The sequence below is a fragment of the Urocampus carinirostris genome, chromosome 7, assembly GCF_059441175.1.
Source record: "Urocampus carinirostris isolate Australia breed hairy pipefish chromosome 7, RoL_Ucar_1.0, whole genome shotgun sequence".
NCBI lineage: Eukaryota > Metazoa > Chordata > Actinopteri > Syngnathiformes > Syngnathidae > Urocampus > Urocampus carinirostris.
Window position 1 is genome coordinate 10,527,205 of NC_142355.1, and position 235,211 is coordinate 10,762,415.

The window sequence follows — 235,211 nt, forward strand, 5'->3', positions numbered from 1 at the left end:
GGCAGGGGACACCCTGAACTGGTTGCCAGCCAATTGCAGGGCACACAGGGACAGACAACTCGCTCGCTCATTCACACCTAGGGACAATTTGGACTGGCCAATCCACCTGAAATGCATGTATTTGGAATGTGGGAGGAAACCGGAGTGCCCGGAGGAAACCCAGGCAAGCACGGGGAGAAAATACAAACTCCGCACAGGAAGTCCGGTAGCTGGATTTGAACCCACACAGGAGGTTCCCAAGACCTTAGAACTGTGCCGCACACGCACTAACCACTGCGCCGCCGCGCTTCCATCTTTAAAACATGTTCTTCTTATATATCCTGGAGTGTCACATCTGATCTCATTGAAAACAATGTCCACTACGTTGTTATCAATTAAAACAAAGACTACAGTAGTCTACTCTACTCTAGACTACTCTATTTGTCCACATTCTCGCTGTACTTAAAAAGTCAAAAATTGGTCAGGTTGTATGGGCATATGTTATAGTTTCTTTGATTTTCAATGTGCATTCATCCACACGTGTTTTTTACATTTACTTATATAACTCTTTTACATTTTTGAGATCACCGGGAAACAAGGTAATGAAATGAAATGAAATGAAATGATCTGCATTTATATAGCGCTTTTCAAGTCAATGACTTCCCAAAGCGCTTTACAATGTGCTTCACATTTCCCAATAGCGGCCGTGATCTGTGCAGCCATGTAAGGCGCTAACCTGCTTATTGGGGGTATTGGGGGTTCAGTGTCTTACCCAAGGACACTTGGACATGTAACACGGACAAGCCGGGATTCGAACTGGGATCCCTTAATCCTAAACCGATCGCTCTACCTCCTGAGCTACTGCCGCCCTTCAAGACTACTTGTGATTAAGGGCTATACAAATAAACGTGACTTGACTTGACTCAACCACTGTTGAAAGGCAAGCTTAGCAACCACTGTTTTATTTTCATTAGTAAAATTCAGTGTTCCGCACGTTACTGAAAAACAGTAGTTACAGTTACTAGTTACTTCATTTAAAAGGTAATTCTATTGCCTACAGATTACTGACAGGCAAAAGTAGCACGTTGCTCTGACAGTAAAACTATTTAGTTACAAATTAATGTATATATTTGCAGTGAAGCCGACCCCCTAAAACTGCTTTAAAATAGCTAAATGATAGAATAAATAGAAGAAAATGGGTACATCAACCGGTGGAAGCAGTAAACCCTTCAGATTTCCTGCCTTGTGCACTCTTGAGAGCTTGCTAATGATCACTTTGCTGAGACACTCCATATCCATTTGAAACTCCATATCCATTTTGTCTCTGGGCCAAAAAACACTCGAAGACTTCCTGCTCTATTTCTGGGTACTGTCCAAGACCCTTTACTTTTCAAGCATGCTGGTTTGCATAACTAGTTTGACAAATAAAAACACCAAAATCAGCACACTTGCACTGTAAAATCTGTGTTGCCTATTAATTTCTTGTTTCTTGTTGTTCCTGTGTAAGCCACGAACCCCCTCCCCACGCGATATACAGTGGAACCTCGGTTCTCGACCATAATCCGTTCCAGAACCCTGTTGGAAAACCGATTGGTTCGATCACCGAAATAATTTTTCCCATTAAAAATAATGTAAATCGTTTTAATCCGTTCCAACACACTGAATGTTTACCTGGAATGTTTAACGTAAACGTGAAGCTAACCCAGGCTAATTGTACGTTCGCGTTATCGTAATCTTCCGTACCAAAGATTACGATAACATGAACATGTAAAAATAAAAAAATCAGGTCGTTTACAAGTCATTTAGCACCCGGGTCTCCACAACAAGTGGTGAGCGGTTCATTGGAAAGGGGGCTCCGTTCCAACACCTTGAATTTTGGGCTCAGTTCCAACACCCTGAATGTTTACCTCGAATCATAGAGCTAACCCAGGCTAATCGTACGTTCGCGTTATCGTAATCTTCCGTACGAAAGATTACGCTAACATGACGTGTAAAAATAAAAAAAATCAGGTCGTTTACACGTCATTTAGCACCCGGGTCTCCACAAAAAGTGGTGAGCGGTTAAAGGATAAAGAAAAGAATTATGAATAGGATTTCTTACCTTTGTGGTGGTCAGCAGAAGGCGCAGGTGGACGGTGGGGTATTCCCTAGCAAGACCAGACACTCGCACACCTCCTTCATATTTTGCTTTTATTTCTTTCTCAAATGCAATAGTTGTACCCACTACTTTTCTTTTTTCACCTGTAGCAACTTTGCTGCTTGCACTGACTTTCTTCTGAGGCAAAATTAGGAGCTAAAACACTTCGTACACCTATATCAAAAGCGAAAGCAAAACAAAGCACGTCCGCACGCGATAACAGTCGGTCACGAAAAGAGCGATCTACACCCGTACGCCGCTCAGCATCGCATCCTAGCGTACGCACTCACGCATTACCGGCGTTCGAACTCCGATTTTTTGACCGAACAGCGAAGCAAGAATTTCTCGAAATTTTTGGTCGGACTCCGATTTGTTCGAACTGAGAGGCGTTCGAAAACCGAGGTTCCACTGTAGTTGTTAATATGACTCATCGCACATACCCTATGATTGAGACAGCGCTACCCTAACTGTATTTAGTTGTACTTTGTAGGTAGATATAAACACTCTTTTTAGCTGATGGAATGAGGATTGTGTATTTCATCGTGAAAGAAGGAGGAACAGATAGTGATCAGAGGACATTGGAAATCATAATCTGCTTTTAACCCCCCAACACTGACACTGGTATTTGTACCTGAAATCCTAAAAAGATGCACCCAACATAAAACTAAAACTTTACTTGAACTTTTTGGAGTATTTGCATATTTTGGGTCTATTTTGAAGTTAGTAAATGGTGGACAAACACACCATGTTGTAACGACAGTTGAGTTTCCAAATGTTAATGATAACGAGCTACGTACTCGTTACTGAGAAAAGAATGTGCTTTGTCACAACATTGTTCCAATCCTTCATTTTGTTGGAACATTTTCCTTATTTCTTCTGATTTCTTAACACATAATGTTACAAGAGATTTACTTTCTAGTCAGGGTTGGGTAGGGTTACTTTAACTTGATTACTTCCAATTACTTTTGGATTACTCTAATACCAAATATGCTAATAAAAGACAAAAGAAACTAAATATGAATAAAATTATGACTCACAACACGTGGTAAGCTCTCTCTCCTGGCTTTGATCTCTTAGATCTCCAGGCAAAACTAACATAAAATGCGACAGAAACGAAATGAAAATAAATCCAAACAACTACTCCCCAAGCCTGCACAAAATTTAGTAATTTTATTCATATTTAGTTTCTTTTGTCTTTTATTAGTATATTTGCCCTGCGTGTAGTGCATTTTATCACTGGCAATTTAACACAGCACTTAACTTGAGTGGGGGAATGTCTGCTATATTTCAGCAAGTAAAGCTTTTGGATCATTTCCAGATCTTTAAATAGGGTGGCCTCCTCTTACCTCAATAGCTTTCTGATTTCATCACACTTCAACTGCAATTTCTCAATTAAATCAAGGACAGCGTTCTAATAAAACAAAAACTGGAAAACGTCAAAAGTGTGTTTGTAAACCACAAAACACGTCACCAATCTTTTTGGAGGTTGAACTGCTTGTTCCTTGAATGTGACATTTAAAAGGTCAACTCAGCTTTTGTTGAACTAATTAACATTTAAAATTGTAAACAAGAAAATGAAAAAGAAATCCCATAACAATTCCTCGTTGAAAAGCTGCTTTAAACCAGGACCATCAATGCCTGTAGATGGTGCTCATGATCTTTTCACTCTGCTCTCTGTGTTCAAACGACTGTCATGCCATCATGTTTTCACAATTTCCAAGTACTGTATTGTTCAGTTGAGTTAGAATAGCTCTTATTCTTGAAAATAAGGAAACAAATATTACAAACTTGAAAAAAATGTATCAAAGAAAATAATTGTGTCTTTTTTATGTTGACTTAATTATCTAAGTAAGTAATACATTTAAAATGGCTTTTGGGGGCGGCAGTAGCTCAGGAGGTAGAGCGATCGTTTTAGGATTAAGGGATCCCAGTTCGAATCCCGGCTTGTCCGTGTTACATGCCGAAGTGTCCTTGGGTAAGACACTGAACCCCCAATAAGCAGGTTAGCGCCTTACATGGCTGCACAGATCACGGCCGCTATTGGGAAATGTGAAGCACAATGTAAAGCGCTTTGGGAAGTCATTGACTTGAAAAGCGCTATATAAATGCAGATCATTTCATTTCATTTCATATAAATTCATTTATAGTGAGCCCAAGCCTTCATGGGGCCCTAAACAAAATTAGATTTGGGGGCCCCTATTACTTTTAATTTGCAAACCTACTAGGACTCATTCCATGTTATACTCCAGCGGTGGGCAACTACCGGTATTTGGAGTCGGGGGCTGCATGTCAAGTCAAGTCATTTTTATTTGTATAGCCCTTAATCACAAAGAGTCTCAAAGGGCTTCACAGGTTATTACACAGACTATTTTTTTCAGACTATTATTACACCATCCCCTGTACTGGAACCAACATGAGGGCAAGGAAAAACTAAAAAACCTTGAGAAGGGACCGCACATGTGAGAGCATGTGACATGTTATACTTCTTTTAAAATACTGTAGATTAGTTTCAACAAATTGGTTTTGAAACGACCACAATTAATAATAATAATAATAATAATTTCCTTGTATTGTCATTCTGTGTAACAATGTACACAGAACGAAATGTCGATTGCATCTGACCCGATGCAGCCGCAGCCAAGAGAGGGCGCCGCCGACCACTTTTTAAGTCTTAGGAATGACTCGGCCGGGGCGCGAACCCGAACCTCCCAGCAAAATAGTATATTAAGTCCCTGTTTTAAGCACTTCATTTGATTTTTAGTTTTCAAGTATTACTGAAGGTTTTTTTTTAGTCTTTTTTTATTGAATTTCTGTAGTTTTTTTGTAGTGTTACTGTAGGTTTATTTTTGTATCATTTTTGTATTCTTTCTGAAGTAATTTTATGTATTATTTTCATAGTAGTATTTTTTAGTGTTTTGTTGGTACTTTTGTTGTATTTCGAAAGTAGATTTTTTTGTTGTATATAGCATTTTTGTATTATTACAGTAGTTTTATGATTGTAGTATATATAAACATGCCTACCCATAAATTAAGGATTGTATGTGACTACGTGAGCAATGCAGAATAATTCAGCAATCAGAAAATAAGTAAGTAAAGCAGTAACGCACCATGTATTAACTACTGTATTGTTACAAAATGTTATTGGTAACAAGTTACAGTACTTGTTACCAAAGTTCCCTCTAATTTTCCTTACGGGTCTGAGCGTTCACACAAAGTCGGTGAGAGACGCTTGAAACAACAGTGAGCAACCATAATCCCAAGTGTGGCAAGGTAATTCATTATCAAACATGTCCAAAACTTGACATCAAGTTACATTTTGCCGAGTTTCCGGCAATGCAAAATTATTTTTCTCTTTTGAATGAATTGACTCATGTACTATTGCAAAGGTTGTACGGCCTACAAACGTCGTTTGTTCTCTCACAAGATATCCATTTCTTTTTATTTCCTGATATATTTTGTCGCATAATATTAACATTTTTGGGGGCTTATTTAGTCGGTTGTAAGATACAGAACTGTACTTAATCACATTTTTAGTGGAAGTACAATGTCGGCAACAAGATTCACTTGATATAATTGGAAATTATTTGAATGCAACACAAACTTTTTCTTCTTTTTTCCGTGTTTGTTTCTACTTTTTTAAAATTCCCTTTAAAAAAATCTCATTGTGCTTATTTTTTCCGAGCTGTTACTTTTTTCTTTTTGTTCTCTATTTACTTTTTTCCTACATTTCTTTCCTTTCTTTTTTTCTGGCTTTTTTTCTAAATGTTTCCTTCTTTTTTTCTCTTCCTTTTGTTTCTTTTTTTCTCAGCTTTTCTCTACTTTTTCATTTTTTTCTTTATTGTTCTATTCCCCATTTGTGCATAGTTTTACATAATATTTGGGATTAAAGAAGCAAAAACAACCTGAAGAGCCGTTTAGGACCCGAAAGAGCCGGTTCCTTTTAGTGAGCCGAGCCGAAGAAGCCGGTTCTCGACCAACTCTACTAACTTTACTCAACTTCGTTCTACTCCGACTCGACTTCAAAATACCTCATTTAGGACACAACGTCAGGGGAACCCTTGTATTTTTACCTTCATGCACTGTAACTTTGACTTAAGTCGCTTCTTAATTAGTGATTTTGAGCCCTCATTTATGTGCGCTGGCTAGATTTTCTTTTGCGCAGAGAATGTGCGAGCAGTGCGCATGTTTTTTTGTAACGCATTAGTCCCAACACTGAAAAAGACATTGTGAAAACTAAGATTATATTACATAATACTCACAGGAACACATGTTCTGAGGTCATGGGTTCAAATCCAGCTATTAGCCTTCCTGTGCGGAATTTGCATGTTCTCCCCGTGCTTGCATGGGTTTCCTCTCACTTTCTCAAAACATGCATGTCAGTTTGATTGGCAGGTCCAAAATGTCCCGTGGTGTGACCGACCAAGTGAGTTGTCTGTCTCTATGTGCCCTGCGACTAGCTAGCAACTAGTTCAGGGTATCCCCTGCCCACTGCCGGAAGATGGCTAGGTTGAGCTCCATCTTTCTCGCGACCCTAGTGAGGATAAGCAGTGCAGAAAATGGGTGGATAAATAAAGTACACACTAAGAAATAACATGATAAATAACAGTGAGTCACCAGACATGACTGATGACCGTAGGCCAGTTGTCTCACCTATCAAAGTGAATCATTTGAAATGCTGCTGTGTTTTTACTTCTTACATCAGCTTGTGCTGACCTCATTTAAAGTTCACTGAAAGACAGCATGAAGATCTGGATATTGTTCCTGATCACAACCCCGAGACGATTATTTGCCTTGACGCTCATTGCTATAAATCAGTTTCATGTGATGTGGATTTCAAGCTGTGTGACACTTCACTGTTTGATGGCGAATCTATCAAAACAATGCTGATCTCTCTTCGTGTCATGCCACTGGTTGTCAGAACTGAGAAAGTAAATAAAGCAATTTAAAATTATATTGATTTCCACCTGGTAATACAAATGAATGTATACCTTCAAACTTAATGACCAAAGAAGTAGACTATGGAGGGACATACAGATGCTCAAGTTTGCAATGGCCATATCATATCTCGTAAGCGCATGAGAATCCACCTTCTTAGGATTTACTACTTTAAACCAGCTTGGTAGCCTAGATGGTAGGGCCCCCCCTCCGAGACTGGGAGGTCGCTGGTTCAAGCCTCTGCCTCAGCTGAGTCATAAGACTTGCAACATTGGTACTCATTGCCTCCCTCCTTGGCGCTTGGCATTAAGGGTTGGAATTGGGGGGTTTGGTCACCTGATGACTCCCAACACAGCAGTTGAGTCTAAAATGGCTGCACCCTGTTTGGCTGCGGCTGCATCGGCTCGCTACAGTTTAACTGTACGTGTCAGGTGTATAGACATTTTGGTAAATTCTATTCTATTCTATTTTTTGTAACCTGTATGTGAACATGAGATAATCTAATCATTCATCAAGTAGATGTATCTATTTTAGTTTAGTTTGTAAAATTTCAATTTGAAATCTGTTCCACAATCAATTAATGGTTCACTCACAATTCACACTCATGTCCTAGTATATCCCCAAACCCCCCCAAAAACGGCCTGGAGAGATATTGGTGTCGCCAAGCTGTACTTGCCCAAGACACACCACAAAAAGTGGTGCACCGACAATCCAGACAGTAAAAAGATCTGTGAACCGTGAACCGCCTGGTATTGAGAAGAACTTAAAACGATCAAAAAGTACTGAAATTGTACAGAGAAATTGTGAAAATGATGGTTAAAAAGTACTTAAAAGTAGGAAAATGGTGAAAAGTAATTAATTGTGAAAATTACAGTAAAATATCGTGTGAAAATTATGTAAAAAGAAATTAACATTTTTAAACATTACCCAAAAAGTTACAGAGAATAGTAAAACAAATATATAAAAGTAGTTAAAATAGTGAACCGTGTTGAAAAAGGTAATATAGAGTATAAAAAAGAACTGAAAATATTGAAATGTTCTGAAAAAGAACAGAAAACTAGTGAAAATTATAGAAGAAGAACTGAAAAGTAGGAGAAAATAGTGAAAATAATGAAAGCAGTGAACCGTATAAGAAAAAAAGTAGTGAAAAGAATGAAAAAGGAAAAGAAACATAATAAAGGGTACTGGAAATGTACAATTCTGAAAATTGTGTAAAAAGGAGTAAATTGTAGTGAAAAACAGTAAACCATATTCAAAAAATTACAACATCTGAGTCAGCTCAGGAGGCTTCTCCTGCTAATGGTAACCATGGAAACTAGTAGTTTCATGAGGGGAGCAAACCCTTATCCAAAAATCTGCCTGGAGAGAGATGGGCATTGCCAGGCTGTACTTGCCCAAGACACAACAAAGGAAGTTGTGCCACGACAACCCAGGAAATGGACCTTCAGATAAATTATTCTCTGTTTGTCTGTAACCTATTTCAAAGACCATAGTTTGCTCTCGCTTGTACTAATTTAGTACTGACATTTTTAGCTTTCAGAATTATTTTGTTCAAAGAGTTTTCTGATTTATTGAGATCTACCACAACCATAAATTTTCCTCCTCACTGAGTCATGAGAGCCATGTCGTGGATTTGTGATGCTGTCTTAAGTGAGGCCAACAGCTCAAGGTTGAAAAGGAAAAGGGAAGCAATTTAATGTGTTGTAGTGACATGGAATTTGCTTTGGTACTAGGCTGCTGTTCCTTTTTGTTCTTTCTACATCCTCCAAATGAATTTCAGTGGCCGTGTCAGGGGAATCATTCGGATTCATTTCAAGCGTTATTTGCTGATGCACATGAAAGGGTCTGCTTTTAGATTAGTGTTGTAAATCTACTTTTTATTCCTCCGCGTGTTTGATTCTGGGTATTGAGAAGTTAGGTTATCAGGTTGCATGCTGAGCCAACTCCTCTTTACTCTGCTGAGCCTCCAACCTCTTTATTAAGTTTGTGGACAACACGACTGTGGTAGGTCTCATCAACAATGGCGATGGGACAACCTACAGGAGTGAAGTAAGCGGGCTGACTCAGTGGTGTGAAAACAACAATCTTCACCTAAATGTGGAGAAGACCAAGAAGATTGTTGTCGACTTCAGGAGGGCGCACACTGAGCCCCACTCATGATCAATGGTGCTGCGATGGGGAGGGTGAGCAGTACCAAGTTCCTTGTTGTGCATATCAGCATATCACATCTCTGGCCCGAAATGCCCATCAACGCCTGTATTTTCCCTGAAAACCTAGGAGAGCTAGTGCCTTGACCCTCATCATGCTCTCATTCTGCAGAGGCCCCATCGAGAGCATCCTAACCAGCTGCATCACCGTGTCCTCCCGAAAGAACCTTTAATGCATTGTGACGACAGCAGAAAAGGCCATTAGTGTCCCCATCTGATCTGCAAAACCACTAGGATTGTAGGTGACCCCACCCACCCATCTTGTAGCCTCTTCAACCTGCTCCATCAGAGAAAAAAACTGCAGTCTATTAGAGCAAGAACTAGCAGGCCTAAGTTTAGCTTCTTCCATCAGGCTGTCAGGACTCTGAACTCTCTCCCTGTCCTACTGTTTGCCGCGGTAGCCTTCATTCCGAGTCCTTTTTTCGTCACAAACGAAATGAGGGGTGTTTCCATTCTATATCCCATTTCATCTTTCAGATCCAAGTGAACAGAGCAAAAGCACAGTACAACACAGTTTTAAACTATTCTGGAATACAATAATTAAGTCGCGATGTCCAAACGTGGATTGAATCGGCATAAGTTAAATGAAAGAGGGAGACATCCCAAAGAGTGATAGCAAAAATCAGGACAATACGAGGGATTGATGCAAAATTTGGAGAAATATTTGTGTTGTGTTGCTTGTGAAAAAGACGTGGAAACAGCTGCTTTTAGTTTCTATGATTTAAATTGGGATTTTGATACAAAGAGCCGTGCAAAAACAAAGACGTCTCAAAAACCCATCGATCAATGGATGTTCATTTCGCTCCTACAAAGAACCAGAATATTTCTCAACAACTGAAGAGGTAATGTTATGCCATTTCATCAGAGCACAATGTAGCACTTAAAGACAACCATTTTTTAAATAAGTACTACACCAACCTCTGTTTTGCTGAAGATATTGCAGGATTGGCAGGGGACCAACTGGAACTCAGAGATCTGGTCAATCGCCTGAACAAAGCGTCAACCCAGTATCGGATGGCAATCAGCCCAGTAAAATCAAAAGTAATGACCAACAATCCCCAATATCACCACAAACATCACATTAACCACAAGAAGCTAGAACCTGCCACCAAATTTAAATATCCCTGAGCTGTGATATCAGAAGAGGGGTCAGAACCAGAAATTATGGCCAGGATAGCTCAGACCACAGCCGCACTTGCCAGACTTAAACTTATCTGGAGGGACAATAACATAGCATTGAAATCAAAGATCAAACTTTTGCAAGCGCTGGTTACTTTAATCTTCCTCTTCGCTTGCGAGACATGGACTCTCACAGAAAAACTGGAAAAGAAAATCCAGGCTATGAAGATGCGAAGCTACAGAAATCTTCTAGGCATCAACTACTTATCCCATGTGACAAACAGTGGTGTACAATACCATCAGAGGGCACATTGGACCATACAAAGAACTGAAACTTCAGTGGTATGGTCGCATCCAAAGATCATCAGGACTGGCCAAGATAATTCTCCAGGGAACAGTCCGAAAAGCAGGAGGAGAGGAAGAAAATAAAAACTGGGCAATATTAAGGAATGGACTAGTGCCAACTTTACCATAACCCAAGAACAGGACAGGTACTGTCAACAGTGGAGAAGGCTGTCCAGAGATGTGTCCTAATTGGGGCCTCGACGACCCACGCGGTTGAGGCATCCTTAAACCGTCTACCGAACTTTATGTGTGTAGATAAATATATTCAGGATGAGCAGTGTCGTTTTTGCCCGGGCCGTGGAAGAGTGGCCCAGCATTGCATCCCTGTCTATTGCACATATGGTGCTGTTGGTGTCCTCAAGCGAAGGGCTCGCCCTTGGAGATGTGGTGAGAAGCTTGGTCATCCAGGAGAGACTCAGTGTAGAGCTGCTGTTCCTTTGCATTGAGAGGGGTCGCTGTGGTGGCTCAGGCATCTGGTGGGGATGCCTCTTGGAACCTCCCTCGTGAAGTGTTCTGGGTTTTTTCCACCAGCAGAAGGCCCCAGGGTCAACAGAGGAGACGCTGGAGAGACTACATCTTAAGGCTGGCCTGAGAACACCTCGGGAACCCTTCGGATGAGCTGGACTAAGTGGCTGGGGATAGGGAGTTCTAGGCTTCCCTGCTGACCTGAACTCTGATAAGCAGAAGATAAAATGTATGTATTCAACAAACAACAAAACAACAAAAATGGAAAGTTTTTTCCCCCTTTCTATTACTAATATAAATGTCTCGGGGCTTTCTGAAAAAATGCAATCTGTTTTGGTCTGCAGGGGCTAAAGAGGCTAAGGAGGGTGATTGGCTGGCAAAAGCAAACAGAATGATAAGTACCAGTACAGATGATAAAAATGTCACCTCATAACTCCTCGCTTGGCTACACTTGGGTCTACAACAACTGCTTCTTGACAAGGTCTGCAGGATAAAAAATGATGTCAGCGTTGGGATGAGACACTCTCTGCAACACAACAACACAAAGCCAGTGGACATGAACTCAATTTGTTGTGACACATTCATTTTCATTCATTACACAACATGCGGTCATGCAAATGTAGGAGAGGTCCGTTTGGGGCTTTGGCTGCATGCATTTCAAGTACTTCCTGGAATATGTCACGTGACATTCCTGAAGGGTTTTATGTTCTCCCTGGTCCCACTTCACATCATATACGTTACATAGTTAACATTCCGTTTTTGGATGAGTAATGGGTAATCAACTTTAGTGTAAAAGCCACAGAAGCTTCATTGCCATCATGTAGAGCACAAACGGAATAGGTGACTGATTCCCAGTAAGTGTATTGCTCATCTTCTGTCTTGTAAAGGCCACATATTGAAAGAGATTACTTTTTTTTAAACATTTTTAAAATGTACTTTCTGTTGTTAAACAGAAACAAGGATTGCATTTTCCCCATATTATGCCACGGAGTACTTTTTAATTCTTCATGTAGCCTAACAGAGGTCCATACAATTAAGTATTGTCTCTGTCATATTATTTCATCACCCTCTTAAACTTATTCTTTAAAATAAAGTCAAGAAGGCATGCTGAGAATTATACTCATTTTTTTCTCTTCATTTCTTTGTCGTTCCATGTTTGACTGAGTTTGTTGTTACAGAATCAATACTCACCCTTTGTCATAAGTGAACAAAATCTACAGTCAATGTTTGAATTGACCAAACTGCTCATTTTATGTGTTTTTTTATTTGCATTTCCTTATACATTGAAAGGAAACAAAATGTATATTTTTTTGGAGTGATGTTACCAAGATCCATGTGTGGCTTGAAATCTGCCTTAAAGGGACACTGAGTAATATATGACCACTAAATGTCGTTCTATTGTTTCATGTGTAGAAGTTTTCTGGGCTCTCCAGTTGAACACATGAGATTATTTGAGAGAAAGACAAAGAAAGAGAGAGACATAGAGAGAGACATAGAGAGAGACAGAGAGAGAGAGAGAGGTAGAGAGAAAGTAAGTGAGAGTAAGAGAGAATAAGAAAGAGTAAGAGAGAGGGTGAGTGTGAGAGAGCATGTGAAAGCCAGACAGAGAGATAAAGAACATTTTCCAATTGACAAGATAATTCCTGGTTTGGCCCGTGGCATACGTGCACATCAGAGACTTTAATTTTTAACAAAAAAAACTGATTCGTTAAATCGACATCTTCATTTTTTGCAATGTAATGGAGAACTATTTGATTGAATTTGCAATGCAGAATAAGTGTCTGTAAAGGAAGGGACAGGGTAGGAGATCACCGTTACCCCTGTCTTAAATGGCAGTGGATGCACCTTCAATGAAACTTTCTGATGAATTTACTAGACACTCAAAATAAGGAGAGAAGACATCAATGAATATTGAACTTGCAAAGAGTACAGAAAAGGACTGTAAAACCCTCACAATCTGTTCTCAACGCCTACCCTCGAGCCCCTCCTAAAGTGGGTGGTGATCAAAGAACAGCAACTGTATTGGCCGATTTTGACAATGATGCATCCAGTGCATAACGGTCAGGTACAATAGTCAAAATAATGAACTGGCATCCAATGCAATCTCCTTTGCAGGGGTCTAATATTAAAAACCAAATAAACCTTTCACTTTTGATGAGCTTCTGCCTTCAAACCAAGTGTGTTCTACAATGTACTGTCGATCAATCATTGCTCAAATGCGGTAGTATACCATAAACCTTGCGTAGTAACACACACATCTAGAATTGCTGTATGCATTTCCAATCTGTGGTATACAACATTTTCAAATTTCTGGCCAATTTGGGGTTTCACCTTAAAGTCCGGAATATACAATCATGACAAAATAATGAGGATTACACCAAGGTATCCGATCCAGTGAAGTAGACATGATAACAAATCTGCTATCATGCTGCCCGAGTTGTATCCACTTGAACCGGTTTATAAAACAGAAATCAGGCACTCTAACAACTTCACCAGTTATAGTGAAATTATCTCACCATTTGACGTGGAATTCCAAAACAGAAGGGGCAACGTTTAAAGCCTCAGTGTGTAATATTTGACCAAAGAGAAGAAAAACAATAAAAATTGAAAAAAAGAAAAACATTGAAATATAAACAATAAGAAAAAGGAAAGTAAACAAGACAAGGTTTTTGTAGATAGCCGAAGCAGAAAGATGGCGCACAATGTCAGCTTCTTCTAGACGGGCCTGATCTTCTGTAAGATAAATGAAATTTTTTTGACCAACTATTTAAAAAAAAAATGCGCGTTTATATCGTAGTTTGTCTTTTTGCTTACTTCAATATGAATGTTTTTAGCACTAGAAGGCTAAAAAAATACACCTTGTTTGATTGTCCATGGTTATTAAACAAAATGTTGCTGTTTTTTCCTTCTTTCCAGTCATCATAGTCACACTGGTCTGACTTGCATGGCGGCTGCTGCTTTTAACCACAAAGGTACAGATGAAATTTAATGTAACTAAAAAATATTTTTCGAGAAACCATGTGCAGTTCAAAAAGTTAAAGGTTAAAGACTCTCGATTCACACATTTTTCCACGGACATAAGCCTTGTTTGCCGAACTGTTTGTTTGTTGACAAATGATTTATTTTCTTGCTTCATCCATATATTTCATTTTTAGAGACCTCTCATCTCATTAGCTGCACCGCTTATCCTCAGTAGGGCCGCGGGGGTGCTGGAGCCCATCCCAGCAATCATCGGGCAGTAGGCAGGGGACACCCTGAACTGGTTGCCAGCCAATCACAGGGCTTTTTAGAGACTTATTTTATGTAAAAAAAAAAATGGAACCGTGTAAGGTTTTATTAGCATGTTTCTTGTGGAAAACCTGGTGTTGTCCAACCTCACCTAGACCCTGGCAACGGCAGCCCCCATCTAAATTGAGTTTAAGACATTATTTATAGGGAATCGCTTGGATTTACTTCCACTTCAACAAGAAGCTTGAGGATCATCTTTAGTTTATCAGCACCTCAAACAAACACACAAAAAAACTTTCATACATTTCCGGGAAAAAAGTCATATACATCAAATCTGGCCACATATTAGATTCGACCAACAGCATAGTCAAAAGGACAAGAGGATGGATTTTCGAACAGCATAAGGTTAGCTAGCAAAAGTAGCATGCACGCTGCTTTAAAGAAATGTATGTGTTTCAGCTTTCTGCACATCCTGGTGGGTTCTACAGGAATAATAAGACAATGCATGCTGGGCTCTATGAACCAAGCAATTTAGGTTTTGTATCCTGGTTCTAGGAATGTTAAGACGAATATCCTGAAGCAAATGCAAATTCGCTGGCAAATAGCCAACCGCCTGGTGTCTCACGGAGTTGAGAATTCTCAAATCAATCTAAATAGACTATCCTTTAAATGGTTGGGAACATTACATTACATTACTAATGCGGCATTTAACTGCTCTAACATTATTAGCAACCCTTATACACTAAAACTTTAAACTATTTCTTCTCATAATTAAGTATTAGAACATGACAATATTACATTTGCTGTCAATCCATACGTACCTCACCTTAATGTGGTTGCTACTCACTTTTTATTATATATATATATATATATATATATATATATATATATATATATATATATATATATATATATATATATATATATATATATATATATATATATATATATATATATATATATATATATACCGGAACCATATCCCCCTAGTGGGAGGTGGTTAGAGTCAAGAACACATTCCTGACTCTTTCTGGGAGATTGATACAGAGGAGGGGATTCCCAGCCCCCTCGCTCAACCCAACTGATGTGTTGGGAGTCATTAGGTGACCAAACCCCCCACTTCCAACCCCTAATGCCGAGCGCCAAGCAGGGAAGCAATGAGTACCAATGTTGTAAGTCTGAGGTATGACTCGGCCGAGGCTTGAACCAGCGACCTCCCAGTCTCGGAGCGGGCGCCTTACCATAAGGAAAAAAAGCAATTACACGTGAGACAATCTATATTTTCATTTATCCGCAAAAAAAGGATGCTTATGCCAGATCTGGAAACACGTGATTTGCCTTTGATCTTGCTTAGCCACAAGCAATATTAAGAATAACTGAAACAGTAACTAGTTAGAGTTAATAGTTACTTCATTTAAAAAGTTCAGTTACCCCCAGATTGCTGACACCAAGAAATAATGCGTTAGTCTGAAAATAGCTAATGTAATGTGTACACCTACATGTAGAAGTAGTGAACCCTTCATATTTCTTAGCTTGTGGGTAATGGTTTACATTTATATAGTGCTTTTCAAGTCGCTGAAGACCTCCCAAGGTGCTTTACAGTATGCTTCACACCTACACATTCACACACACACTGACACTCACACACCAATAGCAGCATCGGGCATGCAAAGCTCTCAACTGCTTTAGGGGGCATTAGGGGTTCACTGGCTTGCACAACCAGTATTCATTTTACCTCTGAAAAGTGATGGGTCCCGGGGACTCGCATGCTGAAAATTCTATGGGTCCCAACAGAGATCTATGGGTCCCCAAAATTTAGTGTTATCGAGGTTGAAATTGTAAATCGGCGACAAATATATAATATTAATCTATATATTCATTCAGTTTTAATCATCACAATTTATTGGTAATACAAATCAGTTATCACTTTAGATTTTTCAGTTCACAATATTGTACATTATACATAATAATATTGCTGAAATATTAATCTATATTTTCATTCAGTTTTAATCATCACAGTTAATTGGTAATACAAAGCAAATTATCACTTCTGATTATTCAGTTCATATATTATTCGTGGTTTGCTGTCCCGCCACAGTTGTAATGCCTTCTCAAGGTCCAATCCATTATCATCCTCCTCATAGCGTAACCAGGAATATAATTTAGTCAATTTTGGCAGAAAAGTCCTTTTCTTGCTAGGACTATTCTTGTGTTTATTATCTTTCATCGAATCGTTCGCTTCAACACACGTGTTTTCCTAACCTCTGCGATCTTCCGAAGAATTTCTCCGCCGTTTTTTCGTGCCGGGATTATTGCCGTTGTTATCACTTTCTGAATTATGTTTCGACTTATTACTGACACTGAAGAAATTACCAATTTATTTTCACCTTCCCTCGACAACAACCACCACAACAATGACGTCGTCTCGAAGCAACGAGATTTCGTTGGCCGAGATCGGCGTGCAGACAAAAACTCGAACCACGAGACCAAAACAACAATGGCGGATCTGCCTAACGAAAAGTTTGGAGTGCGGTAAATCTTTGTTTAAAAGAAAAGTAATCGGTTAATAATGACAATTTTGTGTCGAAAAAGTTGCGTCCTGGGGACGCACGTTGATTTGACCCAATGCGTCCCCAGCAAAAATGACGCGTCTAGGACGCAGGGACGCGGGCAAACGAGAACACTGACAACACTTCGACATTTAACCCGAAAGAGCCAGGAATCAAATCTGCGACCTCTCGGCCCCGTGACGAGCGCTCCACCTCCTGAGCTACGGCCGCCTAATATTGTGCAATCTTTTGAGTTGGCAAATGAATACTTTGTCAAGGCACTTCATATCCATTTTGTCTCTGGCTTTCAAACCACTTGAAGATCTCCTTCTCCATTTCTGGGTACTGTCCAAGATGTTTTTTTTTCTCCAAAGCATGGTGGATTGGAAAAATATTTTTTCACATAAAGAGACCAAAATTCAGCAGTCTTTTTCTGTAAACTCCGAGTTATGCGGCTATTTCCTACTTCCGTGTTCAGAGCGACCTTCTTTTCGCGTCCAGCGATCACCAAATTTTGGGTGCAACCCTTTCCTTTCTTTTATTAAAACTGAGAGAAACGTAACGCAAGTAAGTCCTGTTTTCGTTCTGGTCCTGACAAATTCAAAAATACTACAAAAATAAAACTACAGTAATATTGGAAAAAAACTTCAGAACTTCAACAAAAATCTTACTCAAGAAATACTAAAAAAAGTACTAAAAAAAATAAAACAAGAGTAATACTTAAAAAGGCAATATCAAATGAAGTGCTTAAAACAGGGACCTATCACATTAATTTGCTTTAATTGTGGTCAAAACCAATTTGATGAGACTTATCGTTTTAGAATAAATATATCAAGTAAATGTCTGCATGTGTATTTATTCATTCATAGGAAAATAAGATCTGTGTTTCAAAATGGGCCCCTTGGCAACATTTCTGAACCCAATGTGGCCCCGACTCCAAATCGTTGCCCTGGAATGAGTTATACTAGTATGTATCATACCTGTCAACCTCCACGGCTCCATGCCAATGTTCCCTCTAATTTTCCTTACGGGTCTGAGCGTTCACACAAAGTCGGTGAGCAACGCTTGAAACAACAGTGAGCAACAGCAATCTCAAGTGTGGCAACTATGTCATTAGTAGTACGATACACAACTGTATTTAATCACATTTTAGAGTGGAAGTACAATGTTGGCAACAATATTGACTTAGCACAATTGGAAATTATTTGAATGCAACACAAGCTTTTTCTTCTTTTTCCCTGTTTTTTTCTACTTTTTTTTTAAATTCCTTTTAAAAAATCTCATTGTGTTTATTTTTTCCGAGCTGTTACTTTTTTATTTTTGTTCTCTATTTCCTTTTTTTCTTTGTTTCTTTCTTTGCTTTTTTTCTGTTTTTTTTTTCTGAATTTTTCTTCCTTTTTTCTCTTCCTTTTTTTCTTTTTTTCTCAGCTTTTCACTACTTTTTCATTTTGGTATTTTTTTCTTTTTGTTCCATTCCCCCTTCCTTTAAGTCATTTTGTGCATAATTTTACATAATATTTGGTCATGTTGGGATTAAAGAAGCAAAAACAACCTGAAGAGCCGTTTAGGACCCGAAAGAGCCGGTTCCTTTTAGTAAGCCGAGCCGAAGAAGCCGGTTCTCGAAAAACTCTATTGACTTTACTCAACTTCGTTGTACTTCGACCTTGACTTCCAAATACCGCATTTAGAACACAACGTCAGGGGAACCCTTGTATTTTTACCCTCATGCACTGTAACTTTGACTTATTTCGCTTCTTAATTAGCAATTTCGAGCCCTGAATTTTGTGAGCTGACTAGATTTTCTTGTGTGCAGAAAAGCTCTGGGTAGTGCGCAATTGCGCACACACGCAGCTTAGAGGGAACATTGCGCTGGATCGATTTTCTTGTGCGCTGAGAATGTGCAGGAAGTGCGCGATTGCGCACGCGCACAGCTTAGAGGGAACATTGCTCCATGCCCGTACAAACTGTCGTATTTTCCCATACAGAATACAAAATAGTTGTACACCATATTTATTTATTTTTATTTTTTTGGAATGATGCAGGACGGCAATCGCATGCGCACAATAGCATCAAACCGCTCGCTTCGTTTGCAACGAGAAAAAAACAATACCAGGATAGAGGCTTCCGCGGCGAACTCCTTTGACTTGATTGATTTGCTGTTTTGTGATAGTCGGTGTATACCGGATGGTACCCATCATTGACAAATTTGCGTTTTTCCGTACAGATTTCCTTGTACAACACACTCGTACTTCGTATAAAAAACGTACTTTGTACGGCAAACCTGTACAGGTTGACAGGTATGATGTATGCAAATGGTCAAGTAATAGGTGGGCCCAAAATCTATATTTGCTTAGGGCCCCATGAAGATTTGACTGCAATACCCGAGCGATTTCTGTATTGCTCAAAATTAGAAGGGACAGTACCGTAAATTCTGACTATAAGCCGCTACTTTTTCCCCAAACTTTCAACCCTGCGGCTCATTCAGTGATGCGGCCAATTTATGTAATTTTTCTAACGGCCGCCAGCGACGCTCGAGTACAAAAGGTAAGATTTAGACCGGTGGAATAGATGCGCCGAGGAAGACTGCAACTTCTTGGCTTGACTAGCGGCGAGAAATCTTTCACTAAAACTGGCAACTTTTTCGCAAGTCTGCCAGTGGATCGTGACAGCGTGGGGCAGCATAAAAAAATCCACCATCACCAACGGGTTCCGAAAAGCCGTGACGGAGAGTAGGGCCCACCAGCGAAAGTGACAGCGCGAGTGAGGCTGCGGGAGCGTGGGACAACGTCTATATGACACTGTTTCTTTCCGACACCGAGGAAGACGACTTTGATGGCTTCAGTTCTAAGGGGGAAGATGCGGACGGTTTACCGTGATTTTTACAATTACGGTATGTTTTTTAAACAGATCCGTTTACTGTGTTGCGAGCCTGTTGCTAGCATGTTGCTACCATTAACTGCCCGGATGAAATATATATTATTATTATTAAAGCTTTGAAAACTCTCTCGTTGTACCGTCTTTTTTTATAAATATGTGTAACCATGTATAATATATACATATTTTTGTAATGTGTTTATTTGTATTTATTTTGGACACTTATTCTGATATGTTTTGGACCGGCGAAATAAAAAGAAGGGGCGTAACAAACGCGGGCTGACGGGAAGTGGGGACTGGTAAAGGTGAGTGTTTGTGGACACGTCGGACAAGAGCTGATATATATTTTTCCCACCCTTACCTTTGGAAATATACACTTTTTTCTTTGGATTACTTTCAACGGGACCCAGACTCTGCCGGTCTGCATCAAACCTTAAGTACTGGTATCATTTTACGTTCATTTAGCCGGTTGTGATTTTTGGACTGCATACTTTAATGAAGGATATTCAGTTACAATCGCGAGACTTAAAGTCGGGTCTGGGTTAATCATGTGTTACATTTTGTTAATGTGGGCGCATGCGGCTTATATACAGGTGCGGCTTGTGTAAGTACAAAATCGGTTATGCTCTTGAAATGTGGTGGGTGCGGCTTATAATCAGGTGCGCTCTATTGTCCGGAATTTACGGTACTTCAAAGATGTAGAGTCAAATTATCTGATTTTTGCTGCCACTCGGCGAAATCAAATCGAAAAGCATCCACTTGAGCAGTGTTCCCACTAAGCTGCGCGTGTGCGCATTTGCGCACTGCTCGCACATTCTCAGCGCACAAGAAAATATAGCCAGCGCACAAAAATGAGGGCTCAAAATTACTTATTAAGAAGCGACTTAAGTCAAAGTTACAGTGCATGAAGGTAAAAATACACGGGTTCTCCTGACGTTGTGTCCTAAATGCGGTATTTTGAAGTCAAACGAAGTTGAGTAAAGTTAGTAGAGTATGTCGAGAACCGGCTTCTTCGGCTCGGCTCACTAAAAGGAACCGGCTCTTTCGGGTCCTAAACGGCTCTTCAGGTTGTTTTTGCTTCTTGGCCAACATGGCCAAATATTATGTAAACCTATGCACAAAATGACTTAAAAGAAGGGGGGAAGAGAACAAAAAAGAAAAAAAAATACCAAAATGAAAAAGTAGTGAAAAGCTGAGAAAAAAAGAAAAAAAGGAAGAGAAAAAAACAAGGAAAAAATTTAGAAAAAAGACAGAAAAAAAGAAAAGAAACAAATGTAGGAAAAAAGTAAATAGAGAACAAAAAGAAACAAGTAACAGCTAGGAAAAAATAAACACAATGAGATTTTTTAAAAGGAATTTTAAAAAAAGTAGAAAAAAAAACACTGAAAAAAGAGTAAAAAGTTTGTATTGCATTCAAATAATTTCCAATTATATCAAGTGAATCTTGTTGCCAACATCGTACTTCCACTAAAAAATGTGATTAAGTACAGTTCTGTATCTTACAACCGACTAAATAAGCCCCCAAAAATGTTAATATTATGCGACAAAATATATCAGGAAATAAAAAGAAATGGATATTTTATGAAAGAATTGTAAGAACAAACGACGTTTGTAGGCCGTACAACCTTTGCAATAGTACATGAGTCAATTCATTCAAAAGAGAAAAATAATTTTGCATTGCCGGAAAATGTAACTTGATGTCAAGTTTTGGACATGTTTGATGATTAATTATCTTGCCACACTTGGGACTATGGTGGCTCACTGTTGTTTCTAGGGTTGCTCACCGACTATGTGTGGACGCTCAGACCCGTAAGGAAAATTAGAGGGAACATTGCACTTGAGCATCCTCCAGTTGCCGATTCCTCCTCTTCCCTCTTCTACCTTGCGTTGGTGCTGCAGCTGTGCCCGCCCCCTCCCCTCCTATTGGAGCTGAGGATTAGTGAGGGATCATCACACAGCTCTGCAAAGGCTTGCACGACTTGCAGCCACCGATGAGCGCTCACTCGTGTGTGCTGTCCTGGAATTCCTTTAAAACCCAAGTTCTATGCAGAATTGAGACTTCTGACTCTTTATCTTTGCACCTTTCTTCCCTCACACGCGCTCAGACAACGGAGGGAGAGCAAATAAAGAAGTAGGGACATCCACCCCGGCAGGGATGTCGCGATGCTGTGCAGCAGGAGAACTAAAACTTTTGTGTCGACATGCGTGATCCTGAGCGGCATGACTAACATTGTGTGTCTCCTGTACGTGGGCTGGATAACTAACTACGTGTCGAACAGTGATCCGAAAGTTGCGGACGCGGAGAGAAAGTTGGAGGAGGAGAGCAAAGGAGAGACCTTGAGGATAATGGAGAGGCTGGACAAGCTGGAGAGCGTCGTCAACGAGCACATCAAAGGTCAGCCTTTTATAGCTATGGGGATGTTGTGCTCACAGTTTCAGTTCATTATCGAGAGGTTGCCCCTGTGGCTTGTAAACTTACAGGGGTTTACGGGAAGTGGGGACCGGTAAAGGTGAGTGTTTGTGGACGTTACTGAAAAAATAATAAATTGCTAATGTTAGATTATTAAAATAGATCAGTAAGTCACCATCACATTTTTCATCACAGTATTACTTCAATAGTAACATTACTCATTTTCAGGGTTGGGTAGGGTTACTTTAACTGGATTACTTTCAATTACTTTTGGATTACTCCAATACCAAATATGCTAATAAAAGACAAAAGAAACTAAATAGGAATAAAATGACTAAATTTTGTGCAGGCTTGGGTAGTAACGGAATACATGGAACGGCGAAAATGATGTTAGCAAGCTGTTTGGATTTATTTTCATTTTGTTTCTGTCGCATTTTATGTTAGTTTTGCCGGAGATCAAAGAGATCAAAGCCAGGAGAGAAAGCTTACCACGTGTTGTGAGTAATCATTTTATTCATATTTAGTTTCTTTTGTCTTTTATTAGCATATTTGGTATTGGAGTAGGGCAGCACGGCGGCGCAGTGGTTAGCGTGTGTGGGTTCAAATCCAGCTACCGGACTTACTGTGCAGAGTTTGTACGTTCTCCCCATGCTTGCGTGGGTTTCCTCCCGGCACTCCGGTTTTCTCCCACATTCCAAAGACATGCATTTCAGGTGGATTGGCCGGTTCAAATTGTCCCTAGGTGTGAATGAGCGAGCGAGTTGTCTGTCCCTGTGTGCCCTGCGATTGGCTGGCAACCAGTTCAGGGTGTCCCCTGCCCACTGCCGGATGATTGCTGGGATGGCCTCCAGCAACCCCGCGACCCTACTGAGGATAAGCAGTGCAGCTAATGAGATTAGATGACGTATTGGATTAATCTTAAAGTAATTGAAAGTAATCAAGTTAAAGTAACCCTACCCAACCCTGCTCGTTTTACACCGACACTCACACACCAATAGCAGCATCAGGCATGCAAAGCTCCTACCTGCTTTTGGGGTGCATAAAGGGTTCAGTGGCTTGCCCAACACTTCGACATTTAACCCAAAAGAGCCAGGAATCAAACCTGGGACCTCTCGGCCCCCGTGACGAGCGCTCTACCTCTTGATAAGTAATAAGTTGCTAATGTTGGATTACTAAAATAGACATTACTCGTTTTAGTGGTTATAAATGCACTTATGTTCATCCAAGTGTTTACTTGCCGCATTCTTTCGTATCAGTACTGTCCCAACGATGGTCTTCCACCCTTATCTTGTACAACCTTCAAAATCCAGTGGGTGCAGTTTCAACAAAAGTCTCATGTCCATTGAGATCCTTTCTTCTATCTTGTAATGTGACTTCCCAGGAGAGTTTCATTTTTAAGTTTTGCATAATCTCTTATAAGACAGGAGCCGAAACGAATTTTGATGCCTTTCTTGGTGTCATGATTGCCGATTCAAGGCACCTGTGACTGCTCAATTAGCACCAACAGCCCTGAGAGCTGATTGGCTAATTGACTCTTTTTAAACCCCCGGCTTTCAAGAGATCCCTGTCAGATTGTTGCGAACCGTTGCTCCCAGCTCGGCAAACTCTCACGTTCAGACACTTTTCCTGCTGTTTTTCTCTGCCTGATACCCGTTGCCGACCTGTTTCCGGACGTGACTCTGCCCTGTTCTGCCTTCCCGATATCCGACCTGTTTTGCCCCGCTACCTGCCTGATACCGGTTGCCGACCTTGTTTCCGAACTTGATACTGCTCTTGCTCTCCCGTCCCGGCTAACGACTAGTATTCCTGACAATTTACGATCATCCTCGCTCGACACGGAAGTGCCACTTCCGTGTTCCCGCTACCTGCTGCCCGTGTCTGTCGATCCTTGGATCGTGGAAGCAAGCCCTTCTCTCCCTCTTATCAATAAAACAGAGTAAACGAACGCTACTGGGTCCTGTCTCCGTTCCTGGCTTGTGACACTTGGTGGGAGATGCGCTTTCCATCGACTGCCCCAGAATCCAATCAGTTTTGTCTTCATTTTGAAACTTTGCAGTAAATGTCGGCAAATGCATTGCTTCTCTCCAGCTCTATTTTTTTTTCAAAATTTGAATACTCGGTCTGGTCCAGGAATCAAATATGTGGCGTGACATCATAATTGTCCTTTCCCCTTCACTAGTTACTTCATTTATAAAATAATTGTGTTACCCTGCACGTTAAAGTACCATGTTACTCTGAAAGTAACTAGAGTACCAGGGGTCAGTAACCTATGGCTCAGGAGCCATATACGGCTCTTTTCATGGGTACATATGGCTTGGAGATAAAAATAAATGAATAAAACCCAGGCAAAGATTCAATATTCTCGTATATTTCGAACGGATTGTTGCAGATGCATTGCTGAGTCAATTCTGACTGTGTATCAGGTTCAGTTCAGTATATATAGGACACAATTTCATACCTGTAAAGCTCCAGCGCTCCATGCCCTTACAAACTGTCATATTTTTCCTTATAAAATACAAAATAATCTTATACCATATATTTTTCAAACGTGTTTATGTAGTTTAACATGTTATATTGTACTTACGTTTCGTTATATCATACATATTGTTAATTAACATTTTTTTGTGATATACTGAGTTGCTCGACATGAATTAGGTTTATTATAAAAAAAAGTTCAAAAATTAAATAGCTTGGACGTTCACTGTAGAAGGAAAAAATAGATGCGAATATAATTAAGTAGAATTTTCTTATCCAAATTATTAATTCATTTTCTGCATTAAATTATTGTTGGCAATATACTGATTAAAGGGATAACCACAAACCCGTCTTTTTTCATTTTCTCCTTTTATACTTACTTTTTTTCTTAACTTCTTTATACAACATAATAATTCGTAATATAGTGCATCAAAGCAAGTGAGCCGCTTGAGAGCCGTACAGATCTCTCTTTAATGAGTTGAGCCGAAAAAGCCGATTCTCTAAAAAGAGACGGATTTCCTTTCACTATGGTACTACCACGGAATAATGCATGATGGGAAATCCCCAGGCGGCAGACGCATGCGCACAGTAGCATCAAACTGCTCGCTTTGTTTGCAACGAAAAAAAACGATACCGAGATAGAGGCTACCGCGGCAAACTCGTTTCACTTGATTGATTTGCCGTTTTGTGATAGTCGGTGTATAACGGATGGTACCCATCATTGAGAAATTTGCGTTTTTCCGTACAGATTTTCTTGTAAGTCGTACAGATCTTAAAATGCACAATAAACGTACTTTGTACAGCAAAAACTTTCAGGTTGACAGGTATGCAATTCTAACTGCGGTTTAAAGTCAAGGTGTCAAACCAACAGTTTTGGCTGTAAATGATCCTTTATATGGAAGCTCATTAAACCATCCAAGTTCATTGTTAAGACAATTTATGATGAAAAGCCACATAACATTTTTTTAAACAACCAGAAGCTCTTGCAAAAGCACCTACAGCAATTTAATCGGGTGGGCGATAGAAATGGGTGGGGCTAAACACAGGACAGGACTTGCGCACTCCTTCATGCTATCTGCACTGAAGGCAAAAACATTGGTATCCTCGTTTGCAGTATTCTGTTAGAATTTTTTAAAAGAACCTTGTTTTGAAACCGTCTGTCAGGACAAAATTGACAGTCCAAATGAGCCTCAACACTCTTAAGTAACTGCCAGAGGGGGATGAATTTAAAGTGATATATTTTATATGTATGGTACACAGGCTCTGGCATTTTTTTTTTCATTAATTGCTCTTTGGGTGGGCAGCCCGGCGGCGCAGTGGTTAGCGCGTGTGCGGCACAGTTCTGAGGTCATGAGATCGAACCTCCTGTGTGGTGTTTGCATGTTCTCCCCATGCTTGCGTGGGTTTCCTCCGGGCACTCCGGTTTCCTCCCACATTCCAAAACATGCATGTCAGGTTAATTGGCCGGTCCAAATGGTCCCTAGGTGTGAATGAGCGAGTGAGTTGTCTGTCTCTGTGTGCCCTGCGACTGGCTGGCAACCAGTTCAGGGTGTCCCCTGCCCACTGCCCGAAGATAGCTGGGATGGGCTCCAGCACCCCCGCGACCCTACTGAGGATAAGCGGTGCAGATAATGGATGGATGGATGTATGCTCTTTGGGTCAAAAGGGTTCCCGATCCTTGGTATATACTCACATTGAGTAAGGTTCATTTTGCATGATTGCATTTTTGTTGTGTTTTCAAGGTAGGACAATTAATCAAATTATGGGTGAAGTGCTTTGTAAATGCTAAAGATTGTTGCCATGTTTTCTTGACAGTCTGACTCGAAAAAACACGCATTAAATAGAGAAAAATAAAACAAGTCTACTTAAAAGGGACGCCGACACGCCTGTTTTTGTGGCTGCGCTTTGCCATTGAATTTTTGTCTTCCCTCGTGATTAACGGCAGCTCACTTTAGTTTGTATGGCGTTATCATCTAGAGCGTCATCACCCCTTATGCGCCATGCACTAGAAGACAGGTGCACCTTTAAAAATGGCATATGTCAATCACGAATATATTTGTGGACCTGAAAAACACAAATGAATATTGCTGAAATATTTGAGAACTTATAAAACACGTTAATAAATCGCGGAAATATTTGTGGATCTGCAAAATACATGGGTAAATTGTGAATATATTTGTGGATCTAAAAAAACACGTCTGTAAATGTTTTTAAGACAAATATCTCCCTATACTGCCTACACATACACATTGAGCACCACATGACCATACACAGGCAGCACTCAATGACCTCAAACAGCAGGGCTTTGGATTGCCTCACACTGGATTTCTTCTTTTATTAGGACTGGACATATTGGAAAATTGGCTTTGAAAGTGCTTAAAAAGTTCTTGAGTTTGGCCATAAAAAGGCGTACAAACCCTGATTGAAGCTGACCACCTAAACTCCTTGAAAATAGCCACATATTAAAATCCATGATGCAAATGTGTATAAAACCTACATACTTCTTGAGAGTTTGCTAACAAAGATCCGAGACACTCCATATCTATTTTAGATTTCGTCTTCAAACCAATTGAATATTTCCTCTTCGATTTCTGGGCAATGTCCAAGACGTTTTATTTTTTTGCTTCTCTAAGCATGCTTTTGTAAATAAAAATACATAAATTCAGCACTCTTTTACCGTAGAATTACTGCTCACGTTTACAACATTGATTTCGTGTTGGTTTGTTGTCATTGTATAAGCCTCGCCTCTTTCCCCACATGCTCCCTTACCATTTGCTTCTAGTGACACACAACAAAATATAGGCATACCGGTACATACTGACCCCCTGGTTTCATTATTTTATTTTATAGTTATAAATGCAGTTTGAATGTATGTATATAAGGTAGGAAAGGGAAAACTACATATTGGAAAGTGAGCAAAATACCATGCAAATACTAATTCAAACGATTGATTAGATTATTTAAAAGTCTGATATTTATTTTCATCCTTTTATTAAAATGTTTTCCTAAATATTATTAGGATTACTATTCACAGTATTAACATTTCAAATCTAATAATGACACCCAGGAAAACACTGAAAAGACCTCACAATCCTGCAAGGATAACAACGAGAAATATATCTAAAAGGTAGAAAAAATGTTATAATCAAAAATAACTCAACTGCAGGTATCTAATTACATGCAAATATCAAATAGGGAAAAATGAAAGTAAAAAAGGAAAATTCAATTAACTGTATGTCAAAATAAGACTTCAAATGATGAATTAAATAAGCAAGATAGTAAAATAAGAGTAAAGCAAATACTGGCTATGTTTCTGCGTTTTTGTACCTTAGGGGCAGTGTTGTGCAGTGTATATAGTAGATGGTGTACACATGAGAATAACAGTAGAATGTCTTAACAGTGTTTGTTCTTTAGCTGCTCATTGAAGTTCTAACATTTGATTGAAATCAGTGTAGAAGTAAATTTGTAATCCTGGAGGGTTTGCATGAAAGTGACATAAAAAAACTCCAGGCTATCTGAATAATTGGACTTTGATCTAGTCTGATTGGTCCATTTTGGCCTAATAGGTTGCGTGCTTACCGAACCAAGATGAAAACAAGCGGCTATGTCGAGCCAGTTGTAGAAATCTGGGATGAATGTTGAAATGAATGTAAAATGTGGCCCATTGTCTTTTATGGTCACTGAACAACAACCGCTTATGGGTTTTTTATAAAGATGTTAAAAATATATATACATATATATATAAATATAGGTTGCACAAACACGGGTTCAGAGAGTAAATGCTATTTGAAGTGCAAAACAAATTGATTGAGTTGTTCAGTGGAATTATTTTTGCCTGCCACTTAGGAGGCCCGGGTTTGATTAAAAAAAGATTTTTTCCTATTCATCCTAACATTTTGTTTCTCTGTTCTTTTTTAGGAATTTTATTTTGTGTTCATCATTTTCAACAAAGACAATTCTTATCACTGTGTTTCGTTTTACTTACTTGATACTTCAAACTTCTCTCTTTTTGAAGACGGAACAGATAAATGGGATTTGGACCTATATAATATATTACCCTAGTCAAAAACTTAATTAATACAAACTTTTTGAGTTCTTGCATAACATTTTAATATCTCAAAAACAGCAATAATATACATTAAAGCTCTGATGGCAAGAGATAGAACAATAAAACACAAAGCCTGACAACAGTTAATTTACTATACGAATGACTATATAAGTTGACTTGATTATTAATGTGACACAGTCAACAAAGTTCACTGAAATTACAATATAGCCATAATGTAAAATTTAAATTCAAGATTATTAAAATAATGAAATGGAAATGATATAAAAGCCATTAACTTTTCACACAATTGATAGTCGGATTGCCAGATGTATCTCCATGTCACGAAGCGGAGCGGGAAAAAGGAAAAGAGCACCCATTCGCGTAGACGTACTCACAATTTATTGGGAGAAGAGGAGGAGGGTGTGCACACTCGATCCAGGGATCTATGGTCACGGAGTGGATTAGAAATCCAAACAAAAGAAAAGTTGTCAAAAAACAAACGGATCAGTCCAAAAACAAAACCGGATCAAACGCAGACAAATTTACAAATTTAATTTTCTCAGAGTTAAACAGAACCTGCAGAAACCTCACAAAAGGTCTCACCAAAGTTTAACAAACGCTCAGGCAAAGCACAGTTAGAAGGAACGCGTTTAAGTACTCCAAAAAGCAATCAGTCAATGCGACTCAGCCGGTGTCCATGGGCGGGGCCAATTGGGCGGCGCGGCAACCGCGCCAGAATCTAGCGCCACCCTGCTGGGACGACTGGGCGCCATGGCAACCGCGCCCGACGTGACACTCCGGGGATAATGTTAGCCAGGTTGTTAGTCTACTCTGGAGCAGGCTAGCTACGAAGAATAAATCTCCATAGCAACTGAGCTGAGCTAAATTAAACCTGCTTTCCTACAACCGACTTGAGGCTAAATCTCTTATCTTGGTTGTGTGCAATTACCCCCAGATTTGCATTTTTACCACAAAAGGCTTTGGTTTTTACTGAAAAATGGAGAGTTAAAATGTTAGATAGACTGCACACAGTGTACAAAATGAGGAAACTCTCCCAGCTTTGCATTTTTAGCACATCAGCATTCAGTTGCTGTAAACAACCACAGCCAAGACATTGATGACTTCATTTTTCCAGGCTATTCTAAAAGGCCCCAAATTAATTGGGCTGAGTAACATAACTGTAATTCAATTTTATAGAGTGGCTGCATCAGATGCTGCTTGTTTGAGGGATATGTGTGTTTTATGCATACCTGTAGTTTATACCTATGGGGTATGGCTCCTGAAATGTTGATTTTGTCTGCATTGTTGTGATACAATGAAAATAATTAGGTATAGCAATAAAGATATTCTCCAGATCTATTCCTTTTCTTGCAGTCAACGAAACATTTTGTTCACAACATTTTAACACTGTGCCTTTCCCCATCCCGTTTTATCCAAAAATATATTATTGTCAGGATTTTTGTAGGTTTATTAGGCATTTGCTACAATGTTAAACACTCAACAGAAGAGAAATCCCATTTTGACTCAAATCAATTGTAGGATTACTTTAATGTATAATGTTCTTCTGCTCCAGTTGGCATCTTAATCCTTGGGGGAGGAATTTTGCTCAAGCCGCTCAACATTTGCCTTAGACAATAAATTGTATTTTGGAGTTTATTTGATGTGAACCTCTACCCTTAGCTAGCATTTAGGAATATGCATGTTTACACCTCTCATAAAGAAGTGTGCCTCCTTGAACTGTTAGATACCCCTCCCCTGAGTCTTTGTCTAAATTATTTTACAATAAAGAAAGGGGGATGCCGAAACGCCTGCCATAGGATATTCAAGACTTTAGCTGACCACAATTCTCTCATGAGCTGAAATGGATGTCTCGTGTCTCTTATTAAGTCTCATCTCATCTCATCAGCTGCACCTCTTATCCTCAGTAGGGTCGCGGGGGTGCTGGAGCCCATCCCAGCAATCATCGGGCAGTGGGCAGGGGACACCCTGGACTAGTTGCCAGCCAATCGCAGGGCACACGGGGACAGACAACTCACTCGGTCATTCACACCTAGGGACAATTTGGACCGGCCAATTCACATGAAATGCATGTTTTGGGAATGTGGGAGGAAACCGGAGTGCCCGGAGGAAACCCACACAAGCACGGGGAGAACATACAAACTCCGCACAGTAAGGCCGGGAGCTGGATTCGAACCCACTCAGGAGGTTCCCACGACCTCAGAACTGTGCCGCACACGCGCTAACCACTGCCCTGCCGTGCTACCCCTCTTATTAAGTGTTTTATTTAAATGAGTAAGATGATAATAACAGGATAACAGGAAGTGGAGCCCCAACGACCTGATGGTTAAGGGATCAGTGAACCATGAGACTGAAATAGTAGTCTGGAGTCAATATTATTGTTCTTGTTTAATGTAGATCTTAAAAAAACAACAGGTTTCGTACAGGTACCTGAAATCCTAGAAAATGCTTGAATTTTAATGTTCTGTTTTCAAAGATTTAAAAGTTCTTGAATTGTGGCATGTTTCTCAACAAGTCTGCTTAAAAATGACGCCGACACTGTTCTCTGGTGGCAATGGTCTTATGATTAACTGCAGCTGCTATTAGTTTGTATGTCATTGTCTCTTATGTGTTGCCTCCAAGAGGAAACGTTTATGTTATACCTAAACAGGGCACTATGAAATGTGTATTGGTAGATTATGTATTAATTACGGAGATTTAAAAAAATTAAGGTAGCATTTCCCATTCATAATACGTAATGAGAATACCTCCCTGCGATTTAAGTTATAAGCTACTTATTACATTTTTATACAACACATATACGGGAAGATATTTCTGTCAAAAACGTGTACACACGTATTGTTCAGATCCACAAATATATTTGGGATTTGCTCGACATCTTAAAATCATATGTCCTGATTGTCACTAAGCAGAGCGGGAAACAGGAAAGGACCCATTCGCGTAGACGTACTCACAATTTATTGGGGGAAGAGGAGGAGGGCGCACAATCGATCCGGGAATCGATGGTCGCAGGAGTGGATCATAAATCCACTCAAAAGAAAAGAATGTCCAAAAACAAACGGATCAGACCAAAAACAAAACAGGATCAAATACGGGCAGATTCACAGACTAGGCTTTTTTCAGAGTCAAACAGAAATCTCACAGAAGGTTCACAAAGTTTAACAAGCATAACAAACGCTCCCGCAAAGCAGAGTTCAAAGGAACGCGTTTAAGTACTCTAAGAAGCACTCAGTCAAATGCGTCTCAGCCGGTGTTCATGGGCAGGGCCAACTGGGCGCCGAGGCAACCGCGCCAGAATCCGGCGCCACCCGGCTGGGACCAACTGGGCGCCATGGCAACCGCGCCAGACATGACACTGATAATGCACACACAAGATTAAAAATGGCATAAGTAAATCACATTTATAATTGTGTCTCTGCAAAATCCATCATTCATACCGGATTTTTTCTTTTAATTGATCTGTAAAAAATTGAAAATATGGATTTAAAAGTCCTTAAAAAGTACCCGAATTTGGCCTAGAAAGAGGTGTACGAATCCTAAAAAAAGGGTGAAAAAGTGGTCGTGTAACGCATAAAACAGTAGTGTTGGTGAGTATAAGAGCTGTGAAAAGGATTATTTACCCAAGAAATATTGTGCATTCATATTTTAAACCTGATTTCAAACACACCATGCAGTCAGCGGTTCGTGGTTTTGACCTGACCTGCAGTGCATGTGCCCACCGGAATGCAAACAAGTCATGCATGCAGACACACATTTTCCAAATCCCAAACACATTAAAGTGCAAGCCATTAAATCGGCCCTTTGGTGTATACGCTTGTCTCTTCCCATAAGCAGGAAGGGTGTTATGGAGCTGTGTGCCGTTTTAAATCAGTTTGTTGGGGATGGTTTTTAGATTGTGTTTGCTTGGATGCATTCGTGTCTTCATTTGAAGGTGAAGGAGCCAGTTCACATTTCACATGAATAGCATCTGACATCAAATCGAATCTTTGCATTGTTTTCCATGGTCCATAGTGTAGATCACACACAGTGTTTAATTTGCCATGTGGTCCTGTTCAGGGGATTCTTGTCCCATCAATATGTTCTTTTGTCATCATACTTGACCTGTCTTATTATTGCCAAGTTTACATGCAGGGAGTAGTCTGGTTGGTTTAAGATCAGGTAATTGTGTAATTGTAATCCTGTGCAGTCCTTTGAGACGTTGTTGTGATTAAGGGCTATATAAATAAATGTGACTTGACTTGACTTGGTTAAGATCAGAATTTGGATTCTTGGACAGATGCGATTGTATTTTAACACCAAAATCTGCATCTACCGTAAATTCTGGACTATAGTGCGCAACCACCACATTTTAGGGGAAAACCGATTTTGTAATTACACAAGCCGCACCTGTATATAAGCCGCATGCGCCCACATTAAACAGGGAACACAATCACAAAATTAGCCCAAACACGGCTTTGAGTCTTGCGATTGTAACTAAATATAGAGTGCACAGTTCATAAACCACAGCCGGCAAAACGAACAGAAAATGATACCGGTACTCAAGGTTTGATGCAGACCTGCAGAGTCCGGGTACCCGTTGAAACTAATCCAAGGAAAAAAAAGTCTATATTTCCAAAGGTAAGGGTGGAAAAAATATATATCCACTATTGTCTGCCGCGACAACAGGTCTCACTCACCTTTACCCCACTTCCTGTCAGCCCGGTTTTGCTCCGCCCCTCTTTTTAAATTCGCAAAACATATCAGAATAAGTGTCTCAAATAAATACATTACAAAAATATACAGGTGCAAATACATATTATACATCGGTTACACATATTTACAAAGAAAGACGGTACACCGAGAGAGTTTTCAAAACTTTAATAATAGTATTATAACTTTCATCACAAACTGTGCCTGTGAAGGGTAGCAAAACGCTACTAGCAACACGCTCGCAACACAGTACACAGTTCTGTTAAAAAAAACGTACCGTCCTTATAGAAACCACGGTAAACCGTCCTTATCTTCCTCCTTATAACTGACGCCATCAAAGTCGTCTTCCCCAGTATGGGTAACAGAGTTTGTCATATAGACGTCGTCCCACGCGCCCTCATTTAAAAACACGCTAGCAACACGCTTGCAAAGTGAAGTTTACGTGCAGTAGCTCTGTTTCCTTCTTTATCGGACTGCTCGTTTGCTCTTAGCTTGAAAGCTACGTCATGTGCCTTTCTTTTTGCAATTTGCATGATGAGGATATGTCAACGCTAATTTAATTTGTGCACAAGCTAAGAAGTTGCAGTCTTCCTCGGCGCGTATATTCCACCGGTCTAAATCTTACCTTTTGTACTCGAGCGCCGCTGGCGGCTGTTAGAAAAATGACATAAATTGGCCGCATCACTGAATAAGCCGCAGTGTTGAAGGTTTGGGAAAAAAGTAGCGGCTTATAGTCCGGAATTTACGGTATGTCATCATTCCTTAAAACCGTCAGTCTAGATGGAAGCCTCCTGAGATGAATTCCCATATAAAATCAATCTTTTTAATCGTGTATGTTTTAATTCAGGTGAGTAAAATCATTTTCACATACAGCAAATGCATCTTTGAGAGTGACGTTCAGCTTTGGCGACATCTAGTGGACATATTTAAAACTTCAGGTCATTGTTTGACATGATTCGGCTCATTTGTCTATCGTGCTTCTCTTAGCTTTGTCCCAAAAGGCCAGATTGAATCCATTAGTTGGCCCGATCCGGCCTGCGGGCTGCAGTTTACTCACCCCTGATCTGAATTGTGTGACTATGCCACCCAGAGTTGATATCTGTTGGTCTCCAAATCAACCTCTCTCATAGAATTATCTCTTGTGCATTTTTGGATGGCAGATCACTTTAAAAACAAATCCCAAATCTTTTTATGTATTTCACATATCCTCCCAGTGAATCTAACTGGAGGAGCAAAGGATGGTTGTACCCTGCAGAGCAGATTGACTGCACGTTCAAATAAAATCATTGACATTACGCTTGAGTTTACATTTCAAAGTCTCTATGGAATAAATTCAGATCATCAGATTGTGAAAAACCTCTTTCAGTTCACCAGAGACAGTCTCCTCCTAGCCATGGTAAATGTATTTTTGAAACGAATGCTTTTAAAAGAATCGCTTACCTTGGGGTCGACTACCAAGTGGCACTTGGCACTATTCCAAAAATGTTTAAAAATTGAAAAGGATGGGGAGAGGGAAATATCCATCCATTACCTGCACTGCTTCTCATCAGTAGGGTCGCGGGGGTGTTGGAGCCCATCCCAATTATCTTCAGGCAGTGGGCATGAGACGCCCTGAACTGGTTGCCAGCCAGTCGCAGGGCACACAGGGACAGACAACTAACTTGCTTGTTTACACCTAGGGACAATTTTTGGAAGCTGGGAGGAAACCAGAGTGCCCGGAGGAAACCAACGCAATTACGGGGGAACATGCAAAATCCGCACAGGAAGACTGTTAGCTGAATTTGATCCCATGAACTGAGAACTGTGACGCGGATGCGCTAAACAGAGGGAAATATATTTTGTTATAATATAAGTCCTAAGGAGAGCAGCACGGCGGTGCAGTGGTTAGCGCGTGTGCAGGCACAGTTCTAAGGTCTTGAGAACCTCCAGTGTGGGTTCAAATCCAGCTACCGGACTTCCTGTGCGGAGTTTGTATTTTTCTCCTCGTGCTTGCGTGGGTTTCCTCCGGGCACTCCGGTTTCCTCCCACATTCCAAAGACATGCATTACAGGTGGATTGGCCGGTCCCAATTGTCCCTAGGTGTGAATGAGCGAGTTGTCTGTCCCTGTGTGGCAACCAGTTCAGGGTGTCCCCTGCCCACTGCCCGATGATTGCTGGGATGGGCTCCTGCACCCCCGCAACCCTACTGATGATATGTGATAATGTGATGAGATGAGAGACGAGAGGAAAGATAAGCTGGTGTGATTTCACTGGTGGAAAGTGCCTGCCGCTCTTTCACTGGTACCATGTTGTAAAAACACGAGATACAAGGTGTCGCCTTAAACGCAGCACAGTCATATATTGTGACGTGATGTCGTGGCTCTAACAATTGAACTTCTGCCTAGAGAACTTAGATGCAATGCAAAACTCTGCCGCATTTCTCCATTGCTTTTTTTTCCTCTCTCCTGTGTTGCCCGAGTTATAGCTGATGAAATGAAATGATCTGCATTTATATAGCGCTTTTCAAGTTGAGACTTCCCAAAGAGCTTTACATTGTGCTTCACATTACCCAATAGCGGCCGTGCAGCCATGTGAGGCGCTAACCTGCTTATTGGGGGCATTAGGGGTTCAGTGTCTTACCCAAGGACACTTCGACATGTAACACGGAGGAGCCGAACTGCGATCTCTTGATCCCAAGACGAGCGCTCTACCTCCTGAGCCACTGCCGCCCCATAATACTAGCTCCGCTCCTGTAGATAAAAAAAGAAGAATAACTGCACAAAAATCAAAATTAAACTTATCAACCTGATTTTATTTACCTTTTCAAAAGACAACTACTTAATATTTATAAATGCATGCTGTGTTTTATTGCACTCTTTCTGTTGCTCAGATAGACGCCGGTTATGCATGTTCCATTTTTTTTCTCATATCCTCAAAATAAAAAGGTCAATACAAATTATTTTTTTTATTGCATTACTTTAATTTAATACTGTATATCATTAATATTGTAATGAAGTCAAATATCCACGGGTTACATCCACAGCATGTGCTGCATCCAACATAGTTATTTGATAGTAGGCTAATATTACTAATACAGACACATACAACAGGGCTTATATAAAGTTTTTATATTTTGCTGCCCCAGACAATGTTTTTTAGGGTTTTTTTTTTCAACAATTTGGGTTGTCGACCCCTGCACTACCCTTTGCTAGTCCAACAATTTGGATTAAATAGGGGTAAAATCATCTACTCTTATTTCAAGAATTCAAGATTGTTTGAAGACAAACGTTTTGGAATATGTCTGTGCAAAATGTGAAGCAGATATTGTTGCCAGCAAAACTTTCTGAAAGGTTGATAGAAAAACAAGCGTAGGCGAGACTGTCATAAAGACGCCCGAGGCAAAGCATTTCAGTCTTTTTAAATTTGCTTCACAACAAGCAGATGTCATCATGTACAAAAACCCAGAGCAGAAGGAATAGATTTCATAACTCAGTAATGCGATGACAATGTTTCTATATTCTGTTCTTTAAAGGTACATCATATGTTATTAAGCGAAGGGGTCTCAAACTCACTTCACTTTGGATGGAGCTGGCGTCTGGTTGAGGTTTGGCCAAATCTGATCTTCCACAAGAAAAGCGCTCCATTATATATTTTTTAATTTGCAAAACAAAAGAAAATGTAAAAAAGAAAAAGCAGTTTGTCTTTGCAGAATTACAGTCTGATGTCTGTAAAACACGATTGCTACACTGAAGCAGCTTTTGTAGTGATTGGTGACAGAGTATTAGCTTAGCACAACCATGTCCAATGTCCTGCCCAGGGGCCACTTATGGCCCGTGATCAAGTTTTAATTGGCCCGTGGCATTTTTCATAAAAGTAAAAATATTGACCACAGTATAAAATGAATTTGTAACAAAAAAAGTACCATTTCACCAGATGATGACAGTATGTAGCCCTTTGGCCACCTTGCTCTTGCCTTTCTGTGAGAATTTTAGCCCACCCCATTCCGACAGGGTGACTGTAAACAAAAAAAAAGGAAAGTTGACTGTGAGGGCCGCCGTTTCTAGGACAAGTGAAAATTGATATTTTCACCAAAATCTGAAACAACTGTATATGCCTAGTTTGCCAAGAGACTGTGGCTATTTTAAAATAATATAATATCAATTGCCACTGCCAGACAAAACATGCAGACTACAAAAAGCTGTGAGAAAGTGAAGCAACTGGAAGCTGTTTTAACAGCACAACAGCGCTTTTAACGGGTCAAATGAAAATCCTGGAAAGGCGACCTATGAGGTCGCGACGCTGATCGCCAACCATTGCAAACCTTTCACAGACAATGAATTTATTAAAGACTGTTAGAAGAATGCCTGAATAGTCGTTAACCCATACCTGTCAACCTCCACAGCTCCATGCCCGTACAAACTGTCGTATTTTCCCTTACAAAATACAAAATAATCTTACACCATTTTTATTTATTTTTTTCGGAATGATGGGAAATCCCCAGGCGGCAGTAGCATCAAACCGCTCGCTTCGTTTGCAATGAAAAAAAACGATACCGAGATAGAGGCTACCGCGGCGAACTCGTTAGACTTGATTGATTTGCCGTTTCGTGACAGTCGGTGTTTATTATTATGGTACCCATAATTGACAAAGTTGCGTTTTTCCGTACAGATTTTCTTGTACGTCGTACTCGTCTTAAAATGCATAAAAACGTACCTTGTACGGCAAAAACGTACAGGTTGACAGGTATGTTAATCACAAACTTTAATCTTACCAAACCTGGCCCAGTTTTTGAAAGGTTTGGACACCTATATTTTGGGAATTCCACCATCTTATTTTGTGCCATTTTAGATGTGTCAGTATTGCTACTCTTCATCCTGCATTCAGTCATTATTCTTCTTACTAGAATGTATTTGTACCTAATGTATTTGCAGTCCAGTGTTTCCCATACATACATAGAAAGATTGTGGTGGGCCGCATGGTTTTAATTGGAGTCTCTTTGACTTTGACTTTTACGATACCAGAAGATACTACAGCATTGTGTTGTATAAAAAAATACAATAATATTTCCAAATAGATATAAATGTGAAGTAAATCATTCTAGAAATGATCATATATGCCATGTGTGTACTTGTCATACGAATCTTCATCAGCCAGAAGGGATCTCTAAAGTGCGCACTCTGATTTGTTGTTGCGGGGGATTTTCCTGCATTGTGATTAGAGAGTTGAGTACAATGTGACATTGACGGGTGTCACGTTTTACCCAAGTTGAACATTTTTCGACTCTTGGTGACCAGCAAAAAGGTTTAGCCCGGAGCATTCTGCACAGAAAACCTGTCCAGCATCTTGTCGCACTGCCCAGGTTTTTAACGTAGGGTAAAAACGCGCTGCTGCCATTGCAAAACAATTAGAAACAATTGCTCGCAGCAGGAAAACGCGTTGCTAAAAAGTGGACACGGGCTTAAGTGTAGCTCACAAGTTGCGCGTTCCGGTAAACCATTGAAGAAGAACATGCATCCTGTCATAGCAGCAATAACAAAAGCTGCAGTACTGATGTTTAATACAGTGGAACCTCGGTTCTCGACCGTAATCCGTTTCAGAACCCTGTTCAAGAAGCGATTTGTTCAAACATAGAAATAATTTTTCCCATTACAAATAATGTAAATCGTTTTAATCCGTTCCAACACCCTGAACGTTTACCTTTGTTTACCTTTAAGACACAAATAACATACCGTATTTTCCGCACTATAAGGTGCACCTAAAAGTCTTAATTTTTTTCAAAAGCTGACCATGCGCCTTATAATACAGTGCGCCTTATATATGGCTCAATATTAAATCGCAAGGTCTCGCAACTTACGTGGAGTACTCCGCGGTGTATGCTGGGATTTATATACTGGCGTTTCATTGGCTAACCAATGTGTCAATCATCATTTGAATCGATCACTATTGGCTGAAGTTATTCGGAGCCTTGGATAGGCTAGAGGGCCGAAACAAACCCTGCAATTGGCCGAAAAAGATGTGTCAATCATCAGTTAAATCAATCGCTATTGGCTGAAGTTATTCGGAGCCTCGGATAGGCTAGAGGGCCAAAACAAACCCTGCAATTGGACGAAAAAGATGACTGAATAGCAAGCTTGCTAAACTACGCCATAAAGAAACATGTTTCATTAGTCTGTATTTGTAAATATTTTACTCTCCTGGATTTACTACACTCACGGTTGTAAGAAGACCATGGTTGCGTATCATTATTGAACGTGAGAACTTAGGTGAGCTATGCGGCTTTATATTTTCCCGGTATCTTGTTTTAGAACGATCTTGATGTTGCTGTGATGAGTTGAGTGAATTAAACTCAATTCCAAGTGTTTATTGTCATATGCACAGTAAAGTTGCAAGCGAAAAAGAAAATAGAAACTAAGTAATGGTTGGCATTTCTTGAATCCCAAGACTTTAACCTTCCGAATGATATTTGGAACGATGCATTTGAGTGACATCGTACGGACAACCCGGTGCGCCCTATAGTGCGGAAAATACGATAAATGTAACCCAGGCTAATCGTACGTTCGCGTTAGCGTAATCTTCCGTACGAAAGATTACGCTAACATGAACGTGTAAAAAATAAAAAAAAGGATAAAGAAAAGAATTATGAATAGGATTTTTTACCTTTGTGGTGGTCAGCAGAAGGCGCAGATGGACGGTGAGAGGGATGGAGGAGGAAGGAAAATTATTGTTTGGAAGGAGAGTCCCCTTCCATAAAAACTTCGGGGAGCTCTTCTGTCTGAGGGGTGCTCACACGTTCAAATCTCTTTGCTACGGATGACTGGCTACAGGATGTTCTTTTCTCTTAAAATATCTATCCAAGGACATTTGCTTCTGCCTTCTTTTTAGCACTTTTCAGAAGTGGTTCATGACAGTGTCATTAAAGTCATGATGACTCTGGTGGCTGCAGATTTATCGGTGTGGTGAAATTCTGTAACTCGGCCCATTTGCTACACATTTGTTTAATCTCGGACATCCCCTAGTGTATTGGAGGTGCAATTGCACCTGACAAAATTAAAAGGAGTAAAAAAATGTGATGTGAAACATCCACCCCGGCGTTCGAACTCCGATTTTTGTTCGAACAGCGAAGCAAGAATTTCTCGAAATTTTTGGTCGGACTCTTATTTGTTCGAACTGAGAGGTGTTCGAAAACCGAGGTTCCACTGTACTGTAATCTTCCAAATCACCGACATGAGGATTACCGTATTTTCCGCACTATAAGGCGCACCGTGTAATAAGGCGCACCTTCGATGAATGATATATTTTTAAACATTTTCCATACATAAGGCGCACCCCATTATAAGGCGCTATAAGTGCATGCTGGTTTAAGATCAGGTAATTGTGCAATGTTGTAATTGTAATCCTGTGCAGTCCTTCGAGACATTTTTGTGATTAAGGGCGTCATAAATAAATGTGACTTAACTTGACTTGGCTACGGTAGAGGATGTAGTTACGTTATGCAACCATTAGATGGTGCCGCGCTAAAGGGAATGTCAACAAAACAGTTAGATAGGTCAGTCAAACTTTATTAATAGATAACAACCAAGCTTTCCACAACTCCATTCACTCCCAAAATGAATAAACAGCCGTTTTATTATTTTCTCTGAAGTAAAGCATTTTCGTGACACATCTTTAACATCTTTGAACAACAGCAAGGCATAACATTTTACTTTTCCTCCATTCAGTCAACACGCAAAAAAAGGTCTGATACTGTTATGGAAAATTAAACGTTAGTGCAATCACAATATAGTGACACTCGTAATGTGCAAAAACAACAAGTGCAAAATAATAACAATAAAGCAATAACATAAAAACTGTAAAATGTAAAACGTAAACACACACCAAGTAGGACCACCTCTGAATTCTTTAATGTTGCCTTCATTCGAATAGTTATTGTACTGACACTTCTACTTGCTGCTCTTTGTTCAACAACCCACTGTTCAAGTGTGTCCTCTAACTGTGGCCATCTCGCTTTATTGCCACGGAAACTTTGTTTAGTCTTCCTTACTCGGCCATCGATTCATTAATGTTGAACTCTCTCGCTGCTGCTCTATTCCCGTGTTCTACTGCGTGACCGATCGCCTTGAGTTTAAACTCTGCGTTGTAAGCGTGTCTCTTAATAGGAGCCATTTCAGGGTCTTTATACAAACGCACAAATAAAAGAGAATCGTTGTTTAATATTTCCCAGTATGCACAGCGCACTTCTTCTACGCAAAAAATGGAGTCGGTGGCTGCTTACCGTAAGTTGCGAGACCTTGTAATTCAATATTGATCCATGTATAAGGCGCACTGGATTATAAGGCGCATAGTCAGCTTTTTTTTAAAAAAATCAGATTTTATGTGCGCATTATAGTGCGGAAAATAGGATACCCTACGATACCCTAAAATAGTACAGCATTGGCATTGGAACGCCACTCGTTATTTTTAGTCTAAATCGATTCATTTGCCATGCTTGGTGAGTCTGAACTGTTCACTGTGTCATTGGCTTTCATAACTAAGGTAATTAAGTGAATAGTTTAAAAAGGCACATATTCATCATAGCTTCTTTATTTTGCGCTAAAAATGCACCAGATCTATGTGTTTGAACTTGAAATGTACAAAAATTTCTTCTGGGGGAGTGTGTTCCCGGACCCCCCCAAGACTATCCACCCACCAGGGTCTCGTACAATTTTATGGAAAACACCGCTGTCATACAGGCAGTGGTTACTTACTCAGAGGAGAGGATTCGTACAGTGGGGGAATGTTTGGACACTCAAGCGTGTAGATTGTATTTTGGTGTGGCGTGCTTAGGCCCATTTATTCTCCTGCAGTTGCTTCTGCGTCGCCCTTCGGTCACGTGATGAAGCCCGGAGGATTGCTGTCACAAAAGCGTATCCCTCCGAAAAAAAGATTTGGCTACGATAAACTGCTGCCGTAATATCGTTAGAGAGTGGGCTGTTTACACGCACACACTGTGATGACATTTATGTAATATGAGAATGAGTTCTTTACCAATCATCTAACTTGGTTCTGTTGGTCCTTGAAATACATGCATTTCCCAGTGATTCAAAAAGAATGAGCATATTTTATGAAGGAATAAAACACCAAGCAAAAAAATACTACCGTATTTTCCGCACTATAGGGCGCACCGGGTTATAGGGCACACCCCCAAAAAATAGTTTTTGGTCCTATATCTTCCATAGATAAGGCGCACCGGATTATAAGGCGCTACAATGGGAACGTCGACAAAACAGTCAGATGATTCAGTCCAACTGATTACCCCCTTAACATTCCCAAAGCTTGCAAGGAAGCAAATACGTGTCGTAGACACGTGCGGATGCGGTGTCCGTACGATGTCACTTAAATGCGTCATTTCAAATATCATTCGGAAGGTTGAAGTCTTGGGTTTCAAGAAATGCCAAACATTTCTATGTTTCTATTTTCTTTTTCGCTCGCAACTTTACTGTGCATATGACAATAAACACTTGGAATTGAGTTTAATTCACTCAACTCATCACAGCAACATCAAGATCGTTCTAAAACAAGATACGGGGAAAACATAAAGCCGCATAACTCACCTAAGTTCTCACGTTCAATAATGATACGCAATCATGGTCTTCTTACAACCGTTAGTGAAGTAAATCCAGGAGAGTAAATTATTTGCAAATACAGACTGATAAAACATGTTTCTCTATGGTGTACTTTAGCAAGCTTGCTAAGCTTGCTACGCCATTGCTAAACTCGGCCAATTGCAAGATTTGTTTTGGTAATCTAGCCTATTGGAGGCTCTGAATAATTTCAGCCAATAGCGATCGATTTAACTGATGATTGACACATCTTTTTCGGCCAATTGCGGGGTTTGGTTTGGCCATCTATCCAATCCGAGGCTCCGAATAACTTCAGCCAATAGTGATCGATTCAAATGATGATTGACACATTGGTTAGCCAATGAAACGCCGGTATATAAATCCCAGCATACACCGCGGACTTGCTACGCCATTGTTAAACTCAGCCGATTGGAGGGTTTGTTTTGGGCATCTAGCCAATCCGAGGCTCCGAATAACTTCAGCCAATAGTGATCGATTCAAATGATGATTGACACATTGGTTAGCCAATGAAACGCCGGTATATAAATCCCAGCATACACCGCGGACTTGCTACGCCATTGTTAAACTCGGCCGATTGGAGGGTTTGTTTTGGCTCCGAATAACTTCAGCCAATAGTGATCGATTCAAATGATGATTGACACATTGGTTAGCCAATGAAACGCCGGTATATAAATCCCAGCATACACCGCGGACTTGCTACGCCATTGTTAAACTCGGCCGATTGGAGGGTTTGTTTTGGGCATCTAGCCAATCCGAGGCTCCGAATAACTTCAGCCAATAGTGATCGATTCAAAAGATAATTGACACATTGGTTAGCCAATGAAACGCCGGTATATAAATCCCAGCATACACCGCGGACGACTTCGCGCTCGGGGGAGAATCTAGTCGGCGGCTGTTGAGTAAGTTGCGAGACCTTGCGAATTTAATATTGAGCCATATATAAGGCGCACTGTGTTATAAGGCGCATGGTCAGCTTTTGAAAAAAATTAAGACTTTTAGGTGCGCCTTATAGTGCGGAAAATACGGTACTTATAATCAATGTTCCCTGTAATTTTCCACGGGTGTGAGCGTTCACACAAAGTCGGTGAGCAACGCTTGAAACATCAGTGAGCAACAGCAGTCCCAAGTGTGGCAATTAATCTTTTATCAAACATGTCCAAAACTTGACATCAAGTTACATTTTGCTGAGTTTCCGGCAATGGAAAATTATTTTTCACTTTTGATTGAATTGACTCATGTACTATTGCAAAGGTTGTACGGCCTACAAACGTCATTTGTTTTTACAATTCTTTCACAAGATTTCAATTCCTTTTTTTTCCTGGTATCTTTTGTCGCATAATACTAACGTTTTTGGAGGCTTTTTTAGTCGGTTGCACGATACAGAACTGTGTTTAATTACATTTTTTTAGTGGAATGTTGGCAACAAGATTGACTTGATATAATTGGAAATTATTTAAATGCAACACAAACTTTTTCTTCTTTTTCCCTGTTTTTTCCTACTTTTTTTAAATTCCTTTTAAAAAAATTCTTATTGTGTTTTTTCCCAGCTGTTACTTTTTTCTTGCTTTTTGTTCTCTATTTCCTTTTTCCTTTTATTGGTTTCTTTTTCTTTTTTTCTGGCTTTTTTTCTGAATTTTTCTGCTCTTTTTTTCTCTTTTTCTCTCCTTTTGTTTCTTTTTTCCCAACTCTTCACTACTTTTTATTTTTTATTTTTTGTTCTATTGCTGCCCAATCCTCCCCCCCTCCTTTAAATCATTTTGTGCATAATTTTAGACAATATTTGGTAGTGTAGGGATTAAAGCAGCAAAAACAACCTGAAGAGCCGTTTGGGACCCGAAAGAGCCGGTTCTTTTTAGTGAGCCGAGCTAAAGAAGCCGGTTCTCGAAAAACTCTACTAGCTTTACTCAACTTTGTTCTACTTCGACCTTGACTTCCGAAAACTGCATTTAGAACACAACGTCAGGGGAACCCTTGTATTTTTACCTTTATGCACTGTAACTTTGACTTAATTCGCTTTTTAATTAGCAATTTTGAGCCCTAATTTTTGTGAGATTTTCTTGTGTGCGGAAAAGCTCTGGGCAGTGCGCAATTGCGCACACACGCAGCTTAGAGGGAACATTGCTTATAATATACGGTAAGTACTGTATTCTATTTCACATGGTACTCAATACGACCACCCCATGCCGCATGGACATTACATATAAATTCTTCCCAAAATACATTTAGTTAAAGCAATTCAGGTTCAATTAAATTGAGTGTTGTTCTTATTTCATGTTTTTAAAGTTTTTCAGCAGCCTCAGGTGACAATAAAAAAAAAACTGGGGAATCTTTCTGAAACCCACTCACCGAATTGGAGTCAAACATTAACTTGTGAAATATGTGATAAGGAAGAAGGGTCTTTCTTTTTTAATCACTGTGTACATTTCTTCATCCATATTACAAAGAGGTTGGATTTAATAGGTAGATTCTGCCTTACTTGTACTACTTTATTTTGGACAGTCCCAGTTTTTTTCATAGTTTGGCAGGGGGTGCGACTTATACTCCAGTGAGATTATATGTGAAATTATTTGAATTTTTATTGCCGATACTGTATATAATTTCACGTTATTTTTACACTAAACCGCAAAAGGGCACTCTAGGATAGAATAGAATAGAATAGAATTTACTTTTATTGTCATTCTTTGTAACCATGCACACCGAACGAAATGTCGATACACCTAACCCATACAGTTAAAGTGTAGCGAGCCGATGCAGCCGCAGCCAAACAGGGCGCCGCCATTTTAGACCCAACTGCTGTGTTGGGAGTCATTAGGTGACCAAAACCCCCAATTCCAACCCTTAATGCCGAGGGCCAAGCAGGGAGGCAATGAGTACCAATGTTGTAAGTCTTAGGTATGACTCGGCCGAGGCTTGAACCAGCGACCTCCCAGTCTCGGAGCGGGTGCCCGAGCTGGTAAAAACTTTAAGGTGGGACTGCACATGAGGTCACCCTCCTTCCAAGTTTCTCTTGTCTGGGAATTGAACCCAGGACCTCTCGCACCCGAAGCGAGAATCATACCTCTAGACCAACAAGCCATTAAAAAAATGAAATGATCTGCATTTATATAGCGCTTTTCAAGTCAAGACTTCCAAAAGCGCTTTACAGTGTGCTTCACATTTCCCAATAGAGGCCGTGCAGCCATGTAAGGCGCTAACCTGCTTATCGGGGGCATTAGGGGTTCAGTGTCTTACCCAAGGAAACTTCGACATGTAACACGGAGGATCCTGATCCCAAGACGAGCGCTCTACCTACCGAGCCACTGCCGCCCCAAAACTCTAGGTCTGTGTTGATTATTTCAAACTTGTCCTGCTGTGGGTGGACATTCGATCCGCAACCTCAGTGGAACTGTTTAAATCTGGGCTTAAAACACACTTCTAATCTATAGTTTATGAATGACCTATATTTCATGTTGATAACATCTGTGTATTATTTGTTATCACAACATCCATTGCAGACTGTTCATCCTGGAAGGTGGATTACCGAATGTGTGGTCCCTTCTCAAGGTTTCTTCAGTTTCCTCATGTTGAGATTTTTGAGTTTTTCCTGTACCCTCATGTAGGTTTTGAATCAGGGGATGGTGTCATAATAGTCTGTTGTTTGCAATAATCTGTGGTCTGTGCAGCCCTTTGAGACTCCTTATGATTAAGGGCTATGCAAATAAACATGACTTGACTTGACATTTATCGAAGCAGACAGATTGACAAGCTTATTGTCGACCTCCCAAGTTGGAAGAATATTTCATTGTATTTTGTGATTTGGACTGAAGCTGATCGTTGGTAAGAACATTTTTTATTCTATTCTAATCTATTTTATGCTATCTAAATAACTCTCAAAATGTTAAATCGTGACTGTTGTCTTCGAGCGTGTCTAAGATATTCATGTAGGTGTAACATTAGTATACCATATTCTCTATTTTATTGTAAATATCCTTTCAAGATAACATGTATTCAGATTCAGATTCAGATCTACTTTATTGTCATTCTAGTACACGTGTATACAGAACGAAATGTCGATACATCTGACCCGCACAGTTTCCTCGAATGTACAGATATAAGTAAAAGTTGTATTGTATTATGGCTACGTATAGTATTTTACCATAGTGCCGATAGTGCAAGAGGAGTAGCTAACCAGATGTGCAAAATGGGCAGTCAGGTTAACAAGTCAGGTGAACAGTAACATTAACACTGTAACAATAACGCTGTAAGTACAATAGTGCAGAGAGCAAATGTGCAAGGAGTGGCAAGCTATAAAGAACTGCCAGTAGTGCAAAAAGTCAGATTAGCAGCCGTTTAGATTTAGGTTAACAGTATGTTAGATTGACCATTTAACAGTCTAATGGCCAGGGGGACTAGACTACTGCGGAACCTGGTGGTCCTGCACCGCACACTGCATATGGTTATGGTGCTGGTTTTTATCTAATACATTTTCCCCAAAAGTGCGACTTATACTCCGGGTGTGACTGATATATGTTTTTTCCTTCTTCATTATGCATTTTTGGGCTAGTGAAAAGACTTATAGTTCAGAAGGTACGGTCCAAAGCTCATCGCCTCACAATCTGTTTTATCTTTCCAGGAATAAAATACATAAAGCAGGAATATCAAACTCAGTTTGGCTGTGTGGCTGGATCGAGACATTCGGTCCTGAGGTGGGCTGGATCAGTAAAAGAATGTCAACTCCAATTTCTTAGCTTTGTTTTTACCGTTGTGCTTTATCATTCAGTCAACATTAGTAACATATACTACATATAATCACAGATGACAAGTGTTTTTTTGAAACACAAAACATTTAATGAAAATGAAATGATCTGCATTTATATAGCGCTTTTCAAGTCAATGACTTCCCAAAGCGCTTTACAATGTGCTCCACATTTCCCAATAGCGGCCTTGTATTGCAGCCATGTAAGACAGTAACCTGCTTATTGGGGGTATTAGGGGTTCAGTGTCTTACCCAAAGACACTTCGACACGTAACACGGATGAACCGGGATTTGAACTGGGATCCCTTGATCCCAAGACGAGCGCTCTACCTCCTGAGCTACTGCCGCCCACAAACTATGGTGAAAAATATTTCATGTTTGGCATTTAATGCGTTAGGTGGTTTATTTTAGCAGTTGGGTGAATGCAGTATTACACCTGAACCATCTCACCACACTATACAAACTCAACACTGCCATCTAGCAGCCGGAGAGAGCATTTGCTTGTCATTTATTTAAAACATCATAACTTTCAAAGAAATGAGCTCGAGACTTGTTTTATTTACCTACTCAGAAATGTAAATAAGCCAATGGACTTGATTCGGCTGGCATGCCTTATATCAAGTAACCTGGCCGTCTGGGTGGACTTGTATACACAAATGGTGTTCAAACTCACTTTTTCACTATGTTGTGTATGACTGAAAACTAAACTAAGGAGCCCATCCCAGCTGTCTTTGGGTAGTGGGCAGGATATATTGCAGGGGTCGGGAACCTATGGCTCGCGAACCATATATGGCTCTTTCTATGAGTACCTGTGGCTCAGAAACAAATTTGATTGCATGCAAATTTTCTCCATCTCGTCCAAAACATAAGCTGCTAATCCTGTTCAGATACACGCAGAGCCAAACCAAAGCTAACAATGGAGCAGTACTTCGCAGTATATATAGGGCACATTTTTCACTACAATTTACAGTCAAGGTGTCACAAAAAAAAAAAAAAACTCGTTCTGGCTGTACAACGCTAAATAATCCGTTATATACAGGGATCAGAATTTTCCGCGGATCTGCGGATTTCCGCTGTTTTTGAACCCCAAAGGCATTCCGACTTTTTCACTTTTTCTCTTGCGTAGCAAACAAATTCAAAATCCGACTGTCTCACTTTTTCCTTTATTGCTCTGGCGCACCCTGGCGGCCGTTAGAAAAATTGGCCGCATTGTCGCACAAGCTGCAGGGACTGAACTGCATTTGAACTTATCTTGCAGTATTTACAAAAAAATCAGTTATGTGGGCAAATTATTTTAATCTTCTAAAAATGTTACTTAAACGATAAATATAAGCATGGTTTTGGACAAGTAAATTGCCTAAAACCCAGGTTTTTTTTTTTTTGGGGGGGGGGGGTGTGGACGCTGGCTATTTCAGCTGAAAATGAAAATCTCCATTCTGTTCCCTGTATATAAACCATCACTATATTATCTGTCTTCAGTGTTCAGATACCTTATGATGAATCCACAGAACAAACTGTAAATACGCCAAAACACCGGAAGAGAACTTAAAGTTTTTTGATTGGGTGAGTGGGAGGGATGGGTTGAGCTATGCAAAAAGTGCAAGCACTCCCTCCCATCTCTCGCCCTACGCCATCTGCGCCAAAAGTGAGCTCATCAGGCTCCCTATTTGCAGAATGTTGTGACGTTTTTACAAAATAACTGCTTACATCTGGTTTTGAAACCAATATGTATGAAAAAAGGGTCAAAATGAGTTTAACCGATCTTGAGTAATTGCAAGAAAGAGACAAGTTTAAAGTGGTATGTTTGTTGATTTTGGGACACGGGCTCTGGCATTATTCTCTTTTCATAATTTTTATGAAATCATCAAAAATAAATGTGCTGAAGACTAAGCTTTTGTCTGGGGCGCGGGTTTAGCAATTTAGTAAATTTGTCTCATAATATATGGTGTGGCTCTTTCCCAAAATAAAATTAATATTTTTTGCTTTTATGGCTCTTTGAGTCAAAAAGGTTCCTGACCCGTGATATATTGGCTCCGGAGGTAGAGTGCTCGTCTCGGGATCAAGAGGTCGCAGGTTCGATTCCCAGCTCCTCTGTGTAACATGTCGAAGTGTCCTTGGGCAAGACACTGAATGCCCCTGATAGCAGGTAGTGGCCTTGCTTGGCTGATGCTGCTATCAGTTAGTTAGAGTGAAGCATGTTGTAAAGCGCTTTGGGAGGTCATTGACTTGAAAAGTGCTATATAAATGCAGAACATTTACATTTTTTGGCCAAAAACCCATAAAAGAGAAAGAGAGAGACAATCGTATTAAGCTTGAATTTCCCTTTGATGTATTTTGCTGACTCTCAGATTCCAAGATATTCAGGTGTTTCAATTTGTCTTCCCGAAGGACCCCCACAGCAGATTAAAGAACACAAAGAAACCAAGTCAACAATGCACTTTTCTTCCTCACACCCACATGCAACAAACCGAGACAGGCAAATAAATAGCATATCGGGTTTAGTCCATTCGAATCAGCATCCATAAGGACAATGCTCAAGAGGCTTGTGCGTGCATGCGGGTCTATTGGTTGAACCGGTGAGATTGTTTTCATGCCTAAGGCACACATTGCAGTCGGCTAACGGATTTGTTCTTCAAATTCCTTCACACAAACACAACAACAATAGCCAGTCTTGCACATTTTCTGTGGGCACTTTAAGGATGAAAAGTGCAGGAGGGATACTTTACTCCGAAAATATGGAAGTTGAATTGTTTAGAGTTATTTACAATACTGTCTTCAGCAGGCAGCACGGTGGTTAGCGCCTGTGCGGCACAGTTCTAAGGTCTTGGGAACCTCCTGTGTGGGTTCAAATCCAGCTACCGGCCTTCCTTTGTGGAGTTTGTATGTTCTCCCTGTGCTTGCGTGGGTTTCCTCTGGGCACTCCGGTTTCCTCCCACATTCCAAAGACATGCATTTCAGGTGAATTGGCCGGTCCAAATTGTCCCTAGGTGTGACTGAGCGAGTGAGTTGTCTGTTCCTGTGTGCCTTGCAATTGGCTGGCAACCAGTTCAGGGTGTCCTGAACACACACCTGCCCCCTGCCCGATGATTGCTGGGATGGGCTCCAGCACCCCCGCGACCCTACTGAGGATAAGCGGTGCAGCTAATGAGATGAGATGAGACTGTCTTCAGCAATTTTCCCTGTAATTTTCCACGGGTCTGAGCGTTCACACAAAGTTTGTGAGCAACCCTTGAAACAACAGTGAGCAACGGCAATCCCAAGTGTGGCAACACTATCATTATCAAACATGTCCAAAACTTGACATCACGTTACATTTTGCGTTTGAGTTTCAGACAATGCAAAATTATTTTTCACTTTTGAATGAACTGACTCATGTACTATTGCAAAGGTTGTACGGCCTACAAACGTCATTTGCTTTTACAACAATTCTTTCACAAGATTTTCATTTCTTTTTATTTCCTGATATATTTTGTCGCATAATATTAACATTTTTGGGGGCTTATTTAGTCGGTTGCACGATACAGAACTGTATTTAATCACATTTTTTATTGGAAGTACAATGTTGGCAATGAGATTGACTTGGTAGAATTGGAAATTATTTGAATGCAACACAAACTTTTTCTTCTTTTTTCCTGTTTTTTAAATTCCTTAAAAAAAATCTCATTGTGTTTATTTTTTCCTAGCTGTTACTTTTGTCTTTTTGTTCTCGATTTACTTTTTTTACTTTGTTTCTTTCTTTTCTTTTTTTAGTGAGCCGAGCCGAAGAAGCCGGTTCTCGAAAAACTCTACCGACTTTACTTAACTTCGTTCGACTTTGAGATTGACTTCTAAATACCGCATTTAGAAAACAGCGTCAGGGGAACCCGTGTATTTTTACCTTCATGCACTGTAACTTTGACTTAATTCGCTTCTTAATTAGCAATTTCGAGCCCTGATTTTTGTGAGCTGGCTAGATTTTCCTGTGCGCTGAGAATGTGCGAGCAGTGCGCACGCGCGCAGTTTAGAGGGAACATTGGTCTTCAGTATTTTATTTAAATCAATAAAAGTTGGACGTACTATATGCTTTCTGTCATCCCCAAGACTTCTTCCATGCAGTGTTTTCTACCCACCAAGCAGAGATCAATATTTATTTTTTATTTATATAGTTATTTACAAATAAAATAACTTTACTTTAAAAACATTTAAAAGAAGAACTTACGGTACGGTCCAAATCTAATTATAAAAATAATTCTGCTGTGTTCTTGTACAAGTGGATGGATTTAGCACCGATCCACTTTACTTTACTATCAGGAGACCAGAACAGACCAGGAAACCCCAGAGCATTCGTTTCAGTTTTTTTATTTAAGGAAGCGTTCAGGGCTTGCGGGAGAAGTGATGGCCGTCAGACGTCAGCAGCGGCGCCGGAGAGATAGCTTCGGATCGAGTGGCCAATCGGAGTGCGGAAATCAGGAGATCGAAGCGTGGGGCAGAAACAGGTCGGATCGGAGGCAGGCAGAAACAGGAAAGCAGAGTTCTTAGACGAACGGGAAATCAGGAGAGTCACACAGAGTTACAAATGTACACTCTGACGAGGAAACCTGGGCGCAGCCCGCTTAAGAGCGAAGTGCCAGCCAATCAGAAGGCGCCCAAATGATTGCTCCAGGTGATCAGAGTTAGTAATCATGACACTATACATAATAATTTGCCACCATCATGTAGCTGATACCTTCTGGTTCTGTCCTATAGAAACAATAACTTTTTCCATTTCAAGCAGAGGTTTAGTTTAGCGGGTGCAGAGGTCAACTTTGTTGGCGATAGAAGGTATCTTCCTCTGTTAAACCGGTCAGAAAGCAGAACACAATGTATGATGAAAACCCGCAAAGCAGCGAAAGTAAGCGATAAGAAAACCACGGTAAAAAGCCAACACTTGGTTGGACAATCATCTTGCCGGAACTTTGGTTATTTACATAGGCCTGCGACCCACTGAAAATATGTCATGACCCACTATAGTTGAGAAACATTGTTCTAAAGACATCTCGTATCTGATATTTAACAAAGAACTCTTGTGAAGACGTATCACTGTTTATTAACGTAAATATCCTGACAAGAAGAAATATGATGACACCTCTGACCTGATTTTTGGACTGTGGACCTTAATGAAGGAAAGAGCTTGCTCTGTCCACTCCACGCATCGGCCCGGTATTGCAGTACCTCCGGGAACGGTGCATTCGCAATGATCGCAGCAAGGCTTTAGGGCTAGGACCTTAGCTTGGCCTATTGGCTGAGAGTAAGAGTCCCGGCTCCTTGGCTTTGTAGCGTATTATGAACTGACCGATAACGGATAATGGATAATGAATAACGAAGATAGAACAATAACCCTTAAAAACCCCACGCTCTGATTACAATTGAATATGCCTTTATTACACATTGTGTATAGTGTTTAACCAAACTGGCATGTGTTCAAACTATGCAAGCCACATCTCCAACTTTACCACAAAGATACTTGTATCATTTTTAGTGGAATCTCACAGGAAATTTAAGGAAAAGTCCTATTTTATGTTCTATGTAGTGAGTATATCATTTACTTCAGTCTCGATCAGGGTTGGGTAGGGTTACTTTAACTGGATTACTTTCAATTACTTTTGGATTACTCCAATACCAAATATGCTAATAAAAGACAAAAGAAACTAAATGTGAATAAAATTACTACATTTTGTGCAGGCTTCTTTTTTCTCTCTACATAATATTTGGTCGTGTAGGGATTAAAGAAGCAAAAACAACCTGAAGAGCCGTTTGGGACCCAAAAGAGCCGCTTCTCATTAGTGAGCCGAGCCGAAGAAGCCGGTTCTCGAAAAACTAGACCAACAGGCTTGGGGAGTAACAGAATACATGGAACGGCAAAAATGATGTTGGCAAGCTGTTTGAATTTATTTTCATTTTGTTTCTGTCGCATTTTATGTTAGTTTTGCCGGAGATCAAAGAGATCAAAGCCAGGAGAGAAAGCTTACCACGTGTTGTGAGTCATCATTTTATTCATATTTAGTTTCTTTTGTCTTTTATTAGCATATTTGGTATTGGAGTAATCCAAAAGTAATTGAAAGTAATCCAGTTAAAGTAACCCTACCCAACCCTGGTCTCGATGCATATAAAACTCCAAGACATTGCTTCTACAAAGCCCATGACTCACTAAAGGTTTTCTGAGATAAAGACAAGAATAGAAAATTATATTCTGTCATAAATCAATCAGCCACTGCGGTACAATAATACTATAGTAACTTCATAGAAAAAGATAATCACACAATTTGACAGCAGCAATCCATATTCCAGTGTATTTTCGTCGTCTGTGGGAAAATTATTAACGGGCTCTCAATTATAGATGTAGTATTGGCAATATCAAAGGGTTGATTTAGGCCAGTGAGTCTCAAACATGCAATATCTGCCAAGGGGGGCATTTCTGAAAACATAAAAAAAATGCATTAACTATTTATTAAAAATTGTTTTTTGATGAAAAAAAATGTTTTGAGAATGAAAAAGATATAAAGGGGGTGATACATACTGATAAATAATTAAAAGGGAAAATATAAGCCATACAAATCCCCCAAATAAGTCACTGCAGATAAAGTGGACCAAAGTTGAATTTCCTAAAATGAACTACATCAGAATAGCACTTTTAGGCACATTTTAACAGCCCATTCACAATGCCTAGGAAACAGTCACAGGGGGTTGCACATATGATCCATTATTTTGTAGGTTTTATGCTTCTTCCAGATGTTGCCTATGGAAAATGAAACTGAGTAAACTGTATGAGTGACAGTGACTAAAAATGATTTGTTAGTGTGAGAAATCAAATCCAATTTAAGTTTGTTGAATACACAATCATTACAATAAGTCAAGTCAAAATAGTCAAGTCAAATTTATTTATATAGCCCTTAATCACAAAAATGTCTCAAAGGACTGCACAGGATTACAACTCAAAACCTCAGCGTGAGGAAAAAGAGAAACCTTGAGAAAGGACCTCACAAGTGGTATCCCCATTCCAGGATGACCAGGGTGAATTACATTTAGCATTACAGTACACAAACATAGTAAACACTAGGTAACATGTTAAAAATGTGTCCGGAAAGTGCATGACAGCAGCGACGCCCCCGGCCAGTAAACTAGTCCAGAAGGTCTATGACGGCCACGACGCAGCTTCCCATCTCTGCCAGCTGGTCCATGCAGGCGTTCACATGCTTCAGGTCAAACGCTCGTCCGCTGACTCATCTTAAATCGTCCTTCTCCTTCGTATCACCACCAGGCAGGCAGTCGGAATAAGACAGGACAATACAGAATTATGAGGTGTGCATCAATCATAAGCTTTGAAATAGAAGTGTGTCTTAAGCCTTTATTTAAAAACTTCCATTGAGGTTGTAGCACTTATCTCCGGAGGCAGGGAATTCCACAGCACCTGGGCCCGGATGGAGAACGCTCTCAAGCCTGCAGACTTCTTGGCTCTCGGAGTCACAAGTAGACCGGCATTTTCCCAGCGCAGACTCCGTGCAGAAACATAGGGGGAAATCAAATCAGAGAGATAAGAGGGTGCAAGTCCATGTAAACATTTAATAATAAGGACACGAGTGCTTGCATGGTCAAAATTAAATCAGTTTGTGACTCTGGTAGGGCCTCGTGCAGCTCTCAGGACATTTTGATTTGTGGTCTAAAAAGCATTTATCCACTGTCTCTCACTTTATGGGACTTCATTTGTCTTTTTTGTGTGTTTAAGACCAATTCAAGAAGCAGCCTGTCAGAGAGTTCATAACCTCCATTATTCACTATGCCTTGGGAACTGATATGATGGACATCTAGAAGCATTTTTTCTCACCCAAATATGCTTCTGAGATTTATGTAACGAGACGTGGGGGACTCTCTTATTCAGCTGTGATTTAGTGCTGTTTTTGGTGTTTTTGTTATTTCTGTGCCTGAAGCGTCCAATAATAAAGCCATGTTCAGGAGTAAAGGTTGTTCTTTTATGCCCTTAGATTCTTGACACCCTTGTTGGCGTTTTGTTGATCAGCTAGTTGTTTTTCCAATATATTTGTGGCTGCATGTTCTGGACACTTTGATGAAGAAACGGCTGTAACTGTCAACTTGTCAACCCCTGGTATTATTTCCCCTCTAAAGGAGGCAGAGCGTTCTCCATCCGGGCCCCGGTGTTATGGAACGCCCTGCCTCCGGAGATAAGATCTGCAACCTCAATGGAAGTTTTTAAATCGAGGCTTAAGACACACTTCTATTCCAAAGCTTATGATTGATGCCCACCTCATATTCTGTATTGTCCTGTCTTTTTCCGACTGCCTACGAAGGATACGAAGGAGAAGGACGATTTGGAGATGAGTCAGCGGACCAGCGTTTGACCTGAAGCATGTGAACGCCTGCTTGGACCAGCTGGCAGAGATGGGAAACTGCGTCGTGGCCGTCATAGACTTTCTGGACTAGTTTACAGGCTGGGGGCGTCGCTGCTGTCATGTACTTTCTGGACAAATTTTCAACATGTTACCTAGTGTTTACTATGCTTGTGTATAGTAATGCTAATTGTGATTCACCCTGGTCATCCTGGAAGGGGGATTACCACTTGTGAGGTCCTTTCTCAAGGTTTCTCCTTTACTCACGCTGAGGTTTTGAGTTGTTCCTTGCCCGCATGTTGGTTTAAGATCAGGTAATTGTGTCATTGCAATCCTGTGCAGTCCTTTGAGACATTTTTGTGATTAAGGGCTATATAAGTAAATGTGACTTGACTAGAAGGTGCCTGTCGACCAGACAGACCTCAACATAATGTGATTGAAAACTATTAAGGTAAGGGTTGGTGTCACGGACCAGGAACGGAGACGGGACCCAATTGCGTTCGTTTTACTCAGTTTTTATTAAGAAAGAGAACAGCGCTTGCATCCACGATCCGATGATCGTCGGTCACGGGTAGCGGATAGCAGGAACGCAGAAGCGGCACTTCCGTGTCGAGCGAGGGTAGTCGTTGGCAGCGAGAAAAACAGGTCGATGGCCGGGGCAGAGGAGCAAAAACAGAAAGAGGTCGGCAACGGGTATCAGGCAGGAAACAGGGCGGGATCGTGTTGGAGAGTACAAAGCTTGCCTAGCTGAGAGCATAGGTTCGCAGACGATCCGATGAGTGTTGTCAGGAAGGCGGGGTTTAAAGTTAACCACTTTTTGGTAAACCTTTTCTTTAGAATCAAGCTTCATCAAGATTATTTCATGTGCATCTAGAGATTACATTTGAGCTTTCTAGGTCAAACGGATTACTGTAAATACATACCTCACAACATTGAATCATTTTTTTCAATCTTGTACGATTATCAGTCTATTATCTTCAATTATATCAGCAGTTCTTAGTCTTTCTCTGGTCATTTGTCACGATCATCCTTGTTGTCCTCAATTCTCCTCCCTCTCGCAGTCATTGGCATTCTGCCATGTTGGTGTCACTGGTAGGTCACGGCTGACAGATGGCTGGATGGTAAGGGTGCACAACATAGGCCTGAATTACACAAGATGGGACCACTATATTATTTAAACTCAAGATTGCAGTTCATTGTCTTATTTGTATTGCAGACCAGACCGACACATATTTCCTATTTTCTGCAGTTTACATTGTCATAGGATTTTCTCAATTGGGAGTGCGTGATGAGTTTTGCGATGATAATTCTACCCTGAATGATTAAACGAATTACAAAGTTCTGTGTAGAAAATGTTGATATTCCATTAGAAATGTTTAGATTCAAACAAGATAATGAAGATGAAGGATGCAAACGAATGAGGGGGGGATTGTACTGGGATACAAGTCAAATACAGAGCAGGCAAATCTGTGTATCTATGGTATTATTATTTTTTTTAACGAAACAAGAAATTAATTTCCTGGTTTCCCAATTAAAAAAGTGAAAATTTTGTACCATTTATCTACTGTCTATTTTTTTACCTGTAAAAACTGGAAAAAACAGGCAGACATGAACAAAAGAAGCTATTAATGTATGCCATCTTTAAATCATTTAATTTTGATTTTTTTCATAAAAGTCCTCAATTACTGTAGCAGAATTAAACAGCCAATCATTGTTTCAGATTGTCATTTGCGTTTTCGTCATCGTCAGTCAAGTGTTACATCCCTAGTCCTTGCCTTAATTCATTCCCTGGTTTCCTATATAAATTGTGCTGCAGCTTGTCCATTTTGTGGACAGCTTTGGCATAGAGACAAGGTGAGCGATGCTTGTGCGATTTGATCTCTATTTGGAAAACCTAAAGGGACAGTGTGTAATATTTAGTTCCTCTTAGTGGTACCAAAAAAGTTCCAGTAAAAAATATTTATTATAATACCAGGCAAAAATTCATCCATCATACCAGTGTTAATTTCTAAAAAAAAAACAATCATAGGTCGAGAAATTTGTATTACTTTTACACCGTGGAATCCCCACTAAGATCGGCGCCATGTTTGTCTGGGATCCTGCATTTCAGAACTGCCACATGCCACCAGTGACTCCTAAAACATAAAATACCCAAAGAAACTCTGGCTATTTTTCCATAAACGAATACCTTTTTGGGTGCCACGATGACTTTTCAATGTTGGATGAGAATATTGGACCTTGTTGCCACCATGAACATCTTGATGGAGAAAATGTAACCTAGAGGTCAAATAAGAAAACAAATGATAAAAAATAAACATATTAATTATACTAATTAACTATAAATATACAATATACTAATGATCTGGCAGGCTCCAGGGTTCAATTGGTGCCACCAGAGTCTCAAAATTTTGTATTGTACTAAAAAATATAATGTTTTTAAATATATATGGGGGCCAAGTAACTTAAATTAACTTTTGAATTTTGGATTATATAATTAATTGTAACGTATCTTTGTCAAAAGATGCAAGGAAGACTTTTGGTCAGTGGACAAAGTGTCACAGGCAGAAATCATCAAGGACAGAATTTTGGTTGCTGTGTTTGTCCCGCCAGACATGCACTGTGATTAGTCGGCTGGGTAAAATGTGAGGTTTTCCCCAAGTTGAACATGTTTTAACTCTTGGCGACCGAGCGCCTCGTCGCAATGCTAGCATTTAAACAGGGTGCAAAAACTCGCATTGCAAGCAGTGTTCCCTCTAAGCTGCGCGCGTGCGCAATTGCACACTACTCGCACATTCTCAGCGCACAAGAAAATCTAGCCAGCGCACAAAAATGAGGGCTCAAAATTACTTATTAAAAAGCGACTTAAGTCAAAGTTACAGTGCATGAAGGTAAAAATACAAGGGTTCCCCTGACGTTGAGTCCTAAATGCGGTATTTTGAAGTCGAGTCGAAGGAGAACGAAGTTGAGTAAAGTTAGTAGAGTTTGTCGAGAACTGGCTTCTCCGGCTTGGCTCACTAAAAGGAACCGGCTCTTTCGGGTCCTAAACGGCTCCTCAGGTTGTCTTTGCTTCTTTAATCCCAACATGACCAAATATTATGTAAAATTATGCACAACATGACTTAAAGGAAGGGGTGAATAGAACAAAAAAGAAAAAAAATACCAAAATGAAAAAGTAGTGAAACCGCTAAAGGTGAGGGACAGACAAGGAAAGAAGAGGGGGTAAAAAGTTGCTTAAAGAAAAAGGAGTTGCGTGAGTAAATGTGTTCATCTGATATATTTTTCCCACCCTTGGCGGCAGTAGCTCAGGAGGTAGAGTGTTCGTCTTGGGATCAAGGGATCCCAGTTCGAATCCCGGCCCGTCCGTGTTACATGTCGAAGTGTCCTTGGGTAAGACACTGAACCCCTAATAACCCCAATAAGCAGGTTAGCGCCTTACATGGCTGCAAGGCCGCTATTGGGAAATGTGGAGCACATTGTAAAGCGCTTTGGGAAGTCATTGACTTGAAAAGCGCTATATAAATGCAGATCATTTCATTTTTCATTTCATTTCATTTCATTTTACCTTTGGAAATATACACTTTTTTCCTTGGATTACTTTCAATGGGACCTGGACTCTGCAGGTCTGCATCAAACCTTAAGTACCGGTATCATTTTCCGTTCATTTTGCCGGCTGTGATTTTTGGACTGTGGACTTTAATGAAGGACATTTAGTTTCAATCGCGGGACTTGAAAGTCGGGTTTGGGTTAATTTTGTGTTTGTGTTACATATTTAAATGTGGGCGCTTGCGGCTTTTATAGAGGCACGGCTTGTGTATGTACAAAATCGGTTTTCCTTTTAAAATGTGGTGGGTGCGGCTTATAATCAGGTGCGCTCTATAGTCCAGAATTTACGGTACTGTATAACAATCCCTTACGAGATAGAGCAGTAATTTTGTCCCAACATCTAGAAGCGATATCACTCGAATCGCTTTAGACTTTTTTGGAGGTCACCAATGCATCAGCCTTCCTTGCAGGATCTGCCATAATGGATGTATGTGAGCATGTTGTCAAAGAGCAGTGTTTATTCACTGTCCAGTCACATCCTTTTCTCCGCCGATCATCCTGCTGAAGCTGAAGTCATCTCCGTCTGTCTACCCTCAGGTCAACACATTATCTGAATGATTTAATATCACTGCAACTGGCCCGACCCTCTGTCGTTGTGCAGCGAAGCTGAGAGATGAAGTACTCAGGAACAATTTTCCTTTTAATTTTCCACGGGTCTGAGCGTTCACACAAAGTCGGTGAGCAGCGCTTGAAACAACAGTGAGCAACTATAATCCCAAGTGTGGCAAGATAATTCATTATCTAACATGTCCAAAACTTGACATCAAGTTACATTTTGCTGAGTTTCCAGCAATGCTATATTATTTTTCTCTTTTGAATGAATTGACTCATGTACTATTGCAACGGTTGTTCGGCCTACAAACGTCGTTTGTTCTTACAGTTCTTTCACAAGATATCCATTTCTTTTTATTTCCTGATATATTTTGTCGCATAATATTAACATTTTTGGGGGCTTATTTAGTCGGTTGTAAGATACAGAACTGTACTTAATCACATTTTTTAGTGGAAGGACAATGTTGGCAACAAGATTCACTTGATATCATTGGAAATTATTTGAATGCAACACAAACTTTTTCTTCTTTTTTCTGTGTTTTTTTTAAAATTCCTTTTCAAAAAAATCTCTTTGTGTTTATTTTTTCCGAGCTGTTACTTTTTTCTTTTTGTTCTCTATTTACTTTTTTTCCTACATTTCTTTCTTTTCTTTTTTTCCGGCTTTTTTCCTAAATTTTTCTTTCTTTTTTCTCTTCCATCTGTTTCTTTTTTTCTCAGCTTTTCACTACTTTTTCATTTTGGTATTTTTTTTTCTTTTTTGTTCTATTCCCCCCTTCCTTTAAGTCATTTTGTGCATAATTTGACATAATATTTGGTCATGTTGGGATTAAAGAAGCAAAAACAACCCGAAGAGCCGTTTAGGACCCGAAAGAGCCGGTTCGCTTTAGTAAGCCGAGCCGAAGAAGCCGGTCACCCGACAAACTCTACTAACTTTACTCAACTTCGTTCTCCTTCGACTCGACTTCAAAATACCGCATTTAGGACACAACGTCAGGGGAACCCGTGTATTTTTACCTTCATGCACTGTAACTTTGACTTAAGTCGCTTCTTAATTAGTAATTTTGAGCCCTCATTTTTGTGCGCTGGCTAGATTTTCTTGTGCGCTGAAAATGTGCGAGCAGTGCGCAATTGCGCACGCGCGCAGCTTAGAGGGAACACTGCTCAGGAATGATCACTGAAGACTTAATTTAGTTTTTTATTGATGTGTAAACAAAGGCGTCATGGAATCAGTCTAATCGATCATTATTTGTTAAGCCTTTTATTGATTATTTGGAAAGTCCCTTTAATTTAACAGTCTTGCAGTTATGCGTGTCTCTTATCACTCTCCTGTCGCCCAATTAAAAATAATGAGTTTGTTTGTCTGCTTGTTAGCATTATTGTTTACAGTATCGCGGAGATTATTCCCAAATGATTTTCAAATGCCTTGCAAAAGATTTGATGAGGCAAATAAAGTAGTGGCATTTATATTAACGTTTAAAACTTTGTGAACAATGGCAGTTAACTCATCTTCAGTATATCAGCCAAGGACATTCGACTGCCTCGAGCAATGTTCTCTAGCCAGTCCACACACAAATCTCTTGCATGGTGTCACTAACAGAAACCGAACACACACGCATACACGCACCCAACCAAAGCGGATTACAGGACAGCTGACCCTTAGTTTACATATACTCTTTACTGTCACTCAAGCAGAGAAGGACAAGTAAGAGAGGACGAGGAAAAGTGACAGGATTTCTTGTTGTTCAGTCTTCACCGACCATTTGACTTTTCATGCCTCCGTATTTTTCGACATTTCCTTGCCCCCGAGTGTCATGTGATTGACGTCATATCAAGATCTAGTGATGCGGCGTTGTTATATCGCCTGTGATCCGTCCATTTTGTCAAATAGAGAGATAGATAGAGAGATAGATAGATAGATAGATAGATAGATAGATAGATAGATAGATAGATAGATACTTTATTCATCCCCGTAGGGAAATTCACACTTCCAGCACTCTACCCCGTTGTTTATTAACAGATTAACATGATGCCCTAGGGGTGTTTGTAGCGGAGTGGATGACGTCACGCCAGTCCAAAAGTTCGACATCCCTGCGGCAGATGGAAATCTTTTCTTTGTGAAAATCCAGGGATACACCACCTGGTGTTAGCAAGTCCGCCTCCTCTCCGATTCCCCCCGGCTTTCGTGTCTCTTTATAGTGGCGTTGAAGCCGGATAGCTCCGGGTAGCTTCGGGTGGCTACACGTTAGTGTCCGAAATGCTAAACGTGAGCCACGTTTCCGCAAAACACAGCAACTGCGCTCCCTGTGCGCTTCGATGTTTTCCACTAGCACTCGATGATCTTATTTGGTCGTGAGTTCGCATTTACCATGATTACGGATGGTACCGAAGACTTATAACGCCGCTAGCCGCTTAGCTAGCTCCGGCTCTTCTTCCACGATAGGCCCCTTCATCACGCCGGCACGAGCATTCTTCAGGGCAAGGAGTTGATTCCTTGAATACACGCATTTTTGTGCGCTAAAACCCATGTCCATAGGATAGAAGTAATCCATAGTGTCGTTGTCAAAACGGGAAGAAAAAACACCGAAGATAGGAGCAGACAATAAAACAATAGGGCAGCTGCTGGAAAAGGCAGACGCTCGTGGCAGCGCCGCTTTGATCTTAAATACCGCGATAATGTTGAACATTTATCCATCCATTATCCATTTTCTGCACTGCTTAACCTCAGTAGAGTGGCAGGGGTGCTGGAGCCCATCTCCAGGCAGTGGGCAGAGGACACCCTGAACTGGTTGCCAGCCAGTCGCAGGGCACACAAGGACAGACAATTCAATCGCTCTTTCACACCTTGGACAATTTGGACTGGCCAATTAACCCAGCATGCATGTTTTTGGAATGTGGGAGAAAACCCACGCAAGCACGGGGAGAACATGCAAACTCCACACATGACCTCATGACCTCAGAACTGTATCACAAAACCAGAACAGACCAGTGGACCCCAGAGCATTCGTTTTAGTTATTTTATTAAGGAAGCGTTCAGGGCTTGCTGGAGACGTGATGGCCGTCAGACGTCAGCAGCGGCACCGGGAAGATAGCTTCGGATTGAGTGGGCAATCGGAGTGCGGAAATCAGGCAGGTCGTGTTTACCGGGGCTGGAGAGGAGATCGAAGCGTGGGACGGAAACAGGTCGGATCGGAGGCAGGCAGAAACGGGTAAGCAGAGTTCTTAAATGAACGGTATATCAGGAGAAACACACAGAGTTACAAATGTACACTCTGACACTGAACTCTGGGCGCAGCACGCTTAAGAGAGAAGTGCCAGCCAATCAGAAGGCGCCAACATGATTGCTCCAGGTGATCAGAGTTAGTAATCATGACAAACTGCCCCACACGCGCTAACAACTGTGCCGTGCTGCCCCCGTTCAACATTTAATGTTAATAATTTGAGCTAAACGCATCAACTTTCTTGCACTCATCCTGAAATTCACGCTATGTATTTCATTAGCCATATTGTGAAAGGATAAGATTGTATTTCTTGAATTTCCCATCATCGCAAATTCACTTTTATTTCATGGCCTTACTGTAACACAGAGGCAAATGCTTTGATGATTCAGACCACGCTACTTGCCACAAAAGTTCTGTTCCTCCAAGTACATAGTTCCCATGGCTCATGTTAACGTCAATACTAGTGAGTGGGAAGAGAAGCAATCAAAGCATCTGGATGCATTATGCATGGTTCTGGTGGTTTTATCCATGTAAAATCAATTGAAACTGTCCCAGCTTCAGGACAGCGTGGAAAAAAGGGAACACAAAAGACTATGTCTACTATTTATGGTAATATGTGGTGCTTTATCGACATTTTCATCTATTCAACACGGACCAATTGGGAAATAGTCCAAGCAAATGTAGCTGTGCCTAGAGAAAGAGGTGCAACAATAGTTATTCTATTCGTGATACACACTGCCTCAATCAACCTCTAACTTAAAAACATTCTTTCGCAGATCCTGTTGCCAATACAAATGATTATTTGTCTTAGTCAATCTCTGGGTTACTGTGTCTGGCAAATGCCACGGACGACAGACTGTCAGGAGACACAAAGCAGTCGTCTGCATCCCCTTCTTCCTGGAATCTGTGTGGAGTCCCTTCCTTTTCACACGACAGTTGTATGAATGCTCTGCAAGATTGTCATATAGTGAAGGTTGCTGAAAACAAGGAAATAGGGTCAATCATGAAAATAATGACTTGGGTACATATGGGAGGTATAATATCTGATAGACTGGTGTAAATCATCAGGAAGAACAGCAGCATAATGGGTCTGCAGTACATTGGCCTGCACTTTTCCTGGGACTTCACCTGGAACACTAGGAACTCTAGGATTTGTGTACAGTGTACAGTTTTCATGCTTGCCCGTGTCCCTGCGTCGTAGACGCATCATTTTTGATGGGGACGCATAGTGTCAAATCAACGTGCGTCCCGGGACGCAACTTTTTTGACACAAAATTGTCATTATTACCAGATTACTTTTTTTTTTAAACAAAGATTTACCACTCTCCCAACTTTTCGTCAGGCAGATCCGCCATTATTGTTTTGGTCTCGCGGTTCGAGTTTTCGTCTGCACGCCGACCTCTGCAAACGAGATCTCGTTGCTTCGAGATTAGGTCATTGTTGTGGTGGGTGTCTTCGAGGGAAAGTGAAGGTTAATTATGCCTCCGAAAAAAACAGTTAGTATTAGGTGGAAATCAATAACAACGGCAATAATTCCGGCACGAAAAAACGGTGGAGAGATTCTTCGGAAGATCGCGCAGGCAATGAAAACACGTGTGTTGAAGCGAACAATTCGACGAAAAAAAATAAAGAAAAGAAAACTCCTAGCAAGAAAAGGACTTTTCTGCCAAAATGGACTAAATTATATTCCTGGTTACGCTATGAGGAGGATGATAATGGATTGGACCTTGAGAAGGCATTACAACTGTGGCCGGACAGCAAACCACGAAGAATATATGAACTGAAAAATCTGAAGTGATAACTGCTTTGTAATACCAATTAACTGTGATGATTAAAACTGCATGAATATATAGACTAATCTTTCAGCAATATTATTTTGTATAATGTACAATATTTTTGTGAACTGAAAAATCTGAAGTGATAACTGCTTTGTATTACCAATTAACTGTGATGATTAAAACTGAATGAAAATATAGATTTATATTGTATATTTGTCGACGATTTACAATTTCAACCTCGATAACACTAAATTTTGGGGACCCATAGATCTCTGTTGGGACCCATAGATTTTTGAGCATGCGAGTCCCCGGGACCCATCACTTTTCACAGGTAAAATGAACACTGAGTGTAGTGTCAATTGGCTTTCTACTCTATAGTCATGGTGTTAGGTAGAAGCTTCTCAGTTACAGTAATTAACAGTTTTAACTGAAGAATACAAAAGTATAAGGTACACATCAGTTTCGGGGTCCAAATGGAGAATTCTCTCGAGCCTGCAGATTTCTAGGGCTCTTAGACCCACTAATACAGCATTTTCTCCAATTCTTCTCCAATTCGAGTTTTAGAGTCCTTATCACATTTATTGTCTGCTGCATACCTATAATTCTTCTCTCTCTCTCTCTCTTCGCCGTACCGCTTATCCTCATTAGGGTCGCAGGGGGGCTGGAGCCCATCCCAGCCATCTCCGGGCAGTGGGCAGGGGACACCCTGAACTGGTTGCCAGCCAATCGCAGGGCACACAGGGACAGACATCTCATTCGCTCATTCACACCTAGGGACAATTTTGGACCGGCCAATTCACCTGAAATGCATGTTTTTGGAACGTGGGAGGAAACCGGAGTGCCCGGAGGAAACCCACGCAAGCACGGGGAGAACATACAAACTCCGCACAGGAAGTCTGGAGCTGGATTTGAACCCACGACAGGTTCCCATGACATGAACTGTGCCGCACAAGCGCTAACCACTGCGCCGCCGTGCTGCCCCATACCTATAATTGTCTTACGTATATACGAGGTGTTTTATGGAATATTCATGGGCATCTCGAGAGACCCCAGAATAATGACTTTCTATGTGATTGATAAAAATATGAATTCCATGAAAGAATTAGCATTTTAGAAACCCCACTCAACGGTTGCTCCCATCCTCTACAATCAGAAAAGCAAACATGATTGCACAAATGTTCACTCTTTCACTCCCACAGTCAAACACATTGTCTCTGCACGATAAAACACCTACTTACGCCAAGAGAATAGAAAAGCCTGGAGCAATCTTATTTGAACTGCCTGTGCTTGTTGGAATTGATCGTGATAAATAATTGAGGCACAATCATCTCATGTATCCGGATGGATTTAGAAGTATCTTAGAAGTAAGCCACAATACACATTTTTTGTTCAGGATACCTTTACGTGACATGCGAATTGACCTGCTAAGCAATCTCATCTCATTAGCTGCACCGCTTATCCTCAGTAGGGTCACGGGGGTGCTGGAGCCCATCCCGACAATCATCGGGCAGTGGGCAGGGGACACCCTGAACTGGTTGCCAGCCAATCGCAGGGCACCCAGACAACTCGCTCGCCCATTCACACCTAAGGACAATTTGGACCGGCCAATCCACCTGAAATGCATGTCTTTGGAATGTGGGAGGAAACCGGAGTGCCCGGAGGAAACCCACGCAAGCACGGGGAGAACATACAAACCCCGCACAGTAGATCCGGTAGCTGGATTTGAACCCACACAGGAGGTTTCCAAGACCTTAGAACTGTGCCGCACACGCGCTAACCACTGCGCCACCGTGCTGCCCTGCTAAGCAATATGAAGAGCTTTTCAAACAGCAAATGATTCGATCCCTCCCCTCCTAGTTTTGACGGGACCCCTTTTTAAGGATAGAAGAAATCGGGCATTTTGCATGCACTAAAGCCTACTGTTATTTTGCCTTTATTAAATAGTCAATAATTGAAAAAAATGACTATAATAACAGAACAGAAGACCATCATTGGAGGCTATTAAACATTTTTTTGATGGTTTAAAACACCAGGTAGCGCACGAAGAACACCCGAGTAACCACCAGACAGGTTCTAAAAACAGCTCACCAGTGATGGGTCATTGCGATTTTCTAGTAAACTTGATTTCTAACTGGCATGATGATTTGACTGTGTCTATTTTAAACAGAATTCTAATTGTAATCTGGTAATACTGTAGTAATAACATACAATAATATAGTAATAACATGATAAGTTGTTAAATGCATTTCAAACTAGGAGCCCTTTGTTCTCATAAATAACAAAAAAAGTAGTTCTCATCTTCAAAAAGGTTGGTGACATCTGGTCCAAGATATGGAGTACCAAAACTGCCCAAATAAATAAATAAATACATAAATGTATTCATTCAGAAAATAAATATACATAGATAGAAAAAAAATGTAATAGGTAAATAAACAGATGGATAAATGAAAAACTATTTAGACAAACAACATTTAAATGTTGAAAATAAATCTTAAAATCAATGTAGAAATGAATAAAAAATTACATATATAAATGCAATTGAAAATTAAGATAAAACGCTCTGCAATCGCATTTCTTTGTCATGAACCGGAACAGGTGGAGAACCCAGATGCGTGACGTTTCTCACAAAAGCTTTTATTTTACTGGAAATGGGGCAGTCATGCACGTTAACCCAAACACCAGTGATCCGGCAATCGCTGGGCGGAAGACGAAAGGCAGCAGTCTGGCGTGTAATGACAGGAAGCCAGAGGCCGACGAGATCGATACCAATTGCTTGAGCAGATATCGGACAGATGGGGTCAATACTGGACAGGACGGGACAGACAGGATTGATATCAGATCAAAACTAAACAGGACAAACTAGACGGGAACAATACCGACCAGGAAACACAAGCAAGAAACCGGACAGAGGAAAAACCCACGTCTTGAGGGTGCAGAGGTTCGTTGACGGACTGACAAAGGGTGACTGAGAGCACTGAGCTTGAATAGGAGGGAAGCCAATCAGTCAGCGATTCGCAGCTGGCGCCAATCGGGTGAGGCCAATTGGGCGCCATGGCCAACCGTGACATTCTTAAAATCCTGCAGGTAATTCGATGAAAGTTAGGAGGGTTGAACAATTAACTTTAATTGCAAGCTCCTACTTCTATGCACTGCCATAGTCAAACACTGCAAGACAATAAGGGTTCGTCAAACACAAAAGTGCTGTAATATCAAGGGATCTCCGATTGCGGGCAAATGTCTTAGTTAAATGTTTCACCAGATTTGTCATGAACCAGGACGGAATCTCGGACCCAATTGCGTCTGTTTCAAAGGAATCTTTATTAGAGAGAGTTGTCGAAACTGGTTTTTGTCGGTCATCAGCCGCTTCGGTCGAAATGGCAGTTCCGTAACAGGTAGGTGGAATCGGTACAGCTTAGCAGGCAGGTTGATGGCCAGGGCGGGAGAGCAGGTCGAAAACGTGGAACGGAAATAGGTCAAAAACAGAAGGCAGGCAGGAATCAAGCAAGAGTAGTCTTTGGTACTTGGTAATCTGGCGAAACACACAGGAATACAGAAGTACGGTCTGACATCCTTCTCTGGACGCTGACCGCTTAAGAGGAGAACGTCATCCAATCAGAGAGCGCGCCAAAGGATTGCCCCCAGGTGACTTCACTTTGGCATTCATGACAAGATTACAATCGCCTGGCCTACGTCATGTCAGATTTAGTTGTCGCAGATTGTTTTAGGCTAAACATAACCCAGAAACGCAAGTGTCTCCCTTTATTTAAACTGTGTTGATGACTCTCTACGTTTTTTCAGTCTGGTGCCATAACTTACCATGATAAATGGCTTTGTAGAAGGACACCAGCAGCCTCTGTTCCAGCCTTTGTTTTCTAAGCACTACAAAAGTAGAATATAGTCTTTTTCTGGCATTTTCCCTCAAAGCCAGTCAATTTATAGGGTTCAGATGTGTGGAGATGAGACGCAGGTGTGTGCAGTTCAGCCAATCCCCCAGGTTTGCGCTCTGTAGGGGGAGATACAGTGACAGATCTTGACAGTTACTTAGTCATGCCGGATTGTGAGGCTTGTTTTGGATCTGGTGCAACCTGGCAGCCACATAATCCACTATCAATTGGGTTTGACTGGTAACAAAGTCAATTTGTTGTGATCATAAAATTTAAAAAAAAAAAAGATAAAATAATGTCAAATGTCAAATAAAACAGCAACATGTAATCGAGCAATAATATGGCGTTGCTTTCTATTAAAAATGGCGGCGCCCTCTGTTGGCTGCGGCTGCATCGGCTCGCTACAACGGGTCAGGTGTATCGACATTTCGTTCTGTGTACATTGTTACACAGAATGACAATACAAAGGAAATTATTATTATTACCAGCTCAGTAGCCTAGATGGTAGTGTGCCCGCTTTGAGACTGGGAGGTCGCTGGTTCGCGCCTCGGCCGAGTCATACCTAAGACTTATAATATTGGTAAAATGGCGGCGCCCTCTGTTGGCTGCGGCTGCATCGGCTCGCTACAACGGGTCAGGTGTATCGACATTTCGTTCGGTGTACATTGTTACAAAGAATGACAATACAAAGGAAATTATTATTACCAGCTCAGTAGCCTAGATGGTAGTGTGCCCGCTTTGAGACTACCTAATTGGTAAAATGGCGGCGCCCTCTGTTGGCTGCGGCTGCATCGGCTCGCTACAACGGGTCAGGTGTATCGACATTTCGTTCTGTGTATATTGTTACAAAGAATGACAATACAAAGGAAATTATTATTATTATTATTATTTCTGTGAACATTTTGGTCTGATTCTAAGAATAAAAGCTCAAGGACAGTTGCCTTTATATAAGAAAACGTATTTTATGTGCTGCAAGTACATACAAGTGCAAAAATGTAAAAAACTATGAGTAAACGTTTCAACCTATAATTCAGGTTTAACTCAAGAGACAGTGTGTATTATTGAGCAACTCCTAGTGGTAAAAACTTAATTCATTAAAACAAAAATACTGAAAAATGAACTAGCAAATAAACATGCTTTTATAAAAATGCTCTGGTGGAGAAATGTGCATTTTTCTTACATTCCACAAGCCTCACCTAGAGGGAGCTGAGATATTTGTGTGACGTCTTGCTGCTATTGGCACAACCAAAACCCTTGTGAAAGGCAAAAAATGAGAAGAAAAAGGTTGCGCTATGGCAGGGTTGGTTAGGGTTACTTTAACTGGATTACTTTCAATTACTTTTGGATTACTCCAATACCAAATATGCTAATAAAAGACAAAAGAAACTAAATATGAATAAAATGATGACTCACAACACGTGGTAAGCTTTCTCTCCTGGCTTTGATCTCTTTGATCTCCGGCAAAACTAACATAAAATGCGACAGAAACAAAATGAAAATAAATCCAAACAGCTTGCCAACATCGTTTTTGCCGTTCCATGTATTCCGTTACTCCCCAAACCTGCACAAAATTTAGTCATTTTATTCATATTTAGTTTATTTTGTCTTTTATTAGCATATTTGGTATTGGAGTAATCCAAAAGTAATTGAAAGTAATCAGTTAAAGTAATCCTACCCAACCCTGCGTTATGGTCACTTTGACTCTCCTTAGTTTGTGCTACCGTATTCTTTTCAAGCACTCGTCTTCGGTACGTGACACAACACAGTGGCATCTAGTGGTCAAATATTACTCACTGTCCCTTTAAAAGCAACGCCTGCCAAAAATGTGTTTGAATTTGCATAGGAATAATTGTGCTGTATTGCTGTTGTACAATCACCGTGTCGATTTTTCATTTTGTTGCACATTGTGAATGGAGTGGTTTCTGCTCACACTGCTTTTTGTGTGCTTATACTGCTTTGCACAGGCTCAGTGGGCAAATCCTTTTAGAGCATTTCTGCACCTTTTAGATAGCGTCCTCAGGCTCCTGGTCTCCTGCTGTTCTTGATGATTTCTGCCTGTGACACTTTGTCCACTCAGTTTACGTAACATTGGCAAGCTCCTTCAAATCTGAACCTCAGCTGGTAGCAAATGGCAATTCCACAGGCAGCACTAAATCGTTGTCTGCTTTGTAATGCGAGATTTTTCTAAAAGAAAAAAAAAGGAAACTGATAGATTATTGCTGTAATTTATTGTGTAGCATATTTATCTCGTTTTTAAGATTATCCATTCATCCATCCATCCATTTTGTGCACCGTTTATCCCCAGTAGGGCCGCGGGGGTGCTGGAGCTCATCCCAGCTATCTAAAGAAATATTCCTCCTCCATGTTGGGCACAAGACGCGCGACTTCCTCCTTCCACCACCCTCACCTCAGACGTCATTTCTTCTTCTTGCCAATGTCTTACAAGCTTTACAAATGTTCTCTCTGCTTTTGGGCCTAATCTTTCACTATATAAAGCTTGTAATGTGTAGAATATGATTTTCTTTTCGGTGCCATTTTGTTCAGTTTCACTTTCACTTTCGTTCGCTTCTCTTTGCCAAAAGGCACACTTAAGCGCCAAATTATTAATCTTGGCGCTGCACTTGCAGTGCACATTTAAGTTGAAGGACGCAGCCCCAAGTAAACGCACAGTTTGTTGCTGCAGTACGCGCGGCCGAAGTAAAGTTTTGTGTTTGCTTTGGCGGCAAATTAAACCTTCGGCTTTATTTCGAGGTCATTTAGCAAATCAAGTTAATCCGTCGGGTTCGGGCGGGGTCGGGTTTATACGCCTGCGACTCGGGTCGGGTTAGGCTAAAGTTTTTACGCCCGATCTTACCTCTACACATGGCACTCTAAGGCAAACATGTAATAAAGACTTTATGAGAAAAAAAGACTAACAGGATAAATATTTACAACGTGCAAAGAGACTTGCCTAAGTTATCCATCCATCCATTATCTGCACCGCTTATCCTCAGTAGGGCCGCGGGGATGCTGGAGCACATCCCAGCTATCTTCGGGCAGTGGGCAGGGGACACCCTGAACTGGTGGCCATTCAATCGCAGGATTTTAAGAATGTGTTGGGGTAATCTAGGGGTCCAAATGTAATTTCCTCGAATTTCGAAAGGACCACCACATCTTTTCCTTTTTCAAAAGGGGGGCCCATTGTTTGAGGTCTCCTGAAGAAGTTGAGAGTAGAATATTTTCATTATTAAAACTTTGTCTATTTGGCTGTATTTTACTTTTAACAAAGCTGTTCAGGCCGCACAACACATTCAGTCGAGGGGAAGGGGGTTTAGAGAGTGACCTTAAAATAGAAATAATAATAATAGTAATAATATATTGTATTTCAAATTATCTTTCAGGACACCCAAAGTCAATGTACAGAGCATATGAAACAAGAATGAAACAAACTTGCTATTAATACCTAAAATACAAACAAAAGGACAACTAAGTGTCACGAAGCGGGTCGGGAAGCAGGAAGTTGGAACTCATTTTCGTAGACGATCTGTCACTTTAATTGAGAAAGAAAAGTTGTCCAACATACAAACAGACCAAAAACAAAACAAAGCAGGCTCAAATGCAGGCAAAACTACAGACTAGGCATTTAATGGGATTAAACAGAACTTGCAGGAATCTCTCAGAATGTTACACCAAAGTGCAACAAAGTCCAACAAGCACAACGAGAATAAACAGGTATCAAACAGGCATGAACAGGTTTTCAACAAGGGTAAACAACGATCTAGCTAAGGGCAGTTCCAAAAGGCACGTTTAAGTGCCCATAAGAGTAATCAGGAAATGCAGGTCAACCGGTGTCAAGGGGCGGGGCCAGCTGGGCACCATGACAACCGTGCAGGACGTGACACTAAGAAGGGCCAGGCAGCAGTGTCCTGGACCAAGTGAAGTTTATGGAGGGACTTTTGAGGTAGGGAGTAGAGGAGGGAATTGCAGTAATCAATGCGGTAGGTCACAAGGCAATGGACGAGGATAGCGCTGGTGTGGGGGATGAGAGTGGAACCAAGATGGTTGATGGGGTGCAGGTGAAAGTAAGCGGACTGGGTGATGTTATTTACATGAGAGTATGATGAGAGTGTACTGTTGAAGATGATACCCAGACTCTTAACCTGAGGGGAGGAAGGGACTAAGAAACTGTCAATGGAGAGAGATAAGGTGTTAACTTTAGAGGGAATGGTTTTGGTGCCAATGTTTATTGCTGGTTAATTTTGAGGAGTTGGTGGTGAACCATTATTTTCAGATAGGCAGGAGTTGAGGAAGGGGATGGGAGTGTGGAATTGTTTTTTTAGGAAAGGTAGAGTTGAATTCACGGAAGATATGGCCAAGGGGGAGGAGCTTGGTTATGAAGAGGTGGGGGCCCCAGGACAGAGCCCTGGGGCACACCTATGGTGACTGGAGAACGGTCAGAGGAGAAAAATTGAGTGCGCAATGGAACTGTTGGAGGGGACATGCCAATTGAAGAGAGTCTGCTGAAGACAATGGGGTGAGAAATGGTATCAAAGAAAGCACTTACACCGAGGAGGAATAAAATGGAAAGTATAGATATATATATATTGTCACGGACCGGGGCAGGAAACAGAATTTAGAACCCACCCGCGTAACGTACTCACAATTCATTAGGGAGAGGAGGAATGCGCGCACTCTCGATCCGGGGATAGATGGTCAAGGAAGTGGATTCAAATCCGAGAAAGATAAGTTGTCAAAAACAAACGGATCAGGCCAAAAATAAAACAGGATCAAACACAGGCAGATTCACAGAACTAGGCATTTAACACAGAGTTTAACAGAAGTCTTGCAGAAGTCTCACAGAAGTATCACAGACGCTCAAACAACTAACGGCTCAAAAAGCGCGTTTAAGTACTGCCAAGGAGCAATCAGTCAATGCGTCTCAGACGATGTCCATGGGCGGGGCCAATTGGGCGCCGTGGCAACCACGAAAGAATCTGGCGACACCCGGCTGGGACCAACTGGGCGCCATGGCAACCGTGACATGTTTATATTTAATTTATAATTAATATAATTTATAATTAAACGGGGCAGCACGGCGGCGCAGTGGTTAGCGCTTGTGCGGCACAGTTCATGTCATGGGAACCTGTCGTGGGTTCAAATCCAGCTCCAGACATCCTGTGCGGAGTTTGTATGTTCTCCCCGTGCTTGCGTGGGTTTCCTCCGGGCACTCCGGTTTCCTCCCACGTTCCAAAAACATGCATTTCAGGTGAATTGGCCGGTCCAAATTGTCCCTAGGTGTGAATGAGCGAATGAGTTGTCTGTCCCTGTGTGCCCTGCGATTGGTTGGCAACCAGTTCAGGGTGTCCCCTGCCCACTGCCTGGAAATGGCTGGGATGGGCTCCAGCACCCCCCCCCGCGACCCTAATGAGGATAAGCGGTACGGCTAATGAGATGAGATGAGATAATTAAACCTACTGGGAATTGTCCAGAAAGAAATATCTGGGTGACATACATTTAACATGGACAATTTCGAGTTTTAGTTTAACATAACATGCATATTTCATAAATGTGTTACACTCAGAGAATGACAGGGAACACATGCATGCCTCTCAAAAAGACGGGAGCTGAACCTCTCACCTCACAACTGTGAGGCAGGCATGTTAAGTGCAGACATTTGCATTCTCTCCGTTCTCTGAACTGAACATTATTGCTCAGAAATCCTCCACAGGTATGCTGCCAACCTATCCCACACCAAAAAATCAGTCTTGCCTTTCATTCCACATGAAAGGATAACCATGGAGTGATCTTGTGAAGAAGACACTTGGTAGATGTCTACCACCCTGAAAGTAAGAAGGGCCATTAATTTTCTGCGCGGACGAATCCACAGAAAACAGAAACATTCCCTGTATCAGTTTTCATTTCTATCAAAAGGGCTGACTTCAAAGTACACTTTTCTCTCACTTGCCTCAAGATGTGTGGGTGACTGGCAAAACAGTCAAATGTTAGCGGATAAGCTCACTGAAGGTGCCAATCACCGGCTGTGATGTAACACAGAACTGTTGTGCTCTTTGTAATAGATCATTTCAAAACGCTTATTAATTTTTTAGGTTCTCCTATATTTATCTCCAATAGCAAGGGTAGGCATACTTTTTGAGTCGCAGGCTGCATTGGCTTGAAAACTTTAAACATTCTACTCTATAGCATATGAATAACCTATACTTTTCGTGGACAACATCTCTGTATTATTTTTGATTGCAACATCCTTTGCTGTCTGGTAATCTTGAAAGGGGGATGCCACATGTGCGGTCCCTTCTCAAGGTTTCTTCATTTTCCTCATGTTGAGGTTTTTGAGTTTTTCCTTGCCCTCATGTTGGTTCCAGATCAGGGGATAGTGTAATAATAGTCTGAAAAAATAGTCTGTGTAGTAACCTGTGAAGCCCCTTGAGACTCTTTGTGATTAAGGGCTACACAAATAAAAATGACTTGACTTGACTTGACATGAGGCAGGGAAAAAGTATCATTGATATAAATCCGATACCTTTTCAAGAAAACGTAATACAACCTTGTTTGCATTTACCTGCACAAGTTATGTTTGATTGTCTATCCGTTTATATAAAGACCATTTTACAAATTGTTTTTTAAAAACTCAAAACATACAAATAAATATATTTATTTACAAATACAAATTTTAATTAAACGTAATAGCAAAATAAATATTGCACTTTTTAAGCACCAAGTGTCACGGTTGCCCATTGCCCTCACTTGGCCCCGTCCGTTTAGCGCCTGCTACGGCTCGTTGCCTGATTGACTTCCCTCCTATTTAAACTCAGTGCTCTCATTCAATCCTTGTCAGTCCGTCAACGAACCTCTGCACTTGCAAGACTTGTATTTTGACTCTGTCCTGTATTCAGTATCCTGTATCGATCCCGCCTGTCTCGTCCTGTCCGGTACCTTGCTTCAATCTCCAGTATCAGGTATCGTCCTGTCAAGTATCTTGCTCCAGTATCCGCTATCGATCACGTCCGTCTCGTGCTGTCCGGTATCTTGCACCAGTCTCCGGTATCGTCCCTGTCTGTCTCATCATGTCCGGTATCTTGCTCCAGCCAGCAGTATCCGGTATCGATCACACCTGTCTCATCCTGTCCGGTAACTTGCTCCAGTCTCCAGTATCCGATATCGATCCCGCCTGTCACATCTTGTCCGGTATCTTGCTTCCGTCTCCAGTATCCGGTATCGATCCCGTCTGTCTCCTCCTGCCCAGTATCTTGCTCCAGTCTCCAGTATCCGGTATCGACCCCGTCTGTCTCCTCATGTCCGGTATCTTAATCCAGTCTCCAGTATCCGATATTGATCACATCTGTCTCGTCTTGTCCGGTATCTTGCATCAGTCTCCGGTATTGTCCCCGTCTGTGTCATCCTTTCCGGTATCCTACTCCTGCCTCCAGTATCCGGTATCCATCCCATCTATCTCCTGTCCGGTATCTTGTTCCCGTCTGCAGTATCCGGTATCGATCCCGTCTGTCTCCTCCTGCCCAGTATCTTGCTCCAGTCTCCAGTATCCGGTATCGACCCCGTCTGTCTCCTCCTGCCCGGTATCTTGCTCCAGTCTCCATTATCCGATATCAATCCCGCCTGTCTCATCTTGTCCGGTATCTTGCTCCCGTCTCCAGTATCCGGTATCGATCCCGTCTTTCTCCCCCTGTCCAGTATCTTTCTCCAGTCTCCAGTATCCGATATCGATCACGTCTGTCTCCTCCTGCCCGGTATCTTGCTCCAGTATCCGATATCGATCCCGCCTGTCTCATCTTGTCCAGTATCTTGCTCCCGTCCCTAGTATCCGGTATCGATCCCGTCTGTCTCCTCCTGTCCGGTTCCTTGCTCCAGTCTCCAGTATCCGATATCGATCACATCTGTCTCGTCTTGTCCAGTATCTTGCATCAGACTCCAGTATCGTCCCCGTCTGTCTCATCCTTTCCGGTATCCTACTCCTGTCTCCAGTATCCGGTATCTTGCTCGAGTCGCCAGCACTTCCCCCAGTATTCGGTATCGATCCCCTCTGTCCCGTCCGGTATCTACCCATGTGTCCTGTATTGATCCCATCTGTTCTGTCCGGCCTCGATCTCGTCTGCCTCTGACTCCACTGTCTCATTTCTTCCGCCCAGCGATCGCCGCATCCCTGGCATTTGTGTTCAAGTGCATGACTGCCTCATTCTTGTAAAATCAAGCTTGTGTGAAAACGTTACACGTCTGGGTCCTCCGTCTGTGTGGGTTCTGACACCAAGTTTGATCATTTGCATTGAAACAATTAAAAGGGGCTACTTCACAGGGGTTTTATTGCATGAAATGTAATAGCTTGATAAGTAAAACTGATTAAAAAAAACAGTACAGAAAATTGTAGCCAGCTCTTTGAATGTTGGCCATGAGCGCAATGAATAATATAGTTTTATGGGGCCACATTAAGGGGCACATGATAAGAAAGACACCCCAATAACAATACATTTTTATTAGTAGTACGTGTACACTTTTTTAACCTATATGTTGGCCTTATATTAAGCGATTGCTTACATGATGAATTTGAGAACTTCGCTGTTAGATTTTATTATAAAAGGAGATAAAGCCTCTCTAAACTTCTGCAAAGACAAACAGGTGCAATTTTTAAAGTATCTAGTCTTCAATCTAGTTGAAGAAAATCGTATTGCCTTTCACAGCGCGTCCTATTTTAAGTAAAGTCAATTTTACCTCATGTGCGTCCCTTCTTAATGTTGCTTAATTTCCTCATGCTGAGATGTTGAGTATTTTATTGACCTCATGGAGGTTTTAGTTTAAGGGATGGTGTAATGAACAGCTCTTTGAGATTTCTTGTGTTCAAGGGCTATACAAATAAACATGACTTGACTTGAAATGAGATGGTTTGTTTCCTGAAATGTTCTCTGGTTGAAATATGGTAGTCGGCAAATACATATTTGTGAGTGGCGCTTATCTTTGGCGGCTTTAAGTTGACATATTCCAAGGTGCAGGTCATTGTTGGATGTAATGCTGCTCATTATTCTATTGTGATTGGCAGGCCTGAATGGCCCGTGGGCCTTCATTTGCACAGCCCTGGTGTAGAGGCTATTTTTTTGCAGCTCCTAGCTCGCATGAATGCACCAATCATATGAATGTTTTATGCATATGAATGACAAAATGTTATGTGGCTTGAACGAGTGTGGAATACAATATTGGACACAACACAAGTTAGGCTTTAACGGCAAAGTAATTGGACACGGCTGCAGCCCTTGACAGTGTACAAGGATAAGGACAGGTAGACAAGCGGCACCCCTGGCAAGGTAGATAACTCCTCGTATTGAGCCTCTGTAGAGGCTTGAAAACTGGTGAGCAATGTTCCCTCTAATTTTCCACGGGTCTGAGCGTTCACACAAAGTCGGTGAGCAACGCTTGAAACAACAGTGAGCAACCATTATCCCAAGTGTGGCGAGATAATTCATTATCAAACATGTCCAAAACTTGACATCAGGTTACATTTTGCTGAGTTTCCGGCAATGCAAAATTATTTTTCTCTTTTGAATGAATTGACTCATGTACTATTGCAAAGGTTGTACGGCCTACAAACGTCGTTTGTTCTTACAATTCTTTCACAAGATATCCATTTCTTTTTATTTCTTGATACATTTTGTCGCATAATATTAAGATTGTTGGGGGCTTATTTAGTCGGTTGTAAGATACACAACTGTACTTAATCACATTTTTTAGTGGAAGTACAATGTTGGCAACAAGATTCATTTGATATAATTGGAAACTATTTGAATGCAACACAAAATTGTTCTTCATTTCCTCCGTGTTTTTTTCTACTTTTTGTTACTTTTTTCTTTTTGTTCTCTATTTACTTTTTTCCTACATTTCTTTCTTTTCTTTTTTCTGGCTTTTTTTTCAAAATGTTTCCTTCTTTTTTTCTCTTTTGTTTCTTTTTTATTCTCAGCTTTTCACTACTTTTTCATTTTGGTATTTTTTTCTTTTTTGTTCTATTCCCCCCTTCCTTTAAGTCATGTTGTGCATAATTTTACATAATTTTTGGTCATGTTGGGATTAAAGAAGCAAAAACAACCTGAAGAGTCGTTTAGGACCCGAAAGGTGCCGGTTCCTTTTAGTGAGCCGAGCCGAGCTCTCTACTAACTTTACTCAACTTCGTTCTACTTCGACTCGACTTCAAAATACCGCATTTAGGACACAACGTCAGGGGAACCCGTGTATTTTTACCTTCATGCACTGTAACTTTGACTTAAGTCGCTTCTTAATTGGTAATTTTGAGCCCTGATTTTTGTGCGCTGGATAGATTTTCTTATGCGCTGAGAATGTGCGAGCAGTGCGCGATTGCGCACGCGCGCAGCTTAGAGGGAACACTGTTGGTAAGTCACATAAACCCCCTTTCACATGTTTAGAAAGCATAATGCACAGACATCACACCATGACTTTATATTTACTTCTAATTATTTTGAGTTAGCGGTTCACCGAAAGTTTAACCTAATTAGTTTGGTCACTGGTAATATAAACAGGGTCCGTACACCATTTTCATGGCCCAATACGAGCACTTTTAAAGGCCCCTCAAAGACATTTTTTTAATTTCTCCAGTACCATTAAAAGAAGAAATCCAGTGGGAATCATGTATTTTGCAAATCCAAAAATATATCTGCAATTTACATATTTTTATTCTTGTATGGGCATTTATAAAGACATATGATTTAAAATCTTGATTGAATCGCAAATGTTTTTGTCAATCTGAACAATATGTGTGTAAATATTTTTGAGACAAATCTCTTTCCAAATAGGTGTTGTCATGATTACTCATTGCACTCACCTGTGCCCACTCGTTGACGCCAGCTGCTGCTTGTTACTTGATCGGTTTCCCCCTCCTATTTAAGCTCAGTGCTCTCACTCGCCCTTTGTCAGTCCATCAGCAAACCTCTGTTTATACTAGGCAAGCATTTTGATTCTGACTCCCGTCGGTCTCGTTTTGTCACCCGTATCCCACTCGTCTCTTCCTAATTCCCCCGTTTTTTTCCGGCTATGACCCGTTTTTTGACCCTGACCACGTTCTGATCTCCCGTCCCGGCTAACGACCTGTGCTTTGACCCTTATCACATTCTGATCTCCTGTCCCGGCTAACGACCCGCTTTTCCCATTTGACCACGCTATGATCTCACGCTCCAGAAGATCCACTTTCGCATTCCGAACACGCTCCGATCCTGTGAGCGGCTTGTTTCCCTCGTCCAGCGAGCACCGGATCACTGGCGCTGGTTTTTCCTCAATATCTCAATAAACTTGTGAGTAACGTTACGCATCTGGGTCCTCCTCTTGTTCTGGTCTTGACAGATGTTGGGTAAAAATAACAGTAAAATGTAGTTTATAATTGGCTGTGATAAAAATTGAAAAAAAAATGAGATTGACCGAGTGCAACACCGAAAAGTTATTGACAGGTTTGCAACCCTCAAGGTCAGGCGACACAGCTTCATCTGTCAAGTGTAGGGAGGAATTATAAAGGGTTGAATGGAATGAATCATTGTCTAATACGTTCTATGCTTTTTCCTCTGAATATGTATTTATGTGTGTACTTTGTTAGAATTAAATGAGAAAAACTGGCCAAGGCGTAGTGATACTGTTGCTGCTAACCACAGTCTAATAATAAATAATAAATAAATAAATAAATAATAAAGTATCTATCTATCTATCCATCTATCTATCTATCTATCTAAAAAGGAACCAGAGACTATGGGTGCTCAGCACCCCCAAAGCTCTGAACCTAAAGTCGCCCCTCGTTTTCACCCTGGTTCTATCTCTTTGCATTTCATGGACATCTAGAGATAAATTCTTTTTTCATGAATGAAGGTCACAGTGAAAAACACAGCAAATAAACACAGTTATGCATTGTTATTATTATTTTGTTTTGTTGCTGCTGAAGGTGTCATGTCCTGCACGGTTGTCATGGCGCCCAGCTGGCCCCGCCCCTTGACACTGGCTGACCTGCATTTCCTGATTACTCCTATGGGTGCTTAAATTCTCCTTTTGGAACTGCCCTTTGGCAGATCATTGTTTACCCTTGTTGAAAACCTGTTCATGCCTGTTTGATACCTGTTTATTGTTGTGCTTGTTGGACTTCGTTGCACTTCGGTAACATTCTGAGCGATTCCTGTTCTGTTTAATCCCGGTAAATGCCTAGTCTGTAGTTTTGCCTGCATTTGAGTCTGCTTTGTTTTGTTTTTGGTCCGTTTGTGTGTTGGACAACTTTTCTTTCTCAATTAAAGTGACAGAGCGTCTACGCAAATGAGTTCCAACTTCTTGCTTCCCTACCCGTTTCGTGACAGAAGGTTATTGCTCAAAAAATACAGGATATACCTCATGACGTATTTGGTAATTTTTGTTTCTGCTAAATCTTATTGCCCTTCTTTTTATTGCGCTATTGTTACGATTCACTATTCTTTTTCATTGCATTATTATAGCTACAGTTTTCTATGCACTACGTTGTTATTATTTTTTTTTACCTATTTATCCTGACAGTCTTCTATCTTTTTTTATGTTTAACGTCTTTAAAACATGTCTTTATCAAATCTCATCTCATCTCATTAGCTGCACCGCTTATCCTCAGTAGGGTCGCGGGGGTGCTGGAGCCCATCCCAGCAATCATCGGGCAGTGGGCAGGGGACACCCTGAACTGGTTGCCAGCCAATCACAGGGCACACAGGGACAGACAACTGACTCGCTAATTCACACCTAGGGACAATTTGGACCGGCCAATTCACCTGAAATGCATGTTTTTTGGAATGTGGGAGGAAACCAGAGTGCCCGGAGGAAACCCCACGCAAGCACGGGGAGAACATACAAACTCCGCACAGGAAGTCTGGAGCTGGATTTGAACCCACGCAGGAGGTTCCCATGACTTCAACTGTGCCGCACATGCGCTAACCACTGCCCCGCCGTGCTGCCCGTCTTTATCAAATAATGTTTCAAAACATTGATATCAATGACAAAATGGACAATTCAAACCATTTAAAGCAAGCAGTTATTTATCTGTTTTAGTGAAGCCGTAATTTCACACGGACAGAATCAAAACAAGTCTATACCTTGCAAATAATGAACTCCCAACTCTACTGTCCATTCTACCTGTATTCAAACCTGTTTTTCAGAACACAAAAACATACACTTTCAAGAAATAGTAACTCACCTGTGTGGGCGAATATAACCCAATGACTCACAGAATTGATAAAAAAACAACCTTCTACAGATAGCAGCATGGCTGCCGTTGCCAAGAGTAACCAAAACCATTCAAACTCACACCTAGGTTTTGTTTTTCTGTTCAATTTCAACGCTAAAAAGACATTCACTCAACTCACAACAAACTGAAGAGTACTTGCACACATTGCTTATAGAGTACTGTGCCAAATTATTTTCAGTACTCGAAAGGGAGTTTTTTGTGTCTTAGAAACTACTTTAGGTGTAAGGTTTTGTGGGTGGACCTACATGCGGGGAAGGGGCAGGGGCAATGTTCCCTCTAAGCTGCGTGTGTGCGCAATTGCACACACGCAGAAGAAGAAAGAAAATCTAGCCAGCTCACAAAAATCAGGGCTCGAAATTGCTAATTAAGAAGCGAATTAAGTCAAAGATACAGTGCATGAAGGTAAAAATACAAGGGTTCCCCTGACGTTGTGTTCTAAATGCGGTATTAGGAAGTCAGGGTCGAAGTACAACGAAGTTGAGTAAAGTCAGTAGAGTTTTCCTAGACCCGGCTTCTTCAGCTCGGCTCACTAAAAGGAACCGGCTCTTTCGGGTCCTAAACGGCTCTTCAGGTTGTTTTTGCTTCTTTAATCCCTACACGACCAAGTATTATGTAAAATTGTCCACAAAATGACTTTAAGGAAGGGGCAATAGAACAAAAAAGATGTCAAGTTTTGGACATGTTTGATAATGACTCAGTTGCCACACTTGGGATTGCCGTTGCTCACTGTTGTTTCAAGCGTTGCTCACCAACTTTGTGTGAACGCTCAGACCTGTGGAAAATTAGAGGGAACATTGGTCACTGGTAATATAAACAGGGTCCGTACACCATTTTCATGGCCAAATACGATCACTTTTTAAGACCCAAAAATATATCTGCAATTTACATATTTTTATTCTTGCAGGCGCATTTATGAAGACATATGATTTAAAATCTTGATTGAATCGCAAATGTTTTTGTCAATCTGAACAATATGTGTGTAAATATTTTTGAGACAAATCTTTTTCCAAATAGGTGTTGTCATGATCACTCATTGCACTCACCTGTGCCCGCTTGTTGACGCCAGCTGCTGCTGATTACCTGATTGGTTTCCCCCTCCTGTTTAAGCTCAGTGCTCTCACTCGCTCTTTGTCAGTCAGTCAGCGAACCTCTGTTTATACTAGCAAGCATTTTGATTCTGATTCCCGTCGGTCGCGTTTTGTCACCCGTCAACTCGTCTGTTCCTGATTTCCCCGTTTGTTTCCGGCTATGACCCGTTTTTTGATCCTGAACACGTTCTTATCTCCCGTCCTGGCTAACGACCTGCTTTTCCCATCTGACCACGCTACGATCTCACGCTCCGGAAGATCCACTTTCGCATTCCAAACACGCTCCGATCCCGTGAGTGGCTTGTTTCCCTCGTCCAGCGAGCACCGGATCACTGGCGCTGGAAAAAAATACCAAAATGAAAAAGTAGTGAAAAGCTGAGAAAAAAAGAAACAAAAGGAAGAGAAAAAAGAAGGAAAATTTCAGAAAAAAAGCCAGAAAAAAAGAAAAGAAAGAAACAAAGGAAAACAATTACATAGAAAACAAAAAGAAAAAAGTAACAGCTGGGAAAAAATAAACACAATGAGATTTCTTTAAAGGAATTTAAAAAAATAGCAAAAAACAGGGAAAAAGAAGAAAAAGTTTGTGTTGCATTCACATAATTTCCAATTATACCAAATCAATCTTGTTGCCAACATTGTACTTCCACTAAAAAATGTGATTAAATACAGTTGTGTATCGTGCAACCGACTAAATAAGCCCCCCAAGATGTTAGTATTATGCGACAAAAGATACCAGGAAAAAAAAGAAATGGAAATCTTGTGAAAGAATTGTTGTAAAAACAAATGACGTTTGTAGGCCGTACAACCTTTGCAATAATACATTAGTCAATTCATTCAAAAGTGAACACATTTTTTGCATTGCCGGAAACGTGATGTCAAGTTTTGGACATGTTTAATAATGACTTAGTTGCCACACTTGGGATTGCTGTTGCTCACTGTTGTTTCAGGCGTTGCTCACCGACTTTGTGTGAACGCTCAGACCTGTGGAAAATTTGAGGGAAGATTGGGGAGGGGTGCTCAAAAGCATTTTATTTATTAACAAAATCACAAACAGACTAACAAATAAAGAGTCACAAAACACATGACAAAATGCCCCCCAAGAAAACCGGACAATATATAGCGATGGGCAAAACAAACAAACTAGTTTTTGGTACATTGAAAGCACAATTTAGCACTTTACGTGTAAGCGTACATGGAGAAAAATGTGGCACACAGTCTGAAAAATCCATTAATTGGCTTGAACATACTGTACGTTGCAGTGTTTTTTCAACATTACATGACATTTAATCAAGAAAGCTACTAGTTTAAAATGCTAACACCATAAGAACTTTCCAGGGTCTCCTAATACAAGGGCAAGTGATCATGCGTTGGTCTGTAGATGAGAAACCCTCACCCAGTCGGCAGATTGTACTAAAAAAGATGAAACTTGACGTGACTTTTAAAATTTCAAAAGTTTGAATTCAGGAAATAAGCTGAGTTAATTTTAAATTATTTTTGGACATCTTTAGTTAGGAAAGAAAGGATGTAGATAAATAATTTGTAATTTGTGAACAAAGACACACCCAGCGTTATAGAGAAAAAGTTTGCTAGGGGCTTACCTTACCTAAGTGAGAAGACAATTATCATAATAATATTTTTTCTACCTAAAAAATCGTGCTTAGTTTTTGCACAGGAGAATATCTGTTTTGCACGACAAAAATTCTAGTTCTGGCCATACAAGAAGACTGTAGTCATTTAGCACTTGCCCTCACCTGCGCGCACTCGTTCAGCCCCAGCTGCTAGTCGTTCCCTAATTGGTACTCCTCCTATTTAAGGACGTCATTCTTGTTCACTCCTTGTCAGTCCGTCACCGAACCTCAGCACTTGCAAGGCAAGCACTTTTTGACTCAGGCTCCCATCTGTCCCATCCTGTTCTGTATCCTGCTCATCTGTCCCTGGCTTCCCGATCGTCTTCGGTTACCTGACTTGCTTCCGATCTCCGACCACGCTTCGTTCTCCCGTCGCGGCTGCCTGACTTGCTTCCAATCTCTTACCACGCTCCGTTCTCCCGTCCCGGCTGCCCGACTTTCTTCCAATACCTGACCACGCTTTGTTCGCAAGGGCTTCTTGCTCCTTCTGCCTCGCCCTGACTTCCTCGATCCCTCAATAAAGCATTGTGTTAAACGTTACACATTTGAGTTCACTGCCTGTTCTGGTCGTGACAAAGAGAGCACTAGTTAATAGTGATGGAGAAAAAATTCCTTGTTGGATTGATGAGAACATCTCAATTTTTGGTGCAATGAAAGCATAATAAATAACTTGTGAACATATCCTTGGATCACCCAAATTCGGCAAAAAGTATGACATGCAGTCTGAAAAATACAGTAATTGGCTTGAAAACACAGTAACCTCCAAAACCGAGACCCTGGAGTTCAGCTGGAAGGGTGACATGCTCCACCCGGGTTAGGGTTGAGATCTTGCCCCAGATGGAGAAGTTTAAGTATTTGGGATCTTGTTTATCAGCAAGTAAGTTATGCCAAAGGTCCTGCTGAACAGACCGAAACCATGGGTTCAAAACATCCAACCTGATGAACGAGCAAGTCTCAACATCAGAGAAACCTCTATCATATTTTTGATGATTTCAAGAAGGCGTTTTGAGTATGTAACCGCTTTACAGGCCACCAAGCGGAAGAACAACATGGGCAGGAAACTAGTTCAGACCATTGAACAACTGTATGCCAATACCTATAGTGAGGTACTTATCAATGGTACCATTGGAGCATGGTTTCGAACCACAGTCGGCGTTAGACGATACAGCATTTTCTCTCCAACTTTATTTAATGTCTTCCTGGAGAGGATCATGTCCAAAGCTCTAGAGCAACATAAAGGTACAGTCAGTATTAGGGGACACAACATTCCTAACCTCCGTTTTGCTGATGATATCGCCGGATTGGCAGGAGGCGAACAGGAACTCAGACATCTGGTGAGTCAGGACAGAGCACCAACCCTGTATAGTATGGAAATCAGCACAGAAAAGACAAAGGTGATGACAAACAATCCCCAAGGTATCACCACAAACATCACCATCAACCACAGAGAGCTAGAACCTGTCACCAAATGTAAATTTCTTGGAGCTGTCATGTCAGAAAAATGGTGAGAATCAGAAATCATGGTCAGGATAGCTCCAACCACAGCCACACTTACCAGACTTAAATCCATCTAGAGGCACAAGAACATAGCAGTGAAATCAAAGATCAGACTCGTGCAAGCACTGGTTACCTCCATCTTTCTCTACACTTGCTCCCGGGCACAGTCCAAGGGGGCAGGAGGAGAGGAAGACCAAAAAAGTTAAGGAATGGACTGCTGCCAACTTTGCCACGGCCCAAGAGCAAGCAAGAGTTGCATCCTCATTGGTGCCCTGATGACCCATGCGGTTAAGGGATCAGTGAACCGTGAACATTTATTACAACTCTTTATGACGAATTGATAACAGTGCTTGTGTACCTTTTTTTTACATTTCTATCACATCATTCTAAGATGGATGTCGTTATTCCAGATGCGTACAACACCGCCCTGAATTCAAAAATTAATTCAAGCTAGTTTACCAAATGCACACATGTTTATCTGATTTCAAGATGAACTTTGTTGCACAATTTCCTTCAACGAACCATAAAATGAGTGAGCCCTTTTGAACAGAAATGCTTGCAAGCAACCTTTATATGACTCGAGTTTTTCTCTATCCAACAGATCAACCCCACAGAGAAAGGGAAGATGCTTCATCTTCACCAGCCTCAGCCGCCAGTTCCTTACTATTTGACCACTGGGGACACGACCTTGGCCCAGAGAGTCGAAAAGTTGCCATTCAAAAATTCCGCTATTACGGTTACAACAGCTTCCTTAGTGACCGGATCTCAATCACCAGACCGATCCCGGATTTCCGCCCCGACGGGTCAGTAGAACTTTGACTGGTTGTAAATCTGACTGATGTAAAATGTGGGGGTGTGGACTCGTTTGATTACTCTCTTTAATCTCCAGATGCAAAAGCATGTGGTACTCAGCGGATCTTCCTCAGTTGAGTATCATCTTCATTTTTGTCAACGAGGCCTTGTCAGTGTTGCTGCGCTCCGTGCACACAGCCATTCAGAGGACTCCGTTGCATTTACTGAAGGAGATCATCTTAGTGGATGACCACAGCACCAACGGTAAGTAACTTTCATCAGTAGTTTAATCTTCCGTCATGTGACAGCATGGTTTCACACAATTTTACAGACGCTCCCCGACCTACGACCATTCGACTTATGTAAAACAGAAGATACGAAAAACATTTTCGAGTTGTTGAAAAATATCTGGACATTCTATACTGCATTTTTAGCGCGCTAAGAACTTTGACATTTTTATTGTTTAGTATCACGTGCATCAATTCAATATGGTTGGCGTAAAGTGTAAAAAAGAAGCGAGACGTTTCTTTTAAAATTAAAGTGGAATAAGAAAGCCTGAGTGATGGGAAGTGGGGTGAAGCTGAGTTACCGGTAGATCTGTCTGTTGTCGCAGCGGACAATAGTGGATATATATTTTTCCCACCCTTTACTTTGGAAATATACATTTTGTTTCCTTGGATTACTTTCAACAGGACCCGGACTTTACAAGTCTGCATCATACGTTAATTACGGGTATCATTTTCCATTTATGATGCTGATTGTGGTTTTAAGATTGTGGGCTATTTATCTAGATACAATCGTGGAACTTACAGCCAGGTCTGGGTTAAAATTTTGATTGTGTCACAAGTTATAATGCGTGTGCACGGGGCTTGCACATAAGTGCGGCTCGTATAAGCACAAAAGTGAGATGCGTTATACCAGTCTAAACCAGTCTATACGTTAAGACTATTCGCATGATCCCAGTTCAATCTGATTTTATTTTGGATCTTTTTATTGTAAAAGTATTTTTAATACTAAATGAAAACGTTTTTTGTTTTGATTGGGTTTTTTTTTTTTTTTGCAAAATGATTTCGTGACTGATCCGCATACTGGTCGATAGACCGAGGTTTCTGGTTTGTTGCATGTCTATTGTTACTGTATTACAGCCATATTCATTCGTGAGATCAACATTTTATAAGCTGGAAATTTCATCATTTGATATGTACGTAATTAGACCATTGTACACTGGACTCCCAAGTTAAAAATAGGCTTCTGCTAGTGTAGCTAGTTGATTAATGAGTTGAGTAAAAAGTGGAGTGCCGAGCTGCTGGAAAAAGCAGGCAAAGGGAATGAATTGGATGAATTGTAGTTCTTTTTCCAGAAAAATATTGCTGTTCATTATTTTCACCATCCACTGTACTGTTTTTTAGTAGTTGTAACCTGTATGGTGCCTTTTTGAAATTATAATGATAACAATGCACCTGATTTGAATGAATTAAAGTTTTTATTGTTGCAACATTGCGAAGATTTGCATGATCATCCCGATCTAATGCTGTGATTATAATCATGCTACTCCTCGTCTCGTTTACTGAAATGTATTGCTCTCTAGTTTTCCGATGTCAATATTCTGCTGTGAGACTTGTGACAAGGACAAGAATGTTTTCCCGTATTACCGCAAATTTAGATGACCTGCACTGGCTTCCCATTGGTTTAGGATGTGATTTTATGGTTCTGTAGCTGAAATAGAAAAGTTTGCATGGACTCGCCCTCACGTGGACCCCAGTGCTCAGCTCTTTGGGATAGGATCTGCAACTTCAGTGGAATTTGAATCTAGACTCAAGACACGAGTGCAACTGTATTCTATAGCTTGTGAGTTTATTTTGACATCATACTTTTTTTATCTTGTCCTTGAGGGTGAATGACTATCTCAAATATTGCTTGGTGCATGTGTTCTGAGCCATCTATCAGTGTGGATAAGCCTCCCTCGGGTGCCTCTCCTCACATGGTTAGTCTGTGCCTTGCCAATTATTATATTTCTGCTATGATTTATTTTGTTTTCGGGTTGTTGGGTGGGGATTAAAGAAGGGATTTTATTGTCTTATTGTACACTGAATGTTTGTATACATTACTTTGGGTGGGAATTTGTTGCCTGAACAGTGCTTTACAAATAAATATGATTTGAACATACCGGTACCTGAACCAACTGAATACCATCATCCGGGCGTTGCTGTCAACCTGAAATTTTTTTTTAGCATTAGAACATGTTAAAAGTGTTTGTGTCATGTTTGTCCTCCTAAAAAAATCATATTAGAAGAAAAATATACTTCCTTCTCCTATCTTTTTCAATTTGTAAAAATATGTGGACAAGCGCCAGGAAGCCACTCGGCAGGGCTAAAGAGGCTCCTGAGCCGTGGGTTGTTGACCTGGGGGTCTGTACAAATAAATGATTGATTGATTTCAGTTAACTCATACTCTTTTGATCGTGGTTGGTTGGTTGGTTGGTTGGTTGGTTGGTTGGTTGGTTGGTTGGTTGGTTGGTTGGTTGGTTGGTTGGTTGGTTGGTTGGTTGGTTGGTTGGTTGGTTGGTTGGCTGGTTGGTTGGTTGGTTGGTTGGTTGGTTCTTTGGTTGGTTCTTTGGTTGGTTGGTTGGTTGGTTGGTTCTTTGGTTGGTTGGTTGGTTGGTTGGTTGGTTGGTTGGTTCTTTGGTTGGTTGGTTGGTTGGTTGGTTGGTTGGTTGGTTGGTTGGTTGGTTGGTTGGTTGGTTGGTTGGTTGGTTGGTTGGTTGGTTGGGTCCTTTAATCCAGGGGTGGCGAATAAGTTTGACACAAAGAGCCGAAATCTTTAACTGTAAGAGGCAAAGAGCCACACCACGCACTGACCTGCCATGACGGACAGACAGACACAAACACACACAATTAAAACATATTATTTCCCATAACACACTCCTCTCCTTATAATACAACAAGTATTGTTCTTGTGTTGATTTCAAGGAAAGTGTCCACCGTCAATACACACAAAAAAACTAAACATGATACAAGGCAAAGAGCCACAGTATATAGAAAATATGATGAGGCAAAGAGCCGCATTTTTTATTAGCCAAGAGCCGCATGCGGCTCTGGAGCCACGTGTTCGCCACCCCTGCCTTAATCACTAGGGTCGTAGGGCATCATTTCCTGTGGTGTGTTTTGGGCAAGTACAGCTTGGTGGCACCCATCCCTCTCCAGGCCAACGTATGTTTCCACCCGGTTTTGAACCAAGGACCATTAGTGTGTCAAGAAAATGTGCTTACCACTGCACAAACCCTGCTAAATATCAAAGAAAAAGTCAGCCCCAAGTTAATGAATTTCTATACATAATATTTTAGTCATCTTCGCTCATATGAAGATGATGTTTCGAGTTACACTCAATTTCTGGAATATGAATTTTAAGCGGTTAAATCTATCAGGTTTTGCAGAGGGCAGTATTGTTCTAGGCTGAAAACGACATTAAGGTTGTGTTGAATTTGTCACATTGTAACACTACTTAGCTACCAAGTTAGCTGGGAATTGTCGTCACTTAAACTTTGAGAAAAGAAAGACGTCAGAACATTTTTGACAATCAATAGTTCTAATAATCCCATAATGTCTCAAAGGACTGCACAGGTTACAATTACACCATCCCCTGATCTTTAACCAACATGCGGGCAAGGAAAATCTGAAAGCAATAACCTATGGACTAATACCAGGAGATTAAAATGTGGCGAATAAAGAATTGATAACATTCTGTGTTTGGTTTAATAACTTATTTCATGTTTGGATACATCTCATTTGAATTCCCTGAATCACCCACCACAAGGTACACTTCAAAGACTCCAATAATTTTTTGAAAGCCCATCTTCTTTCGGGTCAGCAACAAACTCTGGCTCATTAAGGAGGAACACTCAGGGGAATTTAGGTTGATAGTAATAAGAAATGGAGAAGAGTAGGCAGCAGCTGTAGCCGACAGACAGGATTAGAGCAAGGATAAATCCAATGAGAAATTTACAAATTGAGCTGGTTTGCTGCGGACAGTCTCTGGCGGAAGTGATTTGTGTCACTCTTTCTATCCGAATTATGATAATTACCACACCAATAACGTTATTCAATGAGAAAACACTGCCACACACACAGTGCTCTCAGAAATCGGCAAGTCAAGTCATATTTATTTGTATAGCCCTTAATCACAAGAATTCATAAATTGGCTGTGCAGACTACAGACTATAAATACACATCTAAAACCTACACGAGGGCAAGGAAAAACTCAAAACTTCAGCATGAGGAAATTAAAAAATCTTGAAAAGGTACTGTGTAAAAATGGCAGTTTTTGGCTATCTCTAAAGTTTTGTGTTTGTCCTAACCCACCCTCCTAGTATAAAAGTGATTCTCGGCCATTTGAATATGTGTGACATTCTACAACATGTTATATTAATGTTTTGGTTTTACCAAACCATTAATGAACCAAATGAACTTGTTTAAATAACACCATACAATAAAATAAAGAAACAAGCACCAGCATTTGTCGTGTGTGTAAAATAATATCATCAAATAATATCTCCATGTATTGTGAATGATTATAAGCAAATCTTTGATTAACCATGATGAAACACAGAAATAAAATGTATAAAGTTTAAAAAATATAACGTTTTTTTTTCCTTTATTCAATGAGACTCTTCCCCCTCTTTGAGATTGCAATCACAGTAAAGTCCTTATATATCTAAAGTGTAATATCGCTCACCCATATGAACAATTAAACAGTATTTTATTATTTCAAACTTGGTAATTACACAGAATACCAAGATGAGAAAGTGTGAAAAGTTGGATCAGTAAATGTGAATCACTAATTTGAATTCATTTAGGAAAACCCAAAATAAGTATTTAAATGAATGCACTTTGTTTCATAGGAATCGTGAGCAATCAATTCTGGCCGGAGACAAAACAAGCTTTTTAAAGCAAATCAATTAGAATTGTGAGAAAGTTGCCCCAAAGCACATATTTATAGATTTACACCATAATAAGTCTCAAAATTATTTTGAAAAACAAATTCATATATGCTATGGTACACAATTCCATACAAATGTAAACGTAAATAAAAAGAAGCGAGAGAAAAATAAACTTTATGTGGACCCTGAACATGGTAACCCTTTCATCGTAAAATATGTCGTACAATTTTAAATAAAATCTTTTAGATATGCTTCTATCATAATCTTGGCGCATGTACACTCCCTTAAACTGTTGAAGCATTCAATGTATACCATGATGGATGGATGAAGGTTACTGGTGAAAACGGTCATTCACCATTTGAAGAAGATAGATTGCTTATAAAATATTTATTATTTTTTTAATTCAAAAACATTGCACTATATAATACAATTATATTATAATTCAGGCCAGTTTCTAAGCACTACATTATAAATATTTTTTCTCTGCTTTTTTCAATATTTCTTTTCTCTTTATTTCTCTTTAAGTCTTTATTAAATGTTAACCCAGGAGTACCATGTCTTATCTCGTTGCATACAATGTTTCACAACGTTGATATCAAAGACAATAAAGATAATTCAATTCGAGTAAATTAATAACTCGTACTGATAATTGTATCATTTGTTTATAAATATTAACCTGCGAAGATTATTTTGGAGGGAACGTTGTTGGGCGTCGCTCCAAAATATACGCAGGGAGGAGATATGGCAAAAAGGGAAAGCTCTTTGCATTTGAGACGCGTTTAAACTTTCAGACGTTCAACATTGGTCTTTATAGTGTCCTCCAATCGAGTTGAGATATCTCGTGAAGGTCGCCCGCCCGGCTCCCTCAGCATATCAGCTTGTGACCTCCTGAAACAACGTCATCCCACGACCTTCGCCAGATGCCTACATACTTATCATTAGTTATTATCCACATTCCACAACAATCCTACCCTTGGGAGTTAACCTCCCACACAGATGCTTAAAAAGAAACGAAAAATAAAATTAAAAATAATACAGAATAAAGGTAAAGTAAACTAAATCATAGCTCTACTTCTAATACACGGACATAATTACCCGAATAAAATGTCAGTTGATTATTTGGACTATTATTGCACACTGTTTTTCACTGCTTTGACTATTCATTATCAAGTACATCATTGTCACTAGAGGTCAATCATTTTGCTGTTCTCAGATTTTCACACCCTTTAGGGCAGATCTGCTTCTGAAACCTAGAGAATTTATTAAAAAGAGACGCTGCAGGCTTTTATGGCAAGTTGGAATTTCTTATCGGAAGTTGCTCTCTCCACTGTTTTCCTTGCAAGTTCAAAATAAATTGATGACCTCTCTCATTATTTTAGTATGTATTAAATTTCAAACTTATTTTGCAAAAGTCGGAGGAATACTTTTTTGCAGTATGCTGTTATTTATTTTAAAAAGAAAATGTCTCTACAATATGGTCGATGTAAGCTTTGTAGATGAGGCAAACAAAGACGAAATTGATTGCTGTCTAAGATATTAAAAATTCAGTGATATTGTTTGTGCCTGGTACTGGAAAATAACTGAAGACAAATTGAATTAAACGTTTTAACGCATTGGATGTGTATATTGTTTAGTAGACACTCAAAATAAGGAGAGAAGATATCAATTGATTATAAATTTGCAAGGGAGAACAAGAGACAGCCCAAACCTCGGATTAAAAATTCCAACCTGTTCTAAAAGGTCTCCCCCGGGCCCTTTTTTTATAAATGAAATCTCCAGCTCCAGACTTCCTGTGCGGAGTTTGTATGTTCTCCCCGTGCTTGCGTGGGTTTCCTCCGGGCACTCCGGTTTCCTCCCACGTTCCAAAGACATGCATTTCAGGTGGATTGGCCGGTCCAAATTGTCCCTAGGTGTGAATGAGCGAATGAGTTGTCTGTCCCTGTGTGCCCTGCGATTGGCTGGCAACCAGTTCAGGGTGTCCCCTGCCCACTGCCCGGAGATGGCTGGGATGGGCTCCAGCCCCCCCGCGACCCTAATGAGGATAAGCGGTACGGCTAATGAGATGAGATGAGATGAATCTCCTAGGTTACAAACCAGATCCCCCCTAAAGGGTGTTGCATATCAAAAAGCAGCAACATGATTGGCCGATAGTGACAAATAGTGCAAAATAGCCAAAACAATGAACAACAGTTATGTATAATAGTCAAAATAACAAACTGGGATTCCTGCAATGTCTTTTTGCAGGTATCCAATATAAAATATTACCCATACGTTAACCTCACTGATTGGCCTTATAGTTAATTAAGCTTTGTGCAATAATTGTATACCAGTAAACTCTCTTAATCTACACAGTCAATGGAATTAATTTTCACTTACATTTATGGCCGATGACTGTTTAAATTTAAACGTAATAAATATATGTTTTAATGGATTATAAAACTGTTGTTGTTTTTTTACTCACTTTACTTAAGGTTACTTAAGGTAGGGTGCGTCGTTTGTGGTGCCCTTTAAAAGTTGAAAGTTGAGCGTTTTCTCCATAAAGTATGTGTTAACAATGCAGAATGAATACAAAAAGCCCTTATGCTTTATTTTCCACTGAGCCTATCTGTGTTTATCTTACTTTTATCAGAGAACTTTGGAGCGGAGCACATTAGGTTGAAGGAATGGAGCTTGCAGGGACTGCTGGAGAGTAACATTATGCTTCTCCCTGCAGGGTTTTTTTTATATATATTTGTCAGTGAAGCATGAAACTGATGAAATTAAGAAAAGGGCCTGCATCTAGTAGAGTTCAAACGCCAACCCAAACCCCAAGAAAGATAATTAAAAAAAGAAGAGAGGGTGTCTAAGAAATGCACATACTTGCACACACATCATGAACGAACTGACTAAGACTGCAATCATGACTTTAAGCATGTTTCATTTTTTCTTTTAGTGGAACTAAAAGAGCACCTTCAGAGTTTTGTTGATGAGATGAATGGTCAGCATGGAGCAGAGTTCATCAAAGTGGTCCAACATGACAAGCAGGAAGGACTGATCAGATCCAGAGTCAGTGGATGGAGGGTTGCCTCTGCACCTGTGGTCGCTCTATTTGATGCACATGTGGAATTCAACACTGGTTGGTAAGTCTGAATAAAGAGATTTTCATAAGGATGAAGTAAACATGAAAATCAGAGGTAGGATCAGGCCTAAAAAATCTGACCCAGGCCGGCAGCTTTCAAAGCCCAACTCAGGCCTAGCCCGACCAACTAACTTTATTTGGAAGTCCGTGCCCGAAGCTAACCCGTAATTTCATATTTCATTTGTGATGACTCAGGCGGAGGAGAGGTGATTTGTGATAACAAATCAAAGCCTGTCTATTGTAATAAAATTTAAGTTAAATAAGACTGTATAAAGGGTTACATTATCCAACAAATCTCCATCTTTGCAGATTTTTTTAAGAGTTGACAGGAAAATTTTAAGGCCATCTGTCATTTTGACAGGTTAAAAATGGGCCATAAACCACATCAGCAGTAGGTAGTTCAGAATCTAGCACAACAAAATAATGCTGAAACACAGAATAAGAGGCCAGGCATAGAGCGCAAAAGCGATGGGTTCGTTTTAGAAAGTATCTTTTTATGAACAAATACCGCATTTTCCGCACTATAAGGCGCACCTAAAAGCCTTTATTTTTTTCAAAAGCTGACCATGCGCCTTATAATACAGTGCGCCTTATATATGGATCAATATTAAGTCGCAAAGTCTTGCAACTAAGGCAAGCAGCCGCCAACTAGATTTTCCCTGGAATACGAAGTAGTCCGCGGTGTATGCTGGGATTTATATACCGGCGTTTCATTTCTTAACCAATGTGTCAATCATCATTTGAATCAGTCACTATTGGCTAAAGTTATTCGGAGGTAAAGGGGGCGGATGCTTTTTATAATTTACAGGCTCGCATAGGCTAAAGGGACGAAACAAAGCCTGCAATTGGCCGAAAAAGATGAATGTGAATCACACGTTGGGTTGCACTACGGCATAGAGAAAACATTTGTTACTATTCTGTATTTGTAAATATTTTACTCTCCTGGATTTACTACACTCACGGTTGTAAGAAGACCATGGTTACGTATCATTATTGAACGTGATGGCTGCAAGAGAACTTAGGTGAGCTTTGCGGCTTTATATTTTCCCGGTATCTTGTTTTAGAATGATCTTGATGTTTCTGTGATGAGCCTATTTTTAAACTAAATTCAATTCAAAGTGTTAATTGTGATATGCACAGTAAAGAACCCTGTTTCCCTGCACAATTAAATTCTTACTTTGCTGTCCACACAGTTGCCAGCAAAAAATAAAATGGAAACTAAGAAATGTTTGGCATTTCTTGAATCCCAAGACTTTAACCTTCCGAATAATATTTGGAATGATGCATTTGAGTGATTGGTGACATCGTACAGACACTGTTTCCGTACAAGTCTGAGACACGTATTTGCTTCTTTGCAAGCTTTTGGTATGTTAAGGGGGTAATAAGTTTGACTGAACTATCTGACTGTTTTGTCGATGTTCCCATTGTAGCGCCTTATAATTTGGTGCGCCTTATGTATGGAAAATATAGGACGAAAAACTAATTTTTGGGGGTGCGCCCTATAACCCAGTGCGCCTCATAGTGCAGAAAATACGGTACTTATTTATTTTGAAAAAGTCAGCGAGAGAGAAGCCTGTGTCAACCTGAACGTGATAATGGACATTTGAGGGTCGACCCTGGCCATACTTGGGTTGGAGTCAAGCTTGGGCTTAAGATCTTACTTCTGATCCAAATATATTGCTGTTTAGGAAAAACGCAGGCATCTCAACTTCACGTGAAGATGCAGGTATTGAGAAACCAGGAATCAAGCTGGCACACCAATAGAGAATAGCTGCATAAAAAATTATGTTCACTTAAATTCGCTTTTTTTTCCTAAATTGTCAGAGAAATTAGTGGGGAGGGTTGGGGGTTTGACAAGTGAATATCCAACTCCCTTGACAGCTTACTATCAGTTGGGAGGATTCCACTGTAATTGTATAGTAGCAATTTTCTCGTCTGTCAGGACGTACGGAAATGGCCTGATACTGAATCAAATGAATGAAAATAATCAAACTGTAGCACATTATACTAAAGGAAAATAACAATAATAAAAAAACACTAAAAAATTGTTATTTTGCATTTATTTGCTAAAAAAGGGAAAGATTAAAATAATAAATATTGGATTTACATACTACTGCATAGATGTCGATTTTAAGTAGATTAAGTAGTTAAGTAGAAAGTTAATTTGTTAAAACAAAAAAATATATTTATTTGACTAATAAGAAAACATACATAAACTTTCACATAAATGTTCATTTTTTTAAATACTCGTAGGTTAAGAAATGTGTATTTATTTTGAATAGCATTGGCCTCACCATATGTGGGTTTAAAGCGACAATCTGTATCATTTCACGCCTTCTAGTGGTAGAAAGAAATCTTTCATTTAAAAGAAAATATTAATTTAAAAAAATGACCAAATGTGCATGATACAAAAAGGCATTTTTTAAAAATTATGTACGTCAAGAAATATGTATTTATTTTACATAACATGAGCTTATGGTGCACGAACTTCCCCCCAAAATCCCCCAAAAGGCTGGGCATGAAAATGAGACGTAAATTGTGCATTTTGGTCACTTTGAGTCTTCATAGTTTTTAATCTATATTGTGCGTTTTAGCACTCATTTTGGGTTGTACTACACAATACTGCGACATCTATTGCTCAAATAATACACATCCCTTTAATGTAAGTGCAGCCCGCACACATTAGGGATTCCTTTATTGCTGATTGATTGGTTCGTTTTCACATTCATTGTTAATAATTTTTTGTATCTTTACGTATAATTTTGTTTGGAATTTTTTTTACCTGAGCTTTACTTTTTGGACCGTCTGGTGGCCCCCAAGTAAATTGATTTTGAGACCCCTGACCCAGAAAGCTGAAATCATTGTCCGTCTTCTTGCTGCTTTGGGCACCACCCAAAAACAAAAACCTTGAGAGAAAGGATGAGCATAACATGAAAAGAAAAATGGAGCAGTCTCATCCCTTTTAGTCTCCGGAGTTTATACTCTCAATTGTGCTTTGTAGCACTTGCTTTCCATTGCTTCACACAATACAGTAGCAACTGGTGGTCAAATATCACACAGTGTCCCTTTAAATGCTCATAAAAAAGACAGTTCTCAAAAGAAATCTTGTCCGATAACAAATTGATTTAAAAAGTAAGGAAATTCTTCATGTGAATATTCAGATCCAGACCAAAGAAACATGAAGACGTAGATAAAAACAAGGGTAGAAACTTGCTCCTGGCGCAAGCTGTAAAAAAATGAATATCTGCAAAAATATTAAAGTTGCTTTCTAAGCTTTTTGTTTGCTGACTATACGTACAGTTCTCTGCCAAGTAGAGGTACTATTGGGCCTACGATTGGGTCTACTGGATTTAAACCCCGACCCAACCAGAGCTCAACCAATTAACTTAATTTGAGAATCTCAGCCTGAAGCAAACCTGATTATATTTTGTTTGTGAGGACAAGGAAAGAGGAGAATTCAGGGCCTTCCGCTAGGAGGGGAACCGAATCCATTGCGAGAGTGTTCCATAATAATAAAGAACAATGATGGTTCGTTAATTAAAAAAGAAAAAGAAAACTCTACAAGATGGAAGCCAAATGAAATGATTGACATTACGACTTCCGGATCGGGCTCGACCGTAGGATCTTACCTCTCATGCCAAGTAACAAATCCTCTTTTTGACTCTTTTTTTGGTGTCCCACAGGGCAGAGCCTGTTCTTCAACGAATAAAAGAAGACCGAACTCGTGTGGTGTCTCCCTCTTTCGACAACATCAAATATGACACATTTGAAATGGAAGAGTACCCGCTGTCTGCTCAGGGCTTTGACTGGGAGCTTTGGTGTCGATACCTCAACCCACCAAAGTCCTGGTGGACATTGCGCAACCACACAGCTCCGATAAGGTAAAAAATACAACCATATATAACTCTAAGTGGGGTTATAGATTTTTCGTTTCAATCCCAACAATTATTGATAAGATAAGAATAACCGTAAATTCTGGACTACAGAACTCACCTGATTAAAAGTCGCGTACTCAAATTACATCAGGAATTTGTCGTTGTTTGTCTCCTTTGGTTATAGAACCCCCGCATACCTCAAGCTGTTTTCACATCTACTGCAAGATGTTTACAACACGTGTTTTTGGATTATGTGACCATTCAAAATGGAAACTACAATAGCGATTTAAAAAACAAGCTGTCAGGAAACGGGCCAGGAAGCAGGAAGAGTGAACTCAATAGCGTAGACGATCTGTCACTTTAATTTGGGAAAGAAAAGTTGTCCAACACAAACGGACCAAAGACAAAACAAAACAGGCTTAAAGGCAATCAAAAGTACAAACTAGGCATTTACTCAGAACAAACAGGCATGAACAGGTTTTTTTCTCAAGGTTAAGCAATGGTCTGGCAACGGGCAGTCCTAAAAGGAGAGTTTAAGTACTCCACAAGCAATCAATTCAATGCGTCTCAGCCGGTGTCAAGGGGCAAGACCAGCTGGGTGCCATGACGACCGTGCAGGACATGACACAAGCATATATTTACTTGTATGCAGAAAAAGAAACACGACTGACAGCTGTATCGTGTAAAACAGGGAACCCTGTGTTTTTAGACCCCAGTGCCAGGGCAACCATACTTGACTCTGTGTGAGTCGCTCTACCGCTATTCCTGTGAAATGATTGGCTGGTCCTCGTCACCTTCTTCCTGTGCTGAATGTTGGTCTGGAATTTGCGTTTACATTGCATTAACGCCCCCATTTTCTCCAGTGTTCAGGTGGTTTAATGATGGTTTAAATTATCAACCTTTGTTAAATGTTTTTGTTAATTTCTTTTGCAAAAGTTCTATTACGATAACTATTGTTATCGTTTTATCGCTCAGACCTACATGAGCCTCACCTAAAGGGAACTGACATAATAGTCAGCCATCCTGATGCTACGGTAAAAAATGTCATATAGACTGGACCAAAAAATGAGATGCAAAATGTTTTTTTCTCACTTTAAGTCTCTGTAGTTTGTATTATTCCTGCCACTTTTTAGCACTCGACGACATCAAGTCTCCCTTTAAAAGTAATAAAAGTGATCAGTTGGTCTGTTTTTGTCATAAAGTTTCCCTTTTAAGTCCATTTTGTATTCATCGTCTGTGTTTCTCTTTTTTCTCCTTTTAGGAGCCCTGCTCTTATAGGATGCTTTGTTGTTGACAGGAAGTACTTTGAGGAAATTGGCCTCTTAGATGAGGGGATGGAAATTTATGGAGGGGAGAATGTGGAGCTTGGCATCAGGGTGAGTTTGTGCACAGCAACTTGCTCCCGAGCACGACAGGCCATCCCATAACCATAATTTTCTCTTAGGAACGAATGCACCTTCTTCTATTGCTAAAAATAAACATGAGTTTCGGAGCTTCACAATGCAGGTTCCAGCATATATGATCAGGTATAGCCTACTATAAGGAAACATTTCAAAGATGCAGATAAAAGCATTTTTTTTTAAAAGAATGAGATCTTTACAATTTATAATCTACAGACGCTGCCCTACTTACGAACGAGATTGCGGACGATCGTTCCTAAGTTGAATGTGTTCGTTAGTTGCTTCAATGCTATGTTTTGTATGTTTAAGGTTTATATGTTTAAGGCTTGTATATGTAGCCTGTATTGTTTTGTACTAAAAAAATAAACAATTCATGAAAAAATATGCTCTAAAAAGATAAGTAAAGTTGAGTTTAACTTACTTTTGGAAGATGCGCTTCAAGAGGTACTCCTCCGTGGTAGAAGTGGCAGGAAAAAAAGCGTTTTGACCATTTTCTCAACCGAATCAACTTTTTTTTTCCACTTTCATTTAAAAAGAAACGTCTCGCCTATTCTTTACACTTTACACCAACCATATCAAATAGATGCACAAAATATTGAACAATAAAAATGTAGAAGTTCTGGAGATAGTATAGACATAGACAATATAGTACCAAACCCGAGAGATTAACTTAGATAGATAGATAGATAGATAGATAGATAGATAGATAGATAGATAGATAGATAGATAGATAGATAGATAGATAGATAGATAGATAGATAGATAGATAGATAGATAGATAGATAGATAGATAGATAGATAGATAGATAGATAGATAGATAGATAGATAGATAGATAGATAGATAGATAGATAGATAGATAGATAGATAGATAGATAGATAGATAGATGGATGGATGGATACTTTATCCATCCATGTATCGAAATTCACACTTCCAGCAGTATCCTTGTGTTGAAAATAAAACAATAATAAAGTAAAAGGAATATAATACATACATACCCAATGTAACTTGTTGATATAGAATATTTAGATAGTGCTACATAAAATACAGACTGTAATACAATTACGGTAATATGCAATGTGGGGGTGTGGTTCAATGTGGGCTTTTACTTCCCCGGGTGGAGTTAAAGAGCCTCATGGCATGAGAAATAAATGATTTCCTCAGTCTGTCCGTGGAACAAGACTGTGACAGCAACTTAATTTGATAAATGAGCTTGAAATAAACCAGTTTTAATTTGCCGCCAAAGTAAACGCGTAGCCAGGGCGTGCGTATATTAGCGCCGATCTGTGCATTTTGGCTTAACTACGCATCTTGGGACTAACTTGGGGCCGAGTCCCTCAAATCAAATATGCACTATGAGCACAGCGCCAAAATGAGTAAACAAAAGATCAACTGAACAACATGGCACCGAAAAGAAAATTAAATTATACAGATTACAAGCTGCAAATAGTGAAATTTTTGGCCAAAAAGCAGAAAGAAAGTTTGTAAAGCTTGTAAGCTATTGGCAAGAAGCAGAAAATGATGTCTGACGTGAGGGAGGTCGAAGGAGGAAACCGCGTGTCTTTTACCCCAACTGAGGAGGAAGATTTCTTTGGATTTAGCGATTATGATAGTTTGGTAAGCATTTCTTGTTCTAAATAATTACTTGAGTAAAAGTAAGTACATGCTGTATAGATCCTCTACGAAGGAAAAAAAAACAAAAAACGCGAGAGAAAAGCCCGACCGGCCCAACTTAAGATTGACATTGAAAGCCCGAAATTCGGGCTAGGTTCGAGTTGGGTTTGGACCCGGGCCAAAAATCTTACCCCTACTCTCTTTTATCTCTCTCAACCTTAATCGGTCACTCACTTACAAGATTCAATTTTCCTTCTCACAGATGCGGTCACCTGTCTTGATTTCCCTCCTATCACGGCTCTACCCCTTTACTATTTAAACACTCTCCTTGGCTCTATGGTAATTCGTTGTCTCACAAGCCATGTCCCAAGCACTCTTGGTTTCTTGTTAACATTTGCCTGCCTCTCCCTATCATGAGTACTGCCTGACAAACTCTTAGACTGTCACCCTTGCGTTTGGATTTACTGGAACACTGACATTTTGTCTGCATCTTGGACCACAATTCTTGCCTCACTACTTTACTTCTCGTGTAACAAACACTGCCCTAATAAAATACCAATGTTGTAATCCTAATGAGTGCCTCTGCACTTTTTTCTGCACAACCCTGTTTTTTGACACTTTGTAGGGTCACTCATGACAAACAAGTCATAGGTGATTGGCCAGACGAAATGCCCTCATGATGTTTAAGAATATTTCTCTGCAATTTCCCTGATTCAGATGTGCGTTACTGAGGTGACCGCCTCTGCAGCCATGCCAGAAGGTGGATCCTGATGGTTGAGCATATGCCTACTGTGTTTGGCTGGGCTCATTCTTAAGGGACTAAATTGGTCCCTCTTGACATGGGGCTCAAGTCCTTTCAAGAGAGGTTGGAATGTCTTCCACTCTAGAGTTTTTGAGTGGTGAAGTTCGGGCATAATACTTGTCCCCCTGGCTCAATGCATCTGCAGGTGTCTGTTGTTTGTGTTTACACTGCAAACAGAAGCTCTCGAGTACCCACCCTTCTTGGAGTCCACGAGGGTTTGCTTGAAAGTACTTCACCTGGGGACTTTCTCTTATTTCTGGGGAAATGACAGTCAGACCTCAAAGGGGCTATTTTGGGAGATCTAAACCAAAGTGGTGTTTTGTTATTGGATTTTTGTGCTCGTCATATTTTGTTCATAAGGAACACAATCTTCCCTATAAACAGTCCATGTTTGCAATCGTGTTGTAACCACTCATACTCAGCACATAGGGAAATCTAAACAGCGCAAAGCAAAAAAGAGAGGAACGAGGAAGGAAAAAGCATTTTAAGCTTTATATACGTCTGACCTGCAACATGATTGGCTGGCTAATTACCGGTACTGCAGCATATTTCACAGACTATGGTTTTCAAAAAATTACCTGATTCGATCAATAAAATGCTTCTTTTTTTCTTTACAAATGTAATCACTCACTAAATGTTCCGACTGTTACAAAAATGTAAACATAATACATGGTAGAAACCTTTTATAACATGTCCATTCACAAAAGAGGTGTACTTTAAACTGCATTGTTGCCTTCAGAGGAAATGAACAATACGGCATATGTTAGAAATATTCAATTATTTTGGGTCAGTTATAGCTTGGGCAGCACAGCGGCACAGTGAAGAGGTCATGAGATCGAACCTCCTGTGTGGAGTTTGCATGTTCTCCCTGTGCTTGCATGGGTTTCCTCCGGGCACTCCGGTTTCCTCACACATTCCAAAAACATGCATGTCAGGTTAATTGGCCAGTCCAAATTGAATGAGCGTTTGTGTTATCCGTCCCTATGTGCCCTGCGACTGGCTGGCAACCAGTTCAGGGTGTCCCCTGCCCACTGCCTGAAGATAGCTGGGATGTGCTCCAGCACCCCCGCGACCCTACTGAAGATAAGCGGTGCAGATAATGGATGGATGGAGAGTTATAGCTCCATACCTATCAGTGGTTGCCAAGTCAAGTCAAATGTATTCATATTGCCTGCCTTTGATTACAGATAGTTTCAAAGAGCTGCATCGGCCACAATTACAACATCCCTTGATTCTAAACTTGCATGGAGGCAAAAAAGCTGGAAAGGAAGAGGACAGGAAATTTTGAGGAAAATTAAGGAACCATGAGAAGGGTAGAAGAAGCTAGTGTCCATTAAATAATTTTGTTGGCAGTATCTGGTATTTAATTCCTCACTTGCCATTTACAATTTGACAGTTTTTTGTTAATCCTTGCACTTTAATATTTACACTATATCCAGAGTTCATTTTATTGTCATCCTAATTTGCATGCCCTGATGCTCAAAGAAACTGCAGCTACTCAAATACATTGTGAGTCTTTATACTCATTATTGCAAAATCCATACAGAGAATGCTAAGATTATATTGTCAGAGAAGAACATATTGTCCCCTCTCCCTGAGTAACTCCTCTGTGGGCACTTAGCCACAAGCTTGTGGGGTTCTGCACCTAAAAGACAGGAGCAAAAAGTCAGGCTGGCCGTCAGGAGTTTATTGCAAAGACAGAAAAGGAAGTAATTTCCGGCCAATTCAACATATCCGGCTTTTTAAACTTTGTTTTTTGAAAGAATAAGAGTTTATATGGATCCACAGAAGAATTTTACGTTTTATTGTTGCAGTTCCTATAAAGTTGAAACAATTTGCTTTTTGTTATTTTTTGTGAGTGTAATGCAAGAACCCATAAACTATTTTTCGGTTATGGGGCAAGTGACGCTAGAGAAATTGATGAAACTGGTGTTATTTGACCAACAATTACATTTGGAACTCATCTCATCTCATCTCATTAGCTGTACCGCTTATCCTCATTAGGGTCGCGGGGGGGCTGGAGCCCATCCCAGCCATCTCCGGGCAGTGGGCAGGGGACACCCTGAACTGGTTGCCAGCCAATCGCAGGGCACAGAGGGACAGACAACTCATTCGCTCATTCACACCTAGGGACAATTTTGACCGGCCAATTCACCTGAAATGCATGTTTTTGGAACGTGGGAGGAAACCGGAGTGCCCGGAGGAAACCCACACAAGCACGGGGAGAACATACAAACTCCGCACAGGAAGTCTGGAGCTGGATTTGAACCCACGACAGGTTCCCATGACATGAACTGTGCCGCACAAGCGCTAACCACTGCGCCGCCGTGCTGCCTTTGGAACTCATATTAATCATAAAACACGGGTCACCTGTTTTTTTAAATATTCAAATTGGGAAAATGATAGTTTAACATGATTGCAACAAAAACAGCAACAATAATAATAATTACTGTATTATAGACTTGTCATGATTACTCATTGCCCTCTAGTTTGGCCTGATTAATTCCCCTCCTATTTATACCCAGTACGCCAGTCTCTCCCTGTCAGTCCGTCAGCGAAACTCTGCATACGCAAAGCAAACACTTTGACTCTGGCTCCCATCGGTCCCGTCTTCATCCGTATACCACTTGTCTGTTCTTGATTCCCTATTTGTCTGCGGCATCGACCTGTTTTGTCCTTTTGACCACGCTCTGATCTCCCATTCCAGCTAACGACCCGTTTTTGACCACCAACCACACTCTGATCTCCCGCTCCGTCTATCGACACGTTTTGCCCGTTTGACCACGCTATGATCTCCCGCTCCGGTAGATCCACTTCCGCATTCCGATCACGCTCCAATCTCGTGAGCACCGGATCGCTGGCGTTTGTTTTCCTCCATATCTCAATAAACTTGTGAGTAAACGTTACTGTCACAGACCAGAAACGGACACAGGACTCAATAGCGCTCGTTTTCTCGGTTTTTGTTTGGAAAGAGAGGGAGAGTAAGGCTTGCTTGCTTGATCCGAGGACTGTCGGAGAACAGGAGCGAGCGAGGCGGGAGTGACACTTCCGTGTCGGACGAGGAGGATAAGGAGACAGGCGGGAATGGCAAGTTGTTGGCCGGGGCTGGAGATCAAAGGCGGTGTCGAGTTTGTAAGCGAGTTTGGTAGCAGGAGGCAAGCAGGTAACGGGGCAAAACAGGTCAGGTAAAAGGCAGGCAGAACGGGCAGAGTCAGGTCCGGAAACAGGTCGGTAACAAAGATCAGGCAGGACAAGGCTTAGCAAAAACGGGGTCGAACGAGAAGGCTAACTGAGCAGAAGGCAACAGTTCGCAACAATATGACAGCCACCAAGAGGAAGCCGGGGGTTTAAAAAGAGAGTGTCCACCAATCAGCTGTCCGGGCTGTTGGAGCTAATCAAGCTGCCGCAGGTGCTCCAAATTGGAAATCACGACCGTTACGCGTCTGGGTCCTCCTCCTGTTCTGGTTCTGACAAGACTTAAGGTTCTAGGTACAAAAAAGACAATATAATGGTATACAATGGTATACAACAAGAAATTAGAAAATAAGAATAATAAGCGCTAAAAATAATAAGCAATTATGAAATGTCTTTAAGCTTAGAAATTACTCTACCAATGTTTCTGCTTTATAAACGAATAACGTATCTCGCTCATCATTTTGCCAGAATTATTCAGACGGCATATGTATTCATTTCTCATCATTTCATTTTAGTTTCATAAGCTGCCACAGCATTTTGTTGGCGATACGCCATCAGTATGTTGGTGGAATTCTCAAGGGATTATTGTAGGCCACCTCGAATTTTTGCGATGTTCTTTGCGATAATTAACCGATAAGTAGGAAGTAGGAAGTGGAACACTTTAAAGCTTGGCCTAGATAGATACTTTTACATTATCTAAACAAGTACCAAACTCACATTTAACTCCTGCGATTTTATTGACATTTTTGTTCTTACATTTTTCCTCAAGTCATGACCTGTCAATATCGAATGTAGGAAATCTTTCGGCATTAATTCTTGTAATCAGTACCACACATTGAACTGCACGACTTCAGATGAACCCTTTGCTTTTCTCCCTAGTCTTTTTGGATTAACCATTTGAGGCATCTTACTTGTTTTGTTTTGTTCTGAATGGGAAGAGGAGCCAAATATGACATGTCAAACTCAATTTGAAACTTTGATGATTAGCAAGAGAATGTGGAAGTGTAATTTAGGCCAAAGGAGAATCTGAAAAATTGATTTATTATTGATCCTAATTCCTGTGTACATTTTTTAAAATCCAAACCTTTTTATTTAAAAAGGAATCTTTATTATCAGAAGCGTCCCAAGGTTTTCTCTTTTAATAATGTTTAGAGTTTTTCTCTATTTTTTTAGAAGGAAAAATATTTACGATTTCTGTGATTCCAAATACCTCAGATTACCAAATGAGGAGGCCACTCTACAAAAGAACGAAACAGTCTCATAGTTTCGAAGGAGCTAACATCCATCCATCCATTATCTGCACCGCTTATCCTCAGTAGGGTTGCAGGGGTGCTGGAGCCCATCCCAGGTATTTTCAGGCACCCTGGTCAACTAACCTGACATGCATGTTTTTGGAATATGGGAAGAAACTGGGGTGCACAGAGGAAACCCACGTATGCACGGGGGAGAACATGCAAACTTCGCACAGGAAGGCTGGTAGCTGGATTTGAACCCATGACCTCAGAAGCGTGCCGGGGAGGTACTAACCACTCTCTGCCGTGCCACCGGAGCTAACATCTAATTTTTTTTAATTTGCAGTTAATTGATCTCATCTCATCTCATCTCATTAGCCGTACCGCTTATCCTCATTAGGGTCGCGGCCAGCCATCTTCGGGCAGTGGGCAGGGGACACCCTGAACTGGTTGCCAGCCAGTCGCAGGGCACACGGGGACAGACAACTCATTCGCTCATTCACACCTAGGGACAATTTGGACCGGCCAATTCACCTGAAATGCATGTTTTTGGAATGTGGGAGGAAACCGGAGCGCCCGGAGGAAACCCACGCAAGCACGGGGAGAACATACAAACTCCACACAGGAAGTCTGGAGCTGGATTTGAACCCACGACAGGTTCCCATGACATGAACTGTGCCGCACAAGAGCTAACCACTGCGCCGCCGTGCTGCCCAGTTAATTGATTTGAGGATAAATTACTAGTTCAGTCAAAATCACACAGACTTTGATTGATAAAAACACAACTATATCTTTTCAAACTCAAGAGAATAATCAAACATTTAAACAAGTGGTAAATTGGAATGTGACAGAATTTCTGGAGTGGCGGGTGTATTGTGGGAAGTGAAAATAGCTAGTTTGAAGTGTTCGACCTCAGCAACCAATCAGCATTTATTTCTTCTTTGGTTGGTACATGTTTTCTGAGAGAGAGAAGTGTAAGGCAAGGCAAGGCAAGTTTATTTGAATAGCACAATTCATACACAAGGCAATTTAAAGTGCTTTACAGAAATGGCAAAGAGACAGGCTGAAAACACATAATTCCAGTTAAAACATAGAAGAAAAGACATTGAAAATGTAAAACGTGGTTTTTAAAATGCATTAAAACCACAGATAAAACACAATAAAAGTGTAGGGACCTCTCATTTTGGGGTATTAACGCATCCTAGAAGCAAAAGCATCCCCGTAACATTTTTTTTTGTTATGTACAAATGAAATCTGCTAAACAAATCCATCTTGCACTATTACTGCAGGTCTGGCAGTGTGGTGGAAGCGTTGAGGTCCTTCCATGCTCCAGGATTGCCCACATCGAGAGAGCCCACAAGCCTTACACGAAAAACCTGACTGCGGTCGTGCGTCGCAATGCTTTAAGAGTGGCAGAGGTCTGGATGGACAACTACAAAAGTCATGTTTACATGGCCTGGAACGTTCCGCTTCAGGTACGTTATTTGCACACATTGAAAAAAATAGTTTCATTAGAGAAAGTCTGTTTCTCTAATAGTGCAATACAATTGAATACAGACGCTGCCCTACTTACGAACGAAATGATTATTCGTAAGTTGAATTTGTTCTTCAGTTGCTTCAGTGCTACATTTGTATGTTTCAGGTTTATATAAGTATGTTTAAGGCTTGTATAAGTAGCATGTATTGTTTTGTACAAAAAAATAAACATTTCATCAAATAATATGCTCTATAAAGATACATCATGTTGAGTTTAACTTACTTTTGGAAGATGAGCTTCAGGAGGTCCTCCTCTGTGGTAAAGAGTGGACGAAAAAAAAGTGATCCAACATATTTAAAAACATACCTTATTTTTTATTTTCTTAAAGTAACTGTAGGATTTTGGTTAGGGGCCGGTCACACAGACATTTGCGGCTGAATCACGGCCAGAAATTTCTGCCTGTGAGGCGGACGCTATTGGACGCTTTGAGATCGCCATACAGACGAGATACAGCAGTGCTTAACACGCGGTCGGAAATTCGCGCGCGGGTGGCAGCGCGAGAAAGTTTTGCGCTGCTCAATTCTTCAGAGCGCGGGTACACAGCCTTTCACGAGCGTATCAAGGCTGACGCTGTTGGGCGCGGTTGGACGTTTTGAGACCGCCATATAGACGAGATACAGCAGTGCTTTACTCGCGGTCGGAAATTCACACGCGGTTGGCCGCGCGAAAAAGTTTTGAACTGCTCAAAAGTTTGAGCACGTGTTAAACCGCGTGCCGCACACGTGGTCAACACGAGGTAATGACGCGGAAATGACGCGGCCAGGGCTTGGTTACACATGGGAAATTTCAGCAGGTAATCGTGGGTGGAGCATGGTAATAGCATGTTCTGCGCCTGTATCGCGGTGTTTTACGTGAAATTAGCGTGTTACGCGTGTGACAGTAAACCGCCTTTCTCCGCGTATATACAGCGCCATTTGCCGAGCACACGTCAGTTGTGCTCGAGACGTCAAGGGGGTGAACATGGATCCCCGTCAGTGTAGTGACCTCGTCTTAATCCATTTTTATTTCTTGACATTTCTTTTCAAGATAATAAAATAAAAATGATGCCATAGCTTGAAATCTTGATCTTCACGGGACTGTGTCTTGAGCGGTTATGATTTCTACAGCCCGGTGTTATCCGAGAAATGCATCCCTGCCGAGATTTGCATCCCCTCGCTACTACAACCACTTTTACCTCGTTTTATCTCACTTTTAGGGAATGTAATGGCGAACATATAACCAAAACCACTTCGTCTTGCATTTGTTGGGAATGTAATACAACTTAAACCATTCCGTCTTTGTTTTTGTTGTGAACGTAATCGAACGGTAAATCCTCCCCCCCTCGCGTGAACGCGCATTCTGCTGCGCTTCCAACAAAAGCGATCGTATTCTATATAAAACGCTTATTAAAACAATAAAGCGAGCTAATTATAACAATTGGGAGATCCTAGTCTATATAACGCGTTTATTTAAACAATAAAGTGCGATCGTATTCTACAAAATGCGTTCACGCGAGGGGGTGGTGGGGGTGGGGGTCGTTGCGTAGGAGTCGGATTTGGGCACAACACCGGCTCAGGAGCTTTTATACCCGTGGTCCACACGAGAAAATGACGCAGAAATGACGCGATGAGGAAGCGGAACAGTCGCCGGCGTCTGTTTTGCGGGCATACCACCGATGAACAGCGGGTTGGCCAATTTTGCGCATTTTCCATCGCGGGCAACCACAGGCAAAAAAAAACGCAAAATTTTAGCCGTGATTCAGCCGCAAACGGCTGTGTGACCGGCCCCTAACATCATGAAAACAGCACATTTTTGCTTAATATCACAAGTGTAAAAACCTACATTATGGTGTGCAGTAAAAAACACTGCTTGGATTTTATAGGGTGTCATGTTTTTTTTGTGATTCTACAAATTTACATAGCTAAACTGTTGTCATTCATTTATGTTGATTGAGCAGATGTTTTTTTATCCTTTTGTGGGTTTCTTTGAGTTATGTTTTTTTTCTTTTTTGAGTTTTGTTTTGTTTATAAAATGTTTTTTGTCACACTCATGCGAGTGAGATTAAGAGCTGCAATCTTTCATTAAAAATATGGGCCTTAATCTGGAATAAATGTGAAACTTTTGGGCCAGGATGTGGGCCATTCAGTAATGTAGCTTTTGTCTAATGTCTACAAGTGTGGCATTTTGACAACATCAACCACCCAAAAAAATGGTCTGCACATCAGAGGCCGTAGTTTGTACACCACTCGTCTTAAGTGAAACTGCATACCTAACCCTGGAGAACGCAAGAACCCTTTTCTTCTTTGGACCAAAGGTTCTTCAGGGTTTAAAAATGTATTATTTACCTCCTCGTTATTGATTTAAGTCATATGCAAAAATACTTCAACTGCCATATAAACGTGCAATTATTTCAATGCTTGTAGATATAAATGGTTTCATTTATTTTACATCACGTGATGCTCACTTAGAGGGAGCTAATATAATTGTCTGGCATTTTTGTGCTAAGGGTAGCCCCTAAAATCAAAAACCTTATGAAAGGCTAGGAAACAAAAATGGAGAGGAAAAATTGTGTGGTTTGGTCACTTTGAGTCTCTGTGATAATAATTCTTCCTTGTGCTTTGTACCACTCGCTTTTGGATGCGCTACACAATACATCCACATGTAGTAGTCTCATCTCATCTCATTAGCCGTATCGCTTATCCTCATTAGGGTCGCGGGAGGCTGGAGCCCATCAGAATGACAATACAAGGAAATTATTATTATTATTATTATTATCCCAGCCATCTCCGGGCAGTGGGCAGGGGACACCCTGAACTGGTTGCCAGCCAATCACAGGGCACACAGGGACAGACAACTCATTCGCTCATTCACACCTAGGGACAATTTGGACCGGCCAATTCACCTGAAATGCATGTTTTTGGAATGTGGGAGGAAACACGGGGAGAACATACAAAACTCCGCACAGGAAGTCTGGAGCTGGATTTGAACCCACGACAGGTTCCCATGACATGAACTGTGCCGCACAAGCGCTAACCACTGCGCCGCCGTGCTGCCTCATGTAGTAGTCAAAATACTTAAATATTCCCCAAAATGAACCTCATGGAGTCAACAGTCATTTAAGTTGAAAAAATGCTTATCGCCCTTTCTTGCAAATGACCAATTGACAATGGACATAAAAAAATCCATAAAGGAGTCAAATTTTCTTGAAGGACACACAATCAAACCAAAAAGATGGTTTATGGCAAAGCATTGGAGTTAGCATTACATTAGTCTTATACAAGTGCAAATGTGGGACAGGTGTTAAAGAATGAAAACAGTGGAAAGAAATGGAAATGATAATGGTTTATGGGTGAAGAAGGTAAAAAAATGATGCCTGCTTACAAAAAGAAGCCATGCTATGTTGCATAAGATGAAACAGGCCTGATTTTGTGGAAAAATCATGTACAGGGTTTCCACTATTATTAAAAAGTACAGAGTAAAAGCTGCATTGCACAAAATACTCGGGCTTGGCTATCCTGCAATTCAATCAATTTCTGCTGATGCAATTCAAGGACTTTGATTTTATTGGGAATGAGAGGAGTAGTTTCAATTTGGTAGTAGCCAAGTGAAAAAGTTAATTACCATAACAACATAAACGCATTATAATGACTTTTTCCTATCCATCTACAAAAATATCAAAAGGAAAATAAAAGTCCAGTTTCTGCAACACCCATAAATTTAATGTGAGTGAAATACATAACACTTAAAAGAATGAAGCAAAGTCATGATTTGAGTTGGTTGTGTTAAGTCAAGTCAAGTCATTTTTATTTGTATAGCCCTTAATCACAAAGAGTCTCAAAGGGCTTCACAGGTTATTACACAGACTATTTCTTTCAGACTATTATTACACCATCCCCTGATCTGGAACCAACATGAGGGCAAGGAAAAACTCCGAAAACCTCAACATGAGGAAATCCAGGATTACCAGACAGCAAAGGATGTTGCAATCACAAATAATACAGAGATATTGTCCACGAAAAGTATAGGTTATTCATATGCTATAGCGTAGAAGTGAGTCTTAAGCTTAGATTTAAACAATCCACTGAGGTTTCAGATCGGATCTCAGGAGGAAGAGCATTCCACAGCACCGGTGCCCGGATGGAGAACCAGCGGAACACTTCTTGGCTCTTGGGATCACCAGAAGCCTGGCGCTCTCAGAACAAAGGCTTCGGACCGGAACATAGGGGGAAATCAGATCTTAAAGATATGAGGGAGCAAGTCCATGTATGATTTTGTATAATACTAAGAGAACCTTGAAATCACATCTTAGGCTAACAGGGAGCCAATGCAGGTTAGCCAAAATCGGCGTGATGTGATTGGACTTTTTTGTCCTGGTTAAAAGCCTCGCTGCGGCATTTTGTACCAGCTGAAGACTCTTGATTCTGGACTTAGTGCATTACAGTAATCAAGATGGGAGTTAACATACGCGTGAATTATAATCTCCGCATCCGACTGATACATTATAGGAGGAATTTTAGCAATGTTACGAAGATGGAAGAAAGCGGTTTTAGTAATTTTCTTCACATGTGTTTGAAAGGACAGATCAGGGTCATATATGACACCTAAATTTTTAACTGAGTCACTCTGTGTGATGTGACATTTGTCAATGTTCACAGCAGTTTTTGAGAATAAGTCGCGGCATTTAGATGGACCAATAACTAACATTTCGGTCTTATCAGAGTTAAGACGCAAGAAATTGAGTGACATCCACTGTTTTATCTCAGTGAGGCAGGCCTCCAAATTTCCACAATTTAGTGTGGCAGATTCCTCCAACCGAAGATATAGTTGAGTGTCATGCCCAAATGGAGCAAACACTCTCTCTCTTAATCAACCGAGCTGGATAAGTCTACCAAATTACTAGAAATGTCTAGTGAATTACCCCAAATATCACCCTAACACTGATCTGAGGCATGATAACTTTCAGCCTAGATAATACTTTCTGTATTTTAGAAAATAAAAACAACATTTTCTCTCACAAACATTTTCATCTAAAAACAAGCAGTCCAAAATTCTAATCATCTGTGATTAACAAATCTGTTTCATCATTTCCTAAGTAGCAATTCCTTGGGGAACGAAAAGCTAGGCTGCCTACTCTTATTTTGTCACAGCGAGTGTAGTGAGATAAAAAAAAGTGTCCCTTTGTGCCTTGGCTAGGCTGCAAGCATCTTGTCACGTGTCCAAACTGTTCCTTAGAATGAATTTTCTTCACCTGGATGTGCACAGTTTTAACAAAGCAATACAAACCTCAAAGAAAAAGCAAAGGGCATTGAAGTGGTCTGCCTTGAATTCACTTTTTCTAGAGGGGGGGTTGCAGACCTTTTTGAACCCTAGGGCTACTCGCTTGTCACTCAGGGCTACCAGTTTGGAATACATTTCTGAAACAGCAACTTATGTTATTACAATGTTGTTACAGTTTTATTATTATTTTATTACAAGGTTGTAATTATTAGAATTAGGGTTGAAATAAGTACAGTCAACCACTCAAACATTGTTTTTAAGGACACTGATTATGTCAAGTCAAGTCATGTTTACTTGTACAGCCCTAAATTACAAGAAGTCTCAAAGTGCTGCACAGACCACTGACTATTACAGACTACAGACTATTATTACACCATCCCCTGATCTAAAACTTACATTAGAGTAAGGAACTCAAGAACTTAGGAAATTAAAGAAACCTTAAGAAGGGTCCACATATGAGATGACCCCCCCTTCCAGGATGACCAGGCTGCAATGGATGCTTGTGGGGCGTCAACAAAGAATACACGGACATCATCAACATAAATATAGGTATTTCATAAGCCATAGAATAGAAATGCTTTTTAAGCCTTGGTTTAAAAAGTTCCACTGATGTTCCAGGTTGAATCCCAGAGGGCAGAGCATTTCAAAGGACTAGTGCCCAAATGGACATTGCCCTTGAACCTGCGGATTTCTTCTTGGCTCTTGGGATCACTAGCAGATCAGATTTTTAGAGTGATGGCTCTTAGTTGGAACAAAGGGGAAATTAAATCTGAAAGATATCAGAGGGCAAGTCCATGCATAATGTTGTCTCATACCAACAGAGCCTTAAAATCCCATTTTAAACTGACAGTGATCCAATGCAGGTTAGCTATCGGAGTAATGCGATCAAACTTTCTTGCCTTAGTTAAAATCCTCGCTGCAGTATTTTGTCCCAGCTGCAGGGTCTTGATGCTGGACTTTGGGAGACCAGAGAGTAGTACATTACAGAAATCCAGACAGGAGTCAACAAACGCATGAATTATAATCCCCGCATCAGACTGGACAGTATGGAGCGAATTTTAGCAATCTTGCGAAGACAGAAAATAGCTGTTCTAGTATTCACCTTATAGTGTAACTGGAAGTATAGGCTCAAATGTGACACCTAGATGTTAGACTGAGTGATATTATATTTGTCCTTGTTCCGACCAATGTCTGAGAACTAGCCACGACATTTAGATGGACCAATAATTAACATTTCAGTTTTTCAATGCAAATGAAGTTTAGTTACATCTATCTTTTTATCTTAGGGAGGGTTCAAGTCAAGTCAAGTCAAATTTATTTATATAGCCCTTAATCACAAAAATGTCTCAAAGGACTGCACAGGATTACAGTTACAAAATTACACAATTACCTGATCTTAAACCAGCAAACCAGCATGCGGGCAAGGAAAAACTCAAAAACCTCAGTGTGAGGAGAAAAGAGAAACCTTGAGAAAGGACCTCACATGTGGTAATCCCCCTTCCAGGATTGAACAGGGTGAATTACAATTAGCATTACTGTACACAGAATAGTAAACACTAGGTAAGATGTTGAAAATGTCCGGAAAGAGTATGACATCAACGACGACGCCAGCTGGTAAATGCAGGGGTTGACATGCTGCAGGTCAGACCCCGGTCCGTTGACCCATCCCAGATCATCCTTCTCCTTCGTATCAGCCAGGCAGGCCTCAGAAAAAGACAGGACAAAACAGAATACAAGGTGGGCATCAATCATATGCTTTGGAATAGAAGTGTGTCTTAAGCCTCAATTTAAAAACTTCCGTTGAGGTTGCAGATCTTATCTCCAGAGGCAGGGCGTTCCACAACACCGGGGCCCGGATGGAGAACGCTCTCGAGCCCGCAGACTTCTTGGCTCTCGGAGTCACAAGTAGACCGGCATTTTCCGAGCGCAGACTCCGTGCAGGAACATAGGGGGAAATCAAATCGGAGAGATAAGAGGGTGCAAGCCCATGCAAACATTTATATGTTAATAAGAGAACCTTAAAGTCACATCTTAAGTGGACTGGGAGCCAGTGCAAGTTGGCCAATACAGGTGTAATATGCTCAAACTTTTTAGTCTTAGTCAAAAGTCTAGCTGCCGCATTCTGAACCAGCTGCAAACTTTTAATGCTAGACATCGGGAGACCAGAAAGCAATACATTACAGTAATCAAGCCGAGAAGTAATAAACGCATGAATTAAAATCTCTGCATCTGATTGGGACAGCATTGAACGAATCTTCGCAATATTACGGAGGTGGTAGAAAGCTATTCTAGTAATATTTTTCACATGTAACTGAAACGACAGGTTAGGATCAAATATAACACCTAGATTTTTGACCGAGTCACTATGGGTGATATTACATTTGTCTAGGTTCAGGAAAATGTTTGAAAACAAATGACGACAGTGAGCTGGACCAATAATCAACATTTCAGTTTTTTCTGGGTTAAGGCGTAAAAAATTATTTGACATCCATCTTTGAATCTCAGTAAGGCAATCCTCCAGATTTCTAAAACTTAAATGTCCAGTTTTTTCCAGTGGCACATACAGTTGAGTGTCATCTGCATAGCAATGGAAACTAATATTATACTTGCGGATAATGTCACCAAGCGGGATCATATAAATACTAAAAAGAAGGGGGCCAAGTACAGAGCCTTGAGGAACACCACAAGGGACATTAGATTGTTTAGAGGTCATATTGCCATAGTTAACACATTGCATCCTGTCTGACAGGTAGGACCTAAACCACGAGAGTACAGTTCCTGAGATACCAATGCGTTCTAGACGAATCAATAATATGTTGTGGTCGACCGTATCAAAAGCAGCGCTGAGATCCAGCAGCAGTAACATTGATGAGGCACCAGAATCTATTGTTAAAAGGAGATCATTGGTTACTTTTGCAAGGGCTGTCTCAGTAGAATGATTTGCTCTAAATGCTGACTGGACAGTTTCAAAAAGGTTATTTTCTGACATGAAGTCATTTAGCTGCTGTGCAACGACCTTTTCAAGTAATTTCGCAAGAAATGGCAGATTTGACACTGGCCTATAATTACCTAGGCTTTCTGGGTCAAGGTTAGGTCGCTTAAGCGTGGGTTTAATGACGGCAGACTTGAAGGCTACAGGAACAATACCCGAGGATAGCGATATATTAATAATATTTAAAACTGATGGTCCTAAGATCTCAAACAGATCCTTCACCAGTGAAGCTGGAAACGGATCAAGCAGGCACGTTGTTTGTTTGGCCCTACTGACCATCTGTGTTAGATTATCAAGGGACAATTCATTGAAACTGGAGAATGTTTCTAAACAACCGCTGACACAGTCCATACCTAGCACCTCCACATCTTTGATATAGGAGGAGGAAACAGAGCGTTCTTTTAAAATTTCATTCCTGATTAGTTGAATCTTTTTATTAAAAAATTCCATAATGTCATTAGCAGAATGAGTGCAACCATTTGGGTTAGGTTGTTGTCTGGTAAGTTTCGCCACTGTGTCAAATAAAAATTTGGGATTATTCTTATGTTCAACAATAATCTTAGAAAAATACGAAGCTTTAGCTGAGGCAAGAGCTACTTTATATTTCAGCAAACTGTCACACCAGGCCAGTCGAAAAACCTCCAGCTTAGTAGTGCGCCATTTTCGTTCAATTTTTCTGCAACTTTGTTTGAGTAACCTAGTTTCTTCAGTAAACCAAGGTGTATTCTTCTTGGGTCGGAATTTATACTTTAGGGGCGCCACAGAATCTAGAACATTTACCAAAGCAGTATTGAAGTTGTTTGTAAGTGAGTCAACAGACCCAGTGTACGAAGGGAAGGCTGCAGTTACCGTAGGTAATAATTCTTTTAAGGCTAACAACGTTTTAGGGCGGATATTGCGACTGCTAAAGCCTATTATTTTCCTTATCACAGTAAACATTAAACAACACCTCACATTTAACAAAATAGTGATCAGAGATGGCATTAGGATACGGTAACACTGTAACATTTGAGGCTACTACGCCACGGGTCAGGACAAGATCTAGAGTGTTCCCATCTTTATGAGTTGGCACATCAACTATTTGATTGAAACCAAATGTATCCATCAGTGACTTAAATGCAATTGCAAGTGAATTTGATGGGGAGTTTATGTGAACATTAAAATCACCAATAATTACAACATTGTCCGCATACGTAACTAAGTCTGTTAACAAATCAGAAAATTCTTCCAAAAAATTTGAGTATGGTCCAGGTGGGCGATACACAACAACTACATAAATTGGTGTTGACATTAAGGACCTCATAACAAGTGCTTCAAACGTTTTAAAGCTAGTAGGGGTATTAGAAGTAAATTTCAACCTATTTTCCGATATAAGAGCAACACCTCCACCTTTTTTGCATGGTCGTGCCAAGTGCGCACTCACAAAGTTAGGGGGAGAAGCCTCATTTAACACTACAAACTCATTTGGTTTCAACCAGGTCTCACAAAGGCTAATAAGGTTAAGATTGTGTTCATTAATAAGGTCATTAACAAGTAAAGCTTTGGAGGCTAGTGATCTAATATTAAGAAGGCCAAGCTTCAGCACTGTGGACTGAGCTGAAACCTTTCGCGAGTTTTGCACCTTAGTGGTAACCACCACAGGATTCGACTGCCGGTCCCGGGTCTTGTGCCTTGCATGACGGCAGATGCGGCCCGAATTCCATACCACAGGAATATTGTTGACCGGTGGAGTAGCAGGATGACTATTGGTAGAGGTCATTCCACCATATCAATGATTTATCATGCCAGTTAGAAATCAAATTTCCCAGAAAATCACTACAACCCATCACTGATGAGCTACAGTATTTTCATAGCCATTCAGAGGGCTACTCTTTTTGGGGGATTCTGCTGGTAGGTTGGAGACCACTGTTTTAGATGACTTGTATGGATGAGGAGGACACTAAATTGTTATTGGTTTACTGTAATCTGAAATAATGTCCCACAATCAAATACAACAAGCCGAAGAATAACCCCGCAGACACAAGCAGATGGATTTGTTTGGGACACACAAACGGTTACCTGAAATAACTGATAGAAAAAAATGATACAATGAATAATGGGAAAGTATGAACAAAAGACAGGGAAAAAGAAAGAAATTCCCCCCCAAAAAAAAGTCATGTTTGTGGTATGAAAGCAGTGGTAGACATAAATGAAACAAAGGAGGTGTAAGGAGGAAGGGGTGTTTGGGTCAAAATTGAACATCAAAGTTTGTGTCTTTGTAAGAGAAATCAACTATTTCTATGAACAAAATAAAACAATTGAGACAACACTCAAGAACAAGGCTTTGACAAGGAACACAGGCAACAGGGAATACGGTGACAGGAAGAACGCCTGTGTGGAACATCTCCTCATGCCAGTGTGGGTTTTCTCTGGGCACTCCGGTTTCCTCCCACAACCTAAAAACATGCATGGTAGGCCAATTAGCAGTTCCAAAATTGTCCCTATAAGCGAATGAGTAAATGTCACTGTGGGCCCTATAATTGGCTGGCACACATCCAGGGTGTCCTCTACCCACAGTTTGAAGTCAGCTGGGATGGGCTCCAACACACCAGTAGACCTCATGAAGGTGGGCGGTCGGAAAACTATTAAAAGGCTAACGACAACAAGAGGAAGATTCCACAAGGCAACATGGCCTATGGAGCTGTAAATGGTTGACTACCAAGTAGTGCTCTTTGAACACAGGTTGTTGTTCCAAAAGTCTTAAGTAATTTTGACACTGGATAGCTCGGAAGCTCTATCAAAAAACATCTGGTACATTCCGAAATTTTGCAATCTCAATCTTTAAATGAAATGTTCAACAATGTTTAGTGTAGGCACCACTTGTCACATGACACGCATCGAGACCATAGTCAGAATTTTGCCAAACGTGTCCTAGTATTGCATTGTCAAGGGTTGCAACAGCTTCTGTCATTGGTGACTTCACCTTATCTACATCTCTTGGAATAGGGGTCACATAGACCAATCCTTGGTGTAAAATCTGGAGATCTGGGTGGCCAGGACATTCTGCGCAGACCGTCCAATCCATCTGTCTGGAAGTGTTGTGTTCAGAAACTGTCTAACCCTGGGGCTTGTTAGGTTAAAGGTCTATATCTGAATGAATGAATTAAAACTTTATTTTGTACATTAAAATAAAAACAGGACAAAAACAATGAGTCAACAACAAAATAATGTCACATAACATCGAAAAGGGGTAGTCAGAAGCAGATGCTTATTTTCCCTACCCCTTTAACTTCCCTATGAAATACATTTTACAAATCCTCTTCTCCTCTTGTGTCTAATATAACAAAATCTCATGGATATACTTATTACATAGGTCAGATATTAATAATTATAAAAATTACAATAATCACATATTTTATACACTAATCTTCGTAATACCCATCCATCAACGTCATAATGCGCCTAGTTACCAAATGTCACTGCGGCACCAATAATAATAACAACAATAAAAATAAACATAATATTTATGATAACAGTTATGATATAATAATGGCAACAATAACAACAAGTTAACCATAGTTTTGAATGCAGTATTTCCAATCTCACTCATATCCCATTTTCTTCATCCCTGTATTTCGCCAGTAATGTTTTTTGTATTTAAATTTGAACGCATGAATAGTTGGACATTGTTTGATTTCATCTTGTAGATTTTTCCAAAGTTTGACTCCACACACAGACACACACATACTTTTCCTAGTGGTTCTCACCTTTGGGATTATGAATTCACTACAGTCCCTTAAATTATAATTTCCCTCTTTCCGAGTGAATAATTTTTGGATGTTTTCTGGCACTATGTTTTTGTTGACCTTAAATAACAGTTGTGAAGTGAAAAATTTTATTAAATCATCCAATTTTAATAGTTCGGACTGCATGTATAAAATATTAGTATGATCCCGATATCCTACCCTGTGTATGGTTCTTATTGCATGTTTTTGAAGGATAAAAAGGGGCTGTAGTGAACTTTTGTAATTGTTGCCCCAGACGTCTGCACAATACGTTAAATATGGCAGAACTAGAGAACAATATAATAAATACAATGCATTATAATTTAAAAGGAATTTGGCTTTACTAATTATTGAAGTGCTTTTAGATACTTTAGTTTGTATGTGTCTGAATCCAAATTATTGAACATAAATTTAACATTCAAACCGATATCAACCATAACCACAATGTCACGGGACCGGACCAGATCGGAGGCAGGAGGCAGCAAGGGAGAACTCATTCGCGTTAACGATCAGAAACTTTTATTAAGGAAATAAAAGTCGTCCAACACTCAGGGACAAAACAAAACAAAAACAGGCTTACAGGCAAACAGGAACTTAGACTAGGAATACTCACAAAACAGGCTTTTACTCAGAACGAGCAAACACAGGATTCCTCAAAGTCAAACAGAACAGATTATTGCAGAACAGAAAACATAATGAACCAGCAACCCGCAATACCCACAACCCACCCTTAAGAAGCACACACGCAAATTAGACGATCTGCTCCAGCCGGTGCCCAGGGGGCGGGGCCAGCCGGTCGACACGGCGACCATGCTGGACACGACACACAATTATGCATGCCCGTTCTGTAAGAGAGAAGACCAGGAAATCAATCAGCCAAATCACCCGAGGTTTTATTCCTAACAGCAAAAAACTAATATAGGGGGCTCGGGTCCCTCTCAATACAAATCTGTGCTCCCCTGTGGCCATCAGGGAAACACACACCCGAGGAGCCCCAAAGAGATATATCTATAATATTCAAATCAAAACAGAAAAACACTACCCACTCCCATTTTATTGGTCACAGAACATCTGCACTCTGTTTCTTAAGATGCTTATTGGCTCTTTTCCTGGAGTCCCAGATGACGCCCTTTCTTGCGTACGTTACTGGCCGGGGTACGCTTCCGGGAAACACCACACCATCTGGATTCCAAGAAGCGGGGATTTTCCGTACAGCCTTGGGCCCCACATCGCCAGTTCTTGTTTCGTCTATCTGGACGCTAAGCCTTTAAAACAACTTTAAAACAGCACTATTCAACTTATTTGCAATACAACTTTGATTTATTAAAAAACAGTTAGCATAGCACTACGTGTCTGCACAAAATAATAAAATCCTTCAGGCTCCACATGCTGTTGGAAAAGGAAGTCACCAGACTCTTTCTCACTCAATTTGCCCATTATTCAGTTTTCCAGCAAGTTGAGGTACGTCTCACCATTGACTGTTGCTCTTTCAAAGAAGAATGGTCCCTAACTGCTTTTTTTGCCTTTTTTTTATCACATTTTTATTGTTTGTGTGATCGCGGGAATATTTGGTGAAACTAAAGTGTTGCATTGGACTGAGACTATTGAATTTGTTCTGTTTTGTTCTTTTCCGACAGAACTCAGGAATAAACATTGGCGACATTTCTGAGAGGAAGGCCCTGCGATCCAGACTCAAGTGTCAACCATTCAGCTGGTTCCTTTCCAATATCTACCCTGAGCTCCGATCTTACAGTAACACAGCTGCTTATGGCGTGGTGAGAATAAATTGTCCTTCAATTTAACGTCTTAAATAATGAAGTAATGGAATGACTTCTTTATGAATGTGGTACATAACCTAGCTAATAAGGTAGTGTCCTCCATGTTGGTCATGGAGACTTTTGTTCTTTTCCTTTTTATTTTTTTTCTTTCGTTCTTTTTTTAGTTCTTTGTTTTTCTTTCTTCGTCTCCCTCACTCTTTCTCTCTCTCTGTTTCTGTTACTCTACTTTATTCTCTCTACTTTTCTTTGTACCTCTCCCACTTTCTTTAGCTCCCTTTTTTCTCTCTTTTGATTTATCTCTCTTTCATTGTTCTTTCTTTCTCTCTTTTTATGTTTATTTATCTGTCTCCCTTTATATTTTTCTGTCTCTTTTTCTCTTACTCTCTTTCTCTCTAAATACCCTTTTTTCCTCTCATTTTGTTTTTCTCTCACCTTTCCTCTTTCTTTCTGTCTTTCTTTTTCTCTCTCCTTCTTTGCTGTTTGCTTTCTTTATCTCTCTCTTTTTCTATCATTTTCCTTGTCTCTATCTGCTTTCTTTCTCTCTGTTTTCCTCTTTTTCCCTTTTCTCTTTCTATCACTCTCCCTTTCTCTCAGTCTGTCTCTGCTTCTCTCTCTCCTATCTCCTTGTCTCTTTCTCTTGCTGACCCTCTCTCTCTCTCTCTCCCTATCTCTCTCTCTCTCTCTTTCTCTTGCTCTCTCTCTCTCGCTCTCTCTGTCTCTCTCTCTTTCCTTTACTCCTTCTCTGTCTCTCTCTCTTTCCTTTACTCCTTCTCTTTCTCTCTCTCTCTCTCTCTCTCTCTCTCTCTCTCTCTCTCTTTCCTTTACTCTTTCTCTTTCTCTCCCTCTCTCTCTTTCACTGTAATGTATTAGTCCGGCCCCAGCAAAAGTCCTTTCTCTACTGTGTGGCCCCAGAGCTCAAATGAGTTTGACAACTCCGGGTTATGCCTTTTTTTTATAAGTCTACGATGCTTTTGACAAAGTCTTCCTCAATGGATATGTAAATTAGGTATCACAGGTGTTGATTTTCGGGGATGGAATAGCAAGTCCAGGCTGATTCTCTTTCCCTAAGTCATCAGGTTCCAATTTATCAGTTTAGCATCAGATGATTTGTTGGTAGTCAGCTTTACGATACGTTTTTTGTTGGTTGTAAAAGATGATATTTATTATTGAAAGCCAGATTCTAATCCAGGAAGTTGCAGGCTACCATTTTGAGTTCTAAAATAACAAATAAAATAACCAAACCTATATTCAAAATAATAACACGAGTTTTGGGTAAAATTAATGCCTCAAATATTCTTTCTAAGCTTTTATTTGAGTTATAACACATTGATTAATGTTAATATTTTGTCAAGCCCGAACGTATGACTCATAGATGATAACTCCCATTAACGCTAGATACATTTCCTTTGACAAGCTCTCTTGTCTTGGAATTGGCTTTAAAGGGACACTGTGTAATATCTGAACACTAGATGTCGCTGTATTATGTAGTAAAGTAGCTGAGAGTTCCTTTTTGTTACGGATTTGCATAAAGGGCTACCAGTTTGATATACATTTCTAAATTGCCAACTTATCATGTTATTATAATGTTGTTACCAGGTTGAAATGATTAAAATTCAAGGCAACCACTAAAACATCGTGTCAGTTAGAAATCAAATTGCAATCGCTAGATGCATAGTTACGTTTTTTATACAACTAAACTTGAAATATGTTCCAGTTGGAGCCTTCACTCTAAAAATTCTGGTATACTAGTGATCCCAAGACCCAAGAAGAGATCTGCAGGTTCGAGAGCGTTCTCCATTCGGGCCCCGGTGCTGTGGAATGCTCTTCCCCCTGAGATTCAATCTGCTACCTCAGTGGAATTGTTTAAATCTAAGCTTAAAACACACTTCTATTCTATAGCATATGAATAACTTATTTCATGTTTACAATATCAGTGTAGTATTTGTTATTGCAACATACATTGCAGCCTGGTCATCCTGGAACATCCATTACAGAAGGGGGGACTACTTCATTGCAGTCCCTTCTCAAGGTTTCTTCATTTTCCTCATGTTGAGGTTTTTGAGTTTTTCCTTGCCCTAGGTTTTAGATCAGGGGATGGTGTCACAATAGTCTGTTGTTTGCAATAATCTGTGGTCTGTGGAGCCCTTTGAGACTCTTTGTGACTAAAGGCTATACAAATAAACATGACTTGACTTGACATAACTAATTTTAACTTGCAGAATCAGAAGGTAAAGTGAGAGCCAATCAGCTGTCCGGGCAAACCAAGCCGCCGCAGCTGCGCTTAATCGGCAATCATGACAGATAAAGTATAATACTGAAAATTTAGCTAAAGATTTGAAATGGACATTCTTTTACAGATCCAGCCCACCTAAGAACAGAACCAAGTTTATGTCTTCAGTTCGAGAACTGCAAAGGACATTTAAATCGTGCCGGCACTCTAGGTGTGCTTATTTGTCTTTGTTTTTAAGCTGAAAAGAAAACTTCTACAAAGTAATGTCAAAGATGATCTACTTCAAACACTGAACATAATTCATCTCAAGATTTTTCCCATTTATTTTTGTTTGCCAGGTTTCCTGTCTCTTCACATGAGTGAGCAAACATAATAACCTTTCTGATCTTTTGTTCAGCTTTGCTGCGTTTTTGTCTAATTGCCTAAACCTGTTGGCAACACGGTTGAATTGTTCTGTTTTTTTTCCATTGGGGCTCTCAGGGTAGAAACAATTACTACATTCATTGAGTTTGTTCAGAAATAGCAATGATAAACACCAATTCTACTTGCCCTATTTAGAGGAACCCAGAAGTCATCTGTTGCCTTGGTAATATTATAGAGTGTGTCATCAGGCACATAAAAATGTGTTATGGAAGGCTTAACACGCTCACCACATGTAACAAATTGCTCATACACAGTTTTAAAAATTCTTAGGTTTTCTGTTTTTATCTGGAAAAAGACATCAAGCTGCCCTGAAAACTAGTTAGAAATAACAAATGCTTTGTTAGGTGCTTCCCTACTACTCAAGTCAAGTCATGTTTATTTGTATAGTGTCACAGACCAGAACGGACACAGGACTCAATAGCGTACGTTTCTTAGTTTTTATTGAAAAGAGAGGGAGAGTAAGGCTTGCTTGCTTGATCCGAGGACTGACGGAAAACGGGAGCGAGCGAGGCGGGAGTGACACTTCCGTGTCGGACGAAGACAGGCGGGAATAATAAGTCGTTTGGCCGGGGCTGGAGATCAGAGGCGATGTCGAGTTCGTAATCGGGGTCGTAGGCAGGAGGCAGGGAGGTAACGAAGAAAAACGGGTCAGGTAACAGGGGCAGGCAGAACAGGCGTAGTCAGTTCCAGAAACGGGTCAAAAACGGAGATCAGGCAGGAGAAAGGTTTAGCAGGAACGGAGTTGGACGGGAATGCTCACTGAGTGGAATACAACAGCTCGCAACGATCTGACAAAGACTGAGAGGAAGTCGGGGGTTTAAAAAGGGAGTGTCCACCAATCAGCTGTCCGGGCTGTTGGCGCCAATCAAGCCGCCACAGGTGCACCCACCAGATTGGCAAACACGACATGTAGCCCTTAATCACAAGGAGTCTCAAAGAGCTGCACAGACCACAGATTATTGCAAACTACAGGCTATTATTACACGATTCCCTGATCTAAAACCCACATGAGGGCAAGGAAAAACTCAAAACCTGAGCAAGAGGAAATAAGAAACCTTGAGAATTGACCGCACATGAGTTAATTCCCCTTCCTGGATGACCAGGCCAAAATGGATGTTGCAGTAACAAATAATACATAGACATTGTCTATGTGAAATCTAGGTCAATCATAGGATAAAGAATAGAGCGTGTTTTAAGCCTATATTTAAACTGTTCCACTGAGGTTGCAGATCGAATCTCAGGGTGCAGAGCATTCCACAGCACCTGGGCCCGAATAGAGAGAGCTCTTGAACCGGCAGATCTCTTCTTGGCTCTTGGGATCACTAGCAGACCAGCTTTTCCCGAGCGAAGGACGAAAAAGTAATAATTCCGACTCAGCCCCAAATTTATAAGTTACCGGCGACTATAGGCATTATTGTCCAAGTATGTGTCCAGAAGGGAAAGCAAAATAGACATGAGAACAATAACAAATGGAAAATTAGCTGAAGAGGCTTGAGCCGCTGCATCCATGCGCGCCGCCATCTTAGCATATATTGATTATTTAAAGGTCATAGTTTGTGTTGGAGCTGAACAGGAATAATCCTTTAGAATTATCATGCTCCTCGATGCAACTTCTAATTACTTTAATAGTTGTGTGATAAAAGGTTTTGCAGTAACTACTCCACCCAATTATATGCAAACATTATTTTTGACATGTTTACTTATGCCAATCCGTGTACACATTTGTAGAATTATATAGATAGATAGATAGATAGATAGATAGATAGATAGATACTTTATTCATCCCCGAAGGGAAATTCACTTTTCCAGCAGCATCCCCAAGCTGAGAACAATCGAAAATAACTGAGAACAATCGAAAATAACACGGGAGCTGCTGGAGTGGCTGCCATTCGTGACGGCGCCGGAGAAACGATTCAATTTGAATCATGTACAAACAAACAAACAATTGAATCATGTACAAGAAACGATTCAATCTGAATCATGTACAAACAAACAAACGCGCCGGAGAAACGATTCAATTTGAATCATGTACAAACAAACAAACAATTGAATCATGTACAAGAAACGATTCAATCTGAATCATGTACAAACAAACAAACAATTGAATCATGTAGTGTTCCTCCCTACAATGACTAGGATCTCCCAATTGTTATAATTAGCTTGCTTTATTGTTTTAATAAGCGTTTTATATAGAATACGATCGCTTTTGTTGGAAGCGCAGCAGAATGCGCTTTTACGCGAGGGGGGGAGGATTTTATATACGGTGTGCATTACCGTTCTATTACGTTCACAACAAAAACAAAGACGGAATGGTTTAAGTTGTATTACATTCCCAACAAATGCAAGACGAAGTGGTTTTGGTTACATGTTCGCCATTACATTCCCTAAAAGTGATATAAAAGTGAGACAAAACGAGGTAAAAGTGGTTGTAGTAGCGAGGGGATGCAAATCTCGGCAGGGATGTATTTCTCGGCATAACACCGGGCTGTAGAAATCATAACCGCTCAAGACACAGCCCCGTGAAGATCAAGATTTCAAGCTATGGCACCGAAGAAGCCAATATGTTATTATTGTAATAGTTTTTCATTTTGATTTTATTATCTTGTCATGAAATGAAAATAAATGTCAAGAAATAAAAATGGATTAAGACGAGGTCACTGCGGTGACGGGAATCTATGTCCACCCCTTGACATCTCGAGCACAACTGACGTGTGCTCGGCAAATCGCGCTGTATATACGCGGAGAAAGGCGTTTGACCGTCACACGCGTAACACGCTAATTTCACGTAATAACACCGCGATACAGGCGCAGAACATGCTATTACCATGCTCCACCCACGATTACCCGCTGAAATTTCCCGTCCTGCCCATATGTAACCACGCCCTGGCCACGGCCAGAGCACGTCGTTTCGCGTCATTTCATAGCTTCTAACCCTAGCCCATTGCTCCCATTATTAATGATTACAAATCCCTAATACAAACACAATGCATCACCTGTTTACTCACATAAAGACAGACTATGTAAAATAAAAATAAAATCTCTTGTTTTTTTTAACCAAAATAAACAACAATTATTTTAGCATCTTTCTCAGTTATTTACCCACTTGCAGTGAGTAGTAAATGCTAGTGTACCGCGACAATATTAGCAATCTACAAAGACGTTATCGTATGCTACCAGTAACTGAGATGATCCGAATTAGAGCCAAAATGGGCAAGATGAGATCTGTCAGCCAAAAATATACTTTTTTCCGTATTAGTTTGTAACACATTCGTGACTCAGGTTACATATTTGAGATTTTTGTTATAAATACGCAATCTTGGTTACTAGTTGTGCTATTGATGATCACGGATCTATGATTTGTTTGGTGACGTCTAAGGTTTGGGAAAAATTATAAAGGGCAAGGGTATCCAAAGTGGTGCCCGCTGGCACCTGGGAACAGTTGATGTGCCTGTGGACCTATGGTGAAATTAGCGCTGGGTCATTGTTTTTTTTTTTCTAAGTAAAATGATTTTTTTATTAGTTGACTGAGTCTACTTAACCCTAATTTCCTTAACTACCCTCCTAAAAAAATAGTAACAACATAATAATAACAATCTAGAAATTCAAATATATAAACTGCAGTTCATAGGCTTTATTTACAACAACATATATTAAATTATTGATGTTTTTAAGCAATTATTAAGTCAATATAATAAAAACATATTCTCGTTTCAAAAAAAGTATGTATTCTTCATTTCATTGATATTTTATACAGAAAATACAACAAACTAAATTCCATTGTATGGGTTTTATAGAGCAAACGAGCAAAAAAATGTACAGTTTTTTTTTAGCTAGCTATCTGGCAACTTTTTTTGCTTTGTAGCTAGCTAGCTTCCTACATTTTTAGTTACCTAGCTAGCGTTTCACATCTTTGCATGCTATCTACCGAACATTTTCCTTTTTTTTGTCAGTTATCAAGCTAAAATTTGGCCTCCTTTCTGGTTGGCTATCTAACATTGTTGTTAGCTTTCTATCCAGCTATTTAGTTAGCTCTTTTACCCTTGAGATAGCTATCTAGTTCCCTTTTAATGTTTTACCTGTTTAACTTTCTAGCTAACTATCAAGCTAACCTTTAGCTAGATAGAAAGCCATCTTGCTAAGTGACTATTTTAGCAATAATAATAATAATAATAATAATATATTGTACTTCGAAGCGCTTTTCAGGACACCCAAGGTCGCTGTACTTATCGTAGAAAACAACAATTAAGCAAGAATAAAACAAGCAAGTAATAAATACCAAAATAAAACCACAAAATCCAACTGGATGCCCTTTGCACTAATTATGAACAGAAGGAAGCCTGATGTTTCAAAAAGGTTGTAGACCCCTGATCAAGGGCTTATGTACAACATACCTTATTTACATATCGCTTTCGTATATCGTGCATTTGTCATTAATTTTCATAACAAGGCAATTTTATTATGCCTTCTTTTTGGACATCATGCCTATTCCATACCTGTGAATTTGAGATTTCCAAGTACTTTATACATGATTTAATCCTTTCGAATTGTGGACACAGTGCAACAATCTTTCACAGGATTTTTTGTTTTGTAGAAATACATTTTTAAGATTTTTTTTGTTAAATCGATCAGGTACTGCCTATTTTCGTCTCCTATCCGGATCGTCTTGATCGCTGGTAGCAGATAACGTCATCGGAGATCGCTAAAATTGTCGCCATACACCAGTAAATGTTATCCTCGACCAAGCATTTATTTGGTACATAAACTTGTTCACACTAATCGTCTTTTTCTTAGTAGTATGTCTTGCGTATATAGGTTTTGTGTTAAGGTTTATTATTGCTTAGTAAGTGAAATGGCAATCATTAATTGTCACAGACCAGAAACGGACACAGGACTCAATAGCGTACGTTTCTCAGTTTTTATTTGGAAAGAGAGGGAGAGTAAGGCTTGCTTGCTTGATCCGAGGACTGACGGAAATCGGGAGCGAGCGAGGCGGGAGTGACACTTCCGTGTCGGACGGAGACAGGCGGGAATAGTAAGTCGTTGGCCGGGGCTGGAGATCAAAGGCGATGTCGTGTTTGTAAGCGGGGTCGTAGGCAGGAGGCAGGCAGGTAACGTGGCAAAACGGGACAGGTAACAGGAGGCAGGCAGACTGGGCGTAATCAGGTCCAGAAACAGGTCAATAACAAAGATCAGGCAGGAAAAAGGCTTAGCAGAAACAGAGTCGGACGAGAATGCTCACTGAGTGGAATGCAACAGTTCGCAACGATCTGACAATCACCAAGAGGGAGCTGGGGGTTTAAAAAGGGAGTGTCCACCAATCAGCTGTCCGGGCTGTTGGCGCCAATCAAGCTGCCGCATGTGCTCCAAATTGGCAATCACGACATTAATAGGGGGAGCACTTGGCTGAGGTTGACAGGTATAGTATTACGAATCCCATTGAAACTACAAATAATTAATATTCTGTTTCTCTTTTCAGTCATAGCTTTGCCTTTTTTTCTCTCTCTTTGAATTTTACAGTTGAAAAATAGTCTGAGAAATGACCTCTGTTTGGACCAAGGACCTGACACTGACAACATACCCATCATGTATCTCTGTCATGGTATGACAGCTCAGGTTAGTTTCACTGTCTTTCCCTTCATTACGTCTGGCCAAACGCACAGCAATGCAAAACAAAACAAACAGACCAGAACGTACACGGGACGTAATTGCATGCGTTTCTCAGATTTTATTGAAAGAGAGTGAGAGTAAGGCTTGCTTGATTGCTTGATCCGAAGACTGGTGGAGAGCGGGATCGATCAAGGCGGGGGTGACACTTCCGTGTCGGAAGAAGGCAGGCGGGAATGGCACGTCGTTTGACCAGGGCTGGAGATCAGAGGCGATGTCGAGTTCGTAAAAGTAGTCGTAAGCAGGCAAAACAGGCGTAGTCAGGTTCGGAAACGGGTCAAAAAACGGGAATCAGCCAGGAAACAGGTTTTAACAGGGACGAAGTCGGACGGGAACGCTCACTGAGTGAAACACAACAGCTCGCAACGATCTGACAAAGTTTGAACTGAAGTCGGGGCTTAAGAAGGGTGTGGCCACCGATCAGCTTGTCCGGGCTGTTGGCGCCAATCAATCTGCCACAGGTGTTCCAAATAGGGCAATTATGACAGTAGGATCAACTAAAGGCTCTTTTCTGTTCAGTGTTTTTGAACTGGGTAGACAGTAGATAGCTTTCCATTTCTTCACAGCTCTCACAGCTATTTAATTCATGCCAGGGTTGGTCTACCAACCAGATAATTAACATCCATAGCGAATTTTGAGAGCAGAGGTACAGTACCTGCTTTATTTCAACAAAGTGGCATAAGAAAATAATGAAGCACACAACAGTGACAAAATAAAATACCGGTGCTACTACTCATCAGCGAAAGGTGATGGATGGAGCCATAGAGAAACAGCAACCACGGCGTAGAAGGGGGGAAAAAATGGCTGATTTTACCTTCTCCCTTGGTACTGTGACGGATATATTCTTTCCAAGGGCTGTCTTTGCTTAAACATCTCACTTCACTCACTTCAAATTGGACCATTTAACATCCTATACCACATCTAAATGACCCCATCATTTTCAGAGAGTGCCTCAAAGGTGGATCAATTTAAATGATCAAATTCACCATCAATGATAACACTACCTCGTGATGTATCTACACCTGTCCACTATGGCATCACCGATGCCATTTTGCACAATTTTACAATACCGGTTTCACACGACATCGCATCACACCATTCGCTCTGGACGATGCCAAAAGGCTTTGCTTGAATATTTATGACTACAGGCAGTGTTAAAAAAAAAAAAGCCGGAGCTAGCGAAGCGGCTAGCGGCGTTATAAGTCTTCGGTACCATCCGTAATCATGGTAAATGCAAACTCACGACCTAATAAGATCATCGAGTGCTGGTGGAAAACATCGAAGCGCACAGGGAGCGCAGTTGCTGTGTTTTGCTGAAACGTGGCTCACGTTTAGCATTCCGGACGCTAACGTGTAGCCACCCGGAGCTACCCGGAGCAATCCGGCTTCAACGCCGCTAAACAGAGACACGAAAGCCGGGGGGAATCGGAGAGGAGGCGGACTTGCTAACACGAGGTGGTGTATCCCTGGATTTTCACAAAGAAAAGTTTTCCATCTGCCGCAGGGATGTTGAATTTTTGGACTGGCGTGACGTCATCCGCTCCGCTACAAGCACCCCTAGGGCATCATGTTCATCTGTTAATAAACAACAGGGTAGACTGCTGGAAGTGTGAATTTCCCTACGGGGATGAATAAAGTATCTATCTATCTATCTATCTATCTATCTATCTAGACTGTCTTGGGCACTTGAGCAGATAAAGCAATTTTTTATGGAAACCTGATTTTGGCAAACATCTTGATTCAGCCCAAAAAAGTGACGATATATTATTATTATATTTTTGCATGTTTTTTTGACAGCCCGTATTAAAAAAATAATTAAAGACTGATTCGACTAAAAACTATCTGCTTTACTTAAGGTGATATTTTGTCGCCACCATGTGGACGTTATGGAAAATTGCTTTCACCTTCCTTTAACGGGTCTACAAGTCCAACTTTGTTGGCGATAGAAAGCATGTTTTGTTGCTTTTTGGGACTAGTCACAGTCGGTCCAGAGGATTTTGTTGACACGATGGCTTTTTGAGACATTTTAAATTGAAAAAGTTGTGTGTGCACATTATGTAGATTCATCAGGCTGTTTTGCAAACGTTTGCAGCGTAGACCCCAACGTTGTTGATGCACAGGGAGACACAGGCAGAAAAAGGGTGTGGCGACTGTTTAGCCAATCGTAATGCAGCACACAATGCACGAGGAAAACTCCTGAGGTCGTGATACCTCAAAAAATTAAATCATAGAGCAGCAAAGGATTATTCTATTGCGTAACGCTTCACTGAGATTTTGCTGTTTGAAGCCATTACTACTGTAATGGAGTGTGTGGCCATCAGATGGAGGAATAGGCAGTGTGGTAATTCCTTTTGCTACTTTGATATTAAAGTACTTCTACCATTGGTATTACTAACCAATTCTGAAAAGTTGCCTACCCAGCCATAAAGTTGCATGCCCCATTTTTCTCAACTTGAAACACAATAAGACGACTAATCGCAAAAGAAAAACATTGTTGCAAAGTCTTAAGGATTGATAAGATATAATATATCACAGAAAAACACTTTAAAATTAAGTTTATTAGAAATCTACTAACATTCATTGCATGTATATGATATCGCTGTTTTCAAACTGCCATCACTACGTATCTGTATTTACTCATCTTCATTCATGCAATGTTTGCGTTGCGTTGTCTGCTTCAAGCCATGTGAACTCCTCTTTCCACGATGCTTTCAATGTACGTTTACCTTTTGTAGCGTCATAAATTTTGTTAGCTTCTTTTGAATATTTCTTCTGGGGCTGAGGTTTTGGCTTGATTCCTAACCAATTCAACATTTTTTTCTGTTCTCTGTGCATCTACCTTGGAAAATGATATATGACTTTATAATGCTCGGGAAAGTCCAGAAGCACGAAGTTATTTGATGCAGGCTTCTGATTGGCTGCCGAGTATAAATTGCCAAACGAACCGAAGTTTCCAAACCGAGCGAAAATTTCGAAATTGCAGTGGCGGGGCGGCAGTGGCTCAGGCGGTAGAGCGCTCGTCTCGGGATCAAGAGATCGCAGGTTCGATTCCCGGCTCCTCCGTGTTACATGTCGAAGTGTCCTTGGGTAAGACACTGAACCCCTAATACCCCCAATAAGCAGTTTAGCGCCTTACATGGCTGCACTGCCGCTATTGGGAAATATGAAGCAAACGGTAAAGCGCTTTGGGAAGTCTTGACTTGAAAAGCGCTATATAAATGCAGATCATTTCATTTCATTTCATAAAGCAAACGTTTCATTTTGGATTTTTTAATTTTAAGTTGTCGGACACGTTTTGTCAGAGACGTTTTGTAATTGATGCACGCACCGGGCGTCCGGGCAGACGTTATTTCAGACACTGTACTAACCCATATCCACTCGACAAACATAATAGACAAAAACTGTAAAGGATAGTTCCATTCGCAGTTCCATTCATCTGCAAATCTATATGGGATGGGGTTGTTTCACCAACGCGTAGCATCAGGGGGGAGTGGGGTAAAAAATGTACAGAATCTTGTTGCATCACAATAAAAAAACACTAAAGGCATGGTAATTATTTGAGTTTATTTAACTTCATGATGGATGACACCAGCTCGGTGGCCTTGGGGGTAGGGTGCCCGCCCCGAGACTGGGAGGTTGCTGGTTCAAGCCTCGACCGAGACTTACAACATTGGTACTCATTGCTTCCCTGCTTGGCACTCGGCATTAGGGGTTGGAATTGGGGGGTTCTGTCACCTAATGACTCCCAACACATCAGTTGGGTTGAGCGAGGGGGCTGGGAATCCCCTCCTCTGTATCAACCTCCCAGAAAGAGTCGGAAATATGAATGTGTTCTTGACTCTAGCCACCTCCCGCTAGGGGGATATGGCTCTGGTATATATATATATATATATATATATATATATATATATATATATATATATATATATATATATATATATATATATATATATATATATATATATATATATATATATATATATATATAATGGACGACATAAAGGTTCTACTGTATGTGCCAATGACAAAGTTCTACCAGGTTCTAAAAACAAAGCCTCCAATAAAAAGAAAAACAAATATTTTTGAGTTGCAGCAAAGTACAGTGAAACAAACTGACGCAGGTTCAGGGAAGCTGCTGTGAGCTGTTCAGAAAATATATCATGTTTTCTATTGTGTGACTATATAAATACCTGTCTATATGTTACACACACATTGGAAATACACTGACCTTGTTGAAAGTCTGTAATAAAATGGTTTCCTTTGCTTTCACCTACCAGGTATTGTTCAAAAGGCCCATTAGATTTCTCACATAACCTGAGTTCATGCAGCAAATGGTTCACAATGTCCTACATCACAGGAATTTTGATGAAAAAAACAAGGCATTTTGTATGAAGTGAGAGAGTGTGAAGTACTCAGTTAACCAAATAGAAATTTCCTAGCTCTGGTATTGTCATAGAATGTCTAACATTGCCTGCAACCCGTAGCTTTCTTCAGCACCACATTGTCAGCCACAAATAATCTCTTCATTAAGTAAAGTCAATTTATAGCTGTTGTGCATGTGCCGGTGGCAGATGGGTTGTAGGATGCGCCAATTATAAATTGTGCCGTTAGCATCGCCTTGTGACATAAACGGGGTTCCCGCGAATCCTTGAAAAGTTGTAAAAGGAAATTCAATATTCTAAAAATAAGGCTTTAATTGGCATTAAAATGTCTTAAATCAAATTTTCAAAAGGCTTACAAATGTGAGATTTAGTAACATTTATCAATTGTCTCTTTTAATAATTCAATGATTCACTTTCGCGGCAACATCGCGTGACCTCAATAATCAGAGTTGGGTAGGGTTACTTTAACTGGATTACTTTCAATTACTTTTGGATGACTCCAATACCAAATATGCTAATAAAAGACAAAAGAAACTAAATATGAATAAAATTACTAAATTTTGTGCAGGCTTGGGGAGTAACGGAATACATGGAACGGCAAAAATGATGTTGGCAAGCTGTTTGGATTTATTTTCATTATGTTTCTGTCGCATTTTATGTTAGTTTTGCCGCAGATCAAAGAGATCAAAGCCAGGAGAGAACGCTTACCATGTGTTGTGAGTCATTATTTTATTCATAATTACTTTCTTTTGTCTTTTATTAGCATATTTGGTATTGGAGTAATCCAAAAGTAATTGAAAGTAATCCAGTTAAAGTAACTTAACCCAACCCTGTCAATAATGGTGATGTGGTTTCAGTCGGGCCTTTCAGAGCAGAACTATGTCTTAAGTCTACCCACAATACACATAGAAATTTGGGACAAAGACCTTTACTTTGGACCATGAGAAAGTGTTAATTTAATGAGAAGTGGCAGCCCACCTAACATTTTTTGCCATGGCTAAAAGCTGTGCCAGGTAATGTGTAAGAGCCATGATATATTTATGTTTTTATACAGTCTTAAAAAGTCTTGAATTAAATTGCTTTAAGCTGTAGGAACCCTGATAAAAAGCTCACCGGGAGCCACAACATTATAATAATTTTTTTGAACAAGTGGATTTCAGATTGTGATTTTGAATTGAAAACTACAGTAAACCTCAAAATCTTTATTAGATTACATCCGCGTTTCTCAAATTGGGGTTTAAGTACTGTTGAAGGACAGTAGTCTCCCTCTGTTGTCCTTTGCGTGTTCTTTTTGTTTAAGACGATGAGAATGTTTTTAAAATCAGAGGCTGGAGATGAATTTTCTATTGAGAGGTTTAATTGCAGAATATTCTGGACATGTATAAATACATGTGTGTATATGTATGTATTTAATATGTTTTTATGTATACAGACACACACATTTATATATTTTATATATATACATATATATACATATATATATATATATATATATATATATATATATATATATATATATATATATATATATATATATATATATATACAGGGTTAGGTAGAGTTACTTTAACTTGATTACTTTCAATTACTTTTGGATTACCTCAATACCAAATATGCTAATAAAAGACAAAAGAAACTAAATATGAATCAAATTATGACCCAGAACACGTGGTAAGCTTTCTCTCCTGGCTTTGCAACAGAAACAAAATGAAAATAAATCCAAACAGCTTGCCAACATCATTTTTGCCGTTCCATGTATTCCGTTACTCCCCAAGCCTGCACAAAATTTAGTAATTTTATTCATATTTAGTTTCTTTTGTCTTTTATTAGCATATTTGGTATTGGAATAATCAAAAAGTAATTGAAAGTAATAAAAACAATGTAATGCAACAAGGATAGCATGGAAATCCACGACTAAAATTGCTTATTTGTATTTTCATCCCGATACTCGTCACCAAAACGGGCATCCGCCAAAGACGGACAGTCAGTGAGAGCCTTGGTATCCCATTTAACGAAGTGGTTTTGTCTAGACTTTAATACAGTCTTAAAAAGTCTTGAATTAAATTGCTTTAAGCTGTGGGAACCCTGATAAAAAGCTCACCGGGAGCCACAACATTATTATAATTTTTTAGGGGCGGCAGTGGTAAGGAGGTAGAGCGCTCGGCTTGGGATCAAGAGATCGCAGTTCGAATCCCGGCTCCTAGGTGTTACATGTCAAAGTGTCCTTGGGTAAGACACTGAACCCCTAATACCCCCAATATGCAGGTTAGCACCTTACATGGCTGCACGGCTGCTATTGGGAAATGCGAAGCATACTGTAAAGCGCTTTGGGAAGTCTTGACTTGAAAAGCGCTATATAAATGCAGATCATTTCATTTCATAGACTTCCCTGCTGAAGCTGCTGCTCCTGCTTTCGGAGTCCGGATAAATTTTATATGGATAACACTTCCATACTAATACCATTTGCCTTTTTGTAAAAACTTTTTCTCTCTTTATGTCAATGCAAGCGTGACAAGATTGCTATCAGTTTAACACAACCCTGAGCTAATCCTCCTTTTAGAGCGTTTAAGGCACCGTGACAGGAAAAGAGATTGTATTATAAAGCTCTGTGTGGTCACTTTGGCAAGGGCTAACTGAAGCATGAATATTAAATACAGCTCAATTCGTATCAATGGTATACTACAGGGGTAGGGAATTTATGGCTCGGGAGCCATATATGGCTCTTTTCATGAGTATGTATGGCTCCGAAATAAAATGTAACTATTGCACATCTCTCTGTGGCGTTCCAAAGTCAAGTGATTTCATCCCGATTTTGGTCCATATAAAGCCGAAGCAGAAGTTTGATAAGAAACCATTTAAACTGATCAATAAAAACGCTGGCAAACGACATTGATTGGGTGAGCAGTACAGGTGGGCGGATCCCTGCACACAGCGTAAGGCACTCCCTTCTCTCTCTCGCTCAGTGCAGTCTACACCGAAAGTGAATATGACGATATGCTTATCGTTTGCAGTCATTTGTGACATTTTTACAAAAGAACTTTGCATGCACATTGTTTTGAAACCGTTATTAAGGACAAATTTCATGGACTAAAATTGCCTCAACACTCTTAACTAAAGGTGGAAGACAAATTGTAAATGGCATATTTACATTGATTTGTGACACAGGATTTGGCATTATTTTCATTTCATACATTTGATGAAATCATCAAATGACACACAGTGAAATAAAATGTGCTGAAGAATTAGCTTTTGTCTAGAGAGCGTGTTTGGCAGTTTTTTCAATTTTGTCTGAAAATATATGATGTGGCTCTCTCAATTTCTTTTTAAAACATTTTTTGCTTTTATGGCTCTTTGGCCCAGCCCAATTTTAACATTAGTAATAATAACAATAACAATGATAACAACAATAATAAGCCCAAGTCCATTGTGTAAACACTTAACCGCTAGGGATCTCGGCTGTAACTGATAAAAGTTAAAACATATCTTGCGACTGATTTTGGGTTTTCTTTTTTTGTTGTTGCTAAATTTTATTCCCAGTAACTAAGAAAATATATTTTGACTTATTTCAGGGATGTTTGACTGCTAAATGTACCATTGTTACGGTATACTATTCTTTTTTATTTTACTATTATTATAACTTAGGCTAGGGCAGCACGGCGGAGCAGTGGTTAGTGTGTGTGCGGCACAGTTCTGAGGTTGTGAGATCAAACCCCCTGTGCGGAGTTTGCATGTTCTCCCCGTGCTTGCGTGGGTTTCCTCCGGGCACTCCGGTTTCCTCCCACATTCCAAAGACATGCTTTTCAGGTTAATTGGCCGGTCCAAATTGTCCCTGGGAGTGAATGTGCGAATGAGTGATCTGTCCCTGTGTGCCCTGCGATTGGCTGGCAAGCAGTTCAGGGTGTCCCCTGCCCACTGCCCAAAGATAGCTGGGATGGGCTCCAGCTCCCCCGCGACCCTACTAAGGATAAGTGGTGCAGATAATGGATGGATGGATAACTTAGGCTAGTCTCTTTGCACGTTGTAAATATTTAAATATCTTTTTTTCTCTTCAAGTCTTTATTACATGTTTGCCTTAGAGTGCCATGTCTAGATGTAAGATCGGGCGTAAAAATTTTAGCCTAACCCGACCCGAGTCGCAGGCGTATAAACCCGACTGCCCAAACCCGACGGATTAACTTCTCATCTCATCTCATTAGCTGTACCGCTTATTCTTATTAGGGTCGCGGGGGGGTTGGAGCCCATCCTAGCCATCTCCGGGCAGTGGGCAGGGGATTAACTTGATTTGCTAAATGACCTCGAAATAAAGCCGAAGGTTTAATTTGCCGCCAAAGCAAACACAAAACTTTACTTCGGCCGTGCGTACTGCAGCAACAAACTGTGCGTTTACTTGGGGCTGCGTCCTTCAACTTAAATGTGCACTGCAAGTGCAGCGCCAAAATGATCAATTCGGCGCTTAAGTGTGCATTTTGGCAAAGTGAGGCGAACAAAAGTGAAAGTGAAACTGAACAAAATGGCACCGAAAAGAAAATCATATTCTACACATTACAAGCTGCAAATAGTGAAAAAATCGGCCCAAATGCAGAGAGAACGTTTGTAAAGCTAGTAAGATATTGGCAAGAAGAAATGATGTCTGACGTGAGGGTGGTGGAAGGAGGAAGCCGCGCGTCTTGTGCCCAACATGGAGGAGGAACATTTCTTTAGATTTAGTGATTTGGAGTTGAACTTATGGTAAGCATTTTCTTTATCTGAATAATCACTTGAGTAAAATTAAATGCCTGTTGTGTAAATCCTCCACGAAGGGGAAAAATGGGGGTAGAGAAGCCCAACCGGCTTGACTTAATGATTGACATTTTAAGCTTCAATTATGGGTCAGGGATCGGGTCGGGTTCGGGTCCGGTTCTGGCCTGGGGCCAAGATCTTACCTCTAGCCATGTCTTGTTGCGTACAATGTTGATAGCGATGAGTATTCTGTTAAAAAAATTTTTTTGTATTTTCTCTAATAATAATAATGATAATGATAATAATGAGAAGAAGTAGAAGAATAACGATGATGATGATGTGCTGTGGACTGCTCTTCCCCCTGAGATTCGATCTGCAACCTCAGTGGATCCGTTTAAATCTAGGCTTAAAACATACTTATATTCATAATTTATAGCTTATGAGTGACCTATATTTCATGTTGACTTTATCTGTGTATAATTTGTTATTGCAACATCCATTGCAGCCTGGTCATCCTGGAAGGGGGATTACCTCATGTGCGGTCACTTCTCAAGGTTTCTTCATTTTCCTCATGTTAAGGTTTTTGAGTTTTTCCTTGCCCTCATGTAGGTTTTAGATCAGGGGATTGTGTAATAAGTCTGTGGTTTGCAATAATCGGTGGCTTGTTCAGCCCTTTGAGTCTCTTTGTGATTAAGAGCTATACAAATGAACTTGAATGACTTGACAGGACATGATGATTATGATGATGATGATGATGATTATTATTAGTGTTGTTATTGTTATTGTTAAGTCAAGTCATGTTTAATTGTATAGCTCTTAATCACAAAGAGCCTCAATGGGCTGCACAGATCAAAGACTATTGCAAACTACAGACTATTGTGACACCATCCCCTCATCTAAAACCTACATGAGGGCAAATAATACACATATTATCAACATAAAGCTTAGATTTAAACATTTCCACTGAGGTTGCAGACCGAATCTCAGGGGGAAGAGCATTCCACAGCACCGGGGCCCGAATGGAGAATGCTCTCAAACCTGCGGTTCTCTTCTTGGCTCTTGGGATCATTGATCATTGTTATTGTTATTATTCTTGTTATTATTAGTATAATTATTATTAGTAGTAGTATTATTATTAGTAGTATTATGTTGAGGGGCAGCACGGCGGCGCAGTGGTTAGCGCGTGTGCGGCACAGTTCTAAGGTCTTGGGAACCTCCTGTGTGGGTTCAAATCCAGCTACCGGACTTCCTGTGCGGAGTTTGTATGTTCTCCCCGTGCTTGCGTGGGTTTCCTCTGGGCACTCCGGTTTGCTCTCACATTCCAAAGACATGCATTTCAGGTGGATTGGCCGTTCCAAATTGTCCCTAGGTGTGAATGAGTGAGCGAGTTGTCTGTCCCTGTGTGCCCTGCGATTGGCAGGCAACCAGTTCAGGGTGTCCCCTGCCCACTGCCCGATGATTGCTGGGATGGGCTCCAGCACCCCCGCGACCCTACTGAGGATAAGCGGTGCAGCTAATGAGATGAGATGAGTATTATGTTGAATGTAAATCTGAGGTGTAATCATGTGCAACTTTATTAGCAGTGTCCTCGTAAGGTCACATCGGTACCATTCCTTGGCCCTGTGGTTGCGGACCACTGTTTTAGCCTTTAGTGTGGCTGATTTATGGCATGATAAAGACCTCTTCTGGGAATGTCGAGTTGGATTTCCTCCTCCACCCTGTCACAAAGATGCACACGCTCTTCTATGAAAATACGAAGAATGTCAATGCAGTCCAACTGGTGCTGTTTGAACTGTACAAGCCTGCTTGTCTGCTGCGTCTTGATCTCGGGTTTTGCGAGGGCTGAGTGTTATCTTTCATCCTCGTTATAGTCATGTCAGGTTCCGGAGGACTTTGCACTGTTCCGTCAGGCTTAGGAATATTGTACTGTATGTCTGGCTCTAGGATTTGAAGTACTTACCCTGTGTTTGATTTGCATCACTAGACCTTTAGATGGATTCAAAACTAGGCCAACCACTGAATCCATTAGTGTGTCCTTGTGTTTTTGCAGGTATGTAAATGTTTTCAGCCAGGAGTACATTTATATCCGTGACATCTGTTTTCTCCTCTTCACGTTCTGCCACTGGAAAAAATGTTCTTGTTTTCCGAGGGGTTTGATTTATCATTAGACTATGCGACAGTCACCAGTGATTTGCACAACATTAGAAGTTACAATACTAAATGCAAGATATTTTATAAGAAAAGCCTCTTAATTACATACATAGTCGTACCTTGCTAAGATTTGTCTGACGAAATAACTCAATTGGCTAAATAATATGAATATTTACAAAATCTCCAGGACAGGAGTGTCAAACTAATTATAGGTCGGTGGCCACATGGTAGGAAAAATCACTCATGCGGGCATGATGACTAAATTAACTGCATAAAACGTGTGCCTTAGCTGTAGGGCTGAGGATGTTTCAGATTCTTATGATTCAGGGTGTAAGACTTGATTATTAAAAAAAAAAAGCCTATGAATTAATTTCCACTACAGTTGTTGAATTCAGGGAAACTCATGCAAACTGGAAAACAACAAAATCAGCACAAACACTATTTTAAGTGGAAATAATTAGATTTAATGATTTCAAAGTATTTCTCTGCTTTATATTTATTCATTTTCAGATGAAAATGTTTACCTGAATTTGAGATCTTTGCTATTAGATGCAGTATTTATTATAGAATGGAGCTAAAGCTTCTTTAAACTTGGTAGGTAGGGGGGCTAGTTAGGTAAGTAGGTAGGTGGCTAGCTAGGTAAGTGGGTAGGTAGGTAGGTAGGTAGGTAGGTAGGTAGGTAGGTAGGTAGGTAGGTATGCGGCTAGCTAGGTAGGTAGGTAGGTGGTTAGCAGTAAAATTTTGTTTTAAAGAACGTATTTGGATAATAATGACAATTTTATGTCAAATCAACGTGCGACCCCGGGATTTGACTATATGCGTCCCCAGCAAAAATTATGCTTCTAGGACACAGGGACGTGGGCAAACGAGAACACTGCTATTGCATGATAAACCTCTAATGTAGTCATGTCTTCCTAATATCAAAAAAAAAAAAAAATGTAATGTTTTCTGTTTCCATGAAGAATGTGTATTACACCAGCTCCCTGCATCTTCATCTTGGAGTACTGAGTCCAACCATTGACGATGACGACAACAAGTGTCTGGTTGACGTGAACAGCAAACCAAGATTGCTGGAATGCACATATGCCGCCACCAAGCACATGAAGCTTACCTGGACTTTCACGCCGGTAATTAACCTTTCATGTTTTGTGCATTTAATGCAGGGGTGTCAAATTTATTTCAGATCAGGGGCCACATGGTAAAAAAAAAAAATAGTAAATTAATTGCATAAAAGTGTGCCTTGACTGGATGGCTGGGGATCTTTTAGAGGCTCACAATTATGATTCAGGGGTATTAGATTTGCTTATGAAACAATAATTGAGGGTTTTCTTTTAAATATATTTTTTCCTTTACCAAGATTGAATCTCTTGTAGGATTTATCAACCGAGCATTTTTAAGAAAAAAGCATTTCCACTACAGTTTATTAAACTCAGGGAAACTCGGGCAAACTGGAAAGTAAAAAATATAGCACACAAACCCGAAAATTTAAGTGCAAATGATATAAATGACGGATTTGATAATTAAATTTTTTTTTTTTTTTTTTTAATATTTACCTCAATTTGGGAACTTTGTTCTTTGTTTTAATATCTAATATAGAAAGGAGCTGAAGCTTCTTTAAACTTCTGCAAAGAAACTCAATTGCTATTTTTAATTGTGTATTTTTTAATCAAGGTGCTACTCGATCATTTCCAAAGAGCAAATGTTCCGTTTAAGAAAGGCATTCATGCACCACGAGTGATTGCAATTGTGTTGCCTCAAGCAGCACATCAGTGACTTTTATTTTAGGCATAATTATTTGTTTCCTCGAATGTTCTCTGGTTGATAAACGGTACTCACTGGTGGGTTTGCTTTGTGAGTGAAGTATGGCTTTTGGGACATCCAGTAGACACATTTAAAACTGCAGGTCATTGTTTGACATGGTGCGGCTCATTTTGCTCTTGTGCTTTTCTCAGCATTGTTTCATTTCATCTCATCTCATTAGCTGCACCGCTTATCCTCAGTAGGGTCGCGGGGGTGCTGGAGCCCATCCCAGCAATCATCGGGTAGTGGGCAGGGGACAACCTGAACTGGTTGCCAGCCAATCGCAGGGCACACAGGGACAGACAACTCGCTCGCTCATTCACACTTAGAGACAATTTGGACCGGCCAATCCACCTGAAATGCATGTTTTTGGAATGTGGGAGGAAACCGGAGTGCCCGGAGGAAACCCACTCAAGCACGGGGAGAACATACAAACTCCGCACAGTAGGTCAGATAGCTGGATTTGAACCCACACAGGAGGTTCCCAAGGTTTAATCTATCGGTGGACGTATGTTTGACACCCCTGATTTAAGAGAAGACTGTACGTAAAAAGTATATACTTGGATCCTTATAGCAGGAAAAACAACAAAATATACATTGTAAACTATGCAAGAGACCTTATTACTTAAGTGGTCATTCTTAAAAGCAGCATCCAAACGTTTTGTTTGTTTTAAATGGGAAAATTACACAATTGTGATTAGAGGTTTTGTTCTAACATCAGCAAAATGTTGATTTTTCTCTAACTCAAATATAACGAATCTTTTATAATGTAAGAAAATACAAATTGGTCAATATTTGTTTCTCCAAGCTAATATTTGTAAAATGAATAAATGTAAAGGCATGTGAGCGCTCAATCTACTGGTTGTTGATTAATCATGTTGTTGTTGTACCTCTAGTCAAAATTAATTTTTATAACAAAGTATTCATTGAGAAAGGAAAATGCAAGCGTTCAGTCAGTTCCTTCGCATATACATGGAAAAAGCTCTGGCAATTGAACATGATTTAATTCCGACAAAATTGGGCCGTGCATTTCACACCTAGACCTTCAGTAGTGCTATAGCTGAATCGATCCAACCCTCAATAATTATTTTATGGCTATAAAACATTTACTACAGCTACAGCTGAGACACATACAAAAAACTTTAATAATGACCTTTAAAGAATGCAATAAACCATTCTCCTTTATTTCCTCAAGAAGATTTCAATTACTCTGTTGTATGAATTATCTTTGCCTTTCAGTTCCATCCAGAAGTTCTTTTCTATCGCAATCGAAGCCAATGCTGAGAGTCAAGCCTGTTCTGTCATAGTTCTGGCATAAGTTACCGTATTTTCCGCACTATAAGGCGCACCTAAAAGCCTTTATTTTTTTCAAAAGCTGACCATGCACCTTATAATACAGTGCGCGTTATATATGGATCAATATTAAGTCGCAAAGTCTTGCAACTAAAGCAAGCAGCCGCCGACTAGATTTTCCCCCGAAGGCGAAGTCGTCCGCAGTGTATGCTGGGATTTATATACCGGCGTTTCATTTCCTAACCAATGTGTCTATCATCATTTGAATCAGTCACTATTGGCTAAAGTTATTCGGAGGTAAAGGAGGCGGATCCTTTTTATCATTTACAGGCTCGCATAGGCTAAAGGGGCGAAACAAAGCCTGCAATTGGCCGAAAAAGATGAATCACACATTGGTTGGGTTGCACTACGCCATAGAGAAAACATTTTTTAATATTCTGTATTTGTAAATATTTTACTCTCCTGGATTTACCACACTCACGGTTGTAAGAAGACCATGGTTACGTATCATTAATGAACGTGAAGGCTGCAAGAGAACTTAGGTGAGCTACTGTATGCGGCTTTATATTTTCCCGGTATCTTGTTTTAGAACGATCTTGATGTTTCTGTGATGAGTCTATTTTTAAACTAAATTCAATTCAAAATGTTTATTGTCATATGCACAGTAAAGAACCCCGTTTCCCTGCAAAATAAAATTCTTACTTTGCTGTCCACACAGTTGCCAGCAAAAAATAAAATGGAAACTAAGAAATGTTTGTTTGGTGACATCGTACGGACACCGCATCCGCACATGTCCACGACACGTATTTGCTTCTTTGCAAGCTTTCGGAATGTTAAGGGGGTAATAAGATTGACTGAACTATCTGACTGTTTTGTCGACGCTCCCATTGTAGTGCCTTATAATCCGGTGCGCCTTATGTATGGAAAATATAGGACCAAAAACTATTTTTTGGGGGGTGCGCCCTATAACCCTACAAGGCGCATATATAGTATTTTCCGCACTATAAGGCGCACCTTATAGTGCGGAAAATACGGTACATTTTTTATTTAAGGCTGAAAATGTCTGTTGAACAGAAGCAGTGGACACATGCATATTTTTCTTCATCTTTTTGTTGGGATACAATTGTTACAGCCCCCTGGCCAATCAAAGTTTGTGAAAACGCTGATGTTTCCCAAGAGCGGCTAACAAGCCCTGGCCTGCCAACCCAGAATCAGACAGGCTAAAATCGTCACTTATTTTTTGCTTCAGGGCCTGCAGAACTGTATGTGAAGGCCTCCGGGCATATTTCTGACCCTGGCAACAAGTAATGGCTAAAATGTGATTGGTTAAATTCTTAAATATCTCAGCAGGCATCTGAAAGCACAACCAGGGGAAAAGCAAATAAAAGAAGCTGACAATTTGGACAGTGGCGCCACCCCGCTTGCCAGTATATCGTTAGAGTGTGTTAGAGCATATGTCAGTTATTTTTCTCTGAGAACTAGGAGTAGACGCCCTATCTTTTCGAATAATTTTAAGTGACAATATAGGTTACATCCACCAGTCTCTAAAACCGGACGGGTAAAATTTTAGTTGCCACGGCAACCATCAGAAAACGTTCGACCCAATAATTGAGGTAGGTCAAGATAAAATTGAGGCTGTTGAATGTCAAATATGCAGCATAATAACATTTATATATTTCATACATTTAATCAGCATGGAAGAAAAGACAAAAACGCGTTTTAATTATTTCATGAAAAAAGCAATAGAATCAAAAGAAAAGTAAATACATAAAAACAAAAGCAAAGCAGCAGATAAAAAGTTTTTTTCTTTTTACTTTTTTTTTGTTTGTCATTTCCTGCTCATCTCATTAGCCGTACCACTTATCCTCATTAGGATGGCCATCACAGCCATCTACGGGCAGTGGGCAGGGGACACCCTGAACTGGTTGCCAGCCAATCACAGGGCACACAGGGACAGACAATTTGCCCGCTCAGTCACACCTAGGGACAATTTGGACCGGCCAATTCACCTGAAATGCATGTATTTGGAACGTGGGAGGAAACCGGGGAGAACATACAAACTCCGCACAGGAAGTCTGGAGCTGGATTTGAACCCACGACAGGTTCCCATGACATGAACTGTGCCGCACAAGCTCTAACCACTGCGCAATTATGTTGTCAACAAACAAGGAACAAAATACGGCGAAGGTAGCCTTCAAGAAAAAGCAAAAAATTCCCTAAAAATTAGAACACATACAGTGATTGCTGTCACGAACCAGGGCAGGAAACAGAATTTAGAACCCACTCGCGTAACGTACTCACAATTTATTGGGGAGAGGAGGAATGCGCGCACACTCGATCCGGGTATCGATGGTCGCAGAAGTGAATTTAAATCCAAACAAAAAAGTGGTAAAAATCAAACAAATCAGGCCAAAAAACAAAACAGGATCAAACGCAGGCAAATTCACAGACTAGGCATTTCACAGAGTTTAACAGGAGTCTTGCAGAAGTTCAGACGCTCAGACGACTAACGGCTCAAAGGACCGTGTTTAAGTACTTCCAAGGAGCAATCAGTCAATGAGTCTCAGCCGGTGTCCATGGGCGGGGCCAATTGGGCGCCCTGGCAACCGCAAGAGAACCCAGCGCCACCCGGCTGGGACCAAGTGGACGCCATGGCAACCGTGACAAATAGCAGCAGGATCTGTTCACGAATTCCACAGCTAAAACAATGCGGCAGTGGTATTTCTGGCCCACGCTTCCAACGACACTATCTACAGTTTGCTAAATGAGATTTTCCTCGTATAAATCCTTGTTCCGCCAGCCCACATCACTTTATTTCCTCTGACAAGTTATGGCATTCATCGCCTTGATTTTTTTTTGTTTTTTTAAATAACTTTTGCAAACCAATTATATCCCAAGTTGATTTTTGTGGTCCGATCTGTTTGTACAATATATGTCGATACTGCCGTCTATGTAGCCAATTTTTATTTTTGTTGTTGCCGGATATAACCATGATGGTAGCTTTCAGTTTATGACGTGCACGATAAAAATCCTCTATTCCTAGTGTTTGAATTTATTCCAAAAAGGATTTAAAAGTGTTCCGCAAAAACAAATTTGGAGTTTTGCCTCACAGCATGTCTGTTTTTAATCTCATCATGTTGTTTAAAAAAAGACTGACTCATGAAACGTGTTTGTATCTTCATTTACCAGCTCAGTAGCCTAGATGGTAAGGCGCCCGCTTTGAGACTGGGAGGTCGGTGGTTCGCGCCCCGGCCGAGTCATTCCTAAGACTTAAAAAGTGGTTGGCGGCGCCCTCTGTTGGCTGCGGCTGCATCGGCTCGCTACAACGGGTCAGGTGCAATCGACATTTCGTTCTGTGTACATTGTTACACAGAATGACAATACAAGGAAATTATTATTATTATTATTATTATTATTTATGTGAAAGTTTTTAGCTCTTTTCCGATTGAACAGACGCTCCCCTACTTACGACCATTGGACTTACGAAACAAGCTAGATACGATCATTTTTTACAGGATGTCGAAAATTATCTGGACTTTGCTGCTAGATATTGTATTGTGCACCTTTTTCCGAGTACAGGACATTAGTGTAGTGATTCTTTCCGCCACTACTGGCGTGTGGCGCTGTGAGAGCTCACCCAGCATCCACCCGAAGAAGAAATGAAATGAAATGAAATGATCTGCATTTATATAGCGCTTCTCAAGTCAATGACTTCCCAAAGCGCTTTACAATGTGCTCCACATTTCCCAATAGCGGCCTTGCAGCCATGTAAGGCGCTAACCTGCTTATTGGGAGTATTAAGGGTTCAGTGTCTTACCCAAGGACACTTCGACATGTAACACGGACAAGCCGGGATTCGAACTGGGATCCCTTGATCCCAAGACGGGCGCTCTACCTCCTGAGCTACTGCCGCCCCAAATCCACTTCCTCTTCCTAGTTCGTGTGTAAACATACTGTACTGAATCTCGAGCGCGCTAAGAACTTTTTTATTGTTTAATATCTAGTGTATCCATTCGATATGGTTGGTGTAAAGAGTAAAGAAAAGGCGAACCGTTTATTTTGAAATGAAAGTGGAATAAGAAAGCTTGATGCGGTTGAGAAAATGGTTACATTGCTTTTTTTCGGCCATTTTCGAACACGGAGGAGGAAGTCGCCTAACTGTTGAAGCTCATCTTCCAAAAGTAAGTTAAACTTAACTTTATTTATCTTTATAGAGCATATTATTTTATGAAATGTTTATAAAAAATGAAGTACAAAACAATACAGGTTACTCATACCAGCCTTAAACCTTAAAAATACATTCCATACAAAATATAGCACTGAAGCAACCTACTAACAAATTCAACTTACGAAGGAACTATCTTGTTCGAAAGTAGAACAGCGTCTGTACATCCACAAACGCTGTTTTTTTTACCTATCTGTTTGGAAATACTTGAGGGAGATCCGTCTTATGATTTCTATCAGGCAAAATCAAGTGTCACTTCACATTTGTATCAGAATAGTTGAAGCCCAGTGGGCAAACAGATTTGTTGGCAATAAAAATGAATAAAAAACGTTTCCACTTCTTCCTATGAACAGTAAAACAAACATTTTGACACTCTTAGAAGTTCAAACTGTATTTTTAAAAATTATACAATTTTAAATTATTGCCTAAATTCCCCCGACAAGAAGACAACAAAAATCATGTCCTTTCATGTCTTAAATAGACCAGTCTTCCTCTTGCAGAGTGCTGTTTTGTACCCCAGGGGATCGGTTAAAGTACTCCAAGTAGCATGTAAGCTTTAATATAACTTTAAAATGAAGCATTGGTGCTGAAACTATTCAAAAGCATTCAATAAATTGTCATTATTTTCAGTGTAAACATAAATACTGTACACAAAATGATTATTATATTCAAGGCTAATTATTTCTAAATGCACATATTTTATTTGTAGTCACATACTTTTCTTTTCAAGTAGTTTAAGAAGAAAACACTACAAAGCTCAGCAAAAGTATATAGAATACAATATCTGAAATTGCCATTATTGGCCAAATGATGCAGGGCTTGTATTTTCTGCCCTGTTATATTCGAATAGGAATTTGATCAAATCTAAGGGGCCGGTCACACAGACATTTGCGGCTGAATCACGGCCAGAAATTTCTGCCTTTGAGGCGGACGCCATTGGACGCATTAAGATCGCCATTCAGACGAGATACAGCGGTGTTTAACACGCAGTCGGAAATTCGCGCGCGCGGGTGGCAGTGCGAAATTATTTGGCGCTGCTCAAGTCTTCAGATCGCGGGCACACAGCCTTTCACGAACGTACTGAGACTGAACCACGGCCAGAAAGTTCTGGCCGTGAAGCAGATGCTGTAAAGCGCTGTTGGACGTTTTCAGACCGCCATATAGACGAGATAGAGCAGTGCTTTACTCGCAGTCGGAAATTTTCACGTAGTTGGCCGCGTTCAAAACTTTTGAGCTGCTCAAAAGTTTGAGCACGTGTTAAACCGCGTGCCGCACACGTGGTAAACACGAGGTAATGACGCAGAAATGACGCGGAACGACGTGCTCTGGCCGCGGCCAGGGCGTGCTTACACATGGGTAGGACGGGAAATTTCAGCGGGTAATCGTGGGTGGAGCATGGTAATAGCATGTTCTGCGCCTGTATCGCGGTGTTATTACGTGAAATTAGCGTGTTACGCGTGTGACAGTCAAACGCCTTTCTCCGCGTATAAACAGCGCGAATGCCGAGCACACGTCATTTGTGCTCGTGACGTCAAGGGGGTGAACATGGATCCCCGTCAGCGTAGTTTCTCTTCATTTCGAATAAATCTTTCGGTGCATTCGCAGCAAAACTTTAATTCTGGGATCTTAGCTTAGCCTTTTGGTTGAGAGTCCCGGCTCCTGAGCTTTGTAGAGTATTATGAACTGATCGATAATGGATAATGAATAAAGAAGATAGAACAATCTCCACTAAAATAAAACGCAAAATTTTAGCCGTGATTCAGCCGCAAACGGCTGTGTGACCGGCCCCTTAAGTAACTATTTTGCCAACAAAGCCATAACTCACCATATCTTTATGTAAGAATGATGTGGTTGAGAACCAAGATGGTGAAGGACAAAACCTTTTATGTAGAGTAGACAGGAAGAATTGGTGAATTATTAATAAGTAGATCACTTACAATATTGAACCGACCTCTTCATTAAAAAGTAAGCAGAACATTCTGATCAATAGCCGTTTGTGAAAAGGAGATGAGAAAGTCCTTTTTGCATGACCAAGAAATTGGTTTTCTTTCCAATGCAGTTTTTTTTTTTTTAAACCATTCATAAAAGAGTACGGTATTTTCCGCACAATAAGGCGCACCAGGTTATAGGGCGCACCCCCCAAAAATACTTTTTGGTCCTATATTTTCCATACATAAGGCGCACCGGATTATAAGGCGCTACAATGGGAACGTCGACAAAACAGTCAGATAGTTCAGTCAAACTTATTACCCCCTTAACATTCCGAAAGCTTGCAAAGAAGCAAATACGTGTCTCAGACATGTACAGAAAGAGTGTCTGTGTGATGTCACCAATCACTCAAATGCATCGTTCCAAATATCATTCGGAAGGTTAAAGTCTTGGGATTCAAGAAATGCCAAACATTTCTTAGTCTCCATTTTATTTTTTGCTGGCAACTGTGTGGACAGCAAAGTAAGAATTTTATTGTGCAGGGAAACGGGGTTCTTTACTGTGCATGTGACAATAAACACTTTGAATTGAATTTAGTTTAAAAATAGACTCATCACAGAAACATCAAGATCGTTCTAAAACAAGATACCGGGAAAATATAAAGCCGCATAGCTCACCTAAGTTCTCTTGCAGCCATCACGTTCAATAATGATACGTAACCATGGTCTTCTTACAACCGTGAGTGTAGTAAATCCAGGACAGTAAAATATTTACAAATACAGAATAGTAAAAAATGTTTTCTCTATGCCGTAGTGCAACCCAACGAGTGATTCACATTCATCTTTTTCAGCCAATTGCAGGCTTTGTTTCGCCCCTTTAGCCTATGCGAGCCTGTAAATGATAAAAAGGATCCGCCCCCTTTACCTCCAAATAACTTTAGCCAATAGTGACTGATTCAAATGATGATTGACACGTTGCTTAGGAAATGAAACGCCGGTATATAAATCCCAGCATACGCCGCCGACTACTTCGCCTTCGGGGGAAAATCTAGTCGGCGGCTGCTTACCTTAGTTGCAAGACTTTGCGACTTAATATTGATCCATATGTAAGGCGCACTGTATTATAAGGCGCATGGTCAGCTTTTGAAAAAAAAGAAAGGCTTATAGGTGCGCCTTATAGCGCGGAAAATACGGTATTTAATAAGAATCGCTCGAAAGATCATTATTAACATCACGTGATTCCGATGTTTTCTAGGCCAGCAGAGCAGGCCTTGCAGGCCCTGACAGCCCAAATAAATTTAAAGGTGACGCAAGCCTTTTTAAGAAAGCTTTGATAGAAGACATTATTTCGCATTCTTGCTTTTTTCCGTTTATGTTTGGAATAATTTATTGGAAGTGGCAGAGTAGCAGCGGTAATTAACTTCAAATAAAACTTATTAGTACATGTTGAACTGGAAATATATATAAAGAACAATCATAACCTTGTACTCAAGCATGTTTGTGAGGATTGCAGACTGTAAAATGAGATCTACTTTATATATTCTATTACAAAACAGGACCAAAATGGATAATTATAATTCCATCCATCCATCCATCCATTGTCTTCCGCTTATCCGAGGTCGGGTCGCGGGGGCAGCAGCGTTAAAAGGGAAGCCCAGACGTCCCTATCCCGAGGTAAGAGTATTGTGTGTTCCCTGTCAAGTAGTTTTACAACCAGGAAGCTCGAATTAGATCGCATCCGGGGGTGTCAAACATACGACCCACGTTTCCGAACAAAGCCATCCAGCGGATTTGTTCAGGCCGCGAGACAATGCTGAGAAGCACGGGAGAAAAATGAGCCGCATCATGTGAAATAATGACCTGCAGTTTAGTGTCGGGATTTTTCTACCTTTAATTTTGAATATCGCTGGTGATAATAGGAGTTTTCGACCACAGAAAGTCTGGAAGTTACTAGCACAAAAGAAAGTTTTTTCGCTATATTGCTAGACAATTTTGGGAGGTTCCGTTTTCCAGAAAAAAAACGCTCTATCCCATGAACCAGCAAACGTGGCGTTACATTTAAAGCCGTCACCTTGTTCATCATCGTGGAGATTTGGTCTCGTGGTCCGGATGGTCTCAATGTATGTCCCATGTGCTGATCTCAAGGCCGCAGTGCAGGCCCGCATGGAGGCGCCAAGCAGCTAGCTGTCTTGCGAGACGATCCAACCAGGCAGGAAAAAAGAGAACGGCTATTGCTCATACAATTTTTGTCACGGTTCCCATGGTACCCAGTTGGTCCCTGCCGGGTGGCGCCGGGTTCTTTCGCGGTTGCCACGGCGCTCAATTGGCCCCGCCCCTGGACACCGGCTGAGACGCGTTGACTGATTGCTCCTTGGGAGTAATTAAACGCGTTCCTTTGAGCCGTTAGTTGTCTGAGCGTCTGTGATACTTCTGTGAAACTTCTGCAAGACTCCTGTTAAACTCTGTGAAATGCCTAGTCTGTGAATTTGCCTGCATTTGATCCTGATTTGTTTGATTTATACCATGCTTTTGTTTGTATTCCAATCCACTTCTGCGACCTTCGATCCCCGGATCAAGTGTGCGCGCATTCCTCCTCTCCCTAATAAATTGTGAGTGCGTTACGCGAGTGGGTTCTAAATTCTGTTTCCTGCCCTGGTCCGTGACAATTCTTTTTATATGGACCAGTGACGCTCGAGCAGATCATGCCTCTATGAGCCTGGTCTCAGATAACACTAGTATCGGACGACGGTGTTTGAAATTGCTAAACTTGTTAGAAAGCCAAAGAAGTGGGAAATTTGCGTAATGTTCTGGACCAGGGGTGTCAAACTCGTTTTAGCTGGGGGCCACAAATGCTATAAAAAATCTCACGGGTGCCGGACTAGTAAGTTTAAGAGAAAGAGAAAGGGAGAAAAAGAGAGAGAAAGAGGGAGAGGGAAAGAGAGAGCGATAAACAGATAGGAAGAAAGAGTAACAGTGAGAGAAAAAGGAGAGCAGAATTGAGATATAATAGTTGAGTAATAAAGAGAGAAAAAGAAAAAAAGAAAGAAATGAAGAGAGAAAGAAAAAGAGAAAGATAAAAAGAATGAGAGAAGTGAAACGACAGAGAAAGAAAAAGAGTAAAAGAGTGAGCAGGGGAAAAAGAGAGACAAAGTGAGGTGAGAGAGGGATCAAAAAAGGGGAGAGAAAGAGAGGGTGAGAAGGAAAGAGAAAAATAGAAAGAAAGAAAGACAATTACAGCGTAAGTTTCAGAGAGAGGAAATAGAAAGAGAAAGAGTTGGAGAGTGAGAGAGAAATAGAGAAAAGAGAGAAAAATAGAGAGTGAACAGGAGAAAGAGAGATAGAAAGAGAGTGAGAAAGAAATAGAGAAATACTACAACAATTGTTTTGCAAGCGTTAACTGGCTTGGGTGACATCTGGTGGAAATATTTAAATCTGCAGCTCATTTTCCTCTTGCGCTTCTCTCACTGTTGTCTTGCGGGCCGGATTTAAACTATTGGTGTGCCTGATCTGGCCCGCGGCTGCCTGTTTGACACCTGTGTTCTGGACTTAAGAATGTGCCTCCAATCGACATAATTTCGTATGGTGAGAACATGTTTTTATCAATACATAGCCATGGATGTTTTTATTACCATTAAAACTCCATGTTATCAGACTTCATTATGGTACATGGTGAATTGGTATGTCCAGGAAAGCAGTCTTTCCAAGTTCTGAGGTATTTGAACTGGGCAACTGTAACTGTTCACTTTTTGTTTGTGGAAAAGAAAGAGAAAAAATAATAACATGGGAAACAGACGAATGTGGTAGTCATTTTTGTGCTCAACTTATTTCCTCTACACTAGCTATGTCCATTGGGTGTCTCGAGCTGTATACCATTTATCAACCAGAGAACATTTGAGGAAAAACCCATTTCAACGTTATTTTATATATATACCGGAGCCATATCCCCCTAGTGGGAGGTGGCTAGAGTCAGGAACACGTTCATATTTCTGACTCTTTCTGGGAGATTGATACAGAGGAGGGGGTTCCCAGGCCCCTCGCTCAACCCAACTGATGTGTTGGGAGTCATTAAGTGACCAAACCCCCCCGGCCGAGGTTTGAACCAGCGACCTCCCAGTCTCGTGGCGGGCGCCCTACCCCCAAGGCCACCGAGCTGGATCGTTATCAATGTTATTTTACTTGAAATAAAAGACACGGATGTGCTGTTTAAGACAATACTGTTGCCCTCATTTGCTTCTAAAGTACTTTTTTAATCCCCAGTGATATAAAATATATTGTTTTGCAAAGAATACAAATTGAAAAAAAAAGCACCTGGGTGTCTTTGCAGTTTAAGAAAGCTTTGGCTCCTTACTATGACAGATATGAAACCTAACAGCGAAGTTTCTAAATTCTAGTAAACAGAGCATAAAAAGAATTTCAAATCATTAAATCAATCGTTTAAATCATTTGCACTTGAATTACTGTGCTATTTTTGTCACTTTCACTGAAACTGTTAACCCCATAACGTTGATAAACAAATACAGACGCTACCCTACTTACAAATTACCTCGCAAGTTGAATTTGTTCATAAGTTGCTTCTGTGTTATATCTATGGAATGTATGTTAAAGGTTTATATAGGTATGTTTAAGCCTTGTATAAGTAACCTGCATTGTTTTGTCCTAAAAAAATAAACATTTCATCAAATAATATGCTCCATAAAGATGAATAAAGTGAGGTTTAACTTACTTTTGGGAGATGCGCTTCAAGAGGTCTTCCTCCGTGGTAAAAAGTGGCCGAAAAAAGCCATCCAAACATTTTCTACTTTAATTTCAAAAGAAATGGCTCGCCTCCTGTTTACACTTCACACCAACCATGTCCGAAAGATCCACTTCCACATTCGGAACACGTTCCGATTCTGTGAGAGGCTTGCTTCCCGCGTCCAGCGAGCACTGGACTGCGAGCGCTGCCTTTCCTTATCTCAATAAACTTGTGAGAAACGTTACGCGATCTGGTCTACCCTTTGTTCCGGACGTGACAATCCTTTAATATTAAAAGTCCCTCGTAGAGCAATTTAGTTTTGAACATATCAACGAAAAGCAAGCAAATACACATTTATATATACCGTAAATTCCGGACTATAAGCCGCTACTTTTTCCCCAAACTTTCAACCCTGCGGCTTATTCAGTGATGCGGCCAATTTATGTAATTTTTCTAACGCCCGCCAGCAGCGCTCGAGTACATAAGGTAGGATTTAGAACGGTGGAATATATACGCCGAGGAAGACTGCAACTTCTTAGCTTGTGCACAAATTAAATTAGCGTAGACATATCCTCATCATGCAAATTGCAAAAAGAAAGGCACATGACGCAACTTTCAAGCTAAACGCAATCGAGCAGTCCGGTAAAGAAGGAAACAGAGCTACTGCACGTAAACTTTACTTTGCGAGCGTGTTGCTAGCGTGTTTTTGAATAAGGGAGCGTGGGACGACGTCTCTTTCCCATACTGAAGGAAGACGACTTTGATGACGTCAGTGATAAGGAGGAAGATGAAAACGGTTTACCGTGGTTTCTACATGTACGGTATGTTTTTTTTTAACAGACCCGTTTACTGTGCCGCGAGCGTGTTGCTAGTCGCGTTTTGCTACCCTTCACAGGCACGGTTTGGGATGAAAGTTATAATATCATTATTAAAGCTTTGAAAACTCTCTCGGTGTACCGTCTTTCTTTGTAAATATGTGTAACCATGTAAAATATGTATTTGCAACTGTATATTTTTGTAATGTATTTATTTTAGAAACTTATTCTGATATGTTTTGCACGAGCAAATGAGAAAGAAGGGGCGGGGCAAATGCGGGCTGACGGGAAGTGGAGTAAAGGTGAGACGTGTTTGTGGACGCGGCCGACAATAGTGGATATATATTTTTCCCACCCTTACCTTTGGAAATATACACTTTTTTCCTTGGATTACTTTCAACGGGCACCCTGACTCTGCAGGTCTGCATCAAACCTTTAGTACCGTTATCCTTTTCTGTTCATTTTGCCGGCTGTGATTTTTGGACTGTGTCGGGTATGGGTTAATTTTGTGTTTGTGTTGCATTTTCTCAATGTGGGCGCATGCGGCTAATATACAGGTGCGGCTTGTCTCATCTCATCTCATCAGCTGCACCACTTATCCTTCAGTAGGGTCGCGGGGTTGCTGGAGCCCATCCCAGCAATCATCGGGCAGTGGGCAGGAGACACCCTGAACTGGTTGCCAGCCAATCGCAGGGCACACGGGGACAGACAACTCACTCGCTCAGTCACACTTAGGGACAATTTGGACCGGCCAATCCACCTGAAATGCATGTCTTTGGAATGTGGGAGGAAACCGGAGTGCCCGGAGGAAACCCACGCAAGCACGGGGAGAACATACAAACTCCGCACAGTAAGGCCGGGAGCTGGATTTGAACCCACGCAGGAGGTTCCCACGACCTCAGAACTAGCACACGCGCTAACCACTGCGCCGCCGTGCTGCCCTAGGTGCGGCTTGTGTATGTACAAAATCGGTTTTCGTCCCGAAATGTGGTGGGTGCGGCTTATAATCAGGTGCGCTCTATAGTCCGGAATTTACGGTACTTAATATGCCCGTAAAAGAGGTAAATTGCAACAAATCCCTTAAATGCAACATGATGCTTGAGAACAGTCGTTTACAGCGCAAAAAGCAGTCTGGTTTATTTGTCTTTTTCAATATACAGGTTTATTTTAAGATTCACTCATTTTTTTCTGCTCTATCTGTTGTTTAGGACGGTTCCATCCTGAACACGGAGTCACAGCTATGTCTGGAGATGGTGGAAAGCCGGCAGTCACAGTTTAGTTACCAGCTTGCCATTCAGGACTGCAGCGGACAAAAATGGACCATCACTAACTTACTGACTGTCTTGCCCCAGTGAACAAGTTGACACATCTTTTTTAGGATGGGCAAAGAAAGACTCCAACTTCTGCAAAATCAAATGAAACCATTGAAGAATTGGGACTATAGGTCAAGTCAGGAACGAAATCTTTCTGACCTGGGCAGTAAAACAAAAGTCCAAAAACTTTGGATCTGTGGAGCTTTGAATGAGAATCTGCAAAGAAACCGTCTTCAATCATTAGTATTCCAATTTCGCTAAAACCAATTTTGTACCTGCAATGACTCGAGCAAGTAAACTCTCTCAGGTGATTTATGATAGAGGAAATTTATATCCTGCGCTTGAAATGAGAAACTGAGATTGATATTCCAGGAAATAGACTCATACCATCATGCCAAACCTTGTGGCTATTACACTGCTCAATTTTGAGGAATCAGACAAGTGTGTTCCGGCAAACAAATCCTAGAATTTCATGGAATTCAAAATTGAGGTTTCCAATATGTATTCTAATGAACAATATCTTTGACATCCAACTGAGTTCATTGCTGTTTTAAGGTGATATTCACAGGTTTTCTGGCCTCGCACAATTCGTAACCTGTTGCAAAACAAACTGACTCAAATCGCCTGGAAGGTTGTAGAAACAAGAGGGGAAGCAGTTGCGAGGCAAACCAGGTGTTCTAAAACTAATTTCCGCAACAAAAACAAAAAGCTAAAATGTTATTTAAGTAAACAAAACGTAAGAATAGAATTCAAGATTCAAACAAAGCCCCAGGAACAAGGAGAACTGAAACAGGGCTGGAAGAAAAAGCTGGGGTCCTTATCACAAATAAGGTTTAGTGAGAACCCTAATTGTGTTGAGGTACATTCAAGGGTTTGTCTCACGAAGAAGAGGTACCATATTTTTGATACAACATGGTGCACATAAAAGTATTTGATTTTGTCACAGACCAGAAACGGACACAGGACCCAATAGCGCTCGTTTTCTCAGTTTTTATTGAAAAAGAGGGAGATTAAGGCTTGCTTCCACGATCCGATTGTTGTCGGACAAAAGGAGCGAGCGGTGCAAAAGTGGCGCTTCCGTGTCTGGCGAGGAGGATCGGAGACAGGCGGGAATAGCAAGTCGTTGGCCGGGACTGGAGATCAAAGGCGGTGTCGAGTTCGTAAGCGAGGTCGGTAGCAGGAGGCAGGCGGGTAACGGGGCAAAACCGGTCAGGTAACAGGCAGGCAGAACGGGGTGAAGTCAGGTCCGGAAACAGGTTGGCAACGAAGGTCAGGCAGAGAAAAGCAGGGCAGGAACAGAGTCGGACGAAAAGGCTTACTGAGCTGAAGGCAACAGTTTGCATAACGATCTGACGGGGGTTTGAAAAGAGAGCAACAGCCAATCAGCTGTCCGGGCTGTTGGCGCCAATTAAGCCGCCGCAGCTGCGCTTAATCGGCAATCATGACAGATTTTCTTTAAAACGTGTGAGACGTAAAGCAGAAGACACCATGAGAAACTTTACCTAGATCTCTAAGCGTTGATTATATTTAAAAAAAACAATAATGTGCAAAGTGCATATAGAATAATAGATAATGTGCTGTATTTTTAAAACCGTAGGGCGCACCAGATGATTGGGTGCAGGTGCCCTCGGCTGTGGCCACCATACAACAACACAGACAAGCATACAAGTGTGCGTATTTAAAAATACAGACCGAGGTTCTGGTTTATTTAAGTCTAAGTTACTAAGTCCTGTAATGTCTGTTTCTTGCAATTGTCTAAGTCCGCATATGAACCCTTTAAGGGAGGGGAGAGGTGTGTCTGTTTGTAGCATGAATGAGCGTTAGCTGCTGCTAACTGTAGCTCTTGTGGAATGTGTTTTTACCGCTTGTTATTTGTTTATTAAATCCACTCTTGGTAAAACTGTGGTCTCCATCAGTCATTCATTGTACGCGCGTGGCTGGCAGGCTTATTCTGAAGATTGGACTTTTATGAGCGCCCTATGGTCGTGAAAACACAGTATGTGCAAGAAGTAGAGGTATCATATTTTCGAAACAATATGGCGCACATTGAAATAGTCATTTTTCTTCAAAATGTGTGGCACGCCCTTTAGTGTAGCGTGCCCTCTGTGTCAAGGACCAGAAAGAGATACAGGACCCAGTAGTGTTTGTTTACTCAGTTTTATTGATAAAGAGGGAGAGCAGGGCTTGCTTCCACGATCCGATGATTGACGGACACGGGTAGCAGGTGGCTGGAACGCGGAAGTGGCACTTACGTGTCGAGCGAGGATAATCGTAGACTGCAGGGACACTGGTCATTAGCCGGGACGGGAGAGCAAGGGCGATATCAAGTTCAGAAACGAGGTCGGCAACAGGTATCAGGCAGGAAGCGGGGCAAAACAGGTCGGATGTCGGGATGGCAGAACAAGGCAGAAACGGGTGCAGAAACAGGTCGGCAACAGGTATCAGGTAGGAGAAAACACGGCAGGAAAAATGTCTGAAGGGATGAGCTTGCCTAGCTGAGAGCATTGGTTCACAACGATCTGACAGCTTTCAAGGCTGTTGGCGCCAATTGGGCAGTCACAGGTGCCTTGAATCGGCCATCATGACACTATGTGTGCGTTGTGGACGTAAAGTAGAGGACACAATGGGAAATTGTCAGTGTTGTTTGTATTTTAAAAAATAATAATGTGCAGAGTGCATATAAAAGAATAAATAATGTGCAAGAAGAAGGAATATGTGCAGAACACAGTGGATTATTCCACGCTTCATCATCAAACTGTGCCTCCTTCCATGTAAATGTAAAGTCAGTAGAGTTTTTCGAGGACCGGCTTCTTCGGCTCGGCTCACTTAAAGGAACCGGCTTTTACGGGTCCTAAATGGCTCTTCGGGTTGTTTTTGCTTCTTTAATCCCGACATGACCAAATATTATGTAAAAATATGCGCAAAATGACTTCAAGGAAGGGGGGAATAGAACAAAAAAGAAAAAAATACCAAAATGAAAAAGTAGTGAAAAGCTGAGAAAAAAATAAACAAAAGGAAGAGAAAAAAAGAAAGACAATTTTTAGAAAAAAAAGCCAGAAAAAAGAAAAGAAAGAAACGTAGGAAAAAAGTAAATAGAGAACAAAAAGGAAAAAGTAACAGCTCGGAAAAAATAAACACAACAAGATTTTTTTTAAAGGAATTAAAAAAAAGTAGAAAAAAAAAACAAAAAATAAGAAAAAGTTTGTGTTGCATTCAAATAATTTCCAATTATATCAAATGAATCTTGTTGCCAACATTGTACTTCCACTAAAAAATGTGATTAAGTACAGTTCTGTATCTTCCAACCGACTCAATAAGCCCCCAAAAGGTTAATATTACGTGACAAAATATATCAGGAAATAAAAAGAAATGGATATCTTGTGAAAGAATTGTAAAAACAAACGACGTTTGTAGGCCGTACAACCTTTGCAATAGTACATGAGTCAATTCATTCAAAAGAGAAAAATAATTTTGCATTGCCAGAAACTCGGCAAAATGTAACTTGATGTCAAGTTTTGGACATGTTTTACAATTAATTATCTTGCCACACTTGGGATTATGGTTGCTCACTGTTGTTTCAAGCGTTGCTCACCGACTTTGTGTGTATGCTCAGACCCGTGGAAAATTAGAGGGAACGTTGTGAGTAGACGTTACACATCTGGGTCCTCCTCCTGTTCTGGTTCTCACAACTTAGGTACGGGAAGAACTTGCAAACTCCACAGTGTGGCCTGTATTCGGAATTGAACCCAGGAACTCTACCCCACAAGGGAGACGTGTAAACCACTGAGCTGCCCTCAGTGAGATTCTCTTTTCTCTAGCCTCTTTCTTTCTTTCAAGCTACACCGCCTCCCTTAGCATTGGAAAAAGAGTACAAAGAACCCCACTAGAGTCAATTCACTAGCTCACAATCTCTGAGAAAACTTTAATCATTCCAAACTACAAACTGTGCGCCGTCTCAGTCCACTGGGGTTGTAACTGACTCATTACCTATTTCCCTCGGTCATTTCCTTCCGTTTTCCTCTCTCCAACATTATCATTCAAGTCTTTACTGAGGAGAAACTAAAATAAATATGCCCTTTCGGACTGGTGCTGCCTAACTTATTATCGATGTATAAAAACGATGGAAAAACTTGGTGATACCTGCCACAGATGCAAAGACATTGAGTAATGGAAAAAACCCAAACATTTGGAAAAATGATGTACAGTGGAACCTCGGTTTTCAAACGCCTCTCAGTTCGAACAAATCGGTTCTCGACCAAAAATTTCGAGAAATTCTTGCTTCGCTTTTCGTTCAAAATATCGGAGTTCGAACGACGGTAATGCGTGAGTGCATTCGCTAGGGTGCGATGCTGAGCGGCGTACGAAGTGTTTTAGCCCCTAATTATGTCTCCGAGGAAAGTCAGTGCAAGCAGCAAAGTTGCTACAGGTGAAAAAGGAAAAGTAGTGCGTACAACTATTGCATTTAAGGAAGAAATAATAGCAAAATATGAAGGAGGTGTGCGAGTGTCTGATCTTGCTAGGGAATACCCCACCGTCCACCTGCGCCTTCTGCTGACCACCACAAAGGTAAGAAATCCTATTCATAATTCTTCTCTTTATCCTTTTTTTTTTATTTTTACACGTTCATGTTAGCGTAATCTTTCGTACGGAAGATTACGATAACGCGAACGTACGATTAGCCTGGGTTAGCTTTATGATTCGAGGTTAACATTCACGGTGTTGGAACTGAGCCCAAAATTCAGGGTGTTGGAACGGAGCCCCCTTTCCAATGAACCGCTCACCACTTGTTGTGGAGACCCGGGTGCTAAATGACTTGTAAACGACCTGATTTTTTTATTTTTACACGTTCATGTTAGGGGAATCTTTCGTACGGAAGATTACGATGTCGCTAACGTACGATTAGCCTAGGTTAGCTTTAGTTTACGTTAAACATTCAAGGTAAACATTCAGGTTGTTGGAACGGATTAAAACGATTTACATTATTTTTAATGGGAAAAATGATTTCGGTGATCGAACAAATCGGTTTTCGAACAGGGTTCTGGAACGGATTATCCGTTTATGGTGGTCAGCAGAAGGCGCTCGCACACCTCCTTCATATTTGGCTATTATTTCTTTCTTAAATGCAATAGTTGTACGCACTACTTTTCTTTTCTCACCTGTAGCAACTTTGCTGCTTGCACTGACTTTCTTCGGAGGCATAATAAGGGGCCAAAACACCCGTACGCCGCTCAGCATCGCACCCTAGCGCACGCACTCACGCATTACCGGCGTTCGAACTCCGATTTTTGGACCGAACAGCGAAGCAAGAATTTCTCGAAATTTTTGCTCGGACTCCGATTTGCTTGAACTGAGAGGCGTTCGAAAACCGAGGTTCCACTGTATTGTCATTAATGATTAATTTCTATACGAGATTCATTTTAATTCTGCGTGCCACTCCAAGATTAAAAGCGTCCTATTCTATCTGCTTTAGACTCTAGTAACTAAAGAAACATCAGATTGACTCATCTCAACTGGGCTAGTAAAGTTTAAATCACATCTTGACTCATGAAGATATTTCCTCGCTATAAAATAGGGCAGCAAAGAGAGCGGTAGGAGATAAAAAAACAGAAAACACATCTTGAAGTCGTCCGAAAAATCCTCCTTGTGAACTTCTCCTTCGGGCTAGCTGTCAGTGCGCAAATATCTCCCTTTCACTTGAATGACTTTGAAAAGGTCACAGAGGTGCCAGACTGATGAAAGCTTTGTCAAATATCACGGTTGAGGAGTGGACTTCTAAAAACCTGCCAAAATAAAGCCTTGAAGACACCCCTCCTGTCTGTCTCTGTTTCTGCTGCTGCCAAGTAGGTGATGCATTCGCCGTGGCTGACGCTTCCAATTGCAGAGAATGTCAAGAGAAGCTGTGAATTATACTTTCCCTCTCCGTCTCCGAGGCACCTCTGCGGAGAAAAACGAAAGATGGGCAACATTGCTGGGGAGGAGGAAGAAATAACCGTATTTCTGCTGTTGGCAGGAAGATCCTGTCAGGCTGCAAGCAGTTTGAAGAAGCTCTGGGAACACTGCTGCATAGTCAGAGACACTTGTTTACTGGAACAGCTTTTTTTCCATCTTCGTAACATTCCAAAAATTCGCCTTATGCTGTCCAAGTCTGATGCGGAGAATATAATTCAAGCGTTTGTTATCTCCCGTCTCGATTACTGTGACGTACTACTCTCCGGTCTCCCGAAGTCCAGCATCAAGAGCCTGCAGCTGGTACAAAATGCTGCAGTGAGGCTTTTAACGAAGACAAGAAAGGCTGATGACACTACCGCAATTTTAGCTAACTTGCATTGGCTCCCTGTCAGCTCAAGATGTGATTTTAAGGTACCGTATTTTCCGCACTCTAAAGTGCACCTAAAAGCCTTTATTTTTTTCAAAAGCTGACCATGCGCCTTATAATACAGTGCGGCTTATTTATGGATCAATATTAAGTCGCAAAGTCTTGCAACTAATGCAGCAGCCGCCGACTAGATTTTCCCCCGAACGCCAAGTAGTCCTCGGTGTATGCTGGGATTTATTTACCGGCGTTTCATTGGCTAACCAATGTGTCAATCATCATTTGAATCGATCACTATTGGCCAAAGTTATTCGGAGGTAAAGGGGGCGGATCCTTTTTTATCATTTACAGGCTGGCATAGGCTAAAGCGGCAAAACAAAGCCTGCAATTGGCCGAAAAAGATGAATATGAATAGCAAGTCTGGTTGTCTACGGCATAGAGGACACATGTTTTAACATTCTGTATTTGTAAATATTTTACTCTCCTGGATTTACTACACTCACAGATATAAGAGGACCATGGTTGCACATTATTATTGGACACAACGACTTCCGTGAGCTATTCCGGCTATATATTTTCCCTGTATCTTGTTTCAGACTGAACTCGATGTTTCTGTGATAAGCGGTGCAGATAATGGATGGAATGGAGTGTCTATATTTAAATTAAACTCAATTCTAAGTGTTTATTGTCATTTGCACAGTAAAGGTACGAGCGAAAAAGAAAATAGAAACTAAGGAATGGTTGGCATTTCTTGAATCCCAAGACTTTAACCTTCCAAATGATATTTGGAACGATGCATTTGAGTGACATCGTACGGACACCGCATCCGCACGTGTCTACGACACGTATTTGCTTCTTTGCAAGCTTTCGGAATGTTAAGGGGGTAATAAGTTGGACTGAACTATCTGACTGTTTTGTCGACGTTCCCATTGTAGCGCCTTATAATCCGGTGCGTCTTATGTAAGTCAAATATAGGACCAAAAACTATTTTTTCGGGGTGCGCCCTATAACCCGGTACGCCTTATAGTGCGGAAAATATGGTACTGTTGTTATACGAAATCATGCATGGACTTGCCCCCTCATATCTTTCAAATTCAATTTCCCCCTATGAACCTGTCCGGAGCCTTACGCTGTGAAAATACAGGTCGACTAGTGAACCCAAGAGCCAAGAAGAAATCCGCAGATCAGGGGATGGTGTAATATTAGTCCGTAGTTTGCAATAGTCTGTGGTCTGTGCAGCTCTTTGAAACTCCCTGTGATTAAGGGCTATACAAATAAACATGACTTGACTTATTTATGTGGTCTGTGTTGTTATTCATGTGCTTATTTTTGTTGATTGAAGGACAGAAAATATACTTTTATTTGTAGGTCATTTAAGATGTCTGACTGTGCAGAATGTATTCTTACGGCTACTTACTACTCCAGTGTTATCCGTGCAACACTATCTGACACATGGGACAAACTCACGCCCCACGGGCCAAATGTGGACCCGCCACACCATTTTATGTGTCCCACGAGGCAATAATAACAGCACAAGAGATAAATTAGACTAAATGACCTACGGTTTTAAATCTGTCCACTGTAGCTGTATTTGCTGAGTACTTTTAATCAACTAGAGAACATTGAGGAAACTCATCCCGGTAAAATTTTACTTTTAAAAAAGGCACTGATGCGCTGTTCAAGGCAATACAAAAAATACAAAAAAATAACACCTGGCTGTCTTTACAGAAGTTTAAAGAAGCTCCAGATCACTCCCTTCAATGATAGATGAGCAAAGGGCCTAACATTGCTGAGCTGATAGAAGATTGGATTTGTACGCTTGGTTGGTGGTGGGGAGCTTCAGTATTCAATTTGGCTGCCAGAGGGCAATTTATTGTGGGTGCCTTGACAAGAAACCTAGATAAAGGTACTTGCAGAGGCCCAAGGTAAAACTGTGTAAAATTTCATGAATATCGCTTTAGCTGTTTTGGAGCCTATGAGTCACGTACAAACACACACATACACACACACACACACATACACAAACACACACACACACACGAATTTAATATTTAAGTTATTTGTATTACATTTAGATATATATAAAATCTAACAGAAAAGTTCCCATAATTAAGTAAATATTCATAAATTTAAAAAAGGAGAAAAACTTTTAATTAATTAGATAGACCATTTAAATTTGTGTCCGCATGCTATTTTTGTGACCTTCCAGTCTGCAGCAGTTTCTGCGCCGCTTATCCTCAGTAGGGTCGCGGGGGTACTGGAGCAGTGGACAGGGGACATGGATGGATGGATGGATAGATAGATAGATAGATAGATAGATAGATAGATAGATAGATAGATAGATAGATAGATAGATAGATAGATAGATAGATAGATAGATAGATAGATAGATAGATAGATAGATAGATAGATAGATAGATAGATAGATAGATAGATAGATAGATAGATAGATAGATAGATAGATAGATAGATAGATAGATAGATAGATAGATAGATAGATAGATAGATAGATAGATAGATAGATAGATAGATAGATACATTGGTTATTCATCCCGCAGTGAAATTCACTTTTTTTTTTTTTGATAGATAGATAGATACTTTATTCAAGATAGATAGATGCTTTATTCAAAATACTCAATAAATGTGTTACAATCAAATCTTACATCCCTTAATCACAATTCAATAGTGAGCCTCCAAAAAGACCCCCAGCTCTCCAGCGAAGGCACGTTTTTTATGCCATCAATTTAAATTGTTTTGACACCCCTGCTATACGCTGTTCTGTCACATCATTGCTGATGCCCATGACCTTGATTTGAGTGTTTTTTTACGGTCAATTCTTATTTGGCTGGTGTGTTGGTCGATAAAGCAGCATAAGTTGATGATCGTGTGACGGCAATGTTGGCCGGAGAGTCAAGACCATAAATTTTAAAACCAGGGTTGGGTAGGGTTACTTTAACTGGATTACTTTCAATTACTTTTGGATTACTCCAATACCAAATATGCTAATAAAAGACAAAAGAAACTGAATAGAATGATGACTCACAACACGTGGTAAGCTTTCTCTCCTGGCTTTGATCTCTTTGATTTCCGGCAAAACTAACATAAAATCCGACAGAAACAAAATGAAAATAAATCCAAACAGCTTTTTTGCCGTTCCGTGTATTCTGTTACTCCCGAAGCCTGCACAAAATTTAGTCATTTTATTCATATTTAGTTTCCTTTGTCTTTTATTAGCATATTTGGTATTGGAGTAATCCAAAAGCAATCGAAAGTAATCAAGTTAAAGTAACCCTACCCAACCCTGTTTAAAACAATGGAGAAAATTGCACGCTAGACAGTATTTGACCCAGGAGAGAAAAATGTGGACAAGCACGTCTTCTCACTGCAGAACAATACCGCCATCACGCGGATAAACCTGGAACTGGTTTAATGTCATAGAATTGAATATTTGCAGGTGAATAAATATTTTGATTTTAGAACTTAGTTTATGGTTTAATTAAGTATTTTTCAACCAGTATGGAGGGGTACACAGTATTATACTAACAGTTATAGTACCTGTCAAGCTCCAGGGCTCCATGCCCTTACAAACTGTCGTATTTTCCCTTACAAAATACAAAATAATCTTACACCATTTTTTTTTTCCAAATGTGTTTATTTATGTAGTTTAACATGTAATGTTATGCATGTGTTTCGTTGTATCATATACAGGGAGGGTAGGGTTACTTTAACTTGATTACTTTCAATTACATTTGGATTACTCCAATACCAAATATGCTAATAAAAGACAAACGAAACTAAATATGAATAAAATGATGACTCACAACACGTGGTAAGCTTTCTCTCCTGGCTTTGATCTCTCTTGATCTCCCCGAGCCTGCACAAAATGTAGTCATTTTATTTATATTTAGTTTATTTTGTCTTTTATTAGCATATTTGGTATTGGAGTAATCCAAAAGTACTTGAAAGTAATCAAGTTAAAATAACCCTACCCAACCCTGTATATATAGTTAATTAACATTTTGTTGTGAGATACTGAGTTGCTCGACATGAATGAGGTTTATTATTTTTAAAAAGTTCAAAAATGAAGTCGCTTGGACGTTCACTGTAGAAGGAAAAATTACCGTACATGCAAATATAATTAAGTAGAATAATACATTTTCTTAATCAAATTATTAATTCATTTTCTTCATTAAATTATTGTTGGTAATATACTGATTAAAAGGATAACCACAAACCTGTCTTTTTTCATTTTCTCCGTTTATACTTCCTTTTTTTTAACTTCTTTGTACAAAATCATAAGTCGTAATGCATCAAAGATATCAGATAAAGAAATAAGAGAAAGAGGGGGAGGGCGGGACAAAGAAAGAAAAAGAGAGAGAGGTAGAGAGCGTGAGAAACAAAAGATAAAAAGTCGTGAGAGAGGGGGAAAACAAAGGGAGAAGAAGAAAGAAATCCAAAGAGAAATCAAAGGGTATGAAGAGAGACGGAACAAAGAGAGAAAAGGAAAAAATGAAGTTACAGCAAAAGAGGTTAAAAGACACAGAGAGAGAAAGAGACAGAAACAGAGTGGGAGAAAAGGGGTGGAAAAGAGAGAGAGAGAGAGAGAGAGAGAGAGAGAGAGAGAGAGAGAGAGAGAGAGAGAGAGAGAGAGAGAGAGAGAGAGAGAGAGAGAGAGAGAGAGAGAGACAGTATCTTTGTGAGAGGCACCTGGCTTTGGCAACATCAAGTTGACATATTACAACCGGCAGCTTATTTTTATCTTGCGCTTCTCTGAGTGTTGTCTCGCGGGCAGGATTCAATCCCTTAGCGGGCCTGATTTGGTCCGCGGGCCACGTGTTTGACACAGGTGGTCTACACTATCAATTCACATTATGATTGAAGCTTAAAACAAAACTAACATAAAACTGATTGAATCAATGTTTAAACATTTACCTCAAGGTATTTCAATGAAAAAAGGTGGCCTTTGCTCAAAAAAGGTCGAAAAACACTGTTTTAATTGACCATATCAAGCCACCTTGAAACAGTGTCGAAAGCGGAAGAGGGACTTTTATTTAAGTTGCACTCAATTGTTATGTGTCGTTCGCAAACCAATCGGCTTTATGAGTAGACTCCTGGAAAACAACGGCGGGAGCTCTCCATCAACAAGAGGCCAGCTTCCTTCGAAAATCTCTCTCTCTCTCTCTTTCTCTCTCTCTTCCTCTCTCTCTCTCTCTCTCTCTCTCTCTCTCTCATTTAGTACCCATTTTCCTGCTCCCTTTTTTCTCTCCCTCTTGCTTTTTGTCTTTCTTTCTCTTTATCTCTCTATGTTCGGCCCTCTCTTTCTCCCTCTTTCTCTCCTTCTTTCTCTTTGTCTCTCCCTCTTACTCTCCTTTTTCTTTCACTTGCTCTGTCTGTCTTTTTTCTCCCTGTTATTCTCTCCCTTTCTTTCTCTCACGTTTTCTGTCTCTTCTCCCCCTCTCTCTTTTTATTTCTCCATCTTTCCCTTTCTATTTCTTTTTCTTATTACCTCCCTCTCTTTAACTCTGTATCTTTCTTTCTCTCTCTTGCGCTTGTGACTCTATCTATTTTTCTCTCTCTCTTTCTTTCTTTCTCTATTTCATTCTCCTTCTTCCTCTCTCTTTCTTTCTCTTTTTACTTGTCTCTGTCTATCTCCCTCTTCTTCTCTCTCACATTCAATCGGTTTTAGCATTCTTATTCTCTCTCTATTTCTCTGTCTCTCCTTTTGTCTGTCTCTTTCATTCTCTTCCTCTCTCTATCTCTCTTTATCTCTCTCTCTCACTCTCTTTTTTTCTCCCACTTTCTGTTTCTCCTTTTTCTCTCTCTCTCTCCCTTTGTCTCTCTTTTATCCTCTTCCTCTCTATCTCTTCCTTTTTCTCTCTCTATCTTTCTTTCTCTCTTTCTTTCTTTCTTTCTTTCTTTCTTTTTCCTACCCCCTGTTTCAGTTTTCTCTGTGTCTCTCCCTTTGTCTTTCTCTTTCATCCTGTTCCTCTGTATCCCCCCTCTCCCTCTCTCTCTCTTTCTTTGTTTCTTTCTTCCTCCCACCTTCTGTTTCAGTTTTCTCTGTGTCTCTCCCTTTGTCTTTCTCTTTGATCCTATTCCTCTGTACCCCCCCCCCCTCTCTCTTTTTCTATCTCTTTCTCTTTCCCTCTCTCTATATCTATCTCTCTTCCTCTTTCTCAGGCGCTTGGGAATGGTCATTATAAGTAAGCTGTTATCTCTTGTTCTTTGCTTGGTATAATCATTTGGAAAGTTAAAATTGGGTTTAAAAAATATATATCACAGAATATTTAAACAATAATAGCCATTAATGTAGTGCCATTATAAATTGTCAACACTAATTCATTTTGGTGCATATTGTAACATTAACATTGTTACATTATCATTAATAACATTGTGAAAAAAATCTGAAGAACCGTTTCGGAGCCAGTGATTCAAGCCGAAAGAGCCGGCTCTCGACACAGATCATACAAAGGGTTTTCCGGAAGTGGTGAAAGGAGTAGCAATGGTCATGCTGCATAATCTGTTGTCCTTATTTTTGACGCATCGAGTTGTTGCACAACGCAACGTCATATACAATAAACCTTTAGTTGGGGCAGCTGTATCTGCATTTACATCTGTGAGGAAATTCACGGATGCGAAGGACGAAACGCGGAAGGTGTTTGACACGTCCTTGCTGGAGTTCTTAGTATGTCCACTGTCCAAGAAGCCACTCAGGTAAAGTATCTTACTTATTGCTGGAACGTCACTAAAAGAAACAGGCACCTGTAAAAATGAATTTGTAAACGGAATTTTGGTGTAGCAATGGTGTTTCCAGACTATCTTCATACTGTACTCAGTGGTCCAATGTGATCGTTATACGAGTTCTCTATTTCTGAATACGATCCGGTGTTATGTCGAGAAATGCATCCCTGCCGAGATTTGCATCCCCTGGCTACTCTAACCACTTTTACCTCGTTTTATCTCACTTTTATATCACTTTTCGGGAATGTAATGGCAAACATTGGGGGGCGGCAGTAGCTCAGGAGGTAGAGCGATCGTTATAGGATTAAGGGATCCGGGCTTGTCCGTGTTACATGTCGAAGTGTCCTTGGGTAAGACACTGAACTCCCAATACTCCCAATAAGCAGGTTAGCGCCTTACATGGCTGCACAGATCACAGCCGCTATTGGGAAATGTGAAGCACATTGTAAAGCGCTTTGGGAAGTCATTGACTTGAAAAGCGCAATATAAATGCAGATCATTTCTAATGCAGATCATTAACATATAACCAAAACCACTTCGTCTCGCATTTGTTGGGAATGTAATACAATTTAAACCATTCTGTCTTTGTATTTGTTGTGAATGTAATCGAACGGTAATGCACACCGTATATCAACCACTTTTGAGCAGGTAACATGTTTATTTTGCCTTTTTCTACTCAAATCACTCGTATTAAAACTGTTATGCACTCATAAAGCTTCTTTCAGCATAATAAGCTTTATGGTAGAGTGCATAACAGTTCTCAAAAGTGATTTATATACGGTGTGCATTACCGTTCGATTACGTTCGCAACAAATACAAAGACGGAATGGTTTTGGTCATATGTTTGCCATTACATTCACGAAAAGTGATCTAAAAGTGAGATAAAACGAGGTAAAAGTGGTTATAGTAGCTAGGGGATGCAAATCTCGGCAGGGATGATTTTCTTGGCATAACACCTTTGCTAAATGTCTTGTCAAGTGCTGTTTATTTGTATAGCCATAATCTCAAAGGGCTGCACAGACCACGGATTATTGCAAACCACAGACTATTATGATCTAAAACCTACACAAAGGGTTGGTAGGGTTACTTTAACTGGATTACTTTCAATTACTTTTGGATTACTCCAATACCAAATATGCTAATAAAAGACAAAAGAAACTAAATATGAATAAAATGATGACTCACAACAAGCTTTCTCTCCTGGCTTTGATCTCTTTGATCTCCGGCAAAACTAACATCAAATGCGACAGAAACAAAATGAAAATAAATCCAAACAGCTAGCCAACATCATTTTTGCTGTTCCATGTATTCCGTTACTCCCCGAGCCTGCACAATATTTAGTAATTTTATTCATAATTTGTTTCTTTTGTCTTTTATTAGCATATTTGGCATTGGAGTAATCCAAAAGTAATTGAAAGTAATCCAGTCAAAGTAACTTTACCAGACCCCGGAGGGCAAGGAAAAACTCAAAAACCTCAACATGATGAAAATGAAGAAACGTCGTGTGGAATGCTTTTCCCCCTGTTATTCGATCTGCAACCTCAGTGGAAGTGTTTAAATCTAGGCTTAAAACACACTTCTATTCTATAGCATATGAATAACCTCTATTTTATGTCTGCATCAAACCCTAAGTACCGGTATCATTTTCCGTTCATTTTGCCGGCTGTGATTTTTGGTCTGTGTACTTTTATGAAGGACATTTAGTTTCAATCGCGGGACTTAAAGTCGGGTTTGGGTTAATTTTGTGTTTTTTAATGTGGGCGCATGCGGCTTATATACAGGTGCGGCTTGTGTAAGTACAAAATCGGTTTTCCTCTTAAAATGTGGTGGGTGCGGCTTATAATCAGGTGCGCTCTATACTCCGGAATTTACGGTACTTATTAATTTATGTGTGTGTTTATTTGTTTTTGATGTATTATTAATCATTATTAATATTTTGCTCCTTTAAAGTTAAACAACTCGAAAACACTACTATTTTAGTCTATAGCTACATTATTTTGAAGAGAGACTGTCTTTGTGCGCAAATGATCGCATTAGATTTCCATTTTGAGTTATTTTGTGGTTCATTTAAGTGTTGATTACAAAGTGAACGACGCAGATAAAACGAAATTTTTAAAAAAGAACTGTCGCAAAAACAGAGTTTGGTACTCACATTTTTACCTGCAATCCAAATGAGACAACCGTCCAAACCCTCGTCCTCTTTCCGACCAGAACAGCTTCTCTAAATTTCCATTAAAAATGTTCACTTTCTTCACTTCTAGAGTCTTTTTCCGTGCCATGCCGCTCCTCGGAAAAGACATGTTAATCGACATTGAAAAAATAAACTATCAATTTATGATGTTTTAAAAAAAAAAACCTTGGAAAGACACATAGAAGTTCATTAGTTTTTCCTCAAATAGGGTTACATTTGGGGAAGGCAGTAGCACAGGAAGTAAAGCAGTCACAGGTTCAATTCACCTACGTGTTGTATGTCAAAGTGTCCTTGGGCAAGACACTGAATCCCTGACGCTCCCGATAAGCAGGTAGTTAGTTGCCTTGCAGGGCTGACGCTGCTACCGGTGGTGAGTGTGTGTGTGTGTGAATGGGTTAGTGTGAAGCACATTGTAAAGCGCTTTGGGAGGTCTTCATTGACTTGAAAATCTAGACCATTTACATTTAAATTCAAAATCTACCGCATTTTAATATAAAAAGGTTTTCTTGTCTGATCCTGGTTCCATTAAGTTGGGTAATTTTTCCTGCCTTTCAGGTTCGAAGCCACGACCAATGAGCTGATCAACGACGAGTTCGGCATCGCATACCCCATTATCGATGGAATCCCCAACATGATCCCCCAGGAAGCCAGACTCGTCCAGAAAGACGCAAACCCACCTGCACAAGGATAGAACTCTCGTTACCTCTTTCACAAATTTTGATCCTGTACATTATTCATCGAAGTGACAGTAAAAAAGCGTCTCATGTCATTTAACATCATTAATATTTGAAGTTGATCAACCACTTATAATCATGTTTTCCTTGTCTATGATGGTGGGACTGGTCCCCATTGTGTCTCTCTTCGGTCTATTTTACTCGGCTGCCGTGGACGACAACTTTCCTCAGGGTTGTACGAGCAGCAACAATTTGTGTTTCTACAGTCTGCTGCTACCTGTCACCATCCCCGTCTATGTCTTCTTCCACTTGTGGAGCTGGATCGGAATCAAGCTTTTCAGGCATAATTAACTCGCAATGTCATGACAAATAAACTATTTCACCTCTAAACTTCCTCTGAACTTTATTTGTAAGAAAAACAATGACGGCGGAAGCTAAAATGTTACTCACACACTGTCAGAACATTTCCTCCCCATGTTTGCATTCTTCGTCTCCAGCGCCGCTTTCTCCTTTCTCACTTAATGACCGCTTTGTCTTTTCATGAAATTGAAACCCTTTTTTTCCAACGGTTTCTTTTCGTCCCCAAAAACATTTCTGGCATCGTTAGCGACAACCGCGTACAATTTCTTTAAAAGTCGGGCATTGTTGCTAACAATTTTCATGACTCAAATCATTTCACTAAACTTCGAATGCTTTATTTTTCTATTAATGGTTTAAGAGAATGTAATAGATGGACATCTTTAGCAGCAGTGGCGGTTTTTTGGCACGGGTAAGGTGGGCACGCGCCCACGGCCGGATTTTTAATATGACATATTGGGTGTGGCGCGAAGATTAAAAAAAACAACTAAATTAATAAATGTGTGCAGCAAAGCAGCTTTGTATCATCTAACAACGTGAGTAAAATGTGCATGTAAAACGAGTGTAAAAATCTACCGGTCGAGCTACGTTCCTACCCTCACCTACGGTTATGAACTTTGGGTTATGACCGAAAGAACACGATCCCGGATACAAGTGGCCGAAATGAGTTTCCTCCGTAGGGTGTCTGGGTTTTCCCTTAGAGATAAGGTGAGAAGCTCATTCATCCGGGAGGGACTGTGTGGAGAGCCAGTTGAGGTGGCTCGGGCATCTGATAAGGACGCCTCCCTCGGGAGCTGTTCCTGGCCATGTCCCACCAGCAGGAGAGCCTGGGGGTGACCCAAGCCACGCAGGAGAGACCATGTCTCTCGGTTGGCTTGGGAACGCTTCTGGATCCCGTCGGATGAGCTGGAGGAGGTGGCTGGGGATAGGGACGTCTGGGCTTCCCTTTTAAGGCTGCTGCCCCCCTGACCCGACCCCGGATAAGCGGAATAAAATGGATGGTGGGTAAAATGGGCACCCTTTGGTTGCAGCTTTGACGTGCATGCTTGCTGAGAATGTGTGCAAAGAGACTGACACTCAAGGCTGTAAGAAATAGGAAAAGCACAGGGGAGGGGCAGTGCAGGGGACAGTTCACCTCGGACTGGCTCTCAAGACGAACGGCCGAAACAGGGAGGATCCACTGTATTTTTACCCCGTTTGACTCGCCTGATTTTCCAGTGTATTTTTGACTTGTTTACCTGATTCTGCCTGCCTCCGATTCGACCTGCTTTCGTCCCACGCTACGATCTTCTCTTCAGTCCTGGTAAACTCGACCTGCCTTCGTCCCACGCTACGATTGATCACGTCTCCCGTTAACCCTTACGCTTCCCCAAATAAAGAACTGTACGAACGCTCTGGGGTCTCCTGCTCTGTTCTGGTCCTTCCCTGACAGAATCCTCCGACCAGAATGGACCCCGCGTTCGTACATTTGCCCCCTGACCACTATGAAAGCCTGAATCAGCAGCGCAATTCCCCTTCAGAATGTGCAGTTCGGCAAGTCCTTTCCGACTTGGCAAAATTGGCTAAGGCACCTCCGGCCGTATGACTGCGCAATGACTCCCATGCCTGCCTGTTCGACTCCCATGCCTGCCTGTTCGACTCCCATGCCTGCCTGTTCGACTCCCATGCCTGCCTGTTCGACTCCCATGCCTGCCTGTTCGACTCCGACTCTTCTGAACCTGTCCTCCCTGAGTACGAGTCTTCTGAACATGCCCGCCCTGAGTCAGTCTCTTCTGAATCCGACCCCCCTGAGTCCGACTCTTCTGAATCCGACCCCCCTGAGTCCGACTCTTCTGAGTTGACTCTCCTGATTTTCCTGTGTTACCCTGTGACGTGCCGTGGGTTTATTTATTTTTTTCCTGGGGAACTTCTGGAGCCGTTCCTTGAGGGGGGGGGGGGGGGGGGGGGCGGGGGGGGGGGGGGTTCTGTCATGATTACCCAAGTGGAGCCACCTGGGGTAATCATGTGGCGCGCTGGAATGTGCTTCCTGATTGGTTAATGCTCCCTTTTTAAACGCGTTACGCGGAGAACTCTTTGTCGGAGGATTACTTTTTACCCCGTTTGACTCGCCTGATTTTCCTGTGTATTTTTGACTTGTTTACCTGATTCTGCCTGCCTCCGATTCGACCTGCTTTCGTCCCACGCTACGATCTTCTCTTCAGTCCTGGTAAACTCGACCTGCCTTCGTCCCACGCTACGATTGATCACGTCTCCCGCTAACCCTTACGCTTCCCCAAATAAAGAACTGTACGAACGCTCTGGGGTCTCCTGCTCTGTTCTGGTCCTTCCCTGACAGTGTAGAACCACCACTGTGTTTGGCATTACTGAAAAAAAGTCAACGGTAACACTAGATACTCCATTTAAAAAGTAATTAATTACGCTTAAAAGTAATATGTTACTCTTAAAGTAACTAGTTACAAATGATATACTCTCATTGAAGACGACCACCTCAAACTGCTAGAAAAAACTTAATGAATTAATTATAAGAAAATGTGTACACCAACCAGTGGAAGCAGTAGGAGTCTCCAACCTGTCTAAAGCCGAGAGCTATTTTTGTTACTAATTAGTGCAACGGGACCTAGTTTGATATGCATTTCTAAAGTAACAACTTGATATGTTATTACTAGGTTAATTATTGGAGGTATTGTTAAATGGACTCAACCACTAAAAAAACAATTTTACTAGAAAATCCCAATGACCCTGCACAAGTGAGCACCACGTTGGAGAGCCCTGCAGTAGAGCCTTCATAATTCTTGGCTTGTGCAATCTTGATAGCTCGTAAATGATCATTTAGCTGAAACACTCCATATCCATTTTGGCTTCGCACCACTCTAAGGTTTAATTCTCTATTTTTAGGTCCTGCCCAAGACATTTCTTTTTTTTCCCCAGGCATAGGTGTTGGGTAAAAATGACAGACGTATGTACCTTACATTTTCAGTTGCAGGAAGTTCTTCCCATTACAATCTTTCACTGGGAAACACGCTACCTTGTTTCATGCATGGCCCATAATAAATTCATAATTGATATGTAATCTTTGCACTAATACACACTTCAGAGTGACCTGCTTAGGTATTGCATGCACCTGGCGTGACCTGTAGGGGATGCAGTTAATCACAAGGGAAGAAAAAAATGTAATGGCAAAGCAAAGCCACCAGAGAGCAGTGTCGCTGTCGTTTTTATGCAGACTTGTTGAGGAACATGGCAACAATTACAAGCGTTCACAAGCACATCACCCAAAATTCAAAACCTTTTTATTCCTTGAAAACAACATTAAAATTCAGGCATTTTCAAGCACCCGTATGAACACTGAACATGGTGCGTTACTCTGCTAATTATTTAAAACAGCTCATCAATTTTGACGGCATCTAACCGGTAACTGTCCCCCCTTTGCCCAGGATGGCATATTTCATCCTCAGTCCATCATCATAACACCACTAGTAACGTCACTGCCTTGGATTTGGCATGTTTAAACGGCCCCAAAAACTACATCTCAATTAAGTAAGGGTGGCACCGTCTCAAGCACAGAGTGCAAGAATTTCTCCCATCTGATATTCTCCCTACCGTATATACTAGATAGATAGATAGATAGATAGATAGATACTTTGTTCATCCCCGAAGGGAAATTCACATTTCCAGCAGCATCCCTGAGCTGAGAACAATCGAGAACAATCGAAAATAACACGGGAGCTGCTGGAGTGGCTGCCATTCGTGACGGCGCCGGAAGAAAAGATTCAATTTGAATCATTTACAAACAAACAAACAATTGAATCATGTACAAACAAACAAACAAAATATTCATGTTTCAATAAGTGGAGTGTTAATAAAATATTTCTGATACTGATATAACCAGATAAAACTAATTTTAAGTTACCTGTCCAAATGAATGTTGTGCCATCTCACCTTTCCCACTCTCTCTCCTGCAGTTGACTTGCTGCTGCTCGCTCCTGAAACTAATACTTACCTCTTTGTGTATTGCCTGCATATGGCGACACCCTCTTTCAGCTTGTCTGTCAGAACCTTGATCTCCTCCTAAAATGCTTAATACTCAATGTACGTAGCACTTGCAGTAATTATTTGCGTTTGGGGAAAAAAACTAGACTGTTACCTTTCAAACTTATTATCATTTGCCATGCAATTAAATTTAGCCTCCACGCAGTTTATTAAACACAGAGTGTAAGCATTGAGTATGAAGTGTAGACATGAAATGTAGCAGGCCGTCAAGTGATCCCATGAAAAAATTACTGAGGACGAATGCGGGGTAAGGAGAAAAACAACAGTCCCTTCCCATACCACTTTTCTGCGAGTTGGAGGTAGATGTGTAAAGGCCGGTGTTCTTACCATGTTAAAAATATTGAAAGCCGACAACTTGCATCCAAGCCAAATTTACAACTATAAAATAAAATACTGAAATCAGGGGGTAAACTTAAATGTAAAAATTTGCTTGTCACCAGTAACAACTGGTAGGCAGCGCGTGGGAAGGACACCTGGCTTATACAGGAACAAACCAACTCAATCAATAAAGCAAACGTAAGCACATAATTAAAAGTAAAAGTGAATTTTGATATTTTTATTTGTGAGATTTTTTTCAATACACCATGCCTAAAAAAAAAAGAAGACCACTTGAACCGTACTCTGCAATCGAGAAGAAATTCTTGTAGTGTTTTGAAGCCCAAGTGTTTGTTTGCAAGCTCTGAAGATTACACAAGAAAAAAAAATTGAAGATTAAACGCTTCCACGGGTAGGTGGACATATTTTCCATAGGCAAGGCATTTCCCCTGACCCTTCTCAACCACTGATTCTGCCAACACAACGAAAAACCCCCAATTCATTCACAGAAAGTGACCGGACTCTCCAGCTGTATAATAAAGATTTCATTTGTAATCAAAATATTGAAGATTTGCATTTGTTATGTATTATGCGTGTACGAATGAAATTTCGCCCACTATAACCTTACACACCAATTGGAGAACTTTATTTTGAAAAGCATCAACAGAAACTCCAACAGATCACAGGACATGCCTCCGGTGAATGACTCAACATCATTTAAAACGCTCCTCTCTTTCTCTTTTCATTACACACTTCTTCCTAAAAAAGGAGCCTAGGGGCGGTGCATGACTGGCCTTTGTCCCCTCTGGACCACGGGGACAAAAAGGCCCGGATCCAGAGCAGGCCCTTAGGTGAGGAAGCCTTCCGCACGCCAATGACAAAACCTGAATGGCTCGTGGATCAGTCCCTTGCCGAGCCACCTGAAGTCCACAAGATCAGTCTCCAAAAGAGGGAAGAAAGATTCAGCTTTCTCTATGAACCGTGCGGTCTTCCCTTCGGAGCAGGGGTGGTTTGCCATGCCGCCACCCCCCACCTTTTTTCCTCCCTTAATCATTGTCTGACCAAAAGGTATGCAAGAAAAGATAACGCAACAAACTGTTTTCGTGCTGAGTATAAATATTGTTCTGACACGCTAAGAAATAATTTCTCATCATTTACATGAGTTGATTATCTTAAAACTGGTTTATTGATCAGTACTGTTAACCTAGTACTTCTCCCTCCCCCTCGCTAACACCCCAAGTTAATTGTGTCAACAATGTTCTTTATTTTTTAGTATTATTCAATTTTCCTTTGCCCTGTAAATAAGTCGTAGTTTGTTAGAATCAAACCACATTTATTATTTATTGGTGTGCCAAAATTATTTTTCTTTTGAGGTGATCCATCACTACCCATACCAACGAAATTCCAAATTGATAATTCAAAGCGAAAAATACAATAAGTTTGGAGTATTTCTTCCTTCATGATAAATTATACTAGAAAAAAGAAGCTGTTTTGGGAACTAATTCACGTGGGAAAATGTTAGCGCCACCTGACGGCCAAATCGGTAGCCACCAAATTAGATTCTGAACCAAATAAATATAATTCAAAGCAATTTCCTCTACATGCACCCAACGCTGCCTGTCACCATCTATGTCTTCTTCCACTTGTGGATCTGGATGGGAGTCAAGGTCTTCAGGTTTAATTAACTTGTGACATCATGACAAATAAACCATCTTGCCTCAAAATCTCCTTTTTATTGTTTTTAATTTTGCTTTATGTGTAAAAAAAAATGTACGTGTATGAAAGCAGAAAAAAAAATAATATTCTCTTAAAGCAATTAGTTGTACCAGCAAAACATTTCAACTTGAAACATTGAACTATCAAATTCCATCTGAGCCTGACAGAGAAACCAAGTACTTAACTGTTGTTCAGGCATAGCTATAATCCAGGTTAAGTGAACCGCAATTAAACAATAAAAATAAAATTAGTTTTCCAAGAGAATGTTTGTCAACTTCACTTTACTTTTGCTTTGTATTGTCCCTTTCCTGAATATTTCAATGTCCTTTCTTGCCTTTGATGTGTTGTTCAGTGGCTTTGCTCTGAGAAAGTATCACAAGTGGTGATGCGGGTCTTGGTGATAAGTCGCCTTTGGTCTTAAAGTAGAAGGACTCATTCAGCCTTGTCTGCAATGGCTTTACCTGCAAACAAACAGTAAAGTGACAATAATGTAATTTACCGTATTTTCCAGACTACTGGACGCTCATATACCAGAAAATATGGTGGATACAATTGGAAACGCACATTTTAAATTAAGTAATACTGCCTACGGTAACTGTCATGCCTTTGAGAAACCAATAGAGTGGTCTTCCAGTGCCCTCTTGTGGTTAACATGTGAATTCTTTGTTGTTAAAAGGAAACAAAAACAAGCGCAGAGCTTGGACGTCAATTTTCGAATCCTCTTTTGTAGTTTTTCGGGACAATAATTGTCTCCAAGTAGGAAACATATTGTGATTACTTGAATGAAGATTTTTGTTTATGGTAATGTTTTGTACAAAATAACATACTTGTTAAAATGCTTTTAGCATGTTTTAACGTTGCTTAGAATGCATCTATAAAGTAAGTAAGCTAGCAGGTCTTTTTGGTGCTGTTTTCAATTTTACAGTGACCTTATAAGGGTAATGGTTATGTCAGAACCAGGACAAATGGTAGACCCAAACGCGTAACATTTCACTCAAAAGTTTATTGGGATATCGAGGAAACAAACCCCAGCGATCCGGTGCTCGCTGGACGGGGGAGCAAGCAGCTCATGGGATCGGAGCGTGATCGAAATGTAGAAGCGGATTTGCCGTAGCGGGAGATCGGAGCGTGGTCGATTGGGCAAAACGGGTCGATAGCCGGAGCGGGAGATCAGAGCGTGGTCAGTGGTCAAAAACGAGTCAATATCCAGAGACCAACGGGAAATCAGGAACAGACGAGTAGGATACAGATGAAGACGGGACCGATGGGAGCCGGAGTCAAAGTGCTTGCCTTGCATATGCCGAGGTTCGCTGACGGACTGACAAGGAGTGACTGGAGCACTGGGTATAAATAGGAGGGGAATCAATCAGGAAATAAGCAGCAGCTATGCCAAACAAGCGGGCACAGGTGAGTGCAATGAGTAATCATGATACGTTAACGCCAATGTTCAAATAAACAGCAACTTAAGAAAGAAGTGAGGTTATTAGGGACGGTGTTCACTGTCTTTCTAGCTGGCAAAAAAGGGGACAGGACAGCAGAGTAACCATTGATGAATGAATGAATTTTAGTGGTGAAACCAGATGTCATAATGTTAAATCTTCTTCTGCAATTAAAACGCAGCTGATCAAGAGGATTGAAGACATAGATACACCCATAAACAACTGAAAACACATAATGTTCACGAGAAAATGCCTCTTTTGCCTCAGGTTTTAGACATTATATTGCTGTTCTAGAGTGAGAAAAATGTGAAAAGAAAAAATTATCAGAAATTGTAAAATACAGTATATAGCATCATTCAAACAACGTGATCCAAAAATGATTGTTATAATGATGTAAGATATAATCATTTGTTTATATTATTGATAGAATAATTGTATTTTGGAGGAGGATCACTTATAAGCCGTTGGCTTCAACCTGTCCTCTCTGTATTCAGGTGATCTGTTTATTTTGTGTTAGAATAGAATAGAATCTACCTTTATTGTCATTGTTACAAAATGGGTTAACATATTGTGACAACAAAATTGGGCATGACACTCCAGTTTCTCACATTCACAGTGAGGTAAAAAGCCAAGAAGATGAAGGAACAGAGAAGACAAGGTTATAAAACAAAGAGGATACAGGAGGTATTTAGTTATCATTTACATAATATTTACACAAGAAATGTCAGCATGTAGGATGTTACATACAGTTTGGTATCGTAATACAGTTTGGTATCGTTATGTTTGTTGCAACATGATTGAAATGAAAAAAATAACCAGGAAAAAATAAACAAATAAATAAATTAAGATCTATGAAATCAGTTATCTTTATTTAAATATATTTATTTTATGAAACCCTAGCTCTTACTGTAGGTGTAATTCCATGCGCCTTACAGTCCAGTACGCCTAATATATGAAAAATAAATCACAAAAGACTATTTTTCTGGGGGTGAGCCCTATAATCCCGCTCGCCTTATAGTACTGAAAATGGGGTACCGGAAGTTCCGGTTTGAAGCAAATACATTAAAATCTAGCCACAATAAGGACCTTTTCATTAAGGGAGCGGAGCTAATGTGAGAACAGAGTTTTTATTTTTGATAATAAATTCTCTTCTACACAGGGGGCCCAATAAATGTATGCACATTTTGACATTTAATAGCCAATATCCTTTTTTTCTATTTCAGATTTGATTTCCGAGTAAGAATGGCGGGTACTGGGCTTAAATTCGTACAAAAAATTAATCTGAAAACATTTTAGAAATGTTAAAGTTAAATTGAAGTTCAAGTCTTTGCAGGTAGGCTTTATTTTCATATATTGAGAATAATTTCAGAACAATATTGTATTTGTACAAGCGTCAGCCCATTATCCACTGATCATTCTAAACAAAACAAAAACAAATCTGAAATAGAAAAGAAGGTTTTGTTCCTTTATCTCTTTGTTTCATTATCCTCACTGTAAAATGTGGAACTGGAGTCGTCCAATTTCGTTGTTATAATATATCCCATGTTGTAACAATGACAATAAAGGCATATTCTATTCTATTCTATTCTGGGTTTAGAGGCTATATAAAGAGAAAGGCATTGTGGGGAGTAGTTTGGTCATTTAGAAATATATGAATAAACACATGGATGTAATCAACATTGTTCTTCACTTACATTGCTTAGTTTGAGCTAAGTAAAAGCAAAATAAAATGGAACACCTGTGTTCTCATATGTTTAACATTTGTCTCTGATACAGTGACTGCAAGTATTGTGATAATGATATAAGGCCTATTGCCTATGCCCCTAGTGGCTTGGTGGTCAGGATTTTGCACTCAAACGGCCGCTATCCAGGTTGGTTCCGAGTTGCAACCATAGTGGTCAGCGATCAGGGTTGGGTAGGGTTACTTGAACTTGATTACTTTCAATTACTTTTGGATTACTCCAATACCAAATATGCTAACAAAAGACAAAAGAAACTAAATATGAATAAAATTACTCAATTTTGTGCAGGCTTGGGGAGTAACGGAATACATGGAACGGCAAAAATGATGTTGCCAAGCTGTTTGGATTTATTTTCATTTTGTTCCTGTCACATTTTATGTTAGTTTTGCCGGAGATCAAAGCCAGGAGAGAAACCTTACCATGTGTTGTGAGTCATCATTTTATTCATATTTAGTTTCTAGTTAATCCAAAAGTAATTGAAAGTAATCAAGTTAAAGTAACCCTACCCAACCCTGTCAGCGATAAATATCGACGAATCAATTATTGCAGTGGTATGCATTTCCAATTTATTTTTGGTACAAAAGAAGCATCGGTCCATAAGGTGCAAGTTCAAATTTTGAGGCCAATTTGGGGTTTTGGGTGCACGTTATAGTCTGGAAAATACGATACTTGTTCTCACCTGGTTCAATTTGCCATTTTTGCTTCGCCCGTTGTCGTCGCTAGAGGTGCTTGTGTCACTCGATTTGGACTCTGAGTCGGTCAGCAGACTCACAATGGTCTTCCCTTTGCTTTCATTACTCCTGGCCGCCTTTTTCTTCACCTTCAACTCTTTCACAGATGAAACCACAAAAGATGAGGTGTTGTTTTCTCTGTGAGAAGGTTTGACTGTACCCCTCCTCTTACCCTTTTGGACCTCACTGGACATCTTCACATCCAAAAACCTGTCAAGGTCTTTCCTGGCTCTTTGTGGCAAGCTCAGATCCAAAGGCCTGACGATGTCAGGACTTGCAACCTGTCCTTGATATGCGGAGAAAGCCGCGAAGGAAGAGAGTTCTGAAGTGAAGAAGTTTTCGGTCTGGGTGGAGGTGCAGTTTGTGGGTTTTACGCTGGTGTGAGGGAAGCAAGAACACGTCTGCTGGATTTTCTTGTGGGGAAAGTTCTTTGAGTTTACAACTTTTTGTGATCTGATCGAGAAGGTCTCCCTGTGAATCTTTTTCAAATTAGGTTTTGAATAAAAGAACGAGGGTTCGTTTTCCCCTGTTAGGCTTGCTTCTTCAATTTCAAGAGAATATTTCTTTTTCAATTTGTGACACCCACTCCTTGTCTTTTTTGTCTTATTTTTCTTCTTTTTGGTTGGATGTTGAGAAGAATGCCTGTCAACATAGTTTTTGTGATCTAAATGGTTGCGTAACGTCTCTGTTTGTTGCGAAGATATCAAAGTAGCTTTCTCGCTGGTCTCTTCGCTCGAGTCACAGGATTGTCTGAATGTATTTTGGGTGATAAACAAGTCCTGGCTGTTGCTTTCATCCCATGGAATATTTTGTGGTGGAGATTGATGTTCACAATCGTTCTTCAATTCTGTACACTCTTTTGGGAAGCTGGGTGCAGAGTCAAATTTTGAAGTTTCAACAAAAGGGTCGTCTTGAGGCGACTCAAATGCTACCTTATTTTTTCTTTGTTTCTTCTTCTTGGAATCCTGAATTATTTGATCATTTTTTTGCTTCTTTTTTTTCCTTTTAACTTTAATTATCGCCAAATTAGGTTTATATCCTGCTATTTCTGTAGCATTGCTGTCACTTAAACTAGCTGGCAGCTTCTTCTTTTTTTCTTTCTTTGACAAGACGGTATCTTTGAAAGATGATCTTTTCTCTTCCCTGGGGGAGATGCCATCTGTGTTACTTTTTGATTCCTTTTCACTCCTTTTTGATTTAGATTTTTTTCTCTTTCTCACTGATGAAATCTGAGTCTGCCAAATGAATTCAATTTCATCTGACATGGGTCTGTAAAACAGATAAGGCAGGCGTTAGACAGGCATGGAAATAAGTAAAAGGGGTTAAAAAGGTGAAAAGGGTCTGGAGGAAATATGTTTGGGAACACTGTATAACCCAACAGAATATTGAGGTCTGTTGTCCCACACTTTGATTCAGTAACACATACACCTTGGAGATATTGGAGGAATCAATATACGGGATTAAGCCTGGATATGTTTGATATTTTGGCTGAATTTAGCCTCATGTTGGTTGCAAAAAAGCAGGTTAAAATTGGCTCAGCTACTACCGTGATATACTGTATTCTTTACAGCTAGCCTGCTCCAGACCAACATAAAAAACAGGCAAAGAATATCTCCAGAGATACATCTGGCACTACTACTATCAATCGTGTGAAAAATTCACAGGTTTTATAGCATCTCCATGGATTTACTTAACATGTTGTATCATGTTAATTATCCTGCATTAATGCACACAGGGAAAACTGTTTCATTAAACTTTGTTGACTGTATAACTGAAAGTCATTAAGAGTCACCCATGTAGCACATCTATTGCTGTCATTCAATTAAATGCCTTGTTGAGTTTATCAACTGCTCTTTTGTTGAATAAAAGCAACAAGAACGAATATTGAATTATTTCCACTACAGTTTTTTTTACTCTTGAAAACTCATGCAGACTGGAAAACGACAAAAAAATAGCATAAAAAAGACTAATATAAATGCTTACTGTATTGTAATGATCTAAAAGACATTGGGTTATTTTATGAAAATGTTCACCTTAAAATGGGAATTTAGTTGTTAAATTTCATATCCATTATAGAAAGGAGCTAAAGCTCATATAAACTTCCTCAAAGACCCCCTAATTACTTTTTTTTTTTTCATTGCCTTCACCAGGGCGTCTGACTTTTATTTATTGAGGTTTCCTGAATGGTTTTTAGCAAATACAGCTTTGGTGACATCTAGTGGACATATTCAGAACTGCAGGTAAATACTGTGAGGCGTTATTGATCATATTTTGTAACTATCGTTACAACATGGTGCGTTACTTTGTTACTTTTTAAAAGCAGATCGTGAATCACAACGTCTACTGCAATTGGGCAGTTGCTCCTTCGCTCATCAAGTCACATACTACCTTCCCTTCACCAGCATCACAACACTGAATACAACATACAAAGTTGGTATGTTTAGTACTACAACTGAATACAGTTATAGTGGCGTTGCCTCAAGCAAAGAGTACGAACCCAAGTAATTTCTCCCTACTGATAGTTTAATATTCTCCCTGCTGTATATACTCGCATGTGAGCCAAATTTACAACGACAGAAAGAAATACTAAAATCAGGGGGCCTGCTCATATGCACACATTTGGTCTTGTGTCACCGGTGGCGAATGGTAGGCAGTGCCTGGGGAAGGGGGCGTGGCTTATACAGGAACAACAATGTCAACGGGGCAAACATATACAAAAAAAACGTCTTGGACATTACCCAGAAATCGAGAAGGAAATATTCGAGGGTTTGAACACAAAAGACAAAATGGATATGGTGTGTCTCAACTGTTATTTTGAAAAAAATATTGAGGCCTCAACCGTTCCAGTTTGGTGTAAACATTTTCTCGTACTTCTTTATTATGTAGCTATTTTTAATCGGTTTTAAGGGGTCTCTATACGGTATTTACGGTCATTTGTACTTAGGTAAGGGCAGCACGGCAGGGCAGTGGTTAGCGCGTGTGCGACACGGTTCTGAGGTCACGAGATCGAACCTTCCTGTGTGGAGTTAGCATGTTATCCCCGTGCATGCGTTGGTTTCCTCCGGGCACTCCGTTTTCCTCCCACATTAACAAAAAATGCATGTCAGGTTAATTGGCTGGTCCAAATTGTCCCTAGGTCTGAATGAGGGAGTGTATGCCCTGTGACTGGCTGTCAACCATTTCAGTGTGTCCCCGCCCACTGCCCGGAGATGGCTGGGATGCGATCCAGCGCCCCCGCGATCCTACTGAGGATAAGCGGTGCAGATAATGGATGGATAGATGCACTTAGGTAGTTACTTTCAGAGTAATGCGCTACATTTGGGTGTCAGTAATCTGAGGGCTACATAATTACGTTTTAAATTTCAGTAAAGTGCCCAATACTGTTGATAAACATGGCGGATTATATTGTCAACACTAGCAGACAGGGGCGATTGTAGCTTTGGGTGTGTTAAGAATCCAGAGTTTCTCGCTGGCTCAAAACTTTTTTTTCATTTCACTTGAAGTGATACAACATGTAAAGTTAAATTATGATAAAACTTTAATTAAAATATTTTGCTCGAGGTTTTTTAATTTAAAAGGTCGTTTTTATTAATTGAATGTTCATTTTAAGGCCGCTTTTTATTAATTGAATGTTTGTTATAGGCAATTTTTATTAACTGAATGTCTTTTTTAATCGAATAATGGCACTATTAGACTTCCTTAATAACATAGTCTCAAGGTAATACACCGGAGCCCCCACAGACTCCGCGGCTATGCCGCAATTGACACTAGCCAAGCGAAAAAGAGGAGTGAGAGCGGTGCTAGGAATCAAATGGACTGAACCGTTTCAAGGAGTTGGAGTATTATATTTCCGAAGCAGAGGTGTTTATATTTTTATTTTGTTTTACTTTTTATATTTTAGCTAGCAATTATTTTTCATTATACTTAAGCCTATCCTGTCCTTTATAAAGGAAAAGAGAGTTTTAAAAATGCTATCATGCCCCAGAGCTGTGGGATGCTCTTCCCTCTGAGATTCGATCTACAACCTCAGTGGAACTGTTTAAATCTAGGCTTAAAACACACTTATAAACTATAGCAGGGGTGGCAAATACGTGGCTCTAGAGCCATCATATTTTCATATACTGTGGCTCTTTGCCTTGTTTCATGTTTATTTTTTTTATATTATTTGTTTTTTTTATCCTTGAAACCAACACAAGAACAATACTTGTTGTATTGTAAGGAGAGGAGTGTGTTATGGGAAATAATATGCTTTTAATTGTGTGTGTTTGTGTGTGTCTGTCTGTCATGGCAGGTCAGTGCGTGGTGTGGCTCTTTGACTCTCAGTTAAAAATGTCGGCTCTTTGTGTCAAACTTGTTCGCCACCCCTGTTCTATAGCTTATGAATTAGCTATGTTTCATGTTGACAATGTTTGTGTATTGTTAGTTAATGCTACATCCATTGCAACCTGGTCATCCTTATTATTTTATATCATACTTTGATGATGATGTGCTGTGGAATGCTCCTCCCCCTGAGATTCGATCTGCAACCTCGGTGGAACTGTTTAAATCTAGGCCTAAAACACACTTTTAGTCTATAGCATACGAATAATCGAGGGCAGCACGACGGCGCAGTGGTTAGCGTTAGGTCTTGGGAACCTCCTTTGTGGGTTCAAGTCCAGCTACCGGACTTCCTGTGCAGAGTTTGTATGATCTCCCCGTACTTGCGTGGGTTTCCTCCGGGCACTCCGGTTTCCTCCCAAATTCCAAAGACATGCATTTCAGGTGGATTGGCCGGTCCAAATTGTCCCTAGGTGTGAATGAGCGAGCGAGTTGTCTGTCCCTGTGTGCCCTGCGACTGGCTGGAAATCAGTTCAGGGTGTCCCCTGTCCACTGCACGATGATTGCTGGGAGGGGCTCCAGCACCCCCGCGACCCTACTGAGGATAAGCGGTGCAGATAATGAGATGAGATGAGAGATGAATAACTGATATTTTATGTTGACAATATCTGTGTATTATTTGTTATTGCAACATCCTTTGCAGATTGGTCATCCTGGAAGGGGGATTACTCGTTTTCTTCATGTTGAGGTTTTTGAGGTTATCCTTGCCCTCATCTAGGTTTAAGATCAGGGGATGGTGTAATGATAGTCTGAAGTTTGCAATAATCAGCAGCTCTTTGAGACTCATTGTGATTGAAGGCTCTACAAAAAAACATGACTTGACTTGACAATAATTTTGTGGGAGGCCTGGTTTGAATTTGAGGGTGCTTGAGCGCCCTTAAAAGCAGGCTGGTTACGCTCATGCTACCAGTTTTTATTTTTGTGATCAGATAACTTTCAGTGTACCGGTAAATATAATTATTTGGTGAACAGCTCGATGTTACGCTAGGTATGTGCATGCATTTTGGTTAAGAATTGACTTTATTTTAGGGTAGAGTAAAGTATGCTACTATTCCTTTTTTTACATCAAGAAAACACTACAGTGATGCTAACTGAAGACTAATACAAGTGCAATAATCAAGCAGAAGACAAAAACCTTCGGTTGTAACCTTAAGCCGAGTCTATAACGTGAATGTTAAGCCTAATCATGAAACGATAGGAACTGGAGAAAACATCGACGTAGTTTAAGTGAACGTAATAAATGGACATATTTAGTATGAAAACAAATCGTACTTTCAAACATATTTAAAATATGCAACCCTCAAGTCGTATCACTCACTTGTTTCACGATGAATAATGTAACGTACCTGAATATTTTGGGGAAAGAAAGTTTAAATTCAATTGAGCTTGAGCGGCGTGCGCTTTTGAAGTGTTGCGGTTTCCCACTCGTGCGTTGCATTCAAGAACATAACGTAATTTACAGGTTTCCTATTACCGTACTTCGAATAAGAAGGGGTCTGTTGACTGTATAACACAGTATTATACTGTTTTACACACTCAGGAGCAACATTTTTATTATATTTTTTGTGTTTATCTGCTGTTAAAAATGTCGAAAAAAATTTTAAACGTCATATTGTCAGATATAACATAATTGTGAATATGCTTAATTGCTGTTATGATTGTCGAGAAAAAATGTTCAAACCTCACATTGTTTATTTGCTGTTAATAGTGTCGATAAAAGTGTTCAAAAAACAACTTTACAGCCAAAAATGTCTGAGTAAGAAAAAAAGAGCAAGTGTTTATGATCGAGGTCATTTCTAACAGAAGATATTAAATTTTTTTATAACGTAAGCTAAATGCTCCCTCTGGCCGCTAGAGGGGAGTGTTAAGTATGTACAGCGTGGGGTTTCTGTTCAGCTATAAAACTGCATTCACTCAACTGCATACCTGTTAAGCTGTACGTTTTTGCCGTACAAAGTACGTTTAGTATGCATTTTAAGACGTGTACGACGTACAAGAAAATCTGTACGGAAAAACGCAAATTTGTCATTTATGGGTACCATCCGGTATACACCCACTATCACGAAAGGGCAAATCAATCAAGTCAAACGAGTTCGAGTTGTGTAGTGAGAGGAAGTCCGTCCCTTTTTAGAGAAACGGCTTTTTCGGCTCAACTCATTAAAGATAGCCTCTCAAACGGCTCGCTTGCTTTGATGCATTATATTATGAATTACTATGTTGTATAAAGAAGTTAAGAAAAAAGGAAGTACAAGAGGAGAAAATTAAAAAAATATAGGTTTGTGGTTATCCCTTTAATCAGTATATTACCAACAATAATTTAATGCAGAAAATGAATGAATAATTTGAATAAGAAAATGTATTATTCTACTTAATTATATTTGCATGTATTTTTTCCTTCTACAGTGAATGTCCAAGCTACTTCATTTTTGAACTTCTTTTATGATAAACCTCATTCATGTCAAGTACCTCAGTATCTCACAAGAAAATGTTCATTAACAATATATATAACAAAACACATGTATAATATAACATGTTAAACTACATAAACACGTTTGAAAAAAATATATGGTATAAGATTATTTTGTATTTGTAAGGGAAAAAACGATAGTTTGTAAGGGCATGGAGCCCTGGAGCTTGACAGGTATGCAACTGTTAAAATGAACTTGTAAACAAAGCCGTTTGTGAATAAATGTGTTGTGTTTAGAAAATATCCTTTGTCATTCGTGATTAAAACATGTAGAGTAGATTACTCATGTACGCTGAAAAACAAAGCTAAAATTTTGGCGACATTCTTTTACTATTTTTGCCCGCCAGAGCCAAAATGAGTTGGACATCCCGGATCTAGACTGTGAACTTTAATATAGATCATGCAGCCCGTTAGGCTTTTTCATCTAGCCTGCGAAACAAAAATATTAATTATATAATGATAATATGAATTAGATGGTAAATCATCACTGGATCAGCAAAGGATGGGGGTGCATTGTTGACCTAATACAGCAGGAGTGGCAGTCCAACTTTGAATGGCATGAGAAAAGACTTGTTCGTTGACTTTAGTTTTTAGAGTTGCAGTTTACAAAAACAGCATGATCAGTTTTAGATTTACTTGAATGCCGAATCCCTTTGTAAGTGTAAAGGGGAAATGGTAAGTGTTTGCTATCAATGTCTACTGTTTACTACTTCTGTTGCTAGCTAACTAGTTCTTTTATAGTAATATTTATAACAATAATAATAACATTACTATTTGTTGTCCCACCAACAGTAATGATGTATTTAATCATACTTAGAATGAACCTGAGTCCACTGTGTTAGTACTAGATCATTCAGGGTATAAATGACATGGGAAAGGGCATTATCATTTGTTTCCTCGTCACAATATTTTTACTCACCGTATTACGTTGTCTAACCTCTTTATCCTGGTCAATCATTGTACAAGAGGTGTTCTGGATGGACTCATTCCCATAATGCTCCTTCATGGTGCCACGATGCTGAACGTTGTAATGGAGATTTCCTTTTTCCTCCAGGCATGGCGTATCGCTATGATAACTTTACCAATAAAAACACCAAAATTCAGCTCACTGTTACCGTAAATTTGGTGCACTCATTCGTCCTATTGATTTCCCGTAGGTCTGTTGTTCTTGTAAAAGCCACGCCCCCTTGTACACACACTTCTAAGTTCCTACCATTCACTACTGATGACACTCAGTAGAACATGTGCATATAAGCTGACTCCCTGATTTCAGTATTTTATTTTACAGTTATAAATTAAGCTTAGATGCAAGTATATACAGTGGAACCTCGGTTCTCGACCATAATCCGTTCCAGAACCCTGTTCGAAAATCGATTTGTTCGATCAACGAAAATCGTTTTTCCCATTAAAAGTAATGTAAAATCGTTTTAATCCGTTCCAACCCCCTGAATGTTTACCATGAACGTAAACATGAAGCTAACCCAGGCTAATCATACGTTCGCGTTAGCGTAATCTTTCGTGCGAAAGATTACGCTAACATGAACGTGTAAAAATAAAAAAATCAGGCCGTTTACACGTCATTTAGCACCCGGGTCTCCACAAAAAGTGGTGAGCGGTGAAAGGATAAAGAAAAGAATTATGAATAGGATGTCTTACCTTTGTGGTGCTCAGCAGAAGCCATGCTGTATGTATAGCAAGATCGGAAACTTGCACACCTTCTTCGTTTTGCTATTATTTCTTTCTTAAATGCAATAGTTGTACGCACTACTCTTCTTTTTTCACCTGTAGCAACTTTGCTGCTTGCACCGACCTTCTTCGGAGGCATAATTAGGGGCTAAAACACTCCGTTCACTGATATTAAAAGCGAAAAGAAGTGCGCGCGCACGTCATAACAGTTCTTCACGAGGGGTGGGGGCAATTTACACGATCTACACCCGTACGCCGCTCAGCATCGCACCCTAGCGTACCGGCGTTCGAACTCCGATTTTTTTGAACGAAAAGCGAAGCAAGAATTTCTCGAAATTTTGGGTCGAGAACCGATTTGTTCCAACTGAGAGGCGTTTGATAACCGAGGTTCCACTGTACGGTAGGGAGAATATCTACTTGAGGAGAAATGTAACGTTTTCGACTCCAAAACTGTTTTCAGTTGTATTTTGTAAATTAAAACAGAATATGCCATGTGGAAGGAGGAATGAATGTGACAACGTAAGTAATTTATGATCTGCATTTACCAAGTAGCGGAGTGACGCACCAGGTAAAATGTTATTATTATGGCGTTACAGTATACAGAGAAAAGTAGTTGCTTCCCAGTAACATCTTCCGTCCCAACACTGATAATATCTGATTACAATCGAACAAGGAAGGTATGTTTAATGTAAATCCACCTTACAATACATCCGCATGAACACACGCACAAATTCCTCAACGATAATAAAGACAGTGACGATCTACGGGATTACCCTTTGACGCCACCAGCAAACCCTACTCTCACACTCTTTCATTCAAGACTTATTCTCTGACGTCAGATCAGTGTAAAAGTTCCTTTTTGGGAAGCAAACTGTTTAAACAATACTAATTCTTGAGTAAAGACTCAACGTAACCACGGAGACTTCCTAATGGTCAACAGCAGTTATAAATCCATCCACACCCGGCAACTATTGTTGCGCGGAAGGTTAAGAGTCTGATTAAAAGGTCGGATGTGAACAAATTGAAATGGAAAGTCCACGTGGAATAAAGTTTTGCGTTCGGTAAAAGTATGAATTTAACACACAAAAACCTTGCACTGGGTAAAAAATATATTTAAAAAATAATTGGGGAAAAATAAGTGTTACTCTATTAAAGGCATATATTTCAACAACGCTTTAGGGTCTTGGACCCTAAATGTTTGTGTCCTTTCGTTTATGGGTTGTGTTTGAGTATTTTTGGTTCGCTATGAGGATGGTAAAAAGCCCAAAGCGAAAAAAGAGGTGTTGTCATTCCTGGGCTGCGGTGTGACATCATCAGGACTAATAGCAGCAAGTCATCAATGGCTGGGCCAACTGGCTATAAAAGGAACACCAGTCTTGTGCTAATCTCACTGATAGTAGCCAAACAAAGTAGAATTTGACGATGATTGTATCTCTCTAATACTTTTGGACTCGGGATATTCTCCATTAGGTATGTTAAACTAATTTTGCCAAGTAATCCTTTAAAGGAGTTTTTTTCAGAGGTCCTATCTTTTTTGTATTCCTTATTTTTGCTACTGAATAGTCAATGATATGCATGCATATGCAGCGACATTTAATTTGTGTTGGTTTGTGATTGTTTACGCTCTCTTTTCACAGGTTATCAAGTTAGATCATCATGAGAAGTTTTCAGTGTAAAGTGCTTTTGAGCAGTCTTTGCATTTTGCATCTCTTCTTTGTCACATTTGGGCACCCGCTCAGGTAAACTTCCATTCCCTATATATTCAAATAGCTTAAGTATGCCCTGGTATTTTCATTCAGACTAGGGATGGGCAAATTTTTGAGTAATGGGTCGCATTGGTTTGCAGAAATTGCATGGGGGCCTGTAAAAGAAGAATTACTGACTAATACATTTAATGCTTTGTATATGCTGATCGTCTAAAATCCGAAACAATACACGAGGAAAGAAGATAATATAAGCCATTATTTTTTCTGGTTTACTTTTACCATCAAGTTATGTTTTATTGCATATTTGTTCATAAAGGTACCATTTCCTTTTTTAAAACATACAAAATATACCAAAATTATATATTTATTTGCAAATAAAAACTTCACTTGTATTTAAAAGTAATAGCAAAACAATATCTCCCTTTTTTAATTTGCATTGAAAAACTCAATGTATTGGGGCTATTTCAGAAGTGTTTTGTTGCATGAAATTTAATATCTAGATAAATAAAATTGATCTTTAAAAAAAGCAAGTAACAGAAAAATGCACTAAGCTATTTGAATGTTTGCCATTAGTTCTATGAAAAAAACATGTTTTTATGGGAAGTGTGAAAGGACACAGGATAAGAAAGACAACAAAGATAACATAACATTTTTATATTAGTCATTTTTAACATATGTCTTAGCATTATTTCCAATGATTTATTTAATATTTAAAAATTAATTTTCTTCTTTTTATTTTTATTTTTTAAATAAAATTCTTTACCTGAAATTGGGAATTTCTCTTTTAAATTTCGTATCTATTATTACAGGCTCGGAGACAGTTTCTTCCCCAGGGCCATCACCACCCTAAACAAGCACGCAAAACTGTGAAAATATATATTTGGGAATTTCTTTTGTTTTTGCTAAATGTGATTGCACAATTTTTCAGTTACGATGCGTTATTATTTCATTGCACTGTTATTATAACTGAGGCTAGTTTTTAAGAACTACTTTGTAAATACTTTTGCCTATTTATCCTGACAGTCTTTTATCTTGTTTTTCTCTTTAAAATATTCATTACATCAGTGGTGCTTTTTACGTAAATTGTGATCTACTGGTGGATCCCAGAGGTAGTACTGGTAGATCATGGGAAACTGTATTCAGTGGTTTATATTTCTAGGGACACACCGCCATCTAACGGTCAAATGCTGCATGTTAGCATTACATTGTTAATTTTAATTTCTTTGCAACATCACTGGCCTTGAAAAAAAGTCTGACTTAAAGTTTTAATATTGGACTGTTTTATTTTGAGAAAACACATTTGATTTATTTAGGCTTGCATTGAGAAATAATTTCAGGATTCAATTACAGAAGTTAGAAATGGTCCAAAATCCGAAATCTTCATTTGATTTACTTAGTTTTTACTTCAGCCAAAGAATGTAAATAGAATCCTTAAATCATTCCGAAATATTTGATTGTTTTGCAGTTTCCGTAAAAGTAAGAATATTTCGACTTGCTCATTTTTAAGTAGCTCGTATACTGTAAAAGTGTGAGCACCCCTGCATTATATATTTACCCTGGAGTCCCATGTCTAATCTCATGCATCCAATGTTCACAACGTTGATATCAATGACCATAAAGACAATTTAATTCCATTCATAACATCGAATAGAGCTATATATTTTTTAAACCTCTGCAAAAACACCCAGGTGCTATTTTGAAATTGTGTATTTTCTAATCGAGGTATGTGCAATCAAATTGGGATAAACAGCTCATGCATCCGTGACTGCCGTTTTAAGTCAAATAACATCAGAATGGGTGTTTCCTCAAATGTTCTCTGGTTGATAAATGTTAGTCGGCAAGTTGTTGGGAGTGGCGCTTAACTTTGGTGGATCCTCATATTTAAAACTGCGAGTTATTGTTTCACGTGATTGCGGCCGATTTTTCTCTTGTGCTTCTCTCGGAAATGTAGTTTGCCCATCCTTGTTTTAGACAAATGATCAACATCAAGAACGGGGAAAGTAACCTCTACGTCTTATGTTGTCTAGGAAAAGGACAGTGAGTGAGGTCCAGCTCATGCACAACCTTGGGGAGCACAAGCAAGTGCTGGATCGCCGCGATTGGCTGCAAGTGAAGCTGCGAGGCATCCACACTGCCCCGAGCCGCAGCCGATTGGATGGGGGCCGGCCAATCAGGTTATCTCCGGACGAGATGCAGGAACTCAACGTCCTGACAACGGGGGAGCTCAAGGAAGCGTTGGAAATATTGGAAAATTTGCTCAACTCAACACAGCGTCAGCCCACAGAAGACAACCAGACCTGAACTGAAATCATTCAAATCGATATTGCTTTTTGACCATACCTCTTGGGGAAATAATTTATATTGTAAAATTATTTATTACATTCTATTTATGATCCGAAGCAGGTGTGGGCAAACTAGGGCCCACGGGCCAGATAAGGCCAGCCAACAGATAGAATCTGGCTGCGAGACAATGCTGAGAGAAGCAAAAGAGAAAAATAAAGGCGCAACACGTCAGGTCAATGACCTGTAGTTTGAAAATGTCCACTAAATAAACAACCCAGTGTAGCTGTTTTTTGCTGACTAAGGCAATACGGATGCACTCCTATGGATTTCTTAGCCTGTGTCCCTGGGTGTAACCCCATTAAATACAATATTTTTCATTAGCCTCATGACCAACATTCAAATATCTGGCTAAGTTTTTGTACCAATTTATTTATCATGCTCTACATTTCATTCAATAAAACACTTCTGAAGTAGTCCTATTGCTTTGAGTTGTTAAATTTAAATCATTTAATTTAGTGCCCTAAAAAGGGTGATAATAATTATATGATTTAAAATTTGTATTTGTGAATACATATATTGATTCGTATATTTTGATTGTCTCAAAACAAAATGGATGAAATGGTACCCTGTGAATAAAAAGACAATGAAACATAACTTATGAAGGTAAATGCAAAAGAGAAACAAAATTAGATACGTCATTCAGCCATTTTTTCCTTCGAATATTTTTCATTGTAATGTAGCCACCGACTCAAAAAACCTGCTCACCCCTGAGCTGCAAACCAATAGGCAATATGTTGAGGACAGTTTTGAGTAGGCACTTTATTCCTTTCTATTTATTTCCAATATGAAAGATGGAAGTAGAATGAAAAATTGTAGCAACTGTATTCAGGTTTTTTCATGAAGCCTATTGTAAAGATTGTACTGATATTTTCCCTTTGATCTGGGACACACTAGATGGTGCTGTATTGCGTAGTGCAACTGAAAACAAGTGCTAAAAAGCACAAGGAGACATTTCACAAGGTATTATTTGACCACTAGATGACCAGGGTTGGGTAGGGTTACTTTAACTTGATTACTTTCAATTACTTTTGGATTACTCTAATACCAAATATGCTAATAAAAGACAAAAGAAACTAAATATGAATAAAATTACTAAATTTTGTGCAGGCTTGGGGAGTAACGGAATACATGGAACGGCAAAAATGATTTTGGCAAGCTGTTTGGATTTATTTTCATTTTGTTTCTGTCGCATTTTATGTTAGTTTTGCAGGAGATCAAAGAGATCAAAGCCAGGAGAGAAAGCTTACCATGTGTTGTGAGTCATAATTGTATTCATATTTAGTTTCTTTTGTCTTTTATTAGCATATTTGGTATTGGAGTAATCCAAAAGTAATTGAAAGTAATCAAGTTAAAGTAACCTTACCCAACCCTGTAGATGACGTTATATTAATACACCCTGTCTCTTTAAACGTTGTGATACAACTTGTGTTTATCAAGTGGCATTTGAAATGTTTTCTTTTAAGAAATGTTATACATCTGAAACAAAAAGACAAAAGTTTCAGGAGTTTTTTCTGTATTACTTAGAGGGTCTGTGTTTATTATTTGACCACTGCATGCCGCTATATTGCTTAGTGCAACTGAAAACGAGTTCTAAAAAGCACGAGGAAAAATACAAACTACGGAGACTTAAATTCAAGTCAAGTCCTGTTTATTTGTAAAGTCCTAAATCACAAAGAGTCTCAAAGGGCTGCACAGACCGCAGATTAGTGCAATAAGACATCTTACAACCAATGCAGTAGGGATAAAATGTGACCTAAGCAAAATTGTCAAGGGATTTCCCAATCCCCAATTTTTACTGTATTTGTTTACTTGTCTGCATAATAACGCCGTTCCTCATTTGAACTAGGGTGACAATTGAAATAAAAACATGCCATAATATGTTTGTCAGCGTGCATTTCAACGTTCTATCTTTACTTGAGTGAAAGTCAAATAAAGATCCTTTAAACTTATTTTAGTCTATACCTGCAAATGCAATATAATAATCAAGTTTGAATTGCTTAAAACAAGCTTGAGAACAATTAAACAGTGTTAAAGTCAACTCAAGTTTATTTATGCAGCACTTAATCACAAAAAGACTCAGAAGGTTGTACAGGCGACTATGTAAACTATATAAAAACGTTTTATAAGTAATAATTGGTATGATTAGTGTATCTTTGGGCCACCACGGCAGCGCAGTGGTTAGCGCGTGTGCGGCACAGTTCTAAGGTCTTGGGAACCTCCTGTGTGGGTTCAAATCCAGCTACGGAGTTTGTATGTTCTCCTCGTGCTTGCGTGGGTTTTCTACGGGCACTCCGGTTTGCTCCCACATTCCAAAGACATGCATTTCAGGTGGATTGGCCGGTCCAAATTGTCCCTAGGTGTGAATGAGCGAGCGAGTTGTCTGTCCCTGTGTGCCCTGCGATTGGCTGGCAACCAGTTCAGGGTGTCCCCTGCCCACTGCCCGATGATTGCTGGGATGGGCTCCAGCACAGCTAATGAGATGAGATGAGATGAGTGTATCTTTGTCTATTTTCTTACTGAATTTTTTTTGTACCACGAGGGGGCTCAACATTTTACACCCTGTGTCTTTACGTATTATTATTGTTTACGGACATATTTTATTCATATTTTTACTATAACACTATGTATTTATTTATTATGAAATTTCCAAAAGTGATGCAGAAAACCCGGAACCCATATTTTTGTGCTCCATATTTTAACTTGAAGCTAAAATAAATGCTAAATATTCATGCGAAACACTTCTTAATGAACCTACTCCTGTATTCAGTTTTGGATTATTCTTTAAACACAGTGAGCAAACTACGTGATTTTTCATCTATTTTTGTTTTTTTGCCAAGCCTTTCGGGAGGTTTTTGGTTTAGTCGCATCATGTAGCAACAAGATGGAGGATAATTTTGTCAGCTCCCTCTCGGTGAGGATCATGTTAGGTGAAATGAATGCACATTTTTCGTCCTATAAGTAATTTAGAAAAAAATAACCAGATTTACCAAATATTATGTATCTTCTGTAGTTTACCACGAAATTACAAAACGGGCTTTTTCGTTTGGCACCGTTTGCTGCGGGCTTCCTTATTGGTTCCCCGCCCTACTTAAGCTCCGTCCTTTCACTCACCTGTTGTCAGTCCGTCAGCGAACCTCTGTTTTCACAAGGCAAGCATTTTTGACTCTGATTCCTGTTCGATCCCGCTTTTTCACCCGTTTTCAACCCATCCGTTCCTGATTTCCCCGTTTGTCTCCGGCTTCGACCCGTTTTTTACCCCGACCACGTTTTGATCTACCGTTTCGGCCGACGACTCGTTTTTTGACCCCGACCACATTCTGCTCTCCCGTCCGGCTAACCTCCTGTTTTTCCGTCTATTACACCATGATCTCCCGCTCCGGATAATCTACATCCGCATTCGGAACACGTTCCGATTCTATGAGCGGCTTGCTTCCCGCGTCCAGTGAGCACCGGATCGCGGGCGCTGCCTTTCCTCTAAATCTTAATAAACTTGGGATTAAGGTTACGCATCTGGGTCCTACTTCCGTTCTGGTCGTGACAATCTACTATACAAGTCAATATTATTTTTTGATCACCTTTTAAGTGAGATAACCCAGACGTTTATCAATAGTTTTCAGTGACAATGACATCTAATGGACAACTCAAGCCATTGCCACATTGCCGAGATAGAGCCTACCGCAGCAAACTCGTTTGACTTGATTGATTTGCCGTTTCATGATAGTCGGTGTATACCGGATGCTACCCATAATTGACAAATTTGCGTTTTTCCGTACAGATTTTCTTGTACGTCGTACATGTCTTAAAATGCATAATAAACGTACTTTGTACGACAAAAACGTACAGGTTGACAGGTATGCAACTGGCTTGCCAGCAGGGTTGAGTAGGGTTACTTTAACTGGATTACTTTCAATTACTTTTGGATTACTCCAATATCAAATATGCTAATGAAAGACAAAAGAAACTAAATATGAATCAAATGACTAAATTTTGTGCAGGCTCGGGGAGTAACGGAATACATGGAACGGCAAAAATGATGTTGGCAAGCTGTTTGGATTTATTTTCATTTTCTTTCTGTCGCATTTTATGTGTGCGGCACAGTTCTGAGGTCGTGGGAACCTCCTGCGTGGGTTCAAATCCAGCTTCCGGCCTTACTGTGCGGAGTTTGTATGTTCTCCCGTGCTCCTGTGGGTTTCCTCCCACATTCCAAAGACATGCATTTCAGGTGAATTGGCCGGTCCAACTTGTCCCTAGGTGTGATTGAGTGAGTGAGTTGTCTGTCCACGTGTGCCCTGCAATTGGCTAGCACCCATTTCAGGGTATCCCCTGCCCACTGCCCGGAGATGGCTGGGATGGGCTCCATCCACCCACCGTTTTTTTTTTTGTTTGTTTTTTTTGAACAATTTTATTGACACTATTAACAGCAAAGGTTTGGACATTTTTCCTCGACACATTTAACAACAATTAAGCATATTCACAATTTCGTTATATCTAACAATATGACGTGTGAACAATTTTTGTCGATTCCTGAATTAGTTTTTGGTTAGAACAATTTTATTGACACTATTAACAGCAAAATAAACAATGTGAGGTTTGAACAATTTTTCTCGATAATTTTAGCAGCAATTAAGCATATTTACAATTTCGTTATATCTGACAATATGACATTTTAGGGGTTTTTAAGGGTTATTGATCTATCTTCGTTATTCATTATCCATTATCCGTTATCGGTCAGTTCATAATACGCTACAAAGCCTAGGAGCCGGGACACTTACTCTCAGCCAAAAGGCCAAGCTAAGGTCCTAGCCCTAAAGCCTTGCTGCGATCATTTTTTCAACATTTTTAACAGCAATTAATGGTTTAGTGGTTTACGAGCTGGCCTGAAGGCGTCACGGTTCCGATTCAGTCATGCACGCCGCCATTCACAGTAAAAGCTCTCTTGTGAGTCTTTGAATCAGACGTCGGTGCACGCTATCCTTGTTCTTTATGCCGACACGTTAGAAGCTGCTGGCTTTTGCTTTATAACCTCAAATCGAGTTTGTGAAACGATGCCGATAAAGTTGGAAAGTAATGAGCGAGGATGCGGAAAGTGACGGCAAGCCAGCTTTGTTCGAAGGAGCGCGAGGTTTTTGTGCCGCTGTCATTCCCTGCCTCATCCCTTGCTGCTTTGTCTACTCTTGGCCAGCTCATCAGGACCGGTACGTCTGCTTGCTTTTAGCTTTAAACTTAAAAGTTCTTTATTCTATTTCTTTCCCTTTTTCCTTATTTTATAAATGACGTTTCAGGAGGGCAGTTGATATTCTCTGGCTACCTTATCTCACTCATTTGGAGCTTATTGTACCATACACATTCCAACATCAAACGTTTTTGTTTTTTTCATATTCCTCATTTTTTATTTTTATTTGCAATGTAATGTTCTCCTTCCACTCTTTATTGCTGGTGCCGCTTCTTTTTGCTTTTCAGTCTGTGTCAGCAGCCTCTAAATAATTGATGAGTCCCTCACCCTTTGAGTCTTTCACCTCTTTATTTTAAGAGATCGATATATTATATATATATAAATGTATATTTATTTATCATGTGTGTCTCATATTGTGAACCTTAGCCTTACACCCACATGACTTCAGGCCACTGACCTAGTCAGCAAAATTGGATTTAAATGTGTTCCAAAAAACTGCTTTATATGTGGACGCTTTTTAAAAGCAAGGGGACTATTTGTGGAATCATTACTGCTCCAGATGAGTATTTCTTTCCCTGCAAGAGGATGGCAGTTGATGTTTTCCGTAAACAATCTATTTTCATTTTATCCTTAGTTTCTTTGTTCAATCTCACCATACTGGTCTGATCGTTTGGCTATGTGCTAGTCTGTCTGCTTTTGTTTGAATGATCCAATCTTGGTCAGAAATTAGATGCTCGTCTGTGATGTTTCTTCAAAATGGTAAGGAGCAAGAGTATAGTATCTAGGAGGATAGGATGTCTGTCTGGTCTGAAAGATTTTTACCTTCTGATCTGCAATGGGCTGTTGTGACCCCTTTCTTCAAGGACATTGCAGCTGTGCCTCGAAGACTTTTGGGGTAATATAATAATCACACGCTGATTATGAATGATAACCAAGGGCTCTTCTTCTCCAATTGTATTATGTCTATTTGATTTCACAAACTCAATAAAAGTCAATTTGTGGCCTTGTAAACCAAAAGTATGTTTCAACTCAAGTTGATTTGTAACACATGAATGTCACTCAAGTGATTGTGGGCTGTACTCTCTGTGTCTCCCCGTATGACATGATGCACTCATGAGTCACCCGCTCCCTGACTCAGAAATGGTACTATTTCTCAGCTATCAATTAACATGCATAGATTATCGTCAGTTTGTGATCAGTCTAGACCAGTGTGCCGGAGCACACTAATGTACCGTGAGACCTTGTCTAGTGTGCCGCTGGAATTTGCCCAATTTTAGCTTTCCAAAAAATCAGACCATTATTCAGTATTTTTGCTATCTTCAGACGCTGAACTCTAATAGTCATTTATATCTGTAGGTGGCAGTAGATTTTTATATACATTGGAACCTCGGTTCTCAACCATAATCCGTTCCAGAATCCTGTTCGAAAACCGATTTGTTCGATCACCGAAATCATTTTTCCCATTAAAAATAATGTGAATCGTTTTAATCCGTTCCTACACCCTGAATGTTTACGTTGAATGTTTAACATAAACCTAAAGCTAACCCCGGCTAATCGTACGTTCGCGTTATCGTAATCTTCCGTACGAAAGATTACGCTAACATGAACGTGTAAAAATAAAAAAATCAGGTCGTTAACAAGTCATTTAGCACCCGGGTCTCCACAACAAGTGGTGAGCGGTTCATTGGAAAGGGGGCTCCGTTCCAACACCCTGAATGTTTACTGAATGTTTAACGTAAACTTTAAGCTAACCCAGGCTAATCGTACGTTCGCGTTATCGTAATCTTCCGTACAAAAGATTACGCTTACATGAACGTGTAAAAATAAAAAAAAGGATAAAGAAAATAATTATGAATAGGATATCTTACCTTGTGGTGGTCATCAGAAGGCGCAGGCAAGATCAGCAATAGTTGTACGCACTACTTTTCTTTTTTCACCTGTAGCAACTTTGCTGCTTGCATTGACTTTCTTCGGAGGCATAATTAGGGGCTAAAACACTTCGTACACCTATATTAAAAGCGAAAGCAAAACGAAGCACGTCCGCACGCAATAACAGTTGGTCTCGAAAAGAGCGACCTACACCCGTACGCCGCTCAGCATCGCACCCTAGCGTACGCACTCACGCATTACCGGCGTTCGAACTCCGATTTTTTTGACCGAACAGCGAAGCAAGAATTTCTCAATTTCTGGTCGGACTCCGATTTGTTCGAACTGAGAGGCGTTCAAAAACCGAGGTTCCACTGTACTTTTTATTTACAAAATATCTGCTCATGAGGTAGCACAGTACATTTAATAACTTAATTTGTTTAACAAAGCGGTTTAAGATTGCTCTGTAAAAAATAAAAACATAAAGCACATCAGTCTTTTTTATTTAAGTATTATTTTCTTCTTTTTATATACTAATTATCTCCCTACGAGGTAGTACAGTGAAATATTTGACATAACTTCATTTTCAAACATTTTTGACGGACGGTGTGCCTCTGTACTTTTTTAAAAATAAAAGTGTACCTTGGTTCAAAAAGGGTTAAAAAAAAACACTGGTCTAGACCCTGGGTCACAAGCCTTTTTAAGCTGAGAGCTACTGTAACTTGTTTGTTACGGAGTAGCGCATAGGGCTACCAATTTGATATGCATATCCAAAATAACTTGTAATTACCATAACATTTGGACTATAAGCTGCACACAGTGGAGTACATGTTTAAAGGAAAATACATTTTGTAAATACAGTTGTGGTCAAAAGTTTACATACACTTGTGAAGAACATAATGTCATGGCTCTCTGGAGTTTCCAGTTATTTCTGTGACTCTGATTTTTCTCTGATAGAGTGACTGGAACAACAGAGTTATTTGTCACGACAAAACATTCATGAGGTTTGGTTGTTTTCTGACTTTATTATGGGTTAACAGAAAAAGTGATCAAATATTCTGGGTCAAAAATATACATAGCAATTTTGGTCACTTGGAAAATTGTTTTCGTAAAATGAGAAAATGAAATGAAATGAAATGATCTGCATTTATATAGCGCTTTTCAAGTCAATTACTTCCCAAAGCGCTTTACAGTGTGCTTCACATTTCCCAATAGCGGCCTTGTATTGCAGCCATGTAAGACGCTAACCTGCTTATTAGTGGTATTAAGGGTTCAGTGTCTTACCCAAGGACACTTCGACATGTAACACGGACAAGCCGGGATTCAAACTGGGATCCCTTGATCCCAAGACGAGCGCTCTACCTCCTGGGCTACTGTAGCCCCCATAGCATGCCCTCATAACTTCTTGATAGTGATTATGAGTGACTACAGCTGGTGACTTCTCTGAGGCCATTTAAATAGGGCTCATTGGATGCAAACGCCCACAAACACGACAATGAAAAAGTCAAAGGAGCTCAGCATGGATCTGAAAAAGCGAATCATTGACTTGAACAAGTCAGGAAAGTCACTTGGAGCCATTTCAAAGCAGCTGCAGGTCGTAAGAGCAACAGTGAAAACAATTGTTTGTGCATGGCACTGTTTTGTCACTGCCACGATCAGGAAGAAAACGCAAGCTATCACCTGCTGCTGAGAGAAAATTGGTCAGGAGGGTCAAGATACAACCGAGAATCACCAAAAAGCAGATCTGCCAAGAATTAGAAGCTGCTGGAACACAGGTGTCAGTGTCCACAGTTCAGCGTGTTTTGCATCTCCATGGACTGAGAGGCTGCCGTGCAAGAAGGAAGCCCTTGCTCCAAAAGCGGCACCCTAAGGCTCGACTGAAGTTTGCAGCTGATTACATGGACAAAGATAAGACCTTCTGAAGGAAAGTTCTTTGGTCAGACGAAACAAAAATCGAGCTATTTGGCCACCATGCCCAGCAATATGTTTGGAGGAGGAGAAAAGGTGAGGCATTTAACCCTAAGTAGACCATGCCTACAGTCAAGCATGGTGGTGGTAGTATCATGCCGTGAGGCTGTTTTGCTGCCACTGGAACTGGTGCTTTTCAGAGAGTAAATGGGATAATGAAGAAGGATTACCTTCAAATTCTTCAAGATAACCTAAACTCATCAGCTCGGAGAATGGGTCTTGGACGCAGTTCAGTGTTCCAACAGGACAATGACCCCAAACACACATCAAAAGTGGTAATGGAATGGCTAAATCAGGCTGGAATTAAGGTTTTAGAATGGCCTTCCCAAAGTCCTACATTAAACCACATTGAGAAGTTGTGGACAATGCTGAAGAAACAAGTCCATGTCAGAAAGCCATCAGGTTTAATTGAACTGCACCAATTCTGTCATGAGGAGTGGTCTAAGATTCAACCAGAAGCTTGTGAAAAGCTTATAGATGGCTACCAAAAGCGCCTAATTGAAGTGAAAATGGCTAAGGGACATGTTACCAAATATTAGCGCTGCTGTATGTATTTTTTTGACCCAGCTAATATGATCACTTTTTCTGTTAACCCATAATATTGTCATAAAAGTACCAAATCTCATGTTTTTTGTGGCAAAGAACAATCTGTTCAAAGAACTACCTGTTCCAATCACTCTTTATCAGAGAAAAATCAGGGTTGTAGAAATAACTGGAAACTCAAGACAGCCATGACATTGTTTTTCACAACAGTATGTAAACATTTGACCACAACTGTATATAAGCCACACGTGACTATAAGCAGCATGTGCCCACAGTAAAACATTCAATATTTACAAAGAAAGACTGTAGACAGAATTCTTTTTATATACGGTTCCTTAGCCCCTTAACGTTCCGCCGGACATTTTATAAACAAATATGTGTCTGTACGATGTCACCAGTCACTAAAAATGGCATGCCACATATCTCTAGATATTCCAAATAAGGACTAGCCCTAGTCCTTACTCTAAAATAATCGAAATAGAGATCACCTACTGTGACACCTTTTTTCAAGGTTTCTTACTTTTCCTAATGCATGCTGAGTTTTTTTTTTTTTTTTTTACCTTGCCCTCATATAGGTTTCAAATCAGGTGTTGTTGTAATTTTGGCCTGTGCAGCCCTTTGTGACTTTGTGGCTATACAAATAAATGTTTTTTGGTTGGTTGGTTGGTTGGTTGGCTGGATCCCTAAACCATTATGGTTGTAGGGGCAAGTATAGCCTGGTTGCGCCCATCCCTCTCCAGGCCAACATATGTTAAATGTTACTTAACATAAATATACTCCAAAACTAGCAGGACAAAATTAATAACGCAATAAATATAATGAACATTTGAAAGTATTATTCTGTGAGAGTTGTTCGTATGGTGGAAGTCCAAATGCAAATCGCATTTATGTCTGAATCTTATTTTATATGGCAATATTTTTATGGAAACTAAGTCAAAAATGTGCTGTCTACAGGTTACATCCTAATACCTCTGTACATCTTGGCTAAACTAAAGACAATCAATAGCTTCTTTCAGAATGATGAGAATTTTTCTATGGTAAACCGAAAATGCTCTCACCATTACTCTTTTATTGTCCTTAAAACGATGTTGACAATACAAATAGTCGTCCAATCAAGTTATTTATTGAGTGTGAGACGCAAACTTTTTTTTTCTTTTACCTTTAAGTTTATGGCCCCTTTACTCATCGTGATCGTGATTTCAATTAGATTTTGTACTGAAAAAACATGCTGAATTGATGCATTACGTTTATACGCGAAAATATCAACCTTTAGTTAAGAAAGAAACCAACAAAATCTTTGTTATTGAATTTTGGAATTCATGCAATGTCATATAGGGTGAACTGACACAAGGGTCATTTCTTCCGTACCAGCTTGAAGCCTGCAGTGACTATAATGTACTTTAGTCAATTTGATGCAAGTTTGCGTTATTCACATTTAAAACTAGTTCAGTGGGCATTGTTGGGTTAATAAGTCTGTTTTTTTCCTTTTTGTTCAACATGATGGGAAAATGGTCAGAAATGAGTAGATAAGTAAAGAAAGAACATTTTTGTTTTTAAAAAAGAATTGTGATAAAAATGAGACTATTATCTATAATCATGATGTGATTTTATTGACCACTCCTATCAGGGAGCATATCAAAACTTTCATTACGACACCTACAGTATATTTCCGCTTGGTGTATGTCCTATATTGATACAATCTGACCCGACAGCAGCAGATATTTTTTATTTATCCATTTATTTGATTTGAATTCAACACAACTTAGTTTGAATTTGAGTAATTCTGCTTCCTCAATTCCATTCATGTTAGCATAATAAACGTTTAACTTTACTGCTCCTAAATTCAAATTCAGGTTACCGTAAATTCCGGACTATAAGCCGCTACTTTGTTCCCAAACGTTCAACCCTGCGGCTTATTCAGTGATGCGGCCAATTTGCGTCATTTTTCTAACAGCCGCCAGCGGCGCTCGAGTACAAAAGGTAAGATTAAGACCGGTGGAACATATGGGCCAAGGAAGACTGCAACTTCTTAGCTTGTGCACAATTTAAATTAGCGTAGATATATCCTCACCATGTAAATTGCAATAAGAAAGGCACTTGACACAGCTTTCGAGCTAAAAGCAATCGAGCAGTCCGATAAAGAAGGAAACAGAGCTACTGCACGTAGACTCTACTTTGCGAGTGTGTTGCTAGCGTGTTTTTGAATAAGGGAGCGTGGGACGACGTCTATATGACAAAGTCTCTTTCCCAAACTGGGGAAGATGACTTTGATGACGTTAGTTATAAGGAGGAAGATGAGGACGTTTTACCGTGATTTCTTCAAGTACCGTATATTTATTTTAACAGAGCCGTTTACTGTGTTGCGAGCGTGTTGCTAGTAGCGTTTTGCTACCCTTCACAGGCACGGTTTGGGATGAAAGTTATAATATTATTATTAAAGCTTTAAACACTCTCTCGGTATACAGTCTTTCTTTGTAAATATTTGTAACCATGTATAATATGTATTTGCAACTGTATACTTTTGTAATGTATTTATTTTAGAGACTTATTCTGATATGTTTTCCACGGGCGAATCAAAAAGAAGGGGTGAAAACAACGGGGGCTGATGGGAAGTGGAGTAAAGGTGAGACGTGTTTGTGGAGGCAGCGGACAATAGTGGATATATGTTTTTCCCACCCTTACCTTTGGAAATATACATTTTTTTTTTCTTGGATTATTTTCAACGGGACCCGGACTCTGCAGGTCTGCATCAAACCTTAAGTACTGGTATCATTTTCCGTTCATTTTGCCGGCTGTAGTTTTTGGACTGTGTACTTTACATTCAGGTACAATCGCGGGACTCAAAGTCGGGTTTGGGTTAATTTTGTGATTGTGTTACATGTTTTAATGTGGGCGCATGCGGCTTATCTACAGGTGCGGCTTGTGTAAGTACAAAAGCGGTTATCCTCTTAAAATATGGTGGGTGCGGCTTATAATCGGGTGCGCTCTATAGTCCGGAATTTACGGTACTCATGGCCAACACAGAAAGCTAATTCCTTTTGTATGGACATTTTTTATCACATGTTCTCTCCATGCTACATCCTTGCACTTCAGGAGTAATAATGGGAATGGACTGCCTGTGCAACCGGCACCAATCAGAGCTCATATCAGGAAGTTTAGAGGAAACATTAATTCATGCATTCTTGTTTCTGACCAACAAAATCTAAAGGTTTTGGTTCTGATGTCTAACCAATATCTGTATCAGATCTGGACACTCCAAGTTTTAGGGTATCAAATAAAAATGGTTTTATATGATCTTTCTTTGTAATCAAGGTAAATGATGCGCCGAAAAAATTTGTATGTAATCATTTTTAATCTTACGCATTTTTTCCCCGATTACCAGGAAGTGTGGTGTGTCAGTGTTGGACAGCAAGCATCAGAAGCAGAGGTGGACGCAGACCATGAATCTGCACGGGGCTGGTCCTACCAGTGAAACTAGTAGCGGCGACGGGAGGGGGACGACTGAAGATTACTGGGCCCAACGACGACGGTCCAGTGACCGTTCAAGGGATTCATCCCATGAGAGAGGAGAGAGTCAGCTGACCCCATGTATCCGGAATGTAACATCCCCCACGCAGCAACACGGTGAGGAATGCAGAAAAAAACGAGCTATGATTCCATATTTAAAGTGAGCATTTTCATCACATTTTGCGATTCAATTCTTTGTCATACACTTTGACTTGCTACCCCCTGAATTTACTAATCTAAAAATCTGCGATATTTTTTTTTCCTCTCCATATCCGATATTATTTTTGAAATCCATTTAGCTACCTATTTGAAAGGTCACAAACCGTAGCCTCGCCTGTATTACAATAAATAATGGCATAATACGACACATCACATTTTGGTTTTATAACCCTATCTTGTACAAAAAATAGATACCACTTTAAATTGCAGACATTAAGTGACTGTTAAGAAAACACAGGGACAGACAATTCGCTCGCTCATTCACACCTAGGGACAATTCAGACCGGCCAATTAACCCAACTTGCATGTTTTTGGAATGTGGAAGGAAACCGTAGTGCCTGGAGGAAACCCACGCAAGCACGGGGAGAACATGCAAACTCCACACAGGAGGTTCGATCTCATGACCTCAGAACTGTGCCGCACACCCGCTAACCACTGCGTCGCCGTCAGGTTAATTGGCCAGTCTGAATTGTCCCTAGGTGTGAATGAGCAAGCGAATTGTCTGTCCCTGTGTGCCTTGCGATTGAATGACAACCAGTTCAGGGTGTCCCCTGCCCACTGCCCGAATATAGCTGGGATGGGCTCCAGCACCCCCGCAACCCTACTGAGGATAAGCGGTGCAGATAATGGATGGATAGAAGGAACTTCTCAATCGGCAGTAAAATACATATTTATTTATTCGCACAGGTCCAATCACGTTTCGAGAAGTTGGGAAAACTTCATATTTTAAAGGAGCTGTATGGAATTCGGAATTCGAATTGTCTGTCCCTGTGTGCCCTGCGACTGACAGGCAACCAGTTCAGGGGGTCCCCTGCCCACTGCCTGAAGATAGCTGGTATGGACTCCAGCATCCCCGCAACCCTACTGAGGATGAGCGGTGCAGATAATGGATGGATGGATGATTTGTTAAGTTGAGATGTTTAAATTAATGATAAATTAACATCAACTTTGTTCACAAAGCTGAAACTGGCCTATTGGTTAACACTTAATCAATACGTTCCCAGCTCATGCTAAGGTTTTAATTGAGAGACTTGAAAGGGAAAAAAGGATTTCATCACACTTTATGACACGTATCAAAATACACCTCACAAGAACGAAAATTTTTGAACTTCCTAGATTCCCATTAGTTTATCTTGTGTAAATTGCCTTTCGCACAAGACTGAATGTAACTGAAATATTTGTAATTGATCTTTATTCTTGTATTTCTCAGACCGAGAACGCGGTGATGGCGGTTCATCGTCCAGATCTTCTAGTCCACGTCCCCCTCGGGTGGTACCTCCCAGTTCAAACATTGGAGGGAATCAGTTTGTTCTACCACCGGCTAGGTCCTTTGGCACTACAGTTGGAGACCACCACCCTAAGATCCTTAACCAAGGACCGTGTGATATGATCTATGTGTATGACCTCAGCAGTAAAGAGGTTCCCCGTGGTGGTCAGCGTGTCAAAGATAGAGTGACTCTTATTGTGGACAATACAAGATTTGTGGTGGATCCGGCCATCTTTACCGCTCAACCAAACACCATGCTTGGCAGGTAAAAACCAAATCTAGTTAATGTGTCTTTCTATTGCGTCAGGCTCATCACTCAACAAAATAATAGTCAAGCCATATTACAGGGTTCCTGCAGATCTCTGAAAAGTCTTAAAAGTCATTGAATTTTAGAAATAAAGCCTTTATTGGCCTTAAAATGTGTAAAATCTCATTTTCAAAAGTCTTTAAAATTTGACCACATTAAAGATTTGTTTCAACTAAAAAGATTTAGTGGAAAAAAAAAACACAGTTATTTAATGCATTCATGATAAAAATGCTTAATCAATGTAGAATATTTTTATGGAATTAGTATTTATCTGCCGGACTCAGGATCCATGATGTACTTTACACATCCTTTTCAATAGTTTTTTTTACATGTTTAAATCTTTAAAGACTACTATGTTTTTTTCAGATGGAAACTTTTCAACTGGACCAAAAGGGGATTTGAAATTTTAGATATACCCCTTATTAATTTTGTGTTTTGTTTGTTTCAATTTTTTGTCAACTTGCTCTTGAATTTGATTTTACAAGGCATTCAAAAGTCTGAAAAAGACTTGGTTTAAGCTGTAGGAACCCTTCTTTCATTTACCCAGTACAACTGAATTATCTGAAATAATCTCTCTTTAGAAGCCCTCCACATGTCTGCTTGACCCTATTTATTCTTCCCTGATAAAATCCTTCTTCTTTTCGCTGCTTCCCCTCATTTCTGCCATTATCCATTCTTCACTTTCTACCGGTTGTGTCCCCTCTGCCCTTAAAACTGCCACAGTCACGCCCATTCTGAAAAAGCCCGGTTTATAACCCAATAACTTTAGCGTTCTCCGCCCTATCTTTAACCTACAATTCATATCCAAAATACTCGAAAAAATAGTCTCCTCCCAACTTCATGCTCATCTCACTAGCAACAGTTTTTTTTCCCGGTTTCTGTTCGCGCCACAGCACTGAAACCGCACTTGTCAAGATCACACACCACCTCCCCATTAACGCTGATTCTGGTTTACTTTCCAGTTTCATTCTCCTCAACCTAAGTGCCGCCTTTGACACAATTTCCGATTTCGTCCTTGTTAGCAGACTCTCTTTACTTGGCCTATCCCATGCCCCCTCCAATGTTTCCACTTGTACCTCACTGGCCGCACTCAATCCATTCAACTCAAGTCCTTTTCCTCTGACCCCTCTCCAGTCTCCTCAGGTGTGCCCCAGGGCTCTGACCTTGGGCCCCTCCACTTTATAACTTACCAACCTCCAGAAATTCAATATTTCCTTCCACTATTTTGCGGATGACACACAACTTTACCTTTCCAGCAAACCCACATCGATACTTCCACCACTTGACCTTAACTGAGGCCTTTCTGAAATAAAATCGTGGTTCCCCTTTAAACTGCCACAGTCACGCCCATTCTGAAAAAGCCCGGTTTATAACCCAATAACTTTAGCGTTCTCCGCCCTATGTTTAACCTACGATTCATATCCAAAATACTCGAAAAATTAGCCTCCTCCCAACTTCATGCTCATCTCACTAGCAAGTTTTTTGTAAACTCTTTCAGTCCGAAAAAGTAGTCTCCTCCCAACTTCATGCTCACCTCACTAGCAACAGTTTTTTTCCGGTTTCTGTCCGCGCCACAGCACTGAAACTGCACTTGTCAAGATCACACACCACCTCCCCATTGACGCTGATTCTGGTTTACTTTCCAGTTTCATCCTCCTCAACCTAAGTGCCGCCTTTGACACAATTTCCCATTTCATCCTTGACTCTCTTTACTTGGCCTATCCCATGCCCCCTCCAATGTTTCCACTTGTACCTCACTGGCCGCACTCAATCCATTCAACTCAAGTCCTTTTCCTCTGACCCCCTTCCAGTCTCCTCAGGTGTGCCCCAGGGCTCTGACCTTGGGCACCTCCACTTTATAACCTACCAACCTCCAGAAATTCAATATTTCCTTCCACTATTTTGCGGATGACACACAACTTTACCTTTCCAGCAAACCCACATCGATACTTCCACCACTTGACCTTAACTGAGGCCATTCTGAAATAAAATCGTGGTTCGCCATCAACTCCATAAAATTAAGCAGCAATAAAACTGAATTACTTCTCATTGCCATCAAATCCACCCTCTCTAAAGTTGACTCCTTCTCTCTTTGCGTTGACAATTCCTCAGTTTTTCCCTCCACTCTAGTCAAGAGTCTGAGTGTTGTCCTCGACAATACACACTCCTTTCACTCATATAAATAACATCACCCGGTCAGCTTACTTTCACCTGGCTCCATCAACCGTCTCCACCTCTCTCACCACCCACAACACTGCCATCCTCGTCCATAGCCTTTCCTCCTTAACGGTGTACCTCAAAGGTCCTTCTGTAAACTTCAGCTGGTCCAAAACTGCTGCACGCATCGCCGCCAAAAACCTCTCTCGCCATCACATTACCCCTGTCCTTCAGTAACTCCACTGGCTCCCAATCAACGATAGAATCAACTACGAGATCCTCCGCTTACACCTACATGGCCATTCATAACATTGCCCCTCCCAACCTCTCTGACCTCCTTCACGCTGCCACGCCATCCCGCACCCTCAGATCATCCTCCTCCCTCCATCTCACTATACCCGCTGCCTGTCTCAGCTCCATGGGGACCAGAGCTTTCAGCCGCTCTGCCCCCCAGCTCTGAAACGCGTTTATGCCTGGCCCCCAGAATACTGCCACCCTCTTAACCTACAAATCCGGACTCAAAACCTATCTCTTCAGACTTGCACTTTCTTGATCATCTACCTCACATATCGCCCCCTTTTAACTCAACTGTGTTTTTATTTACTATTTATTACTTGCCTGTTTATTCTTGCTTTATTTTTATTTGTTACTATATGTACAGCGACCTTGGGGGTCCTGAAAGGCACCTTCGAAGTGCAATGTAATATTATTATTAATCACCGGAAGTAGATCATGGTTTTTAAGGACCTTAGGTTTGAGTTACTACAGGCAACACTCGAGGATGTGTAGTTGCTTTTACTTGGCTCCTTCACACTATCAATCGTTAAACACTTATTTAACAAACTAGGGATATGGATTACAATATGTTTCCGACCAAAATTAAAATCTTGCGTTTTCACTGATGCCACATCCGATTAGTGCTTACAATTATTTCACACAAACAACAATTACTGATATATTTAAAGAAACCCATTGGTATCACTACCTTTTTTTTTACCTTATGGTGCATTTATTTAAAGACAATTTACAATTCTTTCAATTCCAGGTTTGTGGTTGTTAAATGGCCACTAAAAGGCAGCCTGTTCCAGTATTGGCTATGCACACCTTCACAGGTATTGATGCATTCAAAGGCCTGCTATCAGCACTGGCATATACACTTGCTTGTCCCTACAGAAAACCTAAATCAAAAATTGGCAACACTAAAGTGGGTTGTTCATCCCTTTCAATAAAATTCACTCTCAGTACTGTGACCCAAGTTAGCGGATGCAGATTTCTTTGAAGATTCATACTTTGTTACAACACTGGCAGCAACCCCTGAGTGCTACGGCAAGAGTTAGTTGACTCTTGTGACAGCAAGCCTACATGCCATTGCTAACGTAACAGTGATTAATCTTTGGATGCAATAAGACGCAAAGTTAAGAGGAGCAGACGAAATGTACTCAAGTTTAGTTTTGACTGTCTTGCAGTTTACGCTTAGGGTCAGTAAAAACTGTTCATGACAAATGCACGGTCCATTGACTGCACAGGTTATCATGATATATGCCCACTAAAACCTTAGGTCTCATTTTATCTAATGCTCTGTGTAGTGAGTTACAACCTAGTGCACTGCACTGCATTGTAAAACATCAAATATAATGCGGTTCTATAACATTACTACAAACGGGTGAAAAGTTTGCATAAGTACAGAAAACATGTCGAAATTGTTCAATTTCAAAAATGTGGCGATAGCACCTCTAAAAAATAATTTTTAATCAGGTGATCTACATTCAGACTTCCCGAGTAGTGGTGGCCATTATGAATGGTCAGGTATAGTGTATTGTTGCTTATGATTGTGATTGACCGTTGTCATTATGGCCAGAAGCTGGGGTTTGGTATAGGCTGTCGTTAGACGAGTGTTCGAAGCCACGCTACGACAAAACAGGATCCATATGATCTAGATAGATAGATAGATAGATAGATACTTTATTCATCCCCTAAGGGAAATTCACATTTCCAGCAGCATCCCTGAGCTGAGAACAATACAATAATAAAGCCAAAAGAATACAATATACAAATACCCAGTGTGACGTGCAAATGCCCACTTTAGCATGTTATATAGAGTCACTAAATAGTGCTACACAGAACACATAATGCAGTAAGATTCGGTAATATCCAATGTAAGTGGTGTGGTTTAATGTGGGCCTTTACTCTGCCGGGTGGAGTTAAAGAGCCTCATGGCATGAGGAAGAAAAGATCTCTTCAGTCTGTCCGTAGTACAAGACAGTGACAGCAGTCTGTCACTGAAACTGCTCTTCTCTCCGGAGATAATGCTGTGAAGCGGATGCGATGGATTGTCCATGATTGACCTCAGCTGACCTCACCAGGCATGTCAAAAAAAAAAAAAAAACGTCCCATTGGATGATTGAATTTCTTAGTATGTCAAAAAAGAAGCGAGTCTCTAAATGCTCTCTAGCCGCTTGAGGCTGGTGTTCAGTTTGTATAGCGTGGCGAGTGTGTTCTGGTGTAAAACTGCATTCACTCAACCAGTAAAATAAACTAGTTTTGTTGAGAAAATATCCCTTGTCATCTGTAATCATAATATGTAGGGTAAGTTACTAATGTAGGCTGAATTATCAAGCACATAACTGAAAAATTACTATAAGTTTAACATTTTGAGTTGACATTTTTTCTACTGATCCTTCCCGCCTGAGAACAGACAGTCTAGATCTGGCCCCATGGCCAAACTGAGTACGACATCCCTGCTTTAGACAGAAGTGTATGAAGTAGGGTTACAGGCTCGAAAAACTCATTTTGGCTGACGAATGGCGTACTGTTACGGCCTAACTTCAAAGTGTCCATTAAGACACCGCCAACTGGAAATCAAATGGAGCTTACATTGTAAAATAGTCTCTACATGTATATTTATTGTGCGGAAGTAAATACCACTTAAATATTTTTGGGTGCAAATAACATTGACAAAGAACTGATAAAGTGTAGTTGATGGTTTGTGAGCAAAGTGATAAAAACTATATGGAAGCTTAACAACTTGTCAAGTGCTGCTTTAAGAAATGACTAAAGCAATGAGATGATACTGATTAACTGTGCTTTTAACGTGATTTCTTACTTCTACTGGTTATTCTAGTCACAGAAGGGTTGTAACTATTTACCGTACTTGGATAGCTTTAAAAGGCTTTATTGCTTTTGTTCATTTGTTTTCAGAATGTTTGGCTCTGGGCGTGACAACAATTTCACTCGGCCCAATGAAAAAGGGGAATTTGAGGTAGCTGATGGCATCAGCTCCACTGTGTTTAGAGCAATATTGGTAAGAACTATGAATCAATTTCACACTTTGTCTCATTGATGCTTTCCTGCTGTCCTTTTCTCATGCACTACATCACTTTTCTTATTGTGTTCCTTGCTCCTTCAATAATTTTTTGATCACACACGCTTGCATTGTAACTACCAAACTGTTTTTACATGCTAAGTGAAAGTGTAGCCCAAAGTGTAGGGTTTTTTTCTTTGTTCAAGCCCATCCCAGCAATCATCGGGCAGTGGGCAGGGGATACCCTGAACTGGTTGCCAGCCAATCACAGGGCACACGGGGACAGACAACTCACTCGCTCATTCGCCCCTAGGGACAATTTGGACCGGCCAATTCACCTGAAATGCATGTTTTTGGAATGTGGGAGGAAACCGGTGCGTGTGTTTTTGTGTTTAAAATGATGAGACGGAAAAGAAAGAGACGCATGAACAGACATGGCGAATGTACCCAAATAATCTGAATGAGGAAAAGAATAAAGAGTTAAAACTAACGCACACTGGACTTCATCATTGTCCCCTGAAGTTTGCAATATAGATATAATTTTTTATATAACATGGTAATCTAGCAAATTAATCCTTATTTTTACCAAATATACCTCTAATTTGATTACCGTATTTTCCGCACTATAAGGCGCACCTAAAAGTCTAAAAATTTTTCAAAAGCTAACCATGCGCCTTATATATGGCTCAATATTGAATCGCAAGGTCTCGATTTTCCCCCGAACGTGGAGTAGTCCGCGGTGTATGCTGAGATTTATATACCGGCGTTTCATTGGCTAACCAATGTGTCAATCATCATTTGAATCGATCGCTATTGGCTAAAGTTATTCGGAGCCTCGGATAGGCTAGAGGCCAAAAAAAACCCTGCAATTGGCCGAAAAAGATGTGTCAATCATCAGTTAAATTGATCGCTATTGGCTGAAGTTATTCGGAGCCTCGGATAGGCTAGAGGGCCAAAACAAACCCTGCAATTGGCCGAAAAAGATGACTGAATAGCAAGCTTGCTAAACTACGCCATAAAGAAACATGTTTCATTAGTCTGTATTTGTAAATATTTTACTCTCCTGGATTTACTTCACTCACGGTTGTAAGAAGACCATGGTTGCGTATCATTATTGAACGTGAGAACTTAGGTGATGCGGCTTTATATTTTCCCGGTATCTTGTTTTAGATCGATCTTGATGTTGCTGTGATGTGTTGAGTGAATTAAACTCAATTCCAAGTGTTTATTGTCATATGCACAGTAAAGTTGCGAGCGAAAAAGAAAATAGAAACTAAGGAATGGTTGGCATTTCTTGAATCCCAAGACTTTAACCTTCCGAATGATATTTGAAATGACGCATTTGAGTGCCATCGTGCGGACACCGCATCCGCACGTGTCTACGACACGTATTTGCTTCTTTGCAAGCTTTGGGAATGTTAAGGGGGTAATAAATTTGACTGAACTATCTGACTGTTTTGTCGACGTTCCCAGTGTAGCGCCTTATAACCCGGTGCACATTTACTATGGAAGATATAGGACCAAAAACTATTTTTTGTGGGTGCACCTTATAACCCGGTGCGCCCTATAGTGCGGAAAATACGGTACATCCTTTTTTTCCAGAAACTATAACAATTACATTTTATTGTATCCTAATTACGTATAGCTCTTACATGTTTTCTGTTTCTTCCCAAGCCTGTTGGCGCAAAGGGCCACTATGTTGTTACTACTTATTACCCGGTTGTAATTATTACAAATTCAGTCAACCACTAATACATCATCAGTTAGAAATCAAATACACTAGAACATCACAATGATGTGCTATTTTCAGAACCTGTCCTTGGGGTACTTGGGTGTTCTTAGGGGGAAACCTGGTGCCTACGGGTACCATGTTGGAAACCCCTGACTGAGGAAGCTGACATGATTGTACTATGCCATTTTACTGCTACTGGTACCCCCAAAAAACATAAACCCTGTGACAATGAGAAGGAACATTTTGTGTTCTTCTTTGAGCATTGTAGCACTTCTTTTCGTTTGCACAGAAAAATCTTGTAGTCAAATATTACAAGATATCCCTTTAAGTCATGCCAAGTGAGGCCCATATAACATTATTTTTAGGAAACCTTTTTTTGTTGAGCAACACGGCAAAATGGCGACCGTGTGTCTCATGTCGCTCTTCCCTTCTCATGCACACAACAAATGTCAAAGATTGTCTCCACGGCAGCCGAGGGCGTTTCCTCTGACATGTTGGATCAGCTGCAGGCGGACACGAGGAGGTGGGAAAGTAGAGCAGGCTGTGTTACGACAGCAGCTTTCCTATTATACCCTCCTCCCACCCACAGGCTCGCTCTTGACTGCCTGTGATGCTGCAGTTTTTTTTTTTCCTTACGTCGGTCAGCACTCTCCCGCCCCCCTGCCTTTCCATCCAACATCAATTTCCCACACACATTCTCTCACTGCTTCCTCGGCATGTGAAGCAGCAGCATCAATAATGGCGTCTTGTTTCTCATCCTTCTTGTTTGTGTGACTGTGTTTGCTCACTTCTACACTTGTTCGCATGGCGCTGAAAATGGCAGGATTACTACAAATCGGGGATAATCCGCTGCCCCGACGGCATTTCCATTCCTGAGCTGAGGGAGGCATGTGACTACCTGTGTATCTCCTTCAACTACAGCACCATCAAGTGCAGAGACCTCAGTGAGTATTTTCACTGTGACGTGGAGCGCTTTGCATGCTCATGTGCAACTTGCTTTTGTGGATGTGCTGCCTTGGGTAAGTGTCGCTGCAGAGAAATGCAATTGACGTATCTGGGTTTTATTTATTTCTGACTTTACGGTAGGATTGCAAGTTGTTTGAGTCCACACACATTAATATTAGCAACGATTTACGCTGTATGCTGTGTGTTTGTTCTAATAGTACTTTCATATCACGCCTGCTTGTGAGTGCGTGGGAGGGGCAGGGTCTACTCATGGTTTCTCCGGTGTGTTTATGGTCTAAGTAGGTCATGGTTAGCTGAGATATGTACAGTGGGTTCTTAAAGCGCAACACGAACCCACAGGAGCAGGTCTAATTGCAAAGAGTTTATGCTTAGAGGGATATTTGACCACTAGATGTCCCTGTATTTTTTTTTTAGTGCAACCGAATAAGAGTTCTAAAAAGCGGAGACTCGATGTGACCAAACCGCACCATTTTCCTTATTTTTTTGCCGAGCCTTTCACGAGATTTTTGTTTTTTGGGGGTACTCTTTATTGGTGAGATTCACGTTAAGCAAAATAAATGCAAATTTCTCGACATACGAGTACTTTTTAACATAATGCACGTTTTTATGATAGTTGATGTATTTTTGCTTATCATAGTATTCAGTTTTATTTTTTAATGAATTAAGTTGGGTCTTTTTACCAATAGGAGTTGCTAAATAATACACACTGTCCCTTTAGTGTTGTGACATAAACCAATGTCATTTGATTATTAATCAGTTTACATAAGGCAAAGATAAATGAAAAAATTGAACTCATAATAATACTTTGGAATAGAAATCATCAAGTATCAGAACTTAAGACAGTTGTCATACTGAAATGAACTAAAACAAAGTTCATTGAATTGTAATCTTTGGGCACTGTTAGTACCAGCAAGAATTGAAACATGCGACAGTTTTATGTTCCTCCTAAAGCATAGATTACTTAAGAGGGTCTCTTTGTGCTAGTTTTATACGTGCACAAAGCGCAAAGTTACATTAAACTCTTTAATGTAGCGTCTTCCTGGACACATATATGGAGTCCACTAACAGTAACACAGTGGAACCATAAGGAAGCTTGTATTCGCTTTGTGATGAATAATTAAGAGTTGAGAAGGAAGTAAGAACACTTGCAGAGTGGAACGTTCGTTCAAATGCATACAGATGCTGCGATAAGATGGAAAGAAGCAAGACAAAAGGGTTTCAAATGCATTAAAACATTCGGTTTATTGCACTGGGAAATGCATGGAGAGGGGATCCTCTTTCACTCGGATAGTAAATCAATAAGTGAAAAATACTCAAATATGTTTCATTCCATAAGCCATCAGTTCTCAACCTTTTTTGTAACATTTATTTATTTTTTTCAGACCTTTAAAAATTTATAACGTTGAAGATTCTTAAAACGTTATTTAGGCTGATTTGTAAAACTTGGTATCCTATTTTTTATGGATCTCTTCCTTTACAAATTTGTTCACAGCAAAAAGACCGGGTAGAAAATGTAGTAAACATAGTAAAATCATGAGTGGAATACCTTGTTTTTTGCGAGGGTTGCGTTCCAAAAAGGACCTGTGATAGCCAAAATCCGCCAACTAGAAACCTTTATTAAGTACTCTAATCTACATTGAAACAAAAGAAGAAACCCCTTTTACAGGCTCAAGCGTTTGTTTGACAAATAAAAGTACTGTACTTTATAAAAAACATTTTTAAATAACTATTGCCCTGTCAAATTATATTAAATTAAAAAAATCTTACTGCTATATTGCAGTAATGATTTCAAAAAGGGTTGGAATTGATTTGAGGACACTTTCCACTTTTTTGCTTCACATGATATTTTGTCGCCGTCATGAGGACATTATTGGAAAACAAAATTGTGGCGTAAAAATGTTGACGTTAAAAGAACATTCCAAACAACTTTGGTACAGTCAAAATATATTTTTCAAATTGTTTCTATATGTCACTAATTGATTCCAAACAAGGCTGAAAATGACACTATCCACCTTTTTACTTCAGATATTTTGTATCCATCATGTAGATGTTAAGGAAAGAAATAGTGGCGTAAATTTTTTTTATCTTCTTTTAGCATGTTGACTAGTCCTACTTTGTTGGCGATAGAAAGCATCTCCATTTGCCTTTTTGGCCCGGCGGCAGGCGCTTTTGTCGCTCCGGAGCATTTTGTTGACATGATGGCTTTTAGAGTAACTCAAAATTAAAAAAAACATTTGCGCGTACAGACAGTAGGTTCGTCAAGCTTGTTGTACGACTTGGACCCTAACGTTATTGGCGCACTGGCAGACATGGACAGAAAAGGGGCGGGGCGACTGTTTAGCCAATAAGAATGCAGAACACGGTGAAAGCTGAAAATCCACCACATGTCAAAACCTCAAAAAGTACACCACAACACTGTATATGTAAACGTTCACTAGCGTCCTCCTCGACTTGAGGAAGACGATGGCGTGTTTTGTGTAGATCGGGATTACGCCAGATGCGGTAGAGGAAGTCCTCCATTAGCTTAAATAATGACTATGATGATGCTGTGGCTTTTATCTTTCTTTTGATTTAATGCTTTGTGGCAGTTTTCTGCCAGTACTTAGTCATTGCCATGGATCGCTTCTAAACCGCTACTCTGTGCATTAGTAAGGCACATAGGGGGCCCCCTGGGACAGGAAGCAAGTTTTCTGGACAGACCAAGAGCGAATATAAAACAGTCCTGCCATTTGGTGGTCATTTATCATGCATAAATTATTACTAACGCCACGAGACGATGTGCTAAGGGTTTTAATATGTTGTTGTTCCTTTTTTCAAACCAAAAATGTTCACGCTTATGACACTAAGGACGGATGATATGCAAACGTGTTTTTCACCACCATTATCCATATGGGAATGACTCGTATGCAAAAACAGCAGTCTTCTATAGTCCATATTTTATTACTTCACTGTTTTCATATCAAGATGCCAAATATTTTCTGTCGTTCAGTTTAGACATTTAGTATGTGTACTCCACAACCCGGTTTGCCGTTTAAAACATTCTCAGAACTTCTCACTGTCTTCTTCAAAGGGACGTTGTGTAATATTTGACAACTAGATGTTGCTGTATTGTATAAACGAGTGCACATGAAAATAAACAATGTAGGGAGGCTCAATATGACAGTACCGCAACATTTTTCTTGTCATTTTGTTTGCCCACCCTTGGACAACGTGTTTGGGGGAACCCGAAGCACAAGATGGCAGACAATAATGTTGGCCCCCTCTTGATGAGCCTCATGTCATGTAAAATAAATACTTATTATTCAACCTATGAGTATTTGGAGAAAAAAGCATTTTATAATAGTTCATGTATTTTAGCTTATTATTCAGATCAACATTTATTTTTAATGAACGACGTTTTTTCCACCACTGAGAGGCGATTAATAATACACTATCAGGGTTGGGCAGGGTTACTTTAACTTGATTGCTTTCTGTTACTTTTGGATTACTCCAATACCAAATATGCTAATAAAAGATAAAAGAAACTAAATATGAATAAAATGATGACTCACAACACGTGGTAAGCTTTCTCTCCTGGCTTTGATCTCTTTGATCTCCGGCAAAACGAACATAAAATGCGACAGAAACAAAATGAAAATAAATCCAAACAGCTTGCCAACATCATTTTTGCCGTTCCATGTGTTCCGTTACTCTCCAAGCCTGCACAAAATTGAGTCATTCTATTCATATTTAGTTTCTTTTGTCTTTTATTAGCATATTTTGTATTGGAGTAATCCAAAAGTAATTGAAAGTAATCAAGTTAAAGTAACCCTACCCAACCCTGTACACTATGCCCCTTTAAGTCAGTTCTTCTCAATTATTTTCTGTCGTCTCGAAAGAAGGAAACCAGGCACCCCCACCCCAAAAAACTCAAGGGTCTTATCAGTGTGATTTGAGTGTAATGTTATTCACTGACAGCTTGATTTATTTTGCTTCATGCTGTCTGCTGACAACATTTTTAGACATAGCAAGCACAGTGCTATTTTCTCGTCTAATCCCATTGGTCGCAGTAAAGCTGATTGCTACGTATGCTTCGAGTAACTTCGTGGCTTAACTTTCGGGAGACTTTCATTTTCCTCTTTATCCTTTCTCCTCCCTCATCAATATTTCTTCGTGGAACCACTGGAGGGGTTGCAACACTTTGTGTCTACACCGCATACTCCTTCTCTCTGCTATGCATGTGCAAAGCATGGATTCTTTACTACTGAGCGTACATTCTGCTAGTGAGGGCTCCGCTGCCCTCTAATGTAGTGGAGGTCTAATTGCTCTTTATTCTGGGACAGTTAAAAAAAAAAAATTCCCAATGTCAAACCTGCCCCACTTGGCGGAGCCTTGCGCATCCCCGGGTGTTGAGAACAACTGATTTACTTTGATAGCTGCAGACACAGTTCGCAAACCAGTGTCTTATCACTACACAATGTATATCTTTTCTGTGCCAGACATTTCCGCACGGATTTTTTATTCATTTTTTTAAATCCAGTGCGGCTTGTAGAAAAACAAAGTTGAGTTTCTTCCGTAAATATGCCCGTGCGGCTTTTTATCAGGTGCGCTCTGTCGTCGGGAATTTACGGTATTACATGAACCTCAAAGTCTGCACTAACCCTAACAGCCTTGTGGTGGTCGCAGGTGCCCTGATGCATGAGCTATCGAATGACGGAGCTCGGCATCAGTTTGAGTGTTACCTGGAGGAGATGGTGCTGCCGCTGATGGTGGCCAGTGCGCAAAGCGGAGAGAGGGAGTGCCATGTGGTAGTATTGACTGACGACGACGTGGTGGACTGGGACGAGGAGTACCCGCCGCAGATGGGGGAGGAGTACTCTCAGAGTAAGTTTGATTGATGATTAACAATTACAAAGGAAGGCCTTTACATGGGAGTGTCCAAAATTCAGACACATTTTTTTAATTCTTTTTTTATAGACTGAATCAATTGAACATAGCAATGGCATTCAAAAATGCTACTGAAAGTATGATAACAGAAATGCATTGACAATTTAGGCGAGAGTTATCAACACGAGTTACCATCACTCAAATTAAAAATGAGTTTGAAACATAAGGAACTGTTGAGGGCGTCCATAAGAAGTGTTCCAGAAGATAATTTAGACCGGCAAAGCCAACAACAGAAGATTACTGGAAACGTTTCAACAACGTCCAAGAAAGTCTTTGCAGCAAGCATTAGACTGAGCTTGGATTGGTAGTTATTCATTGGACACATTTTTGTAATATGATGTAAAGATGAATTTGAAATGCCTACCTCGCGACTAGTCTTTCCTGGACATGGTTGAAACGTTTCCAGTCTTTTGTGGACCCATAATATAATTTGTTTTAAGATTGCTTCTTATGGAGAGTTCCATCAAACAATTTGGATTTATTAAGTAAGTAGTGATGGACAAAATATACTTAACATCATATGATTCAGACATTTTTTAAGCCAGCAGAGAAGGCCTTGCAGGCCCTCACGGCCCACCACTGATATTACAAAACATTAAGCGCATGTAGAGAGAGCTGATGATTGTCTGCCATCTTGCTGCCAAAACCAAGAACCTTATTAAAGCCTGGGCAAAAAAGATGCTGTTTGGTCACTGTGAATCTCTGTCGTTTGTATTCGCCCTTGTGCTTTTTAGCACTCATTCTTAATCGATACAGCGACATCCAGGGGCCAAATCTTCCCATAGTGTTCCTTTGAAAATTGACTTGCTTGTTCAGTTTTAGGGTTTTGCTCACTAAATATTTTGACGTTTGCAAGAATATGACTTGTAAATATCTCTTTGTATGTTAACAGTCATCTACAGCACCAAACTGTACCGTTTCTTCAAGTACATTGAAAACCGAGATGTTGCCAAGTCGGTGTTGAAAGACAGAGGACTCAAGAAAATCCGCCTGGGAATCGAAGGTAAAATCTTGGACGACGGGGATGGTACAGTAGCCCCACAACATGCGAGCAATGAGAGATCGAAAGAGGGTGTCTAAGCTGTAACCAAAGTTCTGCACTGTTAAAATGATAAATGGTAAATGGTTTGCATTTATATAGCGCTTTTCAAGTCAATGAAGACCTCCCAAAGCGCTTTACAATGTGCTTCACACTCACACACACACACACTCGCACACCAATAGGGAGTCAGCCATACAAGGCGCCTAGCTGCTTATTGGGGGCATAAGGGATTCAGTGTCATGTTTCATGTTTAGAAACGATCTCTTGTCAACTGTGATTAGAGTACCGTAAATTCCGGACTATAGAGCACACCTGATTATAAGCCGCACCCACCCCATTTTGGTAAGGCGCCCGCTTTGAGACTGGGAGGTCGGTGGTTTGCGCCCCGGCCGAGTCATTCCTAAGACTTAAAAAGTGGTCGGCGGCGCCCTCTGTTGGCTGCGGCTGCATCGGCTCGCTACAACAGGTCAGGTGCAATCGACATTTCGTTCTGTGTACATTGTTACACAGAATGACAATACAAGGAAATTATTATTATATTTATTTTAAGAGGAAAACCGATTTTGTACTTACACAAGCCGCACCTGTATATAAGCCGCATGCGCCCACATTAACAAAATGTAACACAAACACAAAATTAACCCAAACCCGACTTTAAGTCCCGCGATTGAAACTGAATGTCCTTCATAAAAGTACACAGTCTAAAAATTACAGCCGGCAAAATGAGCGGAAAATGATACCGGTACTTAAGGTTTGATGCAGACTTGCAGAGTCCGGGTCCCATTGAAAGTAATCCAAGGAAAAAAGTGTATATTTCCAAAGGTAAGGGTGGGAAAAATATATATCCACTATTGTCCGCCGCGTCCACAAACACTCACCTTTACCGGTCCCCACTTCCCGTCACCCCGCGTTTGTTTCGCCCCTTCTTTTTTATTTGCCCGTGCAAAACATATCAGAATAAGTGTCTGAAATAAATACATTACAAAAATATACAGTTGCAAATACATATTATACATGGTTACACATATTTACAAAGAAAGATGGTACACCGAGAGAGTTTTCAAAGCTTTAATAATAATATAACTTACATCCCAAACGGTGCCTGTGATAGGGCAGTTAATGGTAGCAACACGCTAGCAACACACTCGCAACACAGTAAATGGGTCTGTTAAAAAAACATACCGTACTTGTAAAAATCACTTAGAACTGAAGCCATCAAAGTTGTCTTCCTCAGTGTCAGAAAGAAACTTTGTCATATAGATGTCGTCCCACACTCCCTTATTCCAAAACACGCTAGCAACACGCTCGCTCCTTCTTTATCGGACTGCTCGATTGCTTTTAGCTTGAAAGCTGCGTCATGTGCCTTTCTTTTTGCATTTTGCAGGATGAGGGTATGTTTACGCTAATTTAACTTATAAAGCAAAAAGTTGCAGTCTTCCTCGGCGCATATATTCCACCGGTCTAAATCGTACCCTTTGTACTCGAGCGCCGCTGGCGGCCGTTAGAAAAATTCCATAAAATGGCCGCATCACTGAATAAGCCGCAGGGTTGAAAGTTTGGGAAAAAGAAGCGGCTTGTAGTCCAAAATTTACGGTATGTATGATAGGTTACTAATTTAAGCTGAATGATAAAGCGTAGTACTGAAAAAGCTAATCATTGGAGTTGACATTATTATGGATCTGGCCCCAGAGCCAAACTGACATCCCTGCTTAAAATCCTCCGATAGGCTACCCGACCTACAAGGAAAAGGTGAAGCGGCGCCCTGGAGGTCGTCCAGAGGTCATTTACAACTACGTCCAGCGTCCTTTCATCCGCATGTCGTGGGAAAAGGAAGAAGGGAAGAGCCGCCATGTGGACTTTCAGTGCGTCAAGTCCAAATCCATTACCAACCTGGCCGCCGCCGCCGCCGACATCCCGCAGGACCAACTGGTGGTCCTGCACCCGCCGGGACCTCAGCTGGACGAACTGGAGCCGGCCCCTCAGCCGGGCCCCCACGACCCTCAGCATCCCATCTCGTCGCTTCAGGATACGGAGGGCGCCGCTGCCCCCCAGCGGGTTCAGGACGACCAGAGCGCTTATGCCTTGCCGTACACCGAGGCGACTTACAGTTACGAGCACGAGCAATTTTGAAATTTCCCGACAATAAGCCGCTGCGTTTTCCCTGCGTTTTAAACCAGTGGTCCCCAACCTTTTCTGTACCACAGACAGGTTTCACGCCTGACACTATTCTTGCAGCCTGTTCCGATACTAACATCACTGGGGTAAAAATAGTTTGATGATGAGATAAAACCGAATGCCTTTTCTTATGTCATCTACATCTCTTATGGTTAGGATTCGGCACCCTTATCTCCACGATCCAGGTTTGATTCAGGTTGCATCCATTGTTGTGCAAATGCGGTCAGAGATATTTTTGACTTATCAATCATTGCTCAAATATGGTAATATACAGGGTTGGGTAGGGTTACTTTAGCTGGATTACTTTCAATTACTTTTGGATTACTCTAATACCAAATATGCTAATAAAAGACAAAAACTAAATATGAATCAAATGACTAAATTTTGTGCAGGCTTGGAGTAACGGAACACATGGATCGGCAAAAATGATGTTGGCAAGCTGTTTGGATTTATTTTCATTTTGTTTCCGTCGCATTTTATGTTAGTTTTGCCAGAGATCAAAGCCAGGAGAGAAAGCTTACCACGTGTTGTGAGTCATCATTTTATTCATATTTAGTTTCCTTTGTCTTTTATTAGCATATTTGGTATTGGAGTATTCCAAAAGTAATTGAAAGTAATCCAGTTAAAGTAACCCTACCCAACCCTGGTCCCACTGGCTACAAGGATAACGATGCTAAGCCCAAACAGGTTAACTAATTGTCAAAATGTGAACAGATATGCTAACTTGTCAATAAGTGATGACTAGCAGTGTACTGGTTTATTTATGGACCTTGATATTTTGAATCAATCACTTCTCAAAGAGCGCACAATGAACTGTTTAGTACACAGATGTGAGAAATTCCTTCATGTAAGGGTCAGCAGTGTAAATCAAATTGTTATTGCGGGGAAGATTTTGACCCTGTTTTGAAACAGACATGCAGTAATGCCGATTTCAATTTTGTTCTTTGTGATTGATCATGCTGTTGTATGTTCAGTGCCTCTCGTAGATGTCACTGAGACAATTTGGGGACCCCCAATAAATGTACAGTAATCCCTCAAAGAGAAACCATGTTTTCATCCGTAAGTACTCCACCATACACTGAAGCCACAGAACAAACCCTAGTTACCTTATGAACGCCAAATTATAGTTTTAAAAATAATCTTGCAGCTCTTATTGCATTAATAATTCTGAAAAGAGGTGGATATTATTTCAGGACACCAGTTTTTTACTTTGTCCCCATCATGTTGACGTTATTTGAAAATAATAGTGACATAAAAATGTTTTTATCATCCTTGAAGCTCACTGTTTCTCAACTAGTTTGACTTGAGGACCTACCATTGCACCCTAATGACAAGCTGTGACCCAAATCAAGAAATCAATTCCACCTCTCAAATGTATCCAACAAAAGGATTGTTCAGTTTAAAGCAGAGATCATAGAATGTATTCTTTTTTTTTTTTTTTCCCAAAAAACAAAATGACCAGCAAAACCAAAGTAACTTCAAGTACTTGCGAATAAGCCTACATTGCATAAAAGTGACCCCCTAAGATGCTTTAAAATAGCCACGTACTAATAGAAATTTTAAAATTTTAATAAATTGTGAACCTAAACATCGATGATTATTTCATTTTTTTAGTCCAAAAAATGATCATATTTGTAAAAAGATAAAAATATAACATTTAATTTTTTCGCACCATCCACCATTTTCGAATTTTGCAATCGTTTCCCTCTCGGACTCGATCATTGTCACTTATTATTACTTTTCCTTCCCCTTAACAATTGTCACTTATTGTTAAGGGGAAGGGAAAGTAATAATAACTTTCTTGTTATGTGCAGAAAAAGGAAATGAAATCACAATAAAACGAGCTGTGGTCCATCTCGAAGATTATCGTATTATTACCATCTACTATTATTAAGGAGTGTAATTGACTCTGTGTTTTCGTCTTCTTAGCAGAAAGGCCTGCGACCCTCTGAAAAGGGTCCGTGACACACTTTTGGGTCCCGCCCACCAGTTGAGAAACACTGCTTTAGCATATTGAAAAGGTCCTCTTCAACCTTTTGGTGCTTTTGTCGGTCCAGAGTTTTATTGACATGAATCCTTTTAGAGAAACTGGAAATAGCAAAATATTCTAATATAGGTTTGTCAAGCTGTTTTACTTGTACAACTTAGACCGCAACGTGATTGACGCTCAGGCAGACACAGGCAGAAAAGGAGCGTGCCGACTGTACAGCCAATCCAAAACACAATACGGGAAGAAAAACCGGGAAGTAGCGAAAGGTAAACCGCGATACAGCGAGGGATTACTGTACTTGAATATGAAGCCATATTGAATGTTGCCACATGTTACAGGTAATGAGTTTCTCCTTTTTTTGATGAATTTACAAGCAAAACAGGTTTCATGACAATTTTGCACATAATGTCACTGCTGAGATGAATGCATTTTTTTTTAAATAAAAATTAAAAAAAGACAAGACTCAAGATCTCTATACATTATTCAACATCAGGATTGGGCTACACAGGGATATCTGGTATCGGTCCGATCCGAGTAAATACATTATCGATCCATACCGATTCCAATATTTGTTGCTCGTTAATGTCACGCCCTTGAGTTATGTAATAATTACAACTAGACAATTCCGGAGGCAATTGTGACCGTGGGTGCTGAATCTGGAAGATGTTAGCATAAAACCGGTAGCATCAAGTTGTTAGCATGTAATCATAGGCATGTACTTGTTAGCAATAAGGAGATGCCTTGAGGGACAGTTTGAAAAAATCACATCCATTGTAATACATAGTAATGACAGTTATTACGCTGTAATAACAGTTTGAATGCACCCATTCCATTTGAATGGGCGCATCCAGAATGCATGGGGCTCTTACATTTCAATGGGTCCGCTTGGTACCCAGGGAAATTTTTAGGGGTGGCCTAAATGGGTCAATGTCTCACATGACATTTAACCATGGGTAAATGGTGGATGCTCGTTAGCTTGTATGTTTTAACATAACTTGTTAGCATGTATCAGTTAGCATAACTCGTTAGCGTGTAGCCTTTAGCATGTGGCAGCTAGCATAACTTGCTAGCATGTAGCTGTTAGCATGACTCGTTGCATGTAGCCTTTTAGCAATATTTGTTAGCATGTAGCAGTTGAAATAACTCGTTAGCATGTGTCTGTTGGCATTCAGCAGTTAAGCTAACCGCTACATAACGAGTTATGCTGACTCGTTAGCATGTATTAGCAATATGTTAGCACAAAGATTTGACACTAAGTATATTTTAATTTTTATTACAAAACTACAATGCAACAAAAACAGTATTTAATTGAACCATTTTATTGAATTACTCTATATACCTTATTTTAAATGATCTGTATTTCATTTTTAAAGATATTAAGTTTGTATCCGTTTAGTCATTTCATTTGAACACATCATTTGAATAAACATCCAAAAATATACGAAATGCAAAGCTTGTTAGCCTATGTCAAAAGCAAAGGACGTAACGTTTTTCAAGAAAAATATGAAAGCCACAAGAGATGCAATGTTAATCGGACAATGTGAATATGTACAAAATAGGTCCGCTCTAAATGTTAAAGCAGTTTCCCCAGTGACTTAAGATCTAGTATTAGTATTGTCACACACACGCCGCTGCTTGTCAATGCCAAAATCCTGCTAATCTCCGAAGAGCGGAATGACGCCTTACATCGAAAAACAACAGCAACCAGTTGATGAAGGTGCTGTGACAGAGTCGGATCAGGAGGCTTCTCCCGCTTACTTGTAAGCATGGAAAACGGTACCGTTTTGTGTGGGGGAAGCAAACAACTACCCAAAAAATGGCCTGGAGCGAGATGATCAAGCATTTTTCCGATTTCTACAGTATCAGTGAAAGAAAAGATCTGGTGTGAATCATGTAATTTCCAGAGTCACAAATATATCTACAATTTACATATGCAACTCAAATCTTGTGTGTGCATTGATCTTGAGTAAATTGTGAGACACATCTCTCCCCACTGAAGGATTTTATACATTTTACTATAAAGGATTTTATACAAGTAACATTTATTGAATGCAATGAAATTTTTCACAGAGAAGGCTAAAGTTCAATGACAGGTCACGCCGTTCAGAATGCGAATGTTTTGTTTAGTTCTGTTGATAACAGGACTCTGACGGAGAAGGCCCAGACGCAGGACGGCAGGCACTGATTTGATAATCGCTTGGGGTCCAGACATCGAGGCGAGATGGTGGGGCCACGTGGTGGCTTTTCCTGGCCCGCCCATGGGAGGAGCCGGGGCGCCGGCTTGCGGAAAAAAGGCGTGGGCCGGAAGGACTTCGGAAGATCGGAGAACGAGAGGGAAAACGAGAGAAAAGGCTCGACGAAGACGCAAGCGACAATAATTCGGCTAATTCGATGGAATTCACTTAGTTAAATACTTTAAGAAAATAAATCTGCCCCCATGCGGAAATGCCGGTCTCTTGTCCGCCTTATCACAAAAACGAGCATGCATTGTTAGGTGGTGTTTGGTTAATAGAGTCCGATAACTAATTCGAACAATTTGGTAAACGGTACATTGATAGTTTATTTCCGAACACCATGAAAAAATAAGTAATATGTAGCTTACATTTTCAGTTGCAGGAAATTCTTCCCATCACAATTTACTACTGGGTAACACCACACTAAATTTTTTGCAAGTGTCAACGTCATTTTCAAGTAGACTTGTGAAACGCGGCAACAATTTCAAGCATTTAGAAAAACTTCATTTATAATTCAAGTACTTTTCAATCCTTGAAAAACATTAAAATTCTGGCATTTTCAAGGATTTCAAGCACCCATATGAACCCTGGATGTAAATAAGGAATTGGCTAATGCGAACGATAAAACAACACATTATTTTAGTATACATTTTTATAAACGTATATATATATATTTTTTTAGCAGTCAGCAAGAGAGGAGCCCTGCCCCACCTGAAGGTAATGATTAACATTTTAGGCCTAACGTTGGGCTCGGTCTTAGTCTTACCTCGAATCCCATCCCCTTTTGTCCACCTTCAGTATCTGCACTAAATACCGTTTACACAGTTAAATTTACCGTAAATTCCGGACTATAGAGTGCACCTGATTATAAGCCGCACCGAACACATTTTAAGAGGAAAACCGATTTTGTACTTACACAAGCCGCACCCACATTTGAACATGTAACACAAACACAAAATTAACCCAAGTCCCGCGATTGAAACTAAATGTCCTTCATTAAAGTACACAGTCCAAAAATCACAGCCGGCAAAACGAACGGAAAATGATACCGGAACTTAAGGTTTGAGGCAGACCTGCAGAGTCCGGGTCCAGTTGAAAGTAATTAAATGAAAAAAGTGTATATTTTCAAAGGTAAGGGTGGGAAAAATATATACCCACTATTGTCCGCCGTGTCCACAAACACCTTTACCGGTCCCCACTTCCCGTCACCCCGCGTTTGTTACGCCCCTTCTTTTTAATTCGCCCGTGCAAAACATATCAGAATAAGTGTCCAAAGTAAATACAAATACATGACAAAAATATACAGTTGCAAATACATATTATACATGGTTACACATATTTACAAAGAAAGACGGTACACCGAGAGAGTTTTCAAAGCTTTAATAATAATATAAATTTCATCCCAAATGGTGCCTGTGACAGGGGAGTTAGTGGTAGCCACACGCTAGCAACACAGTAAACGGGTCTGTTAAAAAAACATACCGTACTTTTAAAAATCACGGTAAACCATCCTCATCTTCCTCCTTAGAACTGAAGCCATCAGAGTCGTCTTCCTCAGAGTCGGAAAGAAACTTTGTCATATAGACGTCGTCCCACGCTCCCGTAGCCTCACTCGCGCTGTTTCCTTCTTTATTGGACTGCTCAATTGCTTTTAGCTTGAAAGCTGCGTCATGTGCCTTTCTTTTTGCATGATGAGAGTATGTTTACGCTAATTTAATTTATGCCCAAGCCAAGAAGTTGCAGTCTTCCTCGGCGCATATATTCCACCGGTCTAAATCTTACCTTTTGCACTCGAGCGCCGCTGGCGGCCGTTAGAAAAATGACATAAATTGGCCGCATCACTGAATAAGCCGCAGGGTTGAACGTTTGGGAACAAAGTAGCGGCTTATAGTCCGGAATTTACGGTATTAAAAATATATAACCTGCAACCAATCATCCCGAGGATGCAAAATTAACCAAACTAAACCGCGCACAATCAAAGTGACAAAAACAAAAGCATCCAAACTGACAGAAACAAATAATTTTATTTGAAAAATAGTTCACTGTTGATACAATACACGCATCATACTCATATATTTGCATAAAGTATACTCTTGACATAATATTTATATTATGATACATTTCTGCCTGGTGGAGCTGGAGGGGGGTGGGGTGGGGGGTCGTAGTGTTGAGCGATAACAACACAAACCCCCCCAAAAATAATAAAAATTAAAAAAAATCACCACAGTGGACACAAAGCATACTGTACTTCATCAAGTGCGTCTGCTGCCGCCTGCTTGTTCAGTATGTCAACTTCGAAAGGGTAAAACCGCCGCTAGGCTAGCAAATCAGCACTCGGGCTTAAAAAGCAAATGCAAA

General features: G+C 40.3%; 6 protein-coding genes and 1 non-coding gene across 17 annotated transcripts; 5 read left to right on the forward strand and 2 right to left on the reverse strand.

Annotated features, from left to right (window-relative positions):
• The first annotated feature begins 22,001 nt into the window (after positions 1-22,001).
• Positions 22,002-160,532, forward strand: LOC148362310 (polypeptide N-acetylgalactosaminyltransferase 18-like). Its single transcript, XM_088340222.1, has 11 exons — positions 22,002-22,233; positions 87,265-87,466; positions 87,553-87,719; positions 95,324-95,510; positions 99,193-99,390; positions 100,646-100,760; positions 108,917-109,102; positions 122,814-122,951; positions 131,125-131,220; positions 143,486-143,650; positions 158,528-160,532. The coding sequence occupies exons 1-11, from the start codon at positions 22,002-22,004 to the stop codon at positions 158,672-158,674; spliced, it is 1,833 nt and encodes a 610-aa protein (XP_088196348.1). The 3' UTR covers positions 158,675-160,532.
• Positions 46,077-46,151, reverse strand: trnap-cgg (transfer RNA proline (anticodon CGG)). The gene has a single exon. It is a non-coding gene; the product is annotated as a tRNA-Pro (tRNA).
• A 10,866-nt stretch (positions 160,533-171,398) lies between the features above and the next one.
• pyurf (PIGY upstream open reading frame) lies at positions 171,399-174,578 on the forward strand. The gene is made up of 2 exons (XM_088339211.1): positions 171,399-171,659; positions 174,433-174,578. Exons 1-2 carry the CDS (start codon positions 171,448-171,450, stop codon positions 174,566-174,568), a joined length of 348 nt encoding a protein of 115 aa, XP_088195337.1. The 5' UTR covers positions 171,399-171,447; the 3' UTR covers positions 174,569-174,578.
• A 111-nt stretch (positions 174,579-174,689) lies between these two features.
• LOC148362313 (phosphatidylinositol N-acetylglucosaminyltransferase subunit Y-like) lies at positions 174,690-174,941 on the forward strand. The gene has a single exon (XM_088339212.1). It carries the CDS (start codon positions 174,690-174,692, stop codon positions 174,900-174,902), a length of 213 nt encoding a protein of 70 aa, XP_088195338.1. The 3' UTR covers positions 174,903-174,941.
• A 6,045-nt stretch (positions 174,942-180,986) lies between these two features.
• Positions 180,987-194,148, reverse strand: LOC148362314 (uncharacterized). Of its 7 annotated transcripts, none has more exons than XM_088339713.1 (5): positions 193,997-194,148; positions 192,683-192,821; positions 185,074-186,170; positions 184,850-184,998; positions 180,987-181,450 (listed from the first exon to the last, which is right to left on the reverse strand). In XM_088339713.1, the coding sequence occupies exons 3-5, from the start codon at positions 186,164-186,166 to the stop codon at positions 181,307-181,309; spliced, it is 1,386 nt and encodes a 461-aa protein (XP_088195839.1). In that variant the 5' UTR covers positions 186,167-186,170; positions 192,683-192,821; positions 193,997-194,148; the 3' UTR covers positions 180,987-181,306. The 7 variants fall into 7 exon arrangements, with proteins under 7 accessions (XP_088195839.1, XP_088195837.1, XP_088195838.1 ...); XM_088339711.1 differs by having other exon boundaries at positions 192,665-192,821; positions 193,997-194,147; XM_088339712.1 differs by lacking the exon at positions 193,997-194,148 and adding an exon at positions 193,402-193,986 and having other exon boundaries at positions 192,665-192,821.
• Positions 194,149-194,304: 156 nt separating this feature from the next.
• On the forward strand, positions 194,305-198,425 carry pth1a (parathyroid hormone 1a). 4 transcript variants are annotated; one of them, XM_088339215.1, is made up of 3 exons: positions 194,305-194,436; positions 195,069-195,170; positions 197,165-198,425. In XM_088339215.1, exons 2-3 carry the CDS (start codon positions 195,088-195,090, stop codon positions 197,436-197,438), a joined length of 357 nt encoding a protein of 118 aa, XP_088195341.1. In that variant the 5' UTR covers positions 194,305-194,436; positions 195,069-195,087; the 3' UTR covers positions 197,439-198,425. The 4 variants fall into 4 exon arrangements, with proteins under 4 accessions (XP_088195341.1, XP_088195340.1, XP_088195339.1 ...); XM_088339214.1 differs by having other exon boundaries at positions 194,312-194,498; XM_088339213.1 differs by having other exon boundaries at positions 194,312-194,492.
• A 3,940-nt stretch (positions 198,426-202,365) lies between these two features.
• btbd10a (BTB domain containing 10a) lies at positions 202,366-231,081 on the forward strand. 2 transcript variants are annotated; one of them, XM_088339718.1, is made up of 8 exons: positions 202,366-202,675; positions 210,413-210,654; positions 211,967-212,288; positions 217,686-217,788; positions 220,344-220,539; positions 225,152-225,349; positions 226,305-226,415; positions 228,181-231,081. In XM_088339718.1, exons 1-8 carry the CDS (start codon positions 202,548-202,550, stop codon positions 228,582-228,584), a joined length of 1,704 nt encoding a protein of 567 aa, XP_088195844.1. In that variant the 5' UTR covers positions 202,366-202,547; the 3' UTR covers positions 228,585-231,081. The 2 variants fall into 2 exon arrangements, with proteins under 2 accessions (XP_088195844.1, XP_088195845.1); XM_088339719.1 differs by having other exon boundaries at positions 220,344-220,464.
• Positions 231,082-235,211: the final 4,130 nt, after the last annotated feature.

Coding starts and splice junctions, on each gene's coding strand:
- LOC148362310 (XM_088340222.1), top strand. CDS start 22,002: ATGCTGTGCAGCAGGAGAACTAAAACTTTTGTGTCGACATGCGTGATC. Junction 109,103..122,813: donor CCTGGAACGTTCCGCTTCAG/GTACGTTATTTG, acceptor CTTTTCCGACAG/AACTCAGGAATAAACATTGG. Junction 131,221..143,485: donor GTCATGGTATGACAGCTCAG/GTTAGTTTCACT, acceptor GTTTCCATGAAG/AATGTGTATTACACCAGCTC.
- pyurf (XM_088339211.1), top strand. CDS start 171,448: ATGGTCATGCTGCATAATCTGTTGTCCTTATTTTTGACGCATCGAGTT. Junction 171,660..174,432: donor CTGTCCAAGAAGCCACTCAG/GTAAAGTATCTT, acceptor CCTGCCTTTCAG/GTTCGAAGCCACGACCAATG.
- LOC148362313 (XM_088339212.1), top strand. CDS start 174,690: ATGTTTTCCTTGTCTATGATGGTGGGACTGGTCCCCATTGTGTCTCTC.
- LOC148362314 (XM_088339716.1), bottom strand. CDS start 186,166: ATGTCAGATGAAATTGAATTCATTTGGCAGACTCAGATTTCATCAGTG. Junction 184,999..185,073: donor GTCCAGTGAGGTCCAAAAGG/GTAAGAGGAGGG, acceptor CATCTGTGAAAG/AGTTGAAGGTGAAGAAAAAG. Junction 181,451..184,849: donor AAAATGGCAAATTGAACCAG/GTGAGAACAAGT, acceptor GTTTGTTTGCAG/GTAAAGCCATTGCAGACAAG.
- pth1a (XM_088339215.1), top strand. CDS start 195,088: ATGAGAAGTTTTCAGTGTAAAGTGCTTTTGAGCAGTCTTTGCATTTTG. Junction 195,171..197,164: donor ACATTTGGGCACCCGCTCAG/GTAAACTTCCAT, acceptor TATGTTGTCTAG/GAAAAGGACAGTGAGTGAGG.
- btbd10a (XM_088339718.1), top strand. CDS start 202,548: ATGAGCGAGGATGCGGAAAGTGACGGCAAGCCAGCTTTGTTCGAAGGA. Junction 217,789..220,343: donor CTGTGTTTAGAGCAATATTG/GTAAGAACTATG, acceptor TGAAAATGGCAG/GATTACTACAAATCGGGGAT. Junction 225,350..226,304: donor GGGGGAGGAGTACTCTCAGA/GTAAGTTTGATT, acceptor GTATGTTAACAG/TCATCTACAGCACCAAACTG.